The 284,361-nt window shown below is 44.4% G+C and overlaps 3 protein-coding genes and 3 long non-coding RNA genes across 26 annotated transcripts; 2 read left to right on the forward strand and 4 right to left on the reverse strand.

Annotated features, from left to right (window-relative positions):
* Positions 1-1,438: 1,438 nt before the first annotated feature.
* Positions 1,439-74,640, reverse strand: TRAF3 (TNF receptor associated factor 3). Of its 14 annotated transcripts, none has more exons than XM_064512046.1 (17): positions 74,433-74,640; positions 74,048-74,194; positions 73,210-73,265; positions 58,257-58,403; positions 56,883-56,966; positions 53,351-53,525; positions 52,382-52,525; positions 36,832-37,088; positions 33,901-33,952; positions 31,528-31,632; positions 30,398-30,565; positions 25,378-25,458; positions 22,640-22,714; positions 20,745-20,837; positions 15,976-16,116; positions 10,643-10,817; positions 1,439-9,628 (listed from the first exon to the last, which is right to left on the reverse strand). In XM_064512046.1, the coding sequence occupies exons 8-17, from the start codon at positions 37,071-37,073 to the stop codon at positions 9,057-9,059; spliced, it is 1,704 nt and encodes a 567-aa protein (XP_064368116.1). In that variant the 5' UTR covers positions 37,074-37,088; positions 52,382-52,525; positions 53,351-53,525; positions 56,883-56,966; positions 58,257-58,403; positions 73,210-73,265; positions 74,048-74,194; positions 74,433-74,640; the 3' UTR covers positions 1,439-9,056. The 14 variants fall into 14 exon arrangements, with proteins under 14 accessions (XP_064368116.1, XP_064368115.1, XP_064368117.1 ...); XM_064512045.1 differs by having other exon boundaries at positions 54,829-56,966; XM_064512047.1 differs by having other exon boundaries at positions 53,332-53,525; positions 54,829-56,966.
* Positions 74,641-130,903: 56,263 nt separating this feature from the next.
* On the reverse strand, positions 130,904-218,986 carry RCOR1 (REST corepressor 1). 5 transcript variants are annotated; one of them, XM_064512059.1, is made up of 12 exons: positions 218,466-218,986; positions 218,328-218,384; positions 175,150-175,233; positions 156,298-156,350; positions 151,896-152,057; positions 149,191-149,309; positions 145,584-145,662; positions 140,890-141,084; positions 139,572-139,649; positions 138,795-138,852; positions 138,042-138,271; positions 130,904-135,354 (listed from the first exon to the last, which is right to left on the reverse strand). In XM_064512059.1, exons 1-12 carry the CDS (start codon positions 218,647-218,649, stop codon positions 135,313-135,315), a joined length of 1,341 nt encoding a protein of 446 aa, XP_064368129.1. In that variant the 5' UTR covers positions 218,650-218,986; the 3' UTR covers positions 130,904-135,312. The 5 variants fall into 5 exon arrangements, with proteins under 5 accessions (XP_064368129.1, XP_064368128.1, XP_064368132.1 ...); XM_064512058.1 differs by having other exon boundaries at positions 218,328-218,387; XM_064512062.1 differs by lacking the exon at positions 175,150-175,233.
* Positions 217,802-222,743, forward strand: LOC135328447 (uncharacterized). Its single transcript, XR_010389310.1, has 3 exons — positions 217,802-217,895; positions 221,387-221,485; positions 222,110-222,743. It is a non-coding gene; the product is annotated as an uncharacterized LOC135328447 (long non-coding RNA).
* Positions 222,744-225,172: 2,429 nt separating this feature from the next.
* On the reverse strand, positions 225,173-228,597 carry LOC112989898 (uncharacterized). 2 transcript variants are annotated; one of them, XR_010389311.1, is made up of 5 exons: positions 228,511-228,597; positions 227,588-227,859; positions 227,325-227,404; positions 225,848-227,207; positions 225,173-225,398 (listed from the first exon to the last, which is right to left on the reverse strand). It is a non-coding gene; the product is annotated as an uncharacterized LOC112989898 (long non-coding RNA). The 2 variants fall into 2 exon arrangements; XR_003260942.2 differs by having other exon boundaries at positions 227,588-228,581.
* A 35,973-nt stretch (positions 228,598-264,570) lies between these two features.
* On the reverse strand, positions 264,571-266,450 carry LOC112989940 (uncharacterized). Of its 2 annotated transcripts, none has more exons than XR_010389313.1 (2): positions 266,040-266,450; positions 264,571-265,223 (listed from the first exon to the last, which is right to left on the reverse strand). It is a non-coding gene; the product is annotated as an uncharacterized LOC112989940 (long non-coding RNA). The 2 variants fall into 2 exon arrangements; XR_010389312.1 differs by having other exon boundaries at positions 264,571-265,513.
* On the forward strand, positions 266,400-267,817 carry ANKRD9 (ankyrin repeat domain 9). Of its 2 annotated transcripts, XM_064512064.1 has the most exons (3): positions 266,405-266,521; positions 266,727-266,961; positions 267,055-267,817. In XM_064512064.1, exons 2-3 carry the CDS (start codon positions 266,797-266,799, stop codon positions 267,673-267,675), a joined length of 786 nt encoding a protein of 261 aa, XP_064368134.1. In that variant the 5' UTR covers positions 266,405-266,521; positions 266,727-266,796; the 3' UTR covers positions 267,676-267,817. The 2 variants fall into 2 exon arrangements, with proteins under 2 accessions (XP_064368133.1, XP_064368134.1); XM_064512063.1 differs by having other exon boundaries at positions 266,400-266,521; positions 266,727-267,817.
* Positions 267,818-284,361: the final 16,544 nt, after the last annotated feature.

The raw sequence follows: 284,361 nt of genomic DNA on the forward strand, positions 1-284,361 counted from the left end.
TGTAGACCACAGCAAGCGCTCTTCATCCTCGCTCTCAACTGCTCTGTGCTCTGAGAGCTGGCACTCTGTTCCTGTCATCTTCAGTAATGTATTGCCTTCCAGGGGAAAGCACGCTATAAAGCTGTAGTTGCCTTCTGTGACCTGTCTCACAGAAGAAATCTTCTATAAAAACTCATTCTTGCCAGGAACAGCATAATGTATCATTCCAATTATGATTCATTGCTGGGGGAGGAGGAGCACAGAGGTGAAGGGAGAATCAGTGTTATTCTTTGAGTTTAAAGTGATTTGTTTCTTCTCCACCTATCCCACTACACTGAAATGACAGAAGTGTCAAGTCTGAACAGCACCAAACAAAATTTGGAAAAAGGATCAGCTCTAGGAATAGCAAAGGCTGCTGTTCGTTCCTTAAGGAGAGGCCTGCTTTAAGGTGACCCACTTCATTAACAGAAGACAAGAAAAAAGAAACTTCAATGTTTTCTCGTGTGCCCCAACAAGATGTGAAGAGCTTCGCCTGACACAGCCTCAAGTGCTGGCTGTGGGAGTACAAGTGGAAAACTTGAGGTGCAGGTCAGGGGATGCCAGAGCATCCAGAGTCACTTACAAGCAGCTGTTGTAGCAGAAGTGCACATCCACCTCAGCACATCCTGAGCACAGCAAAAATGGTATTCCTTTGCCACTCTTCCCTCCCACCTTCCTGCATTTGCCATTTGGTTTGTGTCTCATTAACAAAAAAAAAGGAACTGCCACCTAACACAGAGCTCTGTAGCAAGCACTCTGCTTCACCCACACCCTCCATGGCCTTTCCAGTGATTTTAGACTAGCTGCTGCAACCCCCAACATCTGTTGCCTGGCCAGGGTGTACTCCCTTTCAGGTATTGTCCCAGCACCTGCAGCACAGTTGCTTTTGTTGTGGTAACGCTCAGGAGAAGCTCTCAAGGCAGCACCTCCAGCCCTACAGGGCACACAGCCAAACAGCCCTCCTTCCAAGGGCAGCAGCTTGGCCAAGGGCCTCTCTGTCACCATTGCCCATGCCCTGATGCAGGCCATAGGTTTGGTCTTGCCTGTGAGCGCAGCCAGTATGTTCCCACATTGCTAAACCAGGTGTTACCGTTGCAGAGTGAAGTGAAAAAGGGAAAATGGGAATTTCAGTAAGAAAGAGGTGACAGGGAAGGGAGGGACAGGAAATGGAAGGACAGAGAGAGACCAGTGCAATCCTTGGTAAAAATGACATGCTTTATACATCACAGTGTCTTCACCATTATGATGAATCTGAAATGTAGTGGAAACATTATTGCTTCCATGATTTCAAAACCCTGTGCTACTTCTACCTACAACACTGTGTTCCACGATGCAAAACATACCGCTTAGATGTATTTCTGAGTTGGGAAGAGAAGGTTTACTAATGACACTGGAGAAGAAGGAAAAAAAAAATCTTGGACTCTTGACATTGACAGTTTATTCTAACCAAGACTTCATGTGGAAACTAGAATCCTGTTAAAACATAAGGCAAGTTTCCTGTGAATAGGAAGGCAAAGTGTGAAAATAAAGGTCTATCAGGTGCACATGAGTGTAAAGCACTAAAGAGCCAGGCGTATCAGTGAGCACACAGAAGCAAAAGGATGCATTTTTATCCTGTTTGCAAGTAAACACCAGTCATTCAAATTCAACACAACAGGTTTTTTTTAAAAAATATGATTTCCTACTTAGATTTATTTTTCCTTTAATAACACAGTTTAGCATTTCAGAGTTTTGCATTCTACACTCTTACACACTGTCCTTGTTTACTAGCATTTAAACACAAAAAGACGTAGCAAGACCTCCAAACACAAATAAATACAAAAACACAATATACAATAAACTGAAATACAACATATAATAATGCTATTGAGAAATTAAGACATGTTGCTAATTCTTTTTTTATTATTATTATTTTAACAACATGGTTATTGCTGAGCAATAAATTATACATTTTAAAGTCATTTTTTCCCCTAAAAAAAAATAAAGAAAAAAGACGAGAACCACTGGTTACCAGATCACTTGCACTGTATTCTTACAGCTATTGATAATTAAGACAGGTAGAATATACACAATCAAATGAGGTTGGCCTTCTTTGGTCTTTGTTTTTGATCATAAACTGAACACAAGTGTACCGTTCACTGAAGAGTATGAGATTAAAGAAATGCTTACACAAGTTTTAAACACATTAATTTGTACATTTTTCTTGATCACTGATGTCTTTTCCATAGATATTTCTTACAGAATTTCTTGGAAACAAATGTCAGTTTTAGTTTTCCCAATTATTATGTTGTTCCATGCAACTTAAAGGTTATCCTACTTGTCTAAGAGAAATGGACCTATGTTTAGCCCATCATCTCCTAATGGGATATTTTTCACAGCTCTCTAGTCACCACTAAGTCATTGGAGTTTTATACCTTGTAGAAAAAATCCTGAACTTCCCCTATTTTTTTCTATAAAACTGAAAAAATATATAAATCAAACAACAGCTACAAGAAAACAAAAGAGGTGGATCACATGATGCATCAGCAACAATGGAAGCTTGTACCTTCCCATTCCACAAGTACAGATTATACAACTCTCTGCCAGTGGCGCAGGTCATAGTTGGAAGATGTGTCCTTTCAAATGCGAGCTATATTCAAGTTCAAAGCTCAGAACACTATGCAAGAAAATGACCTTTACGAATGATAATGCTGGTTTATCTCAATAACCCTTAGACAGAGTCAAATTTTATCACTACGCATCACACTGCCAGCAATGGAGCGTGTGAACACCGGCATTGCTAAGAAGTTAAAAAGTCCTTGCAGAACTGGCAACCAAATTAAAAGCTTAGTTCCAAAGGACCAAAAACACAAACACCACATACAGGCAACAAACCCTTCCCTAAATAGGTAGGTTAGTAAGCCACAGAGTTAGGATCCAGATTTGAATTTCACATCAAGTCTGGGATGTTTGGATCCAGGATTTTGGTTCAGGCGCTTCTCTGTGAAATTTAAAACTTATTTGAACCCTAAGGAACTAATCCTAACTTGGAGGGGGGGGGGGGGGGGAAAGAACACACACACCACCAACAAAAACACAGCCTATTATCTACACTAAGATCATGAAATGGAAGACAAAAGCTGCAGTCTTGCCCGTAAATTAGAAGAGAAATAGGAATAGTCAGATCCCTTACGTGTTGTATATCTCTGCTCTTCTAAATCTTAAGAGGATGTCCCTGAATCAGCGTTCCAAAGCTTCCCACTACCCTCATCTATCTGGTTGCTTCTCAGCAAAGGCCTGGATTAAAAGGCAGGAAAGAGCAGTTAAGCCCTCCATATTTCAGTTTAAGGAAAAGAAAAAAAAACACAAGAAAGAAAAGGTCTGTTGCACTATAGCTGGTAGAACCAAGATTAATCCACTTTAAACTGGTATTGTTCTCCCTACTCTGTTAAGAACAGTGTAAGAAGAGACTTATTTCGTTGGGCAATTCTAAACAAGCAGAGCAGGACGCCAACATTTGCTGCTATTATTCACGTAGACACATTGTGCTGGCCTTCCACTCTGCAAGTTGTGCGAGGTACAGCTAAGTAGTTAGCAATGCCTGGGCCACCACATACGTACAACCCCAAATCATGACAGCTTCTGTGTTTAATTCTAGCCCTTACTGTCTTGACATGGGTCTTTAAGGTACGTCAACTTGTTTTTCAAGTTCCTTTAAGGGACAAATATATTAGAAGAGTAAAACTAGTGATTTGAACATAAGACTAGGGAACTGGAACCTCTCTTTTAGCCCTGGCTCCAGAAGACTCCTTTTGTGACTCTGGGCAAGCCGTTTCACTTCTCCACCTCAATTTCCTCCAGAAAAGACAAATAGTACTATAAGAAGAAAATGTTTGCAGATGCAAAGTGGTTACTACATTGTACACAGCACTAAAACTATTTTCAGACAGACCGAATTCCAGAACTGATTTTTATTGCAGTAGCTATAGTTTCTAGATCAAATAGAGTATGGAGGTATTGACTGAACAGAATAGGAATTCCAGGAAGAGGTCCAGCTGCTTTTTATCATCTTTTGTTCCCAAATTTAAAAGACTAAATTTGTAATTAACAAGATGCCATCACTGTATTTGTTTAAAAAACATGAATCTCCTAATTAGCTGAATATGAGGAAGGACATGTGTCCTAGATGACATTCCAAGGTCTTCAGAAAGGCTAAGCAAACTGTTCATTTCCCATTTGATAAAATGACTTTTTTGCTATATATGCACAGGTCTTCAAACCTGGAGGATGGGAATCTAGTTTGCTCTTAGCCAAGATGCTCCCTTAGCAGCAGCAAGTTACATTTGCACCACTTGATCAAGTATAACTTGGGGGATAGAGTTTTGTTTCATCACTTCTACGTAAAGACATGACTTTGCATATATATGTGCATGCATGTCTGTGTGTATGTGTGTGTATGTATGTACCTGCACATATATGAGTATTTTAAAGAGCAAAAAATAAGAGACTAGGTATGCAACCCAAGAATTTTTCTGCCTCACCTATTTGTATATTTGCATAGTTAAAATGTATCAAGGCATCAATACTGCAGTAACATTTTTCACTCTTCTGAGGTGCAGACAGCTTTTCATGTCACTCTCTAGGTGCTTCTCTGTCTTAGACCAAACAGCACCATTACATTAAAAAAGATTAAACAAACAATAAAAAGCAACCCCAAACCCAACCACTGCATTGTTGGTGAAATGCCTATTCCACATGATGGAATACAGATACGGATAGGTGGTAGCTTTTAACAACCCGTAATTGTGGCAAGCTGAGAAAAATGAACAATACAGTCACAACCTAACATTTCATAGGTTCAACACTTAAATTACAACTAACACGGATCTCTGTTATCTTTGCATTTGAGAAATTCACCAGGCACAGAAACAGGCACATATCTTAAACTTTCCTTTTCCACATAGGAAAACCCACCGAAAAAGTAAATTACACTGTATTTTGTATTTATAAGATGACTAGCATGTTACCCACAACATTTTTCCATCAAAATTATGCCACTCTTCCCATTTTCCTATTGCACATTCTCTTTGTGAAGAACAACATTTACAGTACAAGGCTGAAATCAACATTGCATAATATAAGTCAGCAGTTGACTTAAGTCAACTTAAGTCATGAAGGTGTACCATGTAGACAGTAACTGAAACAAGACCCCTTTAATTAGATCAGAGAAGTAATGCAGACATGGTCATGCATAATAATTGTGGGTTGGTCTTTAAACATTGAAATAGTTTCATCCTGTTAAGAATTTGAGACTTTCTAAATAAAGGATGCGCACACCCCGAACTGAACGGCGTACAAAAAGGGCAACATCCAGGTTCTCATACCTTGGAATCTCCCTAGACAAAGCTGGAAATTGGAGAGGCATGTACGTAACTTGGTGGGTCATCACTACGAAAGAATACCAGCAACAGACTTCAGCTGTACACTGCTAATTACTAAGCAGAAGAAAAAACAGTTCCACTGAAGTAGTCCTATTCATGGTAATGCAAGTACTCCGGGACCCCCGTACACTCATGGCACCCCAAACAACTTAAGCGGGTTTCAAGAGCATATCTGGAGGTACACTGTTGCCCTATGAACCATTTTATGTAGACAGTTCCTACAAAAGTTTGGATACCTGGTCAGAATAAAAGGGAAAACAAAAAAGGGCATTTCAGTGATGACAGAAAAAGTTTAAATAATTTAAGTGTCATGTAAAGCACCAGGTATCTTTCTTTTCAATTTAGATAATATACAGCGGCCCTATTTTCACAAAATGCTACATACTCCTTGCTGGAAAGGAAAGGAAACCCACTTCTACGTACACAGTAAGAACTGTACAGAGATGGTCTGCGAGTTCTGCAGAAAAAGGGGTGTTACAGTCAAGGCTTCAGGTATTCCACAGCAGGCGGTGTTTACATTTTGTAGCAAGATCCTGGATTTCACAGTACGCAGGGTTGGCAAACTGGAAATTCTCTGGCAGCTCCATGTAGTTTTACAAAATAAGTGCAGTAGGCCTCCGTTTTATTAACTGTGATAAAAAGCATATATGCAAAAATATTTTTATATTGATAGCACATTACTGCATTATAAAAGCTGCCCAAGTGAAGCTGAAGATTTTGGCAGCTGGTGCTTTTGGCACTTGGGAGATGTGGAAAGCAGCATAGAGATCTGCGAAATAGGAACAGCAACTGATGTTTCTGCTACAGTGATCGGCATTAATATAGTTAGCAGTGTTCATATTTAAACTTCTCTATGAAGTTTCTGAGTCAATATCCCACTAAGGGGAGATATTCAGATCTCTTAAAGCTACTGGTTTAGGCTGTGTGCAGACTCAGGAAGACTTCCCTATTAGTTTACACTTTTGTCATGTTTCAAAGTCCTCTTTCAATCATAAAGGCTGGAAACTCTTTTTCCCCCTCTTTTAAAGGGCCCGGATTTAGAAGCACAATTCTGTCACAGGAGCTGGAAACTGCAGTCACAAACCTGCAGAATATGCTGGGCCATGCTTATACCAGAAATCTCCAAGTCCCAGATTGAAACAGGATATAAACTCTTTTGAGATGGCCAAACATTTAAGTTTACAAGACATGCATTAGCAATGGGAGGAGAGTCCTTTGGACATTTCCACTTGGGAATCCTGTTTTCAGTAAAATTCTGTGATGCACAAACACAAAAGCTCAGCTGCCTACATTCACAATTATTAAAATGACACAAGTTGAGCGAACCTTCGCCCAAAAGCCTAAGTGATGGGTTTACTTATGCAGCCTGCATAAAACTGCAAGTGCCATGTAATTATATCTAGAGATATAGACATGGGTATATCTATAGATACTTATCTCTTGTGCAGAATGTCCTCCTTCAGTGCTAGAAGTCAAGTGCTAGCACATGCCTCCATATTTTAGCTTGCACCGGTTGACAGCTACGTACCATAAAGGAAATACAGTACCTGGACAATGGAAGGCAAGACAGGAAGACAAGTTGCTACTGATGGCTCTGACTGTCAGTAGCAGGCAGTATTCTAGCAGGTGCCTGGAAAACCCATGAAGATCACTTAGCATGCATTGTATAATCATAAATACTTCTTGCAGGCACTGTGTGTGAAGGCACAGCCAAAAAAGACAACAGCAAAGACAAGCTGAAATACAAAGGCATGAATTCAACTGCACCTTAGACAAAAATCGTGACTATGCCTCAAAAAACAGAAACTGACACAACCTGATATTAAAGACTAGGGTGCACCATCTTCTTTCAAGCCCACGAAGGCGAAACACAGTGGTGCAAGTCAGCTCTGCTTAAGCGGTTCTCAGATTTTAAAAAGCACCACAGTCAGGGTATGTCGCTAGACTTGCTTGTCACAGACTATTAAATAGAAGCAGATGAACACAGCAGTTGCAATCAGCATGTTTCAGGGCTTGCAAATGCTTTCCGCAGAAGTTCAGGCTGTTACGAGAAGGAAGCCTGTGCATTCCCTGTGAGGATGCTTGTCTGCTATGAGAAGCTGCCATGAGCGTGTACATTCACAGCCCCAGAGATTTCTCACAAGTCCGTTTAAAGCGATGCCACTTTCCAACCACAGGCATTAGAGGAAAAATGTTGCCTTCCTTCTCACTGGCCATGGAGACTGTCTAGTCCAAGCTCCATAGGAGCACTGAGCATAACATTTTGGCACCTGATTAAAGATGGATTTCGCCATGGCCAAGCCACAGAAGCTTCAGTGACCAGAAGAAATGGACTTTGGCTTCCATTTTACACATCACAGGGTACCTAAGGGCTCTGAAGATAAGGCTAAACATTATGCCTGACGTCCAATTAAACTACCATTTCAGATATCAGAATTAATCTGAATAAAAAGCTATGGTTTATAAGCAGCACAGCACATCTAAGGCACATGTATGCATGCAAGCCACCATCACTGCATTAAGACATTGCTGATTTGTCCTTAAGAAGCAATGGTTGCTAGTACGGAACAAACATACAGGCTTCTTTTCAACACTAATCCTCCTCCCCAATACTGAAAATACTATATACTGCTGACAGCATAATGTGCAACATATATAGCTTGATTGGAAAGCATGGGGCAGAACTTTAAAAAATGTACAGGATTCCGTTTAGAACTCCAAAGTTCAACAAATGCCCTATTTTAGGGTGAAAACAATTATAAATCTGATAATGATGCACAGCATCCATGAGTGATTTTTCCTTAATTTTGAAATAGTGTCATTAACTACGACATATATTGTAGGTTTACATTTCTAACGAGAAATAACAGAATTGAATAGTTTTTTTTCCTATCACAAGTGATAACCAGTGTTTGATATCTTCTATTTTTCTTCCAAGAAATATCAGTCTATCAACAGTTTTAAAATAAAATGTTTCCTGTAACAATAGAACTTTAAATAAAAATATGATTTTGATTCAGATACTTTTGAGAAGACATGGATACTTTTCCAAGATCTTCTAACAAAGTAATTATTAAAACAGAGACCAGATGAGGCCTTAAAAAGACAATATACTATATTTCAGACAAGATTGCACCTCAGTTTTTCAAATAATATCATAATTGCAACATTACTTCATCATTTCTTCTTTTAACATGCTGACAATTTCCAGCTAGCCCACATGTGAACTTTTTTTTTTTTTTTGAATTCTAGCTTAAAGGAATAAAAGTCAGTAATTTATTCAGCACATACTGTATATGTCTTTTCACCTCCAATTGACTATTGATCATTAATAAGTTAAAAAAGAAAATCCCCTCTGACCATAATCATTATCCTCATGAGGGATTAATGATTCTTCAGAGCTTAAGTGTTTCTAGTTCTATTAAAAAATATACCATGGTATGATTTCTTAATGTGTTGCTACTTTCGCAATTGGACCCTATGCAGTTATGCCTTCAAACTCTTCCTTCTGTTCCACAAGGTGGTTCTGTGAGCTTTAGGACCTCTGACTGAAGACAAACTGATATAAAACCCCCAAATGGAGTTGTCTTCTGTTTAATCTGCCTCCCCCACTGTATGTCAGGGGTCTGGTAGATCAGATGTATCCACTATGACTTTAATAAAAATAGTATCATCTTTAATATACGTTCCATTCTCTAGAACAGTTTGAGCCACAAAGACTGGACAGCCAGATGCAATGTTCATTTCTCCAGTTGGCTTCTTGAAGCTGCTGCTGTTTGGATCTGGCTTGAAGGCATCTCCTAAGTGGCGTCGAGACGGTCCCTGATCCATTAGCATAAGAGTCACTTTCTGTTTAAACGGCCAAGGAAGCAATGCATCGTACTCTCCACGCATTATGACAAAAAACAGCGACAAGTGCGTCCCTTTTCCCATGCCATCTCCATTAAGGTAAACTCTGGCGCACATCTTGTAGCCAAAGTATCCAGTATAAAAGGGCTGGCTGTACAAGGACAGAGTCTTCCCCATGACTGCCTCTTGCTTCCGACGTTTATAATCTCGAATTTTCCAAATCAATACTCCGTTGTAACTGGCAGTTTCTAAAACTTGGAATCTGAGGTCCATGTCAGCCAGCCGAATATCATGAACACTCAGCATCTGATCATGTCTGCTCAGCTGGGTCTCTAGCAGGCCTATTAGAAAATGGGAAGGATAGGTGTGAGAAAAGTGCTTTTTCTAAAGATTGTTTAAAAATAATAATAATAATAATAATAATAATAATCAGCCACCAATACTGCTTTGGAAAACATTTTCTTCCCCAAGAACCAGACCACATTTGGTCACTTTCAAAACAATTTCCACTGCTTATAGTTTGCCAACTGATAATTAGGTTAACTGGGATTTTTACAAACATAGGTGTCAATCACACACACAGTAAAAGTTTCAAATATTCAAGTCATCTAAAATAAATACTGTTCTGATCATCAAGGAATATGACTACAGGGTCTTCCATTTCTTTGAGAAAAGGGTTAATAGCATTATCTGTAGATTATCAATATCATCAGTGCAGGCCTTAAAAGGGGTCGGAGATCCTACATAATCACACTGAAATTCAGAAGCACCGAGGATTACTAAAAGAGATGCTGTATCTCATCTAAAGTTGATCAGAACAAAACGGAAAATTCAAGCTAAGTATTATTCTGCATTATGTGATCATGTACTTAGTTTGGATGGGGGGTTGTTTTTAATGTCTCCTTTCTCTTGCGTGGAAGGTAATACATTACTCTTTCTTCGCATGCTGGCCATGTTGGCCAACATGCAATACAAAGAAGCAGATGCACTTGTAAGGCAGGTTTATCTTACACAATTTTATTTAAGTGTTAAGTTCCTTGGCGTGATTGTTTGAACTCTTAAATATGATCTACACTATCTTGACAAATTCCAGTTTTCACTTTGTTTGGCAAGCACTCAAACAGATCTCACAGTATTCTTTGGATGAAACATTCCCCTCTGTAATAGTAGCAAAACAGGTGGTTTCAGGTGGATAACCACATCATTAACAAAGGGATAACACACTCTGTTTCCCATTAGAGAATCAGAAGGATTAACATTATTGCTGTTTCCAACAGGAGTGACATTCAAGAGATATCATCTCTCCTTTCACAGAACTGCTGTGCAGTATTTCAGTCCATTGTGCTTACACTTACTTGTGTTTCGAGCTCCTTGCCCTGCAGTTTTATCAACGCTTTCCAGCTCAGTCACTCTGTTCTGGAGGGATTCTACGCTGCTCTTCATGCTGTCAGCCTCCTCCCAGTTCTGTCGGAAGGGACGGATTTCTTTGTCCAGTTCTTTCAGCTTCTCTGCTTGACTGTCTATCACTCGCTTTATGAAACAATAAATTAGTTAAAAGAAAAAAAATCAAAATAACAAAAAGACAAATTATGCAAGTTAAGCAAGGATTATATATTGATAACAAGATTTATTTCAAATATAAATAGGTTTCACCAAGGTCAAATATTTTAATAGCAAAAAGTCTTCAAAATTCAAAAGAATAAGGATGGAATTAAAAACAGGGATTTTAAAAAAATTATGCAAACACTCCTGCAGAGCTATCCTCCTCTATTACATGGCCTTGGAGAAGTCTCTGGACATCTCAGCTTTCATCAGTTGCAAAAGAAAGTTTTAAATTAACTAAAAGCATTGCTAAGCCCAAGTATTTATAAAACACTTGGGAAATAGTATTAGAGCACTGTCAGAATAATCAATACAGTTATTAAAAAAAATTGGTAATGTGCTCTTGCCTAAAAATAAAACAAAACAAACCCCCCAACCCCCGCCCCCCACAAACTTTCAATGTAAGAACAATAATCTAAATATCTCTGTATTGGTATTACAGGCTGGTATTTGTTGGATTTCATTCGAGAGTACTTAAGCAACAGTATGGGCACAGCAATAACTTACCACAGTGTGAATCAAGTGGCTGCCCATGTGCATGTGTTTATCAAGGGGTAAAAGCAAAATAACTTACCCCTCAGGAAACATGTTAGCACTCTTACACTCCACATGGAGCAGGAGCATGCACATGTGCAGATACAACAGCATTAGTAGCAGGCTGCAAGCTCACATAGTAATTTGAGCTTTAATAACAGCTTTGCGTGTCCATATCCTTAGAAGCAGAAGTCCTAAAGAGTGCAAGTAGAACTAGTACATCTGACCCCTTAAGTACTTTTAAAATTCCCACCCTTGCTTCCTAAATCAACTAGACCATGCATCCTGAAGGTGCTTGCTGGATTTTGGAAAGCCATGAAATATTACGTTCAAGGAATATAGGAAGCCTACTATTCCCTGAAAGGGGGATACTGCAAGCACCTCAGTACCTTATAAACATAAAGAACACCACATTCCCCAGTCTACTTCAAACTTGATGCAAAAAATACATAGTATTTTATATTGTCACAGCTAAGTTGGACTAGCAGGAATTTTAGCCAGAACCCCATGTTCAGTTGTGAAGTTCAAATGATAACAGAAATAGCAGAGACAAGAAACTACTTTTGCTACCAGCTACAGTTAAATTCCAAATCTAACTTCATAGTTTACATACAGTATCATATAGTGCACACAAATGTAAAAATGATTTTTCACTTTTTAAAGAAAGTAGCTCTTGAGTATAAAACAAGAAAATACAAAGTTATTTTGCACTTGCTTTCTGGTTAGGCATGTGAATTCAGTGTTCCCCACTGATGGGGAAAACCCTTCTGGCTCATGCAACCTTCACTTCCCCTTTTAGACATTTGCTTTTAATCATGTGGTTTCAGTTATACTGAAAGTCTGTAATGATTAACTGAAGGCTGTCAATTTGACAAGCCAACCAGCAAAATCATCATGTTCTAGGAGGGTTTTATTTTATTATATCTCAAAACTACCTAATACAGCTAATTTTAAAATTAGCTATTTACTTCTATGTTGATGCTTTAAAACAAGATTTTTTATATGTATTTAAATTGCTGTATTATGACTTTGTGAAAGAAAGTTATATACTGAATCTGAAATACATGGGCTGTGGTCCTAGACATATTCATCAGCTACCAGTACATTCATACCCTCTTCTCTTGGATTGATGGTAATCAGAAAACAAAATACAGGAACGTTGTTAGCTATACATATAAAATGGAACATAACATGGAGTGGCCTGAATCAACAATGTGAGAGCAAAGGCACAAGATTTTGCCAGCAGTTTACAGTTAACATGCAAAAAAAAGTGTAAGGCATGCCTAAATCTGATCTTTCCCTTCCACTCTCAGCAAACAAACTTTCCAAGGCAGGAACAACAACGTTGTTACGGGTTTGCACAGTGCCTCATACAGAGAGGCTCCAATTTCTAATTGGGACATCTTGGCCCTAACACAGTATCAAACACAATAAATAAATACATTTTTAGATGAATCAGGAAAGTGGTAAAGATGCAGAAGAACTGTAAGCTATTTTTCTTCTGGGAGAAAGTTTTCTGAGAGCTGTTACTAGGAGCCAACTCCTCTCCACCAACCTGTACACAATACTCTCTTTTCTGTACACATATAACTTATTTTGTTTTTTAGCTTGTTGTCAGCAAATGTGTAATATTTTATCTCCTATAACTCTTCATGATAAGCCAAGAGATACACAATCATCAGAAATAGATCTATATTCCATTTCTGAAAAGCACTAGGATTTCTATCTTTTTACCAAACAGGGACTCAGAGGAGTCTTATGCTGGAAGATACTGATGTACTTAATCTGAATTTAATGCAGCAGTGGAGAATTTCACTCTCTCTAATTATGCCATTAGAAAGCACACAGATGTTTCACACTGTACTCATAAATCTTCAAGTAGATATCAATTTTCTGCATGGACTTTCTATTCCAGCAAGTGGTCTCTCTATATCATTAATCCACAGAGTTGTAAGTCTGGTAAGCAAGTCAGGGTTCTTCTGTATGTTGATTTTCATCTAGTTTTTGTTTTGTTTTTTCAGTAAACTATTTCCAGAATTTTAGCACTATTATTAATAAAAGAACATAGCAAATTTCATAAGGAATTAAAGAAAGCTGTATTTGCAGTTATCCATCTTTTAGATGTTCACAGCAGACCTTTCCATTGCAACTGCCATAGCAAAACTGAAAAGCAAAGGAAAGCAATTAAAGGTGCTACTTGACTGGAGAAATGAATTGTGCATCCTCCTTCTGTGAAGGAATTTATTATCTGTCTAATCATTTTATATTCATAAGGTCATTGCTTCTTTTGTCTGAAGTATTACATGTCCACACTCAGCTTACGACTGACTTGGCTTGCTAGAATGCTTCCACGTACTCCTAAGAGAGACTGGATACTGGTGTGAAAGTTCCTTTCCACCAGACATCAAATCGAGAAAATATCACATGCCCTCTTGGTAAAGCTACTGGAAATGAGACAGAGAAAGCAGTAACACTTTCCTTGGAGACTAGTATGTACAAAATTAGCTTGATCTGAAGGCTGAGGTTCCTGCCAGTGCCCAGACACCTTCGATGCTTTTGCACGAGTTGCATTAAAATGTCTCACAGTGCAGATGGATGCCAATTGTGCTCAGTGAAACAGTTGTTCCCAAGCCAAAGAAGGTCGCATGACAACTATTATTGAACCCGTATTGGAAATTACTAGCATGCACAGGACTTGGAGACTAAGCAAATAATACCTGTACGTCTACACTGGAAGTATCTATGGCTCTGGCATAGCCATGGCTGCTCAACACAGTCCGGAAAAATAATGTTTCACAAGAAGTAACTAATTCTTTCAACTCCTAGTGGGCAACAGAAGGAGGCTAATCAAATTGCCCAAGGAAAAACAAATTGAGGTGCATCTCCAGAATGCCCTGAACAACCTAACTGAACCAGGGAGTTCCAGTAAGCAGATGGAATCAGGTTGAAACAGCTCTAACACACAGTTTGGCTTAAAATAACTAAACTAAAATAGCTGGCGAGAACCAGTAATGAGGAGGAGAGAGAGAAAATAAAATAAAACAAAAACCCCAAATACCCTCTCCACTACTTGTTACAACCAAAATGCCACCTGTTGGAATCTGCCAACCTTTTTTTTTATTTTATTTTTATTATTATTATTACTACTACTTTTTCTTCCTGAACACAAACCATTTGAAAATTTATTCTGGTAATACTCATACAAGCGTGGGCAAATCAGAGACATTGCAATTGGTTGTCAAGACAATCATGAAAAAACTTTGCTCTACTTTTCTCCATTTCCTTTCTCATCACAGATTATTGAGAGAAGACATGTAAAAAGCCACTTTCACATATTAACTTACCTCCTGGTAGATTCAATCAGCAATACCAAGAATTACAAGATTTACCTTCGCAGTGTCAGAATGCATTATTGTAAGCATTCAGCCATATCCTGAACGATCATCAGACCAAGTAACAATGACTAAGGAGTGCTAGACTGGTTACTATGTGGACAGAAGATGGCAAGAACTAAGTGTAACTTGCAAACTTGCAGGTTTTCTTATAAACCAACATTGAGGGTCTCATGGCTCTGAGCTCTTGCATATGCTACCCTCTGAATTTCATCCATACGCTAGTTTGGATACTTAAACCTTTCTCAAGTATCAATTTTTTTTTTGTCTACTATTAAGTAAACAAGATACATTTATTTACATTCCTTTAAGGTGGATGCTAAAACAGATATCTGGTATTCTAGCAGTAGACATGCTATAATGTGTAAATGATGCCTTCACAATAGTTTGCCAAATGTCTCCTGAGATTTACCTAATTGTGGTTAATATCATGCAAGATAACGCAAATTCCCAGCATCCACATTCCAAGTCAGCTCTGAATGCAAAGCAAAGTGTTTCATCTTGGGCTAAGCACTGTGCAAGAGCATTCACAGGACTTTTGGTGTGATGCTGGCTTGCGGCCAGGCAATTCAGAGCACAAAATGAAACTCAGACCTACTGGCAAAAGAATATATAGGTACATTTTCCTCAGAAGGCTCAAAGACAAGAAACAAGGATTTTAAAAAGTATGTTCAAATGCATTGCACTGGGTTTAGATCAATTCCACACCAGTCTTTTCACCCATGATTAATGTTTTTTAATATACCAGCAAGTAGAAAAGAAATATACAATAAATATATTAACAGTTTTAAGGGGCCTAATACTTTCCTCCAATCTGGCAGTAGATCCCCAAGCAAACTTTTTTTTTTTTTTAAACTAGAGGAAGAAAAATAATGATGATGATTCTTCAGGTGATATTTGTAATTTTGTTTTTAATTTTTTCCCTTTTTAAACAAATCATCTTGTTTTAACATGGGATAGAAAACTGCAATGTTTTAGCAAAGTATTTTACTCCAACAAACATGGCAAACCAGGTACTGACCAGAAGAAAAAAATTTCAGAATTACCTTTGTAATAATGTAGACTCTCCCCCCTTAGAACACCTCACTTCAAAAGTGTACAGGCATAGAACAGAAGCTACTACCATTTCTGCTTTAATGGGGTGATTCTAAATTTCTTACCTGTAAATGAAGTATTTTAGATTCATTATTCCGCAGCATTTCCTTCTGTCTTTCAATTTCTATTTCAAAGCTACAAATCTGATTATGTAAAGTTTGTATACTCTTGTTCTTTTCCAAACTTTCATTCTGGAGCAAGGCCACCTGGAAAAAATTCTACAATTACTCCTGCCAATGTTTATTAAAAATACCTACAACTTCAATATTTTTAAGCTATCTTACATATATGATTGAGATGAGATCCTAGTAAAAATCCCTCTCCATGTCTTGTTAGGAAGGAGGAAAAAAAAAAAAAAAAAAAAAAAAAAGGCTTCTGATACCTACTTTTCCACTTCCGCAGAGTGGTATTGGTACAATTTAGGCTAATAAAGGAGCAGATGGGATACACAAACAGCAATAAAACTTATGTCTAAGCATAATTTTTCCTTTATCTGTTCTGCTGTTTAATCATTTGGATTCCTGGTTTCAGCTTACTAACTTAGGACTGGCTTGGTGTTTGGAGGAAACGACTCATTTAGTTCTAGATTCGTGTTAAGAACCTGAGCCCTGCACAGACAGCAATGCCGGAGAACAGCTGAAAAGCTAGCCAAGAGAAAGAAACACTAATCTTCCCCACCTACTCCAATCTATTCTTATCTATAGCAAATTTAAATAAACATGGCATCTGCATGGGATTGGCTTGGCTTCACAGAATGTGATGGTGATGAAAACTACTGAGATGAGGTAGTACAGAAGGGATCCACACATCTGAAGGAAAATCCAACGGTGCCTCCTAGTACAGAATGACTAAAGAGCTAGAGATGCAGACGGCACATTATATTCTCTCTCTGTATAGACATTTTATGAATCTATTCATTAGTGACTCATTCTGATTTTAAAACATGAGCCTTGTTACAAGAATATCATATAATATATGTCTTGGGAGACGAAAGTAATATAGTAAATATTCTCTGTCACTGCAGATACGCCCTATTTTGTGCTCTGCTCATTAATGTGGTTGGGGGGGGAGTTGTTTTATGCTTTTTTTTAAATTTTAATCTCATTTTCTTCAGGCAAGATTATCCAGCTGCAAAATTATAGAAAATAAGACACAAACATCCAACCCAAAATGACATTTAGACATGGTCTGACTGATTAGATCGAAAGCTAGATCTTTAGATGGTTAAGAAGCAGCACTACTTTTGATCCAATAAAACATTTAGAAAACATTTAACATTAAGATCAATTATTTGGTTGCTTCACATCCCAGAAGAATTTAACCCGCCTCAACACAGCCGCTGTGGTTTATGAGGTCAAGTAATTTTTACCTCCAATGAGGATACCCCTGTGGTAGTCCACCACGTTGGCTGTTCCTCTAGTCTGACATAACTGTATTACTTGCATGTCACTGCATTCCTACACCCAAGAAGCTAGCCCGCTATATATAATCGTTCCCCATACTAGCCCAAACTGGACAAAGAAGGATTGCCAAAGGCCTGCAAGACATTCAGCATGTTCACTGGACAGGAGCCCAAAAATATATAGAGACCATTCTTCATATGTATATATCTAATTTTCAATATAGTATAGTATGTGTGTGTATATATATGTACACATACACAGACATATATTAGTTGCTCATTTTATATATGAAAAGCTAGCAGAAGAGGCTCTCAGAAATGAGCCAAAGCTAATTTTGCCAGTACAGAGAGAGAAACAATCCTGATGCTTAAGGAATACATGCCTAGATACTGGAGATGATTTTCAAGAACAAGTAGAAATTTAAACTAGTACCCTGGCTCCCACATACTTCAGATCTGCTGGGTAGCTACTTTAATTTTGTATCCTCCTTTTCCTTACTGAATCAGAGTTATTTAGTTAATTGTGATCTTTACATTCCTCTTCTCTCATGGTTTCCTCCCCAGGCCTCCTAATCATAAGGCAGTTGCACTTTGTGTCACTAGCATTACATTTCCATTTTTGTACAAGTTACAATATGTGGGCCTGTCTTGTACTGAGATTTTCCACACAGTTTTACAGAACACAAGAGAAATTGTATTATGTCCTGCAGTCCTTAATAATACAGAACTGCCATTGCTAACTCAGTAATTGTAGTACAGTGGTAATCTGTGAATAAGAAATCTAACATTAAATAAATACAGTTTCCTAATTGTATTTGGCATAAGTCTTTGAATTTGAGTTAATTTTAAGCTAAAAAACAGCATAAGGGAAACACAGCATCTATTTGCAAACTGCATCATGAATCGGATTCCTTTACTCCCTTCTCATATCTGAAATACTAAGGATAAGATAAATGTGTTCTTATTCAGCTGTTTTTCAAATCAAGCTATTATGTACTGTTGCCTTACTGCTTACTAAAAAAGAATGAAAAACCCTTGCACGACACAAAGAATTGGATTAAAACAGACAAGCCCCATGTTTAAGTGATACATTAAAAGGCAAAAACATTTTATAACAGATTTCTCTAAGGATGGGATGAGGACACAAAATTAGGATCAAATCATTACTTCCAACATCACAAAATCTGTGGGAGTTCAGACTCCCGGAGTGAACAAAGCACCAAATTTTAATTCACCCCCCAGAAAGTTTTGATTCACGGTTTTAAGTCTGACCTCCTCTTACTGATTTTTGTCAACAGTACCATTCAAAGACAAAACTCCTAACTTAGCACAAGCTTTGCAGCTCTGAAGACTTTCAGTTTGCATACTCTGCAAACACTGTTAAAGAACACGTTGACTGGGAGAAGGCAACTTCTCCTTTCCCCTCCATACAAATCAAGTTGAGTGTCTCTACTGAAATCCTGACCCTGCCGAAACCAGTGACAAGACTTCCACTGACGAAAAATGGGGCCAGGATTTCAGTGATAATCATCAGCTAAGTCAACTTTGCACTATGTTCCTGCAGTGCATTGATTAATTTTTATCTGGAAGAAGAGAACAACAATGAAGTTACAAACCATTTTATTACCCTTCTCTAGCATAAAGTCACTGACATATGATATGTGGTTAGCTATTCTTGTAACTTGGCACTGTCCTGGGATTTCCAATGATTCAACTCTTTATTATGAATAGGAAGAAGTCTACAAAGCAGGAAGTGAAAAGAAAAAAAGGGGGGAGGGAGGCAAACAAACAATGATAAGCAATTGCATCCTAAAAGGATGTTTAAAAAAAAAAAAAACCCTGAGAGTATAAGATGCAGCAAAGTGTTTATTCTCTTAGCCCTATGAAAGACAAACACAGAACTGCTGAGCATTTTTAAATGATAAAGCACCTCTCAGGACACTGACAAAAGGCAGAAAATGATCTATACTAGAAGTCAAAGGGAACACATTTTTTTCCTAATGATACAGTTTAAATCAGATTAATGAAAAAAAGAACTAAGGATATGAATTTGTATGTGTTAAAACCAAAAAGTATACAGTTCCTCTATTATCACAGAGATTTAAGTGCAAAAGCAAACCGAAATATTGTTAGTGGTCAAACTAAAACTTATATACATAGTAAAAACTGTATCTGAATAAAACTACCCTAGACTTCTCCCAAATTCAATAGACTGTTTCCTACTAGGGCTTCAAGCTTAAAAAAAAAAAAAAAAAAAAAAAAAAAAAAACAGCAGTCCATGGACCAAGGTGCTTGGGACACCATCATATTTTGCTCTTCCTGTTAACTTCTACTTTAAAACTATATTTCTGTGGCTGCAGGACCTTGCTGAAAATCCATGGGACACAGATCACTGTGGTGGGCCAACAGGGAATATGCTTTCCAGACAGGGCTTGCTGAACTCTAGCTAGCGATCTGCTGTGAGAGGACAGAAGTCACAAGCCATACATACCCAATCATCACTGAGCTCACACGGGGACCTTGACTCTTACTGAATTGCCCAACTCACTCTAAAAAAACCTGAAGAGGCTCCTGACTCATCTACCTGTCTTTGTAGCACGGCTGTAGCAATTCTGTGGGCTATTTCCTCCCCCCAAATTAAAAGAATTATTTTAACGGCTATTTAAACCAATAAGCTCTTTCAAAAGATTTAAGATAAGTGATCTGTTCTGAAGCTTTATATTTTAAATTTTTAGTCTTTCATTTTATTTGGAAAACATAAGGTTAAGTCATTTAAACTATTCACAAGATTGTAGCTGTTACTGATGTGATCTCCAGCATCTCCCAAATCCCAAACATATTCTAATATTCCTTGGAGTGCCAAGGAAGCACCGCAACATGAATTTCATGCTGGTCCAGCAATAAAGCAGGAATCAGCATGCCTAAGAATTACAGTGTGTCCAATTTAATCAACCTTTGCAGGTCATTAAGTTTGGAGAGTGATAATGAAAGTAAATAAAGAAAACAACTGGTTTATTGCATGGCATTCCTAATAATCTTATCCCCAGAAAAATATTGAGGTAACAAAAATACAGGTCATAGCACTGCCATGGCTTCCTGAACCCTCGCTTTCATAAGGCGGCAGCTTGGAGACAAAATTTAATATAGGACAATTTATCTGTGTAAACAGACTACTATTAAGTTACCAATCAGGATAACTGAATATCAAGTTGTGAAGCCAAGTTTCTCACAGCATTTTATTATAATAAAGGTACAGTTACACTAAGTGACTTGGTTACTTTGGATCCTTCTGGTGCTTTAGCTGTACTTTTGAACAGCTGTTAGACCAAAAAAAAAAAAAAAAAAAAAAAAGAAAAAAAAAAGGCACTTCCTCCAGTACTTCCATATGATTTAAAGAAATCAATGAAAATTAGAAGTGAGTAGAAGATATACCTTATTTTCTAGAGCATTGCTCCACTCTTTCAATAAGTTAACATGCTGCACTGCTGAGCTGGCTTCATGTGCTTTAATTTGTTGGTTTGTTCCCTGTGACAACAAAGAATTTATACATTTTAGCCAATTCCACTTCTTTTAAACCTACAAAGAAAGAGTATATCAAGACATCGAACCAACACTACATATTTTGGTTCACGGATGCATGTTGGAGAAATGTAGAGAGAAGGCAAATCTACTTGGGAATTTACAGAAGTCAGGAATACATTTAATACAGCAAGTGTTTTATTCAACTGCCATATATCTCCATCCAATGCACTCAACACATCAGAGATGACACAGATTAATAGATTTACAAAGTGAATTGTATTTTAGAGCCTTCTGGGTAGCTTTGCACTAAATAAATTACAATAAAACTCTTGAGTCATAAAAAACCCTAAAATGTCCAATTCCCCAAATCATAATTTAAACTTGTGTTGTATTTCATAAACAGCTTCATAAGCACTAAATTTCCTAATACTCAGTTGAGTACTAAAGAAAAATATTCAAGATAAATTTATCATCACTGGAAACTGCCAGCTTTATAGACTACTTGGAGAGATACTACAATGACTAGTTTGTCATCCTAAGATACCATGATTGCTCTGTGATATTTTGATATGCTGCCTCTGCACAACCTATAAATGCTGTTACAAATAACCACTATATAAAGAGTTTACAGAACACACATAGATCATATACAGAGTACATAAGATGCAGACCATATCACTTTATTTGTATTGTGTTGCATTATACCTTTCTTCAGTAAGTGTTTTGCAATGCAGTATACATTAGCTTCAATGACAGATATGCTGCAAAGCAACTGAAAGGATTTCAATGATCGTCAAGGTATGTACTCTATATAAAATACTAAAAATATATATGTGGATATATGTACATATATGCACACATATACATACATAAAATGAATGGCAATACATAAGACATAACAGTGGGCAGGGTTATAGTATTGATCAGTTCTACCTCTAAGAGCATTACTGTACTGTCAATATTTAAAGGGATGAATGCTCGTTGTTCAAGAAACTGGAAATACCTGCAGATAGTAGTTTATTGAGAAGTGTTGCTACTTATAGTTCTTTCTCTTGAAGTTATCGTGGCCTTTCAAATGAACGACACTATCTGATAAACTCCATTTTTTCCTGTCAGCACTTTCTAAAATTTACTGAATAATCCCTTCATTATACAAGCATCAGAATTCCCTAAGATATAGGTATAGGAAGTAGAATATTGTAAGAGAATGGAGTAATACTCCTGAAACTAAACTGCAGGGCTTGGCTTTGTTTTATTTTTTTAAAACACCACAGTGATTGCCAGGATTAAAATCTATGATTTTGATAAATTTGGTGCTATGCTTTTATTACACAACTATGTGCACACAGACACGAATGCACATAAAAATACATGTTTTTAAGTGGGCAAACCTATGTTTAATCTTAATAAAAATATTAAGACACACAAACGAGAGAAAATATAAACATACTTAGCTCAAGAAAATAAATACTTTTATAGCAACAACTGAAGCTACTAGACTATTTTCTGAAGAACAAAAGTGACTTTCCTCTTATTCTAAGTAAAAAAGTTCTTTGCATATATCATCTTCCTATTTCTACAAGATACACCTAATAATTGAACTCCCAAAGCATTGCAGGAATGTGTGGGCCTTTTATATTGTCTCTTTTTGAAGTGCAAAATCAAACATCTGCTGCATAATCACTTGCAAAACTGGATAACTTTTTCTTAACCAAGACTAGAGAAGTCCAGAACTTTCATGTCAAAGTGTTAAGTTCTATTTGCAGAATTTCATCAATTGGGAAGTATAATTGTTATATACTGACCTGAAAAGTGCAGCCATAACGCTTAAAACTACAGGTACTTGGGGCATTAATACATTCTGACAAATGTGCATTCAACTGCAATAGGAAAAAAATGTGAGTTTTGGCAAAAGACGTTTGCATGATAATGCTCAAAACATAAAGGGCACAGGTTATCAGATTTGTATTGTGTGTGCCATTTGCAGAACATACAATACATGTGTGTATATTTTCTCCAATCTGACCTAAAGTGCAAATACTATATATACACATATGTAAACCACACGCACATGCCAATACAGTATACAGTGTGATACATTTAATATACAGTGAAACTTCTACTAAAGACTATTTCAATAGGCAACCCAATTTAAAAAAAGCAAACAAAAAGAACACACTCTACAGTTATCTGCATGATTTCATTTGACTTCAATGAATGACTAATCTTTTCTCAACAGGTGATTTTTACTGGTCTTCTGGATAAGTCTTTTTAGATCAGTTTCACTGTAGTAAAGTACATCTTTTCCAATCCTAATTTCATGAGAAACCAATTTTTCAAAACAAAACATGCAATTCTCAGTGCCAAAATTTAACAGTTAAACTACACAAAGACTGCGTGAAACAGACAGTTTTATAATCGGTACAGTTGAATCACTTTTAAAAATGCAGTACACAGGATTAACACCGATTAGTAAAATGCCTGCATTTTTCACAGATTGAGATTTACTCCATTATTTTGGATTATTACAAGCACAGAACACTTTTCATTTAAATTAACCAATTCACAGAAGCATGTACATATATACAGACAGCAGCCATTGCAGCACAGAAGGCAGCAGCTAGATGCAAACTGCCTAAAAGTTAGAGCAAAGAGCCATTTTTGGAAAGGAGAGCGTAAGAACGAGATCTGCAATTTGTATTTCCCACAAAACGGACGGCAGCTAGGGGCTAGCTCCTCAGCTGGCATCATTCTTTTGGGTTTCAAGATCTCATCTGAAATTCCCCCACAAAAAGCCCCATGCAACTTAGCTCATCCACCTTCAAGAAAAGAAGGGGGTGAACCAGTTCTGCTTTGAACCTGTAGCTCTAGACAGGACAGCCTTTAAAATCTGATACTGAGATGCACAAATCACTTATCTCTGATATACACCTATTATATTCTAAACACTATCTGTAGACATTCATACTATGTCTCAAAAGAAACACACGGCTCAAATGAATGCCACTTCTTCAATTTCTCAAAACTAGAAGTCTACCAACGAGTTATGAATTAAAATGAAAAACTGCCTTTTATTCTACAACAACATAATCACTTTTTACACATTACAGAATTTTCTCAAACTGTTAGGCAGGCATTTTCCCATTTTCTGCTTTAGAGTAGTTGTACCTAACCACGAGGCTGAGTAATACGTACATTTTCACAGTATCAGAAAAAAAATAAAACAACATACAACAACAGATGATATAGGTAGGGCAAGATAATGATTAAGTTGTAATTCTACCAATGGTTTCAGAACCCAATTCCAGCTATATGTGAAAAAGTTATAAATTGCATGACACACTGACCCAGGCTTTAATGGGATAATTCTTATCAGCACTCAGATATATCTCACCTCAAAACAGTGCTGAAGTCAAGATTCAAGAATAAGCCTAAGTGCTCCAGGACCAGGGTCTAACCTCAGAAGCAAGCACTGATATTGGCCCAAATAGCTAGCACAGGTATATATACACTTTCTCTCTCAGTATCTATCATACATTTTAGATTTCGCTGTCCTGGGGGAAAAGACTACCATTGTGTTTGGCAGGTGCCTTATGCACCCTAGTCACTATGACACAAGTATTACTTTCTAAATGAAACTGAAGAAATAAAAAAGAATCCAACTTGGGGAGCAAGTATCAATGAAAAGAGAAAAGTTCATCCTCGTGTCTGAAACATAACTTTCTTTAAATGAGGCTTACAAAGAACACTGAAGATGTAAATAAGTTCTTCCCCATCTTAGGTGAGTAAATTTTATTTTTAAAAATAAATACGCACATTGACTTTGACAGATGCTACTTACATCTGCTAATATACAAGAACATGGATCTGTTTGAACAAGGCAGGGTTTTTCCATCTGGTCAAAATATTAATGGAAGTTTCTATACAATAGAGAAATCATCATTGCTTTTTGCATCTGGCTGCAGGAATGCCACAGTCACATAATTCTGTATCTTACACTAATACTCCAAGTGTCACTTCTTTTATTTTCTTCACCCAAATTCGATAGATTTAATAGCATTTTATATTTTTGCATGGACCAATTCCACACATTATCTACTCATTTATATGATTTTTCTAGACTTTATCAACTCTTGACAACATGCACTGAATTTTAGTTTTCTCATTCTACTTCAGCGCAAGCCAGCTACTGCTACCCCGAGAGGCTGCTCTACTGTGCTCAACAGATGCTTCACACTAAGAGGTTGGGGGGGGCAGGGGGGTGTATTAGAAATGAAAGCAGGAAAGACATGCGCTAATCTTGGACAAGCCGAGTGTAATAAAGACAGAAAATTAAGAGATTAATTTTTGCAAGATAATTTTCCAAGAAATCATTTAAAATAATTGAGTGTTATCACACTTAACTGTGTGGTAGAAAAAGCTTTTCTTTAGATCTCACATTTTAAGTAGTAAATGGCTTCTGGCAAAATTCTTGCGAGATCTTACTAAAAAAATTCCAAACTATTATTAATTTTTCGGCACAACATTGGACATGACTTCTTACCTTGCTCCTCATGAGTGTTTTAACACTACATTTATGAGGACATGAAACCATGACGCACGGGCAGTCTGCATCTTCGTGTTTCTACAGAGGAAAAAGAAAAAAAAAAAAAAAACCCACAAATAACTCTTAATCTGAAATTAAGGAGAGGACTTACCTGGAAAGAAAAGCATCCTACAATAATGAAAAAAAATATGAAAGATTTCTGGCAATGTTAATCTCTATTGTGCAAAGTGTCACAGAACTGCAATTGCTCATTTTATGCTTTTAATAATGGGTCTGTATTCCGAAACAAAAATAAGGTTTTTCTTGTATTTTCCCATGCAGAGTAAATCTACTTGCCTCCCACCACGTGTTTTCACTTAGAGCAACACAACAATAGTAATAATAAAAAAAGTTTTCTCCCAAGGATTACCACAAAAACGGGCACCGTAAAGACAGAGCAGACCCTTTGCAGATGTCCTTTTAGTAAGAGTATACAGTGCGTGGGAAAGCTCTTCAGAAGCATGTGCTGCACACTCAGAGAATCTTGCCTTCCTATGTGCAGATATTCCCTTTCCAATTCTTTTCTAATTTTGACTTCCACGCATCTGAATGAATCACATTGCTATACATCCAAAGGTCAAAGAGACGTTGAAATTTATCATGCTGCAGGGTAGGCATGTTCATCTGAACCTAGCTGATGACAGCATAGCAGTCAAACCAAATCACCATAGGGAATGAAGAAAATAAGGTCCAGTCAAAATGAATTTACATTTCTTTTCTGTTTTTCCTCATTAAAATGAAAAATCTGGAAAAAAAATTTTGCTTTGTGTCAATTGAAATGTTTCATTCAACCTGAAAAAAATTGTTTCATTTCTGGTAGTTAAGAAAAGAAGGAAACAAAGGGTTAGGTGTGTAAGACTGCTACAAAGGAAGAACAGGTAGCAGTAATGTCTGGTAATGATGTTTATTTTTGACACAAAACCAAGACGTAAAGGAGACACAAACTCTGAGATGCGAGAGGCTTTGCCTCAAATCTCTGCCATGAATATGAGAATATTTGAAAGTGTGTACCTCCTTATTTCCAAAAACAGAACATCAGAAATACTGTTGTGATGTAGATCTACCCTGCACACTCTCCTACTCACACTAGTTCCTGAGTATAACACATGTGGACAGTCACAAAGACAGAAAGCAAGAAAGCTTAAGTTACTCCTTAGCCTGGTAGTTGGGATATCCTCCTAACAGGGGGGAAGAGGGAGCTAGATTGATCCCTCCCCACCAGGAGATGGCTACTCGAACAAGAGCAACGCTAACACAACAGACTGACAATACCTCTCCCCCAAATAAGCTCTATCATGATGACCAGGGTACTCTCCCAATGAATGACAGATATAGGGCCATTTCTGTTCAGACACACTAAGACACTGAACATGAAACCTTCCCCTACTCTGAACACACGTGTTATTGGGTTAAAGAGACAACATAGGCTACCAGCAGCATTGGGAACCTACTCTCCTACAAACCTCTCTGTTTAGCAAATATAAAACTAAAAAATAAAAAAAAAAAACATTTCATTCTAACATTCATCCCATAATTGTAACTTTCTCTTTTCTCTAATCTATACAAATGATCTGGCAACTTCTATGAAGTATTTGCTAAAAGTTCACTCACAGTTCCTAATAAAAAGGCAACATGCAACTTACTTATGGCCTTCGCTCCAGTTCTCCTCCTCACTCCAAATCCCAAAGCACATCAATGAGATCAAGGGGAACTTTTTTCAATGACTTCAGGATATACCAGACTAACCTTATTCCAGTGGCAGAATCCTTTTCTTACTGATCAGTTAAATTCACATGTTGCCAAGCATACAAAAACAAAAGCCCAGTGCTGCCTATAACTCAGGTGATGCCACATGCAGAGCATCTGGCACAGATGACAGGCAAGTAGGATATTGATACGGCTCACCAGAGTCACAGTGCCACATTGGGAATATGGCTGGTTCCAGAGCAGTGGCAAGGAAGCAAGGTGACAACGTCTCACATCTGCCCTGGGGGCTGTCCTGGCCTGTGAACAGCTCAGCTGTCTGTCGGCCCATGGAGCAGAGTCCAGACTGCCTTGGCAAGGTCTGCCTAGGACCACCTTTCTGTGGCCAGGGCTGTAGGGAACAGCCTAGGCTCTAAGTAATGCTGCCCTTCCAGGTCTGCACCATAGTACTGCTATCCAATTACCAGTTTTATAGGTAAAGCACTTTTAAGTCTTGAGGATTATCCATAGAGAAACAGAACAATTCAGAAGCATTTCAGGCTATTATTTTTGCTTTAACAATACAGCAGCCTTGTCTGCCAGAAATTACAGGATGAAGAGGGTAGCTTTGTAATAAAATACGTATGTATGTATGTATGGGTCAAATAAAAGAAAAGCAATTGACAAGTTAACTCACCTAGTGACAGTGCAGGCAAGACTAATACAATCTAAAAAAAGGCAAACTAACATTGCTAACTAAAGAGTTTGTCTTCAACAATGGGGATTTCCTACCCCACAGGTCATGGGATTCTATGAAGACATGAACCATATGTGCTCCAGTAAAATTATTTTTGTTTTCATTTGCATATCTTTTTTCTTGGCACACTCCCTCTATCACCATTTTCAGTTCAAGTCACTGAGGCCTGCTTCAGTTTTTCATACATTAAAAAAAAGATAGGCTACAGAAGCTACAGAGGAACTCAAGCTCCAGGTGAGAAAACTGAACCGAAAAGTCAAAACAAGCCCTTCATTTGATTATATAGTCTCATTAAGCTTCTAATTCTCATTACTAAAGTAGAATTAGGTAACACTTTATCAGGCCACAACACAAAGCCATCGGCATTTATATAATCACATCTAGTCAATAAAAACAGTAACAAGCAGTACCAGGCAATTGCTAATCTTCTAACTGTGAATGCTTTTGCATCCATAAAGCAACATGGAAGCAAAACTGTATTTTTCTTTTATATGTACTGAGACATAGAAATCAAATACCATATTAGAACACTCAACATTCCTTGGAAATGCTGTGATTTACAAACATAGCCTCATTTAGAACATTAAAGGAAGGTGAATAGTGGTACAACTTTACTACAAGCAAAATAGCAACATCTCAATATGAAACTACATTTAAACAAAGCTCTTTGGATAAGTAAGTGTTATCGCCCCTGACAGCAACTCAAAATTCTACTGCTGAAGATTCTGGAAGAGAACAAATACTCTTTTCGGCAGTTGAGAGTAATATGCCATTCTTGTTACCAACAAGAGTATCTAAAATATGAATCACTGAGAATTAAAACAAACTGATAGACTAAAACTTGTCTCCGCTCTCCTGTGCATCTTGAAAGCTATTGGTAGTTCAAAGTTTTCATAAAAACACATTTCTTTTTGAGAAAAATGTTAAATCCCTCGACACTTGATTAAAGACAGATTTCTTAAACTAAAACAGAGTTCTGTGCTCTTCAAAAAAAGGTTAGGATGATTTCAGACTCTTACAACTTAAGTGCACTGCAACTGCACTGCCACTGCCGGTACAAAAAAAAAAGTGCCTACAAGCAGCTTACAAGTGTATTGGTTAGATATGGAAATCTAGCTGTACAGCAAGACTCATCTAATACTCACTGACTTTGTCAGTTAAGACTCTAGGCATTCTTGAATGTCATTCTTTGTCTAACATAATTTCTAATCTAAACAAAATTCTGGGAGAACAGCATCCATAACATATCTACATAAACATTCTGATACCAAGGTAAAGATGAAACTGCAAGAATATAGTGTAAACTTAATCTCTGCTTATTTTCACATCTCAGCCACCTTAGGCTAGATAACACACAATTATCAAAGCACCAAACTTTGCAAGTATATACTCGTAAGTGAAAGACAGATCAGAACTTGAAAAGATCCTGCCTATGCCTTTTCATAGTGAACCTCTCTGCAAGGAGTGCTTCTCATCACTGTGAGACTTTACCTAATAACAATAGCAAAAAGTACAAATGAAAATGAAGTTTTGATCACTCTTACTATACTAAGAGGCTCTGAAATCTGAGACTATCAAGCTATAGAAACTATACAAATAGAGTAAAAATAAATATTAAAATTATAGTAAGAGGGATTCAGCATCATACAGTGCAATGGGAAATAATGCAAACACACTCAAGTTACAATTCTACCATGTTAAATAAGTATGGCTTTCTCAATCTTCATGCTGCAGCACAACAAGGTGCGTATCAGACAAGCTACTCGTATGCCAAGAATAGCAGTAACACTCTCTAGGCATAACAGGTACCATTACTGGTCCTGCTAAGACACATTTTGATGTTGCACTGTTTCCTCCTTTCTTTTCATAACAGCTCACAAAGGACCCAAAAAGGGCTAGATAGAAAGGTGCTATTACTTCAGTTGATTGCTATGCTCATGTTTTTCCTGCATAACATTTAATTGTTACAATGGTAGTTTCGTGTACTATATCAGTTTATGGAAAATCGAAAAGCATGGCAAAAGTTACTTTAGGATCAATATTATTCAATAGATGTGATTTTCTTTTCTAAAATGCAATAGCTGAACATTAGAAAAACAAAGAAAACGTTTCCCAGGCAATGCAGCAGATGGTGCTTCCACAGCAAAAACGTGTTTTGAAAGTTTTGAAGCTTGAAAGTTTTACTATTGAACATAAGAAAACGCTTTTTCACTGTCAGGGTGCTTGAATACTGCAATAGGTTGCCCAGAGAGGCTGGGGAGTCTCCACCCTTGGAGATATTCAAAACCTGACTGGACATGGTCCTGGCCACCCTGCTCTAGGTGATGCTGCTTGAGCAAGGGGGGTTGGACCTCTCCACAGGTCCCTGCCAACCTCAACTATTCTATGATTATGTTAAGTCAGCCTATTTTTCTTTTTCAACTTAGTGATTTAGGCTGAGTGGCCAATACTCTGTTGACAGCTAAACAGAAGCACAAGGAGAGTTGCTATTCCACATAATATATGGAATCTTGTTCTACATACAAAGAAATACTGCACCTGCAACGTAATCATTGGGACTTGGCTTTTACAGTATTTACAAGTTGTCTCCCGGTATTTGCAGGTCTTCTCTACATGGTCTGGCAAGTCTTTTCTCAGTATTTTTTCTTTGCAATCAGCACGAGGACACGGAAGTTCTTCAAACTGACAGTCAGTTTTCAAATGCGTCTGAAAGATTGAAAAGAAATAGTCAAGCCACCTAAGTTCTGTGCATTTCCTCTGTCCTTAGAAGACATCCCACAATAAGTAAGTTCAGAACCAAAGTAAGCTTAGAACTATAGTAAGCAAAGATACCTGCACACAATATTGTGCAAGAGCAAACAGTAATAAATCTACTCAGGAATACATTTCTGACATTGCACTCCATTTACCTGAAGAGCAGCTGTCAGCGCGATACAGACATACCTGAGCTGGCTTGGCACTGAAATCATTCTAACACAGCAGAAATTCCACACGAGCTAATTTAATCAACGGTAAACATTCTTTTTTTAAGGTATATTATCCCATACAAATATATATGCTACTTTAGTGTCAGTATATGAGCTAGCTCATTCAAAACAAGTTTAAGTACCTACACATCTCGTTGCAGACTACTGTGTAACCATCCCTTCTGATTGTCAAACTATTGGATTACAGCTATGTTACACCTTCATGAAACTAAGCTACAAGTCTGGAGATGTCAAACCTTTGACAACTCCAAGCATCAACCGCAACTTACATCAGAAGACCAAAACTGGTAACAAACCAATAAACAGAGAGATAAAAATATTTAAAAAGACACCAAGAAAATTCAAAGAGAGACACCAAAAAGGAATTCAAACTTCTCACACTTGTAAAGTACACATTACAATCTTTCCCTGGTTTTGGCTCTCCCTTCAGTTCCTGTTTGTATCATGTGTTTGTATTCCACTGTATCACTGTCACAGAACCTCTTGACTTTTTATTACAATTCCTTACAGGTCATCAAAAAGCAGAATTTCTAAACAATTTAACACTATTCCGACATTTATTAGTCATCAGATTAACCGCTACCATGACCTAATCGAGAAACAGACTGGGGTTTTCATTTGCAACATTCCTTCTCCTTCTTTATCTCAAAAAGCAACTTATGACTATGTTAGGTTACTTACCAGTAATTGACCCAAAGATAGTTGTTCTTTACAGCCCTTGTTTTCATTTCTGCAGTATATCTGAAGGGCAAGTAGTTCTCTCCTGCAACAATTATCCTTAAATACCTGAAAATCAGAAGTCACTTCCTTTTAGAAATTTAAAACCACTCAAGAATATTCAAGTTCAAATAAAGTAGAAGTCATGCAATTCCACTACAGCAATGCCATTTAATTCTACCTTTATATGCCAGAAATAAAACCCAACCATTCAAATTTTCTTACATGCGCATATCACCAAGATTCCTCTGCCATGAACCAGCCCAGTGAAAGAAAATATTTGGACGGATGCTCTACTATTTATTTCACTTTTACTATAAATACAGTATATGGGAAAGGAAAAGAAAGGACTAAGACTTCTGTCATTTACTTGACAATAATAGACCTGCATAAGCTAGAACTATTATTTAGAAAGCTGTTGTATTAAGTATGGTACCATAAGACACAAAAGAGCCAATGCACAGCTGTTTAGAGGGTTGGGGATTTTAAGAAAGGCAGTCACACAGTCACTAGACTGTTTACACTTCAGTGCTAACACCTACTTACAGAAATTTTGAGTTCTTCGATTGGAGGAGGGTTATTTCACAGATGAGTAGGCTTTAAAAATCTCTCTATTTTAATGTTTAAAAGCCTTTCTGGCCTTTTTTGTCTATAACAGAGCTGCAAAAAGTTAGAAGTAGAGAGCTTGGGGATTTGGATTTTTAACCTATTACAGGTGATATCCCATAAAAGACAGAGATCACTGATTAAGAGCCAAAGAGCAGTTAGCACTGTCAAGAAGTCCTGTTGCTGAGGGTAGAAACCAGGAAAGGGGGTTGAAGAGCATTACTGCTACTTTGAAGTCCAAAATGAAGGGACAAAAACTTCTAGTTAATTGCAATTGCCTTCATGACTATTTAGAAATCTCAAAGGATTACTTTATTAAGAAACTCAGTTTTGTGATACTGTGAATGCCAAATGGATAATGTAATCACAGAAGTGTTCTGCACCGTTAAGAAAAAAGAAAAAAAAAGGGGGGGGGGGGGTTATGATCAGGTCTGTCCACAGTCACTGTGATGCTATTCCCAGCATCGGTAAAGGAGGAAACACTGCAACCATCCTCATCCGATCTATTGTCTGATACAGGCCATTGGTTTCTGTTTACTTTTCAGATGCACCAGTGAAGTTTAATGAATCAACAAATCTCACTTGAATAATCAATGCTGGCACTCAAGTATTTTTTCAAAATAATTCACAGTGTAACAAGGGTATGGTTTTACCTATTGCAGGTAGGAGAATAAAATAATTTTGAAATAGTTTTGCCAGGACTGCCTAAAAATGCTTTAGTGATTCTGGGCATCGGTATTCTGTGGGAAAAAGAGAGGTCTCCAGTTTCATGAAAATCACTGACTTGCAGAGTTAGTCTAACAAACATTTAATATACGTTGCCCTTCATGCCTTCCTCCTGTGTTAGAAGAATTTGAAGTTTTGTAACGTATGTGCCCATTTGTGTATATCAGGAGCTAGGAAGTCATGATACCGCCAACTGACAGGATGAACAAGCTAGACATTGTCATCACTGGTCTGAGATCCTAGACAGGCCATCATGTCAAAACTGAATTACATCCAGCACTGTTCAGAGAACTGTTTTGTGTTAAAACAAGGAGAGCCTAGCATAACCGCTCATCTTTCCTTGAAAATACTTACTACTAGAAGAATTTATTTAGATAGTAAAGAATTCACTAAACCCTTCAGAAGCATCTTGTGTAAAAACTGCATAAACCATATACTACATCAAAAAAAATTTTCTTTACGCTAAACCTTTCAAAGGCAAAACAAAGTTTTCCTGTGAAAAACAGTAAAGGAGGTATCAGTGAAATAACATATCTATATAAAAAGGCTCTGATTCCATTATGATTACTGCAACTCCACACTGTTTTGGTTCCAGTGTGTTTCATAGAATAATACATTGTAAAACAAGATTATTCAAACAGTAGTCACTGATCTGGAGCCAAACCAGGAGTAAGTTTTGCCTAGATCTGTCACAGTCTCAGTATCCCTACAGGAGATATATTATTTCTTGTTGAAAGGAGAACAGCTGCAGCTCCCTGCTCTGAAAACAGGATGTGACACCTGGCTGGACCATTAGGGATGAAGCTGGCACATTGTCTTCTGCCATGTGGCTAACAGTAAAAACTGAGCTGTCTCCAAGTACAGAATATACGGCTTGAATTTTGTAACAAAATTATCTTCCCCAGGTAGTTTATTAGGCTTACAAAACAATTCCCACAAAGCACTAACACATCTCATATATGTTATTCAATACTCTTGAGTATGAAACAGTTTTAACAGTAATACCTTATCTTTTACTATGCTTTCTTGACACGCAGTACATTTTGGAGTAGAGGAACTGGAGAGAAAATAAAACAGAGAAAAAAAATTTAACTCATCTGAATTTCTACAGTACAAAAATTTCAGCTTTAGAGACATTTTACTTAGATATGGTTATTCAATAATTGCTTTTCAATTGTTAAAAGTTAACACAGTTCATTATTAATGATAATGTGATATCTTTTCAAGAGATTTGAAATCTGAGTTTTCAATGCACAATAGCTGGCATTCCTGAGAAAGTAAAACAACCACGATGCCTCTAGCCAGCTGCACAGTGTTTTCTTGAATAAGTCAAAATTCATTCCCAATTTTAAAGCCTGCCCCGATCCACCAGTTCTCATTATTTCTCAACCTACCAGTGCAAACAGGCAAAATTGGCAAGATTTGGGGCATCTTGCATAGCAGGTAGACTGGGGGACAGAGTAGTCTAGCAGACTGAAACTGGAGTGTAGGCATCTGGGTTTCTATAGATGTTTCCTGTCCTGATCTGCTAGATGTCCTAAGGTAAATCCCTTCATTTCTTTCTAGCTCCATCTCCCCAGGTAAGATGGAGATAGTCATACTGATCTCCCTTGCAAAGCACTTTGAGATCTATGGATGAAAAGCACTAGGCAAGAGCTAAATTCTTTTATAAAGCATCTCTTCGATAGCATAGATAAGTTGCTGCTGTTAGTAGCATTGTGGAGAAGTGTAAAAGGCTGAATCAGTTTGATTATTTCAATCAAATCATCTCACTGGCTTCTGTTCCCTGAACTGACCATGCTATGCGAGTCTCATAATATTTCTGAGCATCTTTTATACCTTGCAGCTTCAGTATCGGTAATATTTTTTTAAGAAAAAAAAAATTGGAAACTAATCCACTTGAGAGTATATAGTGTTTAATACAATCTCATCCTTTTCTAGTTTTTATTGAATGCACTCAAGCATCCCCACTTGCTCTTTTAAACTACTGCTGCATACTGAGTAGACATCTTTATTGTGTTATCTACACTGCCTCCCAATCCTTTGTCCTCAAATAACCCTGGAACAGAACTAGCTGGCATGTAATCAGTGTGTGTGCAGCAGCATATGACACTGAATGAAAAATTTTGTGCCAAGCACAGAAACAACGTATATTTAGTTTGCTTCCAGTTTTATGGCACACATTTTTATTTTTCAAAAAAAGAGCTGTAAAATAAATTTTACTAAAGCGTTTGTTTGCAACAAACACTAAAATAATAGCTCATATGAAATATCTAGAGTGAAAAGTTAGCATGATAGATGTAGTGTGGTGGTCTTACCCATGCACCCTTTTCAATAAAAGACTGGTTAGTAAGACAGGAAGGTAAAATTACACATATTCTGGCTGCAGTGTAATAGGCACATGTGTATGTCTTACAGCAGGGAAGAAAAATTGCCCAGATTCCAGCAATGCCAGAATTGTAACTGCTTGGATTGCTAAGGATCTGCTCAGACCATCTGCACACATCCAAGCATGCCAAGTGTTTGCTTTTCTGCAGTCATTGTTATTAACCATGTAAGATCTTTCCAAAAACACATTCAGAAAGAAGTAACTGCATTTCTTAAACACAGACTATACCTCACCTGAAAATATGTACTGAAAGAAAGCCTATTTTCGCTGTTGAGTGAGGGGTTTTTTTTTTCTTTTAAATTTGGCACGCTGCAGTAGCACAAAAAGCTACAAGAGTGGATGACCTCTTGCTCCCATTTGAACAGTACAAAGGTACTCTATCATGTGACAGGGGAATGTAATATCTTCCTGTCTCTTCTACCATGCTGCATGTAGTCCTGACTTGGAAATATTATAATCTCAGGAAGATGCAAGTGAAATATAAACTACAGACAAGAGTCAGGACAGTCACAAGAAATACACAGGAGATCACAAAGACCTTTCAAAGTCAAATCCTCTCTGTTACTAGCACAGTGTTCAACATCCAGTGAGTTCCTTCTCTTCTGCATCTCTGTATTCCCAATAATACAGTGGGAGTACTGACTACTTATTTGCCCCAAGAGACTAAAGCTTGCAGACTGCTCTCCATACATTAGACTAAGCTTTAAAATCACACAACTGAACACAATCAGTAGTGATACCTCAAAGCCGAGAGGCAAAGAAACATACTTCTACTCACAAACAAATATTTCTTAGAAGGTGGATTTTTAAATGACTGTATTTTTATTTTTACCTAAAACAGGAAAGACTTGCCTCTCTCAGCATACATTTTATGTCCATAAAGTTCACTCACACATTGTGCACTCCAATCTAAAAATCTCAGTACTAAGCAAGCCAGCCTTCCTGACCCTACTGGAACCCACATAACCAACAGTTACAAAGCCTCAGGACACACAGCTATAAGGGCTATTGGGAAAGGAAGCTCTACAAGCAATCAAGTTTATCCAAGAGGCCCAAGGCTCAACTGTAAGGTTGGGTCCACAGCTAGGTTAGGTACTTTCACTCTAAGGAGCCTCTGAAGGCTTCCACAGGCATGAATTCACATTATTAAATGAATTCTGCACCAAAATAGTAGAGCTGGCAGTCAAGCGAAAAGGCTACTAGCTCTACACCGCATAGGCAATGAAATTCTTCTATAATGCATCACTACATATGATTGAAACGCCTCCGCCACAGTTTCAATAGTATTTATGGAAAGCTTACTTAATCTCATCCCGATCCACACTAAAACTAATTTAACAAAAAAAAAAGTTACCAAGCCAGTATGAACACACAAATGCTTGCACAAGCACGAGTGAGAAATAAGCAAGCAAGCAACAAGCAGAAGATTGCTTCCAGTCAAGGCATTAGCTTAAGGTATTCATAAAACTATTGTGAAGTCCGTACTATTTTCAGCAGTTCACAAGGTTTAAAGCTATGAACATGTCTTATCACAACAGGAAACATACCTTAACAAGGCATTCATGCAGGTCTCACAGTATCTGTGTCCACATTCAGTCTGTTTAGGATTGCATAAAATGAGATGACATTTTTCACATTTATACTTATCCTCCACTGCATTTACAAATTTCTCTTTGTAGCCGCCTTGTTCTGGAACATAAATTGATGCTGAAGGACTGCGATCAGGATTGGCCCTTTGTTGTACCATTTCTACAGATAAAGGGGGTTCTGTCTTTTTACTGGCGTCCATGCTCTAGGATAATTTCTGTAAAGCAGAAATAAAATAAGAAACCTGTGAGAAATGAACACCCTTTGTCCCACTTAAATAAAACACGACAAATACAGCATTTCTGATAGACTACATTATTACAGAAAGCACTAAAAACAGATGTGTCCATGCATCATGTGAACATAGTATGTATGTAAAGTGACCACATATGCATAAGTATATTACAGGTAGCAAATCTGTAAAATATTCTACTTTTTTCAAAGGCTTCAGAAGATCAAGACTTAAATCCTGCACCTGAAAGCATAGTCTTAGTTAACTGTGAGCACAGCCAGGGACAAATAACAGCAGGGTTCATATTCCTCCATCTCTATCTCTGAAAAACATCCTTGTTATTGAAGTGATACCATTAAAGGAGACAGCAGGGGGAGTGCAGAAGAGGGTGCACTGGTACACTACTATGCACAACACTACTCACATGCTACTGTGAAAGGTGCAGAACTACCAGTGTCCTATACAAAGTATATGGAGTCTATGCAGCTCCACTGTCAACTTTTACTGTCCACCCCATTCAGCAGCAATGTGTAAGACATACTGTTTTAAGTCTGTTTTAGAAAGAAATGATGGGCTTTTACTCATTAAACACCTTCCAACCTTTTCATCATACATTCCCACATGAAGAGAAAAGGTGATAAGTCTAATTGCCAGGAGAAATAGGTCTACATAACATGGCTGCTTTATTAATTCACCAGGATTAAGCACAATTGGCAGGCAGCTGAGAAAATAATTAACGTGGTTGAAGACTGAATTACAGTGCCTATTATCCCGGACTGCAATGATTTTAGGTCAGCATGCAAAGAATTGGCAGAGCAACAGAGGAAGAATACCCTAAGATAAATCATAAAAATGGCTTTGAATAATTTCACAGCTTACCTTGTGATCAAAAAAAGTCTAAGTGATCTTAACAAAAAACCTCAGTAGTTAAAGGAGAAAGCACAGTTGGAGGATACACCACCACCTATCTACACAAGAGAAATACCCACCTATTTGCAAAAGAAAGGCATACTTCAATTCTCCTTCCATGTTAACTGACATTTGAAGTATCAACTTTTTTCACTACTCTACAATTAACTCCTAACCACTACAGTTATAATTCAACTTTAGGAAGCAGAATGAAGAAATGAAGCACAGTTCATTTCTCATTTATAACAGTAAGTTCTATCAGTACCAGAGGGAGTCAAATACCTCACGTCCCAAACGCACAAACCCACACTTTCTTCTTTTACGTAGTTTTTGTAATCTTGTAGCTTCCTTTGCTAAATCTAAAGCAAGTATTTGTAATTAAACATATCTCCTTATAGTTCATTTCTGCATCTGCAGCTTCAGAGCTAATATATCAGAGAAAGTCATACTGCCTAACTTTAAGCATAGAATGCTCCAGGGAGACTAAACAGACAAGGAAATTTCTCTTTCCTTGGTTTCTGATGCCAACTTTTCTTTCTAGAAACAAAAGACAAAAATCATTGCAACTTCTCACTGATACCATTTCATGTATTTACCCATGCCAACAGAGCAAGGGTAGAGCCAGCGGAATCCACACATCAGTGCCCCAACACCCAACCACCACCACCACCACCAGAAAGCCTCTTTCTGCCTCTCCATTATGCAGAGAGAGTCTAAGGAAACCATCCTCATAAATCAGTACTTGAGCCCAATGACTAAGTCATATTCAAAACCATCAGGAAAAAAAAGTTTCTACAATAACAGGAAGGGGAAATATGAAGTCTGGTCCATAATTTGAATAGATGTCTGTCTGCTCCTGGTCTAGTCTTCAAAGACTGCAGAGCCTGGTGCCTTGGCAGAACAATCTGAAGAAACATGAGAAAAATCACTGTTGAACTGAAAGTAACTTGCACTTACTCGTTAAAATGAGGAAAACCAGACTAAGTCAGCCCAGGGAATTAAGTAAAGCCTGAACTAGAGTTTAAGCAGCAAGCATCAAGAACAGATTGATGGCACTAAAGAGGGGCTTCAGGAGATTGTAACCAGCATACAAGAAATGAGACATAATGCTGAGAACAAGAATCTGGGAGATAAGGAGGTTAGAGAACTGTCATGGGTGAGAAAGGAAAGCAGCTAATGAAAGTAGTTTAGCTTTAGAGACTGCTCCAAGACATGACTGGCATTGCTGAACATCCATGGCTGAACAAAAGAGAGCCCAGTTCTGGGCTTAGGACTTGGCAGTTTGTTGAAGCTGTGAGAAAAAAAGATTAGCTGGAGAGAGGAAAAAAAGAAAAATTGCAATTCCATAAGCATCCGAATCAATGAAACATGGTTACCTATGCTTTTTCATCCTGTGGATGACTGTGAGAAGAACTCCATTCGAAGCTTGCAGTTCAGGAATCTGTAAAGGTTTCAAGTTCTCTGCTGATTTATAATTTGCTTCTCCTCCCCCTGCAACTGCATATTCTCACATGTATTCTGTTATCATCTTTGATACCTCTACTATCAACTCCTGAACTCAGCAGCCAACTTCAAGCACATTCACCAGTGAGAACAATAACACAGGGAATGTGATAACATTAGCCTTTTTTCCTTAAAGTGCCAGGATAAAACAAGAGGCAGTCTGATTCTGACCCACAGAAGAAATTTAGAAAAAGAGCCATCTGAAAGGACCATTAGTAAATCAGGAGAACACAAAGTTCCCAAATTTGGAAGTTGTAACACACAACTACTGAATGCCCGTTTCCTTATTTTCTTCCAAACAAAAAGAAACTAAAGATAATTAAAGATGTGCAGTCTTTCAATATTATTATTTCTTCACGGAAATTGAGTAATTAGTCAGAAGGAGGTGGGGTGGAGAGAATATTCAAGATTTAACTGAGAAAGAGTACTGAATACAGAATGAAAAGCAGGTGAGAGTTTCATAGAGATATGAAACTGCTAAGGAGCTGGATTGTCAGCTGGCAAGAAATTTCATACCAAAATAGCTGCACAAGGCTCCACAGGATTCCACTTTTTGAACTGACATATTGGATATATTGTCACAGAAAATAACGAGAAAGCACACTGATAAATAAAATTTACTATGCAATATGCCTAACAGTGAGATTTGTGCGCTTCAGCTTCATAAAACATTTTTGTTTTATGAAGAATAATGTCAGACAGGAAAAGCTAAAAGAGTGCAGCATCACAGTCGCCAGCAGGGTGAGGAATTCTCTTCCACAATATTCTGAACAGCAAGCATTTTCTTATACAGTAAAAAAAAGAGGAAGCCATTCATAGAGTACTTTGTTAAAATACAACAGAGAACTGAGGTTAAAAGAGCACCAAGAACTATTTTATTATAACCAAAGAGCTGCATTTAACAAAAGGGTCGGGGGGGCTTGACATTTATCTCAAAATGCACACACAAATCAGACTTGTATGCGTGGAGCTCTTTCATCATGCATATGAGTTACATGCTATTACATGTGTATACAGGATCAGCAAGGAACACAAGCGTGGGTAATACAAAGATTTCAGCTGCCACACTCCTGCAAACCGCTTTCCATTATAGTTTACATACCACTACAGGGTGTCATCCGCAATGCCTTCTTTTCCTTTTCAGGAACCTTTAACAGCAGGAGTCAGGCTATACGCTCATAACCATGCTTCAAACTGCCAAGCTTAAGTCACACCTCAGTAAGTTACTACGCACCTACAGTAGTGAATATTAAACCCTTCTAGGAAGCCCAGAGATGGGTCTGGCTAGAATGTTCAAGACAGGCCACACCTAGTGGGACCTCTGACTCCTCAAGGCATGGCAAGATGCTTTGAAGTCAAAAAGACTTTGGTCCTTGGTCAGGAAATTAAATCTTAACTCCTGTTTCATCACTAGCTGTCAAGCTCCAGTTCCTTATCTCTGGGAAGAATCATCACAACAAAGGAATGAATGACTTTTGGATGTTTTTTAAATCTCAGAATCTGTTGGACAAACTGTTAAACCTTAAACATTCGTCTTTCAGAACCGATCAATGTACAAGAAAGAGGCAGAGCCTCCACAGCTGGTTCTGTCCACTATTTGTTACATTCTTTTGGCTACCTCTTAAGCAGTCAACACACCTATATCCACACTTCTGCAGATCAACAGAAGCAGAGACCATTCTGGTCATCAGAGGTGTGATGCTGCCTGCCCCCCGCCCCCCCCCCCCCCCAAGGACTACCGGTTTGTGAGGTCCCACTGGGCTCCATTTGTCACCCCTCCTGTTCAATACAAGTTATTCTCAAGTTGTGGGGTTTTGTATTTGGTTTGGGGGGAAGAGAAGAAAGGAGGCAGAGTTCAAATGCATAGTACATCTCCGCAAGAGAAGTGGTGATCTAGAACAACAATTTGACAGAAAAAAAAAAAATCATGAGAAAGGGGCTTTATTACTCCAAAAAGCAGTCTCTCTCTCACAGGTCTTAACACTAGATTTAAATAACACCAGTTATACCTAAACAATAAAAGGCAGCCAAACAGAGATTCATCTTGTAAAATAAGCAGTTAAGCACTTTTATAGCACAGATTATATCACACAGAAAGAAGGACTTTGAGGGTAACATTCAATCATTTCACACTCTACTTTCAAAGTTTCTATCTCTAAGCTAACTGTTAGCCACTGTTTTAATTTTTAAAACTATGCCTTGTAAAGATGTTGGTGCTAACCCCTATACTAATAGACTGGTCTATACTAATAGACTTTATACTTTGTAAATGAGCTGGACCTCTAGATCGAGTTTCAGGCTGTAAAAAACTGTAGTGAAGGCTAAATCAACTTGTTGTCATTTGACTCGTACTAAGACTAGTACGGGGCGGGGGGTAGAAACTGGAAGCAAAAGATAATTTACTGACAAAGATATTCTAAGAATTGGAAAGCACGGGAGTTCCCATACGAAAAGCAGTTTGTTCTTTCCTTGTGCAAGCAAGGAAGCTGTGCTCATAGAGAGTGAAGATATCTTAGATAAATGCATTAAGCGTTTTGTACCACATATACCACATATTTTTATTAGGGAATAAACCAAATTCACAACATAAATTTTATAGAGGCTTTATATTATTTCTAAGAATAAATTTGTATCTGAAAAAGTTAGAAAACTTCCATAATTCTTACCTAATCCAGAACACCTCCAAAAATTTTTTGATTGCGAAAAAGACTGCAGTTTTTAGCACCCAGAGTGCCCTGCATGAAGACCATTTCAATATATTGGCAATGCAGAGCAAATAAGGTTTTAACAAAGTTTTAAAATTAAAAAAGGTCAAGAAGTTATTTCAAGTAAGTGTTTGTGTTAAGATACCAGAGAAGGGGCTAACAGAAGATACATTCTAATTTAGTTATTATTTGGGGGGAAAAAAAGCTTTTTAATAAAATAAAAATTTGTACTTCCATCAAAAGTTATTCAATCAGAACAGTGCTACATACACAATATCTAAATTAATCTCTGGGGGAAAAAAAAAAACAAAAAAAACAAAAAGCCTGAAGTTCAACAGGGAGCTAAAGATCACAGCAGAAGAATCATCAGTGAACATGATCCAACCTTTCCTCTTCAAAGAGCAATGTATTTATCTCTATCTAGAAATCATAAGAACACACATACCATACTTTAATGCCTCATCCTAATTACGTCATTTGTGATAGTTTGGAGTGGTTTCTTTTTAGTTTAACTTTCACGAGATAAGACTTGTAATTGTTCAGTTTGTCCTCCTGTTCATGCCAGCTTCTCAAAAACATTTGGGAACCAAATAGACAGACAGGTTTCATGAAAATCAGCAGTTATGAGGGGAATAGAAAGAGAAACTTAATGTAGCGTCCTAGTAAGCAAAAGGCTGAAGTGCAACCTCAGTCATTACCTGCTCTGGGCGGTTTATCAACTGGCCAGTCAGTACACAGCTGCATCAGTACTAGCCAAGGCCACTCGCTCCCTCCTGTCTAGGCAACGTTTACGGTCTCAGTCTACTCCAATATCATCTTATTTGTGAGCTTTTGGTGATTGTTTTTTTGTGAGGGGGAGAAAAGAGGTGAAAAAGGGATAGAGTGCACAAATCAGTAGGAAATCAAACTTTTCTAATTTCACTCTTCACGGAATTTTCTTTTTTAAAAAATTTACAGGATACCCTCAGAGAACCAAAGCATCAGGTAACTAGATTGGTATTTATGGCTCTTAAGTTTTGCTAGCCCATGTGCTTTCTATCACTAAGAATTACTGCTTCTAGTTATCATACAGAAATCTTCACCTTAAAATAAATGATTAAAAAAATAAATAAACTTTGCCTAGTATTTCAGTGTTTTGTAGTGGCTAATAAATTCTTACCACACATATGTATTTACTGAAAAGAACATGCATCTTTCTTTCACCACCTTTTAGACAGTCCTGTTCCTACTTCTAAATGCAATTATAATATACAGCAGCCATTACTTGATGAAAGATTAAAACAATAACACAAGCTGAAAGCAGTACACTGGAGACAACACAGTATCAATTTACTCAGTGCAACACGAACATCAGAAAAATTAAAGATGAGCAGGGAGGTCTACCACAGGAATCATGCCTCTAAAGCTCTCAGATATGAGGATATGTGGAGACCTGTTCTCGCAATATCCAACCACTGCCTCAGCCTGGCATTCAGGTAGAAGCCCCACAGTTGACTCTGGACAGGGGCACAGAACAGCTAAGAAGTAAAACATAAATAGCTCAAACCACTCCCCCAAAACACACAGGCAAGGACTGAAGCAGATTGGAGTGGCAGTCCTGAAAGCACAGAACTGCCCAGATTTTGCCTTTTACAAAAATCAGAAGTCTCATCACTTTCCCTGCTCTTGTCTGTAGAGGGGAACTCTTGATTTTCTTCTCCCCTCCACCCCCCCATGTACTTGTCATGTTTGAAGCACCAGTCATGTTTTCTGTATAACATGTACAGGACAAGCAATCAGTACTGAGATATTTCCAGAATCTGCTTTACGAGGAAATGTTGGAGTGGCGGTGAGGGTTCACTGCTGGCAACCAACGCTAGATACAACTTTACATAGTGAACAGATGAGACCATTCCTTATCTTCTTTCATGCAAAATACTCAACTATTAACTCTAATTCCCATGCAAAAATAAAAGTAGTAATGATACATAATACTGTTTTTCCCTTGTGTTAAAAGAAATTGCATATTTTAACTATTTTAAACTTCGCCCAGCACTTCTAGAAGCACACATCTCCTTTGCATAAACAAATGGAAGCCAACTGTGAAGACGACCTTGAGATCATATGCAAAATAGAAAGGACGAAGATCAATAGGAAAAAGCAGTACTTGGATATAAGCGAACAGGATAGGAACATTTGTGTATGTATACAAACAGCAATTCTCTGCAATAAAAGCTTCTGTTACTTGAACGCTCTTCACAGTCATTTGTTACTGTAGAACCCTAGAAATGTTTAGGTTGGAAGGAACCTCTGGAGGTCATCTAGTCCAACCTCCTATTCAGAGCAAGGCTAACTTCAAAGCTAGCTCAGATTGCCCAAGGCCTTGTCCAGCCAAGGTTTGAAAACCTCCAAGGATGAAGATGCCACAATCTCTCTAGGCAACCTGTTCCAGTGCTTAACCGCTCTTACCGGGAGGAGGGTATTTTATTACAGTAACTATGATGTGATCTTCTTGTATAGAAAAAAGGTCTGATCCAATACATCAATTGCTATGTTCTCAAGCAACTAAACTATATTTCACGATAATGTTTAAGGACTCTATTCTGTAAAGTTATCAGGCCAATAGCAAAACTACTTTTGGCTTGAGTGGTACAGGGTATTCCTCATTTTCCTATCTGAGCTGGAAAATCAGAAGTATAAAAATTGGGTATCTTGATGTTTTTGCAAAAGAACAACCTTGCATGCCACTTGAATCACAGACCTAACATTGTGTCTTTCCCACGTTCTAGTTTGCAAGATGACCGAATAACAAAAAATGAATCGTAAGTTAGATGTATATTGTTTTATTCTGCGTTTCTTCTTCCTCAGCACTATTTGTTACAGAAATGAGTCCATACACTCATGTGAAATGACTTACAGTATTTATCCCAGTACAAGGAACTCAGTTTAGTAAGCCTGCTAGACTACGCTTTCATGGAAACAGTTCCAATACATTTATCATTACACTAAGCAAGATGAAGCATTTCTATGTTCTAAATGGAAAAGAAAGCATAGCAGTGATGCGCAAAATAATTACATCAGTATTAAGAGATGAGAACAGGAACATTTATAAGTAATAATTTAGTATTAATTCCTTTTGGAATATTTAGGAGCCTAAGGACTGACACTTTTAACAATTACCCAATAATACATTGAGTAGAATTAACAGAATTAACATATCCCGCTAGTGGGGGGAGGGGGGAAAAAAATCAAATCCGTAAGACACTACGTTCAACTATTACTTTTTGAAAGTTAACAACATTTCTTTTGAATCACATCACATGCCCTGGCAAAATGGCTTTAAGTTTTAAGATTGAGCCTGAGGCAGTAGTAAAAACAGAAAGTGTTTGTATTTTGAGTTACGCTTGCTAACTACAGCTCTTAATAATTATTGCATAATCTCAGCGGGCTACCAAAACACATTATAAAATTATCTGAATGCAAGAAATGAAAAGGCTTTTTTAGAAATCAAAGATCTCTTAAGCTTTGAAAACCTGAGTCACAGTTCAGCAGATACGAGACATGCTGTCCAAACTAACAGTATGCATTGGATCTTGTTTATTGCAATACATACAAGATTATTGCATTTCACCTATGAAATTAACCTCCATTTGGGATCCATATCCCTATAGGAGGTTTTTTGTTGAAATATTTAAAGAATAGGAAAGGTCAAAAAATGGTCAGATGATCTCAGGACAAACTGTACTTTAATCTCTTCCTCTGCTGTTTTGGGGAAGTCCATGATTGAGATATGTATGCCAGTCCCATGCTGAGGAAGTGGGTCAACACCATATATTTTTTGTAATGTTTGGCTCTTGTTTACAGAAGAAAATACTCAACTATCACAAAAGAAAAAGACTAAGATTAGACATTCTGGGAAATGTCTGTGCCATAGTCATCTATTTGAAGTTAAAGGTACTTTCCTGTTATGGAACTATTTTATAAACAGTTTGAAAAGAGAGCTAGCAAAAACAGTTTATATTTGCATCGTGAACACTCTGTCTTTATGGTAAACTATTTACATCAATCCAGATTTTCTCCACTTCCCATTTTACAGCAAGCCTAACATTTCCTTTATTTTTGTTGCACAGCGAGCCATTGGTTCACGTTACAAATGGCAAGTTCAAATCACACGCACCCAAAAGAGAAGTCATTCACTATGTTTCCCATTCATGCCTACTATTATCAGGAAACAATAAATTTGAACCACCCATGACAAATCGTGACAGGGAATAGCAAGGATTAGGACAGATGGCATGTCCAAATGGTTTTGGCCAAAACATATTATCCCAGTAAAAGACATCTCATGTAAGTGTCCTTAAAAAGTCCACTCTTCCTCCAGAGGTATGCCTTAAAGAAGAATCCGTTGCATAATTTATACGAAACATCTTGCTTTTAAACTACATCAACTCAAGACAATAAAATCTTTTTATCCTGTCACTACTCTGAAAACATCAAATAATCATCAAAAAATCTGCTGCCTTTTAAAGTCAAGTCATTGAGGGGTTGTTTTGCTTTGTTTTGAACCCAGACCTATCAATGGATGCTATTCTTTTCCACTCAGTTAATCAATTAGATCTTATTTTCAAATCCAATGAAATTTTATCTGTCTAGCAGCATAGCAGCAGATAGTCTATCTGCACTGCTGACTGGTAAGTGCATGAAGGACACTTTCTGCATTGCCAATTTCTGGCAGAATGCATCTGTGCTGACTCTTAAGTGAATCCAGCCTTGAAATCTAATCTGCAGTACTACCTAGCTTAAAATCCCTTACCTCAGTTCCTGTTATTATTAAAAGAAGAACATATCTGGAGGCAAAGGTGTCACACAAGACAAGGAAAAAAAAGGGGGGGGGGAGAAAAAAAGCACTAAGAGGCTTGTTATATATAATTACAGGAAAACTGCCTTCTCAAAAATCCCCAAAATATTAGTAAATCCAATTTTAAAATGCAGCTGATGTTTAACGGAATCATCCTCCCAGGAAATTCTGAATAGAGTAGAGTATAGAGGAAGCCGGTAAATTAAATAAATGCAACTTCAGTATGATTCTGCATTTTTTGAATTCAATGTTGAAATTAAATATTGTGGAACTAGAAATGGCTATCCCAGAAAACTGAGATGATGGTATCTGACTTCCACAACAAATTATTTCTAGTCTATCCAAATTAAGTTTTCTAAGCCTACATCCAAAGCTCAAAAACCAGAGTAATATAGTCCCAGTCCTATGGAAGCTAACTCACCTACATAAAATATTACCTGGTCTTCCATTTTATACAGCTGACTTTTGAATACTATAAATACAAATCAGTAAGAATTACTTTTTCTACATTGGAAAAACTCCAAATATTAGTCAAATTCCAGAAACTAACATGCCAAAAGGACACTGTCAACACATAAATTGCCTGAAAGACATTCATTTGTACACCAGTCATGATCTCTCGCTATTCTTAGGTGGATTTTTGCACTATTCTGGAAGACATCTTTAGGTTTGTCTATAATCATTACTTCTTATTCAGGAAGAAAGGGGGGGGGGGGAATACCAACTCATAACGGCAACTTCCTCTTCATTTGTTTTTATTTATGTATCACAATGTGGGGGGTAGACACAAACCATCATTTGTTTAATGAAGTGAGACAAGGTTCATCTCCACTGTTTTGCTTTATATTGTATTTTCAATGACCAACATTTTGAAGTTTGGGAAAGCTTAGGGTTTTTTTGATTATTCAGCTAGAAAAAACAAAATCAGTTAAAATACAATTAAAATGGAATCTAAGAAAAACCACTTGTGCTAATATTTCTGGTTATACTGAAGTGAATTCCAGTTTTGACATCTCTAATAAAAATGTTACTGAAGTTGAGTTTTCAAGAGCAAAAATGAGGTTCGAGGATTTTTACCAAACGTTAAGTCAGACCCAGAACTTTCAGAATCAGAAGTCCAACTTCCTTGCTTTGTAAAGCATTTTTGCCTTTATAAAGGTATTTGTGGAAGAAGCTGGGATTTTTGTAACTGAAGATTTAGATTCACAAAACATATCTGCAGGCAATACAAGAAGGGAACTAATTTGTTCCTTTCTGTTGTTGTCACTTAGGCTTTACAAATATGCTCTTGTAGACCAAGTCATTATGTAAGAGAAGGATATAAAATCCCTCTAGTTTATTGTAGTATTTGTTTTTCCAGCTGCAAAGTCTCATTAAAAGATTCTTCTACCTGGAACCTGAACGCAAATTTCCATTTTCTCGGATTATGATTACTTTCCAAAATATCAAACTATTTTATTATTTTGCTTGGCCAATGCTAAGTTGCAGGTTTACCTCAACCTTCTCAAGGTTTCAGATCAGTAGATCCTATGGAGATTTTGAGAACAAGCCATCTCTACAGCATCAGTTTAGACAGGACACTATTAAAAGATAAAGCAACAGGTCCCTTTGAATGCTTGTTTCTTGCACTGGGTTTTAAGAATTAATAAAAATCAATCAGAATTTTGTCCTTCTACAGTACATCTCATGTGAAGACTGTAAGACTGCTTTACAAATTTTTCTGACTAAATTTCACATCACTACCCAAAAGCAAGTGTGTATCACTCCTGTACAAACAAAAAAATTAAAATACAGAAGATAAGCAAACTTTCAAGCACACTTCTGGTAGAACTGTGCAGGACTGCTGCTTCTTAAAGAGAGACGTTAAAAACTGCTGCTTTTCACATCATCCACAAGGCCTCAGAAAGACTTTTGTCTTCATATTTGGAATATGAAGTTGCCAGTTCAGGTTAAAAACTTCTTATGGCATGCTTAAAGCCAAAGGGCTCTTCTAGTTAATATCAATGAAACAGTGCTCATCTCTACCAAATAAATACTGAATAGAGCAATTTTGCTTAATGTATTAATGACAATCCAATTAAATAATCATGCATTTTTATTTCTGAAAATTCAAACCTGAAAGCCTCCAGGTGTTGCACTAGAAACTAAATAAAAATACTTAGAGATCTCTTGGGGAATTTCTGCTGATAAAGACTATCCACTTGTATTATAAAGATCCATGCAAGTACACTCTAGGTATGCAGAATGCAAAGAATAACTTCCAGTTGGAGCAAATATCAAATTTAAAAATATGCAGAGGCCTTTCACTGTTAGAGCAAGAGGCTTGAGTCTGTAAGATTAGAGGAGAGTTTAAAAGTTGTTGCTTCAGTCATAGCTATTCAAAGGACAGACAGCTGTGATTCCCCACTTTTTGTAAATAACCCATATCTAGGCAATGAAGCTTCCAATAATACAGTGGCAGTTTGGAATTTTGTCATTAGTTCTACTGAAAGGCTACATGATTTTAAGACATTGCCACTTTGTTTTTTCCCCAGCTGTAAGATTAGCACACTACTGCTTACTCTTTATAACATCCCTGGTCTGCACAAGTAGAAAGTATTATTTTTAGAGTGTTCTTTCACTGAGATTTAAGAGTTGCCAGTGTATAGCCTCCTAGAAATGAGGTCTGGACAGGAAGAAACCATCTTCCCACTCCTTCCTATCCTTCCTTCCCCCCCCCCAAAATGGGCTCTTTCTTGTCATAAGACTTTCCAAACAAAGTGCAGCCCAATGCTTTGTGATCTATGGGAAGCAATTCCAGGATCTGACAACACTACGTATAATATTGTAGACAAATAGCAAGAGAAGTCATGAAACCCTCATCTCACTACATGAGCTCAACTACCACTACAACATTACACAATTGGTGAAGAAACCTTTCTTCCACCTGTTTTACATTGTTCTAGAAGCTTTTACACAGATATCTTTAGAAGGTCTCAAAAAAGTATCAAATTGAATCCAATAAAGAACATATATGGATGAGTTTCCTACAATAAAGCATAAAGTCCCAAAATACATTAAAAAAATGCAAAAACATATATTCATGAAGCTAGGCACAATCTAGCTCCTGGAATTTCTCTTCCATCAATAAATAGCCTCTACAACAACAAGGCTACAAATGATAGACTCATAACCCAAAGCACAGCCACATATCCTGTCAAATTTCATTTAAGCCTATCCAATAGCAGTATTTGCTTTCAGTAGATACAGTCAAGAGATTCTGACAAAATAAAATAGCTGGAAAAAAAATAATTACAAAACAGCTGTTAAGTATGTTTCCCATTTCCCCTACAGTTCTGCTAACCCTAGAAGCAATTGTTTGGAGGTCAAAAAAAAGCAGAAAATTCCTAACATTATCTCAGAGCAGAAAGTTCTATAGGTTAATTATATACTGTCAAAAACTGTTTTCCTTTGGTTATTTTTTAATCTTTCACTTTTCAAGCCACTTATTCAGGAACAAAAGAATGATACACTAGGTATATGCAAGCACACAATATTCTTTCTTTACGTAGTTTTTGTAATTTCTTCTCCTGGGCACTGGCTGCGCTAGAGTTTTAATAAAACACAGCTATCACCAGCACAGCTGTCAGCAAGTATGTATAAGTGAAGGTTATCCCATTTTAGAACACGGATATGTTGGTGTTATTAGTCCAAAGAACTACTGTACTTGTCTAAAAGATTTCATTAGTGCAGTTACAGAGGGTGAACAACAGCTGTAATTACGGCAAAGCCACAGTATCTAAGTTCAGCTGAATGAGGACAATCCCAATTTTCTCTCTCCTCCCATATAAAAATTTTACATCTCTAATGATCAGTAGAAATAATCTCCAGATTCTTCTCCCCCTACTCCTGCAAATGAGTGGCCAGAGCTGAATATAATATGCAAGTGAGAACTCATCTCTATTAATACAAACTTTCTGTGCTCACAAGCCATCCTTTATATATCTCTGTTTTTTCTAATCTGCCAAGTTTTGACCAGTAGTTTCAATCAAGCCCTCAGCTAGCGCATCTAAGTTTTACCTTGAAACATGACAAAAATCTACAGCACAGATTTTTGCAGTAATTCTTTCCTAGAGTCTACCTTTCATCATAGCAGCAGTGTAACGGAACCAAATGTCATACATGGAAATTCTGACCAAGATCATCAAAATAAATGTCAACTCTCACAGAAAGCTGTATCACATTTTTGATGCCCATGAGGAGGAAACTTTGTACGTGTGTGACTAGATGCTGAATTAAAAACAAGGCACAAAAGGAAAAGATTTCCAGTAAAGTTGGAGATGGCAAGTAAGTGGAAAAATACTCCACACCAGTCCTAACCACCTATTTCAATACAGTGGAAAGGTACAATGTTCTCCTCTAACCAAACACTCATGCTTTAGGAGAGGGAAGGAAAAAAAAAAGAAGAAAAAAAGAAAAAGAAAATCCTACTAACTCCTTAACAAATGTAGTGGCAAAACCTCCTCTTATCTCCTAACCATAAACTGGTAAGCTCATGCAGTTTGCATGGAGCACAGTCCAGTTGAGCCATGATTCAAACGAAAGGCAGAAATCCCTATGAGAGAAAGATGATGAATCTACAATTTCAAATAAATCTCTCTCCCTCAAAATTTATCCAACGCTATCACAATTTTCAATCTTGACAAACAGAACACCTGTCCCAGCAGCCAAAAAATTATATTAAAACTAGAAGTACCAAGAAAGAATTTCACCTTATCACAGCCATGCAAAGCAGTACAGTACCACTGGAGATTTTACACAGATGTAAATAGCATCGAGCAACCCCCAAGTCACAAACATCAGATGATTAAAGATGAGTCTCCAATCTAGCAGTTAATGCATGATTCCAGAAAATCTATGTGTTTTCTTCAAATGTGCTCTTCAGCACAGGTTCCCCATAAGAACCGGTTCCAAAAACCTCTTCCATTTAAACACCACATCAGTACGTAGGCTGTCATCAGGACAGTACAATGCTTGAAATCCTTAATAGCTGTTGTCTCTTCCTAACACAACCTTTGCTCTTACTCACTGCCCCTTCTAACCTGTTCCCTAGCTATATACTACCAGGTAAACTGGATATCAATCTGAAAATTATATACTCCTTCTTACATACAATGCTCCTTGAAAAACAACTGAAGAGACTACTATATTAAAAGTAGCCTTGTTAGCTTAAAAAGCTACTCTTGATTTCCACGGTACCAGCGTTAGTTTCCTTAATGAAATTCGTACCCTTCTTTCCTTCACACTCTAAACCATGGTTTGGAACCAACTTTTGAATTGCTTACATTTCCTTTATTTTATTTGAATCTCATTTGATCTGCAGCTTGAGGAGAGAGGAGAATGGGCCTTCTCAATGCCTTGTAAATGTTCTCTTTACTCTTGACAATAAGAGCAGCTTTGCTATAGTTTGCACAGTTTCTCTCTTTGTCCTGAAGAAAGAAAAATGTAAGTTATGTTACCTGCATTCACAAACCCTAAAAAGGTTTTTCAGCATCTGTGAAGTTAGTCTAATGAACCTGAGGAAGTATTAGACAAGCGTTTTCTTTAATGAAAAACTTTAAAAATAAAATGGATTAAGGGCAGTACAGTAACATACCAATGTATGATTTTTAAATGATTGTTTTCCTCTCCTCCATTGCTATTCACAAAGAACTTTTCAGCAAGGCAACATTATAGAAGGACATGCACAAAGTAAAAAATCATGGCCAGTTTTTCCTGACCTCACATGCATACAAACTTCTCCAACCAGATACACTAGTTGTCATTATAGACTGCACAAAATCTTCAGAGCAGTGCAATTTTCTTGTTAACAGTCTATTAAATTCCATTTAGAAATGTTAGACCAATTCTGTGAAACTAATTATTCTGGCATTTCTTTAACAAAAAACAAACAAAACAAAACAAAAAAGCCTTAAGAAAGCAGCCTGGTTTGGGGAAGCTTATTTGATCTCTGTATTTTCACAGGCACTGACAAAAGAAGGAAAGAGTTTGAAAGCATAACTAAAGCACATCTCCCGTCAAGTATTTAAGTTTTCTATGTGCATTCCAACAAGCTGCTAGTCAAGTTTAGATGCAACAAATGCCCAAGCCCCTAGATGCAACAAATGCCCAAGCCCCCAGTATACCACAGTCTCTCATATTTACACTTTAAGGACAAAAGCATTGTTGACCCTGCTGCAGTAACCTCAACTGACCCATTTACACTACACACAGTTAAACCACATTTTTGCAGTACCTTTAGTCTCTCAACTCACGTCAATTAAGTTTGTGTCCACCTATCACGGAGTCTAAAAGCGTCAGTGTACTCTGAAAAATCTGACTGGCTATTCCGTAGTGCCACAGCAACGACGTTCCCAAATGACACTAAGCAGACTGGCACCAAGGGCTCACCTTGGCAGTGTATTCCCAGATGTCATCCTGCACAGAACTCTGCAAAAAAGGATCAGCCTCAGCAGTTACACAGAACTGGTTACAGGAATTTAGACATAGTCACAGAATTACATATGAGCCACTAAATGTACTGAGCCTTCATTCTCATAACCATGTCTAATGCAAGCTATTTTGTACCATGAGACCAAGATAACATTTATTTAGTCTTGAGGAATGTTGTAGAATTCCAGAGTTATTCAGTGAGTCTTTTTTTTTTGGCCTTCATTTTTTGAGCTCTGTCACATGCTTCAACTCAGATTTGGACCTCTGGCAGGGGAAAGGCAAGGCTATCACTATTAACAAAGCAGCAGCCATGCTACCATTGGACCGTAATCCTTTTAAGTCCCAGATTAATAAACTTACAAACTCTGTCCCAAGAAATAGAGTGACCAATAAAAGCCCAATCTGTTTCACTCTAGAAACAAAGTAGCTGTAAAAATAGGCAGGTACTAAGATTTAAAGGAGAATACATGAATAAACTCTAATTCATATAAAAAGGAGACATGCAATTACATAAGACTTGCCCCACCAAAATAGTATAAAAACTCCAAATCAATCCATAATTTTTACAGATGTCACAAACCAAGTACTATTTTCTGGACTAAATGTTTATATAGTAACTCAGCAAGAAATGTAAGTTCTAAATCAGCCCCCATATAAATGTTGTAGTATACATGGTTACTGTGCAGGAAACCAATTATAATTGCCCTGGCGGCTCTACATTTATATTCTCAGCTATAAAGATGAATACAGTGCAGGGAGTTTCAAGCTTCCAGCCTTTGCTTTTTCTCCCTACACCCCAATCCCTTCTGATTCACGGAGCATGCTGAACACTAAAGCTAAATTGTAACATTGTAACAGCACCATACCCTTAAAATCCTGAATTAAAAAAACCAAAAAAACAAAAAACCCACTGTATAAGACATAGAAAGGATTGGTTTTTAGCTCTTAAGATTAATATAAGAGGAGAAACATTCCAAGAACGCTGCTTTTGAAAACAATTCTTCATTATTATATTGGATAAAAGTGAAAACTGACTCAAAAGAAAAAGCTTTTAATACAGATAAAGTGCAAATAATGTATGTAGTACAGATAACTCATGAAGTGCAAATACCTGTTTGTCAGCTTCAAAATACTAGATAATTCAAGGCTTTTAGTACAATGAATTTCAATGAGTTATCAGCAATAAAAAAGGTAATCGAAAACTTTACTTTCTGATAGAAGTCAGTTATTGTTGCATGCTACAACATGCAGCAATTACTGCCATTATCCTTTAAATGGTACACAACAACAACAAACTTACCTTATTCTCCACTGTCTGAGCACAGAGAATTAAAAACAAAGTATTAGGCACAAACTGCAAGTTTTTCATATCAAGGAAAACAACACTGCATCAATAAATTCAGCGGCTGTGCTGCACAACATGCAGCCGCTAGGAACACCTAATGAAGACTTATCCAAGTGCTTTTCTGCAAACAACCAAATCTCAGAATTTGGAACATGAGGGCATCTATTCATCATCTCCTACTCCAAAACGCAGATCTCAGTAACACAACTTAGCAAGAGGAGAGTCACCACAGCTTGAGTTTCCCCTCCTACTAATAACTGTTACCAGTTACTGCACTGCAATCTTTCTGAAGGCTATGCAACCAGGGGAGCATTGAAAGAGCCCAGGAAAGAAACAAGCTACAGTAAAGTTTGCTCAAGTCACATCACATCGTATCAGATGTGGTTCAATGGAACAAACCGCAAAGCTCTGTGGAATCTCTAGGATTCTCTCTACTGTTCTGCTTCTCATGTTCCTGCATCTCTTTTCCTCTATTTTTCATAGGATAAATTTTGAATTTACAGCAAAACAGAGGAAATTACAACAAAATTAAATTTTAAAATAGCTATATAAACATTTAAGTCACTAAATAAACAACTTTAACATTTTAAAATCCATTTATAGTTTCAAATTTAAATGTGCTTAAAAAATAAGGCAAAAAAGTCCAAGGTTTTGGTGGGTTTTTTTTGTTTTTCTTGCTTGAATCAGGGAGTTTAGTCAATTAACTATTTTAACACTTGGATGCTTTCCCTACACAATTAAAATTGCTATGATTACCCAGTGACATTTGTGCCCTCTGCCCAGCAGGGGCATTTGTGATTTTTTTTTTTTTTTTTTTTTTAAAGTGTTCCACAACAGCAGCTAAAGAATACATCACAGTATTAAAGAAGTTTTAGAAACTGAAGGCCTAATTTGTACTCACTTTAACAGAGAACGTTGGTTTAGCTTCTCCCCCCACCCCTTCATCCTCCCCAGCTGCATTTAGGAGCAACAATGACAGTCTCAGCATCAATCGGCCAGTTGTTAGCTCATTTGCAACAATACTCTCATTACTGCTTTAACCTCTCCTTCCTTTTGCATCCTACAGAGCAAGGCTCAAGGCCAGGTCTTTCAGCCCATAGCAGCCCAGCTGCCTACCATCAGCAACTATTGTTCCTTGAGATTCCTGTCCTCCTTGGGGGAGGATCCTGCTCAGTCTTTTCTGTTTCGGCCTCCCTGGGACATTAGGTGAGGCTGAACCCATGCTAGCAATGATATCCAAAGCTCAGAAACCTTCAATAGCTCTTCAGCATCTATTGCACCTCCCCTCACCATGTCCTTCTCCTCTCCAGAAGAAAGTAGCTACCATCCAAAGCAGGTTATTTGGGGATGAGTAGAAAGGAAATGGGAAAGAGTTTGGAGGAACACATATCCTTTTGGCTTCTGGCTCACAGCAATGAAAAGCCTAGCTGGTTTTGGTGGCATATTTTTGATAGTGTATACATCGACCTTTTTAAAGAAAGAGTAACAGGCAACCTAGGTAGACTCACAGGTAAAAATCAGCATATCTACTACCCATTCCCCCACTCACAGATGAAAGAAAGATTTCTCACAGCAATGCACAGGTCACTTCTTACTGTTCAGAGGGACTGCTAAATTGCCACGCACTAGGACAGTAGCTTTACTTCCGCTCCCCACCTCTCATTTCTCTTTTCTTTTTTCCTCTCTTTTCTGCAATGGACAACATATACCTAGTTTAGGACCCCTAACAAGGTTTTAGTTAGTTTTATTTTAGCTTGTTTCCACTAAAAAGAATGTCTTTAATGCTAAAGGTCATCTTCAGTTTAGAATCTCTTCCTGAGTTTGTTAACTAAATGTTAAGTACTACATTAAAAAAATACAATAGCGGGCTTGAAAAGGGAAATGGCTGTTGGCTTTGAAATAGGACAAACTGAGAACTATCACATACTTTCTGCATGTCTTAGAGCACTTCTGTACATTTTTATTCTCCTTCGCTGAAGAGGTATAATGCTTCCTTTCTCTCATCTTACCTGGACACCTACCAAGCTCCCATCTCTTCATATACTTGTATACGTATTACCTTGTATAACAGGACTTCAGTCTTAAGTTGGGAACTGCCAAAAGTGAAAAAATAACCGGAAATAAGGAACACAAAAACATAATTATATGTCTTGTTAAAGTTAGGGGAAGGAGGACCAAAAAAATATCCCTTTCCCCCTAAAAATAAACATAAATGGTAAAATAGGATTTAATAGTTTTCACTTTCCACATTTAGTACAGAACTAGCACTTTAGTAACACTTTAACTTATTTTGCTTCAGAACACTGAGAATGCTTTGAAGACGGCAATGTGCATCCTAGTTGCTCCCTAGCTGTGATTCACATACCATTAAGGACATGCACAGCACTTTTGCGGGGGGGGAAGGGCAGGGGCAGTGCTTAGCACTAATGAGGCCAAGACACAAATTCTTACAGAAAGATATGAAGATAATCTGCTTAGGAACAGGCCACAGATCCCCAAGCTGCTATGCTCTGAAAACACAAGCCCTACTGCTCACCTAAGATCCAGGCATTTCCTATGTTCTTGTCCAGAAGTTGAAAGGAGCCTCTGTTTCACTTTTTTGTCCAGTCCTGTTTTACAGTTCAAACTGAAGGCAAACAGGACGACTAAGTTTTTAGAGAATCACCATTTCTTTCCAAACTCCAGAAAAAGCAGGGTAGGACAAGGGAAAAAAAAGCAGAGCCTCAAACACACTTAATATACCATCCTCAAAGATTCAGGACGTTATCTCCTCTTGAAACTAAGGTACAGCGTAGTTTCCCAAATTACACATTGCTGACTGGCAAAGTTGGCTACCACCTATGAGCTCTAAACATATTATTTAACTATTTGCAAAATCTTTCTTTACTTCAGATGTTTAATGGAACAGAGATAATAACTTGCTTACCTTGCTTGCAAATACAACAGAACTGATAAAAGGCACCAAAAATTCATAAACAAACAAATCTTCATATACTATCAGGAAGAAATACTTGGTAACTTAACTCCATCAGACAGAGAGCATGGAAAAACTTGCTAAATAGTCCACTCTGACTGTGTAGAAAACACAAAACTAAAGCAAGGCTGTAAGAGGGCTTACTTACAGAAACAAGAATGAAACTTGCCTGAGTTGAGATTATACTCTCATTCATAACTAAAGTTAGTCTGAGCACTTTAGATGATTTGTACAGTTAACACCAATTAATAAAGATTTGAAAACACAAAGGAGGACAATCTATTTTTATAGTTTCATGCAATGATTCAAATGCTATCGCTACAAAAAAAATACAGCCTTCTGCCATGAGGTTTCTACACATATGTAGTAAGAAAACAACGTATACATCAGAATAATTGTTGCTACCTACCTGTTTACAAGAAAAAAAAAAAGTCACAACACAAACCACAGTGATACACAAGACTGCAGTCTGTGCTTCCAATGGATTAATATATTGCCTCCCACTGTTGAAAGCTGGTCTTGATTCTGTTAAAGCCTAAGCACTCAGGCCTTCCTGCTGGGAAACAAACAAGTAAAGTCGGTTTCAAGTGTCTCCTATTAATACACAGAAACAATTCTCACAAGCCTAAAGGCAGAAAAGAGAAATAGCTCGTTAAGATTGCATGAAGCCATACCAAACTATAGCGAAACAATAAGCTACACTGAAATTTATTAGTTCACTAGAACATTCACTGTAAAAATATATTTACTTTATGAAAGAAGCCACCTCTGTCACCATTTAGTGAGTCAAGCTAATCTGCAATAGGTTTTACATAATGGGAAATTTTTTATTGGCCAGAGGTTCACAGCGTTCTTAAATTTCCAGAAACTGCAGATGTAAAGATACTTCTCTTAACCTGAACTAAAACCAAGAAAAGAAACTATTTGAGATGCATGCTCCATTTCACAACATGGGTTTAATTTTACTAGCTACTGTACTTGAACTTATTCAGCATAGGAAAGATTCACACTCTGATAAAAAAGGAAGAAAATATGAACACTGAAAATGGAGGTAGTTTTAATCCTACCAGTCTGAAAATATTTGGCTTGTGCATTGTGGCCATTTCTGAACTGTGATACTGAAAACTAAAGTAGTTTAAGCTACCATTTCCATTCTTGTAAAAAATTAGTACTTGTGAAACACTTAGAATGGATTTACAAGAAAGCACGATATTATCTTAAGTCTTCCATTTTCACTTTACTGTGAAAGAAATGGCAAATGAGAGCCAAGAATCCCTACAGACAGACAGCAACAAATTGAAAGGTGTTCTTTCCTTCTTATAGCAACGAAAACACAATGCATCACATACTATAGAATAAAAACCAGGTAATTTAAAGTGACCTGAATGAAGGAATCTTTCCTCAGTTTTCACGGGGCTTATAACAGCTTTAGAATTAAATTTAAAATTAGGCAAATCAAAAATAAAAACACAGAGTTAATTCAAAACTTTTCATAGCTCACATATTATTCCTCTTATTTTGCTACATATACAATCAATTTAAAAATACAGATTGCTTAGATTATAGCATATATTTTAGTTTCTGCTTTTACTATTCAGTATTATAAAACTGGTAAATTCAGTTTTTAATTAAACAGTTTTTTGAAAGTTGGAAATTGAATAAATATTTTTAGTGTTGTGGATCATAAATGTAAAAGCACTAGAATGCTGGGGTTCTAAAACAGACTTCCAATTACCACATAGATCATAAACAAAAATGCAACTATGAAAAGTCTCAAAAGAGTGAAGACCACAATTGTTTTAGTACTGAAGTCCAATCCTATTCTCATGACAGTTTAACACATTTTTCCTAACAGGCCAAAAAGCATTCAGAAAAAAAAATAAAATTGAGAGAGTTAAATTCATCTTCTTATCCTAACCCCTAGTGTTAGGGCTTCATCAAGCAACACAAACAACTCTTCATGTTGTCCTTATTTTTATCTCACTTCTGCTACACAAATCCTTTATCAAAGAGTTCTGTCCTACACCACCATTGTTTCCACCCTACTGTATATTAAGACATCTCATCTCTACTTTCTTCTCACAGGTTATTTACTTATGTATTTGCCAATGAAAGCCACATCTGTGACTACACAAGCCTTATCTTAGTTGATGATAACAGAAGAATGACTGGAAAAGGCCATCTGACTTCAATAACTATATGTTCCTTTTTGAATCTGAAACCTAGTAAGAGGGCTTTCGCCACTGCAGGATAAAACGGACCTGTAAGTGTCCAAAAATCTCTACATATATTGAAATAAGCAAACCAGAAAACAAAGAAGCACACTTTCATCTGTTACCTGGTGACAAGCTCATTCATTCATTTGAAGGCCCAAATTCTACCCCAGACAACCAGTGATACAACTGCACTGCCCAAGTAAAATGCCACATCCCTGTGTTGTATTGACCAAAGCAATCTCTTGGAATGGTCCTGAGGACCCAAAGGTGTCCAGCAGTTCAGACAGAAAGCAGGCAGTAGCACAGCTTAAGTTCCCTAGGATAGATACTTAACACTTCTCCTCACCTGCACCCAATTTGCCAGCTTTCCCTTCCATTTTCAGTGTTGTACTTCCATTGGCTTCATCTTTATCCACATACCAAATACCAGTCCTCACCCCTATGAACTGGCAGACTGCACTCCCTGTAAGCCTTATCAAAAAACCACAGCCAGAACAATATCGGTTTTGTGGTCTGCCTTCGGTTTTCCACCTAAGGCAGTTGCTGCACTTCAAATCACAAGTATAAGCGTAGTTCTTCCTACTGTGTTATACATCTGGACACCATGCTAGAACAAGCTTAATCAGCTATTTTGCAAGATGGCCCTACAAAAATCAGAACCCTACAAGCTACTGTTGTAAACTAGGGCCAGGCCATGAAAACAACTCTCCTCAATTCAGACAGGAATCCAGCATTACAGAGATTTCAGTAGTTCTTGCCTAACAACGTATTTACACATGGTTCAGGGAATGACCTCAGTGCAGCAATCCAAAACACAAACTGCACACCACCAAAAACAGAAAGGAAAAGGAGAAAGAGAAGCAATACTAGCAAACTAGACTGGACATAAAGGAAGGAGAAAAAGAAATCTTTGAGGAAAAATAAATCTTTGCAGCAGCAGCAAGCAGATGCATTCCAGCCCCTGATCTAACCCTCTGGTGAAAGGAAGAAAGGAGGGGATGAAGGTGGACCTAACAACAAAACACTTCACTGAAAGACTCCTTTTTTTTCTGCAATGGAGATTTCTGTCCTGCAGCACTTCGTTTGTGAACAGAATAAGAAGATAAGGAAAAAGCCTCCTGTATCACTGCTTAAGAACACTTAAAGAGTTCTCTACTGACATATTATGACTTCACAGACTTTGTATCTACAGTCCAGTTATTCACAATTCTAAGTATGACAGGAGATTACTACTGTGTTTATATGACAAAAAACAGTTACATTTGGGTGAATTCTCTGGTTAACATAAAAAAGAACCTGACTACGACATGTCTATCTGAAGGCAGTGAGAGATCCTCCAACTCCAGGAAAAGATATTGATTTAAAACATGCAGCATTTCAGGATCTATTTCTCCTATGCATGTCTGTTACATTCAGTAATGGTAGTAGGTCTGTTTTATCAGTTGACACTGTCCTGAAAAGTCACCAGCCTGATATCAATTCTCATCCTGCCAGTTTTTCCAAAGTTAATTAATTTGGGTTGTCTTCTCCAATTAATTCTGCCACCATCATGACAAAGCTCTGATACCATCACAAAGAGGGCAGACCATTCCAAGTATCTGCAGGAAGAATGACCCAGTCACCAGTTAGTCTCATTCTAGTTACTGAAGACTCCTGAATATCCTAGTTTAGCTCTGAACAATGAAAGTTGAGCTCCTCTGTACTAATCTATAGCCGTCATATGCTGACTTCTTTGTTCTGCAGTGAACATTTCAATATGTAGGGTGGTTTAATGGGAGGTGGTAAGGAAGCAGGGTCTCATAATAAGTCACTTGTATGCAAACACTAGAGGTTTCTCAAAAACATTCCTATTTATAGAAAAAAGAGTAGAATTCAGAAGAAGAAAGAGACAACAGCAACTTAACGGACATATCATAAGGGCTCAGGAAGCTGTATTGGGGAACAAGCCCCTATAGAAACATGTGTACTCTTCAAACCTTTTCTTAATGCTTTGGTTGCTATTCTATTTATTGTATATAATACTTGGCAATAAACTCTGATGCACGAGCCCAAGTGACTAACTACAGCAGTTAAGATGTTGCTGTATCTCTAGTTGGCCATCCCACCTCTTCCTTGGAAGTAACTAAGCCTGTGGTACCAAAAAAAGCGTCTCCCTGGCTCCTACAGTTCACATCACATCGTAACATAAAGCTCACGTTCACTGCTGGTTTAAATACCATCAATGGGACAAAGAGTTCCAGCGCACTGCAACTCCGGGTCTAAGAGTGTTGGAAACGTGCAATTCCATGTCAAGGTTAGCAACAGCATAGACTGACACAACCTCAGTAATTTTCTGCATTTAGTCTCAACTGCAGAGACAGGCACTCCATTTAAGATAACAAGTCAGACTGTAGGCCAGCTACTTTGAAGCTCAATGACATCTTGAATTGGATTCAAGATTTGAAATCAGAAGAACAAGAGAAACTAAGACTGTACCCTTGTTGCAAGAAACACGTAGGCCAGCTGAAAACTCAAGGGAGCAGTGAGCTACCCAAAACCAATCATGCTACTCCAGTCACAGCCCATTTATTTTGAACTGTAATCCTGTTCCCCAAAAGACTTACAGGCCTTCCCACTCTGGAATCCATCTAATTTTATTCTCTCTATCATTTAAGTCACTGTTGAAAATTTGAAGCACTAATGACTTAATTTCTCTTGGCATCATTTTTTGTTACTTTTCCATCCATGCTGACTAGTGGAACAATTTCCTCTTACTGCTCAAGTCCATACGAAAAGCATTTTCTTGTTATCCTTTATCTCCCTTGTTAGTTATTTTCATACCTCAGATGCTCCATTTTTTTCCCCACACAACTGTGTCATTCATTCTTATTCATCTTTAACACTGGCACCTAATTTAATACAATTTCTTCTCAAGTTGCAGATCATTAGTAATGTACCAATTTAGCCAAAGCGGTCCATTGCCATGTGTCAGTGCAAAAAAAGTACAAACTAATAATTCATACTTGTGCCCTAAGAAACAGATAAGTTTACTGAATTCCTCTTATGTACCTAACATGCTTCCTATGACATCTTATCTACCAATTTTTTGAATTTAAGTTACTGTCTTTATTCTGCTCTTGGTCTTTATTTTGCTGTTCTCGCTCCCTTACTTCCTAAAAGTAATGAACTTTATCAGTTTGAGATAATCCTTCACAACCTACCTTCTTCTTCCATCTTCTCAGCTAGTTCCTTCCTATCAGTCAGAATTAAATCAAGATGAGTGTCCACATTTTTTAATCAAGAGCTTTCCCCCAAACCAATAAATTCTTACACAGGATCACATGTCCTTTACTTGTTCCTCCAAAGAGATCTGTGCAAACAAAATCCTTCATTTTACTTCAAATCTCATGTTTGGTTGTTTGCTCAGCTGTTTTCTTTTTTCTTCTTCTTTTTTTTTTTTTAAGCAGAAATCAGTTCCACCACCCATTTTTGGTGGGTCTGTCACAACACTGCTTCTAAAAATAAACATATGCACTCTTAATTTACCATGATACCTTTTCACATCTTCCCTGGCTGTCCTAACTGGGTTTTTCCTTTAATGCCATTTTGACCATGGAAACAGTAGATATTACTCCATCTGGAATCTAAATACAGTGCAATACAACGACAAATCCTGCAGTTTAGAAGTACCCCGTCTCAATTGCCAAGTCTTAACCTGTAAACACAAAGGTAGTCTCCTAACCAGTTGAAAGTAGGGGTAGGAGGGAAAAAGCAAGGCTAGGTTTTAATATTTAAGTATCTACTAATACAGTCCAGAAACAAGAATATCATCACCTTTCTGTCTATACGCCATCCTACAGCAGTGTTAGAATCAAGGCTTTCTATTCAAGGTGACCAAGCATGAGTTTCTTGCTGCTCTTTCCTGCTAGAATCACTTCCACTTTTGTCTTTGGTTTCACTTAGAAAGCCAAATCATCTAACTGAGGAACAGCAAATTCATGTTTGATGTGAAGTCATGTAGTTGGATGACATCATAACCACTGTCTACAAATTGCCTCCTCAAGAGTTATTATTAGCAAGGTTATGGAATACCCATGATCAACTTCTCATTCTGCTCTCATACAACAGCTTGTCCATTTCTCCAGTTATCACGTAACTGATAATCTTCCCTATTTGAGCTTTTCTGAAATAGATGACTGAGACCATCACAAAGAAAACCATCCCTCTATCTCATTACTTCTATCTGCTAGATTTTGGGGAACAGCATCTTTCAGTCAAACATTTTAATCCTGACTGAGGTCAAGAAGTGAACAAAGATTTTTGCAAACTTCTCAAACACCTTTCTCAGAACAGAAAGTTAGACACTGGGCAGTAGTACCTAACAGCTGATCACATAAAGTTAAAATCTACTGGTTGTTACAGCTTTAACAGGCTATTAAACACAGGCCAAGTCTGTTAAGCTAGGCTTCCTGCTGCTGTATCCAAAATTATTTAAACTTTCCAGTCCCAAGAAGCGGACTTTTGCTAAGCCATTTCCTCTAACCATCTTTCAAGAATGCTTTTGGATAAAAGTCTTTCCAAAAGAAGGAAAAAAAAATGTTTCTCAAAGAAGATTTTGTCCCCTTCATTTCTCAGTCAGTGCTATATAATATTACTTTTTTGCTAGCTGATCATAATCATATTGATTTTTTTAAATCATGCTAAAAATATTTCTACCTGTCCCGAGAAAAGGGCTGTGGCTTCATGAACCCAACCTGACTAACTTCTATCTTTCTTGACCAACGCCATTTTTTAAATGGAGTTCTTTCCTCTTCTACTTACAGCCCTGCAGTGTGGGAGATTTCAAGGGTCTCAGCAACTCTGCCTTGCCATCTTTAAAGGAGTCCTAATAGCAAGAAGCATTTAGCAAATACACTTGCTAACATGCATTTTAATTAATTATGTATTTTAACTCTATTGACCTTTTACAGAATGATTCAGGTACCAAATCATGGGTGTTTAGTGCCATTTTAGATGCCCTAATATACTGAAGGCATGCATGCATGCAGGACTGGCATATATGGGAGATCACACACACTTTTGGAGCAGCAACTGAAGACCATGTGGGATTACCTACGGTACTTAAAATGGTGCTAGGTGCCTATGTTTAATCATCAGCTTTGTTCCCTTGTTTTTTTAAATCACTAGCCACTCATGGCTCATGCTATGGAATAGTTTAGAGTACTATTATCACGTGTTTAAGTTAAAATATAAACCTGCACTCTTTAAAAAGAAATGCTGAGGGACAGGGATCCACAAAAAGACAGGAACTCAAATGCTAGAGTCATGGGGGCATTATTACAGCAACAGGCAATCTAACCCATTTTGGGATTTTAAAACCAAGCATTTCTTGCCACTAAATTCCTTTAATACTGCAGTGCCCCCATTGACAAGATAGCAGTGTATAAAGGTAACACAGACTCATCACTTGGACAGATGAGAGCTACAGTAAAAAAGGCAGCTGCTAAAACTTAAATCACTCATGCAATAAGCAAAACATTTAGTTCTTCCACACCTCCTCCCATCAAGACAGCCCTTTTAGGCTTTTCAAACTGAAATACAACAATCTTTGCAAGCATCCTTGCCTTTGGAATGTATTTTAATAAAGCAAAGTCTTTTAGAAAAAAAAAATACAGCAGGAAAAACACTTCTGGGCAGAAGCCTGCTTCCATTACATATTTATTTATTTCAATCCCAGCAGCACCATCTAACGGAGAGCTCACCAATTTTTCCTTTCATTAACCTGATAAACCTTTTATTTTGGAGATGTTAAGAACTGAGACTTTAAAACATGGTCTATTCAATATTCTATAAAAGCAGACCATCTACAAGATAAGGTAATTTTTTTCTCTATAGAAAACAAACAACCCTTTTTCACAGACATTACATTCACATACAAATTAAGTACAACAGGAAGTTTGCTTAACCAAGAGATAAGATTTTAGTTAGAAATACTTAAAAAAAAAATTTTTTAAAGTAAAGTAGGAAATGCCAGTTTAAAAATGCAGCTGCCTTATGCATGTTTGAGCTTTCCCTCGAAAAGCAGAGATGCCAGTGTCTCTGAACTGCAAGGAACATGGACAAGTCTAGGTCTTAATCACACCAACAGAAGTCATTAGTTATAAATTCTTAAAATGAAATTAAACATTTGAAACATCTTGAAGGTTGCTCTTCTGCTACACAACATACTACGGGAGATGGGCAGCAAATGATCAATAAGCATCAATAAAACGCATAGTACAATGGCTGCTGGCAGCTTCCAGTATTTACCTCATTTACTGCATTTTCTCACCAAACCAAACATGACACAAGAACATAGCAGATATGTATGAAACAGATCTATAACAAGAACTTTTTTCCTCACTGCATTTTCTCCTCCTTGTTCTCTGTACTATTTGTTAAATCACAACATTGCATGTAAGTATTCCAGCTACTCTGAATATTCCCAATTAGCTCAGCATATGGACACTCTTGTTCTGGAATAACTGTCTTTTTATGTTTAACTCAAAAGACTTTCAAAGTCTGTATGCCCTGCCTCGTCTCAGAGATTGACAGTTCATATTTAAAAAAAACCAAACAAACAAAAAAAAACAAAAAAACCTCTTAGCAAATAATTTAGCAAAGTTGCAGAGTTATACTCTGGATATATGTGCTAGCAGTTTTATATATACAAACAAGAAAATTCCAACCCTCTTCCTCATTTATTTTGGGAGAATCTCCTCACCAAAATATGCAGAATTTAGGGCAGGGGAAAAGAGGGCTGATATCAGTTTGCCTGTCCCAAGTCTTTCTAAAAACATACATGCAAGCAACCAAGAGAGTAAATCCTTCCAAACTCCCTCAAAAAGTTATTGCGTAAAATACTAAAAAGTTAAGTATCTAAATAATCCTTCTGGAAATAAGAGTGAAGTGTTCAGGAATTTGTAAGAACCAAATAGCCAGATAAGGGGAATTTATGGGCCTAGGTATTGAAAAATAGCTGATAAATTACAACATACAAATAACGATAAACTTGCTTTATTTTCCTAGAGATTGTCTAGAGCGTTCTTCTGCACATGCTCCAAAAAAAAGTGTCAAAATGCCTTGCTATAACACAGATTATAAAAACTGCCAAACAGTAGGGGCAACACAACATCAATTTTCACTAGCAGAACTACAATATAGGATCTATTGGCATTTCCATTACACCTTCACGCCACTGGTGAGCAGCCAGGTGTTTTTATCAATGGCATATTTACTAATCTGAAATATAGCATGCTCAGCTTCTGTAGCTAGAAGTACAATTCAACTCCTGAAAGACAACAGAAAGACAGAGAAGATACTGCTGACTTCAAATTATAATAGATACTATTAATGTCAAAAAAAAGTTAGCTCAAATTGTTTCTAAGGTTTTGGGTTTTTTTCTTCTTCTCAAAAGGCAGTTTAAGAAGATAACAAGAATACTATTGTATCAAGCACATCCAAGACTGTCCGGGATGCATATGCAAATCAAGAGTCTCCATTTACTTAGGTATCCAATTTCCTTCTACTCAAGCTAACAACCAAGTGGTAGTATTTTGAGAGTATGTAGTTTTACAACCACAAGCACTTTACCTTTGGCACCTATTGAACCTGGAACTGGTATCCTAATCAGGTTCAGTCACAACAGTAAAAACATTCTTAGGCAAAAGCACAATGCTCCTCTCTCAAGGATGCTGTGCTGAAAAGAAATAAGGTCAGAGAAAAGAATGGAATGTGAGAGCAAGCGACTGCAGATTTAAAGATGTACATCCTTTAGACAAAGCAAGGTATATCGCAGACCCATCTTCAGTAATCTGGAAGAGAAGTAACAGTGTGTTAATTCATCCGGGAAGGAGCGGGAGAAGAAATTCAAAGAAAAAGGCAGCTGCAGAGAGGTCAAAGAAAAGTGGACTTACAAATTAAATTTACTAGCCAGAAGTCTGAAAATAAGTATAAGCTTGGAAAACATAAGCATTTCTGGAGAAAAGTGATATACAGTCACTTTGCTCAACTGCAAGGATGAGCTCACCTCAGAATAGAAGTTAGCCCTCAGTAACTTAAAATTACATGAGATATTGACTGACTGAAAGCAGTTCAGAACCAGACACTTCTGAGAGCCAGAGGAACCAGCTTGAGAAATTAAGAACATTTATAGTGTTTGGCCAAACAACAATTTAAGATGAAAGAGAAATACAGCAGAGACAAGCATTCCATTAGTATCTGAAGAGCATATAATGCAGAAAGAGAAGTCATTTAGGATGGCTCCAGGGAGATTAAAACTAGCAGAAGTTGAATGAAAATTTTAAGGCTATGCTTCCTATGCAAAATTAAGACTTAAACTGGTGAATCATTAAATAGTCAGAAGCCACGGCATTCAAGGAAACCTACTCTTGGAAGTTTTCTCTCTGTAGAAAGATAGTAAGAGGGGACAGTTAAACTGATACAAGATACAATTCCATTAAAAAAAACCCTAATAATTGTCCTAATTATCTCTCCCTCTCAAGCATATGTATGAGCTTACAAAACAAATTCCATTCACATCACCAAAATGGGGCTTATGAGCCAGGGCTTTGCTGTTAATAAGTTATTTTAGGCACATTTATTGTGTGGGTAAGCTGGTTTCTGTACAATGAGAAAGATTTGTTACTGTTCTAGAACATCCAAAGCGGGAAGTTGGGAACAAGTACAAGCAACAGAACAACTATCATTTTGACAAATTCTGTCATGTATGCTCCACATCATATGGCACTGCAATTTTGCTGTATGTGACAATGGAAGAGCTGTGAGGCAAACACTGTTTCCTGCCCCATGATGCTGACCGTGCAGAATGGTACAGCATTGTAGAGAAGACAGAACAGGATGCCTCCATACAACACTGGCAATTCATTTCATTTATTGATGAATGATCCTTGTACTGCCCTGCTGTATCTCAGCACCTCATCATTTTTGATGTCCTTAGATTGTCAAGGAAGCAGGAAAGTACCATTATTCCCATTTTACAGACCAGGAAAAGCCATAAGCATGAGCCAAAGGCCAGACTCATAAAAAGCAGCAACTGCATGACAGCTATTCTCAGAATCCCCAATCAGCTACCACCTAACCCCAGAGTACCTAAATGTTGGTATCATTTTCCAAGCACCTTCAAGACATCTTCTACACTTAAGGAAATATCTCTGTCTTGACAAGGCTGCTCACCCCAGCAATCTCAATATCAAGTTCCAATGCAGCAAAAAAAATAAACAAACAAAACATCACTGGAAGAAAAGTCACCAGAATCTGTCTTTCTTCATCCTGTTAATTGTCCTAACCACTTGACTGAGACATCATGCTTCCTCTTGCTCCGTTTCTCAGACACACTGAGTTTTTGATTCTTCCTGGCATAGCAGAAGAGTTTCAAGAGAAGGAAGTGACATTACCCCTAACTGCCTTGTGGCCTGATGATGAGACTACTCCCCAGGGAAGTAGAAAACTTGGATTGGAATCCCCCTTCTGCCCCAGGACTCAAGCTTGATGTCACATTACTCAGCATTGCAACATCAAAGCCCCTTGTTGGTTTGGCCCTAAGGGAATGACTTACGTATATCTACAAGAACAATGAACAGCACCCATGTCTCCTAGATTTTACACCGGTATCTTCAATGGACCATCTTTTCTTTCTTCATAGATGTCAAAGCATTGTGGAAGTGAAGTGACAGCCACGAAAGCATTTCTTACCTTATAGTTGCATCTGCAACAAGCTTTTCAAGACAGACCAAATCAAATCAACTTGTTTTGCTACACACCTAAGAAAACTGTAGAAAATCATGGCACCTCAAGCTTGTCTTGAGTGTGCCTATCTTACATTATGTACTACAAGATATTTTTCGTATTAATGCAGAAACCATGAAGACAGGCAAAAGTTCAGTATCACTCCAATTGCTAAACTTCTATAATTATGAGCTTCCAAATAGTCAACATTATAGCATTGAAAATATAAGTTTTATGACTTTTTTCACTAACATTTTTTCCTGAAACATTTACTACGCATATGCTGTGTGAAATGATACATTCCCTTCAGACCATTTACACTACACTACAGAATTTTATTAGTAATTTTTAATCACTGTAAATAATCTACAGAATGTTTCCTCAATACATCAGAGAAATCTATTCCATAAATGACCACTTTACATCAGTATCAAAAATAACATTTCTGCTATGCTCATTGCAGTTCCAGCTCTAGCAAGTTTGATATCAAAGTACAAGATACCCTGGTTAACAGTACAAGCAAGGAGCCACAGAAGGAGGTTGTCATGCATCTCTGATACAGACCTTCTCTATCTACAAACATGCTGAGACTTCCTTTTCTGTGCTGCCATTTACTAGATGAACTTCAGAACATGGAATCCTACCAAAATCACACTAACTCTGCACATACAGAGTAGAGCAGCGGGAAAGAATAACGGCATGGAAATCAAAGGCTTAACATTTTTGAGGGATGGAGAGGATTAGCAACCTACTGTTGTTGTATACAATTTTAGAGACACTTGCCCTGTTAGCCTAGTTACAAAGCTAACAGTCAGTAGCAATTGAAGTCACAGTGGCAAAGATTTTGCATTGATGCTCCAGTAGAAAAGATTTCAAGGAAGAAAGGAAAAAAAAATCCCCTTAGAGTAAATAGAAAATACATATATTTATATCACAGTTTCCAATACCAAATGACCTCTTGTCTTATTTCCTCCCTAAGTTCTTAGATCTTTCTACTGTACTGTACTGTAAATCCTTATTGATTTACTAGCTTTTTCTTTTATTTTCTCTTCTTTCCCATTAGTACAGACCAAGAGATCACCTCCTCCTACTCTGTAGATAAATATCCACCTTTCATTGTAGGTTGTCGCTTCTCTCCTCCTAATTCTCTAGTCCTTTCTCTTTCTACCATTAAGAAAAATGAAAGGGATAGAAAAAAGAAATATATTTACAACATATTAAAACAAACATATACTGAGCTTATTCTATCAAGTTATGAGAGTATAGGCTTCAGCAGGTGGACACCAATTATATTCTCTTTGCCAGCCTTTCACTGCCCTGTTTTCTGTGTCACCACATCACTGCAGGTTAAAAAGTTCTAGATAAAAGCTAGCATGGCTACAACACTCTTTCTGGTGCTACAATCACTCCTTTATTCTGTTGCAGAAACATACACAAGTCTCCCTCCCTTGGCTTCTTTTCCCCATCCCACATCTTGAAATCTCCAATTTCACTCTCCCCCACCACTTTTCGTGTTCCTGAGCCGCAGGCCAAAAATGCCAGGAGGTTTCAAATACAAGCATCATATTCAGAAAGTACCCACCCACAGGCATTAAGAAAAAATTTAAGTCTTGGCAATTCTTAAAAGGAACCGTGCACAAGAACACAGACATCTGAAACCAGTGTGTAACAAGCAGTCTTCAGACATCATAAGATTCAGCACCATCAATTAAGAAACACTATTATATCCAAAAAAAAGTGAAATCCTGCAATTGCATCACCTAAGATATTAGAGATCAAAATGCTGTATTATTCTTGCAATATCTATTCATACAAAGCCAATTTAGGATACAGTATATAGATTTAAGTCATACAACTTTTAAACTGCTTTAATTTTCATCTGCAGAACGATGATTGTTTACTATCTAATGTATTTACATTCCAGTAATTTAACAAGTTAAAAATAAAGATTTCTGGATTTTATTTTTAGTATTGTTGTACCTACTAATAGAAGAACCAGACTTCGATATTGAAAAACATGTTCCTCTTCCCCCACTTAAACTTTTCATTATGGTCAAAAATAACATAAAGATGAAAAATACAGCAAGATATCAAAATCATTTAGAAGACAAATTCTATTAGCATGGACTAGTAAGATTTCATAAAGAATTTCTTGTTGCTGATGCTAACTACTGCCATCTTACACAGTTTTCCAAGATACCAACAGTAAATATGGTAACACATTGACCAAATTCCCTGCGAATCCGCACTGGGACTGCTTCTCAAAACTGGTATCAACTTAATTGCAGGGGGACTTCAGGGAAGCCTAAAGACTGAGTCATTTAGCATCCTCTTCTGATTAAGATTAATTTGCCATGCTATTGAATATGCTTTGCTTTTCTACATCCCAGATTCAGCTATTATTGGAAGCTTCCAAACAAGTCATATTTCAGTAAAACACCTAACCATTTTCACATTGGAACAAAGCAATTTTTTTTTAACATTACAGTGGTGTCTGCTTGCAATGCCCAAACTCTCGATACATCAATGTTTCCATTATCAAGCTGTATTACAAGGGGTTTCCCAGTTCAACCATAAAAACTCTGCTTCAGTCCAAACATTCAAGTATATTTTGCTTTAAACCAAAAACCTTCTCCCTAAGCACGGTAAATACAACACTTACATCTACATTACTCCATACACACGGAACAGTGTACGGATTGCTGTCTATATACACTTTTAGTCAGATGGCTCATCTTACAACATACAGTGTATGTTACCCTTCAATGTCTTTAGTCACAACTCTAACAACCAATGTAACCATTAATCCCAACCTTCTATGCATGTCAGTAGCTATTTTAAATATAGATTTTTACTAACTGTTTCAAATTATACTGTTTCTTTTGTTCAAGCTCAATACTGCCAATATGCATTCACATCATACACTTAAAAAAAAAAAAAAGCCCCTCTTTCTGGTCTGTGAATATAAGTTCACATTAGCACATAATAATGCCATATGCATTCTATAGGATGAGCTCATAATGAAAAATATATGGTCCTACTGAAGAAATAAAAATCACATAGAATACAGCATACGAGATTTGGTTAGATCTCAACAGTCTAGAAGAGTCACTGACCTAAAGAGACTGCAAATTTCAAAACCTATCATTGCAAGTTCCCAAATTTTCCCGCTACAGAAACAGGAAAAGATAAAAAAAAGTCCTACTACATGTTAGAGATCCATATAAAGATGCACATAGTCCTTCATGTCACACACAAGCTCGGATTGGCTGAAATAAGAGTACGCCTCTTAGCATTAATACAATTTCTCTTCTTTTTCTGCAAGTAATTCAGACCTCAGACATTTGAGCATGCAAATAATTCAAGATGTAAATGCCTTACCTTCCTATTTCACAAGCCACTGCAGTTCTCAGATTATGAGTCAGTCATAGGTTCATCTGCAGAGGAATGACTCAGTATAAACTTTTAAACATTCGTTATTTTTTCTAACCTACAACACAATTAGTTTAACATATTAAAACACCGTGCAACAAACAGCACAGAAAACTGAATGGCAGGGGAAAAAAAAAAAAGAAAAGAAAAAAACACTTTTCTTTCTGCTCCCGCCAAACGGATGGGTTAACAGCAGAAGGCCACAGCAGGCACACTTTATAAAAATATAACTCCTTCCGCACCGGCCAGGGGCAGCTCCGTAATAGCGGTGGAGGATTTTCTGCGGGGGGAGCCAGGCGGCGTCCACATCGCACCGGAGCTGCCGCCTCCTCCCCGAGCGGCCGCCCGCCGGCACAGCCGCATCCGCGGCGGCTACGAGGGTGCCGGAGCCCGAGCCGGTGCCGGAGCCGGTGCCGGAGCCGGTGCCGGAGCCGGAGCCGCCGCAGAGCAGCCAGGGAGGCGCGGAGTGGCGGGCGCCGCGCTCGGCAGCCAAGCGCGGCGGCTGCCGGCGGTGCCCCTTTAAAGGCCGTCGGCCCGCCCCCAGCACTGCATATGGAGGGAGCCAGGAGCGGAGCTAGCCTTCTGCATTCAAACGACACATCAAACGCCCGCAAGCGCCGCGCCGCCCGCCCGCTCCCGCACGGCCCCGCGCCGCCAGGCCGGGCCGGGCCGGGCGCGCTCCGGCCTGCCGCGGGGGCTTCCCCGCCGCGCACCCCGAGGGGGGTGGAGGGACGCAGGAGGGGGGAGGAAGCAGAGGGGCACGAATAAATAAGTGAAAACGCGGCACCTGCAAGACCCTGGAGTACGAGGGCGTCCGGGCAGGCAGAGTCCACGCAGCCGCCGCCGCCGCCGCCGGAGGCTGATCTGTGCCCGGGCACCCGCCGCCGCCGAGGTCCCGGCAACAGGCTGCGGGCGAAGCGCGCTCGGCCCCTGCCTGGCGGCAGATGCCTCGTATCAGCGCCGCGCCGCCGCCTTCCCCCGCCGCCGGCCCCGCGGGAGCAGCCGCCGTCCCCCCTCCCGCGGCTCCCGCCGCCCGCCCCGCCGCGTCCCGCCGCCGCTCGGGCGGAGGAGCCCGGGTGGGCGCCGGCGCCCCGAGGGGGAGCAGCCGCCGCCCGCCGCCGCCGCGGCCGGTGAAGTCCCCGCCGCCGCGCCGAGCCCCGCGGGCGCCCTACCTGCGAGCGTGTGAGGGGAGCGGGGCGGCGGGCGGCAGCCGGAGCCCGGCGAAGGCGACCGCCAGCCCGACGGAAAGTCCCTGCCGCTCTGCGCCGTCTCCCCCCGCCCCGCACTTCCTCTCCCGCCCGCTCAGGCTGGAAATCCCCGGCGAAGCCCGCTGCTCTCCCGGCTCCTCCTCGCACACCGAGGGGCGGGCCCGGCCGCGCCGCTCAGCGCGCAGGCGGCAGCCGGGGGGCCGGGCCTGCCCTGCCCTGCCCGCCTGCACCTGATGCCGCCGTTACCCCTCACCCTCCCCGCGGCCGCCGCGGGCCGCACCGGGGCAGATGAGCCCCCCCTGCCCCGAACCCCCCTCCCGGCGGCGGACGGAGCCCGCCCGGCCCTTCGCGAGCGGCGCCGGCGGGGGAGCGGGAGCGGGGCGGGCTGCGAGCAGCCGGGCGCCCCGCTGCGGGCAGGGGGATGGCGGTGGCGCCGGCGCGCGGCGCGGGGGCTCGGCGCGCGCGCAGGCGGGCGGGCGGCGGCCGTTGGTGCGCGGCGCGCGCGCGGGCCGACCGTTGGGGCCCTGAGGGAAGGGGGAGGGGGAGGCGGCCGCGGGGTCCTTGGGTGGGGGGGGAGAAGCCCGCGCGGCGGGGAGCCGTTCTCTCCCCGAGGGGCCGGCCCCGCGCCGGCAGGGTCGCCTCAAGCGCCGCAGCCTTTATTTAAAAATGCCACCGGGGGAACAAAGAGGCGGGGAGTGCGGAGAAGATCGCGAAAGCGCCGCGGTGGCTCGCCTCGAGGAGGGCGATGGGCTCCGCAGCGCAGAGGGGCAGCGCCGAACCGCCGCCGAGCGCGGGGAGGCGGCCGGGAGCCCGAAACGGCGGGTATCGCCTCCCCGAAAGGCGCGGAGAGAGGCGAGACATGTCCGTCCTGACTTCGCCGCTCGCAGCAGCAGCAGCAGCAGCAGGGGGGAGGCGAATGGCACCGAGCGCTGAGGGGAGGGAGGGATGCGAGCACCAGTTAGCAGCCAGTCACTGTGGGCAATCAGGCTAAATAAACGCCCGTCTCAGGCTCCGGATCTATTGTATTATGTCCTGATTAGGGCAGATATTTGACACATGTCAGAGATGTCTCTTTTACACGGGGAAGCATTATATAGCTTGTCGTTTTGCTACAGTGCGACCGGGTTGATGTGAGAGGAAGCGGGAGAAGAGGCTCTGTCACATAAAAATTGCTAATGGATATCAGCAGCAGCCAGAGGCAAATACACAGTGCAGACCGGGCTAAATTAGAAGAACTGTGCGAAGGGGGCTTCAAAGCTCCGGGTGAAATTATGGGGGTGACGTGACAGGCAGCTGGAAGCTTCGGAGCTATAAGGACTGTTCAGAGCTGAACACGGAGAAATGTGTGGTGTTTGGCTAATTTCACTGGGATGAGGTCACCATCCTTTTTGGACATTGTTTATCAAGGGATGACTAGGGAGGAACAGTTGGATGCGTGATCCTCAACGGACAAGCTTTACGTCATAGTTACCACTTACAGCATCTCCCAGAGTCCTGAAATCTGTCCTGACCCTGCTAGGTCTGTGTAACCTCTGTGTAACCCCCACACCAACCTGCCCAGGACAGCTAAGCATTCACACTTTTGGCTATGTTCTCAGCAGCCCCTAAAATGTGAAGCTTGGTTAGTACTCTTAATTCCCTCCTTGTGTGCTGTTTTTCTTCCTCATTGCATTTCTCTGCTTTCCTTTCTAGCTCCTTGTCCCTCCCTCTCTCTCCCCTCTGTCATTCCCTTTCCCACTCCCCTCTCTCTCTCACTCCCCCTTCCCCTCTCCCTCCTTTTGCTGCTGTCAAAACAACTGCACCTTTTGAAAGGGCACGGTGAACCTGTGATCAGAAAGACAATCAAAGACCAGTGTCTTAAATGTTCCCATTATTTGTTCAAGATTGCTTAGCTTTGGAATGGCTGATAAAACTGTGTACTGAACCTGCATTTCTCCAGCAGCGAGTCTGCGAATAAGTTTGCATCGGAGACAAACCTGCAATTTCCTTCTTTGCCACTCTTTCTGCTATGGTATATGTGTCGTCCTGTTTTGCCCTAAAAAAACACCCCACCAAAACTGGATTCCATTGTCTGTAGCTCCAGCAACTATATGAATATATTCTTCCCCCAAAGAGTGTTAAAACAAACTCTTAATATTATCTAAAAGATGTCAAACATAGGCTTTTCCACACTTAAAGTGTTGATCTAATGAAATATCAAGTGCTTTAATTGTTCTTTTTTCGTTTTCTATATCATGACTGAAACTTTTTAATGCATTCTAATACAATTATTACAGTGAGATAGGTCACCAATGTCTAACTTTAACTAGTTTGGAATTGCATATTATAAGCAAGTAATGTTTTCAATAAATCTCATAGTTTGCTGGACCAGAAACATTGTCTATCAGTGCAGTACTGCACATTACTGCTTAGGAGTAATGTTCAGAATATAGTCATCGGAGGTGTACCTGTATAGAACAATACAAATAAGGGTAAAAACCATGTAGGAACTGTATTTTAGTAAAATATCTCAAAGAAATAAAATAAGATTACATTGCTTTTGAAAATTATGAGACAGAATAATAATAAAAAAAGACTCCACAGGGATAAGGGTGGTAATCCGTTACTAACTTGGATAGGGATAGCTGCATCTAAAGACTACAGAGAAAATATGTAATAGTAAATAGCATGTGATTATGGGAAACTGTAATTTCTCAGATGCAGATTGGAAAATACCGCTGGTAAATGGTAGGGCTTAGATGTTCTTGAACATGATAGAAAGTAGATTTCTCAAGCAATCAGGGAATTAGACCATGAAAGATGATGCTATTTTAGGCCTAGTATTAATAAGCAGCTAGGACCATGTAAAAGACCGTAGTATTGAGACTAATTTTGAATTGAGTGATCATGAACTGATTCGTTTCTGTTAAATTGTAAGAGGCACAAGTGTAGATCTTTGTCTAAACCTTGGGATCACAGAACAGCAACTGAGAGAAACTAAGGAAACTCATGAGATTGATAGGACAGAGGAATTCAAGGATGATCTTTACCCAGAGATATTGGAAGAAACTGGCAAATAAAATTACAATTTTAGAAGCAAGGTTTTGTTCAAGGTTGGTAGTAATACCCTGCGTCTAAAACACTCTATAGTGAAAGGAGAAAGGCAATGATACCAGGAATCTTAGGCCTACTCATCTGACCTTACTACTGTCTGAGTGTATTCCTTAATGAGAAAACGACTGTGAGCTGCCAGTGTGAATAGCTGTGGAAAAGACTTATGCGAGTCTATGATGCATTAAGTGGGGTATTTTTAGTAGAGATGGGAAAGTATTAGTACAGCTATTAGTACAGCTTTACACAGCAATGCTAAGGACCCTCATCTGGAAAACTGTGTACAATTCTGGTGACTTAGGATCAGAAAAGATTGACTCAGGTTGGAACAGGTGTAGAAGAGGAATACGCAGATGACAGGGGAATGAAGTGTCTGCCTTCTCAAAGGGGAGCTTAAAAGTCCTTGGCTTGCTTAGCTAGCAAAGTGAAGGCTGCAAAAAGGAGTGATGATTCATTATAAATACATGCAAAGGGTCAATAACAAGGAAGAACAACTATTTAAATTAAAGAATGGTACTAGCACAAGGACATACAGTTATAAATTGGTCACGAGTTGCTTTAGACTAAAAAGCTTTCTAGTCATTCCAGGAGTGAAGAAACAGGATGCTAGGCAAAAGCAACCTAAATAATTTTAAATCAGAGCATGATATTTCAGTATATCCAGGGGATTTTGAAAGGAGACTGAAATGCTAACTCTTTGTATTGTACTTCTACCATTCCCAAGCTTGAGGGCTCCTTCTGGTCTTCTACCCCATCTGCATTTGTCTTCTGAGGGTTTTTTCAACTGCCTCTGAAGCACTGGAAATTAGTCAGAGACAGGATGTAGAAAGGACACTGGTGACATTAAATTGTCAGGTGGTTTGTGGTGTATCTTGCTCACAGGCACAGGGTTGAACTGATTGCCAGATTTGGGTCACGAAGAAATTTTTTCCCTCAGGTGAGACTGGCAGAGACCGTTTTTGCCTTCCCTCTAGCAGCACCACCACCGATTTCTCAGAATCTTCTGGGAGACTTACTTCGCAAATGTCTTGTTGCAATGATGCTGGTGTCATCTCCTGTTATATTCCTCTGTGATACCGCCCTTGTGAGGTTTGGTCTTTTACTGCAGCTGTTAAGTTTATTATCTGATACTGAGAAATGTTTTGTGAACCTTGATGAATGGGAGCTGTAGAAAAGGTGTTCTGCGAGACCTCCTAAACAAAACATCCATTATGTAGTTGTTCACAGTTGTAGAGAGAGATCATTTTCAGTCCTATCTTCCTGAAAAAAAAAAGATTATTTTTAATGCTGAAGGTAAAGAAGGGAAAGAGAGAGAGAGAAGGAGAGAGAGAGGGTAACATTGTTTCTTGTGTGAATTGCCTTATGCAATTAACAGTCATTCAGCTGAACTATTTAATTGGTAATGATACAGTACATCCATATTAGCCCTGCTGTTCCAGGTGCGTTTTGGCACTGCTTCTGTACATAATGCTAACTCTAAGCGTTGTGGTTTGTGTGCATTGTGCATGCCCACTCCACAGTTTCTACAGTATATTCTCAGAAGGTGGTTATGTTTTAGTCTTAATCAATACTTATTGTGTATTTGAGCAAGACTTAGTAGAACCCGGTTTCTGCATTTCTAGCACTGAGGAGTCTTCTTGACTTGCAATTCCCTTGTCTTGTGCTTTGGGTTGTACATGCTTATTAACAGAATAATAAAATCATTAAATTTATATTCCTTTTTATTGCTGAAGCATAGCCCAAGAGAAATATCTTTCCTGTATCATGGGAATATGCATTCATTTATTGCATCCTGTAAATGATATAAAGATTCCCCTGGGTTTATTTCAACTGCTACTAAGCAATAATTTCTAATGTAATAGCCCTCTTGCTTAAAGAAAAAAATAAAAAAAAGATTTCCCCTGCCCAGATGGAGTTTAAATTCCTAGAAAGCAATGGCTTTCTAAATGACAAGTATTTGAGATGACACATTCCCCAAGTTTTCTAGAAGTTAGTTATATATGCAGCTTTTAGGAGTATGCTAGGTGACATTTTTCCTTTCTTTCAAGCTAATTGTAATTCCTGAGTTATCCTATAGATCTCCTTCACAATTGACAAGAAATGTCAGTATGGCATATCACAACTGTGTCTAAGTAATCTTCTCTTGTTGAGACTATTATAAAACATACGGGGATCCCCAGGCTCCCCTACCATCAAGATTACCACTGTGCTTGAGCCAAACTGACGTTGAAGTCAAATAAAATTTTTGAGTGTACCTGGAAGCAGTGAGAAGATAAAGATCCACAGGAAGTTATCTAGAGCACAGCGATGCTTCAGCTGTACCTCTTTCTCTTGGTATGTCTCCAGAATCAGAGGTGTGATGGCAAGAATGCAGAATCAGCAATACCAGCTCTCTACCATCTGGAGATTTCCCTGTGACAGCTGAGTCTGAACATAACTGGTAAAGGCATCTTAAATGCTGCTTTGTGCCTTTTAAGCAGCACAAAGCAGCCTTATCAGGAACAAGGATTTGGTCCAAAAGTTTTCCCCAGACATAAGATGTCTGTTATTATACTAGTTTGTAACTAACAACTGCAGGGGTTCTATTAAATACCTGGCAAAGTAAAAGGCTGAAATGAATATAACAGCTGCATTGATTTATCCAGATGCCCTCATTTTCTGGGTGATACATTCATCTCTGAAAATATCTTTAGGATCTGTTCTCCATCAAGAATCTCAGAATCTAATCATATAAAAGGAAAAAGCCTCACCTAATATTGGCAGAAAGACCAGATGAGTGTATTTTCAATGCTGAGAATTGTTCATTACTGTAGAAATTGTTATTGGCTCTTCACAGTAATCAATAATAGCTGTTTCTTCAGGATGACGTAAGTATTTTTACTTTCACCACTTCTGCATGTAGTCATGGGAACAAAAAATGACCTGTGAGAATGAGGCTTAGGAACAATTCAGGCATTTGAGGTGACTGGAAGGTGGTCATCGAGTCCTTTCTCTTCCCTGGCTTCCAGCTTAGCTGTGTTTCTTACCTTCAGTACTATAGGGGCATCCGAATAGATCTGTTTCCAGTTGAACTGAGTGTTATTCTTTTTCCTGGTTACTGACACTGTTTTAGCAAGTTCTAAAGGGGAGATTCACAGTATTCTTAAAGATTGTGTGAGCCTCTGGATGTTCTTTTGTTACATGAAAACTATCTACGAAAGATCAGTTTTTGAATGCTGAAATCTTCTGTCCTGACTTTATGCCCAGCCGTACACAGACAGACCTAATAGGGAAGTTTGCAGTACCAAAATTGTTGCTGCAAAATGGAACCTCAGTGATGGTTGTTACACAGCCATGCCACTGATTCCTGGAGAGAATCCAATCAGTAGCAATAATCATGTAAAGAACAGTTGTTCTAGAAACCTGGAGGAAAACAACTCTTCTCTTGTCAATACTGTTCCCTTGGGAGCTGTATCTTTTCACAGTGGAGCCCTGATTCTCTTATATTAAGTTGCATGGATCTTGCCCTGTATATTAGAGAGACATTAGAGCTGTTGAAAGCTCTTCCACTCCCAGTTTAGTTCTTACAGACATGATTTTTGGATTTTCTTCATTATGTTAACTATTCCTTGCCAGTCTTTGTTTAATATATTCGACCTTCTAGTGTATCTGCAAGTGTTGGATCTAAGACACATATCCACACCAATATGAAGGTATAATGTCCTTCTGTCTCTCTGGCTTTTAACATAAAGCATATAGTTCCTTGCTGGTCTGTCTCTTGATGCTGAACAATTTTTTTCAACAATTCTTGACAGTTTTCTTACCCTGTGTAATAGATGGTAATTCAGATTTACAGTTCCCTAGGTACTGTCCATTCTGCCTCATGATAATATGTGGAAAATGTGGTAACTCTAGAGAAAAAATAATTACCCAGCTGTTTGTCTGAAGATATCTTTCAGCTAGATTCTACTTATCCACCTAAGTCTTAACAGAATTAGGAGACAGAAGATTTGGCATTTTCACCGCCTGTTATTTTGGGTAATTTCTCCTTCACACATAACTTTTTTATCACAGGGTTTGGGATGGTCTCTGCCCTGTGCATGTGAAGAAAGTGACAAAGAGTGCTCCAAGCAATCTCAGGATAAGAGTTTCAGTCTTGTGTTACGAACAACTGATGAGCTTAGCACCCCCCCATGTATTACCTAGGTGGGATCCAAGAACAGGAATCTAGTTAAAATGTATCTTCAGGGAAGCTTGATTATATTCAGATATTTTCCTTGCTTAGTTTCAGTATTCTCTATATCAAATACATTCAGTTTTCAAGTAAAAAAAAAATAATCTGAATGCTCTCAGGACAAACTCAGCCTAGCCGCTGAGAACCAAGTTTGCCGCATTCTCACCTCTCACCAACCATGATATATGTTCTGCAAGCCACATTACACTCTAATCAACATTTGCATACTCTTTACTATCCCCATGATTACAGTATGAGCAGGTTATAAGCTAGGTAGTAATTAAGGAGAGCTAGAAAGAACCCAGCTCCAATGATTAGCATAAAGGAGTAATGAGTCAAGAGAGCATAGACTGGGGAGAAGAGCTGAGAAGCAAAAAAGCAGTTGGCTATCAGGATAAGGCTTCCAATGAACCCCAGAGCTTGAGAGTTGTTGGATGACCAAACAGCTGGTGCAGGGACAAGGAAGGAGGAGGCCTCATGGTTTAGGTAAAGCCCGTGCTGATCAGCTGCCACATGGTTGTAATGAGCTGTGTATTTTTCAAGTAGGGCATTTGGAAGGGCACTATCCTGATAAAACTTCCTCTACCTTCAAGTTGCTTAATCATGCAGGATTACTCAGACTTCTAGTGCAGACCCCCCCACCAATGCCCGAGCAACAGGAGGAAGCCAAACAGACCTGTTGGACTTTGACTTACCAAACAGTCTTCAACTATTCAGCTGTAGAAGTTGCTATTTTGAAACTGGAGAGATAACAGACAAATTCTTCTGGCACCAGCCCACGCAAGAGCTGTGTCCCCTGGAGAAGAACCAGCAGCTCTTGCAGACCCAGATGTTGAAAGACCTGCTCCGGAAGTGGTAAAATGTTAGCTCAGACCCTGAGAAGGTCTGAGCTAGAGGTATTAGGAAAATTGCTTTGGAGCTTTCAGATGACTGTTGAGAAACTCATCTTTTTCCCCATGAATGAGCGAGCGACTGCTGTCAGTGGTGATCTCCTGTAGCCATATGATGGCATCCCTGTCACAGACATCCCACTGCAGAAAGATAGACAAAGGCAAGTAACAGTTTGCTGTAGCTCCCCTCATGACAACAGAAGAGCCCCTCCCAACTGAGGCTGCAATTCTGTAGAAAACCTTTGGAACAGCAAAAGGTGTACAGAGAAGACTTCTGATCAACTGAAAAGATACAGCTTGTAATCTGCTACCATTGTGGAAAACAAGGACTTTTTGCAAAGCAAAAAGATATGAGCATGTATTTGTTTGTGAAAACAGATTATAATAAAAGAGAACTTGTTGTCAGGCTGCAGTCAGCCCCAGTAACTCTTGTAATTCTAGGATATGTACCCAGAGATGTCACAGAATATTCTGACTGCAGCACTCTCTTTTTAATAATAGCTAACAAATGGAATCACTGGGGTTGATGAAAGTGGGCTGCCATGTTCAGTCTCAAATGCAGCAGATGAATTTTCAGGACATACTGAGAGAAACAGGACAGTGGAACTTCACTATTCACTAAGTAACTCTATGGTAATTCCCAGGTTCTTCACTCTTTTCATTCTTCCTAGATTATATCCCAGGGAAGAGCCCGTATCTGATCCTGTGCCACTTTCCTGAGTTCAATCTCTAGACTGTTCTAGACATTGAGAAGACTGCTTCCAAGTCCTGAATTAGCTACATAACTTACATGTGCTGCTTAGCAATGAAATGCTCCCCTGTCGCAGACAGATGTGAATTAAAATGCACAAAATCTAACATCATCACTGTACTGAACTGCAAGCTGCAAAAGGCTAAATCCTTCTTTGGCTTCAGTCTTCATCTGAAATGTGTTAGACAAATCAGTTTACCTTTGAGCAATTGCTGCAGAATTAAACCAAAGTAATATAGAGCAGAAGGAGGCCCCAGATTCTCCTGGTCTCTTAGACATAATATAGTCAGAAAACCCAAAAGCAGTATTCCTCCCGCCTCAAATTTCCCTGATGAATCAGGACACATTGTGACCTTAGATCCAAAGTGGAAAGCTGTGGTAATTTCACTAACTTTCCTGGAGTTACTCCTAATCCATACTGTGGTAACAGATTGTCGACTCAGCTGAGATGAGGATGTCTTTTCTTTAGCTGGGCCTCCCATTTCGGTGGTTGTGGAAAAGGTGGCAATCTATGTCTTTCCCTGGCAAAAGAGAAATTATTTCTAGCAGTATTGCTACAAAAGTATAGCTTTGCATTTTCATGTACTTCAAGAAGTTCTTTCTTTGTAAGAATGGCATATCTAAAACTCAGACACCTTTGAGGAGCTACAAATTGCCAATTCTCACAAGCTTTATAAAAAATTTTGTGATATTTGAGGTTTTTTCCTCAAAGTCCCATCTCCTGGAGTGATGTGATTATGTGAGAAACTCTCGTTTTTCTTTCATTGAGAAAAAAGGCAATAATTTTCTTGCTCTCATGGTTGCAGAGAGAAAGCTTGAAAATATGACCTGATCACACTGCAAAGCTCAGAAATCAGAAGGCAAAGCAAAATGAGTTGGATGTATATTTGCTTCTAAACAGTATTATTGGAAGCCCATGTTATAATTTTTTTAAAGATCTGACTCATGATTTTTTAATGATTTGGTTTGGCAATACTATATAGATGAACTATGCTCTTGGATAAAATTGTTTATCACACTAACAACTAAATTGAGCCAAGAGTAAGTTCACTAAAAAAAAATTACACATACTGTCTATTCTTGGCTTTTTAAAAACGTCATCTGCTTTTTACAAAATCTAAGATTAATGGAAAAGAAGAGCTTTTATCCAGCCAGGCCCCAGTATAGGACAAATGTAAAAACTGAAGGGCACAACAGGAACAGAAGGTAATAAAGCTTGAAATAGGTGAGATTTATTTCTTTAACATGTAACTTTTCTTATACCCACTGGATCACAGTCTGTTCTGGGTTACACCAGGGTAAATCCAGAGTAAACTCAGTAAAATAATCTGACTTTACTGGTCTCAACTAAAATATTTTGCAGTGAATTTATATCAGTTCGCCTAAGCATATTTGTCATTCCATTTCTAGTTCCAGCATTTATACCAAAATCTAGTAAGAACAATGTGACTGGGGAATTGAAGAAGTACTAAAATTAAGCTTGACTGTGCAACTTCAGTTTGACTGATATCCCTTTGGCCCTGCTTCTGAGTATTAATTTCGATAGCCTTTAATGATCACATTTAATAATCACATTTTTTTCCACAGGATTCTCTACCTCACTGAGTAATGGATCCCTCTGAGATTTGGATGTGAAGTGTGCAGCAAAAGAGACTTCTGCCTCCCAGATCTCTATTTCACATGCAGAAGTTGAAATGTGTGTTTATTAGGGGCAAAGAATTGCAAAGACAAAGGCTGGATTTATACTCAGGATGCTTGAATGGTGTTCTGGAGAACTGAATTTTCTCCTTGTTTGTGCCACAGCCTTCATACATGTCACCACACAAGTCACTGCAATAAAACATTGTACAGGCTGGTGCTAATTATTTGTTCCTCATTTTCTGCTATGAAGTCCCAGGGTTTGACTTGCACAAGTGTTGTATGCTCATAGCTGAAATGCTGCTGGTTGTACTTTAGAAGTACTCTGAAAATCCCATACTAAACAAATTAATGGCATCTTAAATTAATGGCTCTTGCTTTTAAACTTTAAGAGGTATTTGGAGCTACTCAAACCAACTCCTATAGAAAGGAGATGAAAATGGGCTATTTGCACCCTCAACTGCTAAGGAATCCAAAATCACAAAGAGAGCTTACCATGTTCTGCTTCACACAGCTTGGATGAGAAAGGGAGAGCAGGCTGCCTGCAAAGGAGAAATGATCCAGAAGTCAAATTTGCGATCTTCTGATCTATAATCAGACGATGTTATCCCTTGTGCTATTACCATGCTATTGGCAAGGCCTTTGCTTGGACAGATGCACCCTATAATCAAAGTTGAAAGACTGATAATGAAACTTATTTCTAAAACCCACCTAACTTTTCCCCAAAATTACAGGGCAAAATGAAACCCTCACCAGACTGCTATGAAGATGAATTGAATGTTTGTGAAGTCCTAAAGATCAGCAGTGATGAGCACTAGAGAAAATTTTAGCACTAGAGTATCATATGGCTTAAAGAAAGTAAGGGGAGTAGAGGTCTTACATGATAACTCTCAAACCTTCCTAATCCAAGAGCACCTATCCTTCAAAACTCTCTTTTAAAATCCTGGTCACTTACTGAAGTCACCTGGCTGGAACTCAAAGGGCAGAAAAAAAGGATGTACCAGGGAAGAACAAATAGACATCAGCCCTACCTGAGAGGAAACAGATGGCCTTTAAAACAACTCTGAATAACGTAAGATATGTAGGGGACCATGTATCATACAAAATGACTGAGGGACTGTTATTTGATCTCTGTCCATCTTGTGCACCAAAGAAATTTAGGCCCTTCGGAAAGAATTGTATCCCATTAAGAACTGCCTCATAATGCAGCCTTAATTCTGTCTTTTTTCTGAGTACTTAATCACCTGAATTTCGACCTCCTTGTCATTTCACAGCTTCAAGCACTGCAAAACAGGGAGGTTCAGCAGACTGAGGGCCCTTCTGTGCACATCACACACCTTGATGGGCATTCCCCTAAAATGGACGTTTATGGCCTTGTCTCTCTCTGGTCTCTCAGTCTCTTCTGCATCCATAGTTCCTCTCATCCTGTTCACTTTTCCCATTGTTTTCACTTCAGTCTCCACTGGTTGAGGCTTTCATCTTCATCCCAGTCTCTCTGATGGCTTAGTCCTAACCTCCATCTCTGCATTTTCTGTCTGAGTACTGTTCTCTTTCTGCACTATCAATGCCTTTGCACCAAGGACCAACCTTTTAATCAAGTTAATTCCTGTTTCTCACTCCTGTTGCTTGTACAGTCTCCCTTTCCCTCTCTCTCCCTCTCACCTCGAGGCTGCACATCAGGGTCCCATTGTTGCCAAACAAACCCAAAATGCAGGTTATGGAAGACCACAGCACTGTAGGACTGCCCTGAACTCTTTCTTAGTGCTTGAACACTGAAAGTGCCACATAACACAAAATACTGAAATACCACAAAAACGTGTGTAGAAGCAAGGCTTGATATGTTTGTCATTCACGTTCAGAATTTCTATAGTCCATTGTGTAGTACACTTCACAGAATTTGTACAACTTTAAATAGGTATAGGAGGGCACAGGATATGTGAAAGCCATCAAGAACTGCAGGGTCCAACAATCAAGAACTTTAACATGTGCTCTCTTCTCCTTAAGAGACCCAGGGAAGGGACTCATCAGGCTTGACACCCTCTCTCCTGCAAGGCTGTAGCTAGGCTTGATTTTACGACCTAAATGAAATTGGGAAGAGTAGTCTGATGAGGATATTTATCGAAAGTGAAGATTTACAATGGAATGATTTGGAAAAGCCCATGGGCTCACTCCTTCCTGCACACTTAAAGAGTTAAGCAAAAATCACTGCTCTTCTTACAACGTAGTCAAAGGCCTTTCCTCTCGGAGGAAGATTACAGAGAACAGGTTTGGACATCTAAAATTCACCTAATTTCTGAATTAAGAGAGAAAAAAAAAAGATGCTTTTACTATGAAGCATTAAGAAAAGACAAACTTGCGAGTGGAAGGGTCAGAGTAAACACAGCATATCCTGAAACCTTCAAAGTTATAGCAATAACACACAATATACAAGTGTCACAGTTTTTATGTCCTTGGTGTATTCCAGTAGTAACTGGAATAAGGCTGATTTTTGTTTCTTATATGTCCCTTTTTTCCACAGTTCAGAGAAATCCTGATATCTGGAATAACGTTCAGGGAAGACAAAGACAGAACAAGACTAAGCATAACTAAATTATTGGGGGTGGCATGGAATGCTGGGACTCAGAGATGGGTGTTGTAATCTCTGGAGTAGAGTTATTCTCACACTCCCTTCTCCATCCTTTTCCCTTCTCTCAAGAATCTCTAATTATTTCATGCAGCAGAGAGGAGCTTCAAAAGGTTTGCAGGGTCTTCTTTTCCAGCATGGTTCCAGCTATGCCTGGATGCTCTGCTGACAGATGGGAGGTGAAGGGATCTCTTCATCAAGTGCGCTAACCCCTGCCTCTTGTGTGATCTCCAGCAGCTGACACAGAAACAACAAAACAAAAAGAAAAACACAAGGCAGTGTTGCAGGCATCTAACTTTAGTCTGAATTTTGAAAGGAGAAAGGCACTGCCTGGTGACATGTAATAAGATGTTTAAGCTATGGGAAGGGTTATTTTGAAAGCTTCACTCAGATGGCCTCTTGCAAACGTAACTGGGGCAGCATAAAGAGTTAGCATCCTATCCTTTGGTTGCAACTCCTGGGCTGAAAACTTTTGCTTTCCCTTAGCAGAGCAGGCAGAGTTGCTCATGTCATAACTCAGCTGCTTCAGTGCAAAAACGAATATATCTGACTTTGCATGGGAGCGAATGAGGAGTGCTCAGGGGAACCGTTCTGCTCTATTAATGATAATCTCAGGCAGAGACATCACAAGCTCACAAGCAACTGAACGGATGATCATGTCTTAAATTCTGCAGCCTCTCATAAAGTTATAGTGTATATCCAAGGATGCCTTCTCTTTTCAGTGCCTCCTTTGGACTATTTTAGGTAACTGGCATTTCAGCATACCAGCTTTTATGAGTCCCCTTCTGATGTTCCTTACCATCTCCATGCATCACACGGGATCACAGGATCATACACAGATCTGCAGATTTTGCTATGGCTGTTATGTGTTCTTGTTACTTCATTTGTAAGACAGTCTTCCCTTTGCAGGGAATAAATGCACTAACAATTCAGAAGCACTGGTAAACAATCGTAAGGAGGACCAAAAAGGTGTAAAAATAACAGTTTTACAATAACTGGTGTGAATTTTTTCCCATTTCAATGTTATCACAAAAGTCAGTCAAGTTTCACCAAGGGCTAACTCTAGCTAAAGGGAATACCCTTTAGCCAAAATAGCTGTCACTGTTATGTGATGGTCCAAAGAATAATTTTAAATTTACCTTCACCAAACAAAATCCAGTAGCAGCAGAAAAGCATGGAGATGCCAGCTAGTGCCTGCCCAGTCTTTCACAGACCACAGACCTGCACGAAGCCAGCAGACTGCCTTTTGAACCTTGAATGTTTTTACTACCAACCAACTTTTCTTTTTTGTCCTGTCTCCTGCCTCCCTCCCTCATAATCACTATGGTGACTACTGTATCACAGCCTGTCTCCCAGCCTTTGAAACTGTCTCTCTCTCCCGTTCATCCCTTCTCCCTTAGCATCCCTTTCCCCATCAGCCTGATCCAGCCCTTTAAATGATAGGATGAGCTTAGCCCTGGACTGTGGCTGAAGTCATGCCAGCTGTCCAGCCTGCCTGTCCCTGCTGCATGCCTGTCTCGTTGCTCATCAATCATCTCCCAAACTACCTCAGTTTGCCAAGCAGCATTTTAAGGCAAACTGAAATCAGCAACAGTTCACCTTGAAACACACGCTTCCAACTGTGGCAGCCAACGAGCCAACTGACAAGCAGCTGTACAACAAAAGGAAGCGAGCAAATGTCCTAAGGTAAACTTTCCCTCCTCTTAAAACAGAGTCCTCAATAAACAGAGGTAATGAACGCTCATTCATCTTCCATGTATTGATTTAATCATATGTCAGCCCTACCTTTTCACATATTCTGGAAGAGATGCTGTTTTCCTCTGTGTGTCACCTAGCATCACCTAGCACAGCACCTGATAGGAGCATAGTTCAGGAATGATAACAAACTGTGCCCTTTCTGATGCTGGACACAGCCCCAGAGGCACAAAGGTGCTAGCTCAACTTCAGCTTGCTGAGCGAAGTCTGAGGCTTCAGATAGAGCATCTCAGGCCTGCTTATTCTCTTTAACATATTGAAAGAGAGAGAGAATATTAAAAGCATATGAAATGTAAAGGATCGAGTAAGGTTTTTATTCTTAACATTCCTTATTCCCTTTCCCATTAGCTTTTATCCCAATTTTCTACAGAAATAAGGCTTATGAGATCAGCTAGGCAATGTGGAGCTCTCCCCAACACTTTCTTTCCTCCATCAGCCAATCTCAACAGAATCTGACAGAGAAAGTAGAGAGCTTCAGAGATAATTAAATTCTTACAGGATTTATAAAAAGCAGTGGCCAGGAAGCAGAGAGGGTGGTTTGAACATTCCCAAGTTGACCTCAGATGGTTTTGGCTCCTGTCAGCCAATTTCTAGAAATCTCACTTTGCTTTAAAATACTCTGTGGGAGGAAGGTTTTAAGGGAAAAGAACGGAGAAGCGTATTGCTTTGGTGAGTACATGAGGTGCTCATGAGACAAGCTTCCAGGCCCCACTCAGGTGGCATGTTGAAGGAAGGTGGTGAAGGGAAGAGGGCAGGCTAACTCCGTGCCAAGAAGGCACGAAGAAAACAGGAAGCCTTCTTCTGTAGCTGTGTAACTGCAGGCATATCAGTGTGGCCAACAAGCTCCTCATGAACGGCATGGCTTATGGTCCAGACAAGGACTAACCAAATGCTATTCTGAAGGTCTGAAGTCTGACTTATGCGAGCCATAAAAGGATATTGGACATTAGGGATATGTCATCCAGGAAATGTCTAAATATAGCTTTACATGAAATGAACACAGGGTGCTGACAATGACTGCCACTAACGTGCAACCTTAGTATGTGAATGAAAAATTAATCAATTAAAAATGCATGATAGGAGATAGCAGCCAATGGGGAAGTGCATTGCACAGTATAGAAAGGACTGATTAAGTAGCAATGAAGACTAGCTGCAGCTCGATTCTTCAGCCTTTCATTACTGTGCTGCCTGGTTCCTGCTACCAGCATTATTCCTACTGTCCCACCCCTGTATGAAGAACTATGAGCCCTGTTCTGTCTAGAGCTGTACCAGCAGAGCTGTAGTCCTTACAGTGCGACAGCAGCCAACAAGAAAAAGAGATTACCCAGCTGGAAATTATGGCCAGCTGGTAAATGGTCAACAAGGGGAGAACATCATTAAGAGGTCAAGTCCCTCGAGCACAGCTACTTCTAGAGGGTCTGTTGTGGCTAATGGAGATGGAAGAGACCTTAAGAGCACACCAGTTCAGGGGGAGAGGGATGAGAAATCTCACCATTTCTTATGGTGCTCCACACATGCTGGGAGTTGTTACTGGTTGACCACAGCTCACCCATCATTTACTGTTACAGCAGGCGCTCACAAGGCCCTGCAAAGAGAAGGATGGTCATATTAGGGGAAGGATGGGTTGAAAAGGAGAAAGAAACTACAGGACAATCTCAAGAGAAGCCTGGAGCAGCAGAAAGAACGCAGAGGCTGTAAAGTGCAGGGAAGATGGAAAGGAGGAGGAAAGTCAGCCCATTAAAGGCAGCAAAAAAGGATTGGAGAGGACAGAGAAGTAGAATGGTAGGACAGTACGGAAGTCACAGAGAACAATATCATTTATGCTTTATGCAGACATAACAGTAGATCTGAGTATAATTCAGTTAAAAGTCAATATTGCCCTTTATGTGATAGGAACATAGATCTGTAGAGAAACAGGCTTTGTTATTTTTCGTGCTTGCGGAAGAACTTCATATCAGGAATATCCACTCTTTGGCTGGCTGTTATAAGGTATTGAAGGTGACAACAACAGTCCTTTTTGGCAAAAAGAGAAAAGGTTATTTGAAATGGGCCAGAACAGATGCTATTTTCTTTAGTTTCTCTAGAGGAAAAAGACAAGAGCACACAAATGGAGAGAGAGGGAAGCTGCGGAGACAGAAAACACAATGTCTGTTTTGGTGCTGACTCTTCCTCTCCATCTCATTGCAGGAGGAAGGGCACAGCGCAGTCTTATCATTTCCTTTGAGGTGAGTTGTACCCACGTCAAACTGTTCAGGGCACTGCTCAGCCTTTCCGAGCACCCTCACAGTCGTGTAACGATAATGCGGTCTTGGCTGGCTCATCCAGACTCTGATACAGGGGCACTAGGAGAGACAGGAGGGAAGAGGAAACAAGGAGGGAGAAGAAAGAAAATAAGGAGTGAAAGGAAAGAGATACTTGAAGGAGAAATGAAAGTACAAAAGCACTTTTCAGTCAAGGTTGTTTCAGCAATTAGCCCAACCTCATGGAAACAAAGATTTCAGCCAGATCCTTTCCTTCAGTATTCCTAACTAAATCATTTTTTCTGAATCAGATGGAAGAAACCTGTCTTAACTCAGTCATTCCTGGCATTCAAAAAGAGGTTCAGCAGGACTGTCCTGATGGTAGCAACTTCCTCGTCAGTCTGTCTTTCTCACCTAGTGCCCACTGGAGACCCCAAATGGGCAGAAACCCCATTTTCTGATCATTTTGTCTTCTAATTACCAGTTACCTAGAAATGTACTTATTTTTATTTGCCATATGTGACATAATATCCTGAGTTTATCCATTTAACATAATACTGGGCTTGTAACAGTAGGTCTTTTGCTCCAATCAATTCCATTTATTTTTAATTTTTTATTACTTTTGTTTTTAAAAAATATTCTGTGAGAGACTGAGTTCAACCTTGTATCACCCCAAACACCTCAAAGGCATTGACTTCCACGTTTCCAGCCTGCTTTATTAAACTCAGATCAAAAATATTTTAATGTTCTATTTTAATGTAGTAGACTAAAAGCTGCCACTACCCCAGAGCTCCTGCGTGTCCTTGCCCCGTCCCCACTGCAGGGCTCCTGGGGAGGGTGGGCACAGAGCTGACAGGGAGCTGATTCAGCCGTCACGGTTTAATCTGCTGCAGCTCAAGCACTCAGAGAGCAGTCACACCTAGCAGGGCCAGTTCTCCTTGCACAGGGCCACAGCCGACCCCCTGGAAAGGGGGCAGGAAGACCCTTCCCTCTGCCTGGGGAGACTGCAGCATGGCAGCAATCCTTGAGGCTGGTGCCTCAAGCTTTCCCACTTCCAAATTCAGAAGAGGGCACTTTTCTATTTTCAGCTCTGTACAGTAGTAGCAGCCCTGCTGCAGCACCCCTCTGTGGCTGGCACCACAGTGGTCTGGACGCTTGCACAGGAGAGAAATCAGCCCATCTCTCCCGGCCCCCTGGAAAGGGTCTGAGCCATGGGGCCACTCACAAGCCTGGCACAGCTGCACCAGAAAAGACCCTTGGCCCAGCACAGGGAGGGACTGGAGGGAGATCGTAAAGTGAGGTTGTCCCCTGGGAACACTCAAGGATTCTGTCAAGTTAACGTCTCCTCACCTTAATTTGGAAGAAAGTACAGCTGCCGATGTGTTGTACGCAGGTTGGATCTTGTTGACGTTTCCAGGACGCGCGTCGGACTGGCATCCCGGAGGGGAGACACATGGGCATGGTCTTAGCGTCACGTTGGCCTGGAGTACCTCCACATGCACAGAAACTTCAGGCATCCAGGGAATTTTCATACTGAAAACCCAGGTCCCTTTTTTGGTTAGGTTTTAGCTAAGCAAGGATTTTCAAGAACATAGTTATCTGCTTCCCCGTGCGTGGGTCTGCCCCTCACTGTTGGTGTGCTCTATGTAAGGTGCACAGCAGCACTTGAGCAACTTCCTGATGCCTATGCTTGCTATGTATTTTTGTCTCATTTTGTTCATTCTGTTGTTATGTGACAGGCTGAGGATCTTGAAAGATCCAAAGTGCTAAGTCTTCTCTCCCTGTGTGACCAGTCCCACACGAGTCATGACATCAGAAATAGTTATGGTAGAAGTATAAATGTGAGGGAAAACAAGTTAAAATGTTGATCCTGAAGTTCTGAGTGAAGTAAAGAGTTTCCTGAGAAAGACTCCTTTGTTGTATTTTAGTAAATAAAAAGGACTTTGAGACACCAGGGAGTGTGCCTGGGCAAACAGTTCTCTTGCTGCTCTTCCCTTTGCTTCCCCTTTGAGGAAAGGAGGACAGAAACATCTTTGCAGCCTAGCACAAGGGCCTATCCATACCTTGGCCCAGGATTCAGGACCACAGACTGACTACACAGACCTAGGAGCCGAAAACTGAGGATGCCACCAGATTTGGCAGGGGAAAAGGGATGGGAGCAAACAAACCCAGACAGGGTTTCCTGTTGACTCAGTGACCTACCTGCATAAAGTCACCTGAACGAATGGCATCATAGACATTGTTTTCTAGGAGATAAATATCTCTGAAGAGATATTTTCCCCCATAAATTTTCATATACTGAATTGGTTTTGGTCTTTGCTTTTGCTTTGGGGCGCCCATTTTTCTGAACTATCTGTTGCTTGAAGAGAAATCTCGGGAGCTGAAGGGCTGGTAGAGCTGAGGAATACAGGTAGTAAAAAGAGCACATGGACTCAAGAATGAAACGAGTGATCCTGGACGAAAATTAATCATCACTGAAGCAGAAGCTCATCTTAGTAGAGTTACTAGATTTTTGAATGCAGGTTTTTTTGGTTTTTTTCTTTCTTTGTTTGCTTTTTAGGTAAAGTGTCCAATACTTAAGCCAGTGTTATCCAGAATGGAAAGTTTACTGGCCTTTCTAGGCTCTCCCCAAGCCCACACAGATGATAGCTGTGATACTAGGGGTTTATCTGTACACACTCACAGGACACCACTCTATTTTAGTCCTCAGGGAGAGTTCTTGCCCTTCCATGGAAATATCCATTTTTAGTCTTTTTGTTTCCAGCCCCTCAGGCAGACCTTAGTCCCATTCCCAGCACTAGGAGGATCTCTTTCAGGAGCATGATCACAGAAAAAAGGGCTTGAAGGCTGCTTGAGAGGTCATCTAATCCATCTCATCTTCTAGTCCATTCAGAAGGATCGGCTCTACCTTGCAGATGTAAAAACCTTCTCTCAGGACGCTCTCTGACTGCAAGACATTTAGCTGCTAAGCCAGTGTGAAAGGATTATAAAGCTTTCCTGGAGAATGACTCCAGCAGAGAGGATCTTTACCCCAAGCACAGAGCAGCTAGATCCAGTCGTAGAAGGGGGTAAGGAACAGGAAGGAATACAGCTAGGGCATGCTATCTTGTAGTTTCTCTGCTGTTGCAACACCCATTGCAAATACAGCACCCACGTGAGTTAAGGCAGCTTTCCAGCCTTGCTGCAAGCTAAACAAGTCCCTCAGGACCTCCATGAAGGGGAACTGTAAACTTCTCTCCTTGCGCCAGAGTTTGGCCCAGCACAGCAACAAGTTGGGACAGATGGCACCAGGCTGCCTCCTCAGCACATGGCAGACAAGTATGAAATGTGAGCAAGGGGCCAACCCACATGAAGGCCTTCAAGCATGCTCAGAAACACATCTTTAAGCCCCAAAAGCACAAAAAACCAGCAATTCTTTAGGAATTGAAAAGGTATATTAGGATACTGAAGCAAAAGAGCCTGCAGCTCAGGTTGGGAAGGTTACTTGGGGGAAAAGATTTAACAGTGTGCTGCATTTGGGATGTTCTAGGCATTCAAGTGTGGTTGACTGAGTTACTTTTTAAAATAAGAGGTTGTTAGTTTGTTTTCAAACTACTCACTAACCTGAGACCTGAAATGGGAGGCTGGTCTTCCCTTCTCACACATCAGCCAGCCATATCCAGCCCCTAGTTGCAGCTGTCTAAGTGGAAAGCACAGCAGCTCACTTCTTGTTGGCCAGTCTAAAATAACATAGATTTCAAGACAAAGCTCAGGTATGATTTTTTCCCCACTTTCAAAAAAGGACAGCTGTTTCTAAGTAAGTAAAAAGCACTTTTTTTCTTCTCTATCCAAATTACTTATTTTCTAGGTTCTTACCAACACTTGTTAGTCCTCATCTGCAAGACGTGCAAGAGTGATTTTTACTTAGAGGACAGATAGAACCAAAATGCCAAGGTGGGCTTGGGAGCTCATGCTCCTGCAAATGTTGGCACCTAAGTTTTAATGAGCTAGTGCTGCTTAGGACTTTGAAAGCAATGCCTTGAGAAGCCGAGACACACAAGCTGCAAAGGAGCAGCTTTCTTCTTGAATGTGTAGTATTTCCAAGAAAAGGACATGCTGTTCTCCGCCACCTCTAAAAACAAAACTGATTCTGTCATTTCCATGTTTGTTTTGCCATATCTGATATTTTTAAATTGTTTATTAAATACAGCGGTGATTTAATTGAATGTTTGGAATAGCAAGAGATCTGTGCTATTGGCTTGAGCCAAGAGCCAGAAGGCACGCAGAAAAACTTCCCCCACTGCGCTGCCGTTGCCAGGCCTCCACGGCTTGCAGAAAATCCTTTTCTGAGCACCCAGTATGAAACCTTCTCACTGTGCCCCCACAGATTGGGATGAAACTGCTGTGAGAAGCTGTGTCAGAGTCTGAACTCATTTAAACTCTAGAGCCAATGCACAGAGAGCCTTATCTATAATTTCACACTATTTGTCAAAAATCATTTTCCAAATCCTATCATAAGCACAATATAGGAAGACTCCTCTCCTCACTGCACTTATTGAGATCATGGGACTTGTGCTGGAGTACTATTACGCTGAAAACTATTAAAATGAAAGCTCATAAAATTTCATTGTGGGAATGACCAAATATAAAATGTATACAGCAAAACAGTTGCAAAGAAAACCTTAAAGATCTCATTTCAGGAAAATGAAAATGCAGGGTTTTCAGTCTGGAAACTGAAGGAAAGACTGTGCTTATGTAACTATAATGCTAAAACAAGTATGAGAAAATATGGAGATCAGCTTTGTAATAATGAAATAAGGTCAATGCAAATTAAGTGATTGCTTACATAAACTACACTAAACAAAAACAACATTAAAATTACAATATTAAGACATAAATCCACAAAAGGGGAATTCTGAATTAAGTCAACTATTTTCTTAATGCAATTCTTACAAAAATGTCACTTTTGCAAAAAGATACCTTATTCCCAAGCACATTTTCTTTCCATGTACCAGGCCCCACTTGCAGCGGTCCCGCTGCAGGGCTCGAGGCAACCGCGGGAGATGCACCCCAACAGCCCCGGAGCAGACCCTGATGGGGAAAATGAGCAATAAGGGACGAGCCGAGGGCTGAGCACGTGACAGCTTTGCTGAAATGGGGGGGACGAGCGACATCTCGCCCCTGCTCAGGGTTGAAGGCTGACGCGAGCTGCCGGCACGAGACGTCCTCGGGCACCTCGGCCAAGCTGCGCCTGGCCCTCGGCCGGGCAGGGCCCAGCCGGGAGGTGAGAGCGCCCGCCCTGCGCGCAAAGGGGAGCCCGTGGCCACCGAGGCGCAGGAGCCTTCGCCGGATGGCAAAGGGACGGAGGAGAGGGAAGGGACGAAGAAGCGAAAAAGGACAGAAACGACAAGGCAGGCATGCACTACGTGCCAAGAGAAACAAAACAGAAAGCTGGCAGGAGAAATGTGATGTAATGGAAAGGCATGAGGAGGCAAAAACTGAGAAAAGCAAGGAGGAACAAAGAAAACCGCTTACTCAATTTTAGGAGAAGACACTGGTCTCTGGAAGACTCCCATTTAGACAAAGCCTTCCTTCGGCTTCAAAATTCCCTGTACAGAAATGTGGACGAGAACAATTTTCCTTCTGCTCCCAACCAAACAGATTGGAACATGCCCTATAACAAAAGCTACCGAAGCAAAAGTCAGCACTGGCACAAGAACAAATGGGTCTGAACGGGCCATGAATGCTTTTAAGGTGGAAGTGAGAAGTGAGGTTCTGGAGCCGCAAGGGGCAGCAGCTTAATTCAGTACGAAATGGAGCAGCATGCATTCGTTAAAGGGATTATATAGCGTGATCATCTGCAAAGGCAAGGAGCCTGTCTCAACAGCCCCAGAGACTCCCCCACCTATATCCGCAAATCCCGCTGAGCTTTCTGAGCCTCCCTTTTTGCCAGCTTCTCGTGCTTCCCTGGACTCAGCAGCACCACGCTTGAAGAATAAAGGACAAAGGCGTAAAATAAATTTAGAAACTATTAATGTAATGCCATACATATTTATACTCTTACACTGATAAGACCAACTTTTTCGCTTATGAATATAGGGCCAATCAAGCACTGCAAAAGAGCACACAGATCAGTCCCAAAATAATGCTTTATGTATATTTCAGGAATGAGCCTTAACTATACTTAGGATAAGGAATTTATCTTCATGTGATGAGCCTGACCTCATCAGCTAGAAAGGGAGCAGTTATGAGCAAGCAGACACTTCTCATCTGCAAAGTCCAAATCACCAGTATATTTCATATATTTAAAGTACTGATCTGGGACCCATTGCCGTAGCGTCTGGGTGCCTCGTAGTCTGCCTAAAAATAAACAAATATCAGTTACCCAAGTGAGTGACTCATAATCATACACGAGCCCCTTGCAGTGTGAGCGGGTTGGCTAATTAACTCAAAGCCTGACTAACAGATGATCCTTATAGTACCTCCAACTATCATCAAACCACTTTAATTATTATGTGCTAAAGGGCCAAAGTGCACAAAGCTAGTAAATGAATCTCCCCCTTTCCTCCCACATCATATGCCAGAAAAACGTCACTGTATGCAGAGCAAAACTCAACCCTACTGACAAGCAGCATTCACAGAGCTGTCCCCTACTTAAAGCATGGGTAGAGGGGCAGTTTTTTGTTTCATCCTAGCACCAGCAAAAATGTGCTATTGCAACCCTTCACCAAGCCATGAAGCCAACATAAAATTCGGTATGTTCTTCAGATACTTGCCATGATGTTAGTGCATCCTTGACTTCAGTCTACGTTTTTTAAAAATCTCTCATATATATATATAGACACACACATCAATATGTAAACATACAGATACACAGAACTACATGAAACTTTTTGTTCTAGGGAGCTTTGCTGGCAAGCATGGGCATCTTTGCTGTCCTTTGACTCAGTACAAGCTCTATCACTGCCAGCAATGTTAGTTTAGCAGTTGTTCAAAAATTTTAAAAAAAAAAGTCTGATCTTAATTTCCTTAAAAAGCCATCATATTCAATTGTTCAAAAACAAAAGAAATAGCTCATTTTTTCTCTCTCTCTCTCTCTCTTTTTTTAATATACAAAACCTTGCATCATCTCTCCATGAAGCGTTACAGTTGGCCATCTTTAAAGTGCACTTTAAGCCCACTTCATGCTCCAGAAGCTGGTTGCTTTCTGGTCCAAGCTACTCCTCTGGGCTAGAAAGCGGAGGAAGGTGGATCCTGACAGACACTGCCCAGCTACAGCCAGCAGCTATATATAATTGCACTTCCCCTTACTTTGCTCTCGCCTTCTCCAGGCCAAACCCCACAACTCTCATGCAAGGAAAACTCTTTGCAAGTCAATACAGAGCTGCCTCTCCAAAGTCAATGCGAATCGACTTTTTCAGCGTGTCTGCAGGTACTGGCCACAGTCGCTTTTTGACATCCTGCATTACACAGGCTTTGTGTGTACAAATGAGTGAAGTTGCTCCCTGGCGACTGACTTGAAGGGACTTATTACTACTAACAGCTGCAGGAACTGTCTCTCTGCTCAAGAGATGAAAATGTGTGTTTTGGAGCCAAAGAACCGGACAGTCAGAGTAAAATCCACTGAAGTCAATGATAAAACTCCTACCGACTTCAGTGGGAGCGGGAATTCATCACTTCTCCTAGTTACTCATAGATACATGCAGCTGTATTATTAAATTTGTGGATTCTTGACAGTTCACACCCGGAGGGTCTATTCCGCAGCCTTGCAGCACACACGCAGAGTAATGTCAGGTGTAAGATCAGAGCTCAAATCACACAAAGTGGTCTCATATCTCAATCAATCCTAACATTGTACTCAACAGAAATATATGCAGGCCAGCACTATCTAATGAATGAGAAAAACCTCTGGTCTCATCACGGCTTCTATGGGGCCCACTGAACTGAACTGAACTGAACTGGAACTACTGTTTAGGGCTAAATGCAGATTGGCGCTACTTCCCTTTGCATTGCTACTTGAATTTTCTGTCAGCATTCCCAAATGTGTGAAAACAAAGATAATGGAGTTTTCACTTTATTGACTATTTCAAAGCAATGCTCACTAGGGCCTACATAATTATTTAAGTGGAAAAATGCAACAGCTCAAAAAGTGCCTTTATTTTCATCAGTGGTTGAGCTGCACACATTATTCGTGCCATGAAAAATATCATTAAAGTAAGTAGGACTTTGTTGTATGTGTTATCCTTCAAAAGGCATTTTTTGTAGGAGTTATGCAAGTACATGAAAATGAATGGAAAAATGTGCTGTAGAGGCAAACGCTATGCTTACCACAAAAGCCACCCCAAAGAAAAAAATTCCCCAACATTGTTTTGTACAGATTTTGTTCCATGAAGAATAATTAGCATGGATGGTGCAAATCTACAGTTCTCTGACCTGACCAAAGTCTGAACAAAGACAAGAAAATCTTTATGTTGTGGGTTTTTTCTTTTTATTTTAACATGTTTCTAAATTTCTTGGGACATTGTCAGCCTGATACTGGCAAATTTCACGTGCTACACCTGACCCTTTCCTCTCCAATTAATGCTTTTGTAGATATATAATTGCAGTTTCATTTTTAGCTTCCTTTTCATTCTACAAGAGAGCCATCCAGAACTACAAGGGAAATCAAATAGCTGATTTTACATGAAAGTAACACTGAAACTGAATACACAGAACATATCCTCAAATCCGCACGCCAGAAGAATAAAGACAATTTAGTTACTTTGGGTGAAAGAATAAGCAGAAGTGTGATGCTGCAGTCGGAAACATCCTTTCAACATTAGCAAAAGCTGACAGTTTGTGTTGGGGGGGGGTCAACATTTTCTTTACCTCTAAGTAATGGGATTTTCTCATTTAATGAAGGTACATACACCTCCATCATCGAGATGGATTTTTTTTCACTTCTGTTAAGGAAAGCAAGAGATGGCATGAAATACTGGAAAACCTGTGGCACAAAGACAAAGGATGAATTTAAAACAAAAAAAGCAAAGTAAAAATTTTATTTCTGTCTGAAATACCACATTTGTGCCAACGTACTCTAGTGCTATGACATTACAGTGCAGTAAAGTGAACTGAGCCACTAAAATTACTAAGGGAAAACGACTTCTGTTGTAACTCCCACCCTGGGACTTGTGTCTGGGTTTGTGTTTTGGATGCTATTTTTTTTAAGCCCCTGCGCAGAAAAAGACCTTCTTTAGCTTTTTTTATTTCACTGTCTAAAAAGGAATGTGTTGCTCTTGTCTGGGTGAAGCCCTGGGGCAGAAGAGCCCTTGCCCAGGGGACTCCTCGCACGGGCATCCTTGGGGTGAGCCCTTCCCTTTGGGTCCTGCGACGGCAGGGAAGGTGCTCCCCGCTTCTCCCTCTCCTTCTCTTGGTTCCCAGTAGCTCAAAGACGATGCTCTCGCACAGGGACTTTGGCCATTGCTCACCCATTAAGCAATTCCTCCAGCACCCAGAGGACATGGACTCAGCCCCTGTCTCCCTTGGCTGTCTGCCCAAGCAAGGAGAGAAATGAGTTATATCTGCCAAACCTACAGAAGTGCACTCCAGAAAATACAGCTATGCTTCATCCATGTATTGCACATGTGCTCTGGACCACACCAGCCCAGGGAGATCAGGGTTTCCTCCAAGCAGAAGCACTTCCCAGGTGCTACAGACACATTAGTGGCTGAACCAAATCCAAAATTGGATCTTAAGTCCACTTGGGGCCAGAAATACATGTCTGTTTAAGCTCAGTGGGCCCTGCACCATCTTGTTCCCTGACTGCAGCCCTCAAATAGCTTTTGAGCACCATCAGCACCAGTGAAACCACATCAGTACCAGTGCCAGTTCACTGAGGCAGCGCATACTCTCAGACATTGAACGCAATCCTAAGGTGTCCTGGTACCTTGGCACCAACCGTGTCTCAGACCACTGCCACTAAATGTCCTGGTGCTCCTCTGACAAAGCCCTTAGTCTTTGCGTTTTACTTACCCCTACGAAGGTAAAGCTACTCCCTTTCTCCTGCTTGCGTCTGTCTGACTCTCACAGTAACTGCAGAGGTTCAAAAGCACATAGTGGAGCATCCCCAAAACCTGGGGTTTGTTTCTTCTTTTTCCAGTAACAGAAACATATATTGGTCTGCTAGTGGTTGATTTTTGCTTTAAGAAGGATATCTTTTCCTTTCTGAACACCCTGGTGGAAACGCAGCTTATGGCAGCGTCCTTTGGCTGAAAAATCTCAGACCGGCTCTTGGAAGAGAGCAAACAGTGCCAGCAAAGTTCTCATCAAGTGATATAGCTGCATCTGCACAGCGACATTCGCCAGCACGGCTATTTTTTGGCCAGAGAAGGGACTAAAGCCACCGCTCTGACCAACGAAACCAAGCTGGCACGTCTTGGAGGCACAGGCTGTTCCATCTCTAACGGGCATCCGTCTCCTCTGTCTCCCTCCTCCATCCCCACTTTCTCCCGCCACACTTACACGCACAGTTTCATGCCTGCCTGAGAGGAGAAGGGATATATTGCTAGCTCATCGTGAGGCTAAAGACAAAATGTCTAGTGTAAACAAATACAAAGACCCTGCGGGAGATGAGGGCCGTATGCTGCAAGTGAATTCACTAATTCATTCAGTCGTTCAGTTATGCCCTCTCAGAGCCCCTTTCCCCCACCGTGGCTGCACAGTTGTCATTGCAAACTACAAAGCTTTTGTTTCAAAGGAAAACACTTTGAATGATCTTCTCTGTGGAAAAAGATACCATTTTGCCTGTGAGAGCTACAGTGCTGCTGTTTCACCTGGAGACCACTGCTGAAAGAAACATCCAGCCGAAAACCCAGCTGCAGCCTGTTCACTTTAATAAGCAGTGAACGCCATAGCTGAGTTGCACCCACTTAATCAATAGCATTATTAAGCAGAGCTCCTTTTTCCCCCCATCCTCCTCATCTGAAAAAGGAGAGGAGTTCAATATCAAACTCTGTGCTAATGCCACTGCAAAATTACAGTTTAAAAAAGTATTGCAGAAAGGGGAAGCTGCGTAACTGTCTTGCAGCAGCCGCAGTCTGGTCCTTCTGCACATGTTGCTGCAGTGACGCCGGCGGGTTTCTCTGGGCGAGGGCACTCTGACATGGAGCAGTATCTATTGCAGCACGCGGGCACAGCAGCGAGTGACGGGAGACTTGGCACAGCCCGAACCCGACTTCCAGCGCTTCTGCAGGCTCACACCTCCGGTTTTGTTTTAGCAAACAGTGCTTGCTGCAGGCTGACAGCACCTGAAAAGAGGCTGTGCTTTAGCCACACATGCATGCAGGCAAAATAAACAACCGATAGCAAAAACGAAGTACATGGAGCTGTATTTCTGCTGTCATTAAGGTAAATCCCATAGACAGACTCTAATCCTTCTGCTTAACATATCTACACTTTTTCCTACAGTTTAGCAAGTTGATATTCTTTGGGCAAAATACCACCATCGACATTTAAGCTGACAGAAAAGGTGAATTCAAAAGGCTTTGAATAATGTTGACACAAAACCTAGCTCGATTTTAAAGCTTATAGACAATATTACATGTAACAACTGTATTGATTTCACTGAATAATAGCATTGGGTGGGGGAAATTGGTTTGAATAGCAGCTTTTAGGAAAATCACTCTGTAGTCTATAGTATCTGATAAAAAGCTATTGCTGGCAATCTAGACCGATGGGAGAAAAAGCTGAATCAGAGGTGCCTGGGCTGCAGCGCCAATCTCTGCTGCAAGGGTGTGCGAATCCTGCAGCAAATTTTACTAATTCTCCTCCAGCCCTGCAGTAACAGCATGTGACTGCTTGCAGCGTGGCAGCCGCCGGGCTGCCAGGGACAGCCCCGGGCCGTCCTGCGCGCCCAGCAGAGGCAGCTCGCGTCCCTCCCTCGAAGGTGCAGCAGCGATCCATAAAAGCAGCGCTTGTGCTAGAAGGATTATACTGCGGAGCAAGAGGCTGCTGGGGCAGCCGGGAACGTTCAGGACAGCGGCTGGAGCTGCGCTCAGGGGGTTTTACCAGGCTGACTGCGCCAGGCTGTAGCCAGCAAAGCAAATATATCTGCAAAACTGAACTTTTGCCAGATAACGTTCCCAAGCCCTACTCTGCTCTACCTCTACCCCTGCCCCCAAACATCCCTAGTAGGCAAAGAGCTGCTTTGGGTGTTATCTGAGGGGCTTTTTCCAACAAAACTGTGCCAAGCACCTATTGCATCTCGTTACACCTCTGACTAGGGCACCTCTGCCAACAGCGGGCAAAGCCAGAGCCTGGCCTCAAGGAGGATACAGGGGGAAAGCCCTAGATTTGTCAAATCGGTTCACGCTCGGGGGACCTGGATTGCATAAGGATCCGCGGAGCATCCGTCTAACCTCAGCCATTAGGTTCCCATCGGCAAACGCTGCTGCCCTGCCGGGGTGGAGCCGGTTAATGGGCCTTGTGACCTCCGCACTCTCCAGCTCCTCTCATTCAAAGCAGCTCATAAAAGCACAGACGCTGCCAGCCACAAGCGCGCTATTAGCAGTAATAGTAGCAGCACTGTTATTATTAGCTAGTCCTTTATTTATTTTTTAGGAACTTGTACCACTGGACGGCAGACCTGCCTGTAATGCTTTTGTAAGGGGGGAGGGGAGGCGGCAGACTCCCCGGCACCAAACCCATCATTAATCTATTTTGAAAACAAGATCTTGTTTTCCAGATATCGCTGCATGACTTGCTTCTGTTCTGCCAACACATTTTTATGGTGGTTTGGGAGTTTTAGGGGGTTTCTTGCTGGTGGGGGAGGAGGTTAACGATGGACAAGCGCGCTAGCCTGCTCGGCGGCACGTGAGGAGAGCGGACTGCAGTCTGTGCCCTGGCACCACGCGCGCTGCCCAGGTGAAGCCCCTCCGCGCTTGGGTCTGGGCCAGGTCCCCCGGGGAGCCGCTCCGCAAGGCGCTGCAGGGCGCTGACTGCAGCGGCGCGTCTGCCCGCTCGGGTGGCCGGAGGGAACACCAGCCCCAGCCACGGGTGCGGGAGGATGCGCCTGCATCCCGGGAGCGCAGTGAACCCCGCGGAGAGCCGGCACGGCCACCACGAAGCTCCCAGCCACGTTCTCAGCTATCGGTCTGCAAAGCTCAGTTTTACTGACGTCCCCGGCACAGCGGCTGCTTGTCCCGTGGCGGCAGGGCTCAGACGGGGAGTCTGTGGCTCAGACTCACCGACCTCCAAGCGGGGCTGACGCTGCAGCCCCCGCCGGAGGAGCCGTGTGTCACGAGAGCCGCTCTGCGGAGCGGCCGGGGTACGTGCCTGCCGGCCTAACCGGTGTTTGCTGAGGGCAAAGGTCCTGTCTTTTTTCATTGCTATGATTAAAGATGAGTCTTGGCTACAGACTCCGATGCCGGAGATGACCTGAATGGCTTACAACGCTTCAGAGCGGAAAGGAAGCTCCAGATCTGAGCAGTATTGCTGTTCAGCAAACGCTAGCGCATCAGGAAAGACAAGCTCAGGATCAAAATCTAGTTCGGTCTCCATCTGCTGTTATTTAAGGGAGATGTGCACTGTCCTGATAGGAAGAAATTATCACAGTGGGTTCATCAGTGGAGAGGCAAGAGCTTAGAGTCCAGGCCAGGCAGGAGCAGCAGAAACAGGAGAGGACTCCCAGCCTCATTATGAAGATACTCAAAAAAAGAAAAACAATAGCATTTTAGCTAATAACTTTGGACACTGTTTTGGGAACTCGCAGTGTGCAGGAGGCATCCATTTGCCTTTTCCTGAGGTCCCTGAGGGGCTTTTGTGCAGTTATAAACATCTGGGGCAGGGTGCAAAACCTGGCTTATGCATCAGCTAGAGAGGGCGGCCCGGTCCTGTAACACAGGTTTTCTGTCCCCTGGCAAAGCTGTATCCCAGCTCAGCCACCAGCTCACCATCTGCCCTCTGCACCTCAGCTTCCCCTTCCTCCAGATAGGGCACAATCTTTGGTGAAACGCCTCCGAGCAAGAAGTGACACAGAGGTGGGAGTGCAGATGTACAGCTCAGGAAACACACCATTTCCAGCGCTGCCTTTGCCTGCCCGGTGATCCTGTACGAGACACCTCTCCCCGTGCCTCAGTTTCCCTCTCTGCGACATGGAGTAACACCCACCTTTCTGATAAGAGCTTTGAAAGGTGCTCAGGGGAAGCACTGTCTGAGCCTTACCATGGAGAGGGGCTGCTGACCACAGCTCCATACACACTTCGCTCCTCCTCAGGTGGAGAGCGAGAAGACCATGAGCTGCCCGTTTGCAGCGAGGCTCTGCAACAGAGACGCACCAGAGGGAGAGCCTGAGATGGGAGCGGACCCTGGAGAGAGCCTGCCAGAGGTGGAAAGGGCCAGGTAGGTGTGCCAGCCAGGTAGCAGGGGCAGCAGAACAGACCTTAGCACCTGGTTTTCTCGATTGTGATTGTTTAGAAAACAAGAGTAGCCCTGGGAAAAGGAAAAGAAATGAATAATGTCAGCCGAGAAGCGAGGTAGCTAGACAAGTCACACAGCTGGAGAAACTGAGGCAGAAACAAGCTCCGAGCAGGAATCAGCTAACTTACGCTGAAAGAGCCTCTTCAGTACAGGGTCTCGTCACCTACTGAGGCTAGGACAATCTTGGCAGTTAAAAGTTCTTGTTTTCCTTCTAAATAACGCAAGACGACGCAGCTGTTGCAGGGAAGGGAGCCCTCCCTCTACGGCAGAGCCAGCGTGGATCGAGAGAACGTGAGCGTGCTGCAAAGCACATCTCAAGCAGCGGCTACTGCGTGCTTTTCTCATTCAAAATGGTGTTGTGCTTATTCATCTTTGTGCAGTGTCCCCTGTGATTGCATGCGGCTGCATGCAATACTGGGGAGGTTAGCAAAAATTCAATTATATCGACTTACACAAGAAAGAGACAATAACAAATGTAATGGGTAGTTGTTGTTCCATATTTTATGACCCATTAAGACGTTGGTTTCTAATATCCTCTACTTTTAGTGTGAGAATGAAATTAAAACAACGATCTTCAGGATGAAGCTTTTTTCCATGCGAAGCCCTGAGCTGCCAGCTAACCAAATGCAGACACACATAAATCAAGACCTACTCAAATCGGGTGCATTCAGATACTTGCTGGGAATAAACGGAACAGCATTTCTCTTAGAAAAGGTGCTTCTCGGTAGCAAATATGCCAAGTGGTCATCCCACTCTAATGTTATGCAAATCTAATTGTGGGCTCGATAAATATACAGCAGGGAAGTGAGTCTGAAGAGGTTATTGTTTAATGTTCCTGCTTTGAAAGATCCACCTTCTAATTACTAGGTAAGCAACCACGCAGTCTGCAGACGGGCAATAGGAAACTCGAAGCACTAAGCTAGAGCAAGTGGAGAATTGTGCTGGTCTGTAGCACGTTCCAGGCACCAGTAACCAAAACCGAACAATTTTAGGGGAGACCTGAAAAAGACAGATTTTTGAGAGAGGAAAAAAATCAGTCACCCAGACTCGAGGTTATTGGCGAAGGAATCTCTGGCATCTCCCGCTGCGGGATACACATATCACCGGTGACAGCTTAACGTGCTGCTGCTCCCTCGCTGGGCGCACAGCTCCATTTACACAAGCAATAAAGCCCGTGAGCCTCTCCTAACAGTGCTTTCCTCCTCTAGCTCACCTTTCATTAAGGTTTCTCATTACTACGCAACATGAGGGCCCAGATAAAAAAGCAAAGTGCAACTAAGTCTGCAAAATCTTCCTTTTAGAAGTGAGAGCTGAAATGACCTCATTTAGATTCGGGCTGTTACCACAGGAATTTCCCTCCCCGGTATTCAGATTCTGCTGGTGACAACAAAACTAAGAAGCTGCTCTTACTAACACATGCTGAATATGACTGCTTTTTGTTATAGTCAATGGCTAAAAAGCTAGTGAGGCACATTCCAGTGTTAGAATATTACTATAAATAGACAAAGGATAGGATAAAACTCTGGCTCCTTGAGGTACAGCACTTTAATGTTAATTGTGGCTTAGGAGCCATGCTCAGGAGCTGAATGAATGACCATTTGTTTGCAGTGTCTAAGCTATGACTGCAGCCAGTTTATGGCAATTTAACAGCGCATTTATAGCTGAGGTTAATAATTTCCCTGCGGTATTTCTTAGCTCATTGCAATCATTTGACACCTTGAATGGCTCCTCCCCGCCCACCATCTCCAATTGCCTTGACCAAGCTGTGACATGCTGCCAAAACTGCAGTCGAGGCCTCCTTCAGAGAGCTCCTGCCTCAGATAAGCTAGAGATGGAATTTTTTCCTAGCAAAAATATTGTCCCCTTCTCCCAAAAATCATTCTGAGTCGTAAAGCACTCTTTCCTAAATCCCTCAATTCTGAAGGCCACGTTGTAGGGAGACATGCATGAACTTCTCCATCTGAGACCTGCCAGGGCTGTCCAGGCCCCACCACCTCTCCAGTGGTCTCTTCCCAAAGTCTTCCCTGGAGAGAAAGCAGGGCAGCCCACAGACCCTCCAGGCAGGAGGACGGTGGGACTCCAGATCTGCTGCTGCTCAACCTGCCTTCAGTGAAGGGACCACGGTCTTCCTTCAGCTCACAGCTGTCTGGCACATCTCCAGGCAATGCTTGCTTGCTTTTAAAAAGAAAGCAACCCACAGGCCTCTCCTCCGCACCACCCAACGCGAGGCAGTCTCCGCAGAGCCTGCGCCAGAAGCGGTTTCTCATCACTTACCTCCTGTGCAAAGCCTGGAGGCATCTCCGCTTCCTCCCTGCTGCACCTCGGAGTCCAGAAGCACCAGGGCACCAACAGGACGAAACAGCTACTTGAGCCCTGGGCAGGGACCGTCTGGAGAGCGTCCTCCCCTCAACCTTCCCCAAAGGGCTTGCAGTTTCCCCCAGCAAACTTCCCTCTCACGGTGTCCTTCCTCCCCCCGCCGGGGCAGGGAGAGCCCCACGGGCAGCTCCCAGCTGGCACGGGCAGGGAGCAGCCCTCCATCAGGCTCTTCCCTCCACACCTGGGCCGTGATTTAGCTTGCCCCAAAAGACTAATTCAGTGCCTCCACCTCTTCAAGGTGACTTCAGGGTGTAATTTCCAAGTTAATTCTTGCTGGCTAACGTGCTGGGGGCTGGCTTTCAAGAGTACACAGTGCTCTGGGTCTTTCTAGGGCCAAATCACCTGAAGGAAGAGCAGCTGCTATTCCTGCAGCGCTTGGAGAAGCCACGCGTGTCCTCTCCCCCCATCACGGGGGGAGCTCCCGCAGGCCACCTCTGCCCAGGGCTGAAACGTCAGCTCCTGGCATGGGTCCTTTGAAGGCTTTTGGACCATCTTTGGGGAGAGGGGGCCCAAGACGTGTATGGAGGCCCTGTTTCAAGGCAGGGCAGGTGGGAGAGGGGCTCTGAGGCATAGCCTCGGCGGAGCTTCCTCCTCCGGTGGGCACCCTGCTCACGGGTGTGCAGGCCCCCACGGGAAGCGGCAGCTGCACACGCTCCCCTGGGGAGAAGAAAGCCCTGAGAGACGAGTTTCGGTGCCAGTTTGAAAGGCGCAGGTTTCTCATCATTAACCCTCTGGCTTCCCAACACACCCTGGGCCAGTGTATTGCCATCTCCCTTGGCTCGTGCTTAGGAAAAACAGGCTGCAAGGACATGCTCTCTCAGGGCAACCTCCTCAAGCTTTACAGCAGGGCTGCTGCACACAGTTGTGTCTCCAAATAGGAGGAGGGAGCAAGAGAAGCAAAGAGACTGTGCACGTGTCCACCGAGGACTTACTGAGCTCTACATGGACAGGGTGATTTGAGGTATCACCGAGTCAGAGAATGGCTGAGGTTGGCAGGGACTTCTGGAGATCATCTGAGACAAACCTGCTGCTCAGGCAGGGTCACCTACAGCAGCTTGCCCAGGACTGTGTCCAGGCAGCTTTTGAGCATCTCCAAGGATGGAGACTCCACAACTTCTCTAGGCAACCTGTTCCAGTGCTCAACCACTGGTAACAGCCAAACTGGCTGGAATTAAGTGTCAGTCAACATTTGAAATTAAAACAACCTTTTGCACAGAAATTTATCTTTCTTACCTTCACCCCTGCTGCAGGTCTCCTCCTCTTCTATGAAAAAAATGATATTCCCTACAAGGCCCCCAGTCCAGCTCTGTTTCTTGATGCCTGTGGGAGCCTTCACCGCCTCCAAAGTATGATCATATAAGCATAGGAGACTTCATCTCCCAGCTAGACCTCTCCCATTTGATTTCATTGTCCACCTATTTGATGATTCAGATTCAAATATTTTATCTTTTGCCATTTAACTTTTGTCAACAAATTTAACTTGCAGAAGCAGATTATGAACTCTGTGGGACAGAAACCATATTTTCCTAGTGTGTTGTACATAGTAACAGTTTCTATGTAATATTCCACAGAAATGAGAGTCTTTATAAGAAAGACTATATATAGCAACTCTAATGAAATTACCTCTAATCTTAAATATAACATGTTCCCTTCCAAACTGCAGGTCTTCAGCACATGTATTGTTCCCCTTTATCAAAAATAGGGGAGTTGGATTGCCTTTTTTCCGTCTTCCCACAACTCTACCTGCCCCCTGTTTGGCCTTAGAGCCACTTCAACACACCTTTCTCTTCTGAAATATCACATGGTGGTACCTAGGAAATGTCACAGACCTCCTTCGCCACTTCCCTCCTGCCAACCCCATTCCCCATTTCCCATTTCCCATGCAAGAGCCTTCTGCCCCTGCCTTTCTTGGCATCTGGAACATCTGCTGCCTCACCAATTCTCACCATTACCCATATCTCAGTGGAAAACAGGTCTGGCACCTTTTGGCTCTGCTTATTTTTTATTTGCTGTTACTATCTCTAAAAATGAGGAGATAAATCTTATGTAAAAGACAGAATGAAATCATACACATCATGAGGACAAACAAAATTAAATACCACCTCAGTTGCCCAGTTAGACAGGAGAGAATTGAAACTTCCCTTTAAAGGTACATTCACAGCAAAGTCGCTGCAACATCAAAGAAACTTTAATGGTCTTAAATATTCATATCTGTGAATTAGGCTTCTTGGGTTAATTCGTAGTTGTGAATTATACTAGATCCTGCACAGCACAGCAATGCAGCCATCCAGGTTAAAAATGTACACAATAAGTTTTAGGGTATAATGGAAGACAAGGGATTCCAGTCCAGCCGAGAGAGAGACAGTTCCTTGGATCGCTGCACCCTCATGTGTAAAGTTATTAAACTTCTTTATCTGGACCATCTGCTCCTAGTGCTACTGCAGGAGGGCAGGGGAAGCTAAGGGCAAGCTGCTTACAATAGCTTGTTGTATTTAGCTTCTTATCTGGAACCTGAGTCACAGTTGGCTGGTGATCCAGAACTGAGAAGCAAAAGACACCCAAATGAAATGTAGTCAACTTGAGCACTGGTTTAGCATTTCACTAACCAGCTGCTTCTCTTAAAATCACTTACAACTTATGTTACACATACTGAGGGAAAGAGCGCTCCAGAAGCTACAGACACTTCATAGACACACAAAAATAAACAGCAGCTTAGCTAAAGTTGTATATAGTTACGAGAAAAAAAAATAGTATCTCTATTATGCATTTCAAGCTCATGGGTAATAAGAATCCGATTTTCCTTTTGCGTATACTATCTGCTTTCTATTATACTTCAGAAAATATCTGAAGAACTCAAATGAGCAAAGGATACATGATGATGTAGCTTTCTACCCAAGCGGATGCTGTGGTATTGCTTGTTATGCGCGCAGAATTGTCTTCACTACGTAAAACTGGTATCATGCTCTTACAGGAAGACCCAGGCACCCAGTCCCAGCACTCCTTCATTCGAGTGCACCCGTCTTCTGCACCCAAAGGAACCTGGCTTTGTTGGATAAACAGTGGGAGAAGTTCCCCCAAAATACACGTTTTAGATGCCCTTCAAAGGCCAGATCTGGCCAATAGCACTCTGTACCACATACATTGCAGTAAGCAGTAGATCATGGTTTGGCAGGAGATTTACCTGCCAGTTGCTGAACTGTCTGGGAGCTAATAAAAAGAGGCCTTGCTGCTTCAGGCTACTGCATTCCTGACACTCACATGCTCGGGACCTGCTGGCCTGGGCCCCGCTCTCCCCCACCAAGCAAGGAAAACTGGATCCAGGTCAGTGAAGTCACTCTAATTTCCAGTAATGACTATCACGTTTGGCTGCATCTGAGTCACAGCCTTTTGGCTTGGGTTGTTTCATATGAGCCTCGTGGTCTCCCTTTGCAAAGGGCAGCCAGCCAGGGTCAAGGCCAATACCACTAGGCACATCGCTTGTGCTCTCTTCCCCAGCTGACTAATGCTCCAAATATCAGTGGGGGATTATCTACCCCAGGTGGAATTTGAACTTGGGATGTTCAAATTCCAAGTAATAGTTCAATTTAATGAGCTGGAGTCCAAGCTCTGTGATTGCCGTCGTCCAGATAGTCTCATCAAGCACCAAGATGTACCAGGAGCCTGCCATCTGCGAGCCCCACACCCCTCTCGCTCGAGGTCAGAGTTGCAACTGGGCTTTGAAAAAATCCCCTCACAACAGACTCTCATTTTCTGTTTTACCCTTCTGAAATGCTCTGTTTGCTCAACCAGCCAACTATGCTCAGCCGTCGCCTCTGAGCAGAGGAAGTTCGGCGATCGCTTTGACCCCGGTACCCCCGGTGCAAACACAGCTCAGGCGTGCGGCAACACAGCCACCACCAAGAGCTGCATCAGAGGCAGCCGCAGGTGCTCGGGAGGTGGGAAAGCAGCAGAGCTCTTCTCCCCTCTACTTTGCACTTTATTCTGTCTTTTCTGATGTTTTCTTCCTCCTCCTTTCTTTCCGTCCAGATCCATACCTCAGTTCGGAAACCTCCTCTGCTTCCCCCTAGGTTGGTCCATCTTGGGTCCACAGCGCCAGCCTGCCTCTGGCCTTTATGGAAACCTGGGGACAGCTGCCTAATACTGAACTTGAGGCTACGCTTTTTTTCAGGAAAAGACCACCAGCTGCCCCACCATGACTGGTCCCAAACCTCTGCACCTCCATTTCCTTCTCCAGCTTTTAATCACAGGTCTAAAAGGACACAACCTGTCTGGGCAAGTTCATGCTGTTTTCCAGAACAGTTCATCCCATCCTTTTCCAAACAAACCCCTTTTGCTAGGTCACTGGAACACTATGGATGCCACAGCTGGCACACCAAATCCACACTTCGTACCTGCATCCATGCCGGCACCGGCTCAGCACTGCCTGCAGCTCCCCCCTCCCAAGCTGGTGTCTCTGCCCCCGTCGCCATCCCGTGCTCTGCCACCACTGCTGCCAGCTGCTCAAAACCGAGCGGCGTTCACTGCGAGTCAGCCACTGAGGTACCTACATCGCTCGCTCCCAGGATTTCAGCATACAACAGTGGGCAGAAGTTCTCCAGATTCAATCTAATGCAAGAATTTTTTTCCTTTCCTTAAACTCCCACCCCAAAATTCCTCATATTGTCCGCAGTGCTAACACAGGGCAAGACTGGACGTTACTCCGACACCTAGCCACAAACAAATTCAGATTTGTTGTTAATAAATGTGAGGAAGTGCGTCGGAGCTTATGAGCCTGTGACCTTGCCTCAGGCGTAATAATGAATTATTGTTTTTGCCTTACCTGCCACCTTCTCTTGCATTTTCCAGGATGTGAAACAATTAATCATGGAAGGGGGGAGGCAGCCTCCAAGAGCGGCTTCCTCTGAGTTAGAGGATAAGGAGAGAAATGAGCTACAGAATATTTCAACCCAAGCAAAAAGCATTAAAATAACATTTTGGCCCCAAGTAATTCTACAGAAAATTAGATATGATCTCCACTGAAACGCTAACTGGAGTTGGCCGAATATTTGTCCAGGTTTTGGCGTGTTTGGGGGTTTTGTGCCTTTTCATAGACTAATTTAGAAACAGGACGCAGAGGTGCCTCTTTGGTGTTTCCCCCCCGATGCAGCGGGCTGTCTCCAGACAACGGACACACCACTTCATTTTGTCTATACTACTTTTTGTGGAATACAGTGATCTGACACTACATTTCCCTCCTCTGATATATATATTTGTTTTTCCTTGTTTATATTTCCGACCTCCCCCTTTTTTCCCCTCTCTCCAGGCGTCCTTATTGACAGACTAATAAATATTACACGTCTCTTTCCTGTGGATTAGGAGGGCTGGAACTATCTGTTCAAATGCTCAGAATAATCCATTTTTTCACAGCACATAATAGAGGAAGGGAAGAAAAAGAATCATAAACCATGATGGGTGATCAGGCAGGGGAACAGCGTGTACACAAAATGCTCTCTAGTTGTTTTGGAATTACATTGTGCCCATTTTTGAAAGCTTAATTTGTCACTTCAGGATTTTGTATACCAGAGGATACAGCTGCAGGCTTGAATCATTGTATTCCTGTCAGGGCAGCTCACAGAAATCATCTAGGAAGTAAAGCATGTAACAGTATTGCGAGGTATATTGTTTTAAGTAGGCCAGATAAGGATGGGCTTGCCAAAAAGGGGCATTTCAAAACAGCAGCATATGTGTAGTTCTGGAAATACAGGATCTGGTTGCAAGTTCTTGGGTCAGAAGAAGTCTTCTGGAGCACCTAAATATCCCAGGATGTCACAGACTCTTCTCCCTTCTTGGAGGCAGAAACCCTTGAAGAAGTCACACACTGCGTTTCTGGACCAGACACAAGAAAGCCTCACTAGACGAGACAGGAATTGCAGCGCCGGTGAAATACGGCTGTGAAGTCTGATGATGTATACAAGACCAAGAGAACAGAACTTCCTAAAATTGCTGGTTTTCCTCAAAAAAGTCATTGCCTGCCTTTATTTGCTGGAAAGCTAGCCACCAGCACACAAAGCTTCAAGAACACAGGGTGTCAAGTGCATAAAACATACAGTGTAAGGGAAAAAACAAGACATAAAAAATTAAATAATGGGTTTTAACACTTATTTCTTCCTTGCTATAATTTATAAAATATGAGACAGTAGAAGGTGCCTAGCACCAGAAATACTGTCAAAAAAGGCTCATGCAAGATTTTATTTTTATGAAGATGTCTTGAGAACGAAGACAAGGAAAACATGGCTTTGAAATAGATATAATTTTTCACAGTCAAAAAGATTAGTTTTACTCAATATTACAGTTAAATGGGAAGAGCAAGCTGGTTATTAGATGACACTAGAAAAGAAACAGAAGAACACTGCAGTCCTATGAAAAATTTTGAGGGATCTTGATTTCCTATAAAGACAGAGAGAAGCTTCTGAGATACTTTGTGGAAGCAGATTTGAACCCACTGAATCAAACAGGCAGCCTAGTGAAACGCTTAGGTTAAGACTAGATGGTAAGTGGAGGATAAGGATGTCAGAGCAGGCAGAAAAAGTCTGCTAAAAGGGCCTGAGTTGATTTAGTACCCTGCTGTAGACCACAGCAAGGACAGGCTGCAAACTCTGGGGAGAAAACCAGGTGGTGCCCCCAAGGACTGAGCTAGCAGAGCCAGCTGCACAGCAACAGAGATGCAAAGCCCGATGTGTGAGACCCAAGAAAAGATTTGCAAAATCCAGTATTTTTACAAGGAAGCACACAAAGGGTTTCCTGCGCATTGGAAAAGCGAGCATAAGCTTCTACAGTGCCTTACCCTTTAGGCAAATCTGCTGTATTCATAAGAATATTGTGAGAACTTACAGAAAAGAACAGAATATACCTTCAAAAAAAATCCCAAGGGTGCATAGCGCGCATGGAGCAGGAGACTTCAGCAGCTCTGTGCAGAGATGAGCAGCAACAGAATAGGAGGAAAAATCTTCATGGGGGGTTTTCAAGCAGCAAGGGCACCCCACCAGCAAAACATCAGCGTGAACACGAAGATCTTCTACAACTTATAAATTGAACACTTGCGTGAGAGTGGATTATCCAAAGTTTCAATACAGTACTTGAAAAGAAAATGTAATCATGATCATGGCTGAGCAAGTGAACTCAGGTATCACGGCGGGAAAATCATTTCCACCATAGATACAGGCAAGATGGATGTTAGAGTAAAATGGAATATTGAAGAGTTTGTTTTGAATAATAGAGATTCTGCAGGGCTGAAAATGTGTTAAGCATCAGAGTTTGAATTTATCCCCTCTAACTTTGGGGATCTCCAACATGGAAACCTATGTCTGAACCAGCTCTCTAGAGTCTCTCTGTGGTCAAGGGAGAAGAAAGGTCATGCAGCATATTTGAGCTAGTTTAGAGTCTGTCTTAGATCTATCTTATGACAAGGTGAGCTGTACCCTGGAAGTGCATATTTTTCTCCACAAGATTAAAAAGGGAGGCTTTATAACACAAGTATCTACACATGAGCTCATTTCAGCACCTGAAATTAGAGTAAGATTCATCTTACCTTCTTGAGTGAGACTTCACAACGTAGGACAGGAACTTGCAAAGATAAATATAAAGAGATGCATAACTAAAGAGGGGAGAAAAGCAAAATAAAAGCCCAGTTCCCAATCAGTAGGCAAAGGCAATAAAGTGATCAGATACAAAGAGGCAGAATTAAAAAGAAAAACAAGTGTAAAACAGGGTTTCTGAACATAAGGAAATCCGATTCACAGTCCAAGGTTGGCATGGGCCTGTTATGCTAGAAAAATATATATTGATTTTGGACCACTGTTCTTAGAATCCAAAAATAGCATTATTAAAGATTACAAGCAAGTAACAAGAGGATTTCATGTATAAAAGTCTATGTGCTAGTCATAGCACAACAATTATGGAAAGAACAGATAACAAACCACATAGCTTGATTGTTATGAGCTTAAGTGTTTCAGGGGAAAAAGCCCTCATGAAGAAACTCTTCTGAGTCCAAAGCAATTTGGCTTAGTCTGGAATCTCCCGTTTATCCGCCTCACAGCGAGAGATGCTCCCAGTTCCAGCCCAGGATACAAATGCACAACGAGGTACTGTTCAGGTGTATAATGACATCAGCCTCGGTGCAATTCCATGCTCCTCAGGCCTAGGAAGGGATGACTAGAAGAAAACAGACCTATAAGAGAAACAGAAAACTTTATGCCCCGTTCCTCGAGAAAAAGGGGAGACGGCAGCTCTGATTCGCCAAGCTCCAGCATGACCCAGGCTCTGGCCAAGTTCATGGCACAGGTAACATCAGCGAGAGGGGCTGCGGGGATCACTGCAGAGCCACCTGAGATGTACAAGAGTAAGGACGCCAACTCCTTCATACAACCAGCTCCTGCTCATTTGCTTTTATCAGTGCTATACACGTTTTTCCTTTCAAGCAACCCTTTAGGACACTAAGGCTGAAAATGCAAAGTCTCCTGGGGCACCTTGCTCAGGGCAGTTTTGGGCATAGTAAATACTTTCAGCCAACAGAAAGACAGAAGATCCGTCTCCCCAGCTGGCAAGAATATTTGTTAATTTGCCTCTTGCATAAAGATGCAGCTGAGTCACTGCCCCAAACCAAACCTCTCATCAGCAACCAGCACCTACACATACTGTGTAGACCCACAACAGGCAACACCTGGAGGTTTCCACCATTTCAACCCAACACTGCGGCCATCCCCCAAGACTGAGCTGCCCCGCGGAAAGGGGCTGGCGTCACCCAGTCCGGCCAAGGGTGCCCGAGGGAGCGCCCGGCTCCAGGGCATCGCCAAGGCCCAGCCGCGGTCGCTGGCCGTTTCCCTTGTGTCTAGAGAACCGCTGTGCCCAGGGACTTCTGTAAGCACTAGGGTCACCTTAGGAAACTGGGAATTTTTAGCCTCTGGCAGAGGCATGCGAGAGGGTGAATGGAGTGAGTGAAAGGAGAAGAATTTGGTGCTGTTCTGAACTCAGTGAAAACCAAAAAAAGAAAAAAATAATCTTGCGGAGGTAAAAAAGCTGATGTATAGCCGAGCATGTTTTTGGAGTGGCAGCCACCAACGCCTGTTAATAGCAGTAAAAATCCCCCCACTTTGGCTATGTATCAGCTCCTGTATAAACTCACCTGAAGGCTGACAGGCGTCCTGGGTTGGTTGCTTCGATATGTTTCATTGCTTCAGCGCTTGTGAAGGAAATAAGTTTCCGTCACAGGTGGTTAAGAGCTACACACAACCTGCACTCGCACCTCGCCGGGGTACCTCGAGGGGCAGCTCCACCGCTCCGGACAGCCTCCGAGGCCGCGGGCCCCCGCTCCAGCCCCACGTCATGGCCGCAGCTCCGGGAAGCCTCTACCCCCAAAGAGAAGGAAACGCTGCTTACCAGCACAGCACGTGGCTCCTCTCCCAATCCAGCAACCTGCCAGGAGCCCAGGGGGAGCAACGGCAAACGAGGAGGGGTTTAGCGATGGTGGTGGGGAGCAACCTGGCCCAGGGGCCTCAGCAAGGATGAGGGTGTAGGCGAGTGCCACGGTCTTTTCCTGGCACTACCTGACCAAGGTAAGGGCAGGCATCAGCCAGCGCTCACAGCCTGGCACAAGTCAGCTTGGGCATTGCCACAACGGCACTGCACAGGCCATTGCAAGGGAGTAGCTACAGCTTGTCTGCGTACAACGTACTCGAGATGCTAATGCATTTTAATTTTCCATGAATTTGCAAAAGCAGGATCCTTCAAATGATTGTTCATGCTTCCTTACCTAGCCAAACATTTACTATATTTTTCAGACACACACTAGTATTAATTTAATCTTGATTCGTTTTTTTGATTTTTTTTTCCTCGCCCTGAATCTGGCTATAATTAAATGTCCTCTTCCCGTGACATTTGCTAAGATATAGTAAGGCCAGGGCATTTAGAGACTCATCCAATATAACTAGCATTTCAATTAGTGTAAGTGCATGAAGTAAACAGTAAAAAAAAAAAAAACACCCCACAAATAAAACAAAAAACAGCCCAGTCACTTGAACTCATACACATGGGACAGTTTGTTTTTTCAATTAACAGCAATTTGTTTCAAGGAAAGTCAGCCTGACTGAATGGTAGAAGTCCTAGCAAAATATGCATGTTAAAGCATGCTGAACTTCTTTCCATTTTCTCCTTGGAGGTGTAATATATTTTCTTTTCCGCAGCTGAAGTTTTATGTTGACACTTCATCTCTACGCTGTTGCCCTTATTTGGGTAGATTTTCATATAGGAAATCTCCTACTGAGTAAGGCTGCTTTACTGAACAAAGCTTATTCTCTTGTGGTCCATCGTATCAACATGCCCGAGCACGGACTGGCAAAGGTACGTGTAATATTCTCACCAACTTACGTTTCTCTTTAAAAGCAATCACAGAGAATTATGGTATTCTTATAATTCTTATTTTTCAAGGAAGATTTCTAAAAAAGAGCTCCTCTGGGAGTTCACAGATACGATCTTCTCCAAATGAGGTCATTAAAGCAGGAGTCACATCCTGACGTTATGCCAGTGCAGCCTCTCGCGCGCCGGACACCGACCTTGCTCGGGGTGCTGGGCACAATTAGGCTGCGCTGTACAGTAGCGCCAGCAATCAAGTCTGCAATAAGTTGTCTCAAATTAGCATGGGAAACATTAAGGAAAGGGACATTTAATTACAGTACTTTGTTAGAAGGAAAGAAAGCAAAGATAATTTTAATTAATCTTCCACAAGTGTGGAAAGCGGAGGATACCTTCACCATGCTTCGACACCCAGCCATTTCATCTCATCTGGGCATCGCTAACGACCGAAGCCGAAGGGATTCGGGACAGGACCGGGCTGGGGTTGCTGTTCACAGCAGCCCTGCCTCCGTGAGCGATGCCCAGAGCTGCCGCGCAAGAGCAGCGACCCGATGCCGGGCCAGCAGCTCCTGGAAGAGCAGCACGAAGGAAGGCAGCGCTGGACGCCGGCGGGCTGGGGAGCAGGAGATGCTGCCAGCGCTGACGTGCGTGGAAAGCTGACTTTTCCACGCCAGTATGAAGACACTTATAACGCAGCGTTCAGATGAGCGGGTAGAAGCTGTCCTGCTGCAGAAAGCTGCCTGTGTTCCTGCAGACACCTGCCGGCTCCCAGCTCACGAGGGTGGTGTTGCTGTAAGGCAGCTCCGGCCCCTCTGGACCCCTTCCAAGAGCCGCGGGGAGGAGCGAGCTGCTGATGCCAGACGCAGGCTTGGAGAAGCAGAATCACAGCTTTCCCTGCGGAAAGCAGAGGCCTGGGGATGGGCACTGTAAGAGAGCACATTCCCGAAGGGACTGCCCAAAAGCGGGGGACGGAGCCCACCGAACGGCACCCCGAGGAGGGCTGAAGACAGATTCAGGGACCAGGTGGAGAAAGGATCAGACAGGCGGGAGGCAGCGATGCAGCAGCGGGGAGCACTGTGTGCAATATATTTGTCCTTGAGCAACCCATGCACGTTGCAGTAAATCATGCAGGTCTTTGGGCTCTAATTGCCACCTAAGGAAACACAGGGACAGTGCTCAAGAAGGAAAAAAGCATTTGCACCACTGCTACCTCTCTTCCTGATAATATTGCCACAACGCCAAAACGAAGTAGGATTACAAAAGCCAAGTGTACTTCTAAAAATAAAGGAAATACCAGTAAACATCTACATTTGAGATGTAACATTTTATCTAACACTACCAATTGAATCAAATGCTGTGCTGCACATTCTGCTGTTCCCAGGATAAGCGCAGTGCCTCTCATCTCGAATCGATTTACCCTTATTACTCATTTTGTATCAGGATTTGCAAATCTCTCTCCCAGGGCAGAACATAAGTTTTGGCTGTTGCTTGCGGATGGCAGCAGGCTGACTTCAGTAAATCCCACTTGGTCAGGATCAAGTATCTACGTAATCGTTCCTCCCAATCCATCAGCTGAAATGACACCAGTACTTTCAGATCTGCATTAAAGGCAGCTAATTTCCACAGTTTCATTTATTGTTAATTTAGCCTCCTTCATAGATCCTAGAGTTTTCCAATTATTTCAGACCCCTGATATGCTTTCATCAACTTAGGAGCAAAGTAACCCTCTATGAGGACGTGAGATTCGAATGTTATCATCTCCGGACAGAAATTTGCCTTCAACAAGACTCAGCACAGGATCACCAGCCACTTCTGACGGAAACTGAAGAGCGCTGCGGTGCACTTCTTCCATCTCAACAGTTCACCCTTGGTTAGAGTTAGAGCAAAACAAGTTGTACGCTTGGGGTAAGATTTACAAGCCATTTAGCAACACCATTAGATGTGTTTATTTTTACGCAGTTACATTACTGCATACTGACAGGCATCCTTCATGTTTTACCAGACTCTTGCAGCCGGCATTTCCCGCCTAACAAGTCTACCCAGGGGCTTTTATTAACATCCTCCCGCAGCGCTCGGTATTTGCTCATAGGAGCTGCGACGGGGGAGCGGTGCTCGGTTTTCCTAGGTACCACGCAGGGTGCACCCGTGCACACCCGACGTGCTGCGCTCCGCATCGCCGTCTCTGTCACCACTCCTGCCCAGAGGACCCCGACCCCTGCCCCACGGAGCAGTTTTGCCTCAAGACCTCTGTGCCGCAAAGCCTGCAGAGGAAACCACAGTTTTTCCTAGGGGCTTCGCTTAACACATGAAGCCTCTTGCCTGGACTTTGCCAATTAGAGACATAGTTGCAGAGACTGCAGAATTGCTCTCATTATGTATTTTTTTTTTCATTTAGATTAGTTCAGGGATCAGAAAATGAATGAGCTTAGCCCTGGTCCCACAAGCCTGCTTTTCCTCCAGGCAGCTCAGCACAGTGCGCTGCTTGCTAGACAAACATTTTATCACTTTCTGCACGCAGAATCCTCCACCACGCTGGGAGATGGGCTCTTGCCAGATTCCTCAAACAGGCAAAATTGCCACATGCGTACATTTATTTCCCTTGTAAGTTGTGGCTGACATACACAGAAAGGAATTCTGCTTTTGCAAAAGAGAAACCTCATAAATAGGATCACATTGAAAAGATCCTCTTACTTCCAGAATATCTTCAATGCAGCTGTCAAGCAGAAACCTATCTCATAATGTCCATATCGGACAGTTTATACCTGGAAATGTAGGTGAAGGGAGATCCACCACGACGTGATAAATAGCACCATGGTGTTGAGTAGAGGGTGACGGAAATGATTTGAGATTTCTAAAGGTAAAAATGGTAGGAAACTCATTCTACTCAGTTTATCCCAGAGGAGGTTAAAATGCAGCTAGCTCTTCATCTACAAATACCTAGCTGGGAAGAAGTCTCTGATAATAGTCTTTAAGCTAGCAGAAAGAGATGCAGTGAGACGTAGCAGGCAGAAAAAAGATGCTGGACAAATTAAGGCAGCAAAAGTAACTAACTATTAAAGCAACTTGCTTAGGGACCTTGTGAATTCATCATCGCTTAAAGTCAAACCTGGGCATCTTTCCAAAAGATATGTTACAGCTCAGGAATAAATTACAGGTGTGACAGAGCTGATGTTCTGGAAGCACAGAGATATGACAAAGGCCACAGAAACAGTCACATCAAGTAGAAGTCATTATGCGTAAATCGGTATTCCTTACCCGATGGGAGCTGCTGCAGTGTGTGGGAGAGGAAAGGGGAAAAAGAGATAATTAGGGCAAGCTCCCACAACTACCTACATAAGATGAAGCCCTTAAGCTAAATATCAAAACTATTGGGACTTAGAGGAACCAAGTCACTCTAGAACAAAATGACAAGCACGGGCCCAACACACGCCAGCTGCTTGCAGAAATTGCTGGCAACACCTCGGCAGTGCCGCAGGCGCATAGTCAATGCCTTGCTGTGTGGTACATTCCCACTATATTCCTGGTATCCCAGACAAACACGCTGTTGCTTTGGGAAAGATGGCTTGGGGCTGTCACCTCAGCTACTGCCTTTGACACAACTGTGGAGGCTGAACTGAAATCAGATGCATGGAAATCACCACAGTAAATCAGAAAGGAGCTGCAGTTTTAAAACCCTTCCCTGGAGAGACAGGCATGTGGGACAGAGATGCCTCAAGACCTAGAGAAGCACCCCTGAGGGTTCACAAGAGTTGGGAGGACAACCAACCTTCGAGTTTCAAAAGAGATCTCAGTGCAAAGTTACCAGGTAGAGTCTGCAACATATTAGGGCTATTAAAAGTCTGAGTTGCAATAGGTGGGATAATCCACACGAGTCATCACTGTGGGCCTTTCTGGCCTTCAAAATCTACAGAAATTCATCTCACTTGATCATTCATCACAAGACGCGTGGGTCCTTCATGCTTTCCAGCACAGATTGTACCTCCCCCTCAAATTATATAGATTTCTCCTTAGAGAAAGACCCCCAAAAAATCATTTGTGAGTCATAATTTATTCAAGCAGTTCCCAGTCCTTTGGGCTACATAGTGCTTGGATTGTCATCAGACAAGAGTAATAGCTTTCAGGAGCCATTGGGAACACCTTCTTCGGCCTCTTTTCCCCAAAACTTCACCAATTTTGGCAAAGCACAGGCTGGAATTGCCACCTAGCAATTTCTGTATTGAATACAAAGTATCGAGAAACAGTTTGTTTGGAAAGACATCCAAACTCAAAGTTTCACAGCAAGAAAAAATCTGACACAGCTGTCACTCAGCTGTGCTAATGAGTAATTCCCTTTGCTGTCTCATTTCCAAGACTTCATTTGTCAAGAACTAATTTCTAGCCTTATCGGAGCAGGGGCTGAAGCACCCAACTATCCTCCCCTCCTCCATCAGAAATTTTCTCCCCCAATCTCTTCTTTGAGATGAGGGCTCCAAGCGTTTCTCAGCTTCCTCAGTGTAAAGCAAAAGCCTTTTTTCAGCCTGCAACTCCTTTGTGCTGCCTTCCTCCAGCACCTCTCCATTTCTGCCATCACCTTTCTGAAACCTCAGCTTTGCAACTGGAGAAGTGGATTTTTTTTGGAGAAAATGTTGCTTCAGAATTTTAATAGCAGATTTTGGTATTTTGCAATGGCATGAACCTACACCAAGCTTCCCACACTAGCAACCTTTTCCTTAAAAAGGGGGGGAAGAGAGAGGAAATGCAAGGACACATCCATGCCCCTTCTTTCTGCAGTGTCTACAGTTTCCTCCTAAGCTCCCACTATAGGTAACATATAAGAGAGTGGCACACGCATTGCCTAGCTTCCAGACCCAAATGCATGGCTTCCAAAGACTTCTGCAAGCATTAACCAAACACTTGAGGACACACAGTTGTCACACACTAATTTACTTAAATGACATGTTACTTTGTCTCCACAACTGAGACACCTTAACAGCAGAACAGAGATTGCAAGCTGCATCTCATAGGAATTAATATATGAAAAATAAAACAAACTGAGCTAGAGCCACCCAGGCAAGCGGCCCTTGGGGTCTGTCTACAAAACAACTCATTTAGAATCAAAATAGTCACATGCTAAAGTAATTAGGATGGAGTTCTCCAAACTCCAGCTATTCTAGGAAAACAATCTGCTATAAGGGGTTGTCATGAAAAATGAATCTCATGATATGCAGCGAGTGCCAGCACATAAAATAGACCAAACTGTTTACCCATTATTCAGGAATGGTCCTGGGGTGGGACCAAGGCAGAGGTCCCAAGTCCCTTCCCCTGCAGACTGTGACGGTGCTTCTACTACTTCAAATGTAGTTTCAAGATAATTTTTGATGATTTCTGGATGTCCACACTAATCTATGGCTGGAACAGAGCCCAGCATTATTGATGCATTTACTATTGGGACACTTGTTTTGCATCCATTATGTTACATTTCTCAAACATAGGGTTATCTGAGGATTTTCCTCTGTACTTTGGTTACCCCTGGCTAGCAGTTCCCAGAACAGCCTGCTATAATTACCATTACTAATTTTTTGACATGCATCCACCAAGGAGCAAGCCAACGCTAATGGCAGGGCCTTTCTACCATTACAGAAGTCAGACCTTGAGAATTAAACCCACAGCAACTTGCCTTCCCAGAAGTTTCTTGTAGCCAACCAGGAACTCATCCCTCCAGTCTGATATTCAAACATGCGACCACAGCCTCTGCGTGGTTCCTCGAACAGGTCCATAGTAACCACCTGTAGGCCCATCCCCTTGCCACCACCACCAAGAGCTTTCATAAGGCTTATTTTATACAAGTCAAAAATAATCCTTTCTTACTAGACAACATCTACCTCCAATCTCTGGTGCATCACTTACGTCTTTGCATGTACTGCCTACAGTGACATTCTGACATTGTGGGGCCTTTGGTAGCTATACGTGTCACAAGCGTTGGGAAATACCTTCGTCTTTATGTACATAATTGCTCATCTGCAACTGTGCAACATTAGCTCAGGGATTTTTCTCCCAAACACACCCAGGTTGGCAATCCAAGCCCTAACTAGGTATCATTCAAGGACTGAAACATTCAGCATCGCTGAAACCCTGCTGCCTTTCACAATATGCTGACAGGTCCTTCGTTAGGCGGACACATCTTTCCTTGTCAAGTTTCTGCTTGCACCCAGATGCTAACGAGAAAGGTTGATGGGCAATCATTTAAAATTGCATTAGCTATAAACTTATAAAGTTATTTACTAACCACTTGGTCCAACTCTTACTGCAGTCTATGGAAAAGCACCTAGCAAGTCTTGGATTAGGCTCCGTACTATTTATTCAATGCCTTTAGCAGGGGCATTAATACATAAATGCCTTGGGAAACCCAGCAGAAGCTAGGGATGCATGTGTTAAAATATATATATTTATTTTATTTTATTTATTTTTAAGTTTTCTCCTCTTATAATAAGAGATTTTACAGGCAGCTTAAGAGACAGGCCGGAACTGCAATCTCACAATAGGGAGCCATTAGGCAGCATACATTTGAGGATAGCGAAGATGCAAGTCTGTTCATAGGTATTTATTATAGATCATTTTTCTCGACACTGGATTCTGAACTGCAAACCTGGAGCCTGGGGCAGATCCCAGCATTCATTATTAACAAGGCCCAAAAATAAAACAGAAATTCCTCCTGGAGGAAGAAAAGTTATACATCCATTTCTAGGGCTGAAGGTGCCATTCATAACAAATTGCTTGACTAGTTCATCTTTGTGTGCATATCAGTTCCCTCAGATTATTTTTCTACCACTGAATTCCACTATGGTCCCGGGTCACTCATTGAAAGTCAGCCTGCGAAAGGCTCTTGTGACGGAGCACGGACACGGCCTATTGTTTGCTCCCTGAGTAGAGAACATCACTGAATCCAGGGCCTCGCATGATTAATTGCGGAAAGTGGAACCTTTATACAAATACTTTTAATGGAGAATGTGATTAAGCTTAAAAGTTATCTTCTAAGAATATTTGTACCAGTGAGATTTGATCATGCAAGGAGAAGAGAGAACTAGCCATGCAGCAAAAGGAAGTTAGCTTAAAGGAGAATATCCAGTTAATTACTTTGGGTTTTTTCCTCAGCTTCATTAATAACAGGATGATGTAAATACTTGTTTTGAATTTTTTTTTTTTTAAAAAAGGGAGAATGCTAGCAGCAACAACATACTGATCAGAGGTGCTAAGCTACCTTTGGCGTCGGAAAAACTGTCCCTGGAGTTGAACTGGGAAGGCCAAAATGAGAGGAAACAGGAATAACATTTTTAGCACTAGTGAACGATGTCAGTTCTTCTAACCTGAGCTCTCACTTCAAGTGGGACACAGGGTCCAAAAGGATGGAAATTGGGTCCTAAGAGACTCCTTCCCCGCTGATACAGGTACTTTTATAGAGAACTTCAAAGGTACCAAGTCACATGAGAGCTATTTCTGCCCTCAGGGCACATTTCAGCAAACAGCATAGGATTTGGGACCTTTGCTTGTTTGGACACTCCAGAAGTTTCCAGCTCTGTCCCAGACTTTGCACTGTGTCTGGTGGCAGGAGGCAGGTTTAACCCTCCTTCATCACAAAAGACACAGGACAGGAAGTAACGGAAGCTACCACGGGGAAGTAAAACAGAACAGCTTTTCATACCGGAAAATAAAACAAGCAGGTCAGGTACCAATGACAGAGAGTGCAAAGCCTACAGGGCACGCCAGCCTGCAGGCTGCACACAGGGCATAGCCATGGACCTGACAGCTCTGGGCAGCCCTATGGCCCCAGCTCTCACACATCGCTGTCAGCAAGCGGCTGCATCCTGGTACGAACTCAGATGAGAAATCCATGGCCACAGCCAGCATCACCCTCTTACATACTCGCAATGCCCTTGCCTCTCCTCACCTTTTATACCAGACAACTGTTTGGCCTCCTCTGCAATGTGCTAGCTGGCTGTATGCGGCAGCTGGGTGCCCGGAAAAAGGGAGGAATCACAGTGAGAGAGGGATGCCTCCTGGAGCATCCTTGCACCAAAAGCTGTGGCCCCCACAGATGCTATAAATCCCACTTGCATCGTGCAATCCCACACCGTTGCTCTCCTGAGGAAGGAAAAGTGATCTGAGCTTGCCTAGGACTCCTCCGTACCCAGAAGCACTCAAGAGCTTTCTGCTGTTTGGAGTTCACCTTGGTAACCATGGCACCACCTTTGCCTGCTTGCAGAGTGTTGCATTAATGGAGAGATTTGCCCCAAAATTGAAAGAAACACCTCACTGTGGTTATGAGAAGGCTAAAATTGAGCCAAGCTTCTCTGCCACCAGCACTGCCTCTTGTCCCTAAGTGGTGACCTCTGTGGTGGCATTTACAGGGAACAGGCACAACTCCCAGCCCTTGTTCTGCCTGCCTGAAGAAACCAAATCTAGTACCTTCCTTTCATTTGTTCCTGGTCAGGCTGACCTGTCTTCAAGAGGATGAACCAGCTTTGTACACAATATCCCAGGGAAGGTTTTCAAGGGCCTTGTACTGCGGTGATGTTTGTGCATTATCTGGAAATAGCATGGCAACATTGCAGCGCGGGGGTCCTTCTCATGGCCCCCTCTTGGTATTAGCCCACATAACGATACCCAGGTGCAGTTAACTCCTAGCTTCAGTGACCTGCAGCTATTTGGTATGGGAATGCTACATCTGAGGCAGTTGCCTTAGGCTCTGTCTATAATCAAAGGAGAGAAATAAGCACTTTCAGGACAGAATAATTAGATCAGTTTTCAACATCTAATTTAGTATTAAATTAATTACACCTTAGAAAAGCTTATTTCTCCCTATGGGATTCTGAGCAACTAGCTCAGGCAGAGATATCCGTATCCATTGACGGATCCCGCACCTTGTGAATGGCTAGTCAGGCACAATTCTTTCATAAACCCATTGTGCCTATTCTTCAATTTGATTAACTCACCTAATTCTCCTTTCCATCATGACTTATTCTAAACCTTGCACACACAAAGCAGTATCAGCAAGTCTGTGGCTGTCTAGATTTCCTATTCATCTCTTTCTTTTGGATATCAATTCAGTTTTTTCAGTCACATAGCACCATCTTCTATTTTATAACCTTTTTCAAAAGGTCTGGCTAAGGCATGCAGTTTCATGTGCTAGGTTTCACAAAAAGTGTATCTGCTTCCCCAAAGTGTGAAGATGAAGAAAGGTTTTCCCATCTCACAAGTACACATTTTTATCTCCATCACCTCACGCACCTTCCCCACATCTCCTGCTCCAAACTACCTTAGTGAAAACTAAAGCAAAATGTCCACCCAGAATTAGAACATACATCTCTACCTGTCCTTCACCATTTTTTTTGTGTTGGAAACAAACATAAGTCAGCTTGACATTTCTCAGTTCTCTTACTTCTATTTCATGATCTCCCCAGTGTAAGTTTCTTGGTTGATCAATCTTCCTTCTATCTTAACACTCCTTGTCTTGCTCCCTGATACCCCTTTTTAAGATTAGGCCTACCGCCTTCTTCCATACAAGTTTCTCCTTCTTCCGGAAGGTAAAACTTCCAAGTGACTTGCCAAGGGTGCAGAAAAGTTCAGGCCTCCTGTATGTTCAAGATCTCCCACTTAGATGACTTCAGAAACTAATTCCCTTAATATTTTATAGTAACTCCCTCTCTATCCCTTCCTCAGCAAAAGCAAACAATTTTTTAACTCTTTCAGTAGGCCCTTTCTTGAGATTCTTCTCACATACATCCACCTATGCATTTTGCTTACTATCTGCCAAAAGCAAGACCAGAAATCACACTTCTTATTGGTTCAAAGACTACTTTGGTGGAGAGAAGTTAGTCTACAATTACAGCCAAGAATAACTGGAGCTTCCCACTACTGATACTATTCTCTCATATAAGTGCTTGCATGGGACACCTGCAAACTAATAGCAATTCCACATAGTTTTCTTGCAAACCTCCCCATCTCCTCTATCTACAGGAGATTTCCAATGCAGGGCCACTTACCTCATCTCCCAAAGCAACCCAGGACAGTGATGGAGACTGACCTCAGGTACCACAGGAGCCACACAGCATGGTTCAGAGGGAAATGTGATCGCAGATTTGGGACTTAGTTTTAACATCCTCTGCTGTCTGTCAGACTAAGAAGTCGGTTTACGTAATAAAATCCACCCTTCCACTGTTTTATTTCATAAAGTTCATACTTGGGCATTAGATTAAGATCTCAGTGGCACAACAGCAGCATTACTGAACTCTTCAGGTTCAGCCTGAACTCCAGCTCATATCACATCCTGCAAGGCAACAGCTCTTCTCTCAAAGAGGGAAAGCTCTCTGGGCTCCTGCATTGCTTATAGCCCACAGCTGGCAGAGACAGGAAAGGCCAGGAGCACACATACACATGCTTTAGAAACTAAGGTTTCCCCATATACGTATGTGTCTTAGTTAAGATCTAAACACTAAAGTCTATCATTTTTAATTTAATCCAACATGAATTCAGTACTGCATTTCCATTTACAAATAAATATCATTTCTAGGCAGAAACATAGCACCTGTGCTTTTAAAAATGGCAGCATCACCACCACCACCACTTTAGGTTTGCTTCCTGGACTCTTCTGGAGATTCCTCCGGTATGTCTTTGGGCACAGTAAGTCCCAGTTTCCTCATCTGATGATGTTCCCCGATTAAAATGCGGAGAACCAAGGTCCTTCTTTATTTTATTCACATTTCACTTTGTTTTGCTTTGGGGGCTGGGAGGAAGTTGTTTATTTGAAGGTTAAGGGCTGAAAAAATCTTGGGAGTCAAATGACTCCGTTAAAAAAAACCTGATCACTACCTTACTTTTTTATTGCAAAGCATCTTTGTAATCTTCATGGTTGTGAAAAATACAGTACCAGCACTGTTCTATCTTCAACTCTTAAAAATGATGTCTATGCTTCCAAAACCCTAAGTCAGTCTCCCCCCACTTACTTTACAATATATAGAGGCATGACTAATTTGTCCTCCATACACAACTGGCACTGCAAACCACCACAATATCTTGCCACATTAGTTCTGCTGGATGTAGCACATGCAACCAAACCAGAACATGCCTTGCTATTTGTGCCACACCAATGCCCAAGCTCACAAAGCGCTGCTGGTAACCTGCTTGTTCAATGTAACAAGACAGATGCAAAGCAGGTTCCTCTAATTACCCTATGATGTATGGTCTATGTTTCTCCATTTAGTGCTTAGCTGCATTCAGTGCAACCCTCTGCAGGATTTTCAAAAAAGACAGTATTTTCTGTCTTCAACAAGGTTCAACCCCCAGTGCAATCTCCAGCCACTTGGACTATCACAGAGAGCAACATCAACACACTGCTAGGCTTGAAGGGTAAGATGAATTTTTTCCATGTGTTTTAAATGGGTTTCTTTCATTGTAGGACAAAGATGAGAATCTTGTTAAATTGTATAGCCAAGTGTTAGCCCCTTGTGCACAGCAGGCAACAGTTTATTCTTCAGCTATCCATTACAATAGCAATTACTTTGTCAGATAGTCCCCACACACATCCTACGGGCTAGATTCTGGCTCTACGCTGTAAGTGCACAGCCACTCCCATCCAAGAGCAGCCAGGATCCCAATGCCAGTGCTTCCCAAACACAAAATCTGTCTTGCAACAGCACTGCCAGCTGGCCAAAAAGCAATGCACGCACCGGTGAGACTGCACAGCCAACAGGATGAATATGCTACGCCATTGAGAAAAGGAGAAGCAATCTCTCCAAGACCACTGGCATGAATTCTGCCTGCCTTTGCATGCCAGGCAACTCTAGCTACTATCACCGTATTAAAGGCCTGATCTCATCTTCATCAAAGACTAGGACTCTACCCACCGGCTTCAAACACTGTTAATCTGTGCTCCAACACCACCTATACACGGAACATGCAATGCAGGAAGGGGCACCACCAGCGCATCTGGCTGTTGGTTCTGATGAGCAAAATTCAATTTTCAATTCAAAAGGTGATCAATTGCATCAATAACATTTTACATCAATAATGTTTTACTACATATTTTATTACATCAATGGCTTGAAAAAATTTTATTTCATGTCAGCAAACATTGGAAATCATAGAAAAATGAATTATGTAGAATTTCACAAAGGAATTTACCCCACTATAATTCCTCATACAGTAAAATAATTCAAAACCAAATGTTACTTTTCAGTGGCTAAGCAATTTTATAATGCTATGAACATTCATCACAGTAAGTGTGCTGAATAATAGAAAACAGGCAAAAAAGACATTTAAAATATTACTTACAACAGCATTATTACAACATACTTTCTTTAAAATCCCAACGAGTATTTTATCACTTCAAAAGCTATACAGCATTTCCATTATATTTGCAAACTTAACCTTATACATCTTTTAAAATCTTGAAAAAACTTTTTTTAAGCAATCTATAAGCAGTTAACAAAATTGATAAAATCTACATAATGGAATACTATACACTCCAGTATAAATTTTATTTTAGGAGAATATGAATGTAAACACTCATTATTATACAACATGCATAGACTATACTGACCTTCCATCTTCTGAACTGTAACTTTCACTGCAATTGTGCTTTACTATCAACAGGAAAAGCTGCATTAATCCAGGGAGTGGCAGAAAGTATTTGCTTTAGGGGCATTGCACAAGATCACTAGATTTTGACTTGCTGAAGACAAGCTGGAGCTAATAAAATGATTTTAAGTGTAAATATCAGGCCACTCATTGTTGAATGGGCTACGCATAATTTCATACAGATTTGAAAAAACACAGATCAGAAAAAATCTCTCATGACATTTTTGCAGTTCATTGACTTGGAGATTTATGTTCACAAATCCAGTGATCAAGTTAGTGTAATGCACTGTTTGGCTCATATTTGGTGTGCAAGAATACCAACAGCATATTAGCGATTTAGAGGATAAAAACTGAAATTTAAAGTGACAATGAGCATATTTTAATACATAATGTTTCAGATGTGTTTGTACAGGAAAGAAAAACGTTTGTCAGGACATTGCTTTAAGAGAATAAGAGTTTCACTCGTATTAGCTATTACAAAAGTGTTCTAGTGAATATTTATGGGGTCTTCCTGGTTGCAAACTTGTAAAAATATATTAAGAATTCATTATCCCCATTGGTATTAAATATATCAAGACACAACCATTGTGGTTGCATTACCAGCTATGGCTACTATGGTCTTAAGCATCTGATTGTACATTGTTGCTATATTGTTAAGCACAACTGAGGCATGTATTTTTTTCCCTTGGTTATAAGATTATTTTACAAAAATTGATCACTGTTTCAAACCAGTTAAACACGAATATTCAAGTAACAAGGTTGTTTTAATGGATAAGCGAAAAAAGAAGTTACCTAGCACTTTACACAACTACATAAAAATTAAATAGAACAAATGAAATTTTTTTATGCATATGCAATACACTTTTATATCTTTAAGATTTCTAAAACTAAAACTTAAACTATCATTTTCTTTAACGATACCATATTTTGCACAATAACTTATACTTAGGAGAAATAATTTCCCATTTTCCACAAAATATATATAATTATGACATTCACATTGATAGTTTAAGAAACAAAATTTGAGTATTCTATGTCTTATGCAGTAATCTTTGTGGACCCTTCTAATCAGAATGCAACCAGTTGGTATATCTAATGCTTGATCCATTAAAAAAAAAAAAAAAAAAAAAAAGGAAAAAAAGGGTCTTCACTTAAACAAGACCAAACCATTTAAACTTTTAAAAGCTAAAATGATTTTATCGCATTTAAAAACATAATAGTTAAAGAGAATGTAAAAAAACTAAACGTTTAAAATACAGTGCTATTATATTGTATGTATCAACTACAATAAGATAGCAGTCAACTGAAAAGTAATCAAACAACTTTTTTCTTCCTAATATCATGAATTATACATGTTTCCCCCCACCCTTTGGGGATGAAGCCAAAACACAACTTTTCTGATAACAAGATGGAGAGATTTGAGGGCAAAAACCTATGACAAGTCCTCACAGGTAACTAACTAGCCAGTAGAAGCTTTTACAGATGAATTTCACCTGCTGGGGTGCAAGTCTACACAGTCCTCTTACAGTGGCAAGAGCCTGTCCCAGAACATTTCTACCAGCAGGAAGTTTATACTAGAGTACTTCTAATGAGCAGCACTGCTTTACACCAGAAGTGTCAGCTGAATTCATAGTGCTCTTTGCCCATCTGTAATCCTAATTCACACTGGCGAGCAACTACTGTCCTTTCTCGTTAGAGACTCCCCATCCCCAGCTTATGCAGACCAGAGGAGCGCGTGCAGGTCCACCACCAGAGCTGCCAGTTCACATAAATAGCTGTAGAGATGTTGCCACTAACTCGGGCTGCCTTAAGGGATTACAGGTTTCTGACACACAGAGCAGGGAATAGCTCCCTTCCAACCTCCCAGCACCTAAGAGGCTCTGTCTGGAGCTACCAGTATAAAGGTGTTCAGAAATAGCTGCAGAAGCAGCTGAAATGAGCACTTTCTGGCCTTGCCCTAGGATATGCTTATCCGCTCCTTCACATTTCGTGTCATCACCTGATTCCTGATGTTGAAACACTTCCTCCACCCAAGGTCCAAGGAGGAGACAACCACAGTGCTAAACGAGGCCACTTCCCCTGCCTTCCCTGGGGTTATGCCTACACTGAAGGTGTGATCGCAGCTCTGTATGTGTTAGCAGGCCGGCTCTAAGCTAGCTTGCCCAGGTACAGGGAAAGGAGCAGTCACAGCACAGAGCACAGCATGGCCCAGCTGCTCAAACTTCAGCACCAAGTGTGGGGCTAGACTCCGAGTTGGAGCACCTCAGCCATAGGACGTGGCCTAGCTCATCTCAGGTTGAGTTAAGAAAGGCTGGTGCCACACACTGCTGTGTGCCATCCTGGCTCAAACCCTCTAGAGAAAGAGGGGCAAAGAAGGTCCTTTTCTGCACCCGAAAGACATCTTTTGGTTTCTTCCAACATCATTAAGTTAACCATTTTTAAATGACTAGTGTTATTTTGCAGCTTTCCACTGGCCAAAAAGTAATACTGCTGCTTCGAGCTTCTCTAAATACTGTCTGCTTGGCAGTCAGTAGCAAACATCTCAGTCAAGGTGCAAAGCCTGAATACAGGACTTTGAAGAACAGCTCCAGTTCAAACCAGCCAGGTAGGCCACAGCACAGGTCCTCTGAGCAGAGGGCGGGGGATTTGAAAGCTGCACGCACCAAGTATTTGGAAAAGCACCTCTTAGATTATAAATTGCATATTTTGGTTCAGAACATGAAAGCGATGTGTGCTTCAGAAGGGTTAAAATGGCCAATGAAATTAACCCGGTTCTCCTCTATTTAAAGTTCCAAGAGACCAAAAACTACTTTTTGGAGGCTGAATTTTGTGTTCCAACCCTTGTACAGGCTTCCAGTGGGAGAAGTAGTTTGATGTCTTTGGCAAACAGCGCTCTGAAGAGGAATGAGACACTGGGACAGAGAGTGACCTATGGTAGCCAAATGTAAAAAGGCACATATTCCAAAAGGAGAGGCACCAGAGAAAGTTTGTTTTGACTTAATCCCACAGAGGATCAGGAAAAAGAAAGTTGTGTAGCACTCATTTAACAAGTTACAATGCAAATGCTGAATGCCAGGGGTTAAATAGCGTATCAAACAGTTTCAGGTTACGTATTCCCTTTTGCACTAAATAAAAGCCATTAAAATATACAGGAATAAAATGCTCAGTTAGGGAGCTTTCTATGAAGCAAGAACACACAAATACAGTGGAAAGAATTGCACAAACCAGAAGTGTAATGAGTTACATTTACAACCTTGGACTGACCCAACCTCAGAAATAACATTTCCTATCACTTTGCATTATTCACGATTGCTTGTTAACAGGCCCTGTCATTTCAGAACAAACCTGACACCACTGGCATGTGCACAGGCCTCTCCTTTATAGAAAGCTCGCTAATAATAGTGTCATCGTAAGAATACACAGGAAGCGGAGACCACAAGGCCATGCAGCAATACATACTTATACCCTACGGACCAAGTATTATAAGAACTCCTAATGTGTAGAGTTACTGTGGGGCTGCTAAGAAGCTCCTGGTTTTGCAGGTTGGTCAAAATTTACAGACAGGTGTTACTGGTTCTAGAAATCCCCATGCTTAAGCAGGACGTTGATGAAATGGAGAGCTGAGCTACCTGGGAGCTTTTGAAAGAAAGTGGAGGCAGTATGGAGGAATGAGGGGAGATTAAGGCAGATGTAGCACAGGACTGGAAGCGTTTGCCTTTTTTGGTAATAGCTGCTTGTCCACAGATATGATGCAGATGGCTGTCTGAGGTTTGCTAATACCTGATATCCTGGATAACACAGTAGTCAACACAAATTGTTCTAGGCTACAGCACCTTCTCACGAAGCAGATGCATATCTGACATCAAGAACAGAAGTAGCCTGGAGGGAAGGGGGAGGGGGGGGAAAAAAAGGAGATGTTTAGTTTAAAAATGAATACACACATGCTTTCTTGCATCTCCAAGCTTCACCCTAGATCCAAGGTACTGAAAGCAACAAGGCAGACAACCCTGGCATACGGTAAGGAATCAGAGCAGCTGCCCCTGTTCTGAGCCACATGGGATTTGTTGGGAACACAAACAAGAATAAGCCTGGAGTTGAGGCTGCTTTGTAATCAGCATTCTCGCCTCCCCCTGCTTCGGAAAAAGGAACTGCGGCCACTTGCCATGAAAACACGCCGAAGGGGAAAGCCCAAAGCTGTCAGAGGGCTGACAAAGCTTTTAGTAGGCTGGCTGCCAGGCAGACAGAAAGGCCTGCCAGAGAAGAGCACCTGAAGGGCCGGGGTATTAGACCAGCTAAGCCTCCACCTGGCTACCATGAGACAGAGCCCAGCTGATGCAACTTCCACAGCCTGTGGAAGAAGTGCTCTCAGGAGCAGGCCCCAGCTGCACGGCACTGTGCTGCTCAGGAGGGACCAAGTGCTCCCCTCCTAGTCCATGCAGATCACCTACATAATAATTCAATCACGTCACTTAGCCCACATAAGTACTCAAAAAGGCACCAGTCATCCAGCCGCCTACCGCACTGTGCTTATGTTACCTCCGAAGGCAGGAGCACCATATCTAGAGTCACTCTAGGAAGCAACATTTCTGTCCGATTTGCTCAGGCAGCATGATGACCATTAGGTCTCAACCATGCAACATCCTTCCTCTTGCAATTGCACACAAAGCTATGGCTCAGTAGTTAAAATCCCCCCCATGCTGCCAGCACCTTCCTCCTCCCAGCTGCAACACACCAGTTCCTACTGTGCAGAATAGGCTTCATCAAGAACCGCAAGCCACACGGTGCTAACGCAAGGCAAACATGGTAAGGCAGGGCCAGCAGCTCATTGCCACCCTGCCTGGCTCTTCCCTGTGTTGGTCTGCTACGCAGAGCACGGTGCAGGCAGGCTCCGAGCCTGGCCTGGCCCTCATCTGTCACTGCTCTGCAGGGCACCGTAAACTGCCTTACTCTTGCAGCAGCAGCCTTTTCTCTGGCCTTTGCAGCCATTCCCACCGGCCTATCTTCTTGGTCCCCTTCCCACCACCCAGCACTTGCTCAGGTCCAGCCTGGGCACTCCCCACTGCTAGTTTAGGGACCATGACTCCTGTTCCAGCAGCCATTTCACCCTGACCATGCTCCCACACCTCCAGTCTCCCTGCCACCTCCTCCCTCTTCCTCTGGCGACACATCCAAGATCCTCTCCGCACCAGGATCCAAACGCTTAACCGCATCAGCAAACTCCAGTTCCTGCTACTACCCCCAACACTTGTTTCCTGTCTCAAGTGAAGCTCCCTTTGACTGCAGCTTTCAGGAGAAAGGGTTCATCTGAAGCCAGGAAGAATCTCTGAGGCCTCAGAGAGGAAGAATTCTGCACTGCTGATCGATACAACTCTGTCAGTCACCAGAAAAGGCAGTGACATTATCCATCTGTTTTTCAAATGGGTGGCTAGGTACTCGTATGAGTGCCCTATTTTTCCAGACTTGAGAGATGGAGCAAAGAAGCAATTTAATCCTCTCCCTTCCCCCTCCGAGAATGCAAGGTTTGAGTTTAGCTTTGTTCGTGTTTCATACCATTGGACCTAGTCCCCAAATACAGGTATCTTTGAAGAACATTATCGCTAGGATTTGTGAAGCAATGAAGTCCTACTCTCCAAATGGCTGAACATGGCAATGCACAAGTAAACCAACCACAGTCAGGGCAACTTAGAAAAAATATACAGTACGCAGAGAAATCTTACAGGGAACAACCTTTAGTCCATAAGAGAACAAATTCACCTTTCACTGTTGAATGTGCTTGCATTTGACAAGATGCAGCTTTTGTGCCAAGCTGTCTAATAAAATTAGGCCAAAGGGAGCCCCAAGATCAGATATTTTCACATGCAATCCTCTGGCTGGGCTTTTCTTTTGCAACATTTAATATTACATTTTTGTAACTTCCATATTTAAATATTCTGCAGTCTTTTAGTTAACTTTAAGCATACACTGTCTTTGGAGAAGCATTATCTCAGTGAACCTCCTTCAAGGAGGAGAGCAGAAAAGGCTGTGCCTAGAATTTCTGCCTTCACAGAAACCATTGTAATTCAAGGAAACTCCGCCTCTAAGCAATTCCAGAGTGAACAGTTTCATACACTTGCCCTGTTATATCCTTCTTCCCTTCCCCTAAGTAAAACCATTTCATAATCACAAATGAAAGGAGGAGCTTTGCCTCAGAAGTCTGAGGTCTCTCAGAGCCAAACCTAGAACAGCTTGGAGAACTGAGTGCAGGGAAAGCATCCAATTGAGATAAAAACCTGTGTTGCAGCAGTAAAAGGCATGAAAATGTCCATGTGCTGATGAGATACCATCAGAAGCTGCTGCAAATTAAGTGTTCTCTTCCCACTTTCATTTATGCCTGGAATTCCCAAAGTCAGCTCTGGGATCTGTATATCCAGAGGAAGTGAAATAAATAAAATGAAAATATATTTGAGCATATTTTAGAAGTAAAAACAGGCTGATTGAAGATTGTGAAAAATGGCTTTTGCAAGGAGTCTATACATCTGAGCTAAGCTCAGACTGGGAATTTTTCGTGGCTTTTAAATTGGATTTACCTCATCTTCTTCTTCTGACATTTTAGTGGAATTATCAGGAGATTTTACAGGCTTCTGGCTATTGGTTCCATTTGTCTCCTCTTTGCCGTGCTCTGCCTCCCACTCCTGTAGAACTTCATCTATGTTGAAGCGACGTCGGTAATTTACAAAAAAGTTTTTGACTTGCACCACAGATTTGTTTCCAATCACATCAGAGATTGCCTGAAAGTCTCGGCCATATTTCCTGATTGCTGAAAGGAACAAAAAAACAAAACAAAAGCAAAGTGATATTTCCACAAAGACCACAGCTCACACTCAAATCACAGCATGAAGATCCAAAGCTGAACGTCACAGTTTCAAGCCTCTCTCTGACTAAACTAGCAAGAAAGAAGGTGTAAATTGGACATGAGACACAGTTAAGACTGGCCCCGGAAAAAGAGAAGTCAATGAGGTGTAGTGAAGACACACAGAGCCAGATCTACAAGAGCTGGGTAGGATGAGACAAGCAGGAAAACAGCAAACCTGCCTGTATTATTTGAGAAGTTACACCAGCAAAGAGCATAACAGTGACCCCAGCAGAGTTTCACTTTCTAAAACCTTGGACAACCAGAGACTATGTGCAAACACTCAAGGTGCTATTTACATTGCAGAGGGCGGGAGTATTGTTTCTTTGTTCAATTCCTTTCTTTGGGTGTTAATATCCAGCAATGTCAAAAGCCTTCAGTACCCATTGAAGGGAAATACTGCTCTGAAATGAGACTTGTAGTTCCATACCTTGCACAGCAAGAAGCTGCTCGTCCGTGGTCCAACGTGCATTAAATTTTTGAACGACCTAGATGTCAAAAAGAATCAGGTAATTTAATTTGCATAAGCAACAACTTTTACTTGTATCCGAGCTCATAAAAAAATCTCACAACACAGCAAGGATTTAACTGCTAGTCAAACCATATCATTTTTTTAGTAGTAACAATGTTTCTAAAGAACTGTATGGGGCATCCAGCCAGTTAACTGTGAAATACATTAAGTCCGTAAGTTACTGGTAATATAAAAAGATAGGGAATAGTCTGAGCAGATGATCAAGAGCCACAAACTCTCCAGAAGTACATGCTTGTCTTTACCACAGACACCTTCTGTAATCTTGGTCAAGTTATTTCCAGCCTGAGGTGCCAGAGTTGGAAGAAAAACAGGAAAAGCACCAAGTGCCAAGAGAAAGACAGGCCATTAACATCTCTGCTACATTTCTTAGTATTCAGAGCCCAGTGATGACTTCTCTCACAGGGACATTTGGATATAACACTCTGAGAAGAACATGGTATGCCTGGGATACCAATGCTTCTGTTAGAAACTGATTTCCCGACTTAAACATTGCTTTGTTACTTTCTTCTCACCTCCTGTCTCCATAAAGCAACACCAGTGAATATGGCAATAGTCTGGATTCACACTACAACAATAGCATATTGGTTCTAGTTACTGGCAAAAGAAGTAATTGCTAATCTGTGTTTACATATCAGCATTGTCTTCACAGCAAAAAAGGTCAGAAAATAGTCATACCTCTGGAAGCCTGTATTGTTCTATCCCACCTTCAAGTTTTTCTTTGAGAGCGCTGTTTGTCTGTTTGATATTCTGAATCTGAAAATAAAGTTTCATCCCTTTAACAAGGATAAAAAACATTTCAAGAAGCCTTCTTCCAGCGGCCCTGGCAAGAACCCCACAAGCTCAGCATTCCAGTTCTCCTTACAGCCTCTCTTTTTCTGAAGAAATTTTTATACTGCAATAAAGGAATGTAAAAACAGCTGGGACATCAGGAGACCCATAAATTTATTCTATCCTGTCTGCAAGTTATTTGGATCAAGAACTGCCCCAGCCTTCAGGTCTGTATAGTGCTCAGCACAAGGAGGAAGGCCCTGTTCACGGCAAGTAATGAATCAAGACCACTAGAGAGCTTTTCCCAGAGTTCCAAGGCGGCGGCTTCAGGCCAAAATACCAATTCTATTAAGTTTAATAAAGAGCTTCAGCCAGATCTCTGCTCTAAAAACAGTGAAAATGTTCAGATCTAGGAAACAGATTCAAGTACTAAGCCTGTCTTTGCTAACAGACGTTTGAAAAGACATTTGTCTGCAACTGTTTTAGAGACAGATCCACCAGAGGGGCAAAAGCTACATAGGAAAGTTTGTATGATACCTGCCTAGGAAAGAAGAAAAAACCCACGTATCAAAACTTTACATGGAAAAGAAATGAAGTTACAAATGCTAAGATGCAATTAAAAACAAACACTCAATGAGTACCCATGCATCCACCATGCACTACCTGGCACTCTGTTCATGCACAACCTCGACAGGGAGTCACCTAGAATCAAACAGCTACAGGAAAGGCTAGAAAAGAAACCCACGCAGTAATGATGAAAGCATTGCCATCTGCTCCCTATGAGTGCTCTGGCTGCTCCAAAAGCAGCAGAGGAAAAGGTAAATGAAGTTAACTGCTGCAGACAGAAACCAGATACTGTTGAAACCAATGCCATCTGAAGGAAGTTCACAGTTGAAACCCGAGGAACTCCAGACTGCAAGATACTAACAGCCAACAGATATTCCTTCAGAAAAGTCAGCAGCTTCTTGGACACACAGATCAGAGCTATAGACTTTTTCTCACTTCATTTTAGGTGCAAAGCAGGCTACTGCAGAACTAAAGCATAACAAATGTAAAGCACAGGACTACATTAATCGATAGCACAAGGCTGACAGCTTATTAATTTAGCCACATAATGACAAGGATCATCACAGTCAAGCTGAATCCCTGGGAACACTGCAGACTGTGACAGACACCACCACCTGAAGTAGCAAACAAAGTTATTCTTGAGTTATCCCATCTGTACCTGTCGTTTGATTGAGACTAACTCCATGTCCAGTTGTCTGAGTACAGTCGTAGCAGCTGTTGCATTGGCAGAAACGGCCTCTACATCTTCTTGGGAAAGGAACATTCCTTTGGGAGGTTTCCTCTTCGCTCTGTTCTTGGCCTGTGTACTGTGCTTTTCTTTCTTCACCTGAGGAAGGGTTTCGGCGGGCGGCACCTGGGAAACAGCAGTCATTTTACAAAATGCATGGCATGTTTTAAGTGACCAAATAAACACAACATTAAGTCATGCTGTGGGTACTCTTTTCAACAGCCCTGCAGTGATCAAGAAATCCAATTCTACATTCCTAAATCACTTTTCAAACCATGATCTACACTGAGATTGGTGAGATGCTTTAATTGTTCATCTTCACGCATCCTCGAAGCGTGGAGAATGCAAAAGGTAGCTTGCAAACAGGAAGAAACTTTCTCAGTCTAGGCAGCATGTAACAGAAACACTGTATTCTACAAACCTGTCCTTCCTTCTAGGTGGCTTTTAATGTTCACAGAGATACTGGCTGCTTTTTCAGCCCCATTTTCATTTCTGGAACAGATGCCCAATTTTCACACTGTTAAATATTCTAGTAATTTGCAAACACTCCTAGACCTCTTTTCTTGATTTCATCACCTGGGCTCAACACATCAATTTAACTGAACATCAGAAGGAGGCAAAACACAATTTGGAGACCGAGGAAGAACACAGCTAGAAAGTTTACAGAGACTCACTTTTCTACGCATCGGGGTGGGGGGGGAATAAACCAAACTTATTTAAAGGCTAAAGATGAGAGAGGGAGGGAGGTGACTACAAAGTAATTCTTAGATCATTATACAGTTTCTTGGGAGCTGCTATGTTTCCTTGCACAGCACTGACAGATATATAGCTGTTCCATTAAACTGATGCAGCTTTCCCCCAAAAAATTCAAGTCTCTTTTGGAAAGGGAATATTTCACACACCACTAATTATGTCTTTCTTTTCGAAGCAAAGAATTAGGCACACACCTCTAGCAGATGTATTAGGTAAGATTCACTATAGATGCTTTCAAGAGCACATTTAATTCTCTTTAATACCAAACCACCTCTTCCAGAAGTTACTTTCAACAAGCAACTCATACCCAAGATTAATTTATTATCCAGTGGCTGGAATATTGCCAAGAACATAAAAAGGAGGCAGGGGGAGAGAAAGCAGAAAGAGGAGGCTGAACATCTGAAATCCTGTACTTGATCATTGCCAACTTTAACACACTGGCTTCACTTAGTGCTATTGTTTCCCTCCTAATTTGCAGCTACATGTAGTTTCTACACAGTCTGCGGCATTCACTCATTAGAGAGCATTAAAACACTCAGATTCAGACCCACAGGAGGTTGTGCACAAAACCCCACGTAAGCATGAGGCTCTGCCTCCCAAAGCCTGGAGAACCCCAGTAGAGCTGCAGGTGGATGAAACATGGCTACACGGGCTCAACAGCCAAAGCCATACAGGAGCAGTAATGCGGACAGCTGACAGCTGTCTGTTCTCAGCTTTTTGCTTCCCTCCGTTAGTGCACAGGGCTTCATGAGAGGCAGTGCCTAAGGCAAGCCCAGGAGCAAGAAATAACTATTATTATGGCGGGCCAGATACCCGATTTCTCTTCGCAGTGGAGTGGGCAAGCAGCAGAAACCAGGCTAGTTTAGCTATGAACAAGCAAGGCAAGCTCTGCACTCTGCTTCAGAAGCAAGTGCTTTGATAACTGAGCCAGGTAAATTATTCAGCGTGAATAGACATTTCAGATTTATTCATAATTCATCTACATACAGCATTTCACAGGACCAAGCAGTAATGCCCTGCAACAGGTCCAGGCTGTCAGGTGACAAACACACAATGCCCACAGTGAGCACATCCCAGAAGCCTCAACGCTGAGCATAAACGAAAGCCCTTTCACATGACTGCTTTGCCAAGTCCAGAGAATGTACAGCTATTCTGCACCGTGGAGAAGAAGCCCAGCAGAAGGTTTTTTGACAACACCAAATGCCTCCAAGCCCCAGTGATATTGCTCAGTCTCTGAGAATTTGAAAGTCTACCGTACGTGGAAACTCTTGCTTTCCTAGCCACCCATATATCCCTACAGAATTAAATCAATTCAAAAAAAAAAAAAAAAAAAAAACAGAAACACCCAACACACACACAAAACACCACATCCACAGAATTAAAATGCCAATACAGGGGTTTAGCAGTGCTTTTCTGCTTATTTAGATATTGCCATCACTATCCAGAGCGCTTTAATTGTGCAAACCGCCTTCATATAAATGAGGCCCCTTCCTCAGGTTTCATGGTTTAAAAAGAAAAGATTAAGCCATATAGAAGCACAGAATGAAAGAAAAGGCATTTCCAGGAATAACTGTCTCTGGAAGAAAGATATTAAGAAAGAAGCTCTAGTTCATAATCTTGGTATCACGGAGTCACTATCTGAAGAAACCTGAACAGTTGCACTAACATTGAAAGTAGTAAAAATAACGAAGATTCCCCCTCCAATGATCCCCAAAAGAGGAAACACAGATGAGAGGTTTCAGATACTCTAAGAAATCCCAGTATCACCCAACAAGTCATACAGTAACTGACGTGTCTCAGAGCCGGGAAACCCATCTCTGCAGGGTTGGGACAAGGAGGTTCCTTACAGTAACAGCCTGGGCTAGCAGTGCATCATCACCACCGCAAATCTGACCAAGTCATTAAGAGATACGTAATGATCAAGAAGGAACTTATCCCTCTCCTGGATTCCTGCACTCTCTTGAGGGATTTTCAATCAGCCCCAGGCTCAAGTACCGCAAAATCAAATCTGACTACCTCTGCACAGGCTATGCAGGTTGCCAGCTTCATTTCACCCTCCAGTACAATCGCTGTCCAGAAAAGCCCCCAGAAGGCTGCCTGCCATTGCAAACACAGCATGCGACTGCACACACTTGGTGAGCATTGGTGATCTCGTTCAGGCTGGTGAGAGCGCAGTGGCCCATGTTAGCATGAAAGGGAGGGCAGACAGCATCCTCCCATACAAGACTTTTTCTAAAGAAATGTCTTGATGGTAGCTCTCTGCCATCTGCTCTGTTTTGGCCTTAAAATAGTCAGTTAAGTCTGCAAAGACCCACTGTGCCCTCTTCTGCAGCAAGCCCATGGCATGCCAGCATGGTAGGGAAGAAAGCAGTAACAAAGGGGATTGATAAGAGTTATCTTACAGATGCAAGTTTTCAAAGGGCTTAGGGTGAAATCTTAGCACAACTTTTTTTTATTAAAATAATGGGAAATGAGATTGTAGCATTAATTATTTATGAGACACATTGGAGAGCTGTGCACTTCTGCAGCTTCACCAAGGGAGAACCCTTCCCACATGGGTGTTGCTGAGGCTTTCAAGAACTCGGCTTCTTGTAAGGGTGAACAGGAGCGCCTGGTGTCGTGCCCGCCTGGCTCCTAGGAAGTCATCACATATGCAGATTTCTTCAGGGTGAGCAACAGCTGGGCCCTTCTGGGAAGTCTAGAGAGCACTCCAGCACGGGTGGCGAACAGACCAGAATGCTGTGATTTATCTTTTTTTTCCCCCATTCAAAATAATTTGTTAGAGGAATTATTCTCGCTGACAGGGACCAAAAAAAAAAAAAAAAAAAAAAAAAAAACACGCTGCTCTAGATCCTTATTTTTGCCTGTTGTGCAATCACAGTCTAAAATAATTCTTATGTTGTTGTTTTTTCTACATAAAACCTTACAATTTTAAAAAAAAAAAAAAACAGAAGCTGAGAATGACTATGGGAGAGAAAGCAGGCTATGAGAAATCAGGAGAGGGAACTACTTCAAGGAGAGAAGGCCTTAGGGTAAACTTCCACTCTCACACACAACCCACGCTGCTGCTGCGTCGCAGGGTTTTTTGTTTAGTAACAGATAACCTGCAAGCTATACTAATGAAAATACTACGTACACTTTCCAGTTAAGCATCATAGACTAAGTTTTCAAAGATGTCCGTTAGATTTCTGTGGCTCTTATTTTCATCCAGAACTGTGTCCCCATTCACAATGGGGTATTTGAAATGAGTTGCGAATGTTATGTTTTAAACACATAAAATATTCTGCTCATAACAACAGGATAAGGCCTCTCTGCCAGACAATAATAAACTGGCCATACAACAACTTTCACTGTCCACCACTGTAGTTGCAATCCTGGTGCTGCTGAAATCCTCAGCCCTATAGTTGAGGATTTCAATAGATCAGGAATTTGCCTTAGAGTCTATGGCTGCAGATAAACATGCTCTTGCTGCTCTACCTAGAGCAGTTCAAAGGACATGTCCCCTCAACCAAGTCATCACAATGGGTTCATAAGTGGTTCTACTCCATCTCAGTGCACAGTTAGGTCAACTTAAACCTAATCACTAAAGGTGGTTCAAGCTAACACAGCCAGCCTTGAACCAAAAAGACGAGAAACATTCATGCAATACATTCTCATGTGATGGTAAAGTCTTACATTTTCCTAGCTTCATCCATAATAACTTATGTCTATACTTGGCTTGATCTAATAAAAATTCTGAAGACAATTCTTCTTTTCCCATATGACAACTACACAAAGCACAAATAAAGAAAATTAGATACTGTCAGCTTCTACGTGAAGTAGTTAGTAAGTAAACGTTTTCATTTGTATAGTAGTAAGAAAAAAAAAGATACCTCCTTTTTGCTCTCCTTGTTTTGTTCAACTTCAATATCAATAGGGTTATTTCCATTCGTTTCTTCCATTTCATCCTCACTGGAAGACAAAAGTAAGCACTACTGTATTATTTTGTGAGGCTCTGTTTCGCTGTAAATAGCATGCTGAAAGAAATGCATGGACGCAAGAGCAAGTCCAACAGCTTCGCTTTGGAGTTTTTCAGTTTCGTTTTGTTTTTAGAGAGTCAAATACTTAATTATAAATATACTAGGGACCGTTTCTTGTAAAAGCTTCTACGTAAACTTTTCAGTGGTGTATTTAGGCAAAATATGTCTGTTCAGATGAAGGCAAGATACATAAAACCAATTACACAAGTCATCTTTTAAAGAAAATTGGACACTGAGCATTTAACTTCAGGCAAACCCAGACAGAAACAAAGACTCAGAACTACAGCAAGAGCTCTAACACAGATTTCATACAGCTTCTTAACATATAGCAAAAGAGACGTGCACAAGATGAGCTCCCTCAGGAATAAGCATAAAAAATGTTTATCAGTCACGTAATCTCACATTTAATTCTCCTCTGAAAAGGAAGAGGTATCAGTTACAGAATAATAATGGGCATGAAATTCGGGCCATACTGAAAGTGACCTTGACACACCTGGCCAGTTTGGCTTTATTGGAATTTTAATCAGACATTAAATCAAATATATTTTCACACACCGTTTAGAATTTTTGTACTGTACACAGCTCAAGTTAATTGTGCCATTTGGGATGATGCCCAGAAAATGAAGGAATAACTTGATCTGATCAAAGCATTTTTTTAAAATTAGTTATTATATAAAAATTAAACCTATTTTGTTACTTCAAACTTTACAGCCTGGGATAAGGAGCTTCAGCTGGATCAGGTATGTCACACCAACACAGTGCAATGCAGGGCTGCGCAGAGAAAATCTAGCACAAGCTGCGTTACACTGCCTGAGTGCTGGAGCCAGGCTCAATACCTTCAGCGAGGAGCAAGGGACAGCAGGCTCAGGGGGTGCAGCAGGTAAGATAGGTGCTAATGAGCATACCTCACCTGTGATACCAGCTCACAGCTGCCCCCCCGCCTCCCCCAGCTGTGCAGGTGTCCCCTGAGGAACATACTACAGGGTGACTTTGGTTGACATCCGCCTCTGCAAGAGCAGTCGCTTGGACAAGCCATTCCTGCTCTCCCAAGCCACCTGGGCCCAGCAGCCGATTCACAAGCTATTTAGCTTGTGCAGTCATAGGAACAAAAACTCACAGTCCCCCCACCCCCAAAATTGCACATACAAAGTCCCTCACGTACAACTAAGAACAGCTACTGAAAACCCGGTCCCAAACGCACTGGGAGCTATTTTAGTGACAGTCTGAGGGGTTAGGGAATTTCCCTGCCTAGCCACAGAAGAGATGCAGCAGTACCTGAGTGAGATACCTCAGGCTGCCTCTTCTGTTTGTCCTGTCTCCAGAGCTCCCTTGTATTTTCACCCAGGTTCAAATTTCAGCCCTTCTTTGAAGGCCAAACCCCCATAGGCTTATGCTGTGCTTGTAGTTTGCTCTTGTATCCCAGCAAGTTCCCTAGATACGAGCTAGATCAAAGCCTCACTCATTTTTCTGCAGTTTTCTATATTGATCACTTAACCTAAGCACATTTTCAAAGTGCTGCAAATGCCAATGGCACAGTGTGACCCCAAAATTCAGGCACTCCAACCTCACCCAGCTTTGCTTCCACACCCCACATGGGTGCACTGACACAAATCGCTGGGGGTGGGTGGTTTAACTATTTTACATAATGGAGGGGAAGAAGGGAAATCGAACATCAAGGTAAAGGTCTAGTGTTTAACTTGCTACAGATGTAAAGCAAACTGTGCATCTGCAGTTCAACTGCCTTCTTCAAAGGCTACAAAATTACAGCACATGGCAGTCCATACAGTTCCTTCCCAGTCACCTCTCAGTCTGAGGTGATGCTTACCCCAGCAAACAGGGACATGTACCAGAGGTGTATTTCCAAATTGCAGTAAGTTCATTTAGAAGCACACAACAAGATTAGAGAGGTAGTATTAGAAGATCTTAAACTGCAGAGTATGAAACAAACATACATTCCTTATCGGTGAATTTTTTTTCCCTCCTCATAAATCAGTAGGAAAAAGAAAAAAACACAAGCAGGATGGGGAGAAGAAAACCAAGAGAGCCTTTGCAGAGAAGGGTAAAGAACATAACGAAAAAGACTCAGGTAAAAGAAAGCCATCCAAACAAGGGATAAATTGGCTGGTAGTATTCTCCGTGGCCCTGCCTGTTAAGCAAGCATTGCTGCTCTAGTAGAGAGATGGGACAGGCTGAGTGAGTCACTGGTGTAGTATGGCTCAACCCTGGAAATGCACCCTCTTCCCCCTTCCCAGACAGGACTCAGTCATGTGGCACTGGAGCCAGTGTACCGCTCCCTGGGAAGCACTGGAGCAACAACTCCTTTGAGGGAAAAGCTTGTGAAGAACTTTGCCCAATTACGTTAGGAGTCTTTCAAAGCTGGGCGCACCTCAAAATTGGGCAAGTTTGGTCTGCAAAGACAAACTGTGTTATAGGGCAGGCTGTGAAGACATGTGTATCAAGAAGACAGACTTGCTGCTGTTTAGAGGTTCTTTTCATAGACCTGGGGCCACCACATTTGAGGCCCTCTCAGCTCCAGAACTAGGCAAAGTCACCTAGTGGCAGCTCTAACTGTATAGGTGTTCCTAGCAATACACACAAGGCCACGGGCTGACCTACCCTCTCAGAGGGTATGCATTGGTACCCATGAGGGAGGGGGAGCTTGCAGACAAAGTTGACAAGCAGGAGTTAAACTCATCTGCTGTAGGGACCAAGCTCTACAGCTAGGGACCTCCTGAACACCACCTCCATCCAAATCTAAAGTGGCCTGCACTATGGAGAGCTCTGCCAGAGTACTTACTCATCCAAAGTCCCCTCTGCTTCCCTCTTCTCAGTCACTCAAAGAAATAGTCAAACTTGATCTCTGAACAGAGCTTGGCCTGAAACCTCACACTGGTGACAGCTTTCTGTGTGAACAGGGTAGGGAGGAAGAGGGGTTGTGCCTGCGTACAGGCCTCTGGTGCTGCTCTGGAGCCTGTCACCCACCAGATGCATGTTGTCATTCTATTGAGCATCACATGGAAGAAATAAAGGCACATTTCTAGTTCTTTTATAACTTCCTTCTACTGTTCTGCTCATCAGTTTTTCTGGCTCTGCTGACAACAGTACCAAACAACTTGTAGACATCAGTTTTAGTTTCATTTCCTCCACCCTCAAGCAGTATCAGAGGAAAAGTATCTAGAGTGATGGGCTGGGGACCACTGCATTAGAGGGCAATCAGAAATTGCATAGCACTGAAGAAGGGAGCACACCTAACTGCTGACAGATTTCTTTTGGTTTTAAGCAAAGCAAAACATGCACAGCAGGGAAGAAGGGGTGGGGAAAAAAGGTGTGGTACCAGGAAACATTTGGGGGAAAATCCTACACCTAGTTACTTACAGACTAACAGGAATCTCTGAAATATTCAGATACTCTAGAGAAATCAGTGTGCGTCAATACACAGCCTTTCTGCTTGCAAACCTACCTTTCCTCACGTTCCCTTTTTTGTTTACGAGCATGACGGTCCATCACGCTAGTTTTAGTCCTTGTCTTCTTCCAGGAGTAGTAAAATTTCACCAGGCTGGCTATTGATTTGTCAGGAAGCTGTAAATTAAACATGTATCCTTTTATATGTTTATATGTAAAGTATCCCCAGGATTTCACATACAATTGGTCTATTTTTGTCAAGGAACAGCTAATCTCTCTACTTTTCAAAAGTGTTCCAAAGGGGACTGGTTTAGGTTGCTGCCTACTATTTAGGACATCAAAATCTCTAAACAGCATCTCGACAAGCCTCTATGAACCAGGCAGGCAGCCGGTTTCCTTCAGAATAGAGGAACCTAGTGAGAGCAAATACAAAATGGGGTCTTGAAACTGAGGTAACAGTTTTAAAAGCCAACACAGGCAAGTGTACTAAATGTAGGCGTTGCTGAACTGCAGGCTACATCCCAAGCACATATTTGATGTTTGGTTAAAAAAACGCTTATTCACACCATTCACATGATGAAGTCTATTCAAAGGTTTCAGCAAAAGATGGTTCCAAAAGGTGAAACACTTCTGTTTGGTGATCTGAGGATAAACACAAATCATGGGGGGGGGGGGGGGGGGGGGGGGGGTTGTCCTCTCATACTACTTGTCATTGCCCTGTAGCTATGAATGGAAAACTTGCCTCGAAAAAGAGTAAAACTACATTAAGACCAATTCTCCACTTCTTAGAGGTGCTCAGTGTGGATATTCTCACACCAGACTTCTATGAGGTAAAAGCCCAGCCTCTCTCTTTCTGAATAAGAGACGTTTTAGATAAGAGTCTGATTCAGCTTGGAGGGTGGGATGGGTGGGGAGGAAAAGAAAACTGTAAGCAAGAGCCAGATCTCTCTCATTCAGACACTACAGTTTAAGTCTTCACTTGAGATAAGCCTGGTTCTCAGACTGCAGATTCACTTCAGGTTCTAATACCACCATGAGAAATACCATCCTGGCCGACAAGTTACAGACAGGCATAAATTCATCCCCTGTCATCAAACACGTTATGCCTTTGCAGTAAGCTGTTTCAATGGTGAGTTGTCAATATCCATCCAGCAGGTTGGTATATTAAGATTAAAGAGCTCCACAGAACAAACTCAGGGATGAGGCTGTTCATGACAAGTAATACCTTGGCTATAAAAACACCCTAAGAGTGCCAAAATATCAGAACCAACTCTGGTAGATAACTCACTTTTCATTCTCTGGCTTCAATGATCTTCCCCTCAGTTCCAAGCTGCACCAGTGCTAAATGGGCCATCACATATAAAGGAACAACTACGAGGCTCTCGAGCCATTCATTCCTGCCCCCTGTGAACACAAAGCTTCCTGCCGTTTAATTCCTTTCATGCAGGATGGCTTTTTGGGGAGCAACAGTAAAATATCATTACCTAGGGAACAGTATATGAGCTTGGCATCCCTATACTGGAATGCACTTCACACAGGGACAGAGTCATGCTTCTGCAGATAAACTGAACTGTGAATTTCTTGTTTTGGTGTTTAACCAAGCAACTGGAAGGGCTTTACGTTCCACTTTTTCCTCTGGGACATTTCTTCTTTATTTTCATTTAAGAACAGAGCAATAAAGAAGCAAGGAGCTTCACTCTTCAGGACTCCACAACTCTCCAGACTGTAGCAACTGTCCATAGCATGTGCAAGTCCTGCCATCCAAACCTAAGGAGGTGGAGACCCTAGGACTCCAAGAACATTTGCAAATAAACACCAGTGAAGGAACATTCAAGGGGGACAAAAGAAATGAGCCTCTTCTTGAAGCCCTGCAGTTTTCCTTCATACTTGGAGGCAGGTCTGAACAGACTGCAACTGCAAGGCTTACTTCAGAAGGTTACAACCAATGTAACCAGGTCCTACTGGGACATTGAGAGGTACTTTACTGGAGGAGAGCAAAGAACAAAATCTGGTTCCTACCCAGGTAGTGAGCTATATGAAGAAACTCTCAAAATTTTATAATAAATAATTTTACACCCCATTTTCTCCATTTTTCAAAAGAAAATCACATTTTCTTTTCCTTCAAGTCAGTTTTCTTCACATCCTAACCCCTTGTATCCCCCACACCCAGCATTTTGCTTTCAGGCAGACCTACCCTTGAAGACTGCAATCACAGAAAATTGAAAGAAAAGTTTTGGAAATATTACAAGCAATTAATAGCAAAGCACTGAATACCTCAAATGTATAAGCCTTCATCGTAGCATCCACTGACAGTCCCAAATCAGATTAAATACAGACTTCACACTCAAATAAAACAAATTCCTAAAAAGCAGGTTGTAAGAAAGGAAATCAACCTTGCACAGAGATGATCTTTACTCTGTGTGTGGGTGGGCATGCATGTAGAGACCATGCCTAAACTCCAACTGAGACATAAACACTACTATAGCACACAGGGGACTGAAAGCTGTAATTTCCAACCAATAAAAATTGCAGTCGAAGTTTATCCTGAACCGATAAAGCAGTCTAAGTTCACTTCAGGAAAACAATTCCACAGATACTCCAGAAGTGATGTTATTTCTATCTATTCACAGGACTGTTCTTCCTTTAACATCCACTTTGGCCTGTTTCCTCTCAAGAGCGCTAGACAGGAGTTCAGCACGAGCAGCACTGAAGAAGACAGTCCAACTGTCCGTTCAGCCTTTTCATTGCTGTGACACCACTTACCATCTGCTGGATCCTGTGAAAGGTTTTCCCATGGAAGCTGAAGGCCTGTTCAAACAAGACCTTGTCTTCCACTGTCCACTCATCTGGGAACGGAGTAAAGTTTGGCAGATCTGCCAAAGATTTTTCGATGTTGTGCTTGTGCCAGAACAGCATCCCAAGGGCCTAGAAGTAACAAGGATACCAAGGGGACAATTGTAATCACAAGAAATACTATTGCACACATGAAGAGTGAGAGCTATAGCAGTATGCTCAGACAACACATGTTGGAGAGCCAGGATTTTAAGTCTCAGCTACATCGGAGACACTTCTGGGTGCAAGAAACCTGCACTCTGACCCCTGCCCTCCTGGGTTTTGCAGAGCAGTCTGAAATTCATCCAGACCATGAAAGTGGTAAAGTAGTATGGGAGTAACAACAGAAAGGGGGAAGAAAACCACAGAAATGATTCCAGCTTTACCAGTCGTGATGGGCACTGAGAAGTTAAAAATGTGGGAAATCTATTTAACATACCAGACTAGACTGAAGGAAGCTTCTTGTCATTGCTGAAGTCCCATCATTTCCTTTTCAATTAGGAGGATGGTTTTGTTTTGTTTTGTTTTTTTAAAAAAGTTGTTTGGGGGCTTTTTTGGAGGAGGAAGGGAAGAAAAAGCAGGAGAGGATAAGGGAATAACTGGAAGAAGGAAGAGCAAGGGGCACATACAACCTTGATTTGCTTTAGAGATGTCTGGCCAAAAGGAGAAATAAATCTCACTCATTTTGGGGGCTGCTCATTTGTTCTCTTCAACTACGTCTCGTTTCACTGTTACGGTCTCCGGCTTTCAGTTCCACAGACAAAGTGCATGTGCTGCGCTTCTGCCACCTGCAAATGGTCCTCCTCCCGCACTCCCCGCGACACTCATTCAGAGCCCCCCCTCTCCCAGGGGTGCGCAGCTCGTGCGCGTTATGACACATCGCTACATCTGGCAGGCCATTGACCACCACAAGTCATTTCAGGCAGGCCTGACGCTGCAGAGCTAGAAACCAGCCTTTCACAATGGCTGTAAAGTGAAAACAATCTCCAAGCGGCTGAGTAAAACGTCACAGTAACCAGCTCGTCATATGCAAACTCAGCGCGGGTTTCACAGCCGCAGCTACCCTCAACTAGTAGTTTCAGCCTGTCCACTCGGAGCTACAAAATCCCTCTGAATGTGGGGTTTCCCCATTATGCTTTGCTATGCAAAAAGCAGTTCTTTCACGGGTTCTTGCTCCACTGAGATTCTGCAGAAGGTATGATCATAAATACTAACATCATCCAAGATCTCTTCCTGATGCTACTGGCTTTTCAGTGCTTCCTAGGATTTATCTCCTTCCCCGTGCAGAATTCCTTTACACTACAGTACAGAACAAGGAAGCGTCTCGGTCACCACACAATCACTCGAGATGTCACAGGAGCCACACAGCCTGTTAACACCATCCACCTTGGCAAGCATGGAGCCAAAGGGACTATTTTGCAGTGATTAAGAGCTAAGTTCTCTCTCCTCGCCATACCTCCCAGCTTCAGATGTGAGCTATACCAAGTATCTTTGCAAGAAAGCTAGCCAAGACAAGGACAAAGAGACATTTTAGGAGGGCAGAGTCATGCTAAACATTGCTAAGCTACAAGCAGAGGACTAGCGGACAGCTGCTTTTCACAAAGCGAAGGATAAACAATAAGATTTTCCTTGAAGGCTTTTGGGGGGTGGCAAGGAAAGCAGTATTCTTATGAGGGGAAAAAAACAAACACATAACAGCTTACTACATACAGCTGACAACACCAGCATACCTCAAGTTCTTGCACACTCCTCCAGGCCCATTCTGCCATAGGAGAGCTCTCTGCATTTGTACCCCCACAAGCATACAGCTTCCCCAGCCTGGTTTGTCCCAGGGCACGTGATACAGGCTGGCAGGAGAGCCCAGCTCTCAGCCAGACTTGGTGCAGTGCTCCCAAGCCTGTCACTGCTACAGCTCAGCACAACAGACTGCAGTTTGCCAGCGCCAGCTAAAGTGGGTTTGCCCTGATGGAGCTCACTTGCCTGCTACAGCCCTTTGCCTTGCCTGGAGCTGGCGAGGCCGAAGGGACTCCCACCAGCACAGAGCCGCTGCCTCCAGCAATCACCTGTCAGCACTGGAGCCAACACTGTGCAACCCAGCCACAGGCAAAGGGAAGGAAAGGACAAGCACACAGGAGCTGTGCTCTACACGCACACGGGCAGCTGAATGTGAAACCCCATGGGAGGAGGAATGCCCACACGAGCCCTGTTCACCCCACCGGAGAGCTCGCCACTCGCTTCGACAAACTGGCACATCTTCATCTGCAAAGGTAGGCTCTGGGGCACAGATGGAAGCACAGGGATCTGTGCGCAACAGCTTTCCCGGCCAAGCCATCTGCACAGAGGTCCTAAGAGACTGGCTGTCAGGAGAATGTGCATGTAGAAAAGAGCTCTATTAGCCAGTAAAGCCCAGAGATGGTGGCCTAATGCTAATGCCCAGTTCTGACTGGCTTCCAGAGAATTCACAGCAGCTTTTCCAAAGAATTACCCAGCCAACAGTGGATCTGATGATACCTGCTGAAGAGAAAGGGCCCCTGGGCGACACAAATCATCCTGATTTAAAAGCCTTGATACAACTCCCTATAATATGAAATGAGTATGTGCCTTGCAGAACAATGCAAGAAAGATCCTTTCCAGTTATTTCCTGGAAGTGCTGAGCTTCAAGTGTCTTGGAAATCTCGAAGGACCTGGGAAACATGTTCATCTTCAGGGTATTATGTGAGAGGGCTAGGGAAGGAGTTCAGAAATTTTTAGAAGGGAAGTTTTTAGAAGGAGCTTAGCCAGTCTATGGGCTGGCTTAGAGAGTCCCCTAACTACTTTTTCTGCACACAGAGGAGGGCAAAAGAGGCAGCTGGGGAGAAGGTGCTTAGGAAAAGAGGAGAGGTGGACCTACTTACAATGTTAAAAATAAATGCAAATCTGTTAGTCAAGTCTAAGTTTTTCAAAACACAAGAATTCCTCTCCTTTTTGTTCAAAAATCACAAGCTTTATTTTGATTAGTCTTCTGGATCAGTCTGCACTGTCCAAACAGCACTTTGCCACTGAAATCTTGCAGTTAGTTTTTTATTAGCCTAAAATGATCTATTTGGCAAATACTACCCACAACTTCCAGTACTAAGATACACCCATCTCAACAGAAGTGAACTGCCCAGGGGGTTATTTGGGTTTAAATTTACAGCCTTTTGGCACCTTTTTGTTTTTTCTACTGCTGGTTTTTGCTCTTAGAAACTATTGAGTATCAACTCTGATCATTCCTGATTTTGCTGAAAGTTTTGCCAGCTAGCGCAGGTTTCAATGCTCTTGTTCCGTAAGAGGCCTTTTCAAGAATGAGTATCAACCATTGAAAGTCTGACTCAAAGATGATAGCATAGTCATCCAACTTAACACCTTTCCCCATTCAAATCATTTGTTTCTGGGCTCATGGCCTTTGCCTGAACCATTTCATAAACAAAACTTCAAGTTTCCATGGAATCCCTTTTCAGGAACAGTACATCAGCTGCCAACATGAACGGCTGCCTTCCCTTTCCAGGTAATTATTAGCACATAAGGAGACATTATACGGAATTCAGAAAGACTTCCCATGCATAGGTTTATTGCCTCCCTGGATGAGTATTGAAATTGATGCTAGTTAACAGAGGGAAGATAAGTAAAAAAATCCTAAACCGAGAAGAGTAACAGAGATCTGCCACTCAAACCAGGACTTCTACCCACAGGCTAAAGCTACTGACTAACCTCAGCAGCAGCTGATGGAGTTACTGTTCACCCCACCTCTAGCACACACACATCTGAGCTGCTCATCTACAAACTGGAAAATGATTTACAGCACAGTTTCATGGTAAACAGCCATGGATATTGGTCTGCCTCAGAGGAAGGCGATGCTTCGGTAGCTCACTAATAACAGCCAAGACATCCACGAAGCAGAAGTGGGGCAGTCAACTGGAAACTGCAATGATAACAGCTGTCCAAAGACAAGTCACCCTCACTAGCAATCTCTTAAAACTGCTCGGGGTTCTCAAAGTGTTCCAGAGGTAGCCACCATAGCAAGCATGACACTCATGGCCAAACTGAAGTTTGGGGTTTTGTTTTTTGGGGTTGGTTTTTTTTTTTGGTTGGTTGGTTGGGCTTTTTGTTAGATGACTCTCAGTGACAAACTCAGGATGAGCTCTCTATTCCCAGAGCACAGGTCATCACTAGAAACAGTCGGTCTGGGGGGAAGTAAGAGAGGAAGAATACAAACAGTACAGAAAGGAAGAAGCACTTCTAGGCAGTCAGTTTAAGTCATGTTTTATTACCTGCTGGAAGAAACTATTAAATGAAGTATGCAAAAGATTGTTACCTGCTCCATATTGTATCCATGCTTCTCTTTAGCAATGGCAATGTATTCGTCCACTGAAAAACAAAGAGAAGGCATAAGGGCATTTCATACAACAATCTCATCTCCCTTCCCTTCCCAGGCTAAAACCCAGTCCCGCAGCTCTGACTTCAGTCATGGTCATTACAGCCTCCACGGAGAACTCTTGCGAAGAGCTGCTGCTTCCAACAATTCAAGAAAGGAAAGAAACAACACAAAAACAGTCACCAGATAAATGACTACACATTTTCTTTAACAAGCCTAAATGATGCATGATATCTAATACAGTTTCAGTACTTCTGAAACACACAGATACATTTCAGAACTACAGGTATTTTTCTTAAAAGCAGAAAGCCTCTCTCTTATGATCTGCTCACATTTACTCTTTCAAAGTTTTTTAAAACCAACCTTGTTCACCAAAACCTCAAAGACATGAGTGTTTTAACTACATCTCATCTCCTTTTCTTATCCCCCAAAGCAGCTGTTTTCTTAAGAACAAAAAAACCCAAATACACGCAATCTACACCTTCCAACACTGCCAGAAGCCTGCAATCTTGCACAGTCACTGTAGATATCTTGGCAAATTTTCAGCCCTTTATGCCTCAGCAATTTTCATCTTGGACCAAATCCCACCTCTATGTATTATTAGGCCCACATGAGCTTTTAACCTTTCCAATGTAAAGGTGCCCTGAGGCGTTATATTTTGTATAGCTTGGACTACAACTCCAGTATCTCTTTCGGTATGAGTGACCTTACATTACATCAAGCAGCACCCATTTGAGAGGGCTGGGCCAAAGTCAGTACCAGTGTTCTTTCAAAGTCTGTGTCCTTGTGCTTGGTCATTATTAAATGCACCATAATGGTAATACTACACTTGAAAAAGCAAGCTAAAAGGTGGGATTTTCATTTCACCTAACCGAGTGGAAGCATGGTGGAAACATCAGCTGTCTGTAGGAATACCGAAATGGAAGTATGCTCAGAGGTAGAATACGTGCACAGAGCCAGAATTCTCACCCTTTTGTAAAAATTTGAACTTTAAGACCAGTCACTTTGAGCAAAGAGCTCAAAAATGATTCCCCCTTCATTTTCTGCAGATACTCAAGGAAGGATTTAACCAAATTCCTGTGCTGAGCACCCAACTCCTATAATGACATGGAGAGCATACGCAGCACCTAAAGAAGGAACTAGTTCTGAGCCCTGCAGCTGAGGAAGCCTGATTTCCCACAGTTCATGCCTCATGACTAACTTAAGCCCTCACGTTTGCTCCTCCCTTGTTTTCTACCTTTACTGGAACTCTTACACGAAGTTTCTGGTGTCTAATAATATTGCATTTCTTACAGCCTCTCCTTCAGCTAAGCAGCTCCTCATTTCTTTCTTCAGCTCAGCAAACCAGGCAGTGGGCTCAGAAGTCTTTTTTAATCACAAGGAGCAGAGAGGATGGATCAGAAAAGACACAGCCTAATTCCACCGGCTTCTTATTTCCAGCTTGTCATCAGTGGAAAGAAGAGAACCCCAGGCACTTAAACTGGACATCTCATCTTACTAAAGAAGGTAGCATTTGGTACCAATGCGAGTCCTTCTTTTGTGAAACTTAGTTAATACATCACCTTTCCTCAAAGGTGTTGCAAAAGAGGGTTTTGTTAAGGCTAGTGACATGGGATAAGTGCCATGGAGAAGTCCATGAGGACAATAATACAGCTGTAAGCTGAGGCAGCAGAAGAGCATGCAGTAAATACAGGTGCAGTTTTACATCAGCACTTCACCAGCTGCAAGGACACTCCATGAGGTTCTCGCTCTTCCAAGCTCGCACTTGGTTTTCCCGTGCACCCTGCACACAGCAGGCACCTCCAAAGGGCTGATGAACCTGTTTGGGGGACCACCTTCTGCAATGGTTCAGTAAAATTCTTATTAGCCCTTTAGGGAAAGGTGTAGCCACAGCCACTCATTTACACCCCTGCAACATAAGCATGTCTCTCCTCTCTCCAAGTCAACAAATTGTTTCTAAGGACCATGCTGAACTTGCAAAAAACAATCCCTTCTTGCAAGGACCTTCTCTTGCACAATGCAACCTCTTGAACAGCTGAACTGACACAGTGGAGGTGATGGGGACAAGGAAAGGAGCTTCTTAAACCGACTGCTACTTTGCCTAATTAAACATCCTGAGGGTTACAAAAAGGTGGGAGTTTCTGAAGCCAGCTTTATCATGGAAAAAAACTCTTGCAGAACCACACCCCAAGGGGAGAATACAAGGGGAGAATACGATCCACAAGGATTACATAGGGACAGAGAAGGGAACTGCCTCCTCCCCACACACCATCCCTCCCTCCGTGTGCCCCAAACGAGGTGGGGAACATCAGCAGGATGCAGGCAAAAGTGCCACTTTAGATGGCTTCAGACTTCATAACCACACCAAAGCAAAGGCTGCCAAGAAGCCCTATGTGCAGCATTTCCCAGTACCAGTGTTTGGTTGCGCACCCTCAGCTTCCTTAGGACAGGTATTCCATGTGCGGTGTGTTACATATTTTGCCTAAGAGGGAGGTGAAGGAGGGGGAGGGAAGGAATTTGAATTCTCTAAAGTCCAAGGCTGAATTAAGCTCTTGAATGTTAAGCACTGCTGCATTAGCTAGCTTGCTTTCACTGTGGAAAGATCTACAGTTCCTGATTTGACTTCAGTGTCTTATCCTTTAATATATGCAGAGAAGAGGTGAGCTAGCTCTCCTCTCCAGCATATTATCTTTCTTATGCCAGACACTATAAGCAATTAAAAATACTCTCCTTCCCCCTCGCCCCCAGTTCTCCCCCAAAAGACCATCAAGGCCTTTCTTCTCCTAACCCAGTTAAGAGAATATCAGCAAAGATCTCCATCAGTATCAACAGAATTTTGTTCATACAAAGCCAATACACAACAGAGCCAAAGAGTGGACTGCCAGCAGATCAGACACCGTGCAAGGAGGCAGGATGGGGGGTTTTAATGTGTCGGTGTGGGGCCTGTGACACCTCCAAGTAGAGGAAGAGAAAAGAGAAAGAAAAAGGTAATAAAGTAGTAAACCAACCAGAAACACACAGCAATATACTGTGTCCATATACTAAAAGGGTGTTTAGGGATGGAGGAAGGACAAGCAGTATGATATCACACTCTGCTCCATCAGTAAACAGGCAGGGAACAAGCCAGTTCAGCTCATTCTGCTTGTCGCTTCTCGGTTAATTGTGGGCTCCTGGCTTTGGCGCTTGCACCATCTGAGAGGTATGACAGTCCCTTGAGCAATCCTCCTGACTGCTCTTTCCTTATCCTCCCCCTTCGAATGAAGGGAGCAAGAAAGAGCATGGCACCAGCTGAGTCACAGGATCTCTTTAGTCTCCCATACCAGTAGAGCCTGGAATTGCCACAAGCTTAGTGCTTCGCATGCCACACCAGATAAATAAGTGCTCTCTTCCATCTCTGCCTGCCCGGCGCACCTCCAGCGGAGCCCAGGGCAGCGGGCACGTGAAACTCTGCTCTGCTGCATTTCAGTGGCATTCAGTCATGCTCAGCGTGTAACCCAGCAATCTGTTTCGACAGAGTTCGCAGAGCCCAAGGAGCCTAGGGCAGAGCTCTGCTTACACCAGAAGAGACGTCTGCCAGCACGGGGCTTAGCTGCTTTCCAGAAGAGAGTAAGGAAGAGTAGCAAAGTGATCCCCTGCTGCACACCCAGCAGCAGCTCCGCCACCGCACGTCCTTTCCCCACACAGGGGAGAGGAGAGCACCCTCCCCTCCCACCCAACTGATTTATCCATGCTACAGAGATGTTTTGGCACAGACCAGACCAAAAAGACAACGATGTTTGAATATAGACAGTTGCGTGACAGAGACGCACAGCTCCTGTGAAGAAGGCTCCTGTTGCCACTAGAAACCAGATGGGGGGCGGGGGGAAGAGAAACAGCAGAGAATCACAAATTGATACTTCTTCACATATTGGGTTACATTTCTGCTCTCACATCTGTGCCTTAGCTGTGGGGGGGTGAGCAGGGCTCTCCTCCCTGCCCTGCCTGTCCCATACCCACAACAGAGCACGCACTTGCCTGAAGAGCCCCATCCTCCAGCTAGCCACGCTCAGGGAGGCACGAGCAGCACCAAAGGTAGGGACACAAAGGGGACTGAGCCCCACATATGTACTGTCGCAAGCAGAGGGGAGCACAGGGTGCTCAGACACTAACAATATGACTCTCTCCAATGCAAGAAGCGAGATGTGCAAAAGGACGACCAAAGTAGCCCTAGTGTAGCAATGACACAGAGGAAGAGGCAAGGGAGATGAAGGGGAGTGGGGGAGGAAGGAGAGAGGAAGATGCTTCCCCCCGCCATCTACAATGAAAAGAGTTTCTGATCAAAATGGTGCCATCATCCCCCCAAATTCTGTGCTCTTGTTTCCAGCTGCCTTTCTCATACACCCTTTTATTCTGCTAGTCCTCCTCCTGCAAGAGCTCCTCATCAGAGGCGAAAGAAGGGGACTCTCGGCTGACAGGAGGAAGGAGACGGAAGCAAACAACTGCATTGCTGATTTTCAGTCCCACATCCTAGAACAGCGAATTCAGAGATGTAAAACAGGAACATTAATTTCAGGGGGGTGGGAGAACTCTGAGAAGAGAAATGCCTGAAAGCAGTGGCCCCTCTCCTCACCGTTCCATCAGATTAATCCCTCTGAGCGGGTCTCTCTGCAGAGTTTTCCCCCAGCCCCAAAGTGCTTCTTTATGACCCCACAAATATCATATAATGTTTAGTGGACTCACTGACCCCCAAGGAGGGTCTGCAGCAGAAGCAAGAGCTAAAGCCTACAGAAAGCAACAGGAATGCAGAGGCAGAGCTGTTGCTGCAACCTCAGTTCACCCCTATTACTGGGGTACTGCAGGAGCTCTGAACACTTTGCATATTACGTGATGCAATACCCTGACAGAACAGGGTGAAATAAGGACAAAAGCGGCAGCCTTCGTAGCCTGCCTCAGGAATGTGCTCCACAGGGTTTGATCAATGCTGGAACCTGCAAGGATTTCTGGATGCTGCTGTGCATCTCCCCCTCCTCTCCCTCGCCTTTCAGAAATGAAAAAGTCAAGACCCAGAACAAATCAATGTTATATAAAGTAAATAAGCAACATAGATCAGACACGTACATGCAAAAATCTTCCAAATTTCAAAACACAATGGTGACCGTACACAAACAATTAACCATAGCTTTTACCTCGGCTATAAAAATGAGCAGCTGCATTGCCGTCTCGCTGCCTTCGCCGAGCACTAGTGGAGCAACTCTGCCACCTCGCGGCCGCCGGACAGGAAAGGGACGCCGCGAGACGCAGCAAGCGTGGACAAGAAGTGTCTCTCAAGAGTGAGCTGCAACAGGAGGTGACGGGGAAGCAGGCAGAGATCAAAGTGAGGTGGTTCAAACACTTTTTCTGGACAAAATTATGTATTAAGGAAACCAGAACTTGTCTATTTAAATGGGTTTTCTGCCTGGGAAAGACTCCCCTTCCTCTTCCGAGCAGGATGTGATGTGTGTGGCAAGCAGCAGGAGCAGCAGCAGAGTGCCAGAGCACAGCCACAGTTGGTACCCCTTGCGGCACCCATCCAGGCAGGCACGTGGCCTTGTAGAGGGTAGCTTACAGGGGCACAAAGGCTACTTCAAAAAAAGCTTTCAGCAACAGAGGGCACAAGAAGATTTAGGCCTCAGCTCCACTGAAGGAGCTCTTCTGCAGCAAATGAGGCAAAAGCTGGATGCAACTGCAAGGGAAAGAGAAGCCTGCCTTACCCCGAGACGTTAACCTGAACGGGAACAAAACACCCTGCAGCAACAGCAGGGAAGCTTGAGCCAAAGGACTGCACAGTGTGTCACCCGGCTCCCACCCGGCTACCTCCCAATACCTTACATTTTCCTGGTACATCATCTCTTGTCTGTGTACCTCTGACCTCATTAGAAAGCTTCAAAACTCGTGCTGTGCTACCCAGCACAGCACAGCGGCAGGGACGAGCAGATGGGGCAGGAACAGACTCGGCCGCGTAAGCTGGCGCTGAGGAGCAAAGCACGCGCTGGACCACACCTGGAGTCAGGAACCTGCAGCCTTAGGGAGCAATAAAATGGAGAGCCCCACTGCTGTGAAACTTATCTCTTCTTAAATACCCTGATACTTACTGAAAGCTTCCCTTCTCACACAGCAAAGGCAGCCAGTCCTGACCCAAACAGTGCACACTAACAAGCTAGCAAAGAAATATACCTCTTCACGGGGGGGGGGGGGGGGGGGGTTAAGTACTGCTCTTTGCATGGCCTGCACCTAAGGGGAAGTCTAAAGCTGAAGCTCTGGTGATGCTTAAAGACCTGACTCACCTGCCTTTAGATTTTGCTATATCAGCAAGAATGCTGTACTGCAAAGATGGGTGTCCTGACAAATCTAGCACAGTTTTTGTACCTTACCGAAACTATCTTGAATTGTTTACTAGGAAAGGCCTTTTGCTGCTATACTAATGAGCCTACATTGGCAAAAGCTTTTAAAGAAACACATGTAAAGTTGCACCCTCAGCTGACACAACCACATCAGGAAAAGGCTCAACTGCTGTTTTCAGTATAGCTAGAGCATGGGACACACGAGGGGAGATTACGGAGGATTATCACAAGCAAAGGCAGCTGAAACTCACTTGCCTCTTTTGCTCTCTGCTGCTGCTGCCGCCGCCATGTTCTCCCTCAGAAAGGCCAGTAGCATGCTCACCATATCATAAGGACGTACACGGAGGACTCTTTGGGAAGAAAGACTGCTTCTGACACGTCCAACACTTTAAACATCAGCCAGAATTTGCACAGTCGTAGCATCAAATGCCAGTTTGAGCGGCACAGCCTTCTGCAGCCTCAAGGCCCTGGGTACCATGAGCCCAGATGTCTCCAGATGCATCACGGGAGAGATGGGGATAAGGGAGAAGATCTGGCAGGGCAGTAGCAATGAGCAGACGGTACTTCCGGGACCTAATGCAAAATCAGTAGAGCTACGCCAAATTACTTGGGGACCTGATCAGTGACCATACCAGATCTGAGCATGGCCAGATCAGTCAGTAGCGCAAATTTGACCTTAAATCAGGCAAAGGCACTTGACTATGTTTTATGTAATTAGCTAGAGCACTTGATATTGGGCTTCAAGCCCATCTAAGAACACAAAACCAGCACACAGTAGCTACTGGCAGGGAGGAAATATTCTATCCCACATATGACCTTCCAGTACAAGAAGTTAACAGACAGAATAAATGAATAGAGCACGCGCTTGAAAAAACAAAGCAAGTTTATAGCAGAACAGCTCTTTGCATTATTCAGCACAGTGTTTTTAATTCAGCACTAGGAATCCTAAAGCCAGATTTATTCTGTTGTCAAACCATGGGTTGAGTTAACTCTATGGAGACCCTACAGCCTTGGATTATATACTTCAATTACAGGCAGCAACATGCCCAAGCAGTGCAAGCAGCAACATTATCAATATACTTGTCACAATGGGTAGATTATTAAAAAAAGAAAAATGTATATACATGTATTTATTCAGTCAGGTGGTTCAACGAAGGAGACAATAATGTAGATTAGAAGAAGCCTCCCTTGTACAGGTTTTATTAGAGAAGTTATTTTTTGCACATCTGGAATGCACCTGATCCAGTGCATTATTTCCAAAGCCCACAGAATTTCACTAATTTGAAAAAATTTGACACACTCTGAGAGTCACTGTGTGAAACCACAGATTCAGAGTACTATCAGTCTCATACAAGGTTTCTGTCTTCTGCCTGCAAACATTCTCTTGTCATCCTGGCTTCCCCCCCATAGCTCGCTGCACACAGAGAAGTTCTCAGTCTACAAAATAGTCAGGCATTACAGTTTTGTATTATGCCAAAGAAGAAGTAGTCATGCAAACAGTTTTTGGAACAAGCAAACAAGGTACCTAGCAAAATAAGCAAAATAACTTAAAAATATATATAAAATCTCCACCAAGACACCCACTCCAAAGTGGGTGTAAAGCTTGGTCAAATGAGCTGCTGCCAGCCAGCCTCAGAAGGCTGATATCCACCAACAGATACCCTGAGTCAGAGCCCTCTAAGAGCAAAATCTTCCCCAAGGTCTACTCTCCACCCTCAGCCAGATTTTGAAAGCTCCAGTCTAAAAACAAAGCTATTAGAGTCCCTGTTGTACTAGGAACGCAAACTAATAAAAGCACCATATCACAGCCAGGCTTCCTAAATGCCACAGGTAACTCCCCGATGCGAGGCATTTGTGCAGCATGAGGGCACACACGCAGAAGGGCTATGTGGGAACAGAACAGACATCGGGTTAAATTACAGCTCATTATTATTGTTACCGATAATAAAGCCCGTCACAAGAGAGCAGAAGCCATGCTGACCCCTTTTATAATGGATACAAAAGCAAGAGAAATGAACAATTTGTCCCCTGGCTACCTCCTTGAGGAATGCCACTTAGGCAAAAAGGAGGTATCAGCCAAAGCAGTGGATAGCAAAAGCAAAGAGACAAGTCAGAGTCACACAGAGGAGCTGCCCATGGCCATGGCTGCTGGAAAGCAGCAGATGTGATGAGAGCAGCATGTCGCAGGCTGCTGTGTGCACAGACAGTCTCCAGGTGTAATTGCCCAGTTGCAGCTCCAGAGCAGCTGGAACAGGAGAACCCAGTATTTCTGAGTGGTGAGTGGTCTGTTCACAAAAGCACCACTTACCATTTTAGTTACTTTTTGCAGCCTGTCCCCTCACTTCCAAGCCCAGCTACATGAAGGAAAAGGGTCTGGAGTTGATAATAGTTCTCAGCAACCCACTTAAGAGAACAAAGAGTTGAACAAAACTTATTCCCAGCAAAGTTAGATGAAGAACAACGGGGACCAAGTGAAGGCAGCTTGATGTTGGAGAGAAACTAGTCTAATCCTTCAGTCATACTTTCTGAAGTGTTACTGAGAAGCTTTTGCTCCCTCTACACCCACAGTTAAAAATCCATTTGCAGGTGATGTTTGGGGCCAACCCCTTCTGAGAATCCAAGGGCCTTTCCACAACCACTGCTCACAGCACTGCTGCACCTGCCTGTTAAGAATCAAAAGTTAGGTCTCAAATTTTCTTGGAAAGAGCCCATTTTCACATCAGTTACATGTGAACAAGTTAGAGGGACGCAGAACAGAGACAGAATGAACCCTTCCAATGGAAAAGAGTACTGCCTAGTCCAGAGGGAATGGCTTCTCTCTTGAAAGTGGCTGTGCCTCTGACTCCCAGCTGTCTGCCCCAATCTCTTTAAAGTTCCTGCTCCTGCTTGCTGTAGGAGCTGCGCAGCTGCTTGATTAAGCAGCTGCCTAATCACTAATATGGCAGATCATGAACTAAGGCAAGGCAAACAAGTGCCTACTGCCAGTTAAAATGTAGAGGCTCATGAAACTCCTTGTACCTCACCCCACACAACATGTGCGAGCAACAAGCAGAGGCTTAGATGAAGAGCATTGTCTCTACTAGAGATCAGAAGCTACCTTTGGACAAACCCATACGGATTTCCCTGCTGTAGACAGGCCTTCAGGAGACATTAACACTCAACACATTCATTCTTGCACTACCTCCTACAGGTTTGAAACCCAGGAGATGTAAAGACATGTTTTTGCCTCCTCCAGGAAGTCATCACAGCAAGATAGCAAACTTAGATAGCCAGGCCTTGGACAACATATTCTTTATAGTAGCCTCTAAACCAAAGGATTAGTATTATACTGACAGACATTAAGGTATTTAAAAAAAAAAAAAAAAACAACACACACACACACCTCCAAGATGAAGTCAGTAAGAAAGTCAAACTACAGATCTACACATAGCTCTCTCCGAAACATGGCTTACACACAGGCCCTCTCCTCAGGGCTGATCCAAAGAAGCTGAGCAGAAAAAGCTACTCTAAACCAACATTAGCTAGATCCTTGAGTGTCAGAGGTAGGTGGTCACTGCTTTTAGCCAGGATGTACAAGCCCAGTCTTTACTGAGAAGTTACTAGATATTATTACTGATCCTTGCAGTGCTGCAGAATTCACTACTACCCTACAACAATACAAATCTGCATATAAAAAGCACATGATTTGAAAATAACTTGAATGGCGAGTGGAAAAAAAATAAGACAAGAGGAAAAATAATTAGTGGGAGAGGTTCCAAATTAGAGCAAATAATGCTACAGCAAATGCATCATGGTGAGGGAAGCTTGGCACACGTCCTAGAGAAAGTCCAGCTGCTCTGCCTCCTGCACCAGCACCTCTGTAAAGGTCATATTAAGCTGCAGCATGAACTCATCGCAGTGAACAGTTATGGTCATGACATCCTTGAGCATTACCCTGGAGGAACACCTCCCTGCCTGTGCACAGCCCCCATCGCACCCCTATAAACATTCATCGTTAGTGTATTTGCTGACTGATTTGCTTTAGCAGAAGAAAAAGTTATCCTCCAGTTCCAAGACTCTTCTTGTTCTCCCCTTGCAGTTACAGTAAGACACACGAAGTCTCAGGAGAAACCTTGTCCTCCGAAACGCTCAGGGCCAGCCATTCCTACCAAGAGCAGCAAGACTGGAGCATGCTCAGCCTGTCCCAGGGCTGGGCCCGAACAGCGTGATGTGGCTGCAGCCTGCTACTTCTCGTCATACTGGTCCTACAACTTGCACAGCACCTATCAGGCTAGCTACGACTGCTCCCAAATGTGCTTCAGATCAGGGCTCACTGCCAGGGTAACTCTCAACACTGCTATCATCACTCCATTACACCAACATCATCCTGTCTCCAGAACTTCTCTTACAGGGCAGGGGGGAGCTTCTTCCAGTGCCAGCATAGTTCAATCCCTGCAGTAGCAACAGTAGGGGCAGCTGGCATTTTTGAACTGGGTCATCTCAACACATTTGGAGAAGGCCTGCTTCACACTGCAGTGAAAAGGAGGAACAAACAGGTGGCAGGAGAGAACAAGGCACATGAAGGAGCTGCTGACTGCTCCCCCTCCCAGCACAGCAGCACAAATTCCTCCAGAAGAACACAGCTACCTTAGATAAAACATCCGCTTCCTGGCTACTCTCCAAAACACTTCCCCCCCCCCCGCCCCCCTCCATGTCCACTGTGCCTCAGGTGGAATCCGTCCCAAACAAGCACCCCAGATCTCTCCAACTCAATTGCTTTCCTGGCTCCAGTACGAATCACTGCTGTGAAAGGGTTAAAGCCTCATCTTAATTTATATATGCATTCAGGATCCAGAAATATCAACCTGCAGCAACAGTGATGAAAGAGCTGCTCTGAGATTTCCACACAGCGTTGCAACAGCAACTTGCACAGCGGCTGACACACAAAGGGGAAACTGCAGCTAAGTTTGAGGCAACTCAGCCATTTCTGGGATACACCCTTAGCCTTCAAGGCCTCGTATCCTCCTTTTGCTGCTTGCCGTATGGCCACTACGAGCATCACACAGTTGCCCCAGCTAAAAAGAAAAACTGTGTCCCTTCACCTTCATCTTTTGAGTGTTTTCTGAAGTGCAGCAGCCCCAGCAGCTGGCAGAATTGGCCATGACTGCAATATTATTTCTACAGCTAAATTCAAACAGAATCTTAAATTAAACATCATTTATCTCATTTTTGGATTCAGGGAGTTGTATTCTTTAGTTACTGTATTTGCATCCAAGCTTCATAGCTGCCAGGTTCACTGCAGAGTATGAAATTTGGATTAGGGATAAACATAAACCCAATTTTGCTTTTCCATTAATCCTTTCTGCTGTCACTGGGACAAATATCAGCAAACTGATATTTTTAGGGGAGCAGAGCATACAAACAGCACAGTCCTAAGAGTTTGGGGGTTGGCTTTTTTTTTTTTTGCTATCTTCACTTTATTGACAAAAGGTAAGCATCCAGCTGTGGGCAAGAACTGTAAGCCCTGAAGTCCACCCCTAATAGCCCTTGAAGCCTTGGATCCACCTGGCAGCTATTTCTAAGGATAATATCTTTTCCTCAAAAGGAAGAAAAAAAAGCTTCAGACAAAGAAAACAAGCAGAAAAAAAGAAAAACAAATCAAGAAAAGCACACTACATACATACCATCTTTCAAATCCTTCTGCAACACTCAGCCAGCCACAAAAAGAAGTAGGGGCTCAGCTGGGAGTTCAAGGATACTTTTCTCTCTGGTGGCAAAGGCAGTCCAAGCTCCCGCTCTCCCGTTCCCGAGCCGCAGTGGCTGCACCCTCACCGTGTGCCAATGCAACCTTTTGTGGGCTTACATTTTATAAAGCAGACCACGGGGTCTTCCCCCCAGGGGCTGGGGGGCAGAAGGGAGAACAAACATAAAACCACAACTCCAGCCATTTCAAGGATCCTATTTACAGCATATTGGATGAGAGGAAAGACTTAAACCAGCTTTGCTGATGGTGAACACACAAACTACGTTCTCTCTCTCTCTCTCCCCCTCTCTTTGTGTCAGGGCAGAGGTGGGAGGACTTCTCAGGTACCTCTGAAGGGTCAACTCCTTCCATTTAAAATACCTTCTGTTAAACAGAAGCTTAATATTAGAGAGAGAGAGAGAGAGAGAGAGAGAGAGAGAGAGAGAGAGAGAGAGAGAGAGAGAGAGAGAGAGAGAGAGAGAGAGAGAGAGAGAGAGAGAGAGAGATCTCAACATCTGCCCCAGTCTAGTGCCTCCTATTTGTCGTTTTCCATTCACATTTATTTATTGTTAGGGTATCCTGCGCCCCGATGGAAGTGAGAATCAATGATGGTCTACGGAGTCATACATCCATGCAGAATACACAGGCCAAAATCAGTGAGCCCAGAGCAAAAGGATACCTCCAAGTAGAAGCCCTTCTCACAAAAATTATGGCTCACCTACACACTGGAAACAAAGAAACCTGCCACAAAGTGCTAGCAGACGCACTCAGCTGAGAAGGCAAATATTTTTCCATCCTCTAAGCTGTCAGACATTTTAGGTTAGAAAATTCAGGCAAAGGTGATTTTCAAGCTCTTAACTACCCAGCTTCACCCCTTGAAAGAGAAATGGCAGAATAATCTCAGCTTGTTCTGTGCAAAGATTAGCCCTGAACTAGGTGGAGACAGACTCCAGTCACTTAAAGGCAACCTCTCGTCAGGAATTTTGGGATTCACCTCTCCTTTCCGACAGAGGACGGATACCAAATTCTCTCTTCAACCCCTGAGAAGGCAGTTGACACACTAATGACCAGGATCTGCTCGTGGACTTTGTTGGGACAGCTTGGTTGGGAAGCTGTGGGCTTCCCAAGTACCAACTCATAGCTTCTTAGGGTGGAGAAGTGCTATCCTGTTCCTCCTCCTCCCTAACCATTACCAGAGCCTGTGGCACAGTTAACTCTAAACCTTGCCTGCACGAACACCACATGGTTAATATTCTTCGTAACCATAGCAACCAACACTTCTTTCTCTATCAGCGCCTCAGCTGGCACTGTGCTGCTTTCCCAGGATGAGTTTGTGCTGCAAATTTAAGGACCCCTCCCTTCCTCCCCAGACATGGGGTTTGGCCAAGCAGAGCACGAGGCTGCTGGAGCACTCAGGCTTCACCTAACTCTGGCATTCCTCTGTCCCCAAATAACCCCCCAGGCACTTCTACCCCCACCAAGGGCAAAAGGGCAGATGTCTAGATTCTCCCCAAACGCACTAAGACAGGCACTATCTAAAGCAAGGAGCCAGTTGCAGCCTCACAGGAAGAGATGCCCCAGGGGAGTGGAGGGATTGGGGGGGTATCCAAAGCTGGCATGCTGACCAGCATCAGGTCACACAGATGCAGCAGGGCATGACCAGTGGACCCAGCCGTAATTGAGGTCCCATAGGTATTAGGGGCAGTACCTGCCCCTTCAGCAACATCCTGTAAATGGGGGATCCACTGGAGACACCCACCAAGAAATCCATATATCCTGATAACAGTAAGAAACCAAAGTTTTCAAATAGTGGCACGTGTATTTTGGCGAGAACAGCACAGGCAGATAAATGACTTTCAAAGCAGAGCTTATCACTAGCAAAACAATACATCTTTCTTCTCCTGCAGTTCACCTTTGAACTACAGATGCACGAAAGCAATCACCACATCCTATTCTCCTGCCTGGTTTCTAGCCCTTGTTCCTGGGCAGCTGCAGCATGCCAGCACTTGCTTATTTCTAAGCCAACCCAATGTCGTTTTTATGGTTCCACCCATTGGAGTACTTGGCACAGAGATAGACACTGCTGTTTTATAAATAGCTCCGTGCTGGCCCAGCTCTACCCTAGGCAGGATTTCCACAGCATGGTTACAATGTATTTTTCAATATTTCCCCCCCCACACACACAGTTTCCACTTGCCACTCAGAGAGTGGATGCCTCTCCTCTGCCTAGCTGGTCCCTGCTACACAGCATCATCCTTGCCCAGGGCCTCGCTCCTCTTCTCTCACCTCCCTCCCCACCCTCCCTGACAGCTTCCCAGTGCAGCCAAAACAGCTGCCTTCAGCCGCTCCAGTTCTGCACAGACCATTCAGGAGTCCCATCTGGAAAGCAAGCTCTTTGCAGGAGGTACAACACCAGCCCCAGCACACAGGTCTAATGGAGCACAGCTGGAAGAGGAGCACAGTTATTTCAAGTCCAAACATTCAGTGATATTGCACAATGACTTTTCTTTCTTACTTTCCTCAGAGTTGATACAAACTTCTGGCTGTGGGCTACCTTTGCAAATTCGCTGATGGTGGCAACCACTATCCAAGTGGCCCCTCAAAGGCAAAGGTTTAGCAGGAGATGTGGAACATGCTGGCAGCTTTCAACTTTGGCATTGATATGGGCAAGGGAGTAAGTGGTTTGTACCCAGGATTAATGATTAACAAGGCACAAGATACGGGGAAAAAAAAAAAAGTGATCAATGTGGCAACAGCTACTTTTCTTTTTTCACACTCTCTCTACATATCCATGCCATTTCATGGCACCCAGACAATAGGTTTCTCCAACAGGATTAAACATTGCTCCAGTTTATATGGCACATGGGACCCAAACAAATTTTAACTAATTGTATGAGCCTGGATCATCAGGTATACAGATATCCACCAGGTCTGGGCTGATACACTGGTCTATCCTGGATTCAGCTTACAGAGGACCTTCCCACCATCTCTGCCAGTTTGGCCAGCCCTCTACCAAACACATCATGGTTTGCACTGCTCTCTGAGCACTGTCAGAGACCTGCTCACAGGTTTTTGTAGCACAGGTTCACCTTTAGCAGAGGTGACCACCAGAAGCTATTCTGCTCACTACCTGCTAACATGTGCTGCACTAACTTCTGTCTTTGCAATGAGGCCCAGCCACAGGAGTGGGGAAAAAAAATCTTACAACTTTAAAAGAGTTTACCACAAGAACAGATGCAGGATGGATTAAAGGCTTTGGAGTGCAAATGAAAGCAACTAGACACAGGTACCAACATGCAGCTGGATGGAAAGATTTACTCACCCACACTTCAGCCTGCACAGCAGCAATGTTAAAAGTGGATGTGCTAGCTAGGATCCACAGCATTTATAGCCCAAGGGCCTACACCAGCCTCCTGGAGGCCACAGGCCCCTCCACTTGTCACTTCACATGGCCAATGATTACTCTCGCCAAGTGTAAAATGTCACAAAAATCAATAGTTTAAAAAGACATGAACAAATAGGGAATCCATCACTTTCCTGGATAACTTCCAACAGTCAATCAAAAAAAAAAAAAAAAAAAAAAAAACCACCCAACAATCACACTCAGGCATTTCAGTTCACATGGACTTTTCTTGCAGCCATTTATTTGTATTATGTAGGTCTCCTTTATTATGTCAAAATTTCCTTAAAAAAAATAATCGTCAGTAGTCCCATTTCAGTCTCTCTTCAGTAAACTAAACAGATGGAGTTTGCTTAGTCTTTGGTTTCAAAAACATTTCAGTAGCTCCCTTTTCTATCCTTCTCTCAGTCTTTCGATTTTCCCTTTGCAACACTGATGCCGCTATTCTAACGCTCTGTCTCCTGAACGCTGGCTTCAGAGGCAGCAAACTCAGCTGCACTGACTGCTGCCCCCTCTTTACACCCACATCACCCTTTGCTCCAAGCATGATACTGGGAAGCCTTGTGGAGTTACTTGCCCACCGTGCCCCTAAAAATCCCTCTCCAAGCTACGTCTTTCCAAACACCACCCTTGATGCAGAAGATAAGGCTTGAGCTTTCTGAACTGAGATTTATAACTCTGCATTTAATGTGATTAAGAACCTATTTTGTTGGCATCAGTCCGAATTAAGACCCAAAGCACTCTACAAAACTACCATATTCAATTTACCACTCTGTCAACCTATGGCTCATCCTCAATTTCTCAACATAAATTGCATATCCATTCCATAACACTGATGAAAGTGTTGAACATCACCAGTCTTATTGCATATCCCCATGGACCCCATTTAATTACGATTCACCATCTACAATGCCAAGACTTATCAGTGAACTCCAGAACAGCTGAAGATACTTCCTGTCCCCTGATGTTCCTTCTTCATAAATCATGGAACAGATTAGGGAACTCAGCTCATGATATATTTAAGAAGTGCTCTACAGACATTGTAGAGCTCTGGAGTTTGGGTGGACGATCATGTCTTTTGAAAAGAAGGGGGATTGAGTCAGACTGTCATGCAGTGGGAATTCAGTGCCTAACCACTGACTGAACACCTTAGAACTATGAGGTTATTTCTACCAATCAATCCATTTGGAGTCTCAAAAAAAAAAAAAAGAAAAAGAAAAAAAAAGAAAAAAAGAAAAAAAAGAAAAAAAATCCTGCTGAAGACTGTCTTATTTCTCATATTTCATTCTTTAACTAACACCAGGTAGAGACAAGAATAACTGAAATTTCTTGCAGTATTGCTTTATGTCAATACTTGACAAAAGGATGACCCATCAGCTCACGGTTCTCACGGTTACACTGTTATCTCACTCCCCACGCAGCTGCCCTTTCCCAAACTTTTGGGGTTTTCTTACCATTCCAACATCTCCTGAGCCACCTCTTCCAATCCTCCTCTCAATGCTTATTATTGGTAGATGCTGAATATGGCAACCACATCCCTCTATTCCTATTAGGTGCCTGGGAGATATTTTGCATGGCACATGAGCATCATCCTTCTTCTCCCCCCAAACACTGTATGAAACATTTATCCAACATTTTCTGCATCTTTTCTGAATACTGAAATAGTTGATGGTCCTACACCATTATTCCTTTTTTCTGAGTCTTACAATATGAGAAACTCTTCTTATCCTCTCTTCATATTCATGGACTTTCCCCAACATTTTTACTGTACCAGCATTCTACAAGTCAACTACAATCTAGTTTTTTTAATCTGTCATATTACATCGTTAATTGTAGTCTTTTAGATTTGTGACATCTTAGCAGGCTGTTACATCCTTTTTATGTCCTGTAATATCCTTGTATCCTTTTGTGCCAGTGGCCACAAAATACTCAGTCACAGACTATTTTACTGAATTCCATACACCATCACTCCTTTTCCTCCTCCATTCTCTCTTCCCTTTCCAAGAAACCCACTTCCTACCAGGCAAAAATTTATAGTTCGAAAGCACGACTAAGATCCAAAAGACTAAGACTTGAGAGGCAGCTACAGGAATCCTCTGCTGCGTCACAGACTACCCACATAGTTTTTTCTTTTGGTAGAGGTGGCAGTTTCTTGCTCTTACTCCTCTTTAGAGGTTTAGAGCAGTAGGTAACTGTCAAATGTATCCCTCTCCTCATCAGTCTTATTTGGTTAAGTATACAGTAGCCAGCAGGGAGCAGAAGTGACACCACTGGTGCAAGAGAAAGCAAGACACAATCCTCGCTAAACACTTTTTAATCTGTAAATCGCAGTACCATCATCCTTTTATAATTTAAGGGGCACCTTCCTCAGTGAAACAAATGCACCAGGACAGAGCCCAACCCTTTCATGACAGTTTATACACAATCTCCAATGCCTTAACTAGCAAAGACCACTACATCCTCACACCTGTGTCATGATGCATCTTATCACTAGGGTCCAGGGGAAAACCACGTGTCAACTTGATGGGGCCACCATGGACAACTGTGGAGGACGGGGATATAAAATTCTTGATCTCGGTCCCAGGACCGGGGGGCAGGGAGGGGGTCAGAGCACAAAGTCAAAAGTAACTTTCAACTCCCTCTCCTCAAAAGCACTTAGGTTTAGTTAATGCATTCAAACAGCAGTCCTTTAATCAAAGATTCCTGCTTATTCATGAGGGGATCTGTAGCTAGACAAATCTTTCAAACACTGGTTCTGCCATCTGGCAACAGCACTGAGACTTGTTCCCAGACATGCACAGAGCTGGTAATTGCCCTCACGTGGAATTCCACGGCACTGCAATTGTTCTAGCATTTGTATCTCTGCAAGGTCCAGATGTGCATTTTGTGTCTTTGTGGAAGAAAAAAGGTATCACAAATTGCCACAGATTTTCCCCCCTCCCTCCAAAGACTTTTCATTTTGCTCTCAGCAGTTACTTCAGTCTTCTTCTACAGCAAGTGAACATGGAGACCTGCAGATAAGTATCTTAAAGAAACCATACCAAGGAAGCAAAAGCATTACATTTCTCCCCCGCTTTCCTTGTTTCCCTGGATTTGGCATTCTGAGCAGTTGCCCAGCTGGGAGCAAAGGTATTCTGGGGGATTGCTTTGTTGGCTTTTCTTTTTTTCCATCTCAAATTAAATTTCAAAGCACGATGAAAGGGGCAGAGGTAACCTCTGCTGGAAGTGGCACCTTCGCATTCTTCAAATGATACATTTAAGAGAAGGGGTGTGGGGGGACTGGAGGAGAGACAGAGTTTAAAGAGACTTACATTTTGCTTCAGAGAGATTCTGGTTAGGTGACCAGACCAGCATGCCGAGATTCTCTCTCTCCTGACTTCGCCTCGCAAGTTTGGCTTAAGAGAAAACAGATACAGACCAAGTTACAGAGAAAGTCTTGTTTCAGATGCAAAATGGATACAAAAGTGACTTATCAGACATCTGTAGCTTTTAATCAAGCTATGAAACCCATCTGTAAAGTCAAAAGCCCATCTTTCCATTCAGACCTGAGGCCTTTCCTTGTTTCTCCAACACATCACCCTTTACATAACATGACAGATACAGTACACTCACCCCCTTTCATGCATTACTCTAAGAAGCATAAGTTAGATCTAAATTAAAAGTTAATTAACGTTTCTCTTCCAGCATACTTGATTATTTTTCTTCCAGCCATTGTTAAATGAAAAAGGGAGGCGTTGGACTCAGGCAGAAGGCTCCAAGCTCTTAATGCTGCATGTTTACCATGTGCTTAGGTTAACATTTCAGGATAGGCACAAGCATGAACCTCCTGGATTTCGAATTTCTCGAGTCTCCTCCCCTGTCCCAACAGGGCCCTCCTGCCCCTCCACCTCCCATACAGGCAGGAATGCAGTCCAAAGCAACACCGGGGGTCTCGGATCAGGATCAGGTCCTTTGCTCAGCTGCTCCAGGGAAATTCTGGTGCAGTCACACCCTCTGTGTGCACATCCACACGTGCTCAGGAGAACAGGTCTGTTTTTAACCAACATAACGCTTCTTCAGCACAAGAGCACTGACAGTCTTAAGTCAAAAACCACAGCTGCACTTCATTTGAAAGAAAGAGCAACCTCAAAGCTAAGGGAAGTTTCAAGCAGCAAATTCTTGCGAATCTGCTGTTCTTCAGGCACATACAGTAAGAGAGTTTCCAGAACATGACAGTCATGAGAGAAGGAGGCGGAGAAGAGAAAGAGAAACTCACTGTGTTGAGTCAGCACGCGCAGCCAGCTCAACTACCTGTCCCGGCCGAGAGGAACTTGCAGGTCTTGCTATGAATGGGTGCCTGCATGACTACTTCCACTACAAAACTTCACGTAACGCTAAAGGTTTACACAATATTTCAACGTGATGCTATTTTTTCTGCGCTGCGCAGCTGGAAACCATCACCTCCTGCTACCTAAAAAATAACACAAGCAAGGAAAGATCTAGTAACAAAAAGGGGGCAATGCCAGGACACTGTCTTGGGGCACAGAGAATGAAACCAGAACATTATCTGCTCTTAGGCTTCTTCTGGGGCAGAGGCAGAAGCCTGTCTCCACCCAACTCCTGGTCCTCCGAACAGATCAGGAAGTTTAGTAATTACAATACTATGAACACTCACGTTTTGACTGTTTTTAACACTGAATCTGCTCAGCCTAAGAACAGTCAGGGCAAGGTGATGAAAATAATCTAACATTAAAGTCTGAATAGCATTTAAAAAAACCACCCACCCACCACCAAAACACCACACAAGCAGTCAGTCAGCAGGTATTATTTAGACATTAAACTAACAATTTTTACTCCGAATTGCCTAGACATTGTAATTTACCTTATTTCTCAAGCCTTGCCAAAATGAAATGGGAAGCTTATTTTCACCACTCATTTCTCAGTTTTCATGGCAAAACATCACGATTTTTTTTTTATACATACATAGTTGAGTTTCTTTTAAATGAGTAGCAACCGCACATACCAGATATCTTGTGCACTGTGCATTTTCATTACTTTTACACTAGGCACAAAAACAGAAGTGAGAAAAGACAACAGCCTCGGAGAGAGAAAGATGGGGGTGGAGACCAGGTTTATATGTAGAATGCAAAAAGTGTCTGAATTTGAAAATCGCAATAGTTGAACTCTGTATAAAAAAAGTCTTGAAACATTTGGGATGAAATTTTACTTGCTCCCCCAATTCAAGTCATAGATCAGAAATGCAAAGGAAAAGGCAACCTCAAACCTCCCCTCCATCAAATTTGGCTCCCCGCTCTCCCTACCACAGTCTGTCCTACAGTATTTGAAACATGCACAGAGCAAAAAGATCGACTCTCCACCCTGAAACTGCTTTTCAGTGTAATGCATGTTCCATAAAAATACCTAAAGAAAAGGCAGAGATCATCAATCAGATCTCCAAAAACAGTTAAACATCTGCAGCACAAATCCTAATACACTTCCCCACCCCTAGTAGCCTCTGATCTACCAGAGGATATTTAGGAGCCTGCTGCCCCCGTTTGCTGGCAAGGCTTCGCACTACAGCGAGCCACCAGCATGGCTTCGCCTCGGTCCTGCTCCGCTGCACACAGCCCTGCCACTTCTCATGCCCCGGCTCCTGGTGCCCATCTGGACCCCTCAGCAAGCCAGCCCAGCTCGCTAAACTGGCAAAATACACCTTTATCCAGGGAAAAAAAGTCTTCTGCCAATTTAGCATGCTGAACTGGCTCCCCAAGGTTTCAGGCAAATGCCATGGCCAGGCAAAGGAGCCTGGCTGTCCCCTCAGGAGCAGAAAGCCCTCAGGTCAGCTCACCTGTAACAGTGAGTTTCAGCTCAGTTAAAACGCTGTGTTGGAGTCTGGGGCACTACGAAGGGAGCTCCCAGCCTTCCCAGCTGCAGACAGCAGCTCAACGTGGAAGCTGTCGAGCAGCACGGTGAGGTGCACGGGACCCCACGGCACCAAAGGAACCGTGGTTGCTAAACGCCCTCCTCATCCTCCAGAGCTCAGCACCCTGTGAGCACCTGCGACCTCCCCTCTGCAAAGGGAGCGCTTCAGGTCAGCAGCTCCCCCTATTCAAGCCTCACACCTCTTCCCTGTGCGCCAGGATAGTTCACTCTCCCAGGCCTCACTTAAAGAACGGCTTACTGTGGATATGGAGTTCTATGCAATTCCCAGGACACTCCTTCTCCCTCCCAGCTTTCCCCCCACCTTTCTCCAGCTCCTTAGCAGCAACCAGCCGGTTCACACAGCTTTTGTAACAGGGTGCATCTCAGCACCTCCAGTACTGCTGCAGCATCTCTCCCACCCCGCCTGCCCACCCAAGCCCACGTGCATTCCTCAGCCTTCCCACCGCAGCGGAGGTAGAGGCAGTGCAAGACACGCAGCATGGTTAAAAGTCATGCTTCTCCTCTCTGCAAAGGATACAAGGGCTACAAAGGCCAGCACAGGTAGAAGGGCAGGGTGCATTGGGGGGGGGATCCCTCCAAACCTCCACAGAGGTCAAAAATCACTCTTCCCCCCCCCCCCCCAAAAAACATCACAGGTGACTTACCCCCAGCTGCCCAGCTCCTTCACCTTCCAGCACTGTACCCTCCCCAGTGCCCCTTTTCCAAGCCCACAGATCCCGCATCTCCTGCTGAGGACAAGTCCGAGCCGGGCTCGGCTGCCTCATCTTCCTGGCAGCCCAGCGTTGCCCCGCTCCCAAATTCACACAGCACACGTATTCTTGCTATGTGACATAGCGAGGAGCAGCTTAGGAGCTTGCTCAGAATTTGGAAGCCTATTAAAATGGTTAGTTTAGAGTAACACCCAGGAGGCGAGAGAAGGGGGCTCACATCACAGTACTGGCAGAGCAGTTATTACAGTCTGTATCCCTCTGAGTGCAGGCAAGCCACGGGGCAACGCTAGCCTTCCCAGGTCCCAGGCTTTGGGAAAAGGATACCACAGGGGGCTGAACTCACTCTACATTTTAGCAAGAAAGCTAAAAAGCTAAGTCAACATAACCCATTATATATTTTATACACAAATACTCACATAAGGAGGGCAAGGGTTACTCTTTTTTAGAGTAACAGATCAATTTAAGATCAATGGGGTTTGCTTGTTTAAGCAGCTGCAGTTAAAGCAGTGCAACGTGTGTTCAGAAGAGCCATATATTAGCAGATAAGATCACATGACATTTCAGTTAATCCTGCACTTTCATCTACAGTACCGCTGGGTACCTGTAAAGCCTCTGCCACAGCCATCAGTTCCCTATCACAAGTGTTGCAGGAACAAACACTTCCTCATCCTTTTCCCGTGGCTGCTCACATCAGGGCCTGCAAGCCTGCTGGCTCTCCCGTTCGTCCCAAGTCGCAGCTGGGAAGACTTGTGGCTCCTAGTACAACCTCAACAGAAACATCTCCTGCTACAACAGGCATCCCCTAAACTTTGTCCCTGCGACAAAGGTCACAGGGGACACAAGCTCCCACTGCCCTTGCCCAAGCAGAGGTGTACCCCCGCTCTGGGCACAGTACCAGGGCGCTGCTTCCTCAGAGCGGTTCCCGTCCTTCTCCTCCCTCGTCCTCAGAACATACCTCTGCCTCATTTCCCCAGCTGCACAGACAAGTGTTTGAGGGACCATACACTGAACCAGAAGGCGGCACTGATCCAGGTTAAAACTCACTCTGTAAAGAAAAGGTGATTTTGAGATTGGGCCCATTTACAGATCTGATTTACTGCCCAGACTACAAACAATTCAGCTGGTAAAAGAGACGAGATCTGGCACAGCACGAAATCATTAAGCCAACATTATCCTGGAAGGAAAATAAAGGGTTGGGGGAGCCTTTTTTTTTTTTTTTTTTTTTGGTAAAAGCTGTGGAGTCACATCTCAAGAACAGCATGCAACACAGCATGTAGGAACGTACTGTCTGCACAGCAGAAAGAGCCGGAGCAGTCTCAATCCCAAACATCCGTCTGTTCAATTTTCACTTGCATACAGCAAGGTGTCAGCCCTGCTCTCCCACCACCAACCACAAAGCTTAACACCTCAGGGGTAAACTCACTTTAGATCCCGTACCTGAGCAATCCCAGCTAGCACATGAGGAAGAGAACAAAAAAATAAAGTTAAAACAAAGGTTTTTGCCAATGCTGTGTAACTTATCCCTTCTTCATGGAGGCACACTCCTCTGCTCCATCTGCTCCAAGTCAGAGAGCAGAGGTCCAACCCTGCCAAGGCCCTCTGGAGAAAAACAGGAGAAAGTGCCACCTGCAAGTTCCTTGCAAAGAACTTTCCAAAGGACACCAAGCCCTGAATGCCCTTGGGAATCCTCTGACATGTCTCCTGGTCTACCAGGGCTCAGCCCAGGATCAGCACCCCTCCTACACCAAGGAGCACCACCTCTAGCTGAAGTCAACAAGACCTATCTATTTCAATGGCAGCAGGATCAGGCCCCACAGCTTTTGAGCAGCACCCAAACCCGAGGTACAGCCTAACAAGGTAGGCATGTATCTCACATCTTAAGGGCTCTCCAGCAGATATTGTAGCTTTGTATTTTCTTAGGCAGACTTCAGTTGTATTGGTGCTGGAGTCAGGTTTGTAAGCATAAGCACAGCGCTGAATGAGCTGCAGAGTTTGTCATCATTAATACATTTGTGTTGACATGAAACCACAGATCCTTGTCCAGGCTCTCTCCAGGGCCAGCGGAGAGAGCAAAGGCATGTGTGCACGCCCTGCAGGCTCCTCAGCCACCACGCTTGGCAGAGCTTCCACAAGCGGACAACAAAGCAGGACCAAAAGCGACAAGCGCGCTTCTCTCTCCCGGCCTTCACCAGGGCGCTGTGAAGTCAAGGCTCCTGTTCGGGGCAGGGAAGTGAACAAACCCCGAAACAGATGCTACCTAAGGACACTAACACAGCCCTAAGCTGTGCCACTGCAAGAGAGACAGAGGGAGGCAGGCAGGCAGGCTCTCTTTCCCCCGTGTCAGCACAAACAGCCACAGAGCCATGTGACAAGCCAGAGCAGGGAATCTACCTGGGCTAAAAAAAGCCTAACGCAGCAACACAGCAGTGAGCGTTAATCAGTTCCCAATTTTCTACCGCATACCTAAGAAACAAAGAAGAGGAAAGAGAAGCTCAGGGCAGGCAGGACACTTCCCCTCAACAAGAGCGCTGGGGCACGCTGCTGCCCTAAGAGCTGCCCATGGAGCTACAGCATAAACGAAGGACAGGGAAGGCCCCTGGCGCCAGGCAGCAGGGCGAGAAAACCCAGCCACCTGCACAGAGCCCAGTGCTGCCCGTCTCTTCTCCACGCTAGAGATGAAACGTGCCAGAATAAACTCAGGGAGAGCCGAGGCCTCTCAGAGCCACCAATCACTTTGTCACCTGTGTTTCCTTCTGTGCAACGCAGCAGTGCCAGCTCCCACTTGAGTTTCTGCACTTGGGAGCTGCCGCGTCCAGCGGCTCTCCCCGAGGAGGAGGCACGTTCCAGCAGTGGCTGGGAGCCGTTCAAGAGCTGCTCTACGCTTCCCTTTTGGCACCTGTACTGACCCCTCTGAGAGACGATCCTAGTCTCCTGCCGATGCCAAGACACGCTTTATTCCCAGTTCCCTCCTCCCGGAGGCAGGGGGGAGCTCTGCCAGGAGGGCTCCAGCCTTCTTCCTTCTCCATAGCCCTTTCAAGAGCCTCAGGTGTGATTTTTTGTTGTTGTTGCTGTTAGCACAAGGCATTTGAGAGCTATCGAAGACCTCCGCAAACTCCGCAGAGGGCAGAACATGCTGTCACATATCACGGTTTGAGAGCACTGCAACGCACTTCATGAAAAGCGGGAATTTGCAGTCAGTAAGTTCCTCCATCAGTTAAAACAGCAAAAGGTAACTCAGAAAAGCAAGGCCACCGCCTGGTGCTTGATACAGATATGTACTTCTACACCTTCTTTGGAAGGCAAGCATCAGCAAATCACCTTAAGTTTAAAAACCATTTCCCACAGAAGTATGGGGCATTCTGCAGGTGCTGATCCTTTTAGGAAGCAACAAATAAAAAAAGATTTCCAGACCTAAACAATATATTCCTTTAACACTTAAAGTTTACACAATTAAGACTGAAATCCCCAAGGTACATGGTGGCAACACTCCCACCTACAAAGGCCACTGCATTACTGACAGCACTTACTGATCCTTCCGTATCTGGTACTAACTCATCTTCAAATCCCATATTGCAGGATGGAGAAAAAAAAAAAAAAACACAGAAACCCCCACACACTAAGCAGCACCCTTTCATTTTAACGTAATCCTCAACACTACATAAAAAATTTGCATTGTATAATACTCAGAGGTGCATGGGTTTTATTGTTTGGGGAAGAGCTGGAGCTAGTGTATAAGTAGTTAGCAGCTGAATATTGCTATATGCAGTTTTGTACACTTCCAGCAAAGTGAGATTAAAAAAGTGCTCCCATTCCCAACTCTTATTTGTTTTATCCATGCAGTCCTTATACTTATCACAGAGTAAAAACCCCTGTTTACAGTACCCACGATGACTGTTAAACAAAATAAGACAAGGGAGGCGCTGGCTCCCATAGTTGGAAAAACTTGCTCTAACTGGTTCATTGATATTACTCAGACTCATACTGCAATTGTAAATGTACAGCTGCACTACAGCAAAATGCTTATGTGACACAAAAGAACTCGAACAACACTGGAGAGAGAAGAAAAGCTTTTTCCACCCTCCTTCCCTGTCGGTGGCACGACCGTCTCAAGCAGCAACTGGGAGACGCTGGGCGAACATCTCTGCTGCCTTCTGCATGCGACTTGCCCCAGGTCAGCAGATAACGCTCGTGACCTGCCTCAGTGTAGTAGCTGGCACCTCATTGAAATCCCATCGTTGTACACACCGTAGCAGCACTATACGTAGCAGAACATTTTAAACTGGAATTCTGCAAGTTAGGGAACATTTTTAATTAAGAAGTTATAAATTAAGCAGCGGTTAGCTCTTCCTATCCATGCCTACACCCGACTGACACTATAATCTATATGCAAATAAAGTTCTGAGGGCATTTTGGTATCCGCCTAGGGAAACAAAGGCTACTATTTAGGTTTCTCTGCAGAGCAGCAGCACTGGAAATGCAGAGCAAAGGGGCCTTATTGCCTTAGAGTAACTGTAGGTGCTGCGCTACAGAAAAAACAGAAAATAGAGCATTGCACATTACAACAGTGTGAAAGATGTTGCTTTAAAATTACCCAGTTAAAGATTAATCATCCAGCAATGATTACAAAGGTCACTTCACAGTGATAAAAATTATTACCATTAGAAGAGCTGGAAGAGAAAATGTGAAAAACGTGATAGTAATAGTTTCCCTTTTCTAAGTAAAGAAGTTCAACCCCTAGTAAGTCTGAACTTCACATCTTTGCTTTTTAATTTGTTTGTTTTAAAATCATATCTGCTCCAAGATGCCTTTTCAGTTTAAGAGCTAGCAATAAAGCCAGAGCTGTAGCCTACATTTTGCCCACAGCCCAGGCCAGACCCAACAATAAAGCCAGAGCAGATGTTGAGGCCTCGCCTTGATTTTTTTTTTCCCCTGAATGAGTCCACTCATTCTTTCCTGCAAGCAGGTGGCACCAATGTGCAGCCATAGATGAGGTCTGAATAACTATACAAGCAAAAAGCCTTTCAATATGTACTCTAGGTGTGTAAAATTATTTTTTATACATGCATGCAACCCCAGTCCAGGCTCTGCAGCCAGTTCTGCATGCACAAGCCCTGCAACCCGCATGGGAGTGGGAATTACGTTATCGTAACACCCGAAGCATGAGCATACCCTCCTCAGCAGCAAGGAGCACACCTCTGCTAACCACAACAGGCTTTTGTCTAGGCATGGCTGGGATTTTACACTGAAAGGGGAAAGGGTTTGAGCTGGTTTAAAGACACAGTTGAAGGATAAAATTAAGAGGTGAAAATGGATGTTTGGATAAGATTTTATAATAGATGGGCCTTGGAAAGACTTTCTAAAATGTTAAAAAAAAAAAGAAAAAGAAAAAGTGAAAATCTTTAAAGAAGGAAAGCAAGTAACTGTATACTACAACAATCCTGAAATTGGGGGGGGGGGGGGGGGGGGCACCACACAGATCCACATGAAAGCCTGCAGTCCACACATCGGGTGGCAGCTGCCAAGCACGCCTGCCCATCTGAAGTGCCTTTCTCCCCCTCCAATATTATCAAGAGCAACCTCAACCTCCCTGGACCATGGTTCAGACCTGCAGCAGCTCCAAAGCTCCACCAGATGAATGGGGACAGGGCAGACCGGCCAGTGGCAACGAAGGAGACCACCACGTGTGGGGCCTCAGGGGTGCTACGCTACCGCCCCGCACCCCGTGATGCCATGTGGGGCCCGCATGCCCCATGTCCTGCCACCAACTTGGTGCAGCAGGAGCCAGGAAGCCCTATAGCAGGTGGGTCCCCCCTCCACACATACCACTGCTACCACATGCCAAAAAACAAAGCAGGACCTTGACAGCCATTTTAAAGTTTGTTAGAAATAAATAAATGTGCACGCACACAATTCATTCCAAGAGCCAAGCAACAAACTTGGTTTCTGTTTAAGCAGTCTCTCACAATCCTGCCCCAACAAGAAGAGATTTCCTGCCTTCCCTCCAGACCATTCTTTCCCACTTTCATTTAGGTGACCAAGAAATCACTGAGGCACGCCTACACACATGCAAGAAATATCCAACTATAGAGTCTAAATACACAAAAGAGAGACAACAATAACATAGCACTTTGCCCTCCAGAGCCACGTTTCACGGTGCCGACAAATATCTAGGCATGGCCAAATCTATCCGAAGCCAAAAAGCTTACTGATGAAGGCGCAGAGATAAGGCAAACATCTTCCTCTCTTTCCACCATACCAGATTTTAATTCTGCTCCCTCCTCTGTCCCTTGACAGTCACCAACTCCTACACATGCAGCTCCACGCTCATGCAGTCTCCCGTTTCTTTCCTAGCCAGCCCTCAGCTCTTCCTACCCGTTGTATGGGATCCTCTGTCATGTTCCCTTACACCCAGCAAGAAGAGCTATTCTAGCCCAGTCCTGCGCAGTACTCACTGACAGCACTTAGGAATAAAGTATGAGAGCAGGACAAGCACAGAGAGACTTCCCCAGCCTAGTGCTGTGTCTGCATCATTGGATTTAATGGCCCTTCATGGGGAAAGGGGGGGGAGGGGCAGTCCATCAAATTGCCTAATCCCTTTTTGAACGCATTTATAATTTTGGCATCTACAACATCCTGTGGCAGAGTGCTACAATTTAATTATATGTTTATTGTCTGAAGAAGAACAAAGAGAGCCCAGGCATGCACTCCCTTCTCAGCTCTAGGGCTGCTACCCAGCCATTTCATTTGGTGGCCCCATTTCCTGGCTTATGAGAAGCAGAGAATAACTGTGCCCTATTCACCTCCTCCACATCTCTGACTGCTTCACAGACCCTCCACCACACTCGTCTCAGCCCAGACTGTCTGCCTTGGAAAACAGGTGACTATTCTGTCTCTCCCTATACACAGGAGGAGCTCCAAGAAGCACGTACACATGGGGAAGGGATGGAAGCGGGGCACAACCTGAACAGTATACGGTGTTCAAGAAGAGGGTACACCACAGGATTTATAAAACATGCCATAATGAGGCTCCGTTTTCTTTTCAGATGCTTTCATAATAGCTTTCAACAATACTCTTGCCTTTTCACTATTACCATCGAGTTGATGAAAAAGCCACTATGACTCCCAAGATCTTTATCTGGAAAGGCAACAGCTGATTTAGAGATCACTACTGTATACATGCAGTTAAGGGCTGTTCCACCCCCATCTCCCCCCCCCAATATTAACTTAGCCCATAACAACAAGTGTCACCTTTCATTTTTATTGCCAAGCTGTCACAAGACTGAAGGGGCTGCCCATTCTCCCCGTCGAGCATCGACACTCCCCCATTACCCCCCTCCCCGCTCTTGCATACTCTTCCTTTACACTGTGACAAAAGGACAACTCAGCTGTTAATAGTTTAAAAAAAAAAAAAAAAAGGCAAGGGGGAGGTGAAATCAAGATCTATCATTTGAAATGGAGACTACACAAGAGCTGTTTTATTCGAAGAGTGAGAAGTGCACAGTGGCTCCTCTACAATGCCAGGCTCCAGGACACCTCCGGCTTCCCAGAACTACTTCCCCCAGAGGAAAACATGGTGCAAGGAGCAAAAAGTCAGACGGTTTCACAGACCTCGCAGCTCTGCCATCTCCTTTCCAGTTAAAGCAGCAAAGCTGGAACAGGAATCGGGGGAGGGGAACAGAGCTTTTATTTCTGCTCAGGAAGATACACCCAGCTTTAGAAAGCACTGAACCACCTTATTCATAGATCAGATCTGCAGTTTCCCCTGTAAAGCTTCAAACTTGGCCTCATAGGCCTGCACAAGCATTGGCAACCCAAACATGCAGCATTTTACTCATCTTTCCCACACACTAAGGACCAGCTGGCCTGTTTCTATTGCCCAATGCAAGAGGAAAAAAAAAAAAGTAGTCTCAAGTGTTAGCAAAGCAGATAGATTACTTTTTGGTATTTTTAGCAACACCTCTTCCCTTCCCACCCCTCCAAAGTTCACATGACAGCATCCTTTTGAGATAGCTTACACCGGTAAGTGGAAGTAAGGAGTGCCTAGAAAGTGCCAGTGTTATAACATGCAGATCTTTGCTTAACGAAAAGTGACTTTTATTTTTTCATCACATTTCAAGAAGTCTTTGCCAACGAATAATCAAAAGCAGATCTGACTAACTAGATCCTGGAGTCCAACAAGTACGGGGTGTGGGCACTTCTCTTCCTCCCCTCCCCAGCATCTTAGGAGTTCAGAAAAATCATAACCAGCTACGCTTGAAGGCTTATAAATGAAGGCTGCTGGAGAACGCATCATTCGCTGTTACCATTTGGAAAGACAGCATTGTGAAGGACATGCAGATAGGATGCTCTGGTGTCTCAGCCTGGACAAGAATCCACCAAAAAGGTCAAACGAGAGAGAAATGTCATTTTGTTGTGCTCTTGCAGTACCAAATCACTTTGCACAGCAGAATGAGTCAATCAGCAACAGCTAAACTGTTACTCTTTTAAAGCTGGGTCAAATACCAACACTTTCGAAGGCCGTAAGCAGACAAGCCATAGTGCTAAAACCCATCACATTAACATTGCACTTCCTTGCTGGAGGTGACACCTTCAAAGATGAGCAGAATTAGACCCTACAAGCACTCTCGGGATCCGAGCCGCCTTCAGGGAAGTCCTGCCTTTTTAATGGCTGGCTGATTCCCACCACCCACCCCCAGCTACCCACAAGGCCCCCTCTGCAGTGATGGCTCACTTCTTTAACAGCTGCCAAAACACAAAATGTAACAGCAAGTTAAGAAAGACTCAAGGCCAAACTATTCACCCCGGTGCTTGGGCTGCAACTTGCAGCAGTTCAACCATGGCAGCAGCAGAAATATGAACTTCCAAGCTCAGGGTAGAGAGGTGGGGGCAAGGACCACAGCAGTCATCCCAAGGTAAACTGGCCCAGCTGACAAAGTCAGTGCTACAACATAAGTCACCCACAGTAACGCAGTCAATGCTACCTGAAGCTAGTTTTGTAGAGATCATGCAAGCGGCTCAGCTGGCAGAGTGGTAGAGACAGTAACCTCTGACAAGGGGGCACAAGCTTCCTCTACCAACGCAGCAGTCTCCAGAAAGACACCTGTGCTCAGGCCAATGTAAGCGTAAGAGAAGCTTATATAGCAGATCCCACCCAGCAATCTGAGTCATGCACCAATGTGGTGAGCAAGTGAAATCAACAGGGCTGCGAACATGCCCAGTTTAACCCACACAAATCCGACTTTCAAACATCTGTGACAGTTATATATCCTCCTCTCACCCCCATCCGTGACAGCCTTCCAGGTCTTTATCCTCGCAATACCCCTACCAGCATATGAGAGCTATTAGCAACAGGCACTAAAGCTGAGTGCCTGGCTCATGGGAAGTTGAGCCAGGTTTCCTGGGCCCTGAGTTACTGCCCTCGCTACAGGACATCCTTCCCCATCATCCCACTTGCAGAAATGCTGAAATCAAACAAGAACCCATAAATAACATATTTAATATTTCAAATCAGTTTTTTTAAAATTCCGATCTGCTTCCAGCTCTCTTTGGAAGCGACGGTTGTACTCAGTAGCTTGCAAACTCCTCAAGGCACAGACAGTCCCTTTTTGTTCCATCTGCACAGGCCCTGGCTCAACAGAGTACTGGGTACTATAAGAATAATATTAATACCCCAAAACAAAGTCGGATCTAACATGCCCTTGAAACGCAGGCAGCTCATGAAAGTTACTGGACATTTTTCCTACAGATTTCACAAGTTTGCTTTTTCCCCATCTCTGACAAACTTGAAGACATTTTAGTAAGGGCTATATTTAAAATACACATAACAATCATAATGGACCCTATAATTTTGTTTTTAGTCTTTTAGTAAAACTCAGACATTATCCAAAACAAATTTCCTGGTTTCTCTCCCTCTCTTTCCTTCGCCTTCAAAAGGCTCAGAACTAGTTTGTCTTGCACCTACATTAACTTCAGAGCAAGAAAGCTGTAAGATAGCGGTGCCTTGCCCTCAATCTGCGTTGCTGTTCTCCTCATACTCCCACCTCACACTGAACATAAGTGACCCTAAAAGGTGCCAAGTAACAGCGTACCAAACCTTGGAGAACACACGCTCTCTCCAAGGGGCAGCAGCAAGGGCACTAGCAGCTCAGTGGGCCAGAAGCACAGGAGGGGGACACACAGCCCTGCGAATACGCTGGATTTTCCTGAGATGCCTTTCCTTTAGGATTAGGAGCGTTCCTTCCGCAGTGCCAGTATTTGCATACCGCAGCATTTACAAAGAAATCAATTAGGACACAAGAAGGTGAACACGAAAGAGACCAATAATGCTTGGGGCACTCCACCAAAAAGCACACCGCTTTCTGCTCTGCTTAGATGCTTCAGGGAAAAGCAAACCAGCTAAGACCTATAAGCGTACAACACACACTCCCCTACCCCTTAATGAAGGGGGCAGAAGTTTGTGGAAAAAAGGCCTCACAAGCACTCTGAAACACAGCAGCCACGTGGCGAGCATCAGGAGCAGAGCTCACATAAAGAGCCAACAGGCAGCACAGAACAGAGGAGAGAGGGCTGGAAGAGCCCACGCAGCCAGGGGAAGGGGGAAGGGGGAACCAAGCCTTATTCCCAAGCCCTCGCTACAGGGAAGAGGGCGCCATGGGGGCCAAGGAAGGCTAAGCAGATAAGAAACCAGAGAGAAGGCCAGCCTGGCCGGGTAGATAAATGAAGGATCCAAGACTGTGCTGGGAGGAGAAGAGTGCGGTTTGGTAGAAAGATGAGGGTGGAACCTGCTTTGGCTCTACCCTGGGAGGAGGAGGAGGAAGAGAAGGAGGAGGGGAAGCTGCCGGGCAAAGCAAATGAAGTCGGTTTGCACAGCATTTACCTGCACTGTAGCACGTCTCTTCCACCACCGCAACAAGGTCCTCCCTCACACACACACTTTGATACATAGCCACAGAATTAACATCATTTTACTGTGTTCAGGGCCATTAGTCTTTCCAATCTGAGGACTGAGATCCTATTCAGCACTTAAATGCCTCTTTACTGAGGCTGAAAATTCTTCAGTTTTCTCTGGTTTAAAAAAAAAAAAAAAAGCTTTTAGATTTGTTTAATTCATGCTCAGAGCAAAATGACCCCTCACCTTCTCTCCAAAAACCCTCAAAGTAGTCACAGAGTGTCCTTGCCTGTGCAAGTGCCTAAAGGTCTCCTTTTCCTTTCCCACAGATTATACAACAGGAACAGCCAGTCCCAGCAGCTGTTTGGTAGGAATACAGCTGTGCCTCCTCAGTCATCAGTTACGCTGCCCCACACTGTGCTGGGCAAATGCAAAATGTGGCTGCCAAGCTCCTATTCTTTATCCAGTGGTCACTGGATAACTCCATAAAAGCAACATCCAGCTCTACTCAGGGCATCATACGGAGCTCCAGGCTCTCAAGGAGGCATTACACACTCGTTCCTGTCCTCCTCTGTCCAATGCTACTAACTTGACCACTCAGGAGCGCTTTCTCCACACCATCACCTTCCAGCCCCAGCAACCCAAGCAACCCCTCCTCTCTTGTTCTGCCACTAGAAAGTCTCTTCAAATCCAAACCTCAGCATCCCTACTTATAGAAAAGTGTGTAATGGGGTGTCACACACATCCATACAAACAAACTTAGCAGCAACAAGAACAAGGCAGCAGGGGAAACAAAACACACAAGGATGTAAATAAAGAGAACTGAGAGCCTCAGGGAGGGACCGTGCTTAGAAGAGCAAAGTTGTAAGAGACTGAGAAGCTAAAGGATGCCAAGGTCACTGGGCCTTCAAAGGGAAGACTGTGTACAGAGCACCTGGGAGACCACAACAGCCTGCAGGCTGTAGCAGAGAAAAGCAGAGAGGCACTGCCACCAGCAAGGAAGAACACTGCCTGGCAAGGGAGGCCTCACCACTTAACACCTTCCTCACCAGGAAAGCTGTGTCTCCTTTTCTTTTCCATCCTGGCCTACACATTCTCCATAACACTCCCAGAGCAAGCTATGGTATTTACTGAAAGACAACAGTTTTCCCTGATATCTGGATTTCCACAGGCTGCTACTTCAAGTAGAGTCTGCTACCTAAAGGATAGACTACTAGGTGAGGACCAAAGAGTGATTAACAACCACCGTACTTGGCACGGCTGAGCTCCAATCCATGACTGGGACTTGTAGATGCTATTGCAATACAGATTTCACCCTGTGTATTTGAAAGTCTCGCCTGAGATACCTTGTCCCCTGCACCACTCAAATATGAATTGCTGCAAGTCCAGTTATACGTATGTTGAAAGCAAAGAATGAGTGTCGAAATAATTCAGGGTAAGTTTATACCACAGACTGATCTCTTACCTCTCTTCCTCCCCCCAAAAATCCCTCACTCTCACCTCCCCGCCTTGCACGCACACATCTCTTGAGCAGAAGCCTTGTGCATATTAAACCAATACCTGTTTGCAAGACCAGGGACACTGCTGCGAGCCTCAGCTCCCTTTATGACATGCTCTGATTGCACTTTCTAACGATGCAATATTTGTAGCCAGACATTCAAGATTCTGGCAGTGATTCGTGGTATAGTTTTATTCCTTAATACCTAGCCTGACTGTACAACATGCTGGCTTGAATACTCAAAGGAGGAAGAGTCCACAACCTTCAAACAATATCAAATTCTATTAAAAAATAATCACTTGAACTCAAGGGTAATCCTACTTCAGCAAACAAGAAATTCGAATCTCTTCCCCTACAGCTGGTTTCTACAGCATGCACTTACCCTGCAGAGTGACAAGCACATCTTACTCGTTCATAGGATTCCACCACAGTGATGCCCACCCAAGGCATTAGCTGTCAGTACTCAGTCTAAACACAAGCAATGCTCCAAGCTCACTCTTGCTAAGACTTGCTGCCTCCCTATTTACAGGGCCCTGTGGCAGGACATCCAGCTGCAGCACTGTGACTCCACCCGACCAAACTCCCAGACGGCTCTCCTGCCATCCTGCAGCAGCTATTGAACTTCTTGCAAGAACCGTAATGACAGGTGCCATTGCACAAGACAAGATACAGAAGAAGCAGGTACATGGGGTCCACTTAAGCCCCAGACAAACCCCAACTTCCAAACCCATGTCATTCAGCAGGAATATGGTCCAGGCTAGATCTTGGCATCCAGATACTTTCTCCAGTATATCCAGCATAAGCTACAAACACCAGCTTTTCTGCTCGCTCCAGCAAGGCCTGAAAACCAACTCAGCTGTATTTTCTACAGATAGCGTGTCTGCAAGGTCTTGGCACAAGCCAGGAGGACTGAAGTACCCTCAATAAGTCCTGTGAAATTTGGGGTGTTCATTTCCTCTGGGTCAGCTATTATCAGAGGTACCAGCATTATGCCCAGGATGGTAAGCCACATGCTAGATCAACTCGCATGGCCCCCAGCAACACAGTCCCAACAACATTAGCCTTAGACCTGTAGCCAGCTTTTGCATGGTACTTCAGAGCACCAAGCTTCTGACTTGTGTGGCCTTCTTTCTTTCTGAGTCCCCACAGAAAAAGGGAAGCTCCTTACACAACTCCTTAAAAGTCCTCTTTCCAATACCAATATTCCAGATCCATCAGCAGTTGTTCCAGGCTTACAGAACAAGATGATCCCATTGCATCTGGTGTTATCCTGAACCACAGGTATTAATTTACATGCAAGAGAGTTTAAATGCATGTTGTCCTGCTGAGTTTGGTCTAAACTTGCAAACAAGGTCCCCTCCAAAAGTCAGTATTTTACCTTTACAGAACACCACAGTTCATCCTCAAGTAGGAACAGCCTCATCTAAAGACATCAGTCCAACATCAGATCAAGGGGACCCAGATCCCTGGCATGTTCCCCTACAACCATCCAGTCAGCATGTAGAAGAGTCGCATGCAACTGCAGCACAGCAGCTGGAAGAGCAGGTTTTTAGTTGTTCCTTTTTCTTGTGCAGGAATAACTTAGCAATGCCTAATAAGGTACCTGGGCTCTATTTCTTTGAGAAACCTTGCGCCTTTGACCACAGTAATACACCTAAAAAGCACCAAAAAGAAGCAGTCCTGCTACACAGCACTTTTTTTTCTTTTTTTAATATCACTACTACATTCAGTAGAGAATGCTGCAGCAATTTGTAGGAAAGATGACACCAGAGCACCACAGATTCCACATCTCCTGCTTGCTGTCCTTGAATAGTTCTTTTAGTGCAGAGTCAGAAGGACTGGAAAATTTGCCTCCATCTGTCACTTGGTTGGTGATGCAACCTCCCACCCCAACATCCTAGTGGAGAGCAAAGCCCTTCCGAAGATCCCAGCAATCTAAGGGGACAGAACCACTGCATCTTTTCCTTCTAAGCTTCACTTCCTATGTTATGGTCATGCTGCTGGAAAGTTAAAGCTTTCTTACAAAGCTTCTAGGTTGCCCCTCCCTAAACAGAAGGTCACCAGCCAGCAGGCTGAGCTAGTGCCCTGCAGTAACTCAGGTAAGGCAAGGACACCATGCCTTTGCTGTACTGCACCTCCTGCAAGAAAGTATTTCCCCTGTAAGAGCAAGGAAGAGGCAAAAGGAACAGGGAGCACATCAGGGTATGGTATGCAGAGACAAAATGTAGACATTTGTTTCTTACAGCCTTCTACCAACAGACAATACTGCAAAAGTAGATCTGCTCCTCCCCATCCTCAACAAGCAAGCTGCATGCACCCTCGCTTGAAATCAAGGCCCTGACCATTACACAGTCAATTCAGAGACCCTCTACACGGTCAGTCGTTGTTCCTACCTTGAATTTAGGACTGGTCATGTCCAACTTTACCCTGTAACACAGCACTTTTCTGAACACAGGTTTCAAGTCAAAGGTATAGGTCAAGAATACGCTACCAACACTGCTAGGAGAGCAGACTTTTGATACAGAAGTCCTTCCTCTGGAGGAGGACAAGAACAGAGCCATCAATTTCAGCCACTAGAAATAATGCCACAAGGGGGGGGGAAATGCAAATTTATTTGTTTACAAAAGCAGCTATAATCATCCCTAGGTTTGCTATTTAGTTATACCAACAGTCTCTTCCCTGCATAAGGTTAGCTTTTCTGTAGAAAACTTATTTGGGACCATCACACAGCCCTACCACTTCTGCTGCTATTCAAAAAACATGGGGAGTTTCCCTTGTTCCTCTGTTCTTTGTTCTGCTGATTTCAAGGTCGTCTATATTCTTACCAGTCTCAGCACTGCCCTGCCACTAAAAAATGATAATTGTGAATTAGAAAGGGAACTTCCCCAACCGTCCAAATCCTTGGCAGCAGCGGGCACACAGAGGGCAACTGGAATAGTTTGTGCCATGCCCTGTGCGTTGAGAAGTTAGAAACAGTCCTATCTTGTTACAGCGTAGGATAAAGATCAGTCTTGTTCATCCTGCATATCACCCAAAGTAGTAATGTTTCCTGAAATTTTGAAATAAAGGAAGTGGAAAAGAGTCATCTTTTCTTTCTACCTTCCCTTTCCCAGAAGACTTGGAAGTAGTCAGCTGTAGGAACTTATTAAGCTTCATTTGCTAATCTAAGAGTTAGAAACATAGCATGCATAATTGAGTTAGCTCATAAAAAGTTCCATTAGGTATGCCTTCAAATAAAACTCTTTAATACAAGGTATACTTGTCACTATTCAAAAGTAATAACAGAATGTCACAGCATACTAATGTAGCAAGTGTATTTGTTGCTAGTTCGTATCTCTCTAAAAATGAGACAAAGGAAGGAGGAAAAAAGCATCAAAAATAGAAAGTATCAATACTGTTAACTCAAGCAGAAGGTTAAATATCCTCGGAGCCCTGAAATAGTATGTAAATAAAGACCTAGTGTCATAATGCAAACAGAAACAAGCACAACATCCCTGTCTACATAAAAATGTCCTTCAGTGTAACATGGTAACTGCAAACACTAAGTAAATCTGATCCCACACTATTAGTAATTGGAATTCATATGTACAATTTCATTTTTTAAATAAAGTACATTTGAATTCATCAGTTATACAAAACATCAAGGACTTAATTGCAGCAGCCATCTCCTTTTAAAGCTTTTCACTATTAATGCTAAAAATAATTTTATATATAATATATAGAGAATATAATTTATTTTAAAAAATTAAGAAATGTGTATATACACACACACTTGTATATATATTTTTCCCTCCTCAAGAATCTTCCTTCTGATTTTTTGCATGCTGAACTTGGGAAGGAGAAAGTGGATTCTGAGAGCCAATGACTTAATCTTTTTCCCCTGTCCTCACATTTAGTGCATCTTATCCATGACCTTTCCACAGAAATTAAGTATTGTTGCATGTACCGAATCTTGCCCTACAGAACTATATGGCTTTCGTGAAACCTAACACTATTGTCCATGAACCAGCCCCAGGTAGCATTTACTTCTGGTTATTAGGATCTTCATTAGTCTGGCCTCCTGACCTTGTTTGACACCAAAGTTGACAATACTTCCATAGAGCCACTTTATTTACTTAATAAAGCAAACAAACAAGAAAAATATATATATCTGTTCCTGGAAATGGGAATCCCTGCAACTCATCACTGATTTATGAATACCTTATTCCGCTAAGCTGCTTTACAGCCAAGAGCCCCACATTTTTCTCCTCTCAAACACTGTTACACCAAAAACCTAGACTGTCTGTTACAATGCTCATTTGCTGCAATTCTGAAAAGGCTGTATAAAAATGGATTATTACAGTAGTGCTCCATGTAGAGCAGAGATGGTACGCAGGAACCCAGGTTTTCTTCCTCAGAGGCAGAAGCAAGTCACTTTGCCTGCATTCCCACCTGCCTTCCAACTTACAGCGATCCTCAGCACTCTTGCAGACACACATGCACAGTGCCGGAAAGCCCGTGCAAGGCCATCAGCGCAGCCTTCCAGACTCTACGGCAGAAAACATTGCTGCATGTGCGCAAGCCAGGGAAAGAGACACCTTTGGGGGAATTCTTATCGGGTACTCTTCAAAGTGAAAAGACCACAGATGCTCAAATGAAATTACCTCCTGACATTAATAGTAGCAATAGGAGGCTTATAGTCATGAAATCTAAAAGTATCTCTGGACATTAAAAGCTTCCCACCACAGGCAGATCACCATACTTGCTGAAGAATAGCTTCCACAGCAGACTGAACTATTACTTGGACAAGTCTCTTGGTAGCAGGGTCCCTCCTAGTTTGGACACAGACCATTCCAGTGACCTAGATGCCAGGAGGCTGCACAAAATGGTTACTGGCACGAGAGGGCAAAAAAGTGATACTCTGGGATACTCTGTAGGGCAGAAACTCTCTCCTCCACCATGAAAGGAAAGGGCCCTCGGAATCACAGCCTCAAACTAGTTTCTGGTAGGACATGAGATGCCTTAACTACCTGGGAAAGCCCACGGCTTCCCGAAAAGCATTCAGAATTTCACAAAACCCTTTCCTAAATAAAAGGAGAAAGGAGATGAGAGGAAGGAAAAAGCAAGTCATTCACAATTGACTGGAGTTCCTCCTTAAGAGTAATATAACTACAGCACTTTGAATTCATACCTTAGCTCATACAGGAAAAAATTTAGTGTAGACAAGGACTAAATTAGAATCCTATACATCTGCAGATCTGTAGTCAGAGTTGTGATACACAGTTTAGGCTTTACTTAAAACAAACTGCTAGAAGAAAATAGCAGGAGGACGATACCTGTATATCTGAGCTATAAAAAGGAGTTCATGAAGTTCTTCTATCCAGGGATCTCACTACAGAGTACAGTAATCCCACCTATAGCTGGTATCCCAGTCATGATCATGACTAACTCAAATCCCTGTACAATTACAGAAAATGAGAACAAGTTAAATTGAGCAGTTACACTCAATGGAAAAGTAGTTACACCACACTGTATGTCTTCTCTTGCAGAAGCTGTTCCTTGGCTATACCAGAATGAATTCCTTGGCTATACCAGAAAGCTTTCTAAGCAGCAGAACTTCAAAGAAACTGAAATCCTCTGTATCCATCTGGTATGCTCCTCCTCAGAAGCTGCCTTCTTTTTCTACAGACAGGTAAGAAAGACAGCAAACTTCATGCTGAGTCCAAGGATGCTTTGACATTCTGCTGTTTCTTCACATGTGGTACCTCTGTAGGAGATATTGCGAAAAGACAACAGAAAGGCAAGGGAGAACCAACCCCTCTCTCCCTCAAAGCCCACATATTTCTCTATAATGAAGCTTGATAGTTTATTATGTATCAAGAGGGTATCTTGAGGAAGTCTAAACCTAGCTAAGGATAACTGAAGCCAATAAAAAGGAATCTTAACTCTAGCTGGTAAAATGTTAGATGGAAAAAATCAGAGCGTACCACCCAGTTATTTAGAGCACTGCTGACTTCCTGTTTTGATGCAAGTCAGCAAGATCTTCTGGACAACCCAGGAACAAAAAGCACTAAGTAGTTAAGGAGGATAAGTTAGTTACAGAGAAGCTAATGATCTATCTTCATTAGATTTCAAAACAGACGAAACTGCATCTATGCCTATCATTTTCTAGCAGTAAATATTCCAAGGACTAATACACAGGAAAATGAAAGAACAAACTGACAAATTAAAAAAGCTACTAGCCATCAGAGCAGGATGTTATGCATGTTTGCCTTTACAGTTTTGGATACAAGTCTTCTTCCTGACCTCCCCATCCCTCCTTCCACATGTGCCATACGACATCATTATAACCAGTCACTGCACTGGGGGATACTGGGCATAGAGCCTTTAAGAGGCAGGCAGGCAGAAGTGATTCTGAACAGTTCAAAGCAGCAAGTCCTACCTCAGCACCAGCTGAACTGGCTGAAAGAGATCGCTAGAGACAGCTATTAAAAAGAAAAGCTAAACAGATGAAGACAAGACATTTGGGTTCTAGAAATCTTGTTCCTCTTATAAAATCTCCTAGAACACCAAAAAAGCAGTTTTTATCATATTTCTAAGCTTTAATGAAGTCTCTTGTGAATACGTAATTTTGGAGAATTGCAAGTGAAAGGGTAAGATGATACTGTGTATTAAATATGACTAAATACAGGAAATACAAGAGAAAAAAAACAGTCCTTTCACATTACAAATTGGGTGACAAAGGCAACATAAGGTCCGGCTTGCAGTCCTCAGACCCAAAAAGGCTTGTTCCACAGTTAAGTCCAGCAGTAGTACAAAACCGCTCCCACCACAGCGTTCCCAGTATGTATCCTGCTACACTGGCACAGCTACACTTCGTACTACTACAGCAAACCACCTCACAACGAGTTTTGCTGGTAGAAGGGGGGCAGTTTGCTGGCCATCTGCCTAGATGCCTGCATCTGCACTAGGGATTTCTACCTGCCAGCAGTTTACCCACACTTCTAACACAGAGCTGAGCTATCAGAGTGTGCTGCCATTGCAGGCCTGCTCATAACCAATACTGAAACTCCAGTTTTATTTTTAAGGCCGTAATTGATAAAGGCATGAGGAAAGAACCGTGTTAGCTAGAGGCAGCGCTCCCCTGCAAACCCTCAATCAGTGCTGGTCACTAGATGCTTAAGAACAGGAGGCCTCGAGAACCACTAACAGCAGTCTTCACTGCCCTGCATGGTCCTGCACACCTCGTTCTTCCAGGTGTCTGAACCGATTACTTAGAAAGATCATTCGCTTAAAAGCGTAACTCTGGAATACACAGAGGACACAAGTCCTAAGCTGCAGGGAACCAGGCTTCTAGAAGGATACGGCAGTTGGTCCTGATCGTAGTCTGAACCCAGGGACTCCATCCAGACTCCCTCGAATATACTGCACTGAGTGGAGACTAAGCTGGCACCATGCATTTTAGATTTTCTTCTTATCCCAAAGTTTTCAGTGATTATTGCAACACTTCAGAAGCAAGCTTGCAAGAAAAAGAAGTCGTGATTTTTGCTGCTAGATATAGCACTTGGATGATTCGTATTGATGCATGACCCTGCAAAAAGTGCCTGCAGAGTCCAAATGTGAGGCGCAAAATGTTCTGTACAGCTAGCAATACACCTTAACGAAAGACATTTGAGACACTTGGGCGCACACTACCAAGCAGGTTGCTGAGCCATCCTTGTCCCCACAGTCCATTCCCACGATGTGCCGATTACAACAACGGCTGTTTGACCGCTAGCTCCACCATCAGTTCTTATTGCTTCTCTGACCTCTTACCCCCTTGTCCGCTCATGTTTATCCATCTGTCATAATACACGTGTCAAACCTTGCCAAGGCGTACTTGGTCATAGCCTTGGACCAGCTTCTGTAGATCCATATCATGACAGCATCTCAACCATAAAGCAGGTCGTCAGGAAGCCTTGAACCCTGAGAGAGGTATCGTTAAATTATGCCTCCATATCAGAGCAACAAAATGCCTCTTGGAGACTATTCCCCTCAGGGTGCCCTAAGGCTCCTTTGTAACTGAGCATAGGAAGATAATTTCAGCATCCAACAGAGGTGGTTTTCACAGGTCACAGCAGACACATCTCGCCATTCCAAGAGCTGACCGAATACAAGTTCTGCTAAGATTTCCAAACTGTTTCTTGCCTATTTTACAGACACACCTTGCATGGAGGGGACTGGAACGATTCAGAATGACTACCTTTACTAAGGGCTTCCAATGGACACAGCAGGCACTCAGCACCCCCACCCCAGCTACCTTTCACATGGCAGAGCGACAAATGCTGTGGTGTCTCCATAGACCAGCTGTCCTCTCATCTCTTCACAGGGGATACTGCCAGAGTTGTCGTTTAGTAAAGCTTTGGAATTCATTCCTCATTTTACATCACTGCAGGGAAAATTAGCTTAGCTCTGAGGCATGAGGCAGTGGCATGACTGATGCAGAGGGTGGCTTTTTAGGCAGCTAGAGAAGAGTCCAGGAGAATTGAACATGTTCCTGTTAGCATCACTTGGCATTCACTTCTCCAGCTTTAGCAGTAGATGAGGCCTTTGAGTGTGGGAAATTCTGGGCTTCAGGCACTTGTTTGAATCCTGCATGCCAGAAGACGCTGCTTCAAGAGTTTTCTTACTTTCTCAAACATTTCCGGTTCCCCTCCGAGACTTTAAGAGAACAGGCCTCGAGATTCTCAGAAATCCTCCTGTGACAGTCACAGAAGAAAGTGTGGAAGAGAAACTGCCGACTCACATCCTCCAGTCCCCCTTGTTTAAGGGGGAACAGGGTTTCTCCCGAGTCACTGAAACCCCCCTGCTCCAATCGCACAAGCCTTCACCCGCTGAAGTGACATTGCAGAAACAAGGAACAAAGAAAGGAAGAGCAGTCAGAGCCGAGGAGTCCCTCACTTACGTGGTCCGCTTGCAGGAACAACTGGGAGAGGTATCATCAAGAACTAGAAGGTAAGATAACCTGGAGAAACAAGTCCTTACATGAGTAGCCCTGCATGGTCCAGGAAACCTGCTGGTCTGTCACCACTCCATTATGAGAAGAGGGAAGGAATTCAACTTTGAGACATGTCAATGTTGCTCTTAAAGTATAACACAGCTCCAGCAACAGAGTCTAACCCCAGTAGATATTTTTTTTGCTACATATACATCTTCCTTCCAATCAGGTTGAAAGAAAAAGTGACTCCAAAATGTAGATTTAGCTTTTCCTTCCCCCCCAGTGCATGCATGCAAACCCCTCCCTGAGATAGCCAGGCAAGCCCAGTGCTGGCTGCACCCAGTTTACGCTGTGGTAAAGCTGGAGCGCACCATCTCCACGAGGAATTTACAGTGGAATAGTTACTGCACCTCATTTACCCTGCAGTCAAACACGCTTTTGACTTTTGGAGGACAGATCACAAAGGCAGATTTCTTCCTGTTTTACTTTCAGAACATGAATGAAACACTTCGGCCAGGCCAGACTTCGGATGCATCAATTCTGCTAATACAACAGACCACAGAGTGACACCCTCCCCCCTCCCAACTTCCTTATCACCAAGTTAGCCAAGGGGGATTCCAGCCCTGCCTCACAAAGCATTAGCTATACTCACCCCGCTGGCTTGTTCTCTAATGTCTCTAGACACAGGCATACTTCTCCATCCCACGCTCACCCCCGCCATGCTGAACAATACAGTTAGCTTTAATATAAAATAGAGAAAACCAAAAGGTTCAGCTTTCTGCCCAAGGTCACACTGGAAGTCAAGCAATGAGTCTCCTATGGTGAAACACCTGTCACAGTTTATGCCAAGTGGAAATAATTCTCACGTGTCAAGATTTTAGGTGACTTTGCTGAATGAAGCTCTTTTTAGAGTTTTCTCCCCTCACCTTCAGATGCCAGTGTTCTTTGCTGCAGGGCAAAGTAACCCAAAACAAGGTTACCTGTCCATATCTAAGACAACTTGCTTGTTTTGCCATTTGTAAATCAACTAGAGGATGCTTTTTCAGAACAAGGTTTTAAGTCACTGGAGTGAAAGGAGGAAGAAGGGGAAATAGCAACATACTACCTGCACAGCAAGTTGGCTCTTCTCCCACCTGGTTTCTCATTCATTTTAAGTCCAGACTCTACTGTGAAAAGCATTAAGGGAGGTGACCAGCTGGGGACTTACAGAATATGACACTCCAAAAACTCAACTAAGGCTTAGCTATACAGAACACACATGCAGACCAGAGGCGCTAATCACTTGGCTTAGTACCCAGATTAACTGTCCACTGAAAGACCTGCCCTAAACAGGAACAGGGGCTACATGCCCCATGGCATGTGGCTATACCAAGCCCCCCATTTGCAGAGAAGTACCAAGAGCCACAAACACTGCAGGCAATAGAGTCCACTCTCCCCAATCCCAGCACAAGCCCCTTTCTTACCAGCCACAGTCCAAAGCCTCTAGAGAGTGAAACAGGGAAACAACCTCCACCCTCCCCAACCTTCTCCTGTTGCTACATTTCTAAGCCCCAGAAGGAACCTATCAGCCAGCTTCACTAGCCACCTCCAATGGCCAGGCATGCCCCAGAGCGCTCTTCAGAGCCTAGCGTCAAATCCCAACATCCTACGTGCGCTTTCCCCCATCACTGCCAATTAGTTAGACATTTACACAGAAGGGCCATTTCTGGTGAGCCGACAGCTTCCCTAGTCTGATTCATTCCCTGGTCTGTCCATGATCATTAGTTCATTCCCTCACTCGCTTCACTAATTCTCTAGCTTTGTTCAGCCACAACCAAAGACTATTTATTTATGGCTGTTTGAAGGCAGTATTCCCACCAGCTCCTCCCCTCCCCCCCACCCTGGTGCTAGCCAACACTTCTACTCCAGTCAATAGCAGTTACAAGCAGATAGTTTATTATAATGCAAGTTAAATAGCCATTTAAACATCTGCTTTGACAAGTAGATCTTTATCACCCTACTGTTGTGTGACATGGACACATCTGTGAAATAACAGGGTGTTACTGATTGCGACCCAAGTATGAGAGGGTGTCATGCCTGCCTAACAACAGCTCCAGTACAAAGTGCCAACTCTTACTGACCAGTGCCCTGGGTATGCTTAGGCCAAATTCAGCATCAGAACCACCACCTGCTGCAGCAAGATCACAACAACAGTGGAGGAGACTCCTGCTCTGAATACACAGCACAGCAATAGGCTGTGGTTGTAATATTGTATTTTAGAGGGGGGAAGTTAGGTTTTCACATGGAGCAGGTAATGGGAATTGGCACGGCTCAGGAGACATGAGATAGGCAAGGCCTATCCTATCCTCAGAGCGGTCCAGGAATGCAAGGAGCCACAGCATTTCCACCTCTGAAAGAAAGAGGTGGTGCTTCATGCATCTGAGCTGCTATCCAGGCCCAATCTCACACAGCACTGAGCTGACTGTCCATGTTGGGGATGAAATCATGGCGGCAACATACAGGGAGTCTGAAAAGACAGGAGGTTAGAGATGGGAAGAAAGCAAGCTGTGAGGGCCTCTTAAACCAAAGAAATATTTAGACAAGAACTTTTATGAAATAAAATGCAGAGAAATGGAAGAACAAGGTCAATACTGTAAAGTCCACATCTAATAAGTAGTAGGATTTGAGAAGTTCCACTCAGAGGTGAATTGAGATTCCAGATCCTGCAAGGCATATGTCTTACAACTCTACTCAGCTGAATATCACACCAAAATCCAGCCTGCATGGCAGCTCATGGTGTTTGGCTCTTCCCGCATCTGGCTCGGACATGCTCTCCACAGAGTGGGCAGTTCATTTGGCATGCTCACTTCCAGCAGCCTGCTTCAGTTCAGCTTAAGGTAATCACACACAAGTTCCCTGTAACCTGACTGAGGTGCGAGGGATCACTGCCTGGCTTCAAAACACAGACAGGACAACCAACAGGCCAGAAAAAGGTACCACCAGGATGGCCAAAATGCTCATGTGCAATGCCCACACCACCTTTATCACAGGTCATGGCAAGCAAGTCACCAGCTCCATAGCAACTAAGCTCAACCAGGCCCTACACAGCAGGGCCAAGTAAACAGTGTGCTGGAGGGATGTCACACTTTGCCGATGGCCCCAGGAAATTACAGGTGACAGAGCAATGACAGCAGGTGCCAAAGCCAACTTATGTTCCACTGCTCCAAAGTTGAGGATGACCACAAATGCCTTTAAGCAAGCAAGAACAAGGCTGCAACAAGGAAAGGTTTCAGCTTATAAAGGCCTGAGCAGCTGTGGGGCTGGCAGAAGGCACATGAACAGAGAAAGCCGCAGCTCTCCTTCCCTGGGAGGGTAGAAAGGAAGAACAGGCATGTTCTGGCTCTCCCATCGCCAGGCAAGCTGCTTATCTGCCCGGTACCCAACTGCGTACATAAACCCCTAACACATACAAGAACAGCTGCAGTAGACAGAAGCAGTAGCTTAGAGAAGGTATAAGCTATCTATGTAAGATATTTTGTCTTGATGCAGCTACATTAATAGTAACCTTCTAGTAGCCAAGTCACACCCATCCAGATGGTTTTAGGAAGAGAAGAGGAAGCACTGGCTTGCAGGTGTTAGGTCTTCAGCTGCAGCAGCCTCTGGCTAGTAAGATACTACCTTGAATGTAGCTCTCCTCTTACACCCTGCCAACCTCCAGAACAGTATGCAGATGTCTCCCAATCATCTATTTTCACCCCAGAAATTCAATTCCACACTCTCCAAAGTCTAGAATTTTTATATATTTATATTTAATTTAATATTTAGGATATTTAATCTTTCCAAGTACCATGACCAAATCAAATGATATAAACAACAGGAAAACAGTCAAATATCTTTAGAAGCAGACATTAACAACGTGAGATTTTTAAGATTTTCTTTCCCTGCTGCCATTTTTCAGCCCTTCTTTGCCAGTTCTTTTCCTATTTCCTCCCTATCTATGGCACTCAGGCTCCAGCTCTGCTGACCGCACAAGTCCTCCTTGCATCATTCTTGCATCTTCACCGATTTCTCCCTTCTTAAAGTGCCCTGCCCTTCAAGGCTACAGAGCCTTGCCAAAATGCAGAAAACCAGAAGACAAAACACATTCTTACTGTCAAATCTGCTTGTCCTTTTAACATATGGCATACAGAGTTTTGTTTCAACTTAAACACAAAGCAACAAAGTTTAGCAGCCAGCTCTCATAATATATATTATATATAATATATCTCCTTATATATATTATTACAGAAGATGAGATTTAGGCTCACTGAAAAATAATTTAAAATTCTATATAGATTCTTCAAGAATACTGAGAGCTACTAAAAAAATAGAAAGAAGAAAAAAATTAAGGAAACAGAGGGGCACACGTTTCATACAGCCTGGAAGCAATTCTGCCATTTGTTTCAAGCTTCCTAGTAACACAACATGGCCTTTGAGTTAACATTTCATTTCAAACCACTTTAAAAATACATTATTGTTCTACAATTGTTCTGCTCCAATGGCCATTTTGGGTGGCAAGAAGTAGAGTCTGGATACATATGTTCTCTAGTTAGTGTTCATTGATTCCCTAAAACAAAGGACAAAAATCCCAAGGGAATAAAAAAAAAAAAAAAAAAAAAAAAAAAAAAAAGTGTTTTAATGACATTTGCACTACTGATGAGAAGCAGACACTTCCTTCTAGCATGGCAATACCTGTAAGTTCAGGCTTCACAATCCTCATGTGCCAGGCAATGTGCAAGTAACCAGGACTGTACTTTCCAAACTTGCTTAAAATAAGTTTTTGTATTTTGACCATGTTCTCTAACAATCCTGTGTAACAGTTATTAACCAAAACAGAGGGAAAAAAAATACGTAATAATGGTTCCATTGAAAGTCTTCATAACTTTCACTCCTAAACTAACTTTCAGGTACTTTCTGAAAACATCTCCCCTCCTCCCTGCACTCCCCTGCAAAAGCAGAGATTGATCAGACACAATTCCACTAAAGAAACTTCACAGGTAAGTTTGAGTCAGATTTTCACTATAGCTTCACTCAGTTAGGAAAGAGAATTTTATTTAGAATAATTATGCCCAAAAAGATAGGGAAATATGGATTTCTTTTGAAGGCAGTATCCATATCAAATCCATTTCCACCAAGAGAACAGCTACTTAGAACATTTTGTTCAAACTGAAAAATTTCCAGCCCTTTGATTACAAAGGCAACCTGCCAAGCAAGAGTATAAAATTAGCACATTAGTGCAGTAGTGTCTTCCTTAGTCTGAATACAGCTTCAGTGTCTCTGCATGCCACAGTTTTACCTGAGTAAAACAGAGCTAAGACAAACTACATTCATTTTTTTCCTACTCCAGAGGCTCAGAATCTTTTGAATGGCAGTGAAATACAGATATCAAGCCAGATTATTTCTGCTGATGGAAGAGCAAGAACTGAGTAGCAGTAAGAGCGCGAAGGCAAAGCTAGCACACAAGGAGAACCCCGCTGCAACGGCCAACACACACAGCAAGCGAGCAGCACCCAACCATTTTATCCCTTTATGCCGCAGGGCATATTGCGGCACAGGTGTTTCCCACTGTGACTTCTAAGTGCCAAGTCAATTTTTCAAATCCTGGTTATAACTGCTGCTCACTTTAGAAATGCAAGTTATTTTTAAAATGCATCATCAAAAAGGTTAAATACAATCCTTTTCCTTTTAATCTCATATTTGATAAACATTTCAGCAGGCATCTATCCAACTTAAGCAAGCTCTGGCTGTACACCTGCTACAAGCTTTGTCCAAGCTCTAATGACACGAATTAAACCCTCTGCTTTCATTTACATCGGCACTACGTAGTCACTAGAAAGGTTTTGCCTACCCAGATCTTTGATAAAGAGCCTCCATCACATCTCCCTCCTTCCCCCTCCCCCAGCAGACGCCGAAATCATTTTGCAAGCAACACCGCTGCACCCAGCAGTTTCCTCCTCTCGAGCCGTAACAAAAGGACACACGGCTGCTCCGGAGGGTATCGCTCCGGGCAACCCGGCAGCAGCCGCTGAGCGGGCGATAACCAGGCAGGGCAGCATTCCTCCAAACCGAGCTGAGACGGCTGGTTTCAAGAGGAGATCGGTGTCTGGTCCCAGAGCCTCTTCACGTGGGCTTAGGTAAGAGCACATGAAACAGTCCCATTGCCAGCAAGTTTCAGAGCTACGAGGACTGTCGAGACTAATTCCCCTGGCAACTCATTTATTTATTTTTATGACCTCTAAGAATATTTTTGTTAGGGGTTTAAGTTCTGTCTTTATTTCTCTCCCACCCTCCCAAATAACTTCAGCAAGACAGGTACAATAAAGGCCACAACAATTTGCCCACTGCAACTACTCTCACACATGCTTCAAACACCTTAAACATTTATAAAGGTCCTCTCAATATCCAGCCATCCTTTCACACCAGTAGAAACCAGTCTCAGATTGTCAAGCAAAGTGAGTTCTGTCCATCCCTGCTCCTGGATCAGCACACAGATGTGCCCTAATCATTAGCTGCACCACAGCAGTCAAACAGCTTATGTCAAACAGGACAGTTTATGAACTGCGTGGGGAAGACAGATTGCTGTTTTGTTTGAAGTTGCCCAGGAAGAAAAGAAACCGATCCCATGTGCCCCCACTCCAAACCAGCTCTCACACACACACAAGGGGGTGAAACCTTGAGAACTAAACCAAGAGGATTAAAAACCCCACCAAAAACTCAGAAGGAGTAGGAGTACAACGCTGCAGTTTCCCAGAGAGCAGACCCACCTCTCAGAGCCAGTACACGTAGAAGGAACCAATCTGACAAGCAATTCCGATCTTAGGCTGAAAGCCACAGGGAGAACTGTTCAGAGCTGTCCTCTGCCACCATGCTCCCACTACCTAGCCTCTCCCACAGATTACTCAATATTTGCATAAAACCTAACAGGAGAAGAGAGGCGATGAGAACTTCAGATGAGATCCAGCTGTACCTCCCCTCCCAAATGCCTCAGTACCACCAAACTCAGCATGCCCAGAGGAAGCTGAGCCCAGGAAGGAATCTACAGTGAAAAGAGAGCAGAAAAATACTTTGGAGTACTTGCCTGTCCTCACTTTATCACAACTCCTCGCTCTCAGATTTGAGTCACACAGCAACTCTGAGATCCACTTCTAGTCACAAAACGGATGAGGAGACCTCCCCTCCCTCCTCTCTGTCCACCTAGAATGGGTTTCGGGCAGGCAGAGCTACTCACAGCAGCTCAGGCAACTCCACAACCGACCATGCCCAGCAGACAAGAGGGGGCTGAAGGCTCCATCCGAGCGCCGAGCTGGTCCCCAGGGCAGCCCTGGCTGCACAAGACATTACCTGTCTCTCACCCTTCTCACACCTCTATTTTCTCACAGCAGCAACAGTCCAGGGGAAGAGTGAAACCACTGCCTAAAAAGAGAGATGCTGGACCATGGCAAAGGGGGGGCAGGGGGATCAGCGTAGGTCAGCTCCTACACAAGTGAGCAGTGCCCTAGCTGTTCCCTTGAGGCAGGAGAAGTTGTGCATCTCTGGAGAATTTGTGCCTCAAAAGCCCTGATAAAGGAGCCAGCCACTTCTTCAAGGAGGCTGAAAAGGCAAAAATATCACTGCTATTTAAACGCTTGAAAAGTGCTCAGAAACCATACTGAGAGGCACACAAGTTGTAAAATAGGCTGTTAAGCAGCAGAGTTCTGCTACATTTTCCCCTCTTTTAGCAGAAAATTATCACAAAGAGTAAAAATCATGACCGCTTTCCTCCAGCCTGAGAGGGAGCTTCAGAGAATAATCACAGTGTAGCTCAGATACAGAAAAGTGTCTCCATTAGAGGGACGATGAACTGGGAAAGAAGTCTTAGGAGCATGAAGAAGAGCAGAAATCAGAGTAGGGCTGAGTTAATAAGAAGGTGGACAGATAGGATCTAGAAGCAGTACACAAAATATAATGAAAGTGGAAGAAGCATCAATAGCAATCTAGGAAAGAAAGAAAAAGACTGGGACATAGTAAAGAAGAGCAATCTTTTAGAAGCATTGTTTACAAAAATATTTGGGGCAAACCAAGCAACCAGTTTTACCCCCAGCAGTAGCTAATTTCTGGAAGGACAAGCAAGGACAGCTGCAGCTTGTTAGAGTGGCCACAGAGAAGAGGGGTAGCACTGAGCCAAAGTGCAAGGAGGAAAAAACGACTTCAAAGCAGCTGCTGTGGGAGGTTAAGTTAGGTAAGAGCGTATTTTGCTAAGAAAGAAAAGAGCAGGTGGTAATTGGGAGCATCTCTAGAAAACAACTTATTCCAAGAGGAATGACAGTTATTGCACAGTGTTTATAAAATAAAAGGATCCATTTAAACCGGTGGCCAGAGCATAATCAGTGACTGCTGTGACACAGGAAGCCAACAGCTGCGGGGACAAAGGCGTGCTGGAGTTCACCCCGCCAGACGCACCCGCAGCCACATCTCCCTTACAGCTTGGGTCTCCTGCGCCTTTCAGGACCCTCTAATTTGCCACACGTCTCTTGTCAGGCATCAACCACAAAAGTAACAGGAGGGAAAGAGCTGCCCTTATTTTGTGAACAGGAAGTGCCAAAACGCGTGCTTGGGACAAGGCAAGCTATCAACAAAAGACTGCTCGAGTTAAAAGGTCTGAAAGGTCTAACCCCGCTCATCCAGCGCATGGTAGCATCCACATGAACAGAGTCCACAAAAGCATTTTAAGTTCTGAAGATATGTTTACCTTGCCTTAGTCATAATTTTGACGTTTTTTACAGCCAGAGTTTAGAAACGATCTTGTGATATTTTAAGCCCATGACCTTTGTTTAGACTGTATGTCACTTTTAGCAGTATCTATTTTAATGCAGGCTTCATCTTTTAGACTATACGAGCAGTGCAACGGTTCTGCATTGGATGACACACCACATTACTTTGCAACGCTTCATTTATAAGAAAAGGCCAGGCAAAAACCTACCTGCCGAAACTCCCGACCACCCATTCCCTCTTAGTGAGCCACTATGCATTCATATTCAGATGTACAAGAGGGGTTTCCCCCAAGGTTGGCTGTTTTCAGAGGACCTTTTTGTTGCTGGTTTGATTCTACTTGTCTAAAGACAAATTAAAACCCAGAATTTGGGGGAAAGCAGAGTTATCTTCCCCCACATAAGAGGCAGAATATTAGAACAGGGTTTTTTTTGTTGTTAAGACTACTTAATACTCACATTGAACTGGGTCTGCCTAGCAACAAGTTGAAGTTATAAACTTGTATCATCCTACTTGTGTTCCCATGGCTACTGTCACGAACAGTACAGTGGCAGCTGCACAAATCAGCAAAAGGGTCCCACGAGAGACATCTTTAAGGTGCCAAGACAGAAAACAATACCAAGAAAGTACAAATGCTACACCTGGTGCGCTGTCCTTTAGAGCCCCTCTCTCCACCCTGGAAATGCCCAAGATAGCCAGGGATGGAGACATGTCAGCCGGGAGAATAAACATGCATGCCAGTGTCTGCAGACCATTTGCACTGGTTAGCACAAAAAAGCTTGAATTACAGATGTGTGGCACTTCCAGCTTCTTACACAGCTGCTACTGACCTAAATGTTAACAATATTTAACTCTGACAAATGGTGTCTGCTACATGGGGCAACCAGCTTTTAACACATTTAAAATGAGGAATAGGTGAAAAATCCTTCCCCTGCCCCCATTCACACATGCACACAGACCTCAGACTGGTGTTATTGATGAGAACAGAGGGATGAATTTAGACACCCGAAGTAGGTGGGAAGTCAGAGGGAGGAGAAAAGACTCTACATTTCAATGCAAGTTGGGAGTAAAGGGCTGCTTCAAAAACAATGCTATTGTGTAAAACAGACTTTTTCCAGCCCTAGCTCTTCAAGAATCAAGACCATTTCCTACTAGCAGAGTTTTTGCTTAGCATTTAACTATTTCCAGTCCCTCTGTGGAACCGAAAGTCTTCAGTGTCATCTCTGTGGATTCTCACCAGGAAACGGTTAATGACAAGGGAGGCCAGACATTACGCGTGGGTGTAAGTTTTGTTTATACATGTTAGTTAGGGATTCTGAACCTAGAAGCCTAGAAACTATGATTTGTTAAGCTGTGCTCTCACACTAAGGTTATAAAGTCTAGAAAGACACCAATTCAAGGTCACATACAGTTACTTTTAATACCCAGCTTCCAAATCCAAGTCTCTATATACACTAAATCCCAATCTGATAAGACATCTACTTGTCTAAAAGTACATGCAAATACTATCATGATGGGCTACTGCAGATACCGATAGAGAGCAGTATTGAAAAGCTGCTATGGACAGCCATGTGGTTAGATGCCTCTAATAGGAAAGCTACACTAAGAAAATAAGGCAGAGGCTCTCTCAGATGATCATTATTTGTGAAATTAATCCAGGTGAAGAGCACAGGGATACGGGAGGAGCTAAGGGGGTTGAAATAACTTTTTAAGGTCAGAAACTCACCTCCTTATCCTACTGGCCCTAACAGGTGTTTTTTTTGTTGTTGTTGTTGTTGTTTTTTAAAAAAACAGATGTATACCTACATATACATACACACACACAAACACACAACCATAAAGTAATATACAAGACCCTGCTGATGTCCCCTAGAGGTACCTGCAGGATAAGAGGAAGGGACTGTAGGGGGAAAGCATAGACAGAATTTCCTCCAGAGAGGGGATTTTTGCAATTTTATCATACTGTTGCAGCCTCCTTCACCCCCGCCCCCTGAGAGAAACAACATTTACCAATACTTCCTTTATGAAGTTCAAAGAGCTAGCTGCTGCACAGAGCTGAATTTTTGAAGGTACATGGCAAGGTAGATTAAACGCACTTGTTTTGTCTCAAAACCCTAAATGAAAAGTGAAGCAGGTTTACGTTTTGTAGGTCGAAACCACTAAAGGCAGTCACATCAATCTGTTGCATTTCAAAACAAATAGCAATAGAAGCACAAAAGTCCAATTCTAGACTACACTGAAGAAACATTTTCACCGTCTTCACTAAGGCTTCACGTGTCCTCAATCTCTTGCAGTTTCAAGAAGCACAAAGAAGTAACACTTTCATATGGAACTATAAATTAAGAGCTTATAAACTTTAAGAGAACGAAAACTGATCTTAGATTCCTTATAAAAGCATTACCTAAGACAAGTTTAGTTTACAAAGCAGCTTTTGTATTCTTAGGAACTGAATTTCAGACCGTTTTCTCAAGTTTAAAAGCCTAAGAATGTGGAATTGCTCATCTTCTTACACAGTGAAGTCAAAGATTCAAAATAAAAGGTCACCTAGTACAGAAAGGGGTACAGATTTCCTAGGAATTGAGCATGGTCTCTCTTTCTGATTTGGTCTCTATACTCATTAAAGAAATCAGTCGCTTAGGAGGTTAGACCACTAGCCACACTGTTTCAAATTGATCTTACCTTAGACCTGTAACAGGCAAGGCAAGCCTTTGCCACTAACTATTGTATCAGAGGGAAGTGGAAGCAGCAACTAACATTAAGTTTCTGGAGAGCCAGTTATTTTAGATTTACCTGCCTAATGTATATTGAGAAACTAATATTAGAAGTTGCAATGCACAGTTAAAAGAAAAAAGTGCATAGGGATGTCCAATAAAGCATCGTCATTTTTACTACACTGAAGGTATGTGACCAATGTGGAGCCCAGTATAAGCCGCATTATACAGTGCACCTTGATCACAGAGGCAAAGATTTCCGAGCTAATTATAATGACTAATCACAAGGAGTTCTAAGCCTTCGCTTGGCCAAGCCACAGAACTAACTAGGGCTGAAAACAAGAGTTCTAAGAGCAACTCATTAAGCAGCAGGAACCAGCTATGAAGAACAAAGCATTCACTCTACCTAATATTAATTCCAGTCCAGGCATTAATACATTTGTCAGTGCATGAGACAGCTATTACCTCCACATGCAAACACTGCATGTGCCAGGCAGGGAAGGAAGCCACAGGCTTTGGCTGCACTGAGACTTGTTTGTTTACTACAGCACTCAGGTTTCAGAAAAATGCACTATCTAAATAGTAAGAAAGCTCTGAAACCGTTCTTTGGAATAAGCTGGAATAGGCACTCTGTTCACCCCCAGCAACCACCTACACTTCTTTATAGGACTGGCAAACAAACTGGGCAATAGCTAACTAAGGAGCCACACAAGCTTAAAAAATGGTCTCCCTTGGGCGAGCAGCCCAGAGGTAAGAAAGGTACAGCACCAAACCAGCAGCTGCATTCCTGCTGAGGTGCCCAAGGTACCTATAATAAACTCTCCAACTTGAGCACTATTCTCTCTTTTCATTTTTCTCCAGGGTTGATGTATAAAACACAGTTCAAGCTAAAACATCAGCACCGTCAAGTCAGCTTCATTCTCCTCCTGTGGAGCCACTGGGACTGCACCCACTCCTGCCACAGCAATGGGACCAACAGCACACGTCAGTGGAGAAACGAGACACGAGACCAAGATTTACCCACACGTTGGCAGAGCTTCTGGCAGAGTGATGAGGAGACAGGAACCATCTCCCCCTTCTTCGGGGCTGCCAGGGGCCAGCCTGACCTTGAGAACCACCTTCACTTGTACCTAAGCTCCCATGGGGTTGAGACAGCCGGAAAACCTAGGTTTCAATAACAGCTTTCAGTGGAGCTCCTGTTAAGAACTTCACATCTGCTCTGCAGTACAGCGAGTACAGAGAGGCTCTGACTTGTGGAAGAAAGAGGGCAAGACAAATATAGCCTGTAAGGGAGTAAGGCGCTGAGCAGACTAGAAGCAGGGGGAAAAGCTCCTCTTCTTCCAGGAAGTTTAAGAGCCTAGATTTTCCTTTAAAAAAATAAACAGGAATTTCAAATATTAAATACTATCTGAAATCTAAAGCTATTTCAGTGGGAAACTATGCTACATTACAGCTTCAGGGCTTCAAGTTCCCATTCCTTTCTAATCAGACCCATAATCCAAATGCATCCTCTAGACAAATTCACAGTGCTCTCTACCCACTCCCTCTTTTCCAAAAGCCCCACATTCCCATTTCCAATCGCACATGCACCATAGTAATAGGGAAACCACATTTTTGTTGGGGAATGATGCATGTCTCCTCATATGACAGCAAAAGGACTGAGGCACACCTGGTTTAATCAAGAAACCATACAGCCTCCATCAGTCAAAATGTTGGGAATTAGTGCATTATGGCTTGGTACTTCTGATTAGATCAAGCATCCTCACTACTCTTCCTCTGCTCTTCCAAAGGGATCATGGTGCTAAGGGAGTTTCTGCCTGTTGTGTTTAAGGCAAAGTCATTTGAGGAAATGAGACAGCTTTCCAGGATACCAGTATTTCCAGTTTCAGGAGCTTGGTTTTGACTTATCCACTAGTTTAGATGGAGGTCTCAAAGTCTCACTGAAGGAGTGCACTTCCTTTCCCACCCCACCCCCATGAGTCCAATCATCTAAACACCATTTTCTGTTACAGTTGGGGACTCAGACTATTTGCAAACTATTAAGACTGTTAGGGGCAGGACTATTTGCAAACAAAGAAACACAACAAGCTGGCTAGGAGTCAGACTTGCCAAGTGCATGTCATAAGGGGGCCTTTCAACAACCTCTTATTAAAGAGTTACAGTCCTTATTGTGTAGGCCAGTAGGTGCTTCTACTGACATGATTCAGCAATATCCCTCTGGAAAACCCTGTGAAGTAGCTGAAGACGACACAGCCTAATGAAATCTGGTCTTTACAACCAGTTCCATTATACTTTCACCCTTGATCCTAAATAGACAGGCAATGTGTGCATTTTAACAGCCACAGTGTGATGGATGCATGCCCAAGCTTCCTCTGGGCATCTCCTTCTCTAGGAGAGAACATCTCCACCACCTCCCTATCACACATTCCAGATCAGAGACAGCAAAGAGTGATTCCCCCCCTTTGCCACAACTACACTGACAGTCTCCAACTACATGGGAAAATTTTTCATTTTTTTCATAAAACTGAAACAGCACAGCCCTGGCCATCCAGGAAAGCCAGTAAATCTTAAGCGTTCATGCAGCAGGACACAGAATACAACCAACAACATGGACCAGGGAATGAGATCCTCAAGAATTTCAGTGACATGCTGGCAGTGAGCATTTTCCAGCAGGCTTTTCTGCATCTAGAGGTGAAAGTACTACAAAATGTTTCCTTCCACCACTTTATTTTGTTAACTGTTACAATATAACAAATAAATTGTGAAGAGATCAGCTTCCCTGCAAACGAGTGGCAGAAATCCCCCAACTTACACACACTCCAGCTCTGGATCTCTGCAACAGGGCTGAACCAAACCAACTTTCGCTCATCTGTTTCTAACACAAAAGCCCCCAGAAGCTTCCTTCCAAAAAAGTGACTGACAACTGATGTCCAAAGGTATAAGATCTGAGTCATATTTTTATTGCCATCACAAAGAAGGATGGTATCTATAGCTGTAGTGGTATGAGGGAGAAAGAAAGGCTCATCTGCCATGAATACATGTAGAAATTTGGGGCAGGCAGTTCTCTTCAGGGAGTTATTTAACACTCTTCAAAATTATGAAAGCTTTAAACTTTATTTAAATTCACTAGCTATGTTAAAGTGTTTTCCTTCTCTTACTTTCAATATTCCAACAGTAAAGGCATCTAAATTAATAAGCAACAAGTAAAATGGTCAAGTACAATATCAGTCCTTCCCCATGTGAAAGATTTTTATTTAGCTTTAGGATATGTAATGTTTCCTTCCACTGAGTTTTTCCATTAACAGGACATGTGGGTTTCATTTGTATGGATTAAAAGAACCAAAATAGTTCTCTCTCTTTAAAATCCTCAATGTCTCAGATGGAGAATTCACAAGAAGTGCTGACCTCTGTTTGCCACACAGAATTTTCAGGTAGCAGTCAAATATTTCGCTCCGAATTCTAACATTAGTAAGACACGACATAGGAGAGACGATATGTTATATCTATTAAATAAAGGCCAAACAGTGAAACATAGCTGAAGCACAACTTAAATTTTACTGATTCTATTCAGCTCTGGTGCAAGATTCTCAGCCCAAAAGTTTGCCTGTTCTCTTCTCCAGTTAAACAAAATGTTTAACAAAAACATTGCCTCTGCACACAGCTTACCTTTACTGTATATTCTTACTATACCAATAACAGAGGTGTAAGTTTATTTTTGATATAAAACCGTAAGTGGGATGGACGCAGTGAGAACTTACTTTACAAAGTAAAAGGAGAACAAGATGGGAAAGAAGAGAGGCAGCAACAGTTATTTTGGCAAAGGCCCTATAGGGTCTGCCAGCACAGGGAATAGTCCATCCAACCATAAAGAGAGCTTACAAGTAAGGACCACCTCCTAAAGAGGATTCCCAGCCACAAGCATCCCACAAAGAGCATTAAAAACTTGCACAAAGATATTTAAATCCAGAATTAAACTAGCTATTTTCTGGTTCTAAGAATTAAGCAAAACAAAGAAACACAATCCTTGATCGCTTTCTTCACACTCTGCTCAAACAAGGAGACACACACAACCACTCCCTATCCTCCTTCACACTAACCAAAACTATGGTCCTTTCCCTCTACAAATCTAAACGATAATTAAGGAGACACACTCTTCACTTTTAGGCTGCAAAAATGCAGTATTTTTTTCAGTCTTCTCTAGACATTAAATTTATAAAAGCAACGCAACATCCCACTACTGTCTTGAGAATCTACCTCTCTTTATTCCTGTAGCCTTATAAGTAAGAATTCCAGGAAAGCCTTCCTCATTTTATTGCTCTTAACTACAGCTAGCTTATGGCTTTGGAGTGAAACGAAATTAAACACTTTCTCTGCCCTTATGTGTGGGGACAGAGAAACACCCACATAACAATGCTCATGTAAGAATCAGCAATTACTAATATACCTCAGCCAAACCTCAGTTACAACTGAACATTAAAAAAAACAAAAAACAAAAAAACCCACCCACTCACAAGGCCTAATCCATGCCTTATTTCAGCTCAAATATAGCTACAGTGGCACAAGCCCTTTGCATTTTATCAGCCAGCTAATCTAAAGGTGAAAGCCTCCAGAAGTCCACACTAAATAACCTTCAAGCTTTAGGATCCTTTGGTCAACCAACCTCTAAAATTTCTAGTGAGAAAGAGATACAGCATCTGTGCACTTTGATAACACTGCTCCATCCATTTAACCTTGAAATTACCAGCGAGATGGGACAATTTAGCAGTTGCTTTGAAAATGCATCGCACTACAGTTTATTAGAATTGGGTTTTTTGTTTTGTTTTGGGGTTTTTTTTGTTGTTGTTGTTTTAAAAGGAAACAAAAGCGGCATATCAAATAAGCACAACATGGCCATTTAGCCATGCTTTTGGACTGGAAGAGATCACAGAACTCAGAGAAAAATGTTTTATTGCAAAAATATTCCTGAGTAATTCCACAGGCCAGGATATCAACACTAGATCCATTCTATTAAATATGTGAGCAGACAAAAGTTCACCTCAAACCTTTAATTAAAAAGCATATTAGGAGAAAAAAAAAAGAGGAAGGGAAACAGACAGACAGACTAGTAAAGTAGGATCCGATGCCCATTCAGGTCATCAGAAGACTGATTATTTACTTTAGGCCAATCTGCTAAGGGCTTGGTATTACACCATGTACTCAAACAAGAGCTTCTGTTGAAGCTGTGTTGGGGTACATGTTACTCAGAAAAAAATCTGCTTCTCCAGCCACACCGCACACTTCCCCTCCCTTCCACCAGGCATAGTGAAGAAGGCAATAACCTTTGCATAGGTCACTGTACATCTATAAGTTAAAAGCAGAACAATGCATACTGAACACATAATAGCGAGCGAGGGGCACGTAGTTCTCCCCCCACCCCCCCAATCTATTATGTTAGAGAAATGAATTGCACAAAAGAGTGCAATTTGCAAGGGTCAATGAAAAGCCGAAGTATTGTTGTGATACCTGGCTAATAGCCAGGAAGATGCCTGTTGTGTGTTACAGAAATGTTGCATTTGACCTACAGATTGAAAAACAGTGTCAACTGCTGCCTAACTAAAGGCTCCCCCTCCCCCCAGCACACTTTTTCTCCCTCCTCCCCCTTTCCTCCCTTCCTCCTCCTGGTCAACCAAGAAATGGAGTTCCCATGTGCCAAGACCTTGTATCTTATTTTGTCAAGAAAATGAAGGCGGGGGGAAGCAGGGAAAAGATTCTATAAACAAATGCAAGCGATGCTGAAGTTAAGAAAAAAAAATCCTGTTCACCTCCAGAGACTATAACGATTAAGACCAAAAAAACCTATATTTAATAATAAAAAAGCAACCAACATATCAGTACACAACATGAGCATGATCCAAGGGAAACATTTTCCTGAATTTGCACAATAGTTACTCTCAGGATTATTCTGAAAGGAGATATTGTAGCCTTCTAAATCATTATTTTTGTCTTAAGATGTGAGGCACAGAGAATTCAATTAAGTTTGGGCTAGGCAAGAGACAACTCCAAACGCTAGGCTCCCCAGATGGGAGGAGGGTCTCACTAGCTTTAACCTACAGTTACAAAGGAACAATGCAAAAAATTTGCTTACATTTCAAACTAAGGAGGTCAACAGTCTGCCTTTATATACACAGATATACACGGAGATACATCAATACCAACATGCTTCAAGCACCTGCCTTTCAGTACAGCCACAATCCCTTTGTTTGCTCAAAATTTGCTTCCATACCACTTTAAATTAGCTTACAAAGAACTGCAGCAGAATAGCTGGAATGTGAAATATTTTTGGAAGCCGAATGGCTTCTCATAAAGAAAGAAAAGGAAAAAAAAATACAAAACCAAGACATTTTTAAAATAGATAAATGGGTATTTACAACTTGATCTTTTTGAGTTCCACCCGTACGATCGAGTCCACAAACACACAAGTCCAGGAGAGGAGGGAAGGAGAAGAAGAAGAAAAAAAAAAAACACCTCCCTGCCATCCCCAGCCTCCCCAGCCCGGCGCTTCCCTGCTCTCCTGCCTGCAAAGCGCCCTCTGGAAAGCATCGAGACTTCTTTTATGAGCCGTGTGCGGTAGGGCTTGTTCCGGGGGGGGGGGGGCAGGGGACGGGGGGGGGGGGGGGTCCTGGCTCTCGCCCTGGATCCTCGATCCAGACAGAAAGGAGTATTAAAAAATAAATAAAATCTTAAAGGAGAAGGGGGGGGGGGATGGACTGGGGGGGGGTATTGTTGTGCCTCCCCCCCCCGGTTACCAGAGCGCGGAGCCTCCGCACCTCACTGCGGGGGGGTGGGGGGGGGCGGGGAGGACACGACTGTGCCCCAGCAGAGGGCCCCCCCCCCCCCCAACGCCGTTCCCCAACACGTTTCCCCCTCGCTGCTGCCCCCCCCCGGCGGGGCGAGCACCCCCCACCAAAAAGTTGCTGCCCCCCCCAACTCCCCACCAGCACCACCGCACGGCAGGGCCCCGCCCGGCCCAGCCCCCCCCCGCCGGTACCAACGACTTACCGGGGTCGAAATCGGGCACGACGGCTTGGTACTGGGGCCCGACCCTCATGCCGCCGCCTGCTGAGGAGCGGAGGGGAGAGGCGGCGTTAGCGCGGCGCGGCGCGGCCCGGCGCCCCCCGCCGCCCCCCGCGCACTCACCATGCTCCTCGTCGCTGGAGGAGCCCGAGCTGCCCTCCTCCCAGGAGTTGCTGCTGCTGTTCCCGTTGGGGGCCGCGGCCAAACTTTTATTATTCCCGTTATTACTGGCGCCGGCGGCCGTATTGTTGTTCCTGCCCCTGCGCTTCCCCGAGACCTCCGGGCCCTTCTCGATCATGGCTGGCATTTGGGGCGGGGGGGAGCGCGCAAGGAGGCAGAGCGGAGTTTAAAAACTGGTGGTGGGGGGGGGGGGGCCGCTGGGCTGAGCTGAGCTGAGCCGGGCTGAGCTGAGCTGAGCCGAGCCGAGCTGAGCCGGGCCGGGCCGGGCGGGCCGGGGGTGGCGCCGGGGGCGGGCGGGGCGGGCAGAGTCGCGGGCGGGCGGGGGCCGGGGCGGGCCGGGCGCGGCAGCGGCGGCGGCGACGGGAGCGCTACATCCCCCGCGACGGGCGCCCCGAACTTTGAGGCTCATCCCAGCCCTGCGCCGGGACTCCGTTCAACCTGCGCTGCTGCCTGCGCCGAGCCCCGCCCTCCCCCCGCTCCCGCCCCCTCCCATTGGCGGAGCCTACATTTTGGGAGGCCAGCCCGCCCGCCCATTGGCCGTCCCCGCCCGTCCATCCCGGCGGCGCGGCGCTTCCGTTTGCTAGGTTAGGTGGAGGCGTATCGCCGGGCCGTACGTGGTGCGGGCTGCGCGATCTCTCCGCCCAGCCGTGCTTCTCCTCGGGAGCCGCGGGGGGAGGCGGGCCCGCACGCCCCCGCCGAGGCGCCGCTCCCGGCCGGCCGGGCCTGCGGAGAGGCGGCGGGGGCGGGCCGAGCGGTCCCACCGCCCCGCGGGGCACTCCGCCGCGGGGAGGGTGGTGAGGGACTACTTTCTCCCCCCCCCCCCCCGCGGCGGAAGGTTACGGCGCGGCCGAGCAGTTTGAATGGGAGCTGATACAAAGCGCCGCGGCCCGGGAGGGGGGGCTGGGGGCAGTCGCGGTCGCTCCGCGCCCTGCCCGCTCTGGGGCGGTTGCCGGGAGCCGGGGGAGGGCTGCTCCGCGGGAGGGGGCGGCCCCGGGGCCGGAGGGGTCCGTTGGGGGCCGGGGGCGAAGTTGGGGTAGGGCCGGAGGGTCCCGGAGGAGCCGGGACGGGGCCGTGGGGGGAGCAGCGGGGGGGGGGGGGGGGGGCGTCAGGGGACCCCTGCTTGTCGGGGCCCGAAACTGCCCCCCAGCTCCCTCCGCCGAGCCCAGGGCGAGATGCCCCCCCAGGAAGCGCTGCCCTCGGGGGTGTTTTGCACAGCCCCAACCTGAAGCCCTCCCGGCGGGCTGCTGTGGGGGGGGCGGTGGTCCCCATGCTCTTCCCGTGTGACCCCCCGGGCCAATGCCCGACCCCCCCTTCCTGGTGGGGTCTGCTCCCATCGGTGGAGGTTCGCGGTTCGGGCCCCCGCCAGCAGCGCCAACGTCCCACCTCGCACCCCGGCGCGCCAGGCTGGCGTTGGGCGAGCCAGGCCCGGCCGCGAGCAGGCGGCCTTGGGGGTCCCAGCCTGGGAGTGGGGGTCCCGCCACGAGCGGGCGGCCTCGGGGGTCCCGCCGCCCCGCAGGGCAGCCCCGGCACCTCGGAGGAGCCCCCGAGTTCACCAAGGCCTGGCACAGCGCAGAGACCTCCCGCGTGGCCGCGAGCGCAAAACGAGGCTTTCAGAGCGCACGTTTTTGAGAGTCGAGGGGAAAAAAGTCATCTTCCTACGCGCTCGTCTGGGCTGAGCACGTGCGCGCTGCCGTACGGCACCGACGTGGGGAAGGGGTCTGTGAAAGGGGCGAAGGGACAAAGCAAAAGAGGAAGCGAGACCACTTTTCCTCTCCGCGTTTCACGTGTTTCACCAAGCTCCTATCGGCGAACCGCGTACACTTCGGGGGAAAAATGACTGCTGCGGGGGGGGAGCAGACCTGTCCTAACAAAAAAAAAGGACAGCCGAAGTGTGCAAACTGCTAGGCTTTATTTCCTGCGAGCCGTGCAGTAGGGTGAGGTAAAACAATGCATAATCATGGCAAGCAGCTTGTGGGGTGTGTCTTTTATTTTGATTCAAATTAACTTCTGTAGCAAGTTTTTTTTATTGGCCAATGCAATTAAAACGGCAATTTGACTAGCAGCGGTTATCTCATATCAGACAAACTGTCCCCAGCCGCTCCCCTCCACCCTCTGCCATTTTAATCCAGGAGAATTTGCAGAGGGGGAGGGGGAGAGGACTGCTGGTGACGGGCTGGAGTTTTTAACAGTGGGCTTATGGCTCCATTTTATATATTACTCTTCTTATCAGGGTGGTTTTACTTCTAGATGGTCTATCCCATTAGCAAGGGTCCTCTTTAATTTTCATGCAATGTTTTATCTGTTAAAATTCGGGAGAAAAGCACATCAACCTTTTTGAAATATATGTTAGCTCTTTTCAATATTTACTTTCTCCTCTATATCCAGTATGTGTGTATCGCACATGTACGCTGACAGATGCATTATCACTTTCCTTGATGTACACATGCATGTACATGTGAATGTAAAATCCATATGGTATTTATTGATCTGCAGCACAAAAAATAAGTTTATTTGTACTACATAACGATAACTTGTAGCTCACAAAACTAAATTTTATGACAGCAGCTTCTGACTACACAGTCTTTAAGCACACTGCTTCTACATCATGGGAATAATTAGTGATGCTCTTAAACCCCAGCACTGACAGCTGCAGATATTTCCCGGTGCAAAGTGTATTAGTTCTGCAGTGTGGAGTACATTTTCCTGATGGACAGAAATGCAAACACGGCAGAGCGTTCGTTATCCTGCTCCGCAATCCAATGCTTCTTCCTCAGAAATGCAAGGGGAGGACCTTAGCACCCTATTTTTCATTTAAAAAAATGAGCTTGAGTTAAATCCGAAAGGTTTTCCCATCTCCTTTGCAGGCCCCAGCCCTGAAGAAGAGCTCACCCAGGGGTGAGGCTGAGGCACACCTGAGCATTTGGCGTGAACCTGTGACCGCATATGTGCTTGCACAGAGACACGTGTGTACAACTTTGCAAATCAGGGCCTAATTTTGGTCGTCCTTCACTTCCTCTCCCTCCCTCCTCCTCCCGCGCTCAGAGCTGTTACCCACTCCGGCCTCAGGATTCAAACGCATAAAAGGTTTAGAATATAACGTGACTCTCTCAAGCTGTTGAACCAGGCACGGCATGAATTGCTTATTTTTCTTAAAACTTTGCCCCTCGGCCCTGGGCAGGATTTGGCTGCGCTGTCCGCAGGGGACAGGCCTGGAGGGGCAGTGGGTGATGGATGCCAGGGAGCACCGCTCGCTCGTGCCGGCTGGGTTCAGGAGCTGCCCAGGGGGAGGTGGGGGGTGGTTCCCCCTCCCATGGGTACCAAAGGGGGTCGTGCATGCATGTCTGTCTGTCAGCCCCCTCCAAGCAGGAAGTCTGGGGGCTGTCACGGCCGCTGGGCGCCTGTCGCAGCTACCGTCTTCATCCCAAGCTGGGCACTTTTTTTCAAACCTGTCGGTAGAAACTCCTGAGCCATGAACTTAACATTTCTAATGCAGAGGAAGCTTCTAGTTTCTAACCCGTCATAAAGCTTTTCGTGTTTGTTTTGCTACCGTAAAAATGATGTTGGGCTTCTTTCTTATTATTTTAAAGCTTTGAGAGAATGTCCCGAGACAGTGTTACAGATTTTGGTGTCATTCTGGAACTTGGAAAAATTCTTCTCTGGCCATAAAGAAGACTCTTCCTGGAGTGTAGGCGAGGGTGTACACGGAGACTGTGCACAAAGTACGGAATCGTATTTTGTATTTTATTTTTCAGCAGCAACAGTGAGTGCACATTTTGCAGCCTCTGAATACTGCAAATGCCAAATGAGCAAAGTCTGAAGCAACAGATACTCTTTCTCCAGCTCGTTCCACTTGCTCTGGAAATACCTGATTTGAAGACTTTACTGTTCCTAAATTTTAATTCTGCAAGGAGAGACAGATGAGGAGGAAAAGCCATGAGCACTAGCAGCGACTCCAACAGGCACAGGCTCTTGGTTGCCTGGAGTGGCATTTCGGTTCAGTGAGGCCATGATCCTACAACTGACTGCACCCATGTCCCCATATATCCAGCTGAGGTTCCTGAAGCCACGCATAGGATCAGTAGGAGGAGTTTCACATACGGTCAGTAGCAGACTGAGTCACATCACGCAAGGACAGAGTTGTTCTTAGTCCCTGAGCTTGGCTGGTGCTTCTGGACATAACTGTAATTTAGGTTATTTAACATTAAAAATGATTAATGTGTTCAGCAGTTTAGTTATCAAAGCAAAAGGGAAAAAATAAGTCTTTTCCTTATAAAGACAATGTCACCGCTATGCATGTTTACTGTAGCCTAACAGGTTGGACCAGGCAGGACTGCCTTTTTAAATAATTTCTTGAAATTTGGTTATCTTTGTCAAGGAAAAGGCTTCCCTCCTTGCCAGCTTTTAAATGAAAACTTTTTATTGCCATTAACCCTGTCAGTCCCACAAGTAAACTACAGAAGTAATAATGGTGTGGGGACACCAGACAGCCGAGCAGAGTTCTTTCCCCGAGGAAAAGTGAACTGTCTTTTGACTATTTCTCGATTTCCCCCTTGCCCACGTCAGTGTTTTGTGTCACATCCACGTGGCTGTCGGTTCTGGCAGCAAAGGGTTACAAAACCAAAAACTGATCCCATTTGCCTGAGTTGTGAAAAGCAGCTCTCACTTCACACGTATTGTGTTTTCCCTAAAAACAGACATGTTAAAAATGCTTACCTGAGTGAGAATGTGCATATGTTTATACATGGGTATGTATATACATATATATCCGTATATTTGGTTACTCGTAGTAGAAGGGACAATTAATCACTCTCTAGACTGATTGCTTTTAATACTGAAAAGCTATTAATCAGAAAAATGTTGCCCTTTGAACAAGGTGTTTATACAGTCAATGCTATTTTTTTTTCCCCTGGTGCTAAGCTGCTGTTGAAGCAGAGCAGAAATCGGGTTTATAATGTCCTACATTAGAGCTTTGTGCTCTGAGTTCGACCACGGTTTTGGCTGAAATTTGGAAGGCATGTACGGGAGCCGATGCCCGGCTCTCTTCGGTTTCAGGGGGACTTAGGCGTTCAAAAGCCAGATCTCTGGAGGCATTTAGATGCCTGAAGATGTAGACAGACATCAAGAGGAATTTTCAAAAACACCTATTTCTATATAGAAATCCCAAGGGACACCTAATTTCATTTTAAGATAAAGACCTTCAGAAAGCCTGTCCCTGCATCTCCTATGCCCTTTGGCAATTCTTCCTGGTAACCTTTCAGCCTGAAAGATGCTTTTGGAGAAGGAGCAATAAGGCAGATTTTAATCCAGCTCTTTATTTCCTGCTGGAGAGAAGGGCTCACATCTCGTGCCGAGCAGGAGGCCGGCAGGAAAGCACGGGGAGGGCGCTGGCGGGAGTGAGCGGGTGCAGAGAGGCTGGGGCCCGAGCACGGCTCCTGCCCGATGCCAGAGGGAACGAACTGACGGCTGGGCCTGGGGACAAGGGAGGGGATGGGGATAAATCCCACCCGGGCAGAGACTGGCGATGCCAGGGCAAAGGCAGGACAAATGCTTGGCCTTGGGACCTTGCACAGTGGGCACCAGCGGTGAAGGTGCTGCCCTGCTCTCCGGAGACCTCCCTTTGGCACGGCGCCTTCTCGGGGGCAGAGTTGCGGAGAGCATCCCATCTATCCCGGCGAGGTGCGGGTGCAAACGCCAGTGAAGCCCGGCTCAGCATCAGCACCAGGCGCTATTTCACAGCTCATGAACCAGAGGGGCAGGAGGGTCACGGGCCCGTGCGAGTTACCGGGAGCTTGCCCTTAGCAGGACTTCGTTCCCAGGCATACGGCCTGCCCCCGCAGGGCTTCCCACCCTCCCTCCCCTGTGCAGAGCCACTCTCGGCTATCGAAAACCCAATTTTTTTTTAAAGACTTTCTTCCTTTTTGCTCCTCCCCACCCTACACCCCCGAGCGGCGGTGACGGAGGTCAGAAGCAGAGCGCAGGAAGGGAGGACATGGAGATGGGGGTGATTAGGGAGCTCGGCTGTGGCTTTAACCCCTCCGGAGCCTCTCGGTGCCTTCGCCCAGAAACCGAGCCCTGCGTGCTGCGGGAGGACGGGCATCTTACCCCAACCAGCACCAGCAGCCTTGGGCAGCTGGCGGTTTTGCTCCACTCCCTTCTGCCTTTAAGGAGCAAATCCCCATATCAGAACAGGAACACAAGGTGAGAAGAGATTCATCATGCCTTAACAAAGCAAACATGGGGAACCAGGTTTCTTCCCGGGAGCTGCTTCGTCACAGGAATTGCAGCTAGTGCAGAGCTGGTCTGGAGAGACCATCGCTCTTTGGCCATAAAACCCTTGCAGTTCATCTCTCCCCATCATCTTCTCAGCAGTGGGGCAGCCAGTGCCAGCTAAATCCCGGCGCTGCTAAGGTCTGCGAGGAGAGGCAGAGCTGCAGGACAGGCACCAGCGTTTTCAGGGCGACCAGGAGTCCATAACTTATTTTTTCCCACGGGAGATTTAAATGAGAAAGCCACACGATCCCTTTGGGAGCCCCTTGTCACAGGAGCTGGTGGGACAAGACTGGATGCTGTACGTTAAAAGAGATCCAGGGGTTTAACAGTAGATATTAACGTAAAGAAGAGCTTTGCCAGGGATACAATCCCTTACGCTCCAGTGTTTAAATCAATCTTTATTTTCTGACTGATGGAGGAAGCTTTTCCCCAGGAGCAGCTGCTCAGGCGATGCTGTGGCGTTACTCCCCATGAAGCCTGCCGCCAGCAGCAAGGGGAAGCGCCGGCTGGATCCGGCAGAACAAATCCTCCATGTGAAACCCTGTACAGCGGAGGCTTCCCAGGCTCCCTCGGAGGCATCTGCAGCCGCTTGCTCCTAAAATCCTGCTGGAAAATCCCTGGTTTGAGTTTCTCCCAGCACAGCCCCCTGTACTCCGCCATTCAGCTCAAGCGCTCCCCACGCCATGGGCTGCCCTTCGGAAACCTCAGCCAGGGCTGTCCTGCAGGATCTCTGGCCTCTGCCGTTCCCATCGGTGAGGGAACGCCTAGAAACTCATCCGAAACCACTCCCAAAATGTGTAGTCATAGGTCCAAGGAGACTTTTGTGAGAGAGAGTGAAAACTCGTGGGCCCGTGTGCCCACACAGGTACGCGCGAGCGGAGGATATCCTCTCATTCCCACCTCCTGCCCTGCGCGGGGGTCACTCAGCTGGAGACCCTGGCAATTCCCTTTGCTGGAAAACTGGTACCAGAAGCATCAGGCCCGGCATTCCCGTGAACATACCCCTAAGGCGTATTAGGACTCATCAGGACTCGAGGGCCAACCTTTGATTTTACCTTCTCTCTTCCCTTTTTTCCAAATCCAATCTGGAGATCTCAGTCGCAAGTGGTCGCGGGGGGAGGAGAGAGGAGCCAAAGTCGGTTCCTCACTGCTATTTGCTAAAGAAAACCTTCAACTCACGAAAACCTGGAAAAGAAAAAAAAAATCAATGAAAGCCTAATCTGGTGTCAAGTGAAGTATTAATCACCAGCTAAAAGAAGAAACAATTCTTAAAATGTCATGACCTAGGACCTCCTAAAATCACTGGAAAACACAACCGCTGCGTTCCCGCCAGCCCGGGCTTTTCCCTTACTGCATACCGCAAGGTCCACATGCGGCCGCGTCTCCCGTGCCCTCCCCGACAGCGCTGAGCACAGGGGACGGGTGATGTTTCTCCACGGACCTTGCACTCCTGGCTCTGCTGGCCAGTGCCCTCGCGCAGCCAGGACTCACCTCTCCCGCTCCTCAAACCACGTCTTTACCCCGTGGTCTGCCCCTTCCTGCTTACACCCACGTGAACCGGGAGCTCCCACCGCTCCAGACTGGCTCGGGGACACGGGAAGGCTCTGCGCTGATCTGGAGCTGATATCTGGGAGCAGGGATCTGCCCCGTGCTGTTGCTGCGCCTGTGGTGGGCAGCAAGAGTGCTTTTTTCCGGAGAGGCTGTGATGCCTCGGAAGGGACCTTCACAGCCCACCGTGTCGATCTGAACAATACTCGCTTTCTGAAAACGTGGATTTTTCATATGACAGGAACTAATGGCCCTTTCAGAGTGGTTATGGTCTATCATGTCAATTTGGTTCCTATTCATGCATGGTAAGTGAATTTTTATAGCCAAACTAGGAGTCCTTAAAAACGGGCCTTACACTGGGAATGCAGATGTGACTCGGTGCCGGTTGTGACAGGAGAGCATCCCTGCCCCGTGGAGCCAGGGCCAGCACATCAGGGCCCCCATTTTCCATGCGTATAACATGACTCGCAGGCACCCTTTCATCTGCTCTGAGAGGCAGGGAGGAGAGGCAGAATTAGCCCCTCATTACAGTAATGTCTCACACACTTTCTGCAACTACTCCGCAGGCATCAGGAGAGGCCCCGGCTGCTGGAGCTGCTGAACACCTACATTTCCAGTTAAAAGAAACCCGAATGCGGGGTGCTCGGCAGCTCTGAAAATCCAACCCACAGAGCTTTAAACAAAGGCTTTTATGGAAAAAAAAAAAAAGAAGACGGGCTCGCCGTAACTTTGTTCTCTGCTGTGAGAGCTTTGTTGTGAAGGAAAAGAGTGCGTTTTCCAGACTGTCTGATTTCTCTTACGGCCTCCCCACTGCAAACCATACCATGTACACGCTCACGCCGATACATTCACCTGCCCATTTCACTGCTGGGAAAGAAAACAAAGTTGTCTTAATCATCTTCATATTCAGCATTATGAAAATTTCTGTCTTTTTTTCCCCCCATTCAGAGCCAGTTAAAATGTGAAATGTGAGTAGCCTGATACCTGCTAAATATTCCAGTTACCCACGTTGTACAGTGCGGATATGTGTCCAACCTCAGTGGCAACCTGGAGCTACTCTAACGCTGGAAAAAGCAAGAGAATAGAGGCTATAAAATGTTATTACTTATTTATTCAAATGTATTAACTGCGCCTCCCTTCATCTCTTGGCTCCTTCCCCAAAAACCCGTGTAACGAGCAACATCAAAGGCCTGGCCATCAGCAGGCACAACAGCGCCGCTAAAATTAATGCAGTTATACCGACTTACAGCCGCCGAGGATCTGGCAGAGCACGTGCAGCGAGCGCCTTCCGCTCCCGACACAGATCCCCCTCTGATCACCACTTCCCAGGTGTTTCTCAGCAGACCCCGGCGGCGGTGGCGCAGGAGCCGGTCCCACCCCTGCTCCTCGCACCGTCTCCACGGCTGCACCGAGCGTGCAGCCAGCACGGCCTCAGCACGGCCTCTCTCCTCCGAGACGGCACGGAGCCAAACCTGGCACTGACAGAGCAGATACGTACAAAGGAAAATCTTGACAGCATCTGTGAATAAAGAGTTTAAGAGAAAGGAACAAAATAATACCACATATGTTAACAGATTGAGACGGTAGCTATGGTGACCGCGGACAGACAAAGAACAAACCATTTTGACTGGATTCAGCCAATCCTTTCCGACAACAAACTGCAAGGATAAAGCAAACTTTTTAAAACCCGTAATGAAATCATTATTACAAACCCATTCCATGCTGCTCAGTCTGTTTGCTTTTTAAATTTCAGTTTCAGCTATTACATTAAACCTATTAATCTTTGATGTAGCCAAATACTTTCCACCTACTAAGAATGGGGATTTTTGCCCCTGCAAAAAAAAAAAAAAGAATATTTTTCATTGTTTGCATTTTCAGAAAATCTGACTTCTAGCTTGCCCCCGTCCTCCTGGCTGACGTGGGTGCTTAGCGCCTGCCCCGGCGGGCGCAGCGCCTTCTGCAATGCCCCGCGGGCTGCCGGATTTGCAGCAGCGCCGATCTGCAGCGTGGCCAGGCTTTCGGTGCCCCAGGAGCACAGCAGGAGCGCTCACGGCGGGAGAGGAGAAATAACACCGCTCGGTCACGCTTTCTTATGGTATTGCCTCGAAACGCTAAAGAAATGGTTAGCTCGATTTTCTGTGCAGCAAACCCTCACTAGATGGCTCCTTACAGCAAGTAAATATATCTGCCACGTGGATGGGGCATAACCCGCGCAGGAGCTTGGCAGGCAGGCTGCTGACCGCACTTAAGAGCTGCCTGAGTGTTTTGCACGGAAGAGGAGTGTATAGCGGCCGCAGGCGGGCAGGCGAGCATTGCACAAGCCCGCGGTGCTCACACACCACGTGCACTGCTCACCCTCATTGCGCGTTTTTAAGCTAACCTGCTTTGTGCTCAACTTCCCAACTCAGAAAGCAGAGCCAGGCCGGGGCCAGGGGTGCAAGCTGTGGGGATTTGGAGCAAACAGCTGATCCCAGCCCAGGTGATAGATAGCATTAACAGATTAGCATTCATAGATTAGCATTAAACTGAATGCTGTGCAATCGCCTGCAAAGCAAAGAGGCGGTGCTCGCCTCCGCGATGCCCCTCTCACCATCCCAGGGAGCCTGCACAGGCACCGCGCGTATCGACAGGGTGCTCTGGGCAGAAGAGCAAAAAGAAATGAGCTGTCAGCTGCCGTTAGCCTCTAGCGCATGGGTCTCTGTGTATGTGCCGGGCTGCAAGGTTATCCAAGTTGATCGTGTCCCCGTTAATGAGCGCTGTTAATTGGTGTCTATCCTGCGCTGGGGGAAACAGTGCTCGCTGCATGCGGAAAGTACCGCGGGAAGCGAAGCAGGGCAGTCTGATCTAAATCCACGAAATTGGAAGCAGATTGGAAGCAGGGTCTGAAATGGTAGAAAAATCTGCACATGGTGAAGGGATCCTTTCCCCCTCCTCGAAAACCAACATGGATAAATACAATGAACCAGGTCATAACCAACACTCGACACCGATGCAAACGTACGGATTAGAGAATTATAGCAATTACATTAAACAACTCACTGGAAAAAATTCATTATAGCTGCTCAAAAGAAGGTAGTCACATGTCTCATGAGCAAACGCAAGCCGGGCCAGATCAACGCAAGAATTTACTAATACAGTAATATTTGATGGTCTAATTAACAGAAGTGTTATCTTCCCGTAACAACGCGGGCTTAGAGTTTTTACAAAGTAGAACATTCTGTCTCATGTTTTAAAAAAGTAACACCTGATAGGCTTTCCTTTTTTCAGCGGCATTCCTTTGAACCGCCGTTGTTCACTTCAGCCCTTGGAAGCCGGGTTACCGGAGGAGATGGTTGGCTTTGAAGCGTACACGCAGGTTTTGCCATTGTTGTTTCTGCCGCTGTCAAGCTATTTCACAAATGTCACCGTGGCGAAGCTCACAAATTGCTAATGAGGAAGAGTCAAATTAGTGAATCCAGAAATTACGTCGGGATTTCACTCTTTTTACGAAACGCGCTTGCAGCAGGCCGTGTTACAGTGCCTCCAGCTCTCACAGCAACCAGGGGCAGCAGCTCGTGAGCCAGGCGAAAGGGGAGATGTGTCATCACCAGTGAGTCTCGGTGACACGCAGTGACGTCAGCGCGTCTGTAGCATCCAGGGAGGGATTTCTAATAACATAGCTTGTAGTTAGCACAGTTTATTGCTATTGCCCTGGGTGTGGGCAGGTATCTCAGCGGCTGGGACTTTGATTGCCCCCCAGGAGTTTCACGCTATCACTTTCCTGCTCTTCCTTTTCAAAACGGGAAGGGGACGAGACGCCTTTTTTGATAGTGGTTTGAAAGACCCGGCTAAGACCTGGTGGTGGCACCTTGGCCGTTACTGCTCCTCTGCATCCTCGGGGAGGGGCTCAGCCTGCCAGGGAAAGGGAAGGGCTCCTGCCTCAGCCTCCGCCAGTCCCAGCCCTTCTGCCACCGAATGAAAACAAAAAGAAAAAGAAAACCTCAACTTTGCAAATTTTCTTTCCTCTGTTTAGTTATGCATCACACTCAGTAGAGGAAAAGGGAAGATGCATCTTTGGGAATCAGTTGTGGGTTCCCCCGTTTTTCTTACAATCATGCAAGTGTAACAGCTGTATACACATGGGACTTTCTATTTTCATGCAGCTTTACACCAAAATAAAGGCCTCAGTTGTTGCAGTCAATGATTAGGCTCAATGTTATGCCTCTGGGAATGGGGAAGCACAAGGGCTCAGAGGAACAGAAAACTTAATGAGTTCTTTATTTGAAGAGGGAAACATTTTCAAAACGTTTTCCAGAGCTCACAGAACCGATTCAGAGGCCGTGCATGCATCCTCTTCTGCAAGATGCAGCTCTTCCAGACGAAAAAATTGTAACTTCTGTCTGTTCAGCAGCAGCCCCTCACTCAAAGCTCCCCAGCCCTCTGAGCCCACAGCTGAGCTGCTGCATGAAGAGTCACTTGTCTGTCCAAAGGAAGCTGCTTACCTTTATGTGGCTTGGTAGATCTTCTCACTAGCAAGGTCCATCCTGGCGTGCCTCCCTGCGGGACTCTGTATACACCAAGGCATCACCTAGAAACCAACCTCCAGCTCTGCAACAAGCTCCAGGAGGAGGAGGAGGAGGAGGAGGAGGAGGAGGAGGACCAGGGATTTGCATGCACTTGCCTTGCCGCGGAGCCGGGGCGAGGAGCTAAAGTTGTCCTGCTTCATCCAGTGATGACTGGGAGTTTAGGATGTTTCTATTCAGGTCCTTATTTCGGCTCTAACGCTCCTCAGGGGTGGATTTTAGACTGGAAATGGCACTCTTGACTTTGCTATTGCCCCAAACAGACCAACAAAATTTAACCTGCTGTTTCTTTTCCTGCCTTTTTAGGCAGTTCCAAACCCCTGGCCAGAAATGGTAATTACTCTGCCGCATCTACTCTGACAATAAAATTTGCTCTGCTGTGTGTTTTTCCCCCTGACCTCCCCCTCAAGTCTTACACCACCAAATCTAACCGAGGTTTTCAGGTGTAAAATGGTTATCACCCGCTCGGGCGTTACTCATAGCTCTTGGAAGGGGCTGCAGAGACCCCAGATAGGTGGAGATGCAACGTGACAGCACACACGGCCATGCGACCCGCCAGCACCATTTTTCCGGGGCGTACCCAGCACTCCCGTCCTTCTGGGGTTGTCATCCGTCCTGATGACGACAGCCGCAGCTCTAGTGATTTTGCTGCATGTCGCTGTGTCGCACCGATGTGGACAGCGAAACGACCTGCGCCATGACCAGAGTAAACCAGGCAAAATGCATCCATGTCTAAAATGATCTGCTCAAAGGTGGTGTCACTGCCGCCAGCTCCCCTGGCTCTCCGGTCCCGCACCATGCAGGAGGAGTTTGCAGCCGCTGCACGGCCCTGGCGTCGGCTCTCGCCGGGCTTCACGCACTCCCCTCGCGCTGGGAAGCTGCGCGCCAGCTCCCTTTGCGGAAAACGGGCACTGTTGTGGGGGGATTAAATAAGCATCCAAAAAAGCAACAAACAGCAGCTATTTACATGGTCTCACATCCCCTCATCTACAAATAACAAACATCCCCAATTAATAAAGCACAAAAGTCCATCTCATGATTGTGGATCTGGGGAAATACTGCAAAAAAAGTAGTTATTAATAATTTCTCAAAGTCGGGGTGCCCCCAGCTTCAGTAGCAGCTTTCAGTGCATGCCCCAGCTAATAAGCCTGCTGCAGAACAGTCTCCAAACAGGGGATTTTAAAATGAGCACTGGAAAATATCCCCTGGAAGAAAATTTGGAAGAGCTAATCATAAAAAGCCACTCCGGACACCTAATTCAGGAGCTCTGTTCAGCTCTTCAGCAGACAGAAACACAACACTTCACCCGCCTGCCCAGCCAAGAGGAGCACGTGCCGCTCGCAGCGAACTGCTTGGTAAGTCGTTGTCCACCCCGTGTCGTGCGCTGAAACGTGCTGAACTGCTACGAATACAGCTGCCGGAGAAAGTCGGGCTTCCTTGCAGATAATTCAAAACCAAAAAACGAATGTGTGTGTGAGGGGAGGGGGGTCCTCAAGCGAAATTTTTATTACGAATTACTCACCCAGGCCCAGATTTTTATTGAGGGTATTTCCCTCGGTGTGCCCCATGGAAAGGCCATGGTAGCAATAACCCAAGCTAATCCACTGTGCTGTTGGAGGGGGGATGATTTTGCCTCCTTTTATTACTCCTTTTAAACATGGGATTGTGAGCGAAGCAATACGGCTGTGATTTTTCCTCTATTTCTCGTTTTGGAGTACGTTTCTTCTCAACAGTAAGCTACCACTGTCATTTACCCGCGGCTGTTTGTCTGCCGGCGCGCAGACTCGGTGGCCTCAACCCCTCCTGCAGCCGAGCCCCGGAGCAATGAGCCGCTCGCCGCCAGCACGGGGTCTGGTTTCCAGAGCCAGCCCGCGCTGGCACCAGACCCATTAACCCTGCGCTGAACCGCACACACGCACGGACTGACAGCGGGCTGTTGGTGAGTCTCCGTCAAGCCCTGCACATGAGAGCAAATGACTCCCTTGATGAATAAAGGCCATTAGTTAGTATTTAGCTTCATAGCAAGAAGCCTCCTCGGCCTGTTCCTAACAGAGATGTTACAGTTAATTTAGTGTAAAATTATCACCTGCTGTACAATAAAACAACAAACTACAGTCAAATAATCTCTTAATAAATGAAAATGTGTAATAAACTGTGTCAGCACCATGGAGACTTGGCAAGGCTGAATACCCTAAAGGTACCTATCCAAACAAATGTGCCATGCGGTGTATGGCCTATGTCATTTCTGGTTCTTATCAGAGATGATTCATCTGGGAATCCTTGGCACTGATTTCTACATCTAAAACATAGGCAGTTCTTATAACGATATAATTTCTGCCACAATAATTAAGTATGATGCCTGTATAAGCCCCTTTACAGGGGTCTATAAATTCGTTGCAGACACAGGTCATAGATGGGCAAACATAATGCACAAAATGTAATAAACATTCACTCAGCTTCCTCTTCTCTGCAGAACATGGAGAGCTCACACGCCATGCAAAGAGCCCGCAGACACCCCTGTGGAAGCCTGGCATTGCTTCTGCCACGTATTCAAAAAAAAACCCAATAAAGCAAAATATGGCCAGAAAGCCAAGCCTTTGCCACTGAGGAAGAGCACGAGCACGAGCCCAGGGTGCGCGAACGGGCCGGTCCAAGAGCACAGCAGCAGCTCTGGCTGCCCACAGGCCACCAGCTCAAGGGGACCCAGCGGTGAGGGCACCCAGGGCCCTTCTGCTCAGCACCGTTCCCTCGCTAGCACCTTCTGGCTGCAGGAAAGCACTGGATATGGTAGTTATTGCTAAAACCAGTCTGCCACTAATTTGGTGGGGATTCAAATCCCCCCTCCCTCCACATCGAGAAAAATAAAAGGGGAAAATGGAAGGGAAAACAAAACCGGCCAGTCAAAGAGCTGTGTGAGACTTCCTGTGGTCGGCCAGCCCCAAACTTGGCGTAGCTTTTGTGCGGTCAGGTGAGGTCCAAACTGAGTGGAAAGCAGAGACTTTCCCCCAAGAAAACGTTCTGCTTCCGATCTGAGAAACTCCAGCTTTCTAGGTGAGAAAGTTGCAGAGGAGCCTGGCCCATCCGTGTCACCCTCCTCACTGTGGTGCCACAGGCAGCAGCACTGGCCCTTCCAGCCTACGGTCTCATCCATATCTTGCAAAGCACTCAGAGGCTCTTCGGGCAGGGACTTCTGCCCCAAAACCGCTCAGGTCTCCACCTCTCTGCAGTGGCTTCTGCGGAAAAGCCACAGAGCAACTTCTCCAGGGCTTTTGGGACATAGAAGGAGGCTCCCTCGTGCCCAGGTCCTGCTACGCTGCTGCAGAGCAGGATGCCCAGAGGCAGCATTTTTTTCACATCACATTACCAGAACAGTAGAGCGCACTTTCAGCACAGCTCGCCCCTATATCCGCTCTAAAAGGCCAAGAGTGATCATTTAAAAACGGGAAATTAAAATGACAGCTGCAGGAGACGTCCCCTCCACCCAGCTCCCTCCCTGGGAAACTCCATTCCTGCTGCTGCCCCCTGAGGAAACCTCCTCTAGCTTCAACCTTTTTGGACTGCATCCTCTCCAAGCAACAAAAGCAGAGCCTTTTCTTCAAATTAGGTTAAGATGAGCTAAAGATAAATAAAGCATTTTTCCTCAGTTACATCAGCCATTTTTAATAGACAGGATGACAGGGGATGTCAGCCCCTTCTGGTAGCAGAACTGGGCTGTGCAGCAGATCCGATGGCTCTCAGTTTCTGCCATCTCAGAGAGATCGCGGCTGGTGCGAGGCTAAAACGTGTCCTTGCACCCTCAGCCCAGTCACCCATAGGTAAGCAGAAGGCGTCGGGGCCTGAGGAAATGTAGCTCTGACCACCCTCGCTATTTTATCACAGATGATCTGATATTTAGTGTCCTAAAGCCCCATCTCCTGGAGTCACAAGAAGGGGTGGGAAGCACACATTTCTCTTTTTAAAAAAAATCATGTTTCTAGATCTTGTGGTTACTGAGAAAAGCCAAGAAAATAACAAATGAACAACCCCTGAGTGCATTATGCTTGGCTGAGCAATCACAACACTAGGGACAACAACCACCTTCGTGGTTTTTTGGACCCCTCAGCAGAAGCGGCTTTGGCCTCGCTGGAGGAAGACAGAGCAGACCCACCTCCGCTAGGTCAGCTGGCATCTCAGTTGGCCTCAGAGTCAAGCTAAAATAAGGTGGCCAGATCAGCACGCACATACCAGTAATGTATACCCATTTCTCTATAAACAGTCATTTGAGTGGAAGTCCCCGGTGCGTGCATACACACGCAGAGGGTTTGAAACCAAATTGATGCAAAATGCCCTGCACTTCAAGTCAACGCGAAGTTTTTTCCCACTTTTGAGAATACTTTTGCTTCAAAGGGTGGAATAGTCAGTATTTTGAATAAGGGTCCTACATGACCTAGCAAAGGAAAGCTCAAGAAACCTGCCAACTGAACAGCTGTGCCTTACAGCACCGCACTGCCTGTGTCCTGCTGTACCATCTCACCACCATGCGTACATGCTAGAAAAGGTAACAACAAAACTAAAAACAAGCAGCTCATTGAGCATCATTTTCATTTTTTTCCTGACAAGGCTGTGAGCAGTCTATATTTCCGTTTTTATGCACTATACCAGGTCCCATGTTTCGGAGGGATCCTACTCGGCAAACTGCTGGCGACAGGCGTGCTGCCGGCCACCAGCTCGCAGAGCTCTCGCTAAAAATCAGGCCTGAGTCGTCTACAGCAGGTTACGCTCGGAACGAATATGCTTCCAAAAAAAAAAAAAAGGAAACTGAGCAGTGAAAGATGTAATCATTTAGCATTTAATTACAAAATGGATGGGAAACCACTTTCCCTACGTCAAGACTGGCAGAGCAGAGCGCAACGCTCACACCCTGCTGCTCCAGGCAAAGTGGCGGGGTTGGGCCCTGACCTGATGCCGGAGCGTTAGCTGAGCTCAGGCTCCTAATTTCTGTAATTTTTTTGTAAGTTTGTAATATTGGGTGTTTTCTTCCTTCGAGTCCCACCTCCCAAGCGCCTGAGCTTTCCACGAGCAGCGCCTCCATCACGCTTCCAGAAGAAGCTGGAAAAGGACCAGAGCGCAACCCAAAAGTTCAGAAGCCAGAACCAAACTCCTAAGTGTATTTTGACCTCCAAAAAGTCTTGTGATTTTAAAGACTGAGTCTGGGGGGCAAAGAGGGGAGAAAGGCAAGGGAAGATAATAAGCGGCGGCGTGGTCCAAGGTGGGGGCCGCTGAACCCCAGCAAGCAGCTACACTGTTCGCTTCACTGCCAACATTTGCATAGCGGAGATATCTATAGCTCCTTCCGTGTGGCAGACTAAAACCGACGAGTCTATTGTTTGCACCTGACACAAAGCATTAATTGCCAATAGAGGGATATTAGAGAAAACCTTGTCATTTCCGAGACGGGCTGAGCCTGGTTCAACCCGCCGCCTCGCGCCAGGGACTGCTGAGGCCAGGGCATCCGGCCACCGAGGCTCGGAGGTAATCGACGGGCCGCGGCAGCAGCGAGACTATCGATCCGGCCAGCTTTGCGGTCCCCGGCTGATGTCTGGCAGGAAACGCCGCCGGTGAACCCATCCGACTCTTCCCGCAGCGCAGGAAACAAACGTTGAGAGCGAAGCCGCCGGCAGCGCGGCGCCCACTCACTGCTCCCACCAGCGGCCGGCGAAGGTTGGCAGCCCGCCGGCTCGTCAGCGTGAGCGCAGGCTCGGTCCTTACGGGCAGCGGGGCTATGTGTATCTCCACATCCTTCTGCCCCTGCGCATCTGCCTGCTAGAACTGTTAAACCGCCCAGCTCGGCACAGTTTCGGCTTATCGCACAGCGCGTGCGGCCCGCTCCGCGCTCGCACTGATAGTGTTTGCTTCCCTCAAAATGTCACAAAATCTAACTCAGCTGGGGGAGGGAGGCCGATGTTCTTTTTTTTTTTTCCCCCCCCCTTTTTTTTCCACCAAGCCAAATCAAATCCACACAGCAAAATCACTGTGGACAGCTACTCGTTTGGCAGGGGGAAGGAGAAGGAAGGGGACCACAGCGTGGTCCAGCATCTTCAGCTGCTGCCTATTAAGGGCGGGAAAAGAGGGACCATCATTTTCCTCTCCCACCCCGGAGCGGCCGCGCTGCCTGTAAGGCCAGCAACAGTCTGATCCGACTGTGCAATCTGCCCATGTCAAGGACAGGGAGAGACCGCCAGAGGCGCTTGTATTCCTGCCGGTGCCGCCGCGGAGAAGCCACCTCCGCGCCGGAGCGCCCTCCTGGTGAGATCGCCAGCTCAGGGCCTCCATTGGCTCGTACTACGAAAATTCCTATTCGTGTCATTATTCCTGCTGCTCACGCTTAGTTTGATGTGAAATTTAACGCTTGGTTTGGAACCGAACCACAATGCTGAAGTTTTTCATTAAAATTAATTAAAAATAGAAGAAAAGTTCAGAACAAGATGTTTTTTGGAATTAAAAAAAAGGCAGGAAATCCTTCAGTTTTAATTTTCTTTCAATTTCAGCCATTTCAGTGTTACTGAACCTGTATCTTTTTGTGCGAGAAACCCAAACACTACAGTTATCAGTTGTAAGCTAAGAAAAATAAACAAGAAAAGTTTCATTTAGCCTTCATCTGTTACCAAACCCCGCAAATCAGAGTACATCTTTGCCCAAAGCACAGTTATATTACAGCAGAGATGCCTGTGTGAGAGGGATTTTCTCGCAATACCCATGGCCATTGCCATCATTTATGTCCTCAGAAACGATTCATTTTGCTAGTCCAGGATGCCCTTGCTGTCTTTGTTGCCAAGACCTGGATTTTTCCTCCCATCCATCAAATGCAAAAGCCTGTTTGCATGGTAGAAGTGATACACCAAGGGCAAGCAGCCCTGAGGTTTGCCCAGCGTGCTGGGACATGTATGACCGCATAGCATGTACGTGACCCATATTCCCAACTGCCCGGCAACCTGCTCTTTGCAGGTGGCATTTTTGGAGTCAGTCCTGATTTGCACCAGCCCTATAGCTGATTTAGAGATTTCTGTAGGAACGGCACCTTGCTCCGGATTGCATTTGGTCCAGAGTGGCTGCTCAGGCAATGGAAAGGAACAGGATTTGGGCCTGTATTTTGTGCCTGTGATAACAACTTCTGCTTAACAGATGGTTGTCTTTTCCCTCTCTGCTGAGACTGAGCCTCACACTGAATCAAAAGTGATCCAGAAGCAAAAAATGGAATGCATTAAGATGCAAAACTATCTAGAATTCACAAAAGGACCCTTTCTGTGAGCATCTTTGCTAAGTTATACGGATGTTCCTCATTTTATTTGACCAAAGACCCAGCCATGGTAAGGGAAAAGGGGGGTGCATTTCTAGCAACACAGCTTTTTATAATGCAAGGATGCTTTTAAACATTTTCACAAGGTCTGTCAAAAATTCACATACATAAAACGAAGCTGCAAAAAAACAAACAGACACCCCCACACATGCCCAAAACATCCAAGGCGGTTCCCAGGATCCGCAGCACTGTTTCGCATGTGCCTAGCCATCGGGTCCAGGCAGAGCCTGTACTGTCCGGGCAGCACCATTTTGCTCTTGAAGCAGATCTGAGCTTCCCTGCTAACAGCCTGCGGCTGCACAGCAGGGCGGCTGCTCGCGGTGGGCAAGCAGAGCTGCCGAGACCTTTATGTGCGACGCACTCGTGTAGCTGCAATTACAGGGGACGGCAGGGCAGGCTCGTTCAAGCGCTTTGCGCTCACCCACCCACCTCGCCGAGGTCAGGAGAGATGCTGAGAGCTCGGGTACCGAACAGCAAGAGAGGAACCGAGGCACCTCCCCGCCACGCTGCTCGTGTTGCCAGTGTTGGGACTGCAGAATCAGGCTCAAGCGGTGCCGGTATCCAGTACCGCTGGGAAAGGCCTCAGACAGGCCCGGGAATGAAAACCAGCTCTGTGCTGGGATGAGCCCTGCTCACGTGGGCACAGCACTTGCGTAGCACAACAGCAACGCGGCCAAGAGAGCAACAGCAGCAGCGTTGCCCCAAGGTTGCTCCGAGAGTGAGAGCAGGATCTGAACTCATTTTTGCCTTGCTTATTTTGGAAAAGAAAATTCAACTGCAGTCTCTTTCCAATAAATGGCTCTACATTTTGCTCTTGTTCTTTTGCCCTTTTTCCCTTTTTTACAGACCTGGTTCTCTTTTTCCTGCTTTTGACTGCCCAAGTCCCCCTCCAAGAGGCCATCTACATGTTCACAGTGTGAACACGTGCACAGCTATCCTAAAAGAAACCCTCTCCTTAGGCTGATGTAAAAGCACAGGTTTTCTCCCTTATTTCATCTCTCCTCTTTCTCATCCCTGTACTTTCCGCAGATTTCCAGCCTCCCTGATGCTCATTCTCTTTTACTGAAAAAATCTGTTGAAACTACCCGTTCTCCTCCCTTCCCCCTCTCCCCCCCACCTCTCGTTTTCCCCATCCCCACTCTCGTTCCAGCTCTCCTGCTTCTGGTTTCCTCCCTTTCTTCTGGCCTGTCTCCACCCCCAGCTGCTCTCCTCACGCACAGAGCTCTCTCCTCCTTTCCTCCCTCCTCTCCAGGCTTCCGTCTCTACCCATCTGATCATCCTTCCCTGCCTCCCTTCCCCTCTCCCTTTCCATGCCCTCCTAACCCCTGTCCTGGCATGTCCCCACCTGGGGCTGCCTTCGATACCCCCTCGGGACACAGAGGCCACCCAGCACTCAGGAGGTCCACGCAGGCTCTGGGCAGGCCGCTGAGCCCGCCTGCACCCAGGCTACGTGTGCGTGCGGCACGCAGCTCAGCACCAGGCTAGCCGTGGTCATTAAGATCGTCTCCAGCTGGGGATGCCGATTAAGAGAAAAAGGTCAAATAAATAGCAGCAGGCTGGACCTCAAATGTTGGCTCTGAGTGTGGCCATGCCAGCCACCTTCTCCGCCCAGCACCCATGAGCAAGCTCGTGTGCCACTATCCCGAAAGGAATAAGTCAGCAGCAAGAGTATTTCACATTAGAGAGGCCATTTGTGTATCTCACCCCTAAGGATATACGTTACAGCAGCACCATCACTTATAAACACAGTCCTGCTCTTCATCCTGGTGGCAAGTCCCCAAGTCTCCAGATACCTCCAGTCACTGACAATTTGTATGATTCTGATGCCAAAACCCCGGTATTTGTAAGGGCTGTAGGCAAAAGGGGAGGAGAGGAGGGTTTGTGGCTCCTGAGGAGCCCAACGCATTTCCGAGGGAGGAGATAGAGAGAAAGGACAGGGGGTTTTGCTCTGTGCTCCTGCACCGATGCATGTTTCTGCCAAGGCTGGGAGCAAAAAAAAAAAAAAAAAAACTTCCTCTCCCAAAAAAAGCCTTTGAGCTACTTGTCCCAGAGACAAAATTCTCCACAATTGTGTCAAACCAAAAAGCCTCCAAAGCACAACTCAGTGTATTTTGTCTCAACTTTACCTTAATTTTGCCTCCTCATCATCGTTGCTTATCTGTACAATGAGACCAGCTAAAGCCCTGCCACCGGGTTTGGCCCCAGCTGTCCCATAGGCAGAAAGATAAATTGGTGCCACCACCTAAACAATTAGCTTGCCTTTTAACAGAAAATCGTTTGGAATGAGAAAGTGAGAATTTTTAACTTAGAAAACATTGAGATGCAACTTCTCTCTCAATAAGAGGGGTTCTTGAAACGCATCATCCATGCAGGTGGTCCACCTAAGGACGCCGCATGCAAATGCAGACGCTTAAAGCCCTTGAGCTCCCAGGTGGCCTTTGGCCAGCGCTACCTGCAACATGCAGACCTTGCCTCTTCCCAGGCTCTCCGTGAGGGTGAGCAGGAGTGGCCCGGGCTTTCCAGGCCTTTCTCTTCCAGGTGTGCTGGACCCTGAGGAGCTGGGGGTGGAGAACGGGTTGAAACATGTATATCTGTGCAGTTAACTCTGCAGAAGTTCCCATGACCACTAGGTAAGAAGTTACCAGTAGGTGACTTTTCTCTCTTGCTTGTGCAAGTTACACATGGACACACTCGCTCCAGAGCAGCACCCAGCCCGTGTGGATGCAGTAGAAGAGAAGCCAAAGCACCGTTTTACTGAAAACATCACCCAGCGGGTGTGCGCCGTCGGGAATTTGCCACTTTGAGCGCCAAGCTGCAAACACGTTCTTCGGCAATTTTGGGGAGGTGGCGACACGCTGTAAGAGGATGGCAACGTGCCACCGTGGACAGGTCTTGGTGCTCAAGTGTGGACACGTCAAGCCAGCCAACAGCGTTCGTGGGGAGCCCGCCCACTGCGCCGGCAGAGCAAGCGCACTGCCCATCACCCTCGCCTCGGGTCAAAAGTGAGCAAATGGGGATTAGCAGCGCATGTGCTGGAGCTGAGGTACCGGCGTGAGGGGAAGCGATAGCGACAGCACCGGCAGCGCTCCCCTCTGAGCAGCAGCGATGCAGTCAAGCGTGCTGACCAAGTAAAGCTGTGCTGGGAAATCAGACAAGGTTCATCCCTGCAATTAAAGAAAATGTTTTCTTTAAAAGAAAACAAAAAACTCTCCAAATTTTCCGCCGAGCATTTGCTGTCTCCTTGGCCCCCCTTTGCAGGAAAGCTTTTGAAACCTTGGACAGGGGGGACAACAGAGGAAGGCTCTCCGAAGGCACCTGCGTGTTAACAGACAGCAATCGCAGTGGAGCTCTTCTGCTTTCCGATGAAAATTTGATTCTCCATTTTTGTAATGACTCCAAGCTACTTTTTTGCATCGTTGATTTTTTAAGGAATTTGGACACGTTTCCAAGCAGCTCTAGACTCACTTTTACACCTTCAGGCCCTGAAGCCAGGCCTAAAATTCCCCTCTCTGATGCGAAAATCCCTGCGGGGAGGTGCAGTGGGCATTGCTCTGCAACCAGCCCCATCTTTCTCTTCGGCAGAGAGGCAGCTCATCCCGGGCTTGGTAAAAACAGAGACATTCCCAGCTGCCCCTTTGTCCCTTTCACCAGGATTTTCAGGCTAAGGATGATCGGTCCCTGCTCTGCATTGCGCTGCCCGGACTGAAAGCTGAGGGGAAAACCCCCAAAAATAATCACCGCCCACCTCCGACATGCTGACAGCCAGCTCTCGCAGGCTTTTGTTTGCAAAGTGGGGAATATATGTTTGCAGGTGGCTTTTCTCTGCATTTGTGTACTTCTGCTGGGGGGGGGGGGGGGGGGACTTTTCAGTTGCCCTACTTCAACGAAGAGCAATAAAATTATAGATCCCTATGAGGCCAAATTTGAGATTATAAAGTTAGACTGAGATGAAATTTAGTATTTTTGCCTCAGTTTGAGCTCTCATCTTTTCAGCAGAAGCTCAATAACTTCTTCCAGCTGTAGATCTGAAATAAGCCTGCCTGTCAAAACCACGCAGGTTGGGGAGAAATGGAAACTTCTACATGACAAAATATGGAGAAGACGAAATTAAAGAAAAACAAGCCACGGAAGAAAACCAGATTGACGTGGCCCACTGAACTGGAGCTAACTCTGCTGCCCGGCCAGCCATCCAGGAGAGCTGCGGCAACCATGATGAAACCGAGATCATACACCAAAAGTTGGAGAAAATCTAGAATAAGCTAAAGGCAAATTGCATGTGGCATCTTCTCATGACGGCTGTGTTTTATCACCTCCCAAGGTTGGTTTTCCTGCCAGAGGGTACTGAAGTCAGCGATTCACATCTTTTATTCATGTGCCATTTAGCAGCGGGTCCCACGTTCAGTTTAATGGGTGCAACTCCCAGCGGGGCTGGCAGCCCGCTGCAAAGGCCAAAACCACATCGGAAACACACGGGGACACCCTTGTCCCACTGGGGCTTCCCACGCGGACCTGGGACGCATTGCTCAGCCACCATAGTGCTTGGGACCATCCCCAGCCCGCAGGTGCGACACCTCCCATCGCAGCCAGCCAGCTGGATTTTAAGATTTATTTTAAGGCTTATGCGTTTTATAACCCTGCCTCACAGCAGCACACCGAGGCCGCCCGCACCATCGGTCGAGCTGGTGTGTTTCACCGATAAAGGAGCACGACCACCTGCGCGTACCTGCCCTGCCACAGCCCTCTGGCTGTGAACGCTGGCTGAAATGCATTAAAAAAAAAATCCCACTTCTCCCCTAGAAGAACAGAGCAGAGCAGAGCGTGGGTGACAGGCACTGTTGCCACACACCCAGCTGGACGGGGCTCCAAGAAAGCACAGTGCCGCTGTCACTTAAATCTCCACCCAAGAAAAAAGATGGGTCCAGCGCGGGAGCTGGTGTTTGTGCCACCCTGCTGTGGAAGCGCCCAGCATCACACCGGGGCTCCCCGCGGACCCCGCTTTTCATCGACTCTCGAGTCCCTTGCAGCTCCCGCCAGCGCCGTGTCCAGACCCTGCTGGACCCACCGCCCAACCCACCCGCGCACCGGCCACAGCGTGCCTCTCCCAGGGCAGACCGTGTTGCCCTCTAGTGGATCTGAAATTATGAAAAGCCAACAGCGAGCATGGACAACGCCTGGGAAAATAGCAATTTCTTTCTTTCTTTTTTTTTTTTTTTTAATTAAAAAAAGCACCCTACGAAATAAAGCAGATCGGGAGCGTTGCTGCATTTTGCAGCTACGGGGAGGCCGCGATGCCGACGCAGACTAGCTCGGCGAGCGGCTTTCACAGCGTGCCCGACTCAAGCAGCAGCTGAACGAGGCCAGGCGGCTGCAGCCGGGGAGCGGGAAGGCTTCCACACGCGGGGCCGCGCTCCGAGGACAACGAGACCCGACAGAGCGCGGCCGCCTCGGAGCACCGCACGCCCCCGGGGAGGCAGCCGGGCATCAGCTCGGCACCCCCTCACCCACACAAGCCCAGCACCGCGTCCCCACCGCAGCAGCTGGGTGAGAACCGAACTGGGCGCCCCTGGGTTTTATTTATGCCACTGGCTCTGCTGGGCCGGGGACAGGCAAGAAGAGAAAGGGCGCTTTGCCTGAAGGGCCGGGCGGCCTTCGGAAACACCACAGTTTAGAGCCATGCCACGTGCAAGACCAGGGCCCTGGGCACACCGGCTGGTTCCCCTTCGCATTTAGGGCAAAAGCCTGCGTTATCCGTGGGCTGCTGCAGTTATCGTGCGAGCAAGCAACACAGGCTGCCTCCAAGAGAGGCTGCTTCTCCCAGGGAGGGCGAGTTTAAGTGAGAAGTTACCAGCCTCCAAATGCAGGTGCTCTGGGGAAGGAGACACACCAGCTACTCAGTCAGCACCGTCTAGGGCGGGATAGGAGCAAAGCGATCGCTAGCTGCTCCACGCTGCCAGGGTCCAGTTGCTTTGCCCCCCACTGGCATTTGGTAACAAGCACAAGATCAAATAGCCCCACTTCTGAAAAGATTTTGAAGCATCTTTTATGGCCCACAAATCACCAGAAACAGGGTCTCCGCCATGCACAGGGCCAAGCCCCTCAGCCACAGTCCAGCCGAGACACCGGCACCCCCTTGCCAGCAGCCGTTGCAGGGTGAATCCTTGGAGAAGGCCTCAAGAGGAGCCACAAAATCCAGAGGCACCGCAGACCCCCACGCAAGCTGCCCACCCTCCCACCGGGCTGATTTTCTTTCAGCCCAAGCTGAAACGAGACGTGGATACAGCAAATCCAGCCGGGGAGGATCGGTGCACGAGCCAGCATGCTGCAGCAGCTCTGAGGGCTTTCGTGCAGCAAGTCCAGCCGACCTTAGGGCAGCTCTTGTGCTGCACTGGTATTAGCCAGACTCTTGTCAAGGATTCATGGGAAATGAATCACCAAAAAAAGTTAACCTTAAAAGAGACCGGAATATTTTACTTTGTAGGTCAGCACAGATGAACCTCCCCCTGCATTCCCTGCTGGGTCTCACCCACCCGGGGAGGCCACCGGCCATGCTAGGAGCTCTAGGCAATGCAGTCACATTGTACCAGGGTGTTTTCCTGCTTAGCCTTGGACAGATGCTCCCATTCTGTGTGCTTTGGGCCTCTTTGGGACTCCCCATAGATGCTGTTTTAACACTTTCTGATGGATCATGCTCCCCTGCACAGGCCTTCCCAAACCACATGCCTGCTGCTCTGCAGTTTGAGGAGCTGGACAGCTGCCACTGGGCCACTGCAGCGCAGAGTAATCCAGCGCCGGGATTTGCGGAGAGAAACTCATCTCTGCTCATACGCCGAGCTCAAGCCTCCCAAGGCTGGTGCCCGCCTCGTGCCCCCTGGCACCAGGCTGTCCCGCATGGCTTCGCCGGGCAAACACCAGCCAGGATGACTCCATGCATCCCTAACTGCTGGCAGTGTTGTAAGTCGTGCAGGACAGCATGGATTCACACGCACAGGTCCTTACATCTCCTGGCCACCGGCACCTGGAGTGCTGGGACACGAGGCAGGAGATCCCTTTGCTATATGGGAAGAGGAGGCAGGGACCTATGCGCAGGGCAGCGAGAGGCACCTGTGCAGGTTTGCAGCCTAGCACCAGGCCTGTTCCCTCTGATGACCCACAGAGCAGGCTCGTGCCCTGCTGGGTAGCCAACATCCCTCACTGCAGAAGTTGTCTCAGGTGTCCACATGCCACCAACACTCAGAGGGGGTTGGGCATGGAGCAGCCACAGCTGCTTCTTGCCTTCAGTTTCTCCTTCTGTGTCCTTACAGCTGCGGTGCAGGTTTGAAGGCCTCACAGGAGAGACCCTGTTGCCAGAGGGACATCCAGCTCTTGCAGGACATGCAGAAGCTCTTGTGGGCAGCAGTGCCAAAACAGCTGGGCCAGGGGAGGAAGGGAAGGGAAACGGTTGTTGGTGCCTGGGCGCATTACAGCACTTGCTCCTCCAGGCCCCAACCAGTGGCTGAGGACCCTGCTCCCCTGCTGAAAGGGGAGCCGTGGACGCAGACAGCACCCAGGTCTCCCTGCTATTCCTGCTCCTGCTGCTCACCAGCTCTCAGCATTTCCAAAATATGCTGTGAGCACCTGTGCACGCCCGCCTGCTTCACAAGGCTGAACGAGCTTCACCCAACCAACACTTAGGTGCAGGAATATATTACAGAAAGGCCATCTGTAGTGTGAAATAAAAAGACAGATGAGCTCAACAAGACAAAGAGGAGCATATGTTGTGCAGGACATTGTGGATCAAAGTACACAACCCTCATGTATTGCTGTCTTCTGCCAGGCAGCAGGATGCAGCTGTTAGCTCGCCTTCTGGGGTACATGTATTGCAGCACTCCACAGTACATCTCCCCTGCTCCTCAAAAGCAGAGCCACCAAGCAGATCCTACTCTTTCCCACTGCTTCTCCAGTTTTACTCCTATCCCTTTCTCACACATCCACCCTTTCCCTGAGTCATCAGCCAACAAACACGCATTGGTAATGGCTTGTTTCAAACACCTCCCTGGTTCTGATAGCTCTGTGCTGTGATGGAAAGCAAGTGTCAGCCCTTTGGCTGCTCAGGGACAACTCTTCTTTTTGGGAACGGCACTGCACACCCTTGAAGGAAGCGCAGCAACATTTGACCCTCTGGTCTCTAGTACAGTCCTGCTCCCTCGCTGCATCGCTCCTCCCCAGCTCATGCCAATGTCAGCCATGCAAAGGAGGAAGAGGAGAAAGAGCAGGAGGACCAGGCTGCTGCAGCAGCTGAATCCTGGAGGGGGTACAGAAATGCCTCCAAGGCCCGGCAGTATCTCCAGCCTGCAGTCCCCAAATTCACCTCCAGGCCCCAAGGGTCCCTTTAAGGTGAGTCACAGCCTGCCAAGAACCCCCAGGGCAATGGGACCCACCAACCATCCCAGCTAGGCCTAGAAGGCCAGTTAACTTCACTGACAGAAATCATAAAGCAAGGCCAAACCATCTACCCAAAGCCAAGAAAAAAAAAAGAGAAAAGTTATATTTACATTTCAGTCTTATTTAGCCCTTCAAGGATAGGCCGGTCACATTTTCAAGCTAGAAGCAAGGTCTAAAGGCTTACCTGCTGCTTAAATGAAAATGGACCTTTTTTAAACAAAAATCTAGGATCTGGGGCTTTAATGGAAAGCATTGCATAAGATTTAGACTGAAAGTAATAATTAATGCAAAAGGCAGCAAAAGTTAAACGATATGAGTTATAATCACTTTCAATTTGTTCCATATTAGCATGTGTACTAATAAAGAAGTCCACCCTGGTCTGCTCAGCAGTTCTGCTAGCAGCAGCTGAGCACAGCATCTACCTGCAAGTCTCCTGAGACACAGCATCCTATGTGCAAAAAAACTTAAGAGGTCTTGAATACATAGAGCAGGAATTCAGCAGATTTATGCTGTTTGGGACACAATCTAAATTTAGACCAGAGCAGTTACCTTCCTGTTAGTTGTCAGCCAACCACCTCCCCAGAAGTAGCTGCCTGCATTTTTAAGACAACTGGCAAGTTTTCTGTATCACTCTCAGGGGACAGTTGTGACAACTTCACTTAGCTTCTATAGAACTTACAATCAAATGAAAACATTATAGGAAGGCAGACTATTCCCTTCAACACAAATTACAGAAGGCAAAAAAAAAGATCACCATTTGCAAACCTCTCAAATTGAAAAGTGTTTTTTGTTTTAAGTGCATTTTCTCTAATGAAAAAAGTCTCCACACCTCCATTGTTGAGAAATTTTTCATTATTGCTAATGACAAATCTTATGTGCGTTCAACTAGTGCCAAGTGAGGTTTTCTGTTGATAGAGCCTTATTTCATCTGATCATTAGCTGCAAGATTAGTTCTTTGGGAATACAGTCTCCTTGGAGGATCAGACAAGTAAGAAAATTTCCCTCAAGGGAGTCACTAGTTTAATATTCAGATTCAATTCTCTTCCAGATTTCTGGTCTGACTTTCTGGTACAAAGTTTGAATACATAGTTGAAGTTGTTTAGTATATTCATACTTCATTGCCAATCTGAAGTTTCTATTTAGTGTGGGAAATCGTAGGCTGAACCTGCTGGAAGTAGCAACATGTTTTCCTTCCCACTTCACTTGGGGAAAGAGCCCGTTCCCCCTATCTAGGGCATATCACACACTGTAATATTGTGTTTAAGGATAGTGGTACAATGCACAGATGCTTTATAGGTCCGTTCCTCACGTGAATGTGCCTGTTAAGATGCAAAGGTCCATGTCCCAAAAGCCCCAAATTACAAGTGCATTGTAACTCACTCTAAATAAGAATTGCAGTCTCATTTAAAGCCGCTTTCCTGGTCAGCATGAAGCAGTTTAGCAATGTTTGTCCAGCTCGAGTAGCAGAAACCCACGCAGCAGGAGTTGGCACCAGAGGCGAAGGGGGGCAGCACAGAGACCTTTTTCCTCCCAAAAGGAGGCCCAGGCAGGTGGGGGGAGCTGGGGCTGCTGCAAGAAGGCAGAATCGCTCCCGTGCCAGGGCAGTGGTGTGTGCCCTGGCACCATGGAGGATTGCAGTCCCCACAGCTCTTAATCAGGTATTTAAAATAATAAATCTTATTACACTAAGCACATTAGCATTAGGCACTCACCATTGCTGTGAGGGCCAGACCCAGCCACAGCCACAAATCAGCCTAAAAGTGACACATCCCACACAGCAGGATGACACTTTCACGAGCAGTAATCACCCAGGCAGGACAGGGGGCTTGCACAGCCACTGCAGCTCCCACGGCCTTCTGCAGGCACCCACCACAGGCACGTCCAGCTGCAGCACCCAGAGACATCCCCCACAGCCAGCTCTTCCTCCGGCCTCTGCTGCAGCCCCCAGAGACGCACCGCCTCAGCAGCTCCCGGCCCTGAGCAATTCAGGTTTGGGGTTTTTTTCCATACCAGGGGACTGGGGGAAGGATTGCCAAAACATCAAGGAAAAATAGCAAAGGGGGGTGCAGGGCTGCTGACATCAGCAAAACACATTTTCTCTGCAAAGCTTGATGAACCTGAATGGCTTTTTTCAGTACATAGGGAAGGGGGAAAACTAGGAAAGGTTCTGGGGCACAAAGGGGGCCTGGGGAGGCACCAAGGTCCCACAGCAGTGCAGCCCTACCCCACAACCAGCCTCAGCCACCAGGCAACCCCAAGACCCATGTCAGGTATCACGCTCCTCCACCCTCCAAAACTCACAGAAGACCCACTGGCCCCCAACCCAACTCCTGCAGGTCCCAGAGAGGTGGGATTGCACCCTGCAAAGGGAGAAGCAGGCACCCACCAGGCACCTCTCAGCCACCAGCAAAGGCTTCCTCCAGCCCAAACCCCCCAGCCAGCACACAGCAGTCAAACATACCATTAAAGAGCAGTGTCCCAAGGCAGCAGCCACATAGCAGGGTCTCCACACAAGGCTCCCTAGCTTCTAGGTGCCCTTTATCATTAATGTTAACAGCCAACAGCACCCACCTGGAGGCCAGTCTGTGGCAGCTGTAGGTCATTGAGCCTTTTTTCTGTCTGAAGGAAAGTTTTAACCACTCGCTTGCTGAGGCTCCCATGTGGGATTTAGCAACCAAGACTGTTTCTGTGGCTGCTGATGCTGCACAAGGGGTCAGGGCAACTGAACCCCAGTGGACATGAGTCTGCGACCATCCAGCATCCTGCGGACCCAGGGCTTTGCTTGGTGCAGAGGGAAGAAATCATGCTGAATTGTACCCATACCACCTCTCATTCCTTGTGCCAGCTTTTTTCAAGAGGTTTTAATATTCACCAGTCCTCTATGTACCATTTGTTTAACAGGGAGCTTACTTTGAATACTCTATTTTTAGCATTTTCTGGTGTGTTCCCTTGCACTTCACAGTATCATCAGGCTCAAATCATCCAGTGTAAAAATCATGAGTGTTCTTAAAAACAATGTGTTTGAGAGTGTCTTTTGATGTCTTTGTTTTTCTAAGCCTTTCTAGGGCAAAATAATAAGCTAGAAATTGAGAGCTAGAATAAAATTTCAAGTAAAATAGAAGCTAAGATTTGAACGTGACAACAGGAACCCAGGACAGAAGGCTCTGAAGGAATCCTTGAATATTTGAGACCCAGAACAGTACTGCAAGAACCAGCCATGCCGAAGTTATTCCTCTCACTCTTCTTACATAGGAGGTGGGAATCCACGTTTGCAAAGTTTTGCACGTGACATAGGCACCCAATGGGAACTGAACGAGAAAAGTTCAGCCCTGAAGACCTGGCTTGTTGAGACGGGGGAAATGCCAGGAGGGTCCTGGAAGCCGTTTGTCACCCACATGCTAGACTCTGCCACCAAAAGCCATGGAAACATCACTAATTTCAAACAAAACCTCATCATAAGACAGTGGTCTCCTTGAGTCACCAGCATCGAGGAAACAGGGGCAAGTAAAATGAGATCTGTGTGGCAGAAAAAAGCAGATCCGATTTCACAGCAGTGCCGGGAAAGCAGCCATCCCGAAGCCTTCGTTTGCTTTCGGCTGCCAAGGAGTATCCTGTGCTCGGCTGGGAGAAACCGGGGGGATTTCTTCCCAAAAGCATTCAATAGCGTTTGTTCTTTGATCCTGCTGATACCCCCGGTAGCCGATGACTGCTGCCACTCATCCTCCTCCTCGTGTTTCTGAGCACAGGGCTGCTTGCGCGGGTTACACAGGGCTGCAGGATCGTGGGAGCGGGAGAGGGGGGTCTTTCCTGATGAACTTTCCCAGGATAACAACACTAAAAAATAATAATAATAAAGGCTGGGGCCCATTAAGTATGAGTCATGCATCCTCCCGCAGCCTCTGCACAAGCAGACCAAACTTTCGGGAACTCCAGCTACCCCGGGTTCCTGGAGGACTCGTAACCTCCAAACCGGTGTCACAGGGGCTCAGCGCAGAGATCACGCCTTGCCCTGCAGCTTACACTGATTTCTAAGGGAGCTTTTTGGCCACAAGGAGCAGATCTGAGCCATGTGATAATCTCACCACCAGCTTGTTTCATACAGCATGGGTCCTGCTGGGGAAAGCCTTTGCTGGAATAAGAAGCCTGACGCTAGGTAGCACAGGGACTTACAGCCTGGTTTTGAGCTATATCCTTTTATTCCTGAGACTGTCACTGAATTATATCTGCGGTTCATTAATACTATCTACTTCAAGCAGCCTTCAGGGTACAAAGCTTTCTTATTGGAAGGCCCTCAGCTATCCAATACAGACTATGAAATCTAACAGGATAAAATAAAACAGCACCAATGAATGTGGCACTCAGCGATGTTATCCTATTTGGAAAGACTGAATTAAATCCAGTGGTGAAAAAACATTGATTTCACTCCTGATTTAGCACTTTAAAGACTAACATGGGATTACATGACACAAACATGTTGTTAGCAAATTAGTTGGCTTTAGGCGCTTCACCAGCTTGATAAGTGGTTGGATCTCTAGGGCTACATTTTGCTCTTAGCTGTGCCCAGCTTTTGGGTAGCGCCACATGAGATCATGTCGCTACTGAGCTTTGTAGCAGGAGAGTATAATTTCACCCTCCTATTTCTGGGTTGTTGGGGCCATAAATGCTCTTCTCTCCCCCTTGTGCCCAGCCACAGAGGTCTAGGCAAGGACATTTCACCACCGTTGGTGAAGACCATCTCCAGACAGGACATTAGATCCTAATACACCACTGGAGACAAGACATTCGCTTTGCATTTTCTTTCTCCTCTTTCTTGATACTTTTTCTCCTCTTGCCCTTTCTCTCTACAGAACATCCCCCCAGCACCAAAGGTAAACTAAGACTTGTGAAGAGCATCACGCCAGACTGCCAGTGTTGCCAGTCCTTGTCCTTGTATGAGTGACTAGGACCTCGGCCCCCTAAATTGCTATCTATCTGTTTTAACATAGCCCCAGAGGCATTAAAATGAGGGCATCCCATTATTTTTTCTCATATAGAAAAAAATAATGCTCTGTCAGTCCTGTCTCTGATATTTTTACTTATTTAAGACTTCTAAAAATGTCAGGAGAGGGCCCAGAAGTGACACTTGCTTCCTGAGTCAAGTGTGATCTCTGCAGGGGGTGGGTTGTGCCCGCGGTCGCTGAGGGGGTGGTTGTCGTTCCCTGAGCAGGGAGAGGGAGTCAAAGCTCTGATAAGTCTTTCTCAGTGCCAGTCACTCTCTCTGGTCCCAGGAGGAGTTGTATTTGCAGCAGATGTTGGCTGAGGACAGTATTTAAAGCTGGCAGATCCACACTGGGTCACAGTTCGCTTTGGCTGGTACTCTTGCCACAGCAGCGCTAGTTTGTCACCCAAAAGTATCTTCTCAACTGTGGGGTCGGGGTACCCCCTGTGAACACAGACTGGCTCCCAGTGCCCCCCATGACGGCAACCTGAAAGGACGGGGTGAGCACAGGGGCCTCTACCGCGGCTTGGGGCCTCCTGGCACCAACGTGGCAAATGGTTTTGATGGGGACAGCGGATCTTGCTCCTGATCCACGGCAGCGTGAGTCGCCAGGCTGAGCCATCGGGCTGCCAGGCCAAGGTGTTACATGTGTCAAATTCTGCTGTCAGCCCCGAGTATCGTCGAATTCCTGCTTCTTTCTAAAAAGCAGCATCATGGCCAAGAGCGCTTCACCCGCACTCAACGGGCGTTGATGCCCTCTATCCATGTGTCGTCATCTGTCCCTCCCACGCTGCCTCTAGGTTGAACATTTTAGTTCAAGTGCTTTTGGGTTTTGGGTCAGAGACACCACTACATTACAAAGCCCAGATCCCCAGTCACCCCAGACGCTGGTGGCAGATCCAAAATTTGCTCTGAGCATCTCAGCAGGCCTCTATATGGCAAGTCAAAATCCTGACTCCAAAAATGCTAAATCTGTGGGAGGTTTCAATCCAGAAACAAAACACTTCTATGTTAGAATGAGTCAGTAGCTACAGAGTGTGTGCACATTGGTATGCGCGTATGTGTGTTAGCATCGCACACACTTGTATACATTCATTAACATACTTTTGCTTTTAATAAAGTTAAAATCTAACTTAGGTCACAAGAAAAAAAGTTGTTTGTATTAGCCCAGTTTTTCATAGGCAAAATCACAGCTCAGGCTGACATCATGGTCTGCTTTTGCTCAGCTCTTTCCCCAGCAAACAGCATTTTGGATCAGGAATGACCTCCTCTAGTGAAGCTGCAGAGAGCCTGCTCCTGCCATAGGCAAATTCCAGGCCTCAGCTGAATGGACATAATTCACATTCAAATCAGCTGGAATTAGGCCAACTTATTCCAGGACCGGCCTTAGTCCTGCAGATCTTCTCCGGAGCTTTGTTCTCAGCCTGTCGCTTTAATGAGCACATGCACTCAGCATTTCGGAATAAAAGTGAAAAGAGGGCTGATCTGGGCATGCCATTCAATCCTAAAGCTGAACAAAATCAGTCACTGATTTACTGATTCCCAGCCTGGTGAGGCCCGTGGCAACCAGGAGGATATATATTTATTCCAGAAACACAAACATAAGAAGCAAATAGATGAGTTTTAAAACATCCCTGAGCCTGGGTGAGGTCTCAGCATCCAGCAACACTTTGCTATATCCATTACTGGGACCGTGATCCTGCGCTTCGCTGTGATGCGCCTGCTGTGTTCAGGAGCCGAGCTCAGCCCACTCTTTAGCACAAGGAACAGAAACACCATGAGCTTTTCTTTTTTTCTCTTTTTATGGCCACTCCTCTCTTCCCCCTCTCCATGAGTTTCCCTTGAAACCCTAGACACAAAAGAAATTGCTTTCCAGCTCTGAGATATCTGTTTCGCAAACAGATGAGGCTGCCAAACTCTGCTCAGGCTCGTAGGTGCCACCAGCACATCCCACTGCTCCAGAGCCCAAGTCACGGCCCCAGCAGCCCCTGCAAACAAGCCACGGGGCCCCCTGCGAGTTTCCTAGGCAAAACTTTTCTGAATATGTTAAAATACAGGTAGTGAATGACGTATTTCACATCTGCTGTGATCTCACCCCTTACCAAGGTCATCTGGCATCCCTTTATAAGGGTCTATTTCTATAAGGTCATTCTACTATAAAGCTTTGTTTCCGATGGTTTAAAATTAGTTACAGATTTATAAGCAATCACATATGTATGTAAGGAGAGGAGGTTTTTTTTAATAAGCATTTAATAAGATGCTCAGAATATGAACAAACTCTGTTTTATGATTTTGTTCATTTTTATGGTGTTTCTCCCCATTTATTTTACAGGCTCTGGGGAATGCAGGCTTAAAAAAAGAGTTTATAAGAGATTATAAAAGAAAGAATGGTCATATTTTTCACTGCCGTTTGAACAGCCACGTTAAAAGAGAAAACCCATCAATACTTTTTATTCACATCTTAGCCAACAATTTTCAGCTAACAGTAGAAATAAAAAGATACAGAAACACCCCAGACTGAACAGTCCTTGCTCAGCCTGAGTTGAGCACCGTCTCTTTTCTCCCCGGGTTTTCCCTGCAGCACCTCACTAGCGCAGCCAAGCTCTCCCCAAGCATTAGAGCATCTGTTTTACCAACCGCCCAAGGAGGTGAGGGGCTGGGGCCACCCTGCTTTGTGGACCAGGGCACTCAAAAGTGCCCTCCCAATAACCATTAGTTTCAGGGGCCCAAGTGAGTGAAAAGCTCCAAGACCTGAGTTTTCAGGGTTCTTGGCACTGTGAAGCCCTCTGTATGTTCAAAACGGCTCCTGCCGACTTCTGTCAAAGCTGTGGGCACTTGGCGCTTCTGTAAATGAAACTTCCAGGTGGTCAGCAAGCATCCAGAAAAATGAAGAAAACATATTTAATGGCCACTTGAAGTCGAACACCCCAGAGGGACTCCATGGTCTGGACACAGACACATCCTTTTCCTCCTGCTGAGTCCATCCTGTGTCCTCCTTGGCTTCCTGCCTCCACCACGAGGGATGGCCCGAACCTGCAGACAGCACGGCAGATGTCCCGCAGGCCAGCACTGCCGCTCCGACCACTCTCGGGCAGGCTCTGCTTGTGCACTGGGAAAGCAGGTCCCGAGGGGAAGAAGACACTCGTGGTCATGGTGGTGGCTCTCCCAAAGCACGTACAGAAGGACGGCAGATTCCGCCACCCCGGCTTGCATAAACCAGGAGCTCCCCACAGTCAGAATGGGGTAAGTACCCAGGGAGCCAAAAGCTCCAACTCTGTCTGTGCAGCTGCTTACACGTCCCATGTGGCATCACTTCTGGCCCCCGGTTTTATGGCAAACTTCTTGAAACAGGAGAAAACAGCCAGTGAATAATTCATTGTGAGCCCTCCTGTTTGTACTCAAGCCTCTCCACTTGTTTGCAAACAGGGTTATCTGTACCACGAAGAGCCATGCCCCTAGCACTGCCGGGAACAAAGGCTCCCTTTTTGCGGCTGTTTATCCAAAGTACATAGCAAGGGACGCGGGAGGAGGTGGTGAAGGGACAGCGGCACTCGGAGATCCCGGCAAGGTCACCCCTCACGGGAGCCGAGGTGCCTCCGAGCAAGGAGGCACGACTTGCAGCCACGAGTTTATCCCACGTTTATCTGCCAGTTCCGTTCCCCTCGCCTTCTCCTGGCTTGCTGGTGATAACCAGCCATCCTCCCATGCTAGACAGACTGCTTCTGAACTTGGCGGTGAAACCGAAATTGTGAAAATTAAACTAGCAGATCAACTCGTACGGTGAGGAAAGAAGACTCCAGGCACATTTTGCAGGGTGAACAGCAGGGCTGGGTGCTGCACTACTCACGGGGACAGGAACGGACCCGCAGTGGGAACTGGGACGGTGAGCTACACTGAAAAGCTGAGCAGAAATATCAGGCCTCTTTGAGAGGTGGCACCTCTCAGGTCCCACTGGGTTCGTGTCTGCACCCTCAGTCTGGAGTCTGGTGGAGCAACACAGTTTGCTCTGGGCCATCATTCCCGCAAAGGTCGTCACATCATCACACCTTAGTCCAAATCGCAAGGTCCCCACCAGAAGAGCCGCAGCAGCGCAGGGAGCACGGCGGAGATACCTTGCCAGCCCTGTGCTCGCCCCCAGCCTGCTCTCCCCAGCTGGGCACTCAGGGAGGAAGCGTCGCAGGAGCTTGCCTGCTGTCTTGAAGGCAAAGCAATAAAGAGATGTGAAATAGCTGCAGTTACCAGCCAGCTCTACGGGGATCCGCACCAGCCCTCTCCCGCCCGGTTGGGCAGCACAGCGGCACTAGGACGCTTTACGCATCCAGGACTCCTGGTGGCTCTTACTTTATCTTCTAGCAGCAGCATCTTCCAGCAGGCTTTCTGACGGGATCCCAGTCCGTGGCTTCATCAGCAGAGCGCGGCTCGAATCCAAACCTGGCTCCCAACCCACATCGCGCAGCTGGCCTCTCTTCCAGCGCTTCGAACCCCAGCGAAAAACCCACCCAGCTCCTTGGCGTGCTGACACCCAAAGGGCCGAGCTCCACGGGGGACGCGCTAGCTGGCCTGGCCATGCCCGTAACCCGTTCTCATCCCGCACCGGCTAAGAGCAGCCCGGAGAGACGGTTGCAAATACGAGACGTGGTTCTGGAGAGAGCTTCCTGGGTGAAGGCTCCCGGCGAGGACGAGACGCTCCCCAAGAAACATGGTGACTGCTCTGCTCACGTTGCGCTGAGGCCTGCAGCCCGCCGAGCCACCAGCCAGTGACAGCTTAAATTATTTTACTCTCAACTCATCCTGCACCGGTAGAAAGTCATTCTCCCAGCTGGCCATCCCCATTCACCTGCAGCACGGTCACGAAGCAGGGGGAGGTTTTGCGAGCATCGATAGGGTTTTTGTAAGGTGATTGCAGGGAGGGTACATTAGGAGGCAATGGAGGAGAAGACTGAAAACCTCGATTATGCCAAGGTCCCCAAAATGCTGAATTTATTGAATTTCACACAAGAAAGCACCAGCTGTGCCGTGCCGAGGGCTGTGCCAGCAGCCAGCCGGGAGCTGCGGGGATGGGCACCTGCCTGCTGGGGCAGAACCTCCTGCCCGCCTGTCCCAGCACCTCCCAGCACCGGGCAGCTCGACCTGCTGGGGCAGGAGCCCCCACAGCATGGGGCAGGCCCCGACACGCAAAGCCAGCGTATTTTTCAGGAGCTCTGTTTTCCTTCAGAAAAGGGTCTAGAAAGGTAAAGCTGGAGCGGCCGTTGCAGACGTGACCGCCGTGTGACAGATTCGGCTGCGTTTGTCTGAGTTTGCCCTTCCCAATCCCACTCCACGTTGGATGAAGTCCATACTTTTTTTTTTTTTTTTTTTGAACATGAAAATCTGCACCAGTAAATGAGCTCTGGCTCATGTAGTACCTGCAGTAGCTTTAGATTTACTGCAGAGGGAACCTTCGGCTGCGGATCCGCCTGCTCCTGCAGCAGCGCAACGCCTGGCAGGCACCAAAGGCCGGCTGCCGCCCCGGGACCGCCGGCGTCGAGCAGCAAAACGCTGGCGGCAGTGGGGACGCTGGTGCTGCACACGGTGGTCCCCGTTTCGTAAAAGCAAATTGCTGGTTTTCTGAAGAGTTTGAGAGCACAAGCTGTAAATATCCAAAAAGAAAAAGAAAAGCAAGCGAATGCCACATTTTGGGTAGGGTGGTTAAAATGATTACTTTGCTTTTCTTGTGATTTTTTTGTGCCTGGCTCATGGCAAGCCCCAGCTCGGCCGGTTGTCACCCGTGTGAGGCATGATCGCATCCAGGCAGAGACCAACGTTGCTTGAGATGCGCAAAGCGAACTGCCGAATCTGCCTTACAGCGGGAGGCCGATGCTACAGGGAGGGAAGCCTGGCAGAAAAATACTATTTTCTAGCTCCTAGCAAAGCACCGCAACACAGAAAGACTTCAAAGGACTGACACGATAGAGCAAGCGACGCACCTCGCACGGGGCCGGGAAGGCCTCCCTGCTCGGAGAGCACGCGGCACGCGCTCAGCTTTGAAGCCCGCTCCAGCGGCATCCATGGGAGTTAAGTTAAGTTAACTCCCACGTTAGCTCCCGAGACGCCCTGCCTGCTCCGGCTGGGAGCCAGGGGCCGGGGGCTGAGGGGGAGCCACGGGGGCAGCCAGGGCCGCGGGAGGGAGCCGGGGCCGGGCAGGGCAGATCCCTCCCGGAGGCCGGCGGGCCGCAGACCGGCTCCTGGTGGGAACAGCAGCTCGCGCACGCGCGGGGCGAGGAGACCCCAGAGCGCTGCCGTCGGGCAGAAGGGACCAGGCTACAGCGGCTCAGTACCTAATTAAGTTGCACTCCAAATTTTTTTTGAATGATTCAAGAAAATATTAACTAAAACTTCTTAAAAACTTGATTTAAACTCTTCCTGCTATTCCTGCAGTGCTTGGTCCTCTTCCTGAGATGTTTTTGTGAGGCACTTTTTGCCTTTAAGAGCTGCAAACCTCTCCTGAAGGGCACTGCAAGGAAGGGGCTGGCTGGCTGATCATTTGCCAGAGTGCTCGTTACTCAGGGGCAGCTGCCCGTGTTGCTTGGTACTGCTGCGGGACGCCGAGCCATAATTCACCCCGAAGCTGTGCGTGCTCTCTGCCACCTTTGGTTTTCAAGACACACGGCAGCTTGTTACCGCAGACCAAGCGTCAGAGCCGCTGGCGCGGGCAGCGAGCAGGACGCGAGCCCAGCTCCACAGCAGCTCAGTGAGCGGGGCCGGAGGCTGGAAGGGTGCAGGAGAGCAGGTCCATCCCTTGCAAAGCTTGCTGGCTCCAGAACTGCTTGTCCAAAATCAGCAGCAACAACAACGTCTAAGACCACCAATACAAGTGTCCTCAGCTTTGTGAAAGCAGAGGAGACCTCTGCATGTAGGGAACAAGGGAGATAGGACAGCATAGGTTGGCGGCAGAAAAAAAACCCACATAAACAAACACAAGCGTCATTACAAAAGAATGGGGAACAAGTACAAAAAAAAAAAAAAAAAACCTAAAAAACCCGCAGAACAAAGCCACCAAGTCTACCGTACTTTGAAAGCGGTGCAAAAGTCCAGCCAAAGACTGAGCACCCTGCCTGGGCAAGCAGCGTGTCTTTGCTCCGCGCGCTGCGAGCAGAGGCTGGCTGCATCAGCGGCTGAGCTGTCACACGGCTCTCACGCGGCCCCCGATGCATGAGCAGCTTTAAAAGCAACAGGGCTTTGCCATGCTCGTGGCTCAGCCTCTCTGCCGTCTCCAGAAATGTTTGCTTATAAGTGGGAAACGACTAACAGGCCAGTGCGGAGACGGAGCAGATGCAGGCTCCTGCTCTGGGCAGTGCCCTGCAGTGCCAGGCAGGAAAGTGCCTGGCGGGCCGGCTGCCGAGCAGCCCGGGGGGGAAATGCCCACGGGAGCCCAAGGCCCTGCCCGAGCGCCAGCGAAGCTATATAAAAAAATTCCATTTTCTACAAACACATGCTGTGTGTCGGGCACGGCTGCTGCTCCGGCCCCGCTCTGGGCGTCCTGGCTGGAAGCGGCCGCGCAGGGGGATCCGGTTGCAGGGCGGCCGGGAGCAGAGCTGCTGCGGTCCCCTGGGGCCCAGGCGTCCCTCTGGGGCCGGCGAGCCAGCCGGCCTTTCTGCCACGGCTAGCAGTGAGCCTCAGTCGTTTCTCGGTCTCGCTATTTATACCAGTCTCGCTATTTATACCTGTTTGTTTTTGTCACGCATTTGATCTCCTCTTCACTGTTCATAAGCTTTTTAGCTCTTTTTGATTCCTATTTTCCAGGCTGGAGGTATAGTGCAAAAAAAATAGCAATTGCTATAAAATGCTGGCAATACCCAGAAACATAAACACCTACATTTTCCCAAAATGCATGTGCAGAAGCCCAGGAAGAGCCTGGCAACGGCGACGGCATGCCATAATTCCTCAGCCGCTTGCTGCACGGGGAAAAGACACACTCGCAGGAAAACCTCAGCAGGCACTGACATCGGCTTCGGCAGCACTTCAGAATGGAGAACTGCATAAAATCATTTTAGTGCCAAATTCTTTAGGTAAAAGATAGCGCCACCTGCATTTTAGACATCTTTACATATCTGAAATACTGTTGTTGCCTCTACATAGAAGATAGATACTGATTTAGGGGAAAAAGACAACCAGAAAACCCTACTCTGAACTTTCCACAGTCTAACCTCCTGACTATGCTTGGATTTGAAAATTTCATCAGAAAATAATCACGGAGAAACCAGAAATATTATGGAGACCCAATCATCAGACCTAAGTGGTTTTCTTGCTGACAAAATAGGCTCAGAGAGCGCTAGCAGACTTCTGAACATTTTTTACAAAATCAAAGGGAAAGAAAGAATTTTTTCAAACACCACTTCACAGCGAAAAGGCTTTGGGCTGATAAAACAATCTTCTTTTTTTTCTGGGGGAAAAACAGGTTTCCTATTATAAAGTGAATGGCAGATGAACATCTACCTATGGAGCCTGCCGCTCCGGTCGGAGTTAGCTGCTGTACCGCAGCCTCTCTGCTGCGAGGCGAGCTCCTGAAAGAGCTGCCCTCTTTCCTGCTTGCTATTTCCACAGACCCAGCGGCAGCCGAGAGCTGAGGGAAGGAACAAACAGGAACAAAAATAATTCCTCAAAGGTATGCAAACCACTAGCCACTTTTTTACGGTCCTGCTTGGCCATATATCTCTCACGTTTTACAGTTCAAACTGGGGAGGGATTTATACAGCTCAAGCAGATCAAACACAATGCCTGCATAAGCGGGATAATTCCTGGATCTGGTAAGGCCAGGCTCACTTTAGCTAGCAAGGATGGTGCTCGTGCTGAACTGACGCCGTGGGGAAGCAAGCAGGCAGGCGAGCCCGTATCATCACTGAGTATCAGCTGTGGCATCACCTCTGCTCCATCAGAAATGCTGCAGGAAAACACAGCCTTCATCCTCCGCCTTCCTTGGGGCCTTCAAAACGGCAAACGGTAATAATCGCAAATGCAAAGCAGAGCAGACGCTTTCATAATGAGTTTAGGTGTGTTCATGACCTACTGTGCAAAAAGCAGACAACTTACTGGTTCATCACCTACACGCGCGTGCTTTGGGACCGAGAGGGCAACAAGTCCACACCGCGTTCAGTTAGACACCTGCTCAGAGCAGTTCCCAATGGGAAGGCGTCTCCTTCACCATTTGTAAAACACTGTATCATTTTTCTAACCTTTTCATATTATTGATCTTTTTTTTTTTCAGTTGCGGAGCAAGAAACGCCGCACGTGATGTCAGCAGAAAGCGTTGCCTGGCACAAGGACTCTTTCCAAATCACGGAGCGCCGAAGGCCACCCGAAGCCCCGGCTGGTGTTGCAGAGCATCGCTGCAGTAGCAGAGGGCAGCTGCAGTGGGCACACCGAGGGCACAGAGGTCGGGGGCTGACCCCCGGCAGCCCTGCCCTCTCCCCATGCCAAGGCCGGGCTGCCGTATCACCGTGATAAGTGTAATCCTGTTAGGCAAACACATCGAACAAATAACCGCTGGTGATTGCAGACCTTCTCTAGGCAAACCTGACCCCAGGTTAAAAATGTGCTGAGCGCACAGTCCTGCGGCCTGGCACGCCAAGGGCCCGCGGAGGGACTCGCAGGGGTCCTGGGTACTGCGGGACGGCGGCGGGCGCTCTCCGGGGCTCAGGCGTGTGCCTGGAGCCGGCACACACGCGGCACCCTCGCCCACTTTCCCCTTCACGTCTTGCGCGGCAGAGAGGACAGATGACTCTTGTGTCAGGCTGTTTTGCTTCTATATTTATGTCCTGCCTTAGGCTCACAATGTTCAGCTCAGATGCAATCCAGTCTGGTTGTATTAATACATCTGGGATAATATTTTTAACAACCAACATCAAGCTGAAGGCTACAGCCCTCCGCAGGTGCTGGGAGCTCTCTGACCCCTCTCATCCACTCGCTTATAAACTGAGAAGCTTCCCAAAAGGTATCTTTTCCCTCCCTGTCTTTTAAGGGACAGGTACATTTTTCATCTTCCCTCTGAAATACTGGATCAAATTTAATCTCAGCTGCAGCTATGGGAGCTTCTGCAGGTTTCAGGAAGGATGAAGGTGGCTCATTTATTACAGGTGCCAACATCAAGGCTTAGGGAGGGGCGGCCTGCAAACCTAGCCAAAATAAATAGGGTGCTGGTGTTGATCGATGGCCATCCCCGAGGGCCTGTGATACAGCCACAGCTAAAGGACTGTCTTCTAATTCAGCTGGCAAGCAAGCACACCGATTCAGCAAATCCCTCTCCTTATCGCAAACGTGCTGGTTGCCGCCCCCGGACAAGGACAGCGGCCCAGAGAGGGGCAGTTTCCTCCAGCAGCCGGATCGCTGCACGGGAGCCCGACCTTTGCTGGCCGGTGCTCGGCAGCCCACTGCTCTTGGCCTAAATTTGTGAAGGCTGCCGAGTCCCGTTCCTGGCTGCTCCAGCATGCCAAAGCTGGGCTCACCACCTTGCTGCCCGCTTCACCTCTGCCAGAACACTTCTCCACACCCTCCATCAAGGAACCTGAATTAAAAACAAGTTTCAAAGCCTAAATATTGTGTTATTCCACTATTGGACCCTGACAGGCTCAACATTTCCACAATACCAATTTAGCCTCCCATGGACCAGGACTGGTGTTCGGGAGAGCTGGACTTCACGTTAAGCACGTCTGTGTGTAGACACCCGGGCGGGAAGCACAGAGCGTTTGAATTCCAGCATTATGGTATCAGAGACTTGATCCCAGGCCCGGTGGAGAGATTTCCGTTCCAAAATGAAGTGTTTCATAGCTTCCCTTGGGTTCCCAAGAGTCACTGGGATGCGAGTTTTTGGAACGGAGTCGTATTAGCTCAGCAGCAGCCAGGAAGCAGAAGAAACAAGAGCGGGCTTGTTCGCGCCACTCTTCCCAAGCAGATCTTCTTTCACGCTGCGGTCAGGAAGGAGCTGACCCAGAGATACAGCGGGGAAAGCAAACCAGCAGGGTTACGGGCGGTTCAGGCTCCATGTGCAGCAATGACTCACACCAGGCCAGGAGAGACACCGGAGTGGGTATAACGCAAAATCGAGGCGGAGGAAGAGGTGGGCGCAGGGGGAGGGCAAGAGCGCGGGAGCGCGTTGTGAGAGCAAGTTTCGGGGCCACGGCGCCTCGCCTGAGCAGAGCTATGTCGTCCGATGGCTTCGGCAAGGCGCTTGGAGATGGGCGCCGTGCCCCGGCCCCGCTCGCCGCTGACTCACCCACCGACTGACCTCCAGCGATCTCCCTTCTCAAGCGGAAATACGTTCCCACTTCCCGGGAATAGTTTAATGACTTTTTTCCCAAGGGGATTTGAGCTTTGAAATGAAAGGTGAGAGCATTTTGTACAGCCCCTCATCAGCCCGCGCCCCTGGCCGAGGCCCACGTGCCTTCGTGGGTTTGGAGGTGCCTGCAGGAGGGGGGACACTCCCCTCTCGGCACCCCCACGCGCGTGTAGCCTACACAAAACAGGAGTCAGCCTCCTCCGGCCCGAGGAGGCCATGGGCCCCCGGAAAGCGGTGCACCTCGCTTCCCCGCCAGCGCAGTGCGTTGGTGGTGGGCGCAAGGAGAGGACCCCAAGCCCGGATGTCTCCCTCCAAGGCCTCCTGCCTCTCCTCTCCCCGGCCGGTCGCCATGGGGATGGTACCAACGAGGACACGAGCTCCTCAGGTGGGGAAGCGGCAGCGGCGGAGGAGATAAGAGGGAAAGGTTTCCAGCAAAAACACTTATCGGAGCCTTCCACGAGGTGTCAGCAGCAGCCATCGCTCATCGCCACCGACCCCGCAGCCGAGGCCTCTCCAAGAGCAGGGCAGGTCCCATCTGGTGCCGGGCATCACCAGATGACCAGACTCCACCGCTGCCTAACGACAGCAGAGAGGTCCCTACGCAGCATCGGGGCCCCAGAGACCAATATAATATATTCACGTACAGGGGAAGATTATCCTGAAGCAGCCATGGACTAAAATACGGCGCTCAAAGCAGCACCACTGCACCCGTTCAGCGCGGGGGTGCCGGGGGCGCAGGGCGGCTCAGCCCTTCGCTCAGGGTCAGCAAGGCGCGGCGACACTAACACGCGCACGCTCCCATCCAGCGCCTCCGCTGCCAACCCCCTGCTCTCCTCGCTTGCTATTTCTCTCTCAAGAGGTTTAATTTTAGCTAACTGGGACGTCAGGCGCTTCCGCCTGACTTGTTTACCAAGGCTCCGGAGCTGGAGGCTAAAAGCGAACTTGCGGCTCGGACGCTCCGGAGCTCTCCGGATAGGGGGCTGTTATCCGAACCCGGCTGAACTTTGGTCCCGAGCCGGCTTTCCGGGGAGGGCACCGGCAAGCGCTCGCAGTGCAACAAAGTCATTGCAGGGGCTGGAGCAAAACCCAGCGCTTTCGGCCCTTTTCAGGAGGGAGGGATGTACTAACTGCCCTTCTTTCATCCCACGCTCCAAACCGATGCTAAACATTAACTGTGCTCTGCACGGTAATTTATACTGCCTATTTCCATATTGCTTTTAATTAAGTCCACAATCATGTCCATTAAGCTACCAGCCAATATGATCCTGCCCTCAATTTAATGAAAACCTCAGAAAACAAATGACATCTTCTACAAGAACCAGCAGCACTTTTCCCTCCATTGCATTACGTGGCCAGGTTTCGGCAGCGCTGAGCAGGCATTACTTGGGCAGTGGCTGAAGAAACGAAAGGTGCAACTTCTGCGGAGAAAACAGCCCCCAGAGCCCGTGGCAATGCAGAGGCGCATTGCTCAGGCCAGGCTGCACCGACGGGGTCATCGCTGCCGCGTGCCAGGGAAGCCGCGATAAGCCCTCTCATAGCCGGATAAGTAATAAGATCAAGTTACTTAATACAAAGTGATTAAAACCAGGCTGGACTGAAAACAAACAAGTCGTGCCCGTGGGTTCGTACGTAAAATATATATATGCCGTAAGAGAATTCAGACCTCTCTAGGACATCACGTTTCATCGTTAGTGCCAGGCACGCTGTGAGAGATTTCCTGGGCAAACGCAATGCTTTCTCTCCAGCGCGGCACGGTCAGCAAACAGGCTGTGTTTCTACAGAAATGCACGTGCTTCCAATGGATTGGACAAACACATTTTGCAAAGCGGAGCCAGCAAAGGCAAATTTGGTTCTGGATTAAACTAATCCCTTGCCTTTGGGCTCAAACGCAACACAAGCGCGGCAGAACCGGCCCTCAAACCATTTATTTCGATCCCGAGATTCGGTACAAATTATCCAGGGCTCGAAGTAATCAGATGCGACTGCAGTGCCGGTGCCCCGGAGCTAGCGGGAAGCGGAGGAAGCAGCCGCCTTTAATGACTTTTCATCCGGAATCGGACCTGAATGATGAAAGACGACTTTCTGCGCCACGGCTGACCCGCGCGGGGTCGAGCAGCTCTGGAGGCGGCGGTGGCGCGTTACCCTGCGCCGCTCGTCTTCCCGCGTGGCCTCCGCGCCTGTCACCACGCTGGCACGAGTGGGGAAGAAACAGGCGAACAAAAGGCAGCATAACTCGAGCGTTGTTCTCCTGGCTGAACGGCAGGTCAGCGAACGCCTGGCAAAAGGAGCAGTTGTTCCTCTGGGGCCGCTTTTCCCCGCGGGGGGTCAGAGGAGGCTTCACCGAGTGAAGCGTTTCCTCCTCGGCAAGGGAGCAGCAGGTCCCACCACTTGCGGTCAACGAGGAGGCCGGTGCGGGTGCGCACCGTACCCCGCGTGCCAGGGCCGCCGCGAGCGAGCACCAGCCTCCTGGGCTGCAGCCCGGCGAGCGGCTGGCGGCCAGACAGACGGCAGGCGAATGTCACCACCTGGGAGACGACCGAGAGCCCGCAGCCGCGGCGCTGGCACCTGGGACAAAGTGAGCTCAAGGGCAGCGGCAGCTCCCGAGGAGAGCCGCCCTCGGCGGGGCTGAGCCGGGCTGGCTGCCGCCGGGGCGCACACGGGGCCCCTTCTACAGCCAGGACGCCTGGGCCCCCAACGCTGGGCGCCCGGGATGCCGGATGGCCAGGACCCCTGGTGCGCCCATGGTGCCCCATGTGCTCAGGACCATACAGAGCCTGGACCACACGTGCCCAAGACCCCACAACCCCAGACCCCATGTGCCTCAGGACCTGATACTCCCAGGGCCCCACACCCCCAGACCCCATACCTCCTGGGCCCCACACCCCACACAGCCCGGACCCCACACCCTGTACCCCACACACCCAGGATCCACATGCCCAGGTCTCCACACCCCAGCACACCACAGCCCTGGACCCCACAGCCCAGGATCCCAAACCCGCAGGACCCCATACCCGAGGACCTCCTACCCCAGACCCCCACACCCCACCTCCCCACACCCCAAGACCCCAGACCCTAGACCCTCACTCCCCACCTGGCCCCACCGCAGGCCCCCAGACCGCGGCATCTCGCGCCCCTCCGCCCCGCGCCGCGGGCCCCCCGGCGCAGAGGCTCCGCCCCCCGGCGCCGCGGCCCCGCCCCCCCCCCGCCGCGACATCTCGGGGACTCCGCGCCGGCAGCCAAGTTTCTTGGAACTTTGCCTCCCGTGACGCACACAATGGTGCAGGGCCCCGTCCTCGCGCCGCAGCCAATGGGCAGCGGGGGGAGCCCGGGCGGCCGCCAATCGGCGGCGGCTGGACAGTTCCCCGGTCCTGACCGACCTTCACCGCCCGCGGCGGGGGTGGGGATAAAAGGCCCCGGCGGCCGCGCCGCGCTCCGGCCCCTTCCCCCGCGCCGGGCACCGCCGCCGCTGCCGCCGCGCCGGGCTGAGCTGAGCTGAGCAGAGCAGCGCAGAGCAGCGCAGAGCAGCGGCGCCTCCCGTGCGGCCGCCGGCGGCATCGCGGCGCCAGCAGCGAGGTGAGCGGGGCGCCGGGGCGGAAGGGGCTGCCGTGCCCCGGGGCGGGGAGGTGCCGCGCACCGGGGCGGGGGGGGGGGGGGGGCCGTTCCCGTGCACCGAGTTCCCGTGCACCGGGGGGGTTGTTCCCGCGCCCCGCGGCGGGGAGATGGCGCGCCCCAGGCGGGCCCCGGCGGCGCCGCGACTGACGCCCGTGCGCTCCCGCAGGTGCCGGCGCCGATGCGGCCGCTGGGCGCCGAGGCGGCAGGAGGCCCCCGGCGGAGCCCCGCCGCCCGCCATGCCCTGGAGCGTCCGGTGGGTCGGCGGCCGCGGCGCCCAGTCGCAGAAGCAGTGCAAGAAATCCTCCTTCGCCTTCTACCAGGCGGTGAGGGACCTGCTGCCCGCCTGGCTGCTGGAGGACATGCGGACCATGGAGGTCTTCCACTGGGAGGACGGGGGCAAGGTGAGCGTGTACTCGCCCTCGGAGGCCCTGCTGTACGCGCTGGTGCACGACCACCAGTCCTACGCCCAGCACCTGCTGACTAAGTTCCCCCAGGGCGCCCTGGCCGTGCCCAGCCAGAGCTTCAGCTGCTGCCAGTCGTCGGCCCCGCACCTGGCCATGGCCGTGCGCTACAACCGGGTCCGCATCCTCTTCCGAATCCTCAAGGCCATCCGGGACTTCCCGGCCAGCGACAGAGCCGGCCACCTGGACCGCAAGGGCTGCAGTCGGGTGGAAGGTGGCAAGACGGCCCTGCACGTGGCCTGCGAGCTGGTGAGACCTGAGTGCTTGCTCCTGCTGCTTGGGCACGGCGCGTCGCCCTGCCTGCCCGACTCCTCAGGGGATACGCCACTCGACACCTTGCTGCAGCAGATCGCCCAAACGCCGGCCGTTAATATGCGTGCCAAGCTCCTCTGCCTCGACTGCCTCTTCTTCTTTGTGCCTCAGGACCTGCAGTTCCCGATGAAACAGCAGCTGTTGGACCATCGGCAACGGTGGCAGGACCTTTTAGGGGAGAACCGGCTCCAGTGCCTGGTGGGCTCAGCCCCCCCATCGCTTTTCGTCAGCGCCATGCGCGTTTTAATCAGGACCATTTCGCCTGAGCAGTTCCCCGAGGCTCTGGACGATCTGCCTCTGCCGCATTTTCTAAAGCCTTTGGACTTGAAACTGGAGAGCTAGGGGGTTTGTACCAGAGCCTCCTGCTCACACAACAGAAATAGACTATTGTGCTAAAACTGTATCGGTGTACAAAGCTGCTAGCGCAGCAGCAGAGCATCTGTTTTAATTAGAACTGTGTTTTTTAAAAGAATTGTATCTGGCACTTTACAATATATTTTATTTAAAGATTCTTGTGGTGAGGTGTGGTCTACACTGCATTTTATAACGAAAAACATTATACGGCATGTACAAATGAGGATGTGTGGGAGAATGTATTTGTAAATATGTCTAAATAAACCAGTGGCAGATATGATCAAAATACAAATCAAGCAGCTGAAAATTGTGAAATGGTATGTGCCTTGGAAAAGTGTGTGGAGGGGGGAAATGTATCTTCTAGTTAGGATTTCCCTGTTACATAAGTTTAGCAGTCCTGGAACAGGATGACTTCTTTTTTACAGCTCTCCTAATACATCTTGGCAGGGATGTGGGTTTTTTTTAAAGGCACAGATGAAAACTTCCTCATCTTGTACACAAAACCAAAGAGAAGCCAGATACTATTAAAATCTCCCTAAACAAGGCTGGCAGGGATATGCAGCTGAACAAAATATATTTTCAAATTTGCATAAATAACAGTTGGTTTCCTTGCAAAGTTCTTTCTGCTCCTCTGGGAGAGCCAAGGGTGCTGCTTGTCAGGCAGAGAGAGGGGCAGGAATAGAAGTGCCCAGCTTCCCTCCCACCAAAGACCTTCCCATGCTGGGAGGGGGGAGGAAGAGACCCCACAGGCCCCCCTGGGGGATTGCTGTGGCTGAGAGAAGGATGGGAGCAGGGTGGCACAGAGCAGGAGAGCCAGGCTCCTCCTGTCTGCCCTCTGCTATGCCTAGAGGGATTTTCTTGGACATGGTAATGGCATATGAGAATACAGCAGCATTTTTATGTGAGCTCCAGCTCTTCCACTGCCAGTTCCTAGAAGGACATCATGCCTTAGTTCAGCTGAGAAACCTGTGGCAGCCTTAGTTCCCCCTGTGTAGGTACCAGAGGAGTATTAGATATCAGGCCTCTGTCAAATATTCTGACCCGCTTCTGAGATGCTCCAAGGTACCCAAAACCCTCCCAGATGCTGCAGATCAAAAAGCCCTTTTGGGGTAACGCCCTGCTGCCAAGGTTTTTGTTGAGGCACATCAAGCTCCCGAGCAAAGGGTTCAGCTTGGCTTCTTCGCTTTGCAACCTTCACTGTGAGCCCTGGGCAGCCGTGCTGCTGCCTCCCTTCAAACCTGGCACTGCCCCTGCCTGCTCGGCAGGGAGCAAGCTTTGCCGCTCCACCAACGTGACAACGATAGAAATCTCCTAGGCCACAGAGCGTGAGCTTTGTCTCTATTGTGGGAAGTCATCAGTGAAACTGTGGGGTTTTGTTTCAGTGCTTAAGTTTGTAGCCAGGGAGTTGTTTGCCACTTGAACTATTTCAGCATTATAGTTCCCTTCGGGATCATCACTGAACTGATGGACTGAGAGGTAAGAGGCCACGTTTAAGGCAGAAATTTCTTTATTCACGAATTAATTTTGGTTAGAAAAGAAACAAGAAAACCACAGAAGGAGGTACTGTAAGCCATTCATGTTTCAGCAGAGCACAGTGGTATTTCAGCTAAAAAAATCCCCATACTGCATGCACAGTAAAAGATAGACCATATTTCTGAAATTTGAGATACAACAGAAAGATTGCTATTCTTAGACTGATGGCACTGAAAATGTTTCCTAGAAAAGCAAATGTTCTTTTTCCCAAAAAAACAAGATGATACATGCTCAAACTAATTATCATGGGAAAATTAGCTCCCTTGCTGGAAAGCTAGCATATAACAATTTAAAGTGTTCTCTTCAGTTACCTTGTTGATAATAAAAATTGAGCCATCCACAGAATTAATCCCTCTCGGTCCCTCTCAGTCACATTAAAAAAAAAATCTATGTTGATAAATTCTTCATTTGAGTACATTTTCCCCGTTGCTTCTGGAATGATGCTGTGGAAGCATCTTCCATAGACAGACCAGAAGTAAAGCAGTCAGGTCTAACTCGCACATGGAAAAGTGTCTCGAGCTGGGGGTGGGAGGAGAGGAGCAGCGTGACAGCCTGGGCAGGACACCCACCCTCGCATCACCACTTGGAGTCTGTTAGAAAACTCCCGTTGTGCACGCGATGTCAAGCAGACTCTCCCTGCGCCTCATAACAAGCCCGTTAACAAAACAGGAATTCAAGGCCGAAGCTGCCACTACGATTCCCTGCAGCCCTCCCACCAGCTCTTGGGTAATTCGCTTTGGCAAACACACAGGATCCCCTCAATATGTTGTGATGAGACCAAAGTCAGCTCACTGCTGTGCCCCTCCTGTTATTCTAGGACGGCAGTCAAGCCCGTTGCTGAACCCACGCTGGGATTACTCTGCTGAAGGTCACTGATGGCCTCACTATGTGCAGCCCCTTGCTGTGTGGGGGATGCTTAATCTGGAGAGGCTGATAAATGGAAACTCTGGGCAAAATGCTCTGATGACTACACAGATCACTCACCTAACTGCAGCCAGGCTGGTTTTCCAAACAGAGTTACAGCTTGGAGAAAGGCTGGGGCTTGTCAGCTTTGGAAACAGAAGTCCTCTGTTTATCCACAGAACAAGCAATAGCAGCATCGGCTTTCCTCACATGGGCTGGCCAGCATGCCTCTATCCTCTGCCAGCAGGACCTTGGGGTGTTGTGGAGTTTGGGCTCCATGGCCCAGGCAGTTCTCCATCTCTTGGTGAAGGCTGACAGCAAAAAAGCCGGTTGCAACACCATTGCTAACCTTGATAAAGCAAACACAGGCAACCACTAAGTTTCCACTCGTCGCAAAGGTGGAGGAAAGAAAATTCCCCCAAGTCCCAGCAACATGAGAGCATAGTAGTGAGGATATATACTCAAAAACTTCTGTCTTACCTGCACAGATGAACGGCACAAGGTTACATACTCACCTGTGAGAAATGCTTTCAAAAGCATATATGGCAGTATTTGGAGCCAGCCCTCCTCAAAAGTTGAGTTATAGCCAGTTCCTCTAAAAGGCTACTTGATACCACAAAACAATGGTGAAAGATAATAAATATTTTCCGTGTGTTGCTCAAGCACTTCCAAAGAAAAATCACATACTACTCACCTTTTAGTACAAAGTGGCTTTATTTGCTCTGACAACTAAATAAGTCTTGAAAAGTTTTCATTGTGAAAGCAAGGGGAGAGAGGCAGTACCGGGTTACTTTTATTTTTTCCTCTTTGCAATCTTCTCCTCTCTGCAGCATTCAGGAGTGAGAAAATCTGGTCAGTCCACAGTTTGCTGAAGGAGCAGAATTCTACTGTATTTTTGAATACCTTGTTTAAAAGATGGATTAACAGTCTTCTTTTATCCAAAATATTAAGTAGTTAACAAAGTTAAATTGACATAAGCATAAAACTAGGCAGCTTAAATAGTCTAAAGATCTCTTCCTGTCACACCTGTCTCAGTCTTACTCTGATGTATTGTCCTGCCATAAAAGCTGGATCTTTGTTCCTGCCATGGCCATAACCTGGTATGCCAATTGCCAGAGGTTATCAGAGGTGAGCACCTTAAATTTAGCAGAAGATGCAGGTGTTGAGCACACCTTAAAATCACTCGCTTCAGGAAGATGCATAAATACAGAATACGAAGCCTAACATTAGCTTCTAGGCTTGAAAATGTCACTGTGCACTCAGCATTGCACAAAGAATATCTGCTGCAAATAGGTAAGGGTTACACACATTTCTGAAAGGAGAGGAAGAGGGCTACTAACGAGCAGGCTCCTCCATGTGGACAATTCGTGCAAGCTAAACTAAACAGGCATTAAGGAGAAAAGAAACCAGGCAACCTTAGGAAGAGAGGCCTGCCGGGAGAGGACACTTTGGCTATAGGTAGGGCTGGAATTACGGACTGTTTTGAAAATGAAGTTGAAACTAGCAACCAAGAAGACCCAGGACAGAGACAGGGAAAGCACAGAGACTAGAAAAGGGCCAGGGAGCCAGGTTTGATTCCTAATCCCAATCTATCCTATGCCTGACATTCAAATCGGTATGGGGTTCCCACTTGCAATATAACAAATCTATTGACATCAGCAGATCTTTGTGCATTGCATCACCCAATCTTTAGATCAATGTTCCCAACTAGACAAACAAGACACCCATGCTACATGCTTAATATTTAAACAGCACTGTAAATCCTTGCAAACCAGCTTTCATATCACTTGTGTTAATAAAACCATCTCCATTGCTGGTTGGCGTCAGAAGCTCTTTCAGGTTAGATCCTCAATTCCTAACAAGGCTTCAGTGGTCTCTCCTCCACCTACAATGTGTGAAAAAGAAACTCTGCCTATAACATGCTCAGACCACATCAAACCTTCCTTTATTGTTGTGCACAAGAATCATATCTACGGTGCTGCAAGGCTGCTGCTTGTATTGCTTTGCTCCTGCTCTTTCCTTTCCACCACACATGCATGCATGGCATAAGAACAGAAGGGGCAGAGTTCTGTTGCAAAACATAACTCATCAGTCATAGCAGAAAACAGAAGTACAGCAGTTTGCACAAACATGACAGATCCCTCACTACTACTAAAAGAAATGGATCCAGGTTCAGCTGTAGTAAAAGTTTTCCCCATAGTCGCCTTCCTGACCCCTAACAGAGCTGGTGCCCCTTCGCCAGTGGTTTGGCTGATAAATGGAAAGCTCACAAGTATCAACACAGCAAATTTTCAGAAGCCTCAAACAATGACAGACTCATCACCTTCATGGGCTATTTTTAGGGTCAGAAGAGGCCACTGTACTTATCCAGTCTAAATGCCTGTATAACACAGGCTAGCAGTTCCCCTGTTGGGCCTATCACATCTGATTGATTTGGAGCATCTGCTTTAAGTCCAACCTTATCTTATAGATTTTTCAACAGCGGAGCATCCAAGGCCCTCCAAAGAGCTTGTGGCTGAACCAAGTAAAGGTCCTATCCAGATCACCTCTCTATCTGGTCTGCCCCTAAACTACAAAACATCCCCTGCCCTCATCCCCGCTCCTTTTTCTGTGGGAAACAATAATCCCTTTCTTTCACTTGCAAATGTATTATTTTAAGTGAGAATTGACTAGAACCTGAGCTAGCAAGGAGGGAGGCAGAGACACACTTTATAGAAGCAGGGAATGCAGAAACGGGCTTTGATCTGTCCCATGCCTGGGCTTCAGCTCTGTGAGCAGGGTTTCAGCAAGGGTCTGAGCCTATAACTCCGGGCTCTGGGTGAGCTCAAATCAGACAAACTACTGGAGGTTAAGTTCCCCGTACTACAAGTCTGGTGGGAAATACAGCATAAATCAACCTTTCTCCTTCAGGAAAACACATTAGCATAGAAAAGTTCAAGATGTCAAATTCAGGCCTGATGCAAATCATTCTAAGCCTTGGTGAGACATCTGCGTGCCTGAGATACGAGGGGGGACTGTAGGCTGGTCTCCCTTTGCCTGCACTCCACAACAGAGGAGGGCGAACATGAGGGCAGGAAGCTCTGTGGATCTCAACAGGGAAGCGAGCAGGGAATCAAGGCCAGCCAAGCCCTTCCTTTGGGCCTCTGCATTTGAAAGCGATGGAAGGAGGCCAAAGTTAAGAGAGGCAGGCATCAGCATTCTGCCTCTAGGCAGACAGCGCTTGGCTGGGTGACTCAGCCAGGACAGGGAGACACTGGGAGCAGCTTCCAGCTCGAAGGAGAGCAGCAGCCTCCCAGCCACGTGGCTCCCCATTTAGCCACCAGCGCCACAGCTCCTCTCCCACAGCCTAATGGCTTTGAGGGCATTGTCCTCCCACCTCTTGCTCACACACCAGTGACCAGGCACTGTCTTCCAACCCTGACTCAACTTGGAAGGGAGAGGCTGGGTGTCCCCATCTTCTTTCTTACTCAGTAAAGACCTCTGCCCAAAATTGTACCCTTGCTCCTTTGCTCCAGCCCTGGTACTACCTACTGTTTTGATGTGGGGGTGGTTTTCTGCATCCTGCTCTTAACATGTGGAGGTTGTTTTATAATCATTAGGGTTCTTCTTTTTAATGGTGCAAGTAAATTGCAGTAAACACATTAATTATACTACATCACATTCATATTTGTAATGCAGTGTCATTTCCCTGACATAATGTTCAAGGCAGCATTTTAGAGCAAAGCCTAAAAGGATAAGTAATCTATAACTCACAGTAAGAGAGAGAATGAAGTCTCTTGAGGAGCTGAGTCTTTGAACATCCTTTCCTCCTGAACCATCTGCTTGTGCTCGACAGTCTCTCCTCACTTCTGCAGTGAGGAGAGCTATTGATGTTTAGTAACTTAAAGCGACAGAGGGATGCAAACACTCAAGCTCACTGATTTCAGTCCTTCATTAACAACAAGCACAGACAGGGCTAAAGTCAAAAGCAGCCTGGGCAAAATAGTCTTGAACTAGTAAAATGAATCTCCTGGGAAGAAACTGGCCACAAACCTTCAGTCGAAAGGCTGGAGTTGCCCTAAAGATCTGGCAAGAGGTTGTGTCCCAGAAAGAGAGGGATAAGCCAGTAGCTGTGACTGTTTGAAAGCAGTAACTTGCCCACAGTGGAGGTGACCTGAGTGACTGCTTGTCCCAAAGCTGGGAGCCACCCCTTCTGCTTCGTTCACCTGTAACTTGCACACATCTGCAGGCTTGCCCAGCAGGAAGGGCACACTGGGACCTTAGGGACTGCAGGGCCAAGGAAAACTACTCAGAGAGATCCATAGGGCTTCACTTGACAGCAAGGAACCAGCTGAGATGAGATGGATGAACAGGCTGTGGCAGTACATGATGAGAGCCATGGCAGAGCCCCCAGTGCCAATGAAGCAAACTTCTTGCACACAGGAAGGGGAGTGGTGCTCCCTCAAGTCTGTCTCCTTCTTCAGGTGCCTGAGGTTTGACTCAGCTTTGCCGCCACCTCATCTTCACTGCCAGCCACAGCGTCAGGGCTGTGGTTAGTGTCAAAACACCCTGGCAGAAAACCACCCTCTGAGACAGGACCCGAGGTAGGAGGAGTCGGGAGAGGAGACCAGGATGAGTCACTCACTGATTCACTTACTGGATAAAACATTTTAAAGGATAAAACTTGCTTGTTTCCTTCAAAGTGAGATGGCAGCTGCACAGCTACGGTTGTGCACCTATCATTCAGGTTGCCTTCACCATGGAGAACTCCTCTAGGACATCAGCTCTATTATTAGAGCACTGTACAACGTGCAGGATGGTCTGGCTGTAGACATGAAATCTTCTGCTGGCCAGGGATGGTCAGTTCACACCAGGCAACACCATCCAAATTTTTCTTGATAGGAGAGCAAGCCAAATATCATCCCATCAGCCAGGTACAAAGATCTAGGCAAAAGCCTCCAGGTGCATCTCCTCACAATCCCTTTCACTCAAGCCTGTCTGATCTCTCAGGGGGTTATGACTTGTCTCTGCAGCTATCACCCCCAGACTGGGGCTACAGCAGGAGACACCCCACCCTCCATTCCTCCCTCAGGAATAGAGTCTTCTCCCCCAGCACAGCTTCTCCTGAGACTCTTGCCTGATACTAGGCAGGGAGCAGGGGAAGCACTACTGGCATGGTGATGGGAGAAGAGCATGGTCAGCATCCAAGCCTTCCCTCACTGTTGAGGAGACTTGGTAAGTCCTGGCTCCTCCAGTGAGATCAGACCCCTGGGAGAGCACAGAGTAGGAGGCACCTGGGTGGCAAGGAGAGCATGGCCAGGCAGACGGTGAGGCCAAGCAGAGCAACGCTTGTATCATGAGTGCTGCAATAACCTGATGTCCTAATTCTTTGGTACCACACCATATCAGATGTGCTTTCTTATGATATCCCTAGTGACAAGATGCCTGTGGTACTGACACATTGCCCACACCATGAACAATTGCACAGGGCAACAGCCAGCTCACATCACATCTCCTCCCCATACCAGTTTACAGAGCACACAGAGTGGTTACGATCCCTCTGAGTTGGAGCTTTTTCCCAGGTGGTATCAGAAACATCTTATCTTCAGAGGTCTCTGGGTCAACATTGCTCTTTGGTGGCTGATAACTCCTCAAGTCTCACAGACAGTCACTCAACCCAAGCCAGCTGGCAGCAGACCTTGTCCTGCTATAGTCCATGCTGTCCCTGCAAACAGCAGCTTTGCTTGTGTAAGTCAGAGTTATCAGGCAAATGTTTCTCTCCTATTGCGCAGCTAAACCAGCACCACAATCTTCTGTGCTCTGCTCAGGCAGCAGGACTGCTGTGTTCCCATCCTCTTTCCACTTCTACTGAATGATGGGAGGAGAAGAAAGGGGGACCAAATTGCCTTAGTGCCCTTGATAGTGAGGCAGTATCTTTACAAGCCAGAGCCAGGCAAGAGATGGGAGAAGCAACACAGAGTTTGGCTCTGCCCACCTTTAACTCAAGGGAAAAACTCTGCTTAGTCAACACTTTGCTTTCAGAGGGTGCTAAGCAGCACTGAGCATTCACTTTGGGATGTGACAAGTCTCAGCTGGTAGTCTGGATCTACATCCATTCTCCTTTTCAGCATTTGCACTTCATGCATGGAGAAGAAGTGGCACTATATGGTACCAAATCTAGGATACGGAGCTGGAAGGGTATTAGGAAGTCTTTTGTTCCAGAGTCAAAAGAACCCTTTCCTGCCTCCTGCTTCAGATTTGATGCTTTAGAAACTGGTTGCCCAGATACCAAACAAATCCTGTGTAGAGTCCCTGCTAAAATAAAAGCACACAAATTTGTGCAACCAAATCCCTGCTTTGGACTGTGACCTTATCAGGCCCCATTCATTAGTTAGACTACACTGAAACCTTACTCAGATACAAACCTGACACTGGTGCAGCTGACTCAGTAGAAGGCACGCTTTCTGATGGGACAACTATGGAACACACCATTTTTTATGACATGATGTTGACCATAAGTGGTCTTGATGACCTGGGCATTAATAATAATGTGGCACAGAGACATTGGTGGGCTCACAAGATGTGTGCTCTACCTCTCTCTATTAGCTGCTTCCTGTGATGAGAAATGCCAGTTCACTATGTGAGTTGTTGGCTTTTAGCTCAGCTGGAAAGAATGCTGCACTGTGATAGCAAAGTCTCATATTGCTGTAATGTCAAATCGTCAGAGGTCAAATGAATCCTTCTCATGCTCTCGACACATAGATTTTGAAAATAAAAACAAACAAACCAAAAAAACCCCCATTTATGTTACAGGTATTACTAGCCAGCTGGTTCCTTTCATGCCTCTGCTGCTATAAAAAACACTGCTTTCACATACGGAGCTGTAAACTATCAATTAGCCCTCACTGTTTTCACATATAAGCCGAAATAGTTGGAGGACTGACTTGCAGAAATGCTGAGTGTCCACAGCAACAAATGACACCAATGGGAGAAGCACACGTTATGCACCTTCAGAAGCCCTGACTTTCTGATAACGCCATTCAGATGTATCAAAAGGAATCAAAAAGGACATGAGAGTAGTTAAAGAAGTGAAAACAAGGTGATACCACTTACATAAAGAAATCAAGCCCAGCAAGAAGAAATTAAAGGGCTCTGATAGAGTTCTTATCCTTTTGCATTATTGCAGGGATTATTCCCTCTGTCCAAACAAAAGCTCCAAGCAATGGGACTGCTACCATTTCCTCTCAAAGCCAATAGCACAATCTAATAAACTGTATTGTGCGGAAATGTTTCCTGCCATTAAACCTAAATTTCCTTTATTCATTCTTCTTCCATAGCCAAGAATTATTCTCTTCAGCTTGCCTTGAAACCATCCTATTACCTCCAATTCATCCTAGCAACCGTGGATTAAGGCAGGTGTTTTTTAAAGCCTCTTTGAATTTAATTTCCACAAGTCATTCTCTCTGCTCTGTTTATTATTAATACTGGTTTTCTCATAACTTATTTTCTGAAATTCAGGTGCTTCCAGCTGTTTCTAGTAACCTAGATGCAAACACACCAATGTTAGAGGAAAAACAAACTATGTTGGCATTACTGCAGTGCTTCACCACTGGGCCAGGACCAAAACTACAAGTATTATACAAAACCCACTACATAAGTCCACGTGACTTGACTGCTTCTGAGTAGATGCCCTCCTGTTCCCCAGCCACTGCCATGGACTGGCTCCCAAAGATACTCCTTGCATAACTGGACTATAGCAAAGATGCTGGGAAAAGAGGGAAAAAAAGGTGGTTCCTTCCCCCAAAACACCATCCCTGTTAAAACTTCATGAGTAACTGCCAAGGAAGATACTCATGGTATCTGGCTATCATCTGAATCAAAGTAGATAGATCTATTTTGCCAAACCACTCACCTTGGATGGCTTCCAAGAACATACCTCACTCGGCTGAACAAAAGCAGAACTACCTCTAGAGACATCATATGGTGAAGCCCAATCCTAAACATTCCTGAAGCCATACCCAAGGGCATGGTAGTGAAAGCTATGCCACAGGTTTACATAGGACTAGATATGAAAGAAGAGTGATCCAATATTCCCTAACTTGTCTGGCTGTATTTTGACACTAATTAAAATCCTCATCACACTTGGTTTTCTCAGATAAAAGATTTTTTTTCTAGTCAGCGCAGTAAGGTTATAATTGTCACCAGTATTTCTTGAGCTTAACATGACAATTGAATTCAGATAATACCACTTTGCCTCAAGAACCTGCTACTGGGAAAACAGCTAAACAAAATCCAAGAGATCAATGATGCCAATGTTAATAAACAAAAAAACCTCATTTCACAGTTTTCAGATGATTTATCCACTTAGGGAAAGCAAGTAAATGTACACATTTCTACTGCAGCAGTGTTTCTGGAACAATGATTCCCAAATGATGGTCCAGCAGGCACTGACAAGTGGTCCATATTTGGCTTACAGAAGCGTACAACTTTTGCAGTAATTTGAAAGTTTGATGTAAAAGGGCACAAAAGTTTGCAAGAGAGTTTTAGTGGTGACCCAGGTCAATCTGCTCAAGAATTCTGGGAATGATTGTTCTAAATTTATTCACTCTGTACAAGTTGGTAGTTGTAAAACTAACAGAGATCAACAATGAAAGACGAAATCTTGAATGCAGAAAGAAAACAGATTAATGATATGCTAACCATTTGGGTACACACTCAGAGATAGCTCTAATAGATGGGTAACAAATACAACATTAGACATTGGATTTCAAAGATACTCAGCTAAAACTGAAAGTCATTGTGACCAATTAAGATACTCAAAAATCTGTAGATAGTAGATACAAAAAAACCTGTGCTAATCTCCATGGCAATAACTTTTTAAATGAACAACTGCAAGAAATGTGGTGAAAATCAGCACGAAGAGAACATAACTGAAATTTCATCTGCAAGGAATAAACGAGGATTTGATTTACGTCTACAAGATGCTGACATGTTCTACATTGTCTGACTTCAGGAATTGCATCAGGGAATCCTAGAACCAAAGAAGAGTCTTGAGCCACACATTTTTGCTGAGATCTGCAAAAGACTCGTATTATCCATCAGGACAGTACCGTGTATGTAAATACATTGGCTATCCGCTCTGCCCAGAACAAATATGCTGTGGGAGACACTGAAGTCTCACTCTTAGGCGGTATAGTTCTGCATGGACGGTATTCCTCTGTAAGTCTCCGAACCTGACAGTAAGATAGACACCAGTCTACTCCTAAAACCACCTTTGAGAAATCACTGGATGCATGATTGCAAAACTTAGGGATTGAATGAAGCATGGCCTTTTAAGTGAAAGCTGAGCTCATCTTGCTTTGAAAATTCATCTGGCAAGATATGACATCTCTTGCCCGTAGAAAAACATCTGTCACATTCAGTCTCAAAAGTCTTCTATTAAAATCAAGTTTAAGAAATCACCATGTTGAAAGCAGACAGCAATAGTGAAAAACATGCTGCAAAGGACTATGGACAAGGGGCTATCAGGTCAAAGGTAACACAAAAAAGCCTGCTAGCTTTTGGGTTAAATACAACAGCAGAGCTTAAGCAGAAGGAGCAGCTTCATGGCCTCCCTAGAGCTCAACTTGTCCTCCTCCAGAGCAATTAGAAGTGGCAAGAGGGGGAGGAAGGAAAGAAGCTCAGACATGCAGAACACATTTCAGATTGTGTTTTGCTGTCATTTTAAACATGTACTGTATGCTGATGACCTTTGAAATAACCAGCTAATTAGAACAGATCTCCTGCACAAGCACCTATAGCAATGTTAATATTTAACAAGGGCAGCATTATTATTACAGCTACTATAAAGTGAATTAACAGTATTAAACCTGCTATTTTACAGAGCTATGCTGATGATTTACCATGCTCTCCTTAACTTAGAAGGATCGACTTTCACCACAGCACAAGGAATGAAGTGCAGATCTGCCGGCTCATGTGTTGTTACTCCCATTTTGGAGTGCAGGGTGCGGCTCAGGGAAGGAGCAGACTATAGTCCATCTGTTAAGGCAGAGAACAGATTTCACAAGACAAGTGTGGGAGGTGCACAAATAAAATTTCAGTCCTCCTAGCAATTACCCTACATACTATGCACTTCCCATGATCAGCTAGCTAGGCTGTTCTCTATAACAACCAGGGATTGTGGAGTCTCTTGCTGCCGGTTGCATTTTTCCCTACAGCTCAAACAAATCCATTCTTTTTTAAACAACATCCCTGCTGCTTAGCTGGGCATATGTGCCAAGCACTCTGTTGGATACTTCCCTGGAACTTTCTTCCCAGTTTTTTATTTTTAGGGGTGGTTTTCTAATTAACTTACTCTTTCATCTGGCCTAGGTGAACTTTGCTAAATTCACCCAGCACATGACTAGGCAAAATACAGCAATGTAACAAGTTTAGACTAGGAGAAGTTGTTTATTATGTTTCCTTATTTTATGCTTTATCAGGCATAACCAACATATGTGCTACTTCTCCATTTTATATACAAGATACCATCTATGTATGCTCATATCAGAGTTCCTCCTGGCAAAACCTCATTCACACTGATCAGACTACAAGTTCACAAAATACAAATAAAGCATACAGTCAACTTGTGCAAATTCAAAATAGCAAGTACAGGATATTAATACAACCCCATACACATCCTTAGGGGTATTTTTTCTCTGGATATGAAGCCTCAAAACACAAGTGTTGCAAATGGAAATCTCTTTCCTTTATCTGTATCTGCCATAAGGGAATCTAAACTAAGGTTATGAGAAAGATATTTTTAAAAAAGCCACTGGTTTCATGTATATTGGTCAGAAATAGAGAATAATAAAATATTAATTCATAACTACAGCTGTGTTCACTGTTATTCAGTTATGCATTATTTGGCACCTCTATCTGGTAATCACTGGCTACAAAATCAGTATTTACTAGACACCACCCATAGTATTATCTACAACATTTCCTTCATTGAACCCAAAAATTAACTGCCTATCTTGAGTTCAAGTGATAGGAATTCTGTAGCTATTTCTGTGATAAACCTAAAATATCACCATTCAGCAGGCTAAGGATTCCATTTCATTTACCTGTGGAGCTCTGGCTATAATAATTCACGAAAGAGAGTGACTGCAACTCAGCTTTTACTTCCTACTAATTAAAATCAAGTCCTCTAGATTACAAGCTCTCTCCTGTTCTGCTCATGTAATTGAGAGTGCAGTGGGTATTTTTAATAAGAATTACCTTATTATCTAACAACCAGGGTGATCTGCTTTGTTTGGCAAGTGATACGCCACCTTTCTTTGCTAGCTACTTGCCACCATAATACTATTTCCAACATGCAACTTTTCTTTCAAGAAGGAAAAGCTATGCTAGGAGGAATAAAACCTGCACCTCGCATTCTACAGTTAGAAATCTTTAATTCAAACCTTATTATTCCACTCCTGAAGGCAGGGAGTGGATGGGGCTGGTTAGTGTAAAAGGTGAAGACCAGGGATTTTTCACCAAGCTAATGTGTAGAACTCCTTATCTTCACACATGATTTATGCTTTGATAGTACCTAATTAACAAGGCAAAGCCACAGGCACAAAAGGTACTTGAATTCCAGGCCTTTACACTCAGAACAGGATTTACTGAAAATTCGTCCGAGGCTGTTCCTTAAAACCCATCCAGAACTCTAGTAGGAACAATGTGCAATAGCTCAGTCATTAAAGCAAGTTTCATGAGAGAAGCAAAAAGCCATGCTAGTCTGAAATAACCCACGAACAACTTTGACACTTGACAGGGCTCATCTATTGAGGAGATAACATAGGAGAGTTCAGGAAAGTTCCCAAGAGCTCCCCCAAGAGCTGGGACTATTAAGGGGTCCAGAACTTTTGATGTCTATATATGTTTGGGGGAGGGGAGAAGGGGACAGTTTCTTGTAATGTTGCATCAAAGACAAAAAAATGTTGGAATAAATGCAACTCTGTACCTGTACAGAGAAAGCTATGTTTAGGCAATGACACAAGTCCATAATTAAATGCTTTCATTATCATTTTCATAACAATGCATCCTAATAACTATCTTACCTAAGCAATCAATGTATTTTTCTTGATGTGTTAGTGAAAAATTTGCTTTGTACCATTAACATGATACTACTACTTCTTATTGCTGTAAGACAATGAAGAACAGCTTGTTCTATATCTAGATGAATATTTTGCACCAACTCAGCACAGTCACCTGAACTTCCATAAGCTGTGACCTGGAATGGATTACTCCCGTCTAACAGCAACAGCCTGACGCTGTAAGGAGACTACAGTTTCACTGCAGAAGCCGACATAAGCAGCTGAACTGGTTTGTCAAGATAAAATGTATAATAACTAGCAAAGACATCGCCATCTGAATCTGAACAGGATTCCTACTGTTGAAAGTGGGTTAAAGTGTCAGATGTGTCAGTCAATCTCTGCTGTGTTTTCCTGTGTGAAGTTAGCAGGTCACAGCTCGATGAGGCAACAGTTGTCCCCTGGGGAAAGCAAGGCCAACGAGGTGCCTCTGAAGTAGTTACAGTTAAAGACCAGAAATACAGGAAGCCTTCCGATGAGCTCAGACACTGTAAAATACAAAGGAGAGCACAGTCACAGTGCACAGCGCCATGATCTAGCCTGCTCTGCTCAAGTATTTTCTAGCTGCAACCACACATGCAAATTCTTCACTAAAGGCTGAACTATTTAACATGCAAGTGTGATTTCTGTATACTGCATAAGGAAAGAAATATTGTTTACTTTATTACAGCAAGACCACCTTAATATGGAGCATAAGATTAATATTCAAATGTGAGAAATGTTTAACTGTCTTTGCTTGAAAGATGACTAATTTGATGGTTTGATACATGATTAAAAATATATACTTCAAAATATCCAGGGTCTTGCACTGTTATTATCATATTATCTTGGACAGTAATAGGGTGGAGGATTCATAAGCATGTTGTTCCTCAGCATCAAGACAATCTCCAGGTGAACAGAACTCTTTTGTGAACCATGTAACAGATGAGTCTTACCAGAGTAATTTATTTCTTAAAAATCTAGTTTATTGCACTTGTCTCAAAGCACAACCAAAACCAAAAATCTAAATACAGAAATAAAGTAAAAAACCCACCCTAATTTTATTAAAACTACACTAAAAAGTAGTTTGAGAAGAGCTTTTGACACCAATTTCATATTAATGACCATAGCAAGGTACATTATTATACAGTAAACAAACAGCTAGCAAGCTCAAGCCATTACTAAGATGACTTTGAAAAATGTAATACAAAAGTGTCACTATTAAATAATGCCATTGTATTTGAGCATCTGGTGTTTGGCAGGGTGAAGAAAAGTAGTCACATCCCTTCTCCAAAGTGGTTGACTCGGGAGCTGCCATAAGACACTTAAGCTGAATTTCAGCTTCTTCAGGGTCCTCAAGATACCAAGCTATGCTTGCATAAGACAGACTGGGGTTATTCCATGAGCTGATTCCATTACAATCCACTGCCAGACAGGCTAAAAAAAACCCCTCTGGGGTAATCTCCATATACGGATGAAATAGCAATGAAGCAAACATATCATCTGTAAACAGGAAACAAATCTGTCTTCCCTGTAATGCTGAAAGATCACACTGAGAACCGACAGCCAATATCATGAGTGTTACTTAAAAAAAAAAAAAAAAAAAAAAAAAAAAAAAGAAAGGAAAAAAAAAGAAAAAAAAGAGAGAGAGAGAGAGACAGACAGACAGACAGACAGACAGACAAACACAGACATAACTTGGTTCTCTTTCCACAGATTTACATCCTCACCTTGCACCACGTTTGTTCCAAGTACATGCTGAAAGAGAACAGAGGTTAAAAAGGAAACATCCTTTTCTCTATGTATTAAGTTCTCAAAACAGAAACATCCCCACATTTCAACTCCTGGCCTTTTCTGAAGCTATCTCATTTACAGTATTGGTTAGCAGCTGTTTAAACATTCTGATGATTTATAAGCTTAGAATAAACACAAAATAACTCCTCCGCCTACACACTGAACTCAAGTTCCTCTCATCTACAGTTCTATTGCTTAAAAAGATGAGGTATCTTTTAAAGAAGATTTAGAGTTTAAAGAAAAAATAAACTGCAATGATTAACTTAGGTTATTTCCAAGTTCATCACATATCTCTGCTGCAACACCTATTAAGTATAAGACACTTCAAAATTTAGCTAACATAGCTAAAAATCACAATATCATTAAG

Source organism: Dromaius novaehollandiae, chromosome 5 (genome assembly GCF_036370855.1).
Source record: "Dromaius novaehollandiae isolate bDroNov1 chromosome 5, bDroNov1.hap1, whole genome shotgun sequence".
NCBI lineage: Eukaryota > Metazoa > Chordata > Aves > Casuariiformes > Dromaiidae > Dromaius > Dromaius novaehollandiae.

Coding starts and splice junctions, on each gene's coding strand:
- TRAF3 (XM_064512053.1), bottom strand. CDS start 37,073: ATGGACGCCAGTAAAAAGACAGAACCCCCTTTATCTGTAGAAATGGTA. Junction 20,838..22,639: donor GTTATGGCTGCACTTTTCAG/GTCAGTATATAA, acceptor TTGTTGTCACAG/GGAACAAACCAACAAATTAA. Junction 9,629..10,642: donor GCAAGGAGCTCGAAACACAA/GTAAGTGTAAGC, acceptor ATTTTCTAATAG/GCCTGCTAGAGACCCAGCTG.
- RCOR1 (XM_064512058.1), bottom strand. CDS start 218,649: ATGCCAGCCATGATCGAGAAGGGCCCGGAGGTCTCGGGGAAGCGCAGG. Junction 149,310..151,895: donor TTCACAGGATCCAGCAGATG/GTAAGTGGTGTC, acceptor TTTAATTTACAG/CTTCCTGACAAATCAATAGC. Junction 145,663..149,190: donor AAAAGGGAACGTGAGGAAAG/GTAGGTTTGCAA, acceptor TTTGTCTTCCAG/TGAGGATGAAATGGAAGAAA.
- ANKRD9 (XM_064512063.1), top strand. CDS start 266,797: ATGCCCTGGAGCGTCCGGTGGGTCGGCGGCCGCGGCGCCCAGTCGCAG.